This window comes from Aquarana catesbeiana, linkage group LG02, assembly GCF_042186555.1.
Source record: "Aquarana catesbeiana isolate 2022-GZ linkage group LG02, ASM4218655v1, whole genome shotgun sequence".
Taxonomy (NCBI): Eukaryota; Metazoa; Chordata; class Amphibia; order Anura; family Ranidae; genus Aquarana; species Aquarana catesbeiana.
Window position 1 is genome coordinate 486987548 of NC_133325.1, and position 288358 is coordinate 487275905.

At 43.7% G+C, this 288358-nt stretch overlaps 1 protein-coding gene across 1 annotated transcript; it reads left to right on the forward strand.

Annotated features, from left to right (window-relative positions):
* Nucleotides 1-93770: 93770 nt before the first annotated feature.
* LOC141128435 (protein phosphatase 1H-like) lies at nt 93771-205133 on the forward strand. The gene is made up of 11 exons (XM_073615721.1): nt 93771-94040; nt 101808-102360; nt 138789-138924; nt 145683-146000; nt 155270-155382; nt 166540-166624; nt 172041-172159; nt 178022-178085; nt 185470-185577; nt 189222-189373; nt 195337-205133. The coding sequence occupies exons 2-11, from the start codon at nt 102107-102109 to the stop codon at nt 195479-195481; spliced, it is 1494 nt and encodes a 497-aa protein (XP_073471822.1). The 5' UTR covers nt 93771-94040; nt 101808-102106; the 3' UTR covers nt 195482-205133.
* Nucleotides 205134-288358: the final 83225 nt, after the last annotated feature.

Below are 288358 nucleotides of genomic sequence, written 5' to 3' on the forward strand. Positions count from 1 at the left end.
GGAAATCAGACGCTAGCGATGGTTGCTGGAACCAATCAGACCTGGGGCTGCAGACTAAAAAATTGTCTGAACGCATCGGTCAGACAGCCACCTTCTCCACCGCTCCTTCTGTGACTGACCGAAGCCTCGGCAACACCTTGTCCAAAAGGACCAGGAAATTGTAACCTCCCAGGCTCTGGAAACGCATTGCACAAACCTTTCTGCAAGGCCTCCCGAAGGTATTTCATGCTCTGCTCCCTCTGCGAAGGCTGGATAAGTTCCGCAACCTTAACCTTGTAACGTGGATCAAGAAGGGTTGCCAGCCAGTACTGATCCCTCTCCTTGATGCCACAAATCCGAGGGTCCTTTCGCAGGCTTTGCAGGATCAGGGAGGCCATGCAGCGTAGGTTTCCTGAGGCATTCGGTCCGGAGTCCTAAGGACTCACTAAGGACGACATGATCCGCAGCCACCTCCTCCCAGCCACGTACAAGTCCATGGATTTCCTTTCAGGGGATTGAAAACGATCCCTTGAAGACTGCTGCTGATGCTGAGCGCCAGGCTCCACCTCCATGCTGACACAATCCTCCTCCTCCTCTTCCTGTGTGATAGGCAGGCCTGCAGGAATACTGTCTTGATAAAGGGGGCCTTGAGAGGTAATGAAGTCCTCCTCTTCCTCCCTCTGTTCTGCCTCAAGTGCCCTGTCCATTATTTCACACAGTGTGTGCTCCAACAGGAAGACAAGAGGGACAGTATCACTGATGCATGCACTGTCACTGCTCACCGTCCTCATGGCCTCCTCAAATGGTGACAGTACAGTGCATGCATCCTTGATCATTAGCCACTGGTGTGGCGAAATAAAGCCAAGCTCCCCTGACCCTGTCCTGGTGCCATACTCGCACAGGTACTCATTGATGGCCCTCTGCTGCCTGTGCAGCCGCTGCAGCATTGACAACGTTGAGTTCCACCTGGTGGGCATGTCACAGATGAGGTGGTTCTTGGGCAGGTTGCATTCCTTTTGAAGGTCAGCCAGCCGAGCACTGGCAGTATATGCCCAGAGACTTTACTGGCCTGCCTGAGGAGATCCTGTAAGCCCGGGTACCACAAGAACTGCTGCACCACCAAATTAAGGACGTGAGCCAAACAGGGAACATGGGTCAAGTGTCCCTGTCGGATGACGGCGAGGGGGTTGGTGCCATTGTCGCAAACCACCATTCCTGGCTGAAGCTGGCGTGGCGTCAACCACATCTGGACCTGCCCCTGCAGAGCTGCCAGAATCTCTGCCCCAGTGTGGCTCCTGTCCCCTAAGCAGACCAACTCAAGCACCGCATGGCATATTTTTGCCTGAGTGCTTGTGTAGCCCCTAGAACGCCTACGGAGCACCGCTGGTACCGAGGACAAATCTGCACAGGAAGAGGCCATAGAGGAAGAAGAGGAGGAGGGAGTGGAGGAGAGAGGTGTGGCAGAATCACCACTGCCAGCATTTTGGAGGCATGGTGGCGGAACAAGCTCCAACATTACTGCACCCTGTCCTGCATCCTTCCCAGCTGCCGGCAGAGTTACCCAGTGCGCCGTGAAAGAAAGGTAACGTCCTTGTCCATGCCTGCTGGACCAGGAGTCAGCGGTAATATGCACCTTACCGCTGACCGCCCTGTCCAACGAGGCCAAGACATTGCCTTCCACATGCCAGTAGAGAGCCGGAATGGCCTTCCAAGAAAAAATTGGCGTTTGGGAACCTGCCACTGAGGTACCGCACATTCCACAAATTCTTGAAAGGAGGCAGAGTCTACCAGCTGAAAAGGCAGCAGTTGGAGTGCTAGCAATTTAGCCAAACTAGCATTCAGCTGCTGAGCATGTGGATGGCTGGGACCGAATTTCTTTTGATGGTTTAGCAACTGGGGTAGGGAAATTTGCTTGCTACAATCGGATTTAGGTGTACCGCTAGCAGATTGCCCGCAAGTGCTTGGGACACCTAATTCTACACCTTCATTCCTCTCAGTGCAGGTCTCTGAGAGGACTGAAGGTATAGTGGGGTTGGAGATCCCAGCTGATGAGGAGCAAGGAGAGGTCCGCCTTGTTCTTTGGTGTGGGTCTTTTAAGTACTGTTGCAAATGGACTGCATGGGAGCTCGACATATGTCTGGTCAAGTATGTGGTGCCCAAGCGGCTGCTGTTTTGGCCACGCTTGATACGCTTCAGACATATGTTGCAAACAGCAACGGTGCGATCTGCTGCACACATCTCAAAAAAGGCCCACATCAAAGAACTTTTGAAAAAACGCACGCCCTGCACATGTGGACCTCTGCGGTGTGATGCAGTCGGTTGGCTGTCCTTAAGCTGGCCCCTGGAGGGCATCCTGCCTCGTTGGAGATGTGCCTCCTCCTCCTCCTCTCTTCTATCAGACACCCACGTAGAGTCAGTGACCTCATCAACCCCTCCCTCCTCACCACTGGAGCAAACCTGGCAGTATGCTGCAGCTGGGGGAACATGACTGCCAGTTTCTTGTCCTTCTTGGACACCCCCTCTCTCTGGGCTCACGTTACTGCCTTCAACCTCAACCTGGGTACCATCATCGGAGCCTTCAAAAACTGCGCATCCTCATGCAGCATGTACCCAACACTGTGGTCGAACAGTTCGGGGGACTCCTCAGGACATGATGGTGGGGCTAGGGAAGAAGTGACTGATACCCTTGAGCCGATGGAATAGGTCGCTTTGGCAGCTGCATTGGCAGGCAAACTTCTCTTAGCCTGGGTGACAGGATGAGGAGGATGAGGACAGCTTTGTGATCGACTCTACCAACTCTTCTGCATGTTGTGGCTCAACATGGCCAGCTGTCAAAAGAAAGGACAAGTGTGCCCCACGGCCACGTGCTGAGGATGCCTTGTGTCCACGACCAGCACTGATGGCTGTAGACACAGAGTCTACTTGCCCTTTTTTAGTGGCCTGTGAGCGTCTGCCTTTCCTTGGTGGCCTCCCAAACAGGCTGTAAAATTGGATTAGCAAAATACCGCCTGAAGTTTACTAGAAAAATTGCACCAGGAATGGCCTGCAGTCAGGTATAGGCTTGGCTAGACTAGAATGCAGTGGATATATATGTAGGAGACTGTATATATATCTTTATGCACTGCAGATCACTGAATCACCTGCCTGCCTGAAAGTGTCTTTGAATACATACACCAGGAATGGCCTGTAGTCAGGTATAGGCTTGGCTAGACTAGAATGCAGTGGATATATATGTAGGAGACTGTATGTATATCTTTATGCACTGCAGATCACTGCCTGCCTGCCTGCCTGAAAGTGTATTTGAAAACGAACACCAGGAATGCCCTGCAGTCAGATATAGGCTTGGTTAGACTGGAATGCAGTGGATATATATATATGTTGGAGACTGTATATATATTTAATGCACTGCAGATCACTGAATCACCTGCCTGCCTGCCTAAAAGTGTATTTGAAAACGTACACCAGGAATGGCCTGCAGTCAGATATAGGCTTGGCTAGACTGGAATGCAGTGGATATATATATGTTGGAGACTGTATATATATTTAATGCACTGCAGATCACAGAGTCACTTGCCTGCCTGCCTGAAAGTGTATTTGAAAACGTACACCAGCAATGGCCTGCAGTCAGATATAGGCTTGGGTAGACTAGAATGCAATGGATATATATATATATGTTGGAGACTGTATATATATTTAATGCACTCCAGATCACTGAATCACTTGCCTGCCTGCCTGAAAGTGTATTTAAAAACATACACCAGCAATGGCCTGCAGTCAAATATAGGCTTGGCTAGACTGGAATGCAGTGGATATATATATGCTGGAGACTGTATATATATATATATTTAATGCACTGCAGATCACTGAATCACTTGCCTGCCTGAAAGTGTATTTGAGAACGTACACCAGCAATGGCCTGCAGTCAGATATAGGCTTGGCTAGACTGAAATGCAGTGGATATATATATGTTGGAGACTGTATATATATTTAATGCACTGCAGATCACTGAATCACTTGCCTGCCTGAAAGTGTATTTGAAAACGTACACCAGCAATGGCCTGCAGTCAGATATAGGCTTGGCTAAACTAGAATGCAGTGGATATATATGTAGGAGACTGTATATATATCTTTATGCACTGCAGATCACTGAATCACCTGCCTGGCCTGCCTGCCTGAAAGTGTCTTTGAATACGTACACCAGGAATGGCCTGTAGTCAGGTATAGGCTTGGCTAGACTAGAATGCAGTGGATATATATGTAGGAGACTGTATATATATCTTTATGCACTGCAGATCACTGCCTGCCTGAAAGTGTATTTGAAAATGAACACCAGGAATGGCCTGCAGTCAGATATAGGCTTGACTAGACTGGAATGCAGTGGATATATATGTTGGAGACTGTATATATATTTAATGCACTGCAGATCACTGAATCACCTGCCTGCCTGCCTAAAAGTGTATTTGAAAACGTATACCAGGAATGGCCTGCAGTCAGATATAGGCTTGGCTAGACTGGAATGCAGTGGATATATATATGTTGGAGACTGTATATATGTTTAATGCACTGCAGATCACAGAGTCACTTGCCTGCCTGAAAGTGTATTTGAAAACGTACACCAGCAATGGCCTGCAGTCAGATATAGGCTTGGATAGACTAGAATGCAGTGGATATATATATATGTTGGAGACTGTATATATATTTAATGCACTGCAGATCTCTGAATCACCTGTCTGCCTGCCTAAAAGTGTATTTGAAAACGTACACCAGGAATGGCCTGCAGTCAGATATAGGCTTGGCTAGACTGGAATGCAGTGGATATATATATGTTGGAGACTGTATATATATTTAATGCACTGCAAATCACTGAATCACCTGCCTGCCTGAAAGTGTATTTGAAAACGTACACCAGCAATGGCCTGCAGTCAGATATAGGCTTGGCTAGACTGGAATGCAGTGGATATATATATGTTGGAGACTGTATATATATTTAATGCACTGCAGATCACTGAATCACTTACCTGCCTGCCTGAAAGTGTATTTGAGAATGTACACCAGCAATGGCCTGCAGTCAGATATAGGCTTGGCTAGACTAGAATGCAGTGGATATATATATGTTGGAGACTGTATATATATTTAATGCACTGCAGATCACTGAATAACTTACCTGCCTGCCTGAAAGTGTATTTGAAAACATACACCAGCAATGGTCTGCAGTCAGATATAGGCTTGGCTAGACTAGAATGCAGTGGATATATATGTTGGAGACTGTGTGTGTGTATATATATATATATATATATATATATATATATATATATATATATAAATATATATATATTTAATGCACTGCAGATCACTGAATCACTTGCGTGCCTGAAAGTGTATTTGAAAACATACACCAGCAATGGCCTGCAGTCAGATATAGGCTTGGCTAGACTGGAATGCAGTGGATATATATATGTTGGAGACTGTATATTTATTTAATGCACTGCAGATCACTGAATCACTTGCTTGCCTGAAAGTGTATTTGAGAATGTACACCAGCAATAACCTGCAGTCAGATATAGGCTTGGCTAGACTAGAATGCAGTGGATATATATATGTTGGAGACTGTATATATATTTAATACACTGCAAATCACTGAATCACTTGCCTGCCTGCCTAAAAGTGTATTTGAAAACGTACACCAGCAATGGCCTGCAGTCAGATATAGGCTTGGCTAGACTAGAATGCAGTGGATATATATATATATGTTGAAGGCTGTATATATATTGTATGCACTGCAGATCACTGAATAACCTGCCTGGCCTGCCTGCCTGAAAGTACAGGAACAGAAAGAACAGGAATGGCCTGCAGTCAGATCTAGCTACACAGAATAAAGTGTATATATATATATATATATATACAAAGCCGGGATGTATATATATACTAAATACACTGCAGCTAACTGAATCACCTGCCTGCCTGAAGTATATTAGAAAGAGTACACCAGGAACGGACTGCAGTAAGATTGTCAGGGCTGGGCTCAGCCCTTGCTTCTCTGAGCTGGCCGCTAAGCTGTCGGCTAATTGCCAGCTCCTTTCTCTGCACAGTGACTCAGCTGTTGATGATCTGCTCGTCAGTCCTGCCTACTTTAAGCCGTCCAGCTCACTTCATCTCTGCCTTCCCCTTTGGTCACATCTCAGAGACTTTCTCCTGCGTTTCTGTTGAAGACTTGCTCAGCTGACATCCCTTCTGGCTCCTAATCCTGCTTGCTGTACTACTACGTTGATCTCTGGCTTTCTGACATTGGCATTGGCTGACTACCCGATCTGGTTACTGAACTCTGGCTATGTATTGACTACGCTTACTCTGTTTACCTTTTTATTATTATTAAACAAATGTGAGTAACTGTACTTCTGTCTCAGTCTGATTCACAATTTCTGACAGTAGGCGAAGGCCATGAATTCAGAAGATGCAGTCAGTCCACTTGTTGGTAATATTTTTTCCAGATTGGATGACCAAGATCACCGCATGGATCGTTTGCCTTGGCATTACAAACGCTCCTGAGTCACATGGCTCACCTGAAATCTTCCACTATGGTTGCTCCGGTACAACCTGTGTTGCAGGCCATCCCTGCTGCTGCTCCAGTCTCTGTGCAGACACCTGCCTCGAGTATTACCTCTATAAGAGGCATGTCTGGTTCCGCTCCGCTTCCCCAGCGATTTGGGGGCGATCCAGTTCAATGCAGAGGGTTTCTCAACCAGCTTGAGATATACTTTGAGATGCTGCCCCAGGCGTTTCCCACGGACAGAAGCAAAGTAGGTTTCGTGATATTTTTGCTTTCTGAGAGATCCTTGGCCTGGGCAAACCCTCTATGGGAGACGCAAAAACCTGTGGTCCTGAGTTACCCAGAATTTGTGGCTTCCTTCAAAAGGGTATTTGACGTTCCCGCCTGCTCCGCTTCTGCTACCAAGAGCCTCATGTCCATCAAACAGAGTACGAGAACTGTTGCCGATTACGCCATTGAATTCCGTACTCTGGCAGTAGAGGTTTCTTGGAACAATGAGGCCCTCGTGGTGCCTTCTCTCATGGTCTCTTGGATAACATCAAGGATGAGATAGCAGCCCGAGATATACCCACTGAGCTGGAGCAGTTGATCACGTTTGCCATCCTCATTGACTCCAGACTCAGAGAAAGACTCTCCTTTAAGGAGCGCTGGCGCAAGCCTCCTGTACATTTGTCTTTGAGCTTTGCAGTCCCAACCTTGCCTCTCTCACCTCCCATGCCTCTTGGTACCGAGTCGATCTGTGAAGATGAACCCATGCACTTGGGCTTCACGCCTCTCTCTGTGGATGAGAGAGCCTTTAGGAGGAGGGAGAGATTGTGCCTTTATTGTGGCCAGGCTGGTCACTATTTGAAGTCTTGTCCTACCCGTCCAGGGAACGCCCGAACCTTGAGGTCCTGTCACGGAGAGACCTTAGGTGGCGTTGTTTCGTCTCCAGTTTCCCAGGAAGATAAGCCCCTGGTTTCGGTTACCCTGTCTTGGGCTGAGTCATCCGTCGAGATACAGGCTCTAATCGACTCTGGGGCTGCAGGCCTGTTCATTGATGCTGCCTTTGTATCGAAGCACTCGATTCTGCTGCAGCTGCGTGACACTCCACTTGCCATTGAGGCTGTTGACGGGAGACCTCTACAGACTGCCCATGTGACTCATGAGACTGTTCCATTGTCCACTGCCATAGGGGCCCTTCACCATGAGATAATCCAATTCCAAGTTATTTCCTCACCTAAGTTTCCGCTGGTTATTGGTTATCCTTGGTTACAGTGGCACAACCCTTCTTTTGATTGGCTCTGTGCTGAGGTTCTGTCCTGGTCGCCACAATGCAGTGAGAGATGCTTCCAGAAGGTAGCCAAGGTCCTGTGCACCTCTTCACCCTCCTCCCTGCCGGAGGAGTACCGCTATTTTAACGATGTCTTTGACAAAGGTCAAGCCGGTACTTTGCCTCCACACCGGTCGTATGATTGCGCAGTTGACTTTCAACCTGGTGCCATACCCCCTCGTGGCCGGGTTTACCCATTGTCGGTCTTGGAGGATAAGGCCATGGAGGAGTATGTTGCAGACGCACTTTCTTGTGGTTTCATCCGCAAATCCTCGTCTCCTGCTGGTGCTGGTTTCTTTTTCTGAAGAAGAAGAGTGGTGAACTGAGACCTTGTATCAATTATAGGGGTCTCAATAGTTTCACGATTAAGAATGCCTATCCCATTCTGTTGATTACAGAGTTATTTGACCGCCTCAAGAGAGCAACGGTTTTCACGAAGCTTGATTTGAGAGGGACATACAATCTCCTCAGGATTAAGGAGGCCGACGAGTGGAAAACTGCGTTTAATACTAGATCAGGTCATTATGAGTATCTCGTAATGCCTTTTGGCCTCTGTAATTCTCCGGAAGTTTTCCAGGAGTTCATTAACGATGTCCTCCGAGATTTGTTGCAGTTATGTGTGGTGGTTTATCTCGATGATATCCACATATTTTCCAAGTCCCTGGAGAGCCACCACACAGATGTCTGTCGTGTGCTTCAGAGACTACGAGAGAACACTCTTTATTGTAAATTGGAAAAGTGCGAATTCCATTGTGAACAGGTGAAATTCCTAGGCTATGTCATTTCCACTTCTGGTTTTTCGATGGACCCAGAGAAACTTTCAGTGGTCCTACAGTGGCCTCGACCCATAGGTTTACGTTCTCTGCAGCGTTTTCTTGGCTTTGCCAACTATTATCGGAAGTTTATTCGTAACTTCTCGTCTCTGGTCAAGCCCCTGACTGATATGACCAGGAAAGACGGCAACCCACAGAGTTGGTCTCCGGAGTCCATTAAGGCCTTTGAGAGTCTCAAGGTTGCCTTTGTTTCTGCTCCTGTGTTGGCACACCCTGATCCTACGTTGCCTTTTATCCCAGAAGTTTATGCTTCCGAGACTGGAGTTGGCGCCCTTCTGTCTCAACGTGCGCTATGCATCCGTGTGGCTACTTTTCCAAGAAATTGTCACCGACAGAGTGCAATTACGAGATTGGTGACAAAGAGCTGTTGGTGATCATTTTAGCCCTGAAAGAATGGAGACATCGCCTTGAAGGTACCACTGTGCCGTTCTCATTCTTACTGACCATAAGAATCTCACATTCTTGTCTGAGGCTATGCGCCTCTCTCCCAGAAGGGCGCGATGGGCTCTTTTCTTGTCGAGTTTTAATTATATTATATACGGTTCGCACCAGTCTTACTTCTCCTTTTGGTGACAAAATTCTTGCTGCTCAGGTCGATGCTCCTCCTGAGAAACCTTGTGACTGCTGCTTTGTTCCCGAGAGCCTCTGTACTGCCGTGCTCCAGACTTACCATTCTTCCAAGGCTGCTGGCCACCCTGGGAAGAATCAACTCTTTTGGGCCATTTCCCAACAATTCTGGTGGCCTAGTCTACGTGCTGATGTAACCGCCTTCATAGCTGCCTGTTCCGTGTGTGCTCAGAGTAAGACTCCACGACACCTTCCAGTGGGCCTCCTACAACCCATACACAATGGAGAGAGGCCCTGGACCCACCTGTCTATGGATTTCATTGTGGAGTTACCCAACTCCCAGGGCAACACAGTTATCCTTATGGTGGTTGACCGGTTCTCGAAAATGTCGCATTGTATTCCACTCAAGAAGTTTCCTACTTCTAAGGAACTGGCTTCTATTTTTGCTCGGGAGATCTTCCACTTACATGGGCTACCCAAGGCGATTGTCTCAGACAGGGGTAGTCAGTTTGTGTCCTGGTTCTGGCAAGCCTTTTGTGCACAGTTGGGTATTCAGCTTGCTTTCTCCTCTGCGTATCACCCGCAGTCTAATGGGGCCGCAGAACGAGCAAGTCAGTCCTTGGAGCAATTCCTACATTGCTATATTTCTGACCATCATAACAACTGGTCAGACCTCTTACCATGGGCGGAGTTTGATCACAATAGTGCCTTGAATTCAGCTTCCCGTTTGTCCCCGTTTATGGCGAACTATGGTTTCCAACCTTCAGTGTTGCCTGCCTCGTTTGTTCCGCAGAGTATTCCTGCATTAGAGGAGCATCTCCGTGGTCTTCGCTCCACTTGGGCACAAGTCCAGGAGGCTTTGCGACATGCTAACTATAGGTACAGACTCTATGCTGACTGCAGATGCCTGCCTGCGCCTTCCTACCAGGTTGGGGACAGAGTCTGGCTGTCGTCTCACAACCTCCGACTTCAGGTTCCTTCTTTGAAGTTCGCACCTTGGTTTATTGGGCCTTTCCGTATCCTTTGCAGGATTAACCCAGTGGCTTACACGTTGGACCTTCCTCCTAGTATGCGCATCTCTAATGTGTTTCATGTAGCCTTATTGAAACCTTTGGTCTGCAACCGCTTTACCACCTCGGTGCCACGTCCTCACCCTATACAGGTTGAGGACCATGAGGAGTATGATGTACAATCCATTGTTGACTCCCATAGGTTCCATGGGCACATACAGTACCTAGTGAATTGGAAGGGGTACGGTCCGGAGTAACTCTCTTGGGTCTCATCTTCGGACGTACATGCCCCTTTCCTCCTCCATGATTTCCATAGGCGTTTTCCCCTCAAGCCCGGTGGTCCTCCGAGGGGGACAGGTCGTTGAGAAGTGGGTACTGTCAGTGCTGGGCTAAGTCCTTCCTTCTACTACTACGTTGAGCTCTGGCTCTCTGACATTGGCATTGGCTGACTACCAAATCTGGTTACTGAATTCTGGCTATGTATTGACTACGCTTACTCTGTTTACCTGTTTACCTTTTTATTATTATTAAACAAGTGTGATTAACTGTACTTCTGTCTCGGTCTGATTCATGGTTTCTGACAGAGATATAGCTAAACTGGATACAGTGGATATAGATATAGAGATATATATATATAGCTATATATATATATATATATATATATATATATATATATATATATATATATATATATATATATATATGTGTGTGTGTAGCGGTCATATATTTGGTATGTAATTTAATATATGTTATATCTTAGCATCTGGCGCCATCTAGCAGCCAAAATATAAAAGGACTGCATCTTTATTTCTTTTGTTATTCAAGTTGACATGGAAGTGTTTTGTTTGTTTACATCTGGACATTAACTTGACCTACCCACAATGCTCATTGACTCCCATGAATCTAAGGAGAACAGAACTGCATTGTTTGAAGATTATAAAAAGGCTGGGAGCGGCCATTTTGGGTCTCTTGGACACGTATGGCCAGCCTTGGAGGATCTGTGTGTGGTCTCCAGCACAGCGCGGCCTATCTCCACAGAACAGCGATCCGAGTAGCAGTACTGTGACACACCAGAGAGCTGGACTGACGGTGGGGAAAGACTGGGAAGGAGCCTGTCGGAGTCATCTGGGAGTTCCAGAGCGTCTGGTGGTGTGAAGCGGAGCAACGCAGCAGTGCCGGCCGGCCTGAGACAGAACCCTGTACATCAGAATGGAGTCTTCTGACAACACTGTCCTGGTTGGGTGAGAGGGCTGTTGCCCAAAAGCTTCTTGATGCACTTTTACACAAGACAGAGCTGCTGGGACCCATAGTTCCACAAGCTAAGTCAGGAGGATTAGACTGAGTTAATATTAGGCTTCGGGCCTGCACCTGAGAGTTTAGTACTGAGTCTCTGGCATCAAAGTTATAATGAGGGTATGGGAAGACCTCATGGCTCCCAGTTGGAGACTGCTCCACACCCAGAGAGACAGGAGGTCTTCAGGAGTCAGAGGGGCTGCAGGAGGCAGCCAGAACGTGTAACTACAAGAGGCAGTGGATCGGCCTGAGGACTAAGGCCAAAGCAGAGCTGTGGGCGCTAAAGTGAAGCCATCCACATTGAGGAATCCTGTGGTCTGTGTGACCAGGATAAAGAGCAGAGGTACTGCTAAAGAGAGCCAGGTGGGCTAGCATTTTCTATTGTGTTTTTTTTGCTGGAGATGAACCCCTGCGTGGGAACCCTTTATGTTACGGACTTTTATTTGCCTTTTTAATAAAAATGGGCTACCATGCCCTTAAATATAGTTCCGTTGGCACCACGCCTCCTCGTTACGCACGTGACCTCTGCTTGAGTGTCACGGCGTTTGACGCTGTGTTTTCCTTTCTGTGCAGACATGTGGGTGGCGGCCTCTCCAGCAGCTGTGGGCGGCGGTTGCCGCTGCGCTGGATGAGTCCTCCATCCGCATGTGTGCCTGCACCGCGTGATGCTGGGGGGAGTTATCTGATTGGGGCGGGGACTGACCATATATAGGGTTCCCATCTAGGCTTAGCCTGCTTTCAGGCAGTATGGAGATCACCGGGTCGGTCCGGTTGGCCATTATTCACCATCTTAAGGTAAGGGGGGTTTCACAGGGATATTTTTGTACTTTTTGTTTCAAGCAGGGGCCCCAGTCCTATTTTGGGGCTACATTTTATACTATTTACTTTTATTACTTTAGGACCCTACCCCCACCTATTCCCAGTGTGTATCATTACTTTCTGGGGACCTCTGTGCTGTGTTGGAATCTCCTTCTGCCCCTCTCTTTGAGCTCCTCCCTCAGCTCCCGGGCACGGGCTATTTGGCTGCCGGCAGTCGAGGACCCCCTTGGTTTCACTATCGCGTGGCATGTGAGTACCCATTGGAGACTAGAGGTTTTGCCTTTTTTTTTTTTTTTCTTATACAGTTTTTATCCCATTGTTCTTTTCCTTTGTAGACCCTGGTGCTATATTGCCCCTGAAGAGTGTTCAATACACGAAACGCGTCGGGCTTACTACATGCACCAGACAACCATATACTTATAAGTTTTTTTATCACCCTATGACTACTTTAGTGAATATTTCTTCCAGAATAGTATTATTCTCCCTGCATCCATTTTGGGGCTGTTTACCATGTTTACCATGTATCAGTTAGGATGTGACTGCTACACGACTTGTTATAACTATCTACACTGGAACTACAATTGTGTCATTGCACTACTATGTATCAATAAAGTGTTTTATGCTATGTTTGACTGTCCCCCTGGTCTTCTTTGCTCATCTCATTTAAAGTCCCAACTCTCCTGTTTTATGTATTTATGCATAGGGATGGAGACCTAGTGTCTCATTTAAAGTCCCATTTTTCTATATTTACCTGATTTAGGGATGGAGGTGCGCTCTGAAGCCTATGGGAAGTCATTTACTCATATATGAGTTGATATTATAATTTTAATTGGGACCATTTTGTAATACTGCATCACCACATTATTATTATTATTATTTTTATTATATGGTTTATCCTTGAAGACTGTTCCTTTGTCCTTATTTGCCCCCCTCATTTTAAGTCCCCATTTTCCTGTTTGATGTATGTACAGGGATGGAGACCTAGTGTCTCATTTAAAGTCCCACTTCGTCTTATTACTTGATATGGGGATGGAGGTTGGCTTGAGGACATTTGGAAGGTTTACTTTCTTGAAAACCACTGTGGCAGGGCGTTTGCCCTGAATCATTTGTTTCCCTGTGTTTTTTAGGGGTTGCTTAGCAGTACACAAAATGTTGTGTCCCATTCTTCATCTACTCTTTTTGTTTTTGTTTTTCCTTTTTTGCTTTCCCCTCTCTCCATTTGGGTGCAACCACATGGTGTGTCTCTGGGGGGTCGGCCTCTGCTTGGCGACCTTTTGTTCTGTGTCCGGGAGCTGCGAGGCACGGCTGGGACCCCTCCCCTTCCCCCCCTTCGTTCTCTCTGACGGGTGGTCGGGGCGGGCCTCTCGCTGTGCGTCGGCACCACGCCTCCTCGTTACGCACGTGACCTCTGCTTGAGTGTCACGGCGTTTGACGCTGTGTTTTCCTTTCTGTGCAGACACGTGGGTGGCGGCCTCTCCAGCAGCTGTGGGCGGCGGTTGCTGCTGCGCTGGATGAGTCCTCCATCCGCATGTGTGCCTGCACCGTGTGATGCTGGGGGGAGTTATCTGATTGGGGCGGGGACTGACCATATATAGGGTTCCCATCTAGGCTTAGCCTGCTTTCAGGCAGTATGGAGATCACCGGGTCGGTCCGGTTGGCCATTATTCACCATCTTAAGGTAAGGGGGGTTTCACAGGGATATTTTTGTACTTTTTGTTTCAAGCAGGGGCCCCAGTCCTATTTTGGGGCTACATTTTATACTATTTACTTTTATTACTTTAGGACCCTACCCCCACCTATTCCCAGTGTGTATCATTACTTTCTGGGGACCTCTGTGCTGTGTTGGAATCTCCTTCCGCCCCTCTCTTTGAGCTCCTCCCTCAGCTCCCGGGCACGGGCTATTTGGCTGCCGGCAGTCGAGGACCCCCTTGGTTTCACTATCGCGTGGCATGTGAGTACCCATTGGAGACTAGAGGTTTTGCCTTTTTTTTTTTTTTTTTTTCTTATACAGTTTTTATCCCATTGTTCTTTTCCTTTGTAGACCCTGGTGCTATATTGCCCCTGAAGAGTGTTCAATACACGAAACGCGTCGGGCTTACTACATGCACCAGACAACCATATACTTATAAGTTTTTTATCACCCTATGACTACTTTAGTGAATATTTCTTCCAGAATAGTATTATTCTCCCTGCATCCATTTTGGGGCTGTTTACCATGTTTACCATGTATCAGTTAGGATGTGACTGCTACACGACTTGTTATAACTATCTACACTGGAACTACAATTGTGTCATTGCACTACTATGTATCAATAAAGTGTTTTATGCTATGTTTGACTGTCCCCCTGGTCTTCTTTGCTCACCTCATTTAAAGTCCCAACTCTCCTGTTTTATGTATTTATGCATAGGGATGGAGACCTAGTGTCTCATTTAAAGTCCCATTTTTCTATATTTAAATATAGTTCCTGACTGGCTTGAATCACTGACAAACGCATCTGCCACGAGAGCTAATGGTCCCCGATATTAATATATAATAAACTGGATACAGTGGATATATATACGAGACTGAATAAACTGCCTGCTCAAAGTAAATTAAATGACTCTCTCTCTCTATCTCTCTCTCCACCAAGAACACACTACACAAGGCTGACGTGCAGGCGGCCTTATAGAGTGTGGGGCGTGGACTTAATCCCCTGAGCCATAATTGGCCAAAGGTACCCTGCCTTTGGCTAATTATGGCTCTCTATGCTGACGGCACTGTGATTGCCCAAAGCATGAGGGTCATAGTGCATGCTTGGCCATTCATCAGCTAGCAATGCACTGCGATGACGCAGTGCATTATGGGGCGTGACGCGCCGCTCGAATTTGGCGCGAATGCCCCATAATGTTCAATCTTCATAGAACTATCGAACAGCCGATGTTCGAGTCAAACTCATGTTCGATTGAACAGAAAGCTGTTCGATCGTTCGAGTTGAACTCATGTTCGACTCGAACAGAAAGCTCATCCCTATTGCCAGGCAATCATAAGAGCTGTTGAACCAAGTCTCTGAAATTCCTACAAAATCTAAATCCTCCTCGTACAACAGTATCTCTAGTTCTCCCATCTTGTCCGCCAGGCTCCTGGCTATGGTGAACATGCCACGTAGCTTAGACCGGTCGCATACTGTCTTCTTATTGGGTGTTCAGAGGTTGCAAATGGGACTTGTTACTATACTTACCTCGGGTTTATGTGCTTTAGTCAACCTACCACTAATGCCCTGAATACTACCCTCTGGAATATGTTCGGCGCTGACTATCTCTGCCTCTGGACCCTCCCCCCCCCCGTTGCCTAGTTTAAAAGCCCCTCTAACTTTTCGGCCATCTTCTCTCCCAGCAGATCTGCACCCTCCTCATTTTGGTGCAGTCCGTCCCTTCTATAAAGCTGGTATTAGCTTTATGCCAGGTGTAACGGGACGCACACCTTTCAAAAAGTTAAATTTTTGTGTCACAAGTCCACAGAATATTTGCCTAAAAGTCTTGAGTATAATCAAGATGTTTTGTTGGTAAATGTGACATGAGCCTTTGTTTTCTTTTTTGGTCAGCAGTGGCTTTGGCCTCGGAACTCTCCCATGGATGCCATTTTTGCCCAGTCTCTTTCTTATTGTTGAATCATGAACACTGATCTTACCTGAGGCAAGGGAGGCCTGCAGTTCTTTAGATGTTGTTCTCTGTTCTTTTATGACCTCCTGGATGGGTCATCGTCATGCTTCTGGAGTAATTTTTGTAGGCCAGCCACTCCTGGAAAGGATCACCACTGTTCCAAGTTATCTCCATTTGTGGATAATGGCTCTCCCTGTGGTTCGCTGGAGTTCCAAAGCCTTAAAAATGGCATTGAAACAGACCACAAGCTTTAGTGCAAAGGTCAGGAGCTGATTTGATCATCTGCTTGGCTTCTGATCTTGCTACAGATTACTCTTTAGCACAGCAATTTTTACGCGGAAATCCCGCTGAGGTCACATCTGACCTCATCTGAGTTTCTTGTTAGCTCTGGTAGGCAATAAGGACCATCCTTTTACACAGGGGTCATCAGTTCTGTCACGAAAACTGAAAAATAAAAACATTTGAAGGGTCCTTGAAATTGGAACTGAGGCGTGGATGCTGGCTCTTCCTGGCAGACCACACAAGTATGGTCAGTATGAGGCGTGCATTTACATACATAAAACTTCCAGCTCACAGAATACTAAATATTCAAATGATATAATCTACTGTTCAATTTTGTTTTGTTTTTTTGCCTAAATCCAGTAGTAGTTTACTAACATTTCAGCAACTGTGTGTACATGCCCCCAAAAAAATAAATCCAAAAATCTGCGTTATTAGCCAGCATTTTACATGCCTAAATCACACCCCCTTGGGACCTGAAAGAATCATTCTTCAATTTTTACATGCCTATAAATGCATCTGTATCTACATGCAGGGAAGGGGCATACTGCGTCTATATGTGGGTAAACACATTCACTATACTGTACAGACCATGCTCGTGGTTTTTATGCAGGAATATTCTGCCAGGAAGTTTTGTAGTTAATACAGCAGTATCGTGTGTAACATCAGTTTGTACATCAGTATACTGTAATCTGTTTTTCATATGATAATTTTTTTAGTTGAATAAAAACGTCATAGGTCAACAAAGTATAAATTAAAAAAATAGTTTCTTGCCTAAAAGCATACAGACCCCCTTAAATTTTTCACTCTTTATTGTATTGCAGCCATTTGCTAAAATCATTTAAGTTCATTTTTTATAGAGCTTTCTTTTGATGGTATTTGATCACCTCTGCGGTTTTTATTTTTTGCGCTATAAACGGAAAAAAAACGAAAATTTGGAAAAAAGTGATATTTCTACTTTTTGTTATAAAAAAAATCCAATAAACTCAATTTTAGTCATACATTTAGGCCAAAATGTATTCGGCCACATGTCTTTGGTAAAAAAATTGTCAATAAGCGTATATTTATTGGTTTGCGCAAAAGTTATAGCGTCTACAAGCTAGGGTACATTTTCTGGAATTTACACAGCTTTTAGTTTATGACTGCCTATGTCATTTCTTGAGGTGCTAAAATGGCAGGGCAGTACAACCCCCCCCCCCAAAATGACCCCATTTTGGAAAGTAGACACCCCAAGGAAATTGCTGAGAGGCATGTTGAGCCCATTGAATATTATTTTTTTTTGTCCCAAGTGATTGAATAATGACAAAAAAAAAAAAAATTACAAAAAGTTGTCACTAAATGATATATTGCTCACACAGGCCATGGGCATATGTGGAATTGCACCCCAAAATACATTCAGCTGCTTCTCCTGAGTACGGGGATACCACATGTGTGGGACTTTTTGGGAGCCTAGCCACGTACGGGGCCCCAAAAACCAATCACCGCCTTCAGGATTTCTAAGGGTGTAAATTTTTGATTTCACTCCTCACTACCTATCACAGTTTTGAAGGCCATAAAATGCCCAGATGGCACAACCCCCCCCCCCCCCAATGACCCCATTTTGGAAAGTAGACACCCCAAGCTATTTGCTGAGAGGCATGGTGAGTATTTTGCAGCTCTCATTTGTTTTTGAAAATGAAGAAAGACAAAAACTTTTTTTTTTTTCAATTTTCAAAACTTTGTGACAAAAATTGAGGTCTGCAAAATACTCACTATACCTCTCAGCAAATAGCTTGGGGTGTCTACTTTCCAAAATGGGGTCATTTGGGGGGGTTTTGTGCCACCTGGGCATTCCATGGCCTCAGAAACTGTGATAGGCAGTGAAGAGTGAAATCAAAAATTTACGCCCTTAGAAAGCCTGAAGGCAGTGCTTGGTTTTCGGGGTCCCGTACGCGGCTAGGCTCCCAAAAAGTCTCACACATGTGGTATCCCCGTACTCAGGAGAACAACAGAATGTATTTTGGGGTGTAATTTCACATATTCCCATGGCATGTTTAAGCAATATATTTATCATTTAGTGACAACTTTGTGCAAAAAAAAAAAAAATTGTCTTTCCCGCAACTTGTGTCACAATATAAAATATTCCATGGACTCGACATGACTCTCAGCAAATAGCTGGGGGTATCTACTTTCCAAAATGGGGTCATTTGGGGGGGGTTTGAACTGTTCTGGCATTTTATGCAATTTAGAAGCTTATGTCACACATCACCCACTCTTCTAACCACTTGAAGACAAAGCCCTTTCTGACACTTTTTGTTTACATGAAAAAATTATTTTTTTTTTGCAAGAAAATTACTTTGAACCCCCAAACATTATATATTTTTTTAAAGCAAATGCCCTACAGATTAAAATGGTGGGTGTTTCATTTTTTTTTTCACACAGTATTTGCGCAGCGATTTTTTTTTGGGGAAAAAACACACTTTTTTAAATTTTAATGCACTAAAACACACTATATTGCCCAAATAGTTGATGAAATAAAAAAGATGATCTTAGGCCGAGTACATGGATACCAAACATGACATGCTTTAAAATTGCGCACAAACGTGCAGTGGCGACAAACTAAATACATTTTTAAAAGCCTTTAAATGCCTTTACAGGTTACCACTTTAGATTTACAGAGGAGGTCTACTGCTAAAATGACTGCCCTCAATCTGACGTTCGCGGTGACACCTCACATGCATGGAGCAATTGCTGTTTACATTTGACGCCAGACTGACGCTTGCGTTCGCCTTTGCGCGAGAGCAGGGGGGGACAGGGGTGCTTTTGCTTTTTTTATCTTATTTTTAAACTGTTCCTTTCATTTTTTTTTTTTTAATCATTTTTAACGCATTCGCACTTTTTAATCACTTCTGATTACATATGAATCAACACCTCATTATTTATTAACTTTGAACTTGCACAGTATGTTAACTGTATAACATTTCGATAGGACAGCACTTTCTGACGCTATTAGACTACCTAGGCTACACAAACATGGCGTCGAAACAATTTCCGGCTACTGATTATAAAGTCACGGAGGTATCGACCAATCAGAATCCCTGATGAAGTCACGAGGTCACGTGACGCAACGCGTAGGATCCCGTTAACCACCGCACACGACAATACACACTGCTCTAACCCAGAAGCTGTCAGTGTGAACCGGAAGCTTTGTACCAGGTGACGGCGTTCCGCCGCCATCTTTATCTGTCACCACCGCACACTGTATCCACAGTGTGTATGCCTTTTACTCATCGTTTGGAAAGATTTTTTTGATGAAATAAAACTATTTTTAACGAACTACACTATTGGAAGCCCCCTTGTTCCTTCTCTCTTTTTCCTCACTTGGTTGGATTGGAGCCCAGGATCCTGAATCGTCCCTGATCAGAAGAGCCCATAGTATCCACACACCAGGAACCACCACCAGGGGACATCCTCCAACTACTCCCAGATTATCACCCGCATCTACATTAAGGCTTTATCCTAAGCCCCTTAAGGTAAGGGCAATGGGAGACTTTTTTTAAGGGAAGGAAGCTATCTAACCATTGATTTTATTTGAAATTTTATCATCCAGCTGATCTTTCACTAAAGTGTCCAACTGGAAAATAGAAGTCCACACCTTTCACCATTATTGGACATTTTTTATTGTTTTTTTATTGGTTTTGCACCACTTATGTGATTTATCAGTCATCATCTATTGAGTCATTTTTTTCACTCTATGTGTTTGCGCAAAATCCTATTTATACAGTTTATTTCGATGGTGATTCAGTGAGCACTATTTGATTTTGCAGCACCACTCTTATGTTTTTACACACATTTGATCATTTAACACATTTATATAGTAGCGCAGAGGTCCCATCACTCAATCATTTTTATTGTTATCTCAGGGAATGTAAATATCCCCCATGATAACAATAGGTAGTGACAGGTACTCTTTTTTGAAAATATTGGGGTCTATTTGACCCTAGATCTCTCCTCTGCCCTCAAAGCATCTGACCACGCCAAGATCGGTGTGATAAAATGCTTTCCCAATTTCCCAATGGCACAGTTTACATCCGCCGAAATCTAAGTCATGAAATGCTCGTAGCTTTGGGTTTCTTAGGCCATAGAGATGTTTGGAGCCACTCTGGTCTCTGATCAGCTCTATGGTCAGCTGGCTGAATCACCGGCTGCATTCTCAGGTTCCCTGTTGAGACAGGAGAGCCAGAGAAAAACACGGAAGACGTGGGGGGGGGGCATTCCCTCCCACTGCTTGTAAAAGCAGTCTAGAGGCTAATTAGCCACTAGGATTGCTTTTACATGAAAGCCGACCGCTGGCTGAAAAGAATGATACCAAGATGATACCTAAATCTGCAGGCATCATTCTGGTATAACCACTCAAAGTCGTGAATGGCGTACCTGAAGACAAAAAAATGGTTAACAATAAAACACAGTAAACGGTAAAGTATAAAAAATTGCATACCTGAAAAGCAAACATGATAAAACATAATAACAATAAAACATTGCAGAATAGAATACAATAAAAAAAGAGCAGAACAATAGAGAGAGAGAGGACAATATAACGACAACTATTTTTTTTTTTTTTTTATATATAATTTTTTTTTTTTTTTTACACTTTTGTTTTTGTAACTAACTTTTATAACTGTAACCGGTTCCAGGTTCGGGTCTCTCAAAATGCGATGGCATCTTGGGAGACCCTGTGAAAGTGTGTCCTAGTCTGTGCAATGCTGTACCCTACGCTAATACTCAACTAGTGCATGTTAGCGTTCAAAACATTCACCAATGCAAAGACCAGGATTGTCAGGACAGGAGGGACAATAATAGCGGGTGTCACGCCTATATCCGCGCTTGCTGCAGACACAACATCTTTTTTGGGGGGTTCGCTGGGTAGGGGTACTCGGGAGGACATAAAGAAAATGCCTCTCATGCAGCCGACTGCATTTGGTTGGGGATGTGAATGGGGGAAGTACGAGTGCTGCAGAAGTGGCCCGACGGGCCTGTGTTTGTCTTCTTGGTGGCAGCGGGACACTACTTGTGCTTGCCACCTCACCAGCTTGAACTGCATTTATGGGACACGCCACGTCACCAAGTGTTACTGCAGTGCTGGTTTGACTGTGACCGGGGTGTACTAGGCCGCTGGTGCTTGCCAGTTCACCAAAACGCTGCCAAAAAAAACTGTTAGCGATCGCAGGGATCAGGCCTGACTCTGCGAACGCTGCAGTTATGCGTTTAGTGTTTTGTAAGTGACAGTGATCGATCCATACTGCACTTGGGTGGGCTGAGCTGGGCCGGGCGGAGGAGCAAAACGCAGGTGCTAGCAGGTATCTGGGCTGATCCCGCTAACACTGCGTTTTTGGAACCCTAAACTGCTGGGGACGCTAGTATAGATCTGATCGGATCAGATATTGATGCATTTAGATACTATACCACTACATAGTTGCCAACATTGAAAAAAAAATATGTGGGACACTTTTTTGGCTGTAGGCGGAGCCGTACAATAATTAGGGGGCGGGACATTCGTTTGTAGGCGTGGCCCAGCAAAACAATTCATACGTGCGGCGCGCGAAGCATGGGCGTGGCTTACATGAAAAGTGGGCGTGGCTTGCATGAAAGTGGACGTGGCTTAAATGGGCGTGGCTCAAGAGGGTGTGGTTAGAGTCTGAGATGAATGAGCGATGGAGAGGGAAAGGGGGAGAAGGAAAGGGGGAGAGGGGAATGACGGGACAGCAGCCCCAGATCCTACACAATAGAAATATGTGTATTCTAGAAAGTTTAACAATCAGCAGATAAAGATACTCCAAACACCTGGTGTTAACGCTTCAATCATCCCGGCACCATGGTTGTTATGGTGTCAGGATGATTAAAGCGCATTATTTCTATTATTACATTGTAATATAAAATTAAATCATTCAACTCACCATAATACTGAATCAGTGGGACCCCTGAGCGTGTCACTAGCCACGTCGCCTGCCACCAGCAGAGTCTGTCCTTGCATCAGGTGCCCCCGGCAGAGTCTGTCCTTGCATCAGGTGCCCCCGGCAGAGTCTGTCCTTGCATCAGGTGCCCCCAGCAGAGTCTGTCCTTGCATCAGGTGCCCCCGGCAGAGTCTGTCCTTGCATCAGGTGCCCTTGGCAGAGTCTGTCCTTGCATCAGGTGCCCCCGGCAGAGTCTGTCCTTGCATCAGGTGTCCCCGCCAGAGTCTGTATAGACCCCCTCAGTGCAGGCGTGTATGTACGTGATTCTGCCTGCCCGTGCCGCCTTGCCGATGTACATCGGCGTGAGGCGGTCCTCAAGTGGTTAATGAACACACAGCACCCCATATTGACAGAAAAACACAGAATTGTTGACATTTTTGCAGATTTATTACAAAAGAAAAACTGAAATATCACATGGTCCTAAGTATTCAGACCCTTTGCTCAGTATTTAGTAGAAGCACTCTTTTGATCTGATATAGGGATGAGCTTCATGTTCGAGTCGAACCCAACGCTATGGGCCGTTCGCGCCAAATTCGCGTGGAGCGTCACGGTAGAGAGAGCTGTAATTGGCCAAAGCCAGGGAGGCTTTGGCCAATTATGGCTCAGGGGGTTTAGAACACACCCCACACTATATAAGGCCTCCTGCACGGCGGCCCTGTGTAGTGTGTGTTCCGGCGTTGAGATACATACAGTAGATAGACAGAGAGACAGTGTAATTTCATTTGAGTTAGCTAGATTAGGCAGGACAATCAGTGAGTTAGCTGCACTTACAGTGTATTGTGTATATATATGCATCCCAGGTGTTGCATATATATATATATATATATATATATATATATATATATATATATATATATATATATATATATATATATACACTGTATTCAGTTTAGCTAGATTCCTACTGACAGGCAGGCTTGTCTTGTTACAGTATTTACAGCTACCTGAAGAAAATTGCTGGTGTTCTTTTGATCCTATTAGTACCACAGTCAGGCAGCTAGACTATTTACAGTTAGTGTAGTGCGTCCTGCTCACAGTGTTCAGCTAAAACTACAAGTTAGTGTAGTGAGACCTCTGCATCATGTTCATCAAAAGCTACAAGTTAGTGTAGTGCGTCCTGCTCAGTGTTCAGCTAAAACTACAAGTTAGTGTGGTGCGTCCTCCTCACAGTGTTCAGCTAAACCTACAAGTTATTTTTTTGCGAGCTCTGCACAGTGTTCAGCTAAAGCTACAAGTTAGTGTAGTGCATCCTGCTCACAGTGTTCAGGTAAAACTACAAGTTAGTGTAGTGAGACCCCTGCACAGTGTTCATCTAAAGCTACAAGTTAGTGTAGTGCGTCCTGCTCAGTGTTCAGGTAAAACTACAAGTTAGTGTAGTGAGACCACTGCACAGTGTTCATCTAAAACTACAAGTTAGTGTAGTGGGTCCTGCTCAGTGTTCAGGTAAAACTTCAAGTTAGTGTAGTGAGACCTCTGCACAGTGTTCATCTAAAACTACAAGTTAGTGTAGTGGGTCCTGCTCAGTGTTCAGCTAAAACTACAAGTTAGTGTAGTGAGACCTCTGCACAGTGTTCATCTAAAACTACAAGTTAGTGTAGTGCGTCCTGCTCAGTGTTCAGCTAAAACTACAAGTTATTTTTTTGCGAGCTCTGCACAGTGTTCACCTAAAGCTACCTGTAGAAAGTTGGTGGTGTTTTCCTGATCCTATCACTACCGCAGGCAGCTAAAAAAAGCTACAAGTTAGTTTTCTGCAAGCTCTGCACAGTGTTCAGCTAAAGCTACCTATAGAAGGTTGGTGGTGTTCTCATACTGCAGGCAGTTGATTTTGCTAGCTGCAGTATATACATATATATATATATATATATATATATATATATATATATATATATATATATATATATAATTTTCTATATCTCTATATCCCAGCTTAGTGCAGCTACAGGCCATTAGTATGTCTGGAAGGCCAAGAAGGAGAGGCAGACAGTCACAAGCCAATAAAAGAGGGCAAGCAGGTTCTGTGTCTAGTGCTGGTCGTGGGGACAGTGCATCCTCATCAGCACGTGGCCGTGGGACACGCTTGGCCTTTTTTTCGGCAGCTGGCCGTGTTGAGCCACAACATGCAGAAGACTTGGTCGAGTGGATGACCAAGCTGTCCTCATCCTCTCTCACCCATGCTCAGGGTACTTTGTCTGGCAAAGCAGCGGCCTCTTCCCTCGGCTCAATGTCATCAGTGACTCCTTCCCTAGCCCCACCATGTCCTCCTGAGGAGTCCCTCGAACTGTTTGACCACAGTGTTGGGTACATGCTCCAGGAGGATGCCCAGCGTTTGGAAGGCTCTGATGATACTGAGCTCGATGAAGGCAGTAACGTGAGCACGGACAGAGGGGGTGTCCAAGAAGGACAGCAATCTGGCAGTCATGCTCCCCCTGCTGCAGCATACTGCCAGGTTTGCTCCAGTGATGAGGAGGGAGGGGATGATGAGGTCACTGACTCAACGTGGGTGCCTGATAGAAGAGAGGAGGAGGAGGCGGCACATCACCAATGAGGCAGGATGCCCTCCAGGGGCCAGTCTAAGGGCAGCACACTGACTGCATCACACCCCAAAGCTCCACATGTGCAAGGCGCTGCAGTCTCTGCGCGTTATTCAAAAAGTTCTTTGGTGTGGGCTTTTTTTGAGACGAGTGCATCAGCTGCTATTTGCAACATATGTCTCAAGCGTATCTCGCGTGGCCAAAACATCTCCTGCTTGGGTACCACATGCTTGACCAGACATATGTTGACCTGCCATGCAGTTAGTTGGCAAGCGTATCTAAAAGACCCACACCAAAGAACAAAGAGGACCTCTCTTTGCTCCTCATCAGCTGGTGAAGGTGTAGAATTAGGTGTGTCACAGCCAAGTACTTGTGGGCAATCTGCTTTCGGTACACCAACGTCAGATTGTACCAGGCAAATTTCCCTGCCCCAGCTGCTGCACCGCCGAAAGAAGTTTGCTCCCAGCCATCCACATGCCCAGCGGTTGAATGCTAGCTTGGCAAAATTGCTAGCACTTCAACTGCTGCCTTTTCAGTTGGTAGACTCTGCCCCCTTCGGTGAGTTTGTGGAATGTGCGGTTCCTCAGTGTCAGGTACCCAAACGCCACTTTTTCTCACGGAAGGCGATTCTGACTCTCTACCGGCATGTGGAAGGCAATGTCCATGCCTCGCCGGACAGGGCGGTCAGCGGTAAGGTGCATATTATCGCTGACTCATGGTCCAGCAGGCATAGACAGGGATGTTACCTAAGTTTCACCGCGCATTGGGTGACTCTGCTGGCAGCTGGGAAGGATGCAGGACAAGGTGCAGTAGTGTTGGAGGTTGTTCCGCCACCACGCCTCCAAAATGCCACTACTAATGATTGTGACACACCTCTCTCCTCACCCCCTCCTCTTCTTCTTCCTCCATGGCCTCTTCCTGTGCTTTGTCCTCAGAACCAGCGGTGCTCCGTAGCCGTTCAAGGGGCTACGCAAGTACGCAGGCCAAAAGATGCCATGCGGTGCTTGAGCTGGTGTGCTTGGGGGACAGAAGCCACACTGGGGCAGAGGTTCTGTCAGCTCTGCAGGGGCAGGTTCAGAGGTGGTTGAAGCCACACCAACTTAAGGCAGGAATGGTGGTTTGCGACAATGGCACCAACCTCCTCTCTGCCCTCCGACAGGGACAAATGACCCATGTGCCCTGTTTGGCTCATGTCCTTAACTTGGTGGTGCAGCAGTTCTTGGGCAGGTACCCGGGCTTACAGGATGTCAATGTTGGCCATGCTGCAGCGGCTGCACACGCAGCAGAGGGCCATCAGTGAGTACCTGTGCAACTATGGCACCAGGACAGGGTCAGGGGAGCTTGTTTTTTTTTTCCCCACGCCAGTGGGCCATGATCAGGGATGCATGCACTGTCCTGTCACCATTTGAGGAGGCCACGAGGATGGTGAGCAGTGACAGTGCATGCATCAGTGACACTGTCCCCCTTGTCCACCTGTTGGAGCACACGCTGCGTCGAATAATGGACAGGGCACTTGAGGCAGAACAGAGGCAGGAAGAGGAGGACTTCCTTAGCTCTCAGGACCCCCTTTATCCAGACAGTGTTCCTGCGTGCCCGCCGATCACACTGGAAGAGGACGAGGAGGAAGATTGTGTCAGTATGGAGGTGGAGCCTGGCACTCAGCATCAGCAGCAGTCTTTAAGGGATCAGTCCCAAGAAACACATGGACTTGTACGTGGCTGGGAGGAGGTGGCTGCGGACCATGTCGTCCTTAGTGACCCAGAGTACTCCAGACCGAATGCCTCAGCAAACACGCTGCATGGCCTCCCTGATCCTGCAAAGCCTGCGTAAGGATCCTCGTATTCGTGGTATCAAGGAGAAGGACCAATACTGGCTGGCAACCCTCCTTGATCCACGTTACAAGGGTAAGGTTGCAGACCTTATCTTGCCATCGCAGAGGGAGCAGAGGATGAAACATCTTCAGGAGGCATTGCAGAAAGGTCTGTGCAACGCGTTCCCAAAAACTGGGAGGTTACAAACTCCTGTTTCTGGACAACGTGTTGCTGAGGCTTCGGTCAGTCAAAGAAGGAGCGGTGGAGAAGGTGGCCGTCTGACCGATGCGTTCAGACAATTTTTTGGTCCGCAGCCCCAAGGGATGATCGGTTCCAGCAACCATCGCCAGCGTCTGTTTTACATGGTGCAGGAATACCTAGGGGCAAGATCTGACTTGGACACCTTTCCCACTGAAAATCCTCTGGGTTACTGGGTCTTGAGGATGGATCACTGGCCAGAGCTTGCACAGTATGCAATTGAGCTACTGGCCTGTCCTGCATCCAGCGTTCTTTCGGAATGCACATTCAGTGCTGCTGGAGGCTTTGTAACCGATCACAGGGTGCGTCTGTCCACCGACTCGGTCGATCGACTTACCTTCATAAAAATGAATCAGTCTTGGATCACCACCAGCTACCAAGCACCTGATGCTGATGTAACCGAATAATTTTTTTTTAAATATCAGATCCCTTCAAAGACTGCCTATGCTGATGCTGAGTGACTATCCTGAGTAATTATCCTCTTCCTCCTCAATGATCACGCTGATAGCTTGTAAGAACATTTTTGGTTCTGGGCGCCACCAGAAGGCCCAATTTTTCAGCCCCTGTTTAACAGGGGCGTGTAATTACAATTTTTGATGCAATACTTTGCAGCAGGGCTCGTTCCTGCTTTCCAACTAGAGTATCTGTGAGGGGTTGCAGTGTTGTGTCACCAGCACCAATGCCTAAAGCCTAATTTTTCAGCCCCTGTTCAACAGGGGCATGTAATTACAATTCTTGATCTAATATTTCACAGCAGGGCCCTGTGAGGGCTTACAGTGTTGTGGCCACAACCACACCTAAGGCCCAAATATAGGGCAGGCCGCTACTTTCAAACATCTAACTTACAAACGACTCCTACTTGCAAGCGGAAGGAGACAACAGGAAGTGAGATGAAATTTACCCCTAGGAAGGGAAATTCTCTCCTGAAAGAGTTAATATGGGAAAAACATTTCTCCTTTCCACTGATGCTTTCCAATCCTTGTTCCACAAAAAAACCCAAATTTTCAAAAAACATTTGTCATTGGGACAAAAAGTGAGGTGACATCTTCTGAAGAGGAGGACAGACAGCAAAACAAATGTCACAGGGGTGATAACCCTTCCCTATGTTTTCCAAAAAGCTTAAAAAAGATTTTTTGGCTGGAGCTAAACGTTAAAAATGTACCCGTTCAAAATTACAAAATTACAAAATTACAAACAACAAACCTACAGTCCCTGCCTTGTTTGCACCGCCTGTATACTGCTGTTCAGAGTATATAGGGCCTGGTGGCCCCACACCTTTCCTTATTTTAATTTGGGTGCGGGGTTCCCCTTAATATCCATACAAGACCCAAAGGGCCTGGTAATGGACTGGAGGGTACCCATGCCATTTGTCTCACTGATTTTCATCCATATTGCCAGGACCCAACATTACATTAAAGCCGCAAGCAGTTTTAAATGACTTTTTTTTCCTTTAAAAATGACATTTTGTGCAGGGACTGTTCTAAGCACGGGAAACACGCGCCACTTTACAGGCATACTATAGAAACCCCCCAGGTACGATATTTAAAGGAATATTTCACTTTTTTTTTATTTTTTTTTTTTACTTTAACCGGTTCCCGACCGGCGCACGCCGATGTACGTCGACAGAATTGCACGGCTGGGCAAATGGGCGTACCTGTACGTCCATTTGAATTCCCCGCCGTGCCATTGCGTGCGCGCCGGCGGGGAGCTTCGTGAGTCGGGTCGCGGGTCCCGCGGACTCGATCGCCGCGGGGATACCCGCGATCGCCTCACGGAGAGGACGAACGGGGAGATGCCGTTGTAAACAGCATCTCCCCGTTCTGCCTAGTGACAAGTGTCACTCGATCTCTGCTCCCTGTCATCGGAGCAGAGATCAGTGATGTCACACATACAGCCCATCCCCCTACAGTTAGTAGTCACTCCCTAGGACACACTTAACCCCTCCCCGTCCCCTAGTGGTTAACCCCTTCACTGCCAGTGCCATTTACACAGTAATCAGTGCATTTTTAATTGCACTGATCGCTGTATAAATGACAATGGTCCCAAAAATGTCCGACATGTCCGCCATAACGTCGCAGTCACAATAAAAATCGCTGATCGCCGCCATTACTAGTAAAAAAAAAAAAATTATTAATAAAAATGCCATAAAACTATCCCCTATTTAGTAAACGCTATAACGTTTGCGCAAACCAATTATTAAACGCTTATTGCGATTTTTTTTTTTTTTTCCAAAAATATGTAGAAGAATACGATCAGCCTAAACTGAGGAAAAAAATGTTTTTTTATATATTTTTGGGGGATATTTATTATAGCAAAATGTAAAAAATAATGCTTTTTTTTCAAAATTGTCGCTCTTATTTTGATTATAGCGCAAAAAATAAAAATCGCAGAGGTGATCAAATACCACCAAAAGAAAGCTCTATTCGTGGGAAAAAAAGGACGTCAATTTTGTTTGGGAGCCACGTCGTATGACAACGCAGTTGTCAGTTAAAGCGACGCAGTGCCGAATCGCAAAAAACGCTCTGGTCAGGAAGGGGGTAAAATCTTCCGGGACTGAAGTGGTTAAGCATCATTAAAATCACTGCTCCCGAAAAAACGGCCGTTTTTAAAAGTTTTTTTGCATTGATACATGTCCCCTGGGGCAGGACCCGGGTCCCCAAACCCTTTTTAGGACAATAACATGCAAATTAGCCTTTAAAATTAGCACTTTTGATTTTGAACGTTCGAGTCCTATAGACGTCAATGGGGTTCTAACATTCATGCGAATTTTCGGTCCGTTCGCAGGTTCTGGTGCAAACCGAACCGGGGGGTGTTCAGCTCATCCCTAATCTGATACAGCCATGAGTCTTTTTGGGAAAGATGCAAAAAGTTTTTCACACCTGGATTAGGGGATCCTCTGCCATTCCTCCTTGCAGATCCTCTCCAGTTCTGTCAGGTTGGATGGTAAACGTTGGTGGACAGCCATTTTTAGGTCTCTGCAGAGATGCTTAATTGGGTTTAAGTCAGGGCTCTGTCTGGGCCATTCAAGAACAGTCATGGAGTTGTTGTGAAGCCACTCATTGTTTTAGCTGTGTGCTTAGGGTCATTGTCTTGTTGGAAGGTAAACCTTTGGCCCAGTCTGACTTCCTGAGCACTCTGGAGAAGGTTTTTGTCCAGGATATCCCTGTACTTAGCCGCCTTCATCTTTCCCTCGATTGCAACCAGTCGTCCTGTCCCTGCAGCTGAAAAACACCCCCACAGCATGATGCTGCCACCACCATGCTTCACTGTTTGGACTGTATTGAACAGGTGATAAGCAGTGCCTGGTTTTCTCCACACATACTGCTTAGAATTAAGGCCACAAAGTTCTATCTTGGTCTCATCAGACTAGAGCATCTTATTTCTCACCATCTTGGTGTCCTTCAGGTGTTTTTAGCAAACTCCATGCGGGATTTTATGTGTCTTGCACTGAGGAGAGGCTTCCTTTGGGCCACTCTGCCATAACGCCCCGACTGGTGGAGGGCTGCAGTGATGGTTGACTTTCTACAACTTTCTCCCATCTCCCGACTGCATCTCTGGAGCTCAGCCACAGTGATCTTTGGGTTCTTCTTCACCTCTATCACCAAGGCTCTTCTCCCCCGATAGCTCAGTTTGGCCGGACGGCCAGCTCTAGGAAGGGTTCTGGTCATCCCAAACGTCTTACATTTAAGGATTATGGAGGCCACTGTGCTCTTAGGAACCTTAAGTGCAGCAGAATTTTTTTTGTAACCTTGACCAGATCTGTGCCTTGCCACAATTCTGTCTCTGAGCTCTTCAGGCAGTTCCTTTGACCTCATGATTCTCATTTGCTCTGACATGCACTGTGAGCTGTAAGGTCTTATATAGACAGGTGTGTGTGGATTTCCTAATCAAATCCAATCAGTAAAATCAAACAGCTGGATTCAAATGAAGGTGTAGAACCATCTCAAGGATGATCAGAAGAGATGGACAGCACCTGAGTTAAATATGAGTGTCACAGCAAAGGGTCTGAATACTTAGGACCATGTGATATTTCAGTTTTTCTTTTTTAATAAATCTGCAAAAATTTCAACAATTCTGTGTTTTTCTATCAATATGGGGTGCTGTGTGTACATTAATGAGGAAAAAAAATGAACTTAAATGATTTTAGCAAATGGCTGCAATATAACAGAGTGAAAAATTGAAGGGGGTCTGAATACTTTCTGTCCTCACTGTATGTAAATGGAATGGACATACTGTAAACAGCTGGAATAAAAATATAAATATGTGGCGCTCACTGACCCTAAAAAAGTGAACAAATATCTACAATAATCATAAAACTGCAATTCATAAATCTAAAAACACAGTGAAAAATAATGCAAAGCAATAAAAACCATCAAAGGTGCAATAAAGTGCAATACGCTAGAATGTAGAAATACTAAAGCACAATGTAGGGTGATGAAAACTTATCATCAAGTGCAATAAAATAAGCAATAAAAAGTATACAGTGAAGCATGTAGTTGGTAAAGTGCAGAAAAATATATAAAGTGACAATGTGCAAAAGAGAAAGCGTGACAGGCTGACACACTAGTGTGTGTGTGTGATGAATATCCCAAACGAATAATAGTGATCATACAATAGTAATAGAACCAAATCCAATAATTAGTGCAAGTCCCAAAAAATACATGTAATGCAATAGGCAATACACTGTAGCTCCCAATATCAGCAAGATCCGATCTTCTAGTAATAATGGCAGATAGAAGTGGAAGTGCAAAAGACAGTCACCTGTGACAAAAAGTGTCCCAGATAGATAGAAATAGTCAGCTTTATGCTCCGGAGTGTGACATCTGTTTCCCCCAGCCTCTCACCTGCAGTAGCGGCCCCCAATGAGCCGACTCAAGGATGAGCCAGCGGTTGAAGAATTCCGCAGAGGATCTGGTTGTAGTTGCAGCTCACGGGGACACTCCATATGTAGTTCACAATTTAAGTCTTCCACTCTCAATATGTGCCATAGGATATAAGGTAATAGAAAAAAGTGGGCTCCATAGTGTAGTATTTAAAAATGTATTGGTAATAAAAAACAAATAGTAACTTACATAAAAAAAGGTATTAACAGCAAATGGATGGGATGCTTCCGGGTTCGGCCGTACCCAGGAAACAGCGCACCTGGCTCCTCCCTGACGCGGTGCGTCACCACCACGTGACTTTCTCAAAGGGTGCACTAACATTTTTAGATACTGTAAACAGCTGGCATCCTATTATTACTGTTTATATCCACAGAAGACATATCTGTTTACTAGGGATGAGCCGAACACCCCCCTGTTCAGCTCATGGCAGAACACGCGAACACCGTTAAAGTCTATGGGACTCGAACGTGAAAAATCAAAAGTGCTAATTTTAAAGGCTAATATGCAAGTTATTGTCATAAAAAGTGTTTGGGGACCCGGGTCCTGCCCCAGGGGACATGTATCAATGCAAAAAAAAGTTTTAAAAACGGCCGTTTTTTCGGGAGCAGTGATTTTAAGAATGCTTAAAGTGAAACGTTAAAAGTGTAATATTCCTTTAAATATCTTGCCTGGGAGGTGTCTAGAGTATGCCTGTAAAGTGGCAGATTATTCCCGTGTTTAGAACAGTCCCTGCACAAAATGACATTTCTATAGGAAAAAAAGTCATTTAAGGCCTCATGTACACTGCTGCTGGTAAACGGACGTTTAGGAGCAGTTGGGCATTTTTTTCAACTGTTCCTGAACCCTCCTCCTATGTTATCTTATCAGTACATGTACACTGGTTCGTTTATAGTTGTTTCTAGGCAGTTGTGTTTAGAGGCTTTTTTTGGAACCCAAAAAAATGTGTTCAGATGCTGTGTTTAGCGGCTAAACGTGCCAACTCGCATTTAGCAGCGTTTCGTTTACAGGCATTTTTCATTTTTGGCTATTTTGAAAAAAAAAAAAAAAAGAAAAAAACGGTTTTTCAAACGCTTCTAGACGCAAACGCGGCTAAACGCAACTAAACGTGACTAAACGCGACTAAACAGCCGTTTTTAGATGCCAGTTTCTAGCTGTCAAGTTAAATCTTTCAGGAGAGGTTGAACAACGTCCCATGTACATGAAGCCTAAAATTGCTTGCGGCTCTAATGTAACGTTGCCCCCCCAGCCCATTGCCGGACCCTTTGGATCTGGTATGGATATTAGGGGAACCCCGCACCTAAATTAAAAAAAAAAGGCGTGGGGGCCCCCAGGTCCTATATACTCTGAACAGCAGTATACAGGCGGTCCCCGGGTTACAAACAAGATAGGGACTGCAGGTTTGTTAAGTTGAATCTGTTTGTAATTTGGAACAGGCACATTTTTTTTAAGTGTAGCTCCAGCCCAAAAATCAATTTTTAAGCTTTTTGGATAATATAGGGAAGGGTTATCGCCCCTGTAACATTTGTTTTGCTGTCTGTGCCCCTGTTCAGAAGATTTCACCTCACTTTCTGTCCCAATGACAATTGAATTTTGGGTTATTAGGGAAACAAGGATTGGTGATAAAGCATCAGTGGAGATACCTTTTTTCTCCTACAGGAGAGAATTTCCCTTCCTAGGGGTAGATGTCCTTTCACTTCCTGTTGACTCCCTCCGTTTGTAAGTAGAAGTCGTTTGTAAGTCAGATGTTTGAAAATAGGGGACTGCCTGTATATACTATACGACCTGCCCTATACACTCTGCGGAAAATTGGGCCTTAGGTGTTGGTGGTACCAGAACACTGTAAGCCCTCACAGATATTCTTGGTGGGCGCTGGAACAGGCCCTGCTGTGAAATATTATATCAAGAATTGTAATTACATGCCCCTGTTAAACAGGGGCAGAAAAATTGGGCCTTAGGCGGCAGTGGTGGTGGTGCCACAACACTGTAACCCCTCACAGATACTCTTGGTGGGCGCTGGAATGGGCCCTGCTGTGAAATATTAGATCAAAAATTGTAATTGTAATTACAATACAGTGCAGCCATAGTGCAGTTGCTACTACTTTTCTGGTGGTGTACACAGTACAGAATACAGTGCAGCCGTAGTGCAGTTGCTACTACTTTTCTGGTGGTGTATACAGTACCAGGGCTGTGTTTTGGCCTAGGCCGACAAGGCCTAGGCCTAGGGCGGCACTTTGCGGGGGGCGGCAAAAAAAGCCGCCCCCCCGCATGAGAGAAAGTCCCCCCACCCGATTCCCAGCTCCCGCGGCCGCCCCCGCACACATGCAGCCCACGGCGGCCGCCTTGCTGTAGCGGCGCTGTTGTGTATGGGCGTGCTTGGCAGAGAGTGGAGGGGCGTGTGTATGGGCGTGCTTAGCAGAGCACCCTCTGACAAGCACGCCCATACACAGCAGCGCCGCCCGCTACAGCAAGGCGGCTGCCGTGGGCTGGGGGCGGGCGCGGGAGCCGGGAATCAGGAAGACGGGTGGGGGGACTTTCTCTCATGCGGGGGGCGGCGTGTGACTCATGCCCCCATAAGCGGCCGATGACTGGTGGAGGTGGAACCTTATGCTCCGCCTACCCTCCTCCACACTGCTTGACCCTTCTCCTCGGCACAGCAGGTAAAGTTATTGAAAAAAATTATAAGAGTTTTATGGGAACAGTGTTGGCATTTGATGGCACAGTGGCTACAATTGATGGGGCACAGTGACAGCGTTTGATGGGGCACAGTGGCTGCAAATGATGGGCACAGTGACACGTTTGATGGGGCACAGTGACAGCGTTTGATGGGGCACAATGGCTGCGTTTAAAGGCACAGTGGCTGCAATTGATGGGGCACAGTGACAGCGTTTGATGGGGCACAATGGCTGCGTTTAAAGGCACAGTGGCTGCAAATGATGGGGCACAGTGACAGCGTTTGATGGGGCACAATGGCTGCGTTTAAAGGCACAGTGGCTGCAAATGATGGGGCACAGTGACAGCGTTTGATGGGGCACAATGGCTGCGTTTAAAGGCACAGTGGCTGCAAATGATGGGCACAGTGACAGCGTTTGATGGGGCACAATGGCTGTGTTTAAAGGCACAGTGACAGCGTTTGATGGGGCACAATGGCTGCATTTAATGGCACAGTGGCTGCAAATGATGGGCACAGTGGCTGCGTTTGGTGGGCACAGTGGCTGCGTTTGGTGGGCACAGTGGCTGCAATTGATGGGCACAGTGGCTGCATTTGGTGGGCACAGTGGCTGCGTTTGGTGGGCACAGTGGCTGCGTTTGGTGGGCACAGTGGCTGCAATTGATGGGCACAGTGGCTGTGTTTGGTGGGCACAGTGGCTGCGTTTGATGGCACAGTGGCTGCATTTGATGGCACAGTGGCTGCAATTGATGGCACAGTGGCTGCAATTGATGGCACAGTGGCTGCAATTGATGGGCACAGTGGCTGCGTTTGGTGGGCACAGTGGTTGCGTTTGGTGGGCACAGTGGCTGCGTTTGGTGGGCACAGTGGCTGCGTTTGATGGAACAGTGGCTGCATTTGATGGGGCACAGTGAGGCTGCAATTGATGTCTTTTTTTCTGAATTTCTTAGTTTGTTTGCACCCCCCCAAAAATTTTGAGCACCAGCCGCCACTGGCATGTGCAAAGTGCTCCATGCATGCTAAAATCAATGCAAACCCTTTAAACAGTCCACATTTAGTTGCAGTCTCCAGGGAGTGGGGAAGGGTACCTGTTCCCCCCTCCCCCCTGAAAGGTGCCAAATGAGCCTAAAGAGGAAGGGGTGTGGTTTACAGATGATAGGGCGGGTCTTAAACAGGAAGGGGTGTGGCTTAGGTAGCAAGGGGTGGGTCGTATTTAAATTAGGGGGGGTGCATGAGTTTAGTCAGGCCTAGGGCAGCACAAAACCTAAATACACCACTGCACAGTACACAATACAGTGTAGTGCGGTGTTGCAAAACAAAATATACATCATGTCCAGAAGGCCACCAAGGAGAGGCAGACGCTCACAGGCCACTAAAAGAGGGCAAGCAGGCTCTGTGTCTACAGTCAACAGTGCTGGTCATGGACATGGTGCATCCTCTGCCGGTGGCCGTGGGGCACAATTGTCCTTTTTTTCTGCTGCTGGCCGTGTTATTAAGCCAGAACATGCAGAAGAGTTGGTGGAGTGGATAACAAAGCCGTCCTCATCCTCCTCATCCTTTCTCACCCAGACTCAGAGTAGTTTTCCTTCCTATGCAGCTGCCAAAGCGGCCTATTCCACCGGCTCCTTGTCCACAGTCACTCCTTCCATAGCCCCACCATCATGCATGGAGGAGCCCCCCGAACTATTAGACCACAGTGTCGGGTACATGCTGCTGGAGGATGCGCAGCGATTTCAAGGCTCCGATTTTGGTTCCCAGGTTGAGGAAGGGAGTAACGTGAGCCTAGAGAGTGGGGGTGCCCAAGAAGGACAAGAAACTGGCAGTCATGTTCCCCCAGCTGCAGCATAGTGCCAAGTTTGCTCCAGTGACTAGGAGGGAGAGGATGATGAGGTCACTGACTCAAATTGGGTGCCTGATAGAATAGAGGAGGAGGAGGAGGCACAACTCCAACGAGGCAGGATGTCCTCTAGGGGCAGCTTAAGGGCAGCCACCCTACTGCATCACACCGCAGAGCTCCGCAGGTGCAGGGCGCTGTTGAATCCCCGTTGATTTTGAAAAGTTCCTTGGTGTGGGCCTTTTTGGACACGTGTGCAGCAGATCGCACCGTTGCTGTTTGCAACCTATGTCTGAAGCGGATCAAGTGTGGTCACAACAGCAGCTGCTTGGGCACCACATGCTTGACCAGACATATGACGACCTCCCATGCAGTCTTTTTCCCGTATACTATATTTGAGATTTAATATCTCTCAGATATGATTTGGGTTAAATGAGAGTTCTTTGACCATAAGTGAAAGCTTTAACACAATAACATTTATTGGTGAGTAGTTGAAAGTCTATCTAATACACAACCATCTATCTATAGTCCAAACCAAGGAAGAAAATATTAGGTTAAAATAAGAGAATTACATGAAGGAATGCAGAGTATATTCCTGAAAACATTAATCTACAAACATATTTAGTTACAAGTAAAATGCAGACCTTTCCCATAATTACCCTTTGCACCAAGGTTCCATTCTGATGGTTGCTCTCCCATAAAAGTGTGTGTTTCCCTCCCATCTAGTCTGTGTATATCATTACATGCTGATGCCTCATTGGTTGGCATAGCGTGGCTCTGATTGGTGAGCTTCCCTATTCCTGGTTAAGGACTGGCTACATCTCCAATCCCTATACTTTGCATAAGTCAGCCTCCTTTAATGTAAATCCTTGTGACTATTCTGAGCAGGAGCTTAACTTGAATTTTCCCGGGAAGTTAAGTATTGATTACGGGTTGACCTCCCTTCATTGCATATCCCAGCATGGGATCCCTTGAAGTGAGTATGTGTAAAACAATGAGGTTTGGATCCCATTGTTTGTATACACAAGCCTAGGCGCCGACTTGTCTGGTCTACCAGAGATTTCTGTGAAGATAATATGTTCCGCCCTACATAGATAAAAGCTCAATTAAATATATTCATAATTCCAATATTTTTCAGCTATTAATGTAGATTTCACATAAACTCATAAGGCAACAAGTCCATTGGCAACAGGACTTGAAAGACCCACATCAAAGAAAAAGGCGGACTTCTCCTTGCTCCTCATCTGGGATCTCCAACCCTACTATACCTCCAGTCCTCTCGAAAACCTGTACTGAGAGGAATGAAGGTATAGCAATAGGTGTCCCAAGTACTTGCAGCTAATCTGCTAGCAGTACACCACCATCTGATTTTAGCAGGCAAATTTCCCTACCCAGTCGCTAAACCGTAAAAAGAAATTCGGTCCCAGCCATCCACATGCTCAGCGTCTGAATGCTAGCTTGGCCAAATTGCACTGCAACTACTGCCTTTTCAGCTGGTAAACTCTGCCCCCTTTCGTGAATTTGTGGAAAACGCCATTTTTCACGGAAGGTCATTCCAGCTCTCTACCGGCATGTGGAAAGCAATGTTTTTGTCTTGTTGGACAGGGCAGTCATTAGTATGATGTATATTACCGCAGACTAATAGTCTAGCAGGCATAGGCAGGGATGTTACCTTTCCTTCACGGCGCACTGGGTAACTCTGCTGGTAGCTGGGAAGGATGCAGGACAGGGTTCAGTATTGTTGGAGCTTGTTCCGCCACCACATCTCCAAAATGCTAGCAGTGATTCTGCCACAGCTCTCTCCTCCACCCCATCCTCCTCTTCTTCCTCTATGGCCTCTTCTGCAGATTTGTTCTCTGAACCAGCGGTACTCCGTAAGCGTTCAAAGGGCTACGCAAGCATTCAGGCAAAAAGATGCCAAGCGGTGCATGAGTTACATAATAGGTGGGGTTGAAAAAGACACAAGTCTATCAAGTCCAATCCATGTGTGTGATTATATGTCAGTATTACATTGTTTATTTGTTGCGGTCGTTCAGGTGCTTATCTAATAGTTTCTTGAAACTATCGATGCCCCCCGTTGAGACCACCGCCTGTGGAAGGGAATTCCACATCCTTGCTGCTCTTACAGTAAAGAACCCTCTACTTAGTTTAAGGTTAAACCACTGCTTAGGGGACAGGAGCCACACTGGGGCAGAGATTCTGTCAGCTCTGCAGGGGCAGGCTCAGAGGTGGTTGACGCCAAGCCAGCTTCAGCCAGCAATGGTTGTATGCGACAATGGCACCAACCTTCTCTCCGCCCTCCGACAGGGACACTTGACCCATGTTCCATGTTTAGCACACATCCTGAATTTGGTGGTGCAGCGGTTCTTGAGCAGGTACCCAGGCTTACAAGATCCCCTGAGGCAGGCCAGAAAAGTCTGTGGTCATTTACAACAGTCATACAGTGCCAGTGCTCGACTGGCTGACATTGAAAGGAAACGCAACCTGCCCACCAACCGCCTCATTTGTGGCATGTCCACCAGGTGGAACTCAACGTTGGCAATGCTGCAGCCGCTGCACATGCAGCAGAGGGCTATCAATGTGTACCTGTGTGAGTATGGCACCAGGATAGGGTCAGGGGAGCTTGGCTTCTTTTCGCCACGCCAGTGGCTACTGATCAAGGATGCATGCACTGTCCTGTCACTATTTGATGAGGCCACAAGAATGGTGAGCAGTGAGAATGCATGCATTAGTGTTACTGTCCCTCTTGTATCCTGTTGGAGCACATGCTTCATGGAATAATGGACAGGGCACTTGAGGCAGAACAGCGGGAGGAAGAGGAGGACTTCCTTACCTCTCAAGGCCCCCTTTATCCAGATATTATTCCTGCAGGCCCGCCAAACACACAGGAAGAGGAGGAGGAGGATTGTGTCAGCATGGACATGGAGGATAACAATCAGCAGCAGGCTTCAAGGGATGGTTTTCAGTCCCCAGAAACCCAAAGAGTTGTACGTGGCTGGGAGGAGGTTCTTACGGATCATGTGATCCTAAGCGACTCAGAATCGAATGCCTCTGCAAACTTTCGCAGGCTTTGCAGAATCGGAAGCCATGCAGCGTAAGGACCCTAGGATTTGTGGTATCAAAGAGAGTAATCATTACTGGCTGGCAACCCTTCTTGATCCACGTTACAAGGGTAAGGTTCCAGAACTCATCCTGCTTTTGCAGAGGGAGCAGAGGATGAAACATCTTCAGGAGGCCTTGAAAAAATTTCCAGACCCTGTGAGGTTACAATTTCCTGGTGTTGGACAACGTGTTGCTGAGGCTTCGTTCAGTCAGAGGAAGAGCAGTGGAGAAGGTGGCCGGCTGACCGATGCCTTTAGACAATTTTTCAGTCCACAGCGCCAAGGTCTGATCAGTTCAAGCAACCATCGCCAGCATCTGCATTACATGGTGCAGGAATATCTAGGGGCAAGAGCAGACTTTTAGACCTTTCCAACAGATCATCCACTGGGTTACTGGGTCTTGAGGATGGACCACTGGCCAGAACTAGCTCAATATGCAATTGATCTACTGGCCTGTCTTACATCTAGTGTTCTTTCTGAATGCACATTCAGTGCTGCTGGAGGGTTTGTAATGGATCATAAAAATCAATCAGTCTTGGATCAGCAGCAGCTATCAAGCACCTGATGCTGATGTAACTGATTGATTTTTCTATGGATGCGGGATCCCTTGAAGACTGCCTATGCTGAGTGACTATCCTATTCCTCCTTAATCTTGATGATGCTAGCTTCCAACAATATTTTTGGTTTAGGGCACCACCACCACTGCCAGGCCCAATTTTTCTGCCCCTGTTTAACAGGGGCATGTAATTACAATTTTTGATCTAATATTTCACAGCAGGGCCCGTTCCTGCGATCAACAAGAGTATCTGTGAGGCGTTACAGTGTTGTGGCACCACCACCACCAAAGGCTCAATTTTTCTGCCCCGGTCCCAGCAGCAGAAAAAAAGGACAAGCGTGCCCCACGGCCACCTGCAGAAGATGCACCATGTCCATGACCAGCACTGTGGACTGTAGACACAGAGCCTGCTTGCCCTCTTTTAGTGGCCAGTAAGCGTCTGCCTATTCTTGGTGGCCTTCCGGACATGATGGGGATTTTGTTTTGCAACACCACACTATACTGTATTGTGTACTGTGTACACCACCAGAAAAGTAGTAGCAACTGCACTATGGGTGCACGGTACTGTGCACACCAACAGAAGTGTAATAACAACTATGGGTGTACTGTATTGTGTACACCACCTGAAAAGTAGTAGCAACTGCACTATTGGTGCACGGTACTGTGTAATGTACACCGACAGAAGTCTAATAGCAACTATGGGTGCACTGTTTGTATTGTGTACTGTGTACATCACCAGAAAAGTAGTAGCAACTGCACTATGGCTGCACGGTACTGTGTACACCAACAGAAGTCTAATAGCAACTATGGGTGCACTGTTTATATTGTGTACTGTGTACACCACCAGAAAAGTAGTAGCAACTGCACTATGGGTGCACGGAACTGTGTACACCAACAGAAGTGTAATAACAACTATGGGTGTACTGTATTGTGTACACCCCCAGAAAAGTAGAAGCAACAGCACTAGGGGTGCACGGTAATGTGTACACCAACAGAAGTCTAATAACAACAATCCCTGCACTGTTTGTATTGTGTACACCACCAGAAAAGTAGTAGCACCTGCACTATGGGTGCACGGTACTGTGTACACCAATAGAAGTGTAATAACAACTATGGGTGTACTGTATTGTGTACACCACCAGAAAAGTAGTAGCTACTGCACTAGGGGTGCACGGTACTGTGTACACCGCCTGAAGTATATTCGAAAAAGTACACCAGGAACGGCCTGCAGTCAGATATAGCTAAACTGTATGCAGTGGATATATATATATATATATATATATATATATATATATATATATATATATATATATATATATATATATATAAAAATAAAAAAATATATATAATATTACACTGCATCTAACTGAATAACCTGCCTGCCTGAAGTATATTAGAAACAGTACACCAGGCACGGACTGCAGTTAGATATAGCTAAACTGGATACAGTGGATATATATAGTCAGGTCCATAAATATTGGGACATCGACACAATTCTAATCTTTTTGGCTCTATACACCACCACGATGGATTTGAAATGAAAGGAACAAGATGTGCTTTAACTGCAGGCTTTCAGCTTTAATTTGAGGGTATTTACATCCAAATCAGGTGAATGATGTAGGAATTACAACAGTTTGTATATGTGCCTCCCACTTTTTAAGGGACCAAAAGTAATGGGACAGATTAACAATCATCCATCAAACTTTCACTTTTTAATACTTGGTTGCAAATCCTTTGCAGTCAATTACAGCCATAAGTCTGGAATGCATAGACATCACCAGACGCTGGGTTTCATCCCTGGTGATGCTCTGCCAGGCCTCTACTGCAACTGTCTTCAGTTCCTGCTTGTTTTTGGGGCATTTTCCCTTCAGTTTTGTCTTTAGCAAGTGAAATGCATGCTCAATCAGATTCAGGTCAGGTGATTGACTTGGCCATTGCATAACATTCCACTTCTTTCCCTTAAAAAACTCTTTGGGTGCTTTCGCAGTATGCTTCGGGTCATTGTCCATCTGCACTGTGATGCGCATTTTGCTGAATATGAGCAGATAATAGTGCCCGAAACACTTCAGAATTCATCCTGCTGCTTTTGTCAGCAGTCACATCATCAATAAATACAAGAGAACCAGTTCTATTGGCAGCCATACATGCCCACGCCATGACACTAACACCACAATGCTTCACTGATGAGGTGGTATGCTTTGGATCATGAGCAGTTCCTTTCCTTCTCCATACTCTTCTCTTCCCATCACTCTGGTACAAGTTGATCTTGGTCTCATCTGTCCATAGGATGTTGTTCCAGAACTGTGAAGGCTTTTTTAGATGTTGTTTGGCAAACTCTAATCTGGCCTTCCTGTTTTTGAGGCTCACCAGTGATTTACATCTTGTGGTGAACCCTCTGTATTCGCTCTGGTGAAGTCTTCTCTTGATTGTTGACTTTGACACACCTACACCTTCCTCCTGGAGAGTGTTCTTGATCTGGCCAACTGTTGTGAAGGGTGTTTTCTTCACCAGGGAAATAATTCTTCGGTCATCCACCACAGTTGTTTTCTGTGGTCTTCCGGGTCTTTTGGTGTTGCTGAGCTCACCGGGGCATTCTTTCTTTTTAAGGATGTTCCAAACAGTTGATTTGGCCACACCCAATGTTTTTGCTATCTCTCTGATGGGTTTGTTTTGTTTTTTCAGCCTAATGATGGCTTGCTTCACTGTTAGTGAAAGCTCTTTGAATCTCATATTGAGAGTTGACAGCAACAGATTCCAAATGCAAATAGCACACTTGAAATGAACTCTGGACCTTTTATCTGCTCCTTGTAAATGGGATAGTGAGGGAATAACCCACACCTGGCCATGGAACAGCTGAGCAGCCAATTGTCCCATTACTTTTGGTCAGACAAAACTGAAGGGAAAATGCCCCAAAACAAGCAGGAACTGAAGACAGTTGCAGTAGAGGCCTGGCAGATCATCACCAGGGATGAAACCCAGCGTCTGATGATGTCTATGCGTTCCAGACTTATGGCTGTAATTGACTGCAAAGGATTTGCAACCAAGTATTAAAAAAAGAAAGTTTGATGGATGATTGTTAATCTGTCCAATTACTTTTGGTCCCTTAAAAAGTGGGAGGCACATATACAAACTGTTGTAATTCCCACACCATTCACCTGATTTGGATGTAAATACCCTCAAATTAAAGCTGAAAGTCTGCAGTTAAAGCACATCTTTCATTTCAAATCCATTGTGGTGGTGTATAGAGCCAAAAAGATTAGAATTGTGTTGATTTCCCAATATTTATGGACCTGACTGTATATAAATACACTGCAGCTAACTGAATAGCCTGCCTGCCTGCTCAATCTAAATGACACTCTCTCTCCATCCACGCCAACAACACACTACACGGGGCCGATGTGCAGGCCTTATATAGTGTGGGGCGTGGACTTAGTCCCCCTGAACCATGATTGGCAAAAGGCAACCTGCCTTTGGCCAATTATGGCTTTCTTAGCTGAGGGCGCTGGGATTGGCCAAAGCATGCAGGTCATGGTGCATGCTTTGGCCAATCATCATACAGCAATGCACTGCGCTCCCGCAGTGCATTATGGGCCATTACGCGCCGCTCGTATTTGGCGCGAACGGCCCATAATGTTCGGTTTTTGGAGAACGGGCGAACAGCCAATGTTCGAGCCGAACTCATGTTCGACCCGAACAGAATGCTCATTCCTACTGTTTACATTCACCTGCTTATAGACATACAGGGGCTGACTTACTAAACTTGGAGAGTGCAAAAATTTGTGCAGCTCTGTATAGAAACCAATCAACTTCCAGGTTGTTGTTTTTTGTCAGAGCTTAATTGAACAAGCTGAAGTTAGACGCTGATTGGCTACCATGCCCAGCTGCACCAGATTATACACTCTCCAGTTTTAGTACATCTCCCCCTGTGGCATTGTCTACGGAAAAAAGAAGAAAACGGAAGTTTATTCAGATATCTTCTATGATCATTAGCTCCATTTAGTATATGAAAATCTACTTCGTCCTAAAACTGAATAGAGGAATTGGAAATTGTGGAAGCAATGTGGACACTTGTTCAAGAATACTCCTAAAACTGAGATGAATACAGTTAAATTCATTACCCCTTTCTCTGCCCATGAACAATCCTTACATCTATCCATTTCAAATAACTGGCACTTATTGGCCGAGGATTATACTCAATCTAAATATGTATGCGCCACTCCGGAGCTAGTGTTTAGGCGTGCAGTCTCTCTACGAGACACTCTTACCAGTAGTCACTATCAAATCAATTCTAAGATTCTACCTTGCCCTTCTAGGGGAACCTACCATTGTGGCAGATGTAGCCGTTGCCCTTGGATCACTGAGAGCAATGGCATCTCCCCAATGGCCAGTGGCACCAGTCCCAACAGTATGCAGATTGTACCACTCGTGGTGTCATCTATTTGATGACGTGGCAATGTCACGCCTTTTATGTAGGCAAAACCATTCGTGAACTGGGGCATAGGATGAGAGATCACCTATATTCTGGCAGCAGAAAAATCCTCACACCCGTCACTAGACACATAGGTCTCCATCATAGATTCAATAATACACTGGTCTCTTTTTTTGTGCTTGAGGTTGTCCCCCCCCCAATCCTAGAGAGGCAATTGGGACAACTTCATTTTGAGATCTGAAACTTATTGGATAGAAAAGCTCTCTGCCCTCCGTTCCCAAGGAATTAATGAGGTCAACTCATATAAACCCTTCCTGTAAAAATCTTCCTGACTCACTTCTTCTATTTAACATGTTCCCTTCTAGTTGTGTTTTTACACGACTCTGTTTATGTTCCCTTTTCCCTCCTCCTTCCCTCCCCATTTTTCCCTTTTTCCTTTGTTTCCCAGTTGATCCAGTATTGTGCTGCCCTTGACTGGACAATATAATTCAGGAAACTGAGATATTAAAATTAAGGGTACTCTAGCACTTTGTGATTAAATCTATTTATATTTATCTATTGATTGGTTAACCTATTGTTAAAATGAATATGTAATTATATGAGAATATTTGCCCCATTTTATTGTCTTTTGTCAGTTGTGTTAGTATTTGTTTTTGCATTTTTATTTGCTGTTTTTTTTTTTTTTTTTTTCAGTGCTGGATGAGATCCTTTAGAATAGGAGTGGTGCACTCCCATCGTTGGCCCCTTGTGCTGGATGTCTAATCTTCCTGGGCGAGTGTGTGATCTCCCTTCCTTTTGGCATCCTCGGTTTGCCACTAGCTGGTGCCCTTGGATGCCATTCCCTGCTAGGATGGGCGGACAGATTTTTTTCTGTGTTTTTCACCCTAAGAGGCCGTTTTGCGGTACTGTGCATGCGCCTCCGTTGTGTGCGCGCATGAGCGGTCTGGGATCGTGTCCGGTGACATAATTCAGAGGCACCTTGGCTCATTGCCATGATTGTCATCCGGATAGGAATCGGGTGTACATGGCTGTATTCAGTGGGAGTTGGTCTGCCTAACCTTTCTCTGAGGCAGTCTGCATGGCGGTGGAGACGTCTTTTGGAGTGGCTTGATTGGTATGCTTAACCCTTATTTCAGCTGTTGATACAATGCTCATATATAAACTATATACCAGCATGCTTGATGGCTATGTTCGTCTAATTTTGGTACTATTGCTGGATCTGCTCTGTTCTTGGAGGTGCCGTCTGTTGGTTTTTGTGCTTGTGTTTATTGAGTGCTGGGCTCTTGCTGGAGTCTTTGGCAGTGGGAACTTTTATTCATTTGTGACCCCAACACTAAGAAATTGTGATTCCATCCACGCCCAAATCCTTGAATAGGTGAATGTTTTTCTGCAGTCATATATTGGATGATTCTGATGTATATAACATTGAGCATAGATGTTTTAACAATCCTTGCTCCTTGGTGTGTTTCTTTTGCCTACCCCATACAGAACCTGTACGTTGATTTTAGGCAACTATCATCCACATTGGAATATAGTGCCCTCCTGGACAATCCATACTCCCCGCCTGGCTGCATATTTTTGTAAAGATGTTATATGCGTGTAATATAAACCCTTTTTTCCCTTTGCCTTTTATTTCTATATTTTCTATACATAAAAAATGTTTTACTATTGATTGCCCTGATAGGAGTGGGTGAGAGATCTTTATTTCTGCCCCATAAACCCCTAAACTTTGGGAATCAGTTCTAATATGATACACTTTATTCTATACATGTGTGTGTGTATGTATGTGTGTATATATATATATATATATATATATATATATATATATATAAACTTTTCTCTTTTGAAACAGTTCTTTACGCATCTTTATTTTACGTGTTTCCCGCACTTGCCCGGGAGATTGCCTTTACAAGCTTTGTGACGCGATACCATCTTTACACACTGGTCACGAGGTGTAATTATTGTCCCATAATCTCATATATGTGTTCATTTATATGTTTTGCATTGCAGTCATGTCATGCATTCAGCATTGTTTATTTATTCACTTGGTTTAGTGATTTTCTATTCCACTAGGTTTTTTTTTTATATAGATCATCTATTTCACATATGCTGTGCTCAATTTGCCATAGATGTTGATTAGTTTATCTTATGCTTCAGCACTAGTTCAAGGTGATTTACACTAGTTTAGTCACGATATTGTAATGTGTATGGATTATTATTAGTCATCCTTTTTAATTTAGTTCACTATTAGTTCACTCTTCGTTGTTATTAGTGAATGTGGGTGTCAGTGCCATTATTTACTCTCACAGTCAGTGGGGATTAGCGTCACTATCCATTGTCACTATTATTGGGGGTTGGATTCAGACCACACATTTTTTATCCAAGTGGCAGCTTGAATTGTGTCATTTTTTACCATTAAGAATGCAGTGGGGGTATTACGGGTTTTGGTGGTTACACCTGTTTACCAACAGTTTTTATAAAGCTTTGTGATGCCCAAGCATTTTGGTGAGTTTCTTTTGCTTCTATAGGTACATTCCTATTGGGCCTTATCCTTTAACACTGGGGGTGACCTTGAGGGGGTATACTACGGTTCTTATGTAAACCTTAGCGTACAGATATATGATGTCTCACCATGTTGGTTGGTGACTCATTCTGTGTCTGTTATCTGATCATAATCATCTATCTCAAATTGTACATTTGGCTTATCTGTATTTCTTTTGTAGATCATTCTCTGACAGGTATACTCCTGAGGAAGCGGGTAACCGCGAAACATGTAGAGTTTGCAACTGGAGAATTGTTTCCGTGTACACTAACGTGGAATTTGTTTGATCTCTCTTTTTCCATATTGCGTCAGAGAATTGGGTGCTCCCTAAAAAGTAGCATCCAGTGTTTAGTATCTACTTGTCTATGTTTTTAACAATGTATGTTTGTGTATAATAAATTTATATTTTTGTAACCCTATTGTGTAAGTCTATACAGCTCCATTTAGTAGCTATTCTGCGATATTTTCCTGAAATACATCACTAAAAAAATACCACATTATGGCCACCTGATGGAGCTCATGATCCGCTGTCAGTAGGGGATTCCCGACTGACAAGTGAATGCAAACAAACAGCTTAGCATAGAAACAAAAATAAGTGTGAGTTCCCCTCCTAGATTTCATACTAGACCCCTTGAATCGAGAATAGATTTTAAATTCGGAACCCCATGCAAAAAGACAAAAAAAGAAAAAATGAGGTCCCCCAAAATCTATACCAGACTGTTATCCAAGCAAGGAGCCTGGGTGGCCAGAAATAGAGGATCAGCGTCCACACCCCCTCCCCCCCCAAAGAACCACACCAAGCCAAATGCTCTCAACATGGTTGGAAGGTACCTTGCCTAGTGGGCAAAACACCATGTCTCCATGTTGATATAGGCAAAGACCTCTTCCCCACAACCCTGGGTGAGAGGTTTATCAGAATATGGAAGCTCCCTTTAAAAATAGGAAGGAGTTGAGATGCCAGCTTTCCCCCATGTGAGTAAGGGGTTAATAGTCCCTCTACTCATTCACAAAAAAACTGACCATAGACAGATTGAAATTTGTCCAGTTCATCAGGGACAGGCAGAATTTTGATCTCTATGTAGCGATCCCAGTTTGACAGAAGTTTGATCATTAGATCGACTTCTGTCGAAAGGACAACATGCAAAACATGTTATTCAGCGGCTGCAGCCACTGATCAGAATACAATTGTCCCCATGGGGTGGAGAAGGAGAAGTCTGTTTTTTTTTTTGTTTGTTTTGTGTTTTTTTTTGTGTTCTGCCCACTGACTGAACAAAAAAAAATGAATCATCTATTGTCAGCCTTAGGGTGTCTTCATTCTGAAGAGAGGAGTTATAGAGACACCTTGGACAGCAGCACTGTCAATGTGTAGAAAAGGTAGTGTTACTGTAGATGCATTAGCAGATTTAGATGGACTTGGCTAGCAAATTAAAGCTAAACAATGCTATTACTTATTAAGAAATTACAACAGTTTTTTTTCTTTTTTGGATAAAGATTTTACATCAATTAATAAAGGTATACAGTGCACATTCACTTTCCAACAGCGGAGGAGACGTTTCACTTTAACTGTCTATGGACTGTTGATCTGCTACTGACACTATATTTATTGCATTGTAATTTCATTACTGCATTCATTTATCATTCACTCATAAACTTTTTTATGGGATGTTTGATTACAAGATTGCTTTTATTACTACTACACACACACACACACACACACACAAACACACACACAAACACACACACGGGCGTAACTACCACCATAGCGACCCATGCGGGCGCTATGGGGCCCGCAGCCGAGAGGGGACCAGTGAGGATAAGAGCACCGCCGGCACAGTCTCCCAGCCAGGGGAAGAGAGAGGAAAGGAAGAGGCGAGCTGTCCGTATCAGCAGAGAGCTGAATTGCCCGATATAAGAGCTTTCATTAGAACTTCCAGTGTTCCCGGGGCTCACGTCACATAGCTCCACCTTTTGGCCTGGTGCCTTTGATAGACAGAACGCCGATCCAATGCGGGACATGTGTAGTCATCAAAGGCGTCGGGCCAAGAGGTGGGGCTATGTGACGATGAGCCCCGGGAAGACAGGAAATTCAAATGAAAGCTATTACAGCGGGCAATCCCGCTCTCTGCTGATCCGGGTGGCTTGCCTCTTCCTCTGCATAGGTGGGGCTGTATGGGGCACAGGCAGACCAGGCTGTATTGGGCACAGGTCACGCTGTATTGGGCACAGGTCACGCTGTATTGGGCACAGCTCATGCGGCATTGGGCACAGGTCACGCTGTATGTGGCACAGGTCACGCTGCATTGACACTAGGGCAGCTGTGGGGGGGGGGGCTGTTTGCAGGGAGCCCCATACAACATTTTGCTATGGGGCCCTGCTATTTCTAGTTACGCCCCTGTGCACACACACACACACACACACACACTTTTCAGAAATTTATTTGTAAAAAAGATTGGAAAACATTTATCATTTTCCTTCTACTTCACAATTATGTGCCACTTTGTGTTGGTCTATCACATAAAATCCCAATAAAAATACATTTACGTTTTTGGTTGTAACCTGACAAAATGTGGAATTTCAAGATGTATAAATATTTTTCAAGGCACTGTACATCCTAGGAGTCTTTATGGTATAGTGCTTACCACTGAAGGAGCTACCTAATTCTTTGGAACACCCTGTCCCAGTGCCCATAACTTTGTATATAGCACCACACTCTCTGACACATCTGGGGGTCTGGATATACTTCCCAATGACTTTAAGAGGATCTTCACCCTCAAATAAAAAGTCTTCCCTGTCCACCCCACCTCCACTCCACTTCCTGAATATTGGATTTGTATTTACCCTATTTTTATTTATTTTTTCCAGAAAAAGAGTTTGGTCCCGCCTCCAATACACATCAAAGAAGGGGTCAGGCCTAGCAGCGCATCATGGGGAGGGGCGCCAGCTCAATCTGGAAGAACCAGCATGCTTCCTGATGACCTCAGACACTAACATGGTGGCGCAGGACCCAAGTGGCAGCTGCTGAGAATAGGATCTCAGCAGGACAATTCTGGATCTGCTGTGAGTATCTAAACTGTGTAGAACCTGCCACAAAGTCAGCCAGAGTATAAAAAAACAAAGAGGGGGTGGGAAGGTGAAGATCCGCTTAAAAAGTATAGGCACCCGGAAAAACACAATAAATGGTTAAACAAGAGCAAGAAGTAAATTAAAACTAGATAAACAGAGGAAAAAAATGTAACATACTAGGTAAACAGTTAGCAAGTTCTTCTGCAAAGATTAAACAGTTGGCGACACACCCTGAAATGATTAAACAAGGGCAAGAATGTGCTGCAGTTACAATAGGTATAAAACGCAATCCCTTCTGCACTGTATTCTGAGTAACCCTAACTGAAAAGAAGAAGTAACGCACGGTCAGTTCAGCAGTCAGTAGTAGCCTGTTCTACTCCCTCTGCTGGCTAGCTCGTTGGGGCCAAAAATGTTATGTTTTAGCAATGGGGGTAATGTTTAAGAGCTGATGCCAGCAATAACACAGTGTTTCTTGCAGACAATTTTGCCCCTCTGTTATAAAGGTGTAGTGGGAGGTTGACCAGCGGCCTCTCACCAGTTCCGTGTCAGCAGGATATTGTCTTCCACTTATTAGGCAAGGTGTCCCCTTCTGTCAATATCCTCCCTGTTCTCAGCTCCTACCACTCTCAGGTACCACCATCCGCTGCTGCTCCTCAGAAAGATGTCTTTCCCCAGGTACAGCAGGTCTGTCCTAGTCTCAGTCTCTCTTCAGAATGCCCCTTCTTCCTTTTCTTAGTTCACCACAGTGTAAGTGGGAGTTGGAAGTCCAATAACAAATTATATTACAGGTTAAGTCTCTTTTTTTGCAATTCCCACAGTCCTTTCCGTTTCTCCCCAGACTCTCCTGCAGCCCATGCCTTCAGTGTGCCAACTAGTGGATGGTGGGCAGCATAATACTAGCTGCTCTCTGTTCTGTAACAGCAGCCAGTCCTGCAACTATACCTGTAAACTGTCTCTTTCACAAAGATGAGCAGAAGCAGCATTGTACACAGAAAACTGGCAGTCAGTTCCTTGCTGTTATTCCTCCCCTGCCAGTTCTGCAGACAGGGCCACACTAGGCATTTTTTTTGTTTCATCTGGTGGAGGGAATTTCTCAGCTAAGTGCACCTTCCTGCCTGCATGCCTTAGTTAGGGCAGATGGATTCCAGGAAGTAGATGTTACATGAATAATCTTCCCTTACTCAAGATGGCCACAGCTAGAAATGCTGGGGGTGTATTTAAAAGTGATTTCTCAACAAAATAAAGCATGGAGACATGGATGGATGGGTGCATGTGCATGAATATAAAATATTTATTAAATAGTGCTTTTGGTTTGTGGTGCTCAGATAGCATATTGTTCCCATTTAAGAAGAAAAGGCCAAAAAAACTAAACGAACGCTGCCACCGCATCTAAGAATTGGTTAGTCGCAATATAATACATTTTTGCTTTTGAATTTAATACTGCTGTCAAAAAATTCTCTGGAGTGAAGCTTAAACAAATACACGAAACAGCTAAAATCTATATGCCATATTTTTAGGTACTTCTTTGTCTACCTAAAGAATGTTCATCTAAATGAAGACAAAATAAATATATGATGAACGTAGCCCTAAATTTAGCAGGAAATTTCCAAACTATCTTCAATATCTTCCTGGGCTTTCAGTGGTATTGATTTGCAGTTGTTTCTCTTGTAACACAGCCAATTTCCCTTGAAAAAAAAAAAAAGATGATGTTAATTTTGCCTTGAAAAAATTATTATATTTATAGTACTAAGAGGTTTCTGCGGCTAAACCCACCAGGTGCTTCATGCAGGCAACCCATGTACTTCTATGGGGATGCAGCGGCTGATCGGACACAGCCATTCGTCCTAATTTGACAGACAGGTGGATGCAGGTGAACGCCCCCAAATGCAGACAGTGTGTATAAATAAACAGCTGATGTACGGTGTATAGGCCTCAGCACCCATCTGAATGAGGTCTTTGACAGTTAGCTGTGTGGAAGACCATTTGTGATGCAAACAATCGCATTTATTTACATATTTCAGCTAGGTGTTAATCACAACCTACAGCACTGTCTCTGGTTGTAAATAAAATGGGTTAGTGAAATACAGATTTAGAAAATGAGAAGAAAACACAGAAAATAGTTTTTTTTTCTAAATATCTCTGTACAAAATATAACCATATTCCCTGTAATAGGGGATACTTCTCTATTGCCTGTTTGTGTCATACACAAACATCTGTATGCCAGGAGAACACATTCAAAATTGAGCACGTCTTTTTTGTATTTGCACTGTGATGCAATTCATTCTTAAAGTGGAACTATAGGCAATTTTTCCCCATTTCGGATAGAGCAAGGCAGGGTTATAACCCTGTCAAATTTTTTTTTCGCCATCTGTGTCCCATTGCACAGATTTCCCTTCACTTCCTGTCCCATAACCAAACAGGAAGTGAGAGGAAATCCCTGCAAATTAAAGAAAATGTACTGGGCATCCCCCAGGTCACCAGGACTAGTGTCCCCATTGGAAGATTTGCCCTCTATTACTTTTCTAGGAGCAACCCAAAATTTGGGATTTTCTTTTACTTTCACTTTCAATGATAATGGTAAACAGGACAATTAGAGAGGGTGAATCTTCTTAACAGGGCACAGACAGTAATATAAACTGAAAAGCATTCTAATCCCTCTGCACCCTATCTAAAACTTAAAAAACAGAACATTTCCTATCAAATACTTACCGTAATTTTCCTTTCCTGATGGACTCAATGGCAGCATACGTATGGGTTAACCCCGCCTCCACGCCTCCCCTATAGGACCTCAATCCCATGAATCTTTGCTCTGAGCCAGAGGTCACGTTCCGTAACTAGTCAAGACACTGGGAGGGAACTCCTGCTGCCATGGAGTCCATCAGGAAAGGAAAATTTAAGGTAAGTATTTGATAGGAAACTTTCAGTTTTCCTGACAGACTCTATGGCAGCTTATGTATGAGAACTAACTAGCCATACACCCTATGGGTGGGCAATGCTGGACCAAAGGAGCCAAGCCTTCAGCTCTGTGAGTCTGTCGGATGGCCTAGACAATTCATGCCACAATCATCCTAGATGAGGCATGTTTCCCTTTGTCCTTCCGACAAAAAAATGTACAGGCTTTCTGAAGCCTGAAGGAAGCTGTATCTTGTAGATATAACTTCACAATATCTGAGAGATTCCTAGAACCAAAGGAAGGCACCGCTGAGAGTCAAACTCAGGATTCCCTGTTTACTAGACATGCGCTTTAACCAACTAAGCCACTGCGCAACCTCTCCCATGTCTAAAGGATGCAGGTTAGTACTGTAAAAGTTGGCAGAACTATTTCTCGGTTCCCATGAAGACTGAAGTACCCTTGGGAAAAGAGTCAAGCATAGGTAACCGCAAGAAAGAACGTTAAGAAAAGTTCTTCATGACCAGTGAATCAATCTAAGGCTTTTTATGTTGAGGTGATAGCCAGGAGAAAGTCGAACTTGACAGAGAGGCATTTAACGGAGACAGCTCTAGAACACTCTGCTCCAATTCCTGAGATGGAGTTGAGAACAAGAGAGGGACTCCATTTGGAAAACCTGCGCTTACTCCAAGGTCTGAGCCTAGCTGCGCCCTTGAAGAATTGTTGGACAGGAAAAAATGCCTAGACTGGGATACACCCGTGAAGACCATTAAAGGTGACACTTGTACTGAGGGAGCTGACCTATAGAGCCAGATCTAAATCCAACAGGAGGAAGCCCAGAATATTTAGAACTTCTAGATCACTACATGATCTGTCAGCAGCAGACATGTATTGCACAAACTTTGACCAGATTCTCCCGTAAACTGTGTTTGTGTTCATTCTTCCAGCATTCAAGAGAACGGAGATGACTCTCCGAGGATCTCCAATCTCAAGAACCAGACCATCACACTTAACCGTGCTGGATATGGATGTAGAATTGCACCCAGTGATAGGTCTGGCCTGAGGAGAAAGGGCACTGGATTCCGGTAGCTGAACTGTAGTAGCAAGGGGAACCATTGACTAATTGGCCAAAAGGCATCACTGCCACTACTTCCACAACCTCTGTTCGGAGTCTTTTTAGAAACCCGAGGATGACCAGGACTGGAAAAAACGCACAGGTCCTACTGCATTTCCAATGATACGTCAGGGCATCTGCGCCTGAATAGAATATTTTGAACTGCGGGGATATAAGCTGAGATGTAGGCTTGATTCTTCTAAACCCAAGACATAACTGGCTCTGCTTCTTGTAATAAAGAACAGGCTGTGAGTCCCCCCTTGTCTTTTCACATAGGAGACTGCCATATTGTTGACTAGCCTAAGAGCACTGACGCTCCCTTTGTTATATGGTGATAGGCCTGTAGGTTGCAGAAGGCTGCCCGTAGTTTTAGAATGTTCAACACAATCTTGTGAATTTGACAGCCCCATCTGCCCCGACAGGCAGCAAGCCCTCCATTCCGTATCGCTGGCATTGGAAGTGATTGTGAACCAGGAAATGGGGCAATGGAATGGCAAATGAGACCGTTTCTCCATTGCAGCCACCAGGGGACTTGCTCTCATGACTGAGGTTATGTGGATGACCTGAATTCTGCTTCCTGGCTCCCACTGCTAGAGAAACCGCTTCTGGAAGGGCCGCCTTCTTCAGAGCATCCACAGGACCATAAGATCTGTAGACACCATAGTTCCAATCATTTTAGACACTGAAAGGCACGCAGATGGGAAGAAGACAGGACCAGGAGTATTCTGTTTCAAAATTGGGATCCAGAGACAAAGAAATGGTCCTCTTGATTATATTGACCTGATCCCCGAGGCACACAATAGACTGAGTGGGCTGCAGGTGCCTCTTATCCAAATTCAGCCGCCAGCCGAATTTTAGGAGCATTGAAAAGACCTGAGCTCTGGGCTCCAGCAGCTGCCCTCTGTCTTGGGACAGTAGGAGAAGGACATCCAAGTAACTATACAGGCGTATGCTCCTTGTTTTGATAAAACTATAACAACCAATAAGACCCTGAAAACACACAGGGTGATGTTGAAAGCCCGAATGGTAGACAAGCGAGCTGGAGATGGTCTTGACCTACAGCGAACCGAAGGAATTTGCGGAAGCCTTCTACAATGGGCACATGAAAGCATCTTTAGGTCTATTGGAAACAAGCCAGTCAACTGGCTGGACCCCTAGGAATCGGGGACAATGTCTCCATCTTGAATTTCTCCTTTGGGTGAAAATTGTCTCAGGTGCGCAAGGTCTAAAACCGGCCTCTGCAAGCTGTTCCTCTTCATGACCATAAAGAGGGGTTAGTACATGCCCTGAAATCTCTTGCATTCTGAGACTGGCACAGCAGCACTTTGCAACACCAGTGACTTTACATAAAACAAGAATATATGCTTCTTTTACCTCAGAGTGAGGCAAAATTTATGGAAATGAATCTGAGATGAGGAGGACGTCTAATGGACCATGCGTATCCTGAAAAGACCACTTTGACATTCCAATAGTCTGAGGCCCAAACTCAGTAGCTTCTTGGATACCCAAGGTCAAGCTTTTAGCATACTTCTGAGGGGATATCTGGCTTCTTCACCAGTTTTTCCTAAAATCCTAACCTGGTCTGTAAAAACGTGCGACCCTCATACCCTCTAAGTTTTGTTCTGTAGACTATGTGGTCTTCCGGCCTAGCAGGCACCAGTCCTGAAGAAAGACCCCGACTTGCCAACTGTGGCCTGGGTTACGGTGCTATCCAGCTTGCCAAAAGATGAAGCTCCCTCAAAGGGATGTTACACTACGCCGGTTAGAGGCGGGATCAGCAAGCCCAGGCCCCAGCCATAGCACTCCCTTTACCGTAACTGAGGAGAGCATAACCCGTGCCACTATGCGAATGATGTCAATTGAAGCCTCGCCATGGAAACCAACACCAGCTCCGGCTCCTGAACTACAGAGTTTCTGAAAATGCTCTGGAACACTGCGTCCACATTCTCCATCCACATTTTCATTGCTTTAAACATGGCCACAAGAGCCCCGGCTGACTTTCAGGCCATTCACTGCATCTTCCAAGGAAGAGTGACATGCTTGCGTGCTTGCCTCATCAAGGCCTCAACAACTAGAGAGAGGCAGCCTTTGGATGCTTCACATCATTATCTCTGAATGAATAGAGCTTGGCCATCTTGCTCAAAAGGGAGGTATATCTTGCGACCTTCCTCCACTCATCCAAAAAGATGTCCCTTAGTTCCGTTAGTAATGGGAAATTAGAACGCTCTCTCTAGAGGTGCTTAAAGAACTTCCTCTTGCTTTGCAGGAGACTCTACAGGTTCTATTCATGTAAATGCCCCCATGATGCCTTGTCCAAAGGCATCAGAAAGGCAAAGTGACTCATCTCCCTCTGCCTTACTGTCTAAGGTCTTCATAGATGGATGGCCTGGTTGGGACTGTTCCAGATCTTCCCGGTCGTTCTTAATGGGAGAACACGTTGTCACGTCTGTTGGACTTTGTGTGTGGCTTGTACCCCACTCTTTAAGACATTCTTGCACCACACGCCTCACCAGAGATTCCCTTTGCTGGAAATCACCATCCCCTTTTCCAACCACCTGGGCTTGGCATGGCTCACACAGAGACTTGCCCTCTGGGACCTGAGTCCTGCAACCCCAGCAGGCTCCTTCCTTGGAGTGGCTGACATGACGGTGGGTGCAGTGCCTAGAGGAGGATTCAGAGTTTCAGCTATAAAGGCTGGACCTTGACAGTGAACAATGACGACTAAATCTGAAAGAAGAATGTTGATGTTGTGACCTAGTGAGGTCTTTATCATCTCCTGCCGTGTATTGTCAATCTGACCTAGGACTCACAAAAAAACAAAATAGGGTAGAAAGGAAAGGGTTAAAACCCCAAAAAAGTGCCCAGACAAGCAAGGAAAGGAAATGGTTAAACACACCCTCTCATACCCGCTACACAAGGGTCCGCCACAAGGGAGGGGCAGCGATACATCCACAGTGTGAAACTGTACAGACAGCCAACCTGCACAGGTGATGAAATCATAGCAGAATCACACACAGGCAGCACACAAGGGTGTTAAGGAAGAGCATATATACCTGTGATGATTGCACACAGCATTTAGGGAAACTGCTGCAAGCTGCCCACAGAGAAATCCCAACAGCACTTACCGCTGATTGAATTTCTCCACTGTAATGATGCCACCGCTGCCCAGAATGCGCATGCGCTGAATCCTTGGGCAGGAGTAACCCAGGGACGCCAGGCCAGAAGAGAAAGCAGCAGCTTGGAATGCAAATGTGCTTCAGCCATGGAAGAAAACAGACAAACACGCAAAAATTGCTGCCATTGAATATACAATATAAAAGTATACATCACCGCGCACAGCATCCCCCACAACCATGCCTGGATCCAGAAGACACTGCTGCATGGGTCCAGGGAGTTTATGTCCACCTGATAATAGCTAGGCTCTAAGGCCGTACTGCCGCTTGCCTGCCAATGGCCAGGCTTAAGCTTTCATTGCACTGCATTCATCGCCCTTCTCCACCCTGCTAATAGCTGGGGACGCCACACATCTTCCAGGGCACAGCTTACCGAACAACCAGGCCTCAATCGTGGACACTTTATCCAAGGTAAGATTTCAACCATTCTGGTCCTTAGGAGGAGGCTCAGAGCAGAGATTTATGGGAGTGGGGTCCTATAGGGGAGGAGTGGAGGCGGGGTTAACCCATAACTATGCTGCCATGGAGTCTGTCAGGAAAAAAAGTTTTGTCTTTAGTTATATTTTAATGGCACCCCAATGCACCTTGCTAAGACACGTGTTTTAGTGCATTATAACGCATGGTAACAAAGTACTATGTTATGGTGTAGTGAATTAATAAAAATGCAAATACATCTTGCTGTGACTTTAGTGCTCTGGGCAGTCCATTCAAATCCACATTATCGTGCATGCAGTGTTGAACCTGCAGAGTAAAGGGGATAGGCTTTTGCAATGTGAACACTAGTTGCTTATGCTGTCTTAAAGTGAACTTGTACCCAGGCTATACACATTAAAGTGGTTGTAAAGGAAGGAGGTTGTAAAGGAAGATTTTTTTACCTTACTGCCCCCACAGCCCCCACAGCCCCCCCTAAATACAAACCAATCTCGATCTAGCAATGTGCACGAGAGCCAAGATCTCTCCCTCCTCATTGGCAGCATACAGGAGCAGGAGCCACAGCCAGTGTCTTATGTACACACAGAGCGGGGCTCAGAAGCGAGCACCCAAGAGTGCCCCCATAGCAAGCAGCTTGCTATGGGGGAACTCGGCGGGGGGGGCTTAGAGCATGGACCGGGGACCTGAAGAGAAGAGTATTGGAACTGCTCTATGCAAAACTATTGCATAGAGCAGGTAAGTATAACATGTTTATTATTTTAATTAAAAAATAAAGGTTTACAACCACTTTAAAGCCCTTTGAGAAAATAATTTCTGATAAAAAGGGCCAGTTCGGAGCTATGCTACGTGATGTTATTGCGAACCGGAAGTGTCCCCAGAGGCAGAATTCGGCCAACTTGCTATTTATTTATACAGCTCTGCCATATTTTATACCTTATATGTGAGTGCATTGTTTTTACACTATGTGGCGCATGGGTCTCAATTTTTTTCTTTGAGCACATGTCTATGGGATGTTAGAGCAAGACTAAAACATCTAGTGGTGTCCTGTTTGGTGGCTTTTTGTGCGTATCCTGGCCCATATGTATATATTGCAATTGCAAATCTGAAAGTAATCCCGGGTCCAGCTTATAACCAATTGGTGTTCCTTGAAGCGTACCATTTGGGTGGATCTAGGTTGTTCCAAACATCTTGGAATAATATTAACTGCTTTCTCCTCTCGCATCCCCATTGTGTGGCTTCACATCATTCAGTAATCAGAGTAAGAAGTCCTACTGAATGTATGAAACTAACAGGGCAACAGACTTGAAAAATCTAGCATTTAGCCTAGTATAGTGGTCCACAGAGGTCCTGCATAATTCATTGTAGGTGGCCAAAGAAAGGATTATGAGAACTACGCCCAGCAAGCAGAACAAGAGCTATGCTAATTTGCACTGTTTACACATGGTAGAATGAAAACTGATGCTCAGACATATGCCAAGGACACGAGTAATACTAAGGTGTGATGTCTATTCATGTGGAATGTGATTGGGTACTGAGAACTACATGAAGCACATAGCACAAGAGAAGCACTAGAGTGTGGTGTCCACTACATCCCTCAAGGACAAGATAACTTTAATGCCGCATACACGTGGTCGGAATTTCCGACAACAAATGTTCGATGTGAGCTTGTTGTCGGAAATTCCGACCGTGTGTAGGCTCCATCGGACGATTGTTGTCGGAATTACTGACAACAAAATTTTGAGAGCTGGTTCTCAAATTTTCCAACAACAAAATCCGTTGTCGGAAATTCCGATCGTGTACACAATTCCAATGCACAAAATTCCACGCATGCTCGGAATCAAGCAGAAGAGCTGCACTGGCTATTGAACTTCATTTTTCTTGGCTCGTTGTACGTCACTGCGTTCTTGACGTTCGGAATTTCCAACAACATTTGTGTGTATGCAAGACAAGTTTGAGCCAACATCCGTCAGAAATAAATCCAGGATTTTGTTGTTGGAATGTCCGATCGTGTGTACGCGGCATTAGTGTGCGGTGTCCATACATGTGGAATTAGAAAGGAAACAAAAAACTGCGCTCAGTACACAGGAAAAGAGGTGCTAGGGCACAATGTCTTTTTATGAGAAATGAGAATGAGTGCCAAGAACTGCACCAAGCACATAGGGCAAAATAAATACCAGAATGTGGTGTTCATTACACCCAGCACAAATGGTAAGAAAACTGCTGGTGTGCAGTCTCCACTACATCCAGCACAAAAGGCAAACAGGCATCATCCATAGTTAGACAATCTGAACCAAGCAGCATTGCTCCAGACACGGAGACTATCATCCACCACAGCCACTTTGGGTGCCAGAAAAAGGAGCCCATCCACTCTTCTAGTACAAAGACTGTTACAGACTGCAGGCCATACACAGATGATGTCTCTACTTTGTAAAAAACTTTATATAGCCATAAACAGCATACAGCATGTCCCCACCTGACAACCACCCCCAAGCATGTTTCACAATAATGGGCTTACCGGCCACTACTAATAAAGTGGAAGTAAAGACTAACTATAGACATTTTTCTCGTTCAAAGGTTTTTATTGAAAGATCAACATATGGTAACAATTATAATGTATCAATTAAAGGTATTTTAGTAGTTGCATTGAAAATAAAGAAACAGGTTACAGCATTTTATTACTATAACACACAGATGGTAAAATTAATGTTAGATAAGTTCCCTTTTTATCAAAATGATACAGAGTTTTCAGACTGTTTCAATATTAGCTTACATTAATATTTAGAGGATCATTATCAGTTAATGAAAGAAAATTAGGTCTATTTGGGTCTGAGTTCTTATGTGTGTGTTAAACATTTGTATAAAGTATATGTATCAAACTACTGAGTGTGATATTTTAAATATATTCCATATCACCTGTTGCTGTTAATAATGAGGGGAGGGTTTTAGGGACTTTGCGTGAAATTATGGCCTGTAAGGCCACCTATTTCCATCCCTTGGGACTTTAGATGAAGCCATGGCCTGGTAAGGTCATGTGCTTCCATCCCTACAAGCATTAAATGGGGAGAGCAACGGGGGTGGGACTATATAAATTCAATAAATGTTTCCAATTGTTCACCATTTCTACCTTATTGCACCCACGCTCTTCATTTAAAGTCCCACCCGTTGCTCCCACCTGTTGCTGTCATGTACCTTATGAAATGATAATAAGAGAGAAATAAGGAAGAGAAGAAAAAAGAAAGAAAGAAAGAAAGAAAGAAAGAAAGAAATTAAGGGTAAGGAAAGGTGGGGGGGGGGGGGGGCAGAGGACATGGGATGTTCTGGAGGCATAATCTATTCTTATAGCTTTATCATTATTGCATATAAAAATGTTACTTACCATGACTGGAGTACCCGGTGGTCAAAGTTTATAGGTAAGCAATGTGTGATCCATGGTTTCCATAGACCTTCATATCCTTTCAGATTTTCTTTATCTAGGGCTTCCATTTTTGCATGCAACAATGACCAATTCATTCTATGCTTGGTTTTTGCTATGTTTAGTAAGGGAGTTTTCCATGTTTTAGTTATTGTCTGTCTCACGGCCATCATAAGTTCTATGAATAGTTTGAATTGTTTGAGTCATGTAATCAGGTTTTATATTTAAAAGGGCAGATTCTGGATCTGGTATTGTTATTTCAAACATTTCTGAAGCGAGCAAAAAAACCTTTTTTCCAAATTTTTTTTTTATACTAGAACAATTCCACCACATATGTGTATATATGTTCCTTGTTCTGAACAGCCGCGAAAGCAGAGACCTGAGTAATCAGGCGCGAATTTAGCTATCGTAGCAGGAACCAAATACCAGCATGAGGGTACCTTGTAGGTGGTTTCAATATCTATCACATTAGGAGAAAAAGATTTGATATTGGACCAGATTGCAGACCATTCTGTTTTATCTATAGTTCAATCAAGATCTTTTTCCCATTTCACCACATAAGATGGTAATTTTAACATTTGATTTAACCCTTTTAAGCCTATTTCTGACATTTGGTGTTTACAAGTTAAAATCTGTATTTTTTGCTAGAAACTTACTTAGAACCCCCAAACTATATATATATATATATATATATATATATATATATATATATAATAAATATATATATATAATTTTTTTTTAGCAGAGAATCTAGAGACTAAAATGGCGATTGTTGCAATATTTTATGTCACACGGTATTTATACAGCGGCCTTTTTAAACGCAACTTTTTGGGGAAAAAGACACTTTCATGAATTTTAAAAAAACGAAAAAGTATAGTTAGCCCAATTTTGTTGTATAATGTGAAAGATGATGTTACACCGAGTAAATAGATACCAAACATGTCACGCTTTAAAATTGCGGAATGGCGACAAACTACGGTACATAAAAATCTCCAAAGGCGACATTTAAAAAAAAAAAAAACAGTTACCAGGTTAGAGTTACAGAGAAGGTCTAGAATTATTGCTCTCGCTCTGACGATCACGGCGATACCTCACATGTGTGATTTGAACACCATTTACATATGCGGGCACGACTTCCGTATGCATTTTCTTTGCTGCGCAAGCTGACGGGGACGCTTTAAAAAATGTATTTTTTTTTTATTTCATTTTTTTTTTCACTTTTATTGCTGTCACAAGAAATGTAAACATCCCTTGTGACAGTAATAGGTGGTGACAGGTACTCTTTATGGAGGGATCGGGGGTCTAAAAGACCCCAAATACCTCCTTTGCACTTCAAAGTATTCAGATCGCCAAAAACGACGATTCTGAATACTGTATATTTTTTAAAAACCGGCACCATTGGCAGCCGAGTAAACAGGAAGTGATGTTGTGACGTCACTTCCTTGTTTACAGAGAGAAGACTGTAACAAAGCCATTTCCGGCTTCGTGCCAGTCTGTCTCTAGCTGCCGGAAGTGGCGGATCGAAGATTGAGTCTCCCGGTGGGACAGGAGGCCCAGTAAGAGCGGCGGAAGGCAGCAGGAGGGGGGATGTCCCCTCCCGCTCCTCCTGGATAACAACCAAGCGGCTTTTAGCTGCATCGGTTGTTATCCCTGGATAGCTGAGCGCCCGCTCTAAAAAACGGTACCGGGATGATGCCTGCAGCTGCGGGCATCATCCCGGTATAACCCCCTAAAACCGAGGCCACATATCTGCATACGCTCGGTAGCAAGGGGTAGCAATGTGTAGTATTTTGTTATGAGACCTCTGCCATGATGGTCTTTCATGCATATATTTTCAAACTTAGTAAAATCATCTACAGAGTTGTCAATGCTTAGGAAAGGAATACAAAAGTTCTTAACTTCAAGGTAACAAGCATTTCTGATTGGGGGAGCCCAAAAGAATTGCATAAGTCTGGGAAGGGACGCATTGTTGTACTTAGGATCATGTGATGTAAACATGTTATACCTGCTTTGGACCAAGTCCGAAAAGATCTGGGATAAGTCCATGCTGGATAGAAAGCTGGGTTTTTGAGAAAAGATAGAAGTGGATTATGTTTGGATTATAGACCATGGGAGATTTTGAGTCTATCCCAGATAGTTAGAGAATGTTAAGTGATTGGGTTTAATAAAGTTTTACGATCTATGGAACGTAACCATAAAATATTGTGTATGGAGAAAGGGTCACAATCTATTACTTCAATGGTAACCCATGGGGAATCTCAGTTTTGGAGTGATATTTTATGGATTGTGCTAGTTGAGCGGCTTTATAATATAATGAAAAGTTTGGAAATCCTAGGCCACCATGCATTTTGGGAAGGAATAAGGTTTCTCTAGAGATCCGTGGTTTGAGTTTCCCCCTAGTAAGTTTTATACATTTTTGTTGTATTATTCCAAGGAAATAGGCCGGGATGTGTATTGGTAGAACTCTGAAAAGGTACAGGAATTTAGGAAGTATGGCCATCTTTATTATATTTATTTTCCCAACCCATGAAGTCGTTATAGATGACCATTTTAAAAGCAAGTTTGTAGTTAATTTTAGTAAAGGATAGTTGGCAGAAAAAAAATCCAAGTGACTGGCAGTGAGCTGGATACCCAGATAAGGAATGCTATGTGTAGTCCATTTAAAAGGTAATGATTCTTGTACAATTCATTTTTTTACTGCTTAACCTATATATAAAGTTCAGCGTAAATACCTTTTTTTAGGCTGGGTTCACACCTATGCGAATTGAATGCGGGTTTCCCCACATCCAATTCGCATAGCAGGAGATTGTGACCGGCTCTCTAAGCCGGTTCACACATCTCTGCAGCAGGTTCGATGCATTTTGCAGGAAAAACGTGTATCTTTTTTGGTCTGTTTCAGGTCCGAATTCAGCCCAAAATTCGGGCTGAAATCGGACCTGAAATGGTGAACCAGCACGCACCGGACCCCTGCTGTGCGACAGATGCAGCTCATATGTGAACCGAGCCTTAATCTGCTCCAGTGCGGTCACGTGATTGAGCAGATCTGGCTCCCCTGTGTATAGGAAGCGCTGGATAACAGTTCTGAATCCCCAGGGCCATGACACACCTATCAGCTCCCATTGTCCCTTTATTGTCGGCGTTCCCTCCTCCACCCTGCAGCAGCCATTCTCTGACACAGGGGAGCATATCAAAGAAAATTACTTAGAACCCCTAAATATTATGAATTTTCTGAAAGCAGAGGCCCAGTAGAAGTAAATGGTGGTAGTTGCAATTCTTTTATGTCTCACTATAACTGTGCAGCTGTATATTATTAAACGCATATTTTCAGTAAAAACAAAACATACATTTTAGTGCACATGAACACAATATAAAACAAAATGTTTTGGTAAAATATGAAAGATGGGGTTGCATTGAGTAAATAGATACCAAACATGTCAAGACTCAAAATTCCATGTGCCCATGCAATGGCCAACAACTACGGTACCTAAAATTTTTAATAGGGGAAACTTTAAAAGCCATTTAGTGTTAACTAGGAATTAGAGCCCTAGAATTATTGCTTTCCCCTTCAATGTTTACGGCGATACTTCACATGTGTGGTGCAATCACTGTTCACATACACATGCGCTCTATGCACCCCCAAATGTCTTCCCTGCCCACCAATGCAGCTAATCTAGGACAGATTAGGTCGCCGTAGAGCCGCCCAAATCACTTTTACTGAACAGCTCATCTTTGGCTGAAAAAAAATGCCACCAAGGTGCAGCTATGAGCCTAAGGACATGAATTGGTTACAGAATCTTTATACCAGGTTGTATGCTCTACTGAGTGAATAATCTGTCTGCATAGAACCTGTCAGTGTTGCAAAACCTCAAAATGAGTTTTCTGAGGTGGTGTATGTGCTTTACCATTACATTTATTTCTAGTAGCAGAATTCCCCAGAAGTAGACAGGAATGTACTTTTGAACAAGTGGCCCACACCAGGAGATTCAGTAAACATTGGCTTTTCTAAATGGCTATATACAAAAAAACGTGTTCTAGCACACACATTTTACATAACTGCTACTGGTTTTACAGGTTTCTTATCAGGGAAGGCAAAGGTATCAAAGCAGAGATATAACTTCTAAGTTGTATTATTGATAGCAAAGCCACTGTAATAAAGGGAACATCTGAGAAATTATGTATTTATAAAATGACCATGTTACACAAATCACAGAAAGATCATTCCATCCAAAACTGATTTTATTGGTCTAAGGGCCTAGTTGTAACCCCCCTTTTTTTTTCTTTTTTTTTTTTTTAGAGTGGAGGTTTTATGTTTTACAGATTTTGTCAGGTTTGCATGCTTGTAATCGGGAGTTAAGCCTCGTACACACGATCAAATTTTCTGCAGACAAAACCTCAGACTCTTGTCCGAAGGCATATGCCTGGATTTTGTCTTGCATACAAACAGCAAGGAATTGTCGGCCAACAAACACGAACATAGTGACGTACTACGTGGTTTTTCAGCTCTTTAGTGCCACCCTTTGGGCTCCTTCTGCTAATTTCGTCTTAGTAGAAGTTTGGCGAGTGTTGATTTGTGCTTTTCATTTCGCGATTTTAATTTAGCGCTTTTCAGTTAGTTTCTGAACAGCCGTTCGTCAACAAGACATGTTGCGGAATCGGAGGAGATAACGTGTTATTTATTATTGGACTTGGAGTTATTGCTTTGACCCAAGTCCAGTCCAGGAACAGGAGGAGAAGGAGTTCTTGGACCAAAAACTGGTTGCTTTATTAATCGTGACCAATTATGTCATATGCCTTTGCTGCGGGAGCTTCAGGAGAATAATCCAGATGATTTTTGGAATTATCTCCGGATGACAGACCCCTGCTTTCACCAACTCTTGGCATTGTTGACCCCCTATATTAAGAAGCAGGACACATGCATGAGGCTTTTATTTTATTTTTTTGGCTGAATGATAATGATTTGATTTATTATATTTTCTATATTTTTGGATGCATAGAATGCATTTTTGGTTAAGTTCTATTGTTTTTTTTTTTTTCTTTTTTTTCCCCAGGCTTTCTATTTTTCGGTTTTGTGTTTTTGTGTTTAAATTATTCTATAGTATATATCTATGTGAATCATGTCAGTTTGAGCACTATATGGAAGATTTGGAAATTTATTAGACCCCCAGTTTCTATAAACAGGCTTAGAAGTAATTACTTAGCACTATTGCCCTAGCAGGCCATAGACACCCCCCCAAATAGGCCTCTCCCAGTCCCTTTTTGGCTAAGTTGGGAGAGTTTTGTGTTTTTTTTTTTTTTTTTTTTTCTTTCCTCTCTTCTGCTGCTTCCCCTCAGTATTTTAATTTTGCATATGATTCACTCCTAGACATTTCAAGGGGTGTATCTCATCTATCATTCTCTCATTTAAAGCGACTAAAGGCAGAATGAAATCTTCAACTAGTAGATGTATGGCGTTTACAACACCCCAGTGTCAGAGATTATACATCTTTTCTTCAGTTCATTCATCATATTCAATGATTGATTATTTTTTCCTCCCACAAAAAGAGCTGGACAGAGTTCGAGCCACTACGATTGATCCAATTTTGTTTGCCGACCATGGACCGGCTCATTTGGATATAGATATAAACATATTGGCTACAAGGACCCTGTCCTGTAGGCTTAACGACACATTGTTGTCCACTTGCCGACCGCCTCACGCTGATATACGTCAGCAGAATGGCACGGGCAGGCAGAAACACGTACCCATACGTGATCTGCCTCCTGCGGGTGGGGGGTCCGATCGGAACCCCCCCGGTGCCAGAGGCGGTCGGCTCGAGTTCGCGGGCGATGAGAGGTGAGGGGGAGGCCATCCATTGTTGGCCACCCCCTCCCGATCGCTCCCGGCGAATGAAAATCCTTCCTGTGTCTCTGTAATGTAAACAGAGGCACAGGAAGTCATGTCATCCCTCTTCGAGCCGGTCTTTTTGATCCGGCGCCGAGGGAAGAAGACATCCAAGTAAGTGCACCAACACTACACTGTCAGTAGAACACGCCAGGCATACTTGTCACCCCCCTTCACCCCCGATCACCCCCCTGTACCCCCTGTCACACTGACACCAATAGCAGTTTTTTTTTTTTTTTTTGCTTTGGTGTCAGTTTGTGACAGTTATAAGTGTTGGGGCAGTTAGGTTAGCCCCCTTTAGGTCTGGGGTACCCCCCTTTAGGTCCAGGGTACCCCCCTAACCCCCCCTAATAAAAGTTAACCCCTTGATCACCCCTCTGATCGCTGTATTAGTGACACAGGTGACGCTAGTTAGGGAGGTAAGTATATAGGTTCGCTGTCAGTGTTTTATAGCGACAGGGACCCCCATATACTACCTACTAAAGGTTTTAACCCCCTGATTGCCCCCTAGTTAACCCTTTCACCAGCGATCACCGTATAAGTGTTACGGGTGACGCTGGTTAGTTAGTTTGTTTTTTATAGTCTATTATAGTTTTAGGGCACCCGCCGTTTATTATCTTATAAAGGTTTAACCCCCTAATTGCCTGGCGGTGATATAAGTTACGTTTTTAGGATCAGATAAGGTCTGTGTCACCCCAGGCAGCGTCAGGTTAGCGCCAGTACCGCAAAACCCACGCACGCAGCATACACCTCCCTTAGTGCTATAGTATCTGAATGGATCGATATCTGATCCGATCAGATCTATACTCCCCAGCAGTTTAGGGTTCCCATAAACGCAGTGTTAGCGGGATCAGCCCAGATACCTGCTAGCACCTGCGTTTTGCTCCTCGGCCCAGCCCAGCCCAGCCCAGCCCACCCAAGTGCAGTATCGATCGATCACTGACACTTACAAAACACTAAACACACATAACTGCAGCGTTCGCAGAGTCAGGCCTGATCCCTGCGATCGCTAACAGTTTTTCGGTAGCGTTTTGAATCAGTCGCTAACAGTCAGGAGCTTTTTTGCCTGTGAGTCTCACTATTGTACCCCTAAATTTAGAGCCCAAAATGGCAAATCGAAGGTACACTAGTGAAGAGGCCTACACGTTTCTGAGCATGACAGATAGTGAAGAGGAAGTCACTCATCTGTCAGATTCAGGCTCAGAATACGATCCTGTAGAGGACAGCGGCTCCATGACAGATAGCTCTGACGACGGAGTTGTGGTCCTTGAAGTGCAAGAACCGCAGGGCTCTCGTATGGAGCAGAGAAGTACTAGTGCCGCTATTCCTTCTGATGAACTGGCAAGCACCAGCGGCCTAGTACACCCTGGTCGTACATCCAGCACTGCAGTAACACTTGGTGACGTGGCGAGTCCCATAAGTGCAGTTCAAGCTGGCGAGGTGGCAAGCACAAGTAGTGTCCCACTGCCGCCAAGAAGACGAACACAGGCCCATCGTGCCCATAGTGCCCTTCCTGCTGCATTCGCCAATCCGAATTGGGAACCCACCACTTCTGCAGCACCTGTACTTCCCCCTTTCACTGGCCAACCCGGAATTCAGGTGGAAACAGTTGACTTTACGCCACTGGATTTTTATTCGCTGTTTTTCACCGAAGATCTCTATAGATCTATTGTGGACCAAAGCAATTTGTACGCTGGTCAACACATCGCCACTATTCCCCAGTCCTCCCTTGCCAGAGATTGGAGACCAATTACGGTTTCCGAATTTAAAACCTTTTCGGGCCTTTCCCTCCTCATGGGCATAACTAAAAAGAGTGAGTTGCGGTCATATTGGTCCACTGACCCAATTCAACATATGCCCGTGTTCTCTGCCTCCATGACCAGGGCACGATACGAGCAGATTTTGCAGTTCATTCACTTCAACGACAATGAACTCTGTCGTCCTCGTGGAGACCCTGGATACGATCGGCTCTACAAAATTCGGCCCCTCGTAAACCACTTCAACCAGCGTTTTGCAGACTTGTTTACTCCCCATCAAGTTGTCTGCGTTGATGAGTCCCTGATTACATTTTCTGGCCGCTTGTCATTCAAACAGTACCTTCCCAGCAATCGTGCCAGATACGGGGTCAAGATGTATAAGCTCTGTGACAGGGCCACAGGCTATACATGTAGATTTATGGTTTACGAGGGCAAAGATAGTAACGTAGAGCCGACAAACTGCCCTGACTACATAGGAAGTGCTGGCAAGATAGTGTGGGACTTGGTGTCACCCTTATTCGGAAAGGGGTACCACTTGTACATGGACAATTATTACACAAGCGTGCCACTTTTTAGTCACCTTTTTGATCAACAGATTGGAGCATGTGGCATCGTGCGACCTAATCGCCGGGGCTTTCCCCAGCGGCTTGTAGATTCCCGTCTTAGGCTGGGGGAGAGAGCCTGCTTGCAGTGTAATAATTTGCTCGCTATGAGGTGGAGGGACAATAAGAATGTTTTCGTTCTTACCTCCCTTCGTGCAGACACGACGACCCAAATTACTACGGTGACTGGTGTTGTGGAGAAACCCCTCTGTGTCCACGAATATAACCAAAATATGGGAGGGGTGGACCTCAACGACCAGTTGTTGGCGCCGTACCTAGTTGCCCATAAGGCCAGACGCTGGTACAAAAAAGTGTCTGTTTATTTATTTCAATTGGCTTTACTGAATGCTCATGTGCTATACAGAGCTTCAGGACGGACTGGATCCTTCCTTAAATTCCAGGAAGAGATCGTCAGAGCCCTTCTGTTTCCAGACAGTGCTCCACCTCACCTTCCCCAACCAAATGCAGTAAGCCGGCTGCATGAGAGGCATTTTCCTTATGTCCTCCAGAGTACCCCTACCCAACGAGCCCCCCAAAAAAGATGTCGTGTCTGCAGCAAGCGCAGATTTAGGCGTGACACCCGGTATTGTTGTCCCTCCTGTCCTGACAATCCTGGTCTATGCATTGGTGAATGTTTTGAACGCTACCATACACTAGTTGAGTATTAGCGTAGGGTACAGCACTGCACACACTAGGACACACTTTCACAGGGTCTCCCAAGATGCCATCGCATTTTGAGAGACCCAAACCTGGTACCAGTTAAAAAAGTTAAAGTTACTAAAAAAAGTGTAAAAAAAAAAATACAAAAAAAATATAAAATAAAAAAAAACAAAAATAGTTGTTGTTTTATTGTTCTCTCTCTATTCTCTCTCTATTGTTCTGCATTCTATACTGCAATGTTTTATTGTTATGTTTTTATCATGTTTGCTTTATAGGTATGCAATTTTTTTATACTTTTTTTTTTATTTTATTGTTAACCACTTTTTTGTTTTCAGGTACGCCATTCAGCTGCAGAGCGGATTTAGTTATCTTGACAGCAACAGCGTTTGCTCCCACGATACATAAAGCCGTGACTCCAGCGCTGTCGGAGGTGATTTCACCACCACAGTTACATACTTCAGCATATATGCCGAAGCGTGGGGGCAGCAGTGGGTGGAGGAGCAATTTGCTCCTGCCTTTTGCGGGAGGATGCCCCCATGCTTCGGCATATATATATTTTAGGTAGGCACAGGATGCGTTAAATGTTTTATTTTTTACTATGTTTTTTTTGTATTTGCTTTGCAGGTATGGTAAGTATTACTGTTATACTGTAATGTTACTTTGTTTTTTTGTTAACCATCATTTGCTTAGCAGGTACGCCTTTCAGTTGCAGCGCCGATTTATTCATCTTGACAGCAACAGCGTTTGCTCCCACGATATATAAAGCCGTGACTCCAGCGCTGTCGGAGGGGATTTCACCACCACAGTTACATACTTCAGCATATATGCCGAAAGGGTGTGGGCAGCAGTGGGCGGAGGAGCGATTTGCTCCTAACTTTTGCGGGAGGATGCCCCCATGCTTCGGCATATATATACGGTGCATGTATGCCCATCATTAGAAGTGGGTGGATGAATGGAGGTATTCTAATGGTGGGCATACCCACCGATCAATATCTTTTTTTCGTTCAGCCCACAGGCTGCATGAAAAAAAAGTTTACAATATATGCCCAACAAGGACCAGCAACGTACTGGTATGTTGCTGGACTTTGAGTGGTTATACCAGAATGATGCCTGCAGGTTTAGGTATCATCTTGGTATCATTCTTTTCAGCCAGCGGTCGGCTTTCATGTAAAAGCAATCCTAGCGGCTAATTAGCCTCTAGACTGCTTTTACAAGCAGTGGGAGGGAATGGCCCCCCACCGTCTTCAATGTTTTTCTCTGGCTCTCCTGTCCCAACAGGGAACCTGAGAATGCAGCCGGTGATTCGGCCAGCTGACCATAGAGCTGATCAGAAAAAGGAAAGGGTTCCCCTGAGTGGATTTTTCCGGCACTTGCAAAAGTAATATATGTAAAATAGGAAGATACGCGTATATATGTATTTTAGATAAAACAGTATTTATGTTTATTCAAAACGTTCTAGTATTAAAAACAATGCATACATTGGCAAACAACAACAACATGTACATTAAACATATTACAAAACGGTTGTAATATCTATTTCGGTTGGTAGGTGACAGATGATGTTTAAATAGTGGAATTCTTTTCAAGCCCAACGCGTTTCGGGTACATTCTATTTCAGTCCTTCTTCAGGGGCAAAATTGAAAAGAAAAATTCATCTGTTATGTTACCGTTGATGTTTATGCAGAAAAAGACATTGGTAATTACAACCAGGAATGGGAAATGCTTGCAAGAGAAATGGCGTTTGATCATATGTTTAATGTACATGTTGTTGTTGTTTGCCAATGTATGCATTGTTTTTAATACTAGAACGTTTTGAATAAACATAAATACTGTTTTATCTAAAATACATATATACGCGTATCTTCCTATTTTACATATATTACTTTTGCAAGTGCCGGAAAAATCCACTCAGGGGAACCCTTTCCTTTTCCTATATAAGTTTTTTGGATGTGGCACGGCCCCCTTTCCCTTTTAACCTAGGCAGACCAGTCATTTCCCTCTATGATAGAGCTGATCAGAGACCAGAATAGCTCCAAAAATCTCTATGGCCTAAGAAACCAGAAGCTACGAGCATTTCATGACTTAGATTTCACCAGATGTAAACAGCGCCATTGGGAAAGCATTTTATCACACCGATCTTGGTGTGGTCAGATGCTTTGAGGGCAGAGGAGAGATCTAGGGTCTAATAGACCCCAATTTTTTCAAAAAAGAGTACCTGTCACTACCTATTGCTATCATAGGGGATATTTACATTCCCTGAGGTAACAATAAAAATGATTAAAAAAAAAAATAAAAATGAAAGGAACAGTTTAAAAATAAGATAAAAAATCAAAAAAATAATAAAGAAAAAAAAAAAAGCGTCGGTCTGGCGTCAAATGTAAACAGCAATTGCATCATGCATGTGAGGTATCACCGTGAAGGTCAGATCGAGGGCAGTAATTTTAGCAGTAGACCTCCTCTGTAAATCTAAAGTGGTAACCTTTAAAGGCTTTTAAAAATGTATTTAGTTTGTCGCCACTGCTTGTTTGTGCGCAATTTTAAAGCATGTCATGTTTGGTATCCATGTACTTGGCCTAAGATCATCTTTTTTATTTCATCAAACATTTGGGCAATATAGTGTGTTTTAGTGCATTAAAATTTAAAAAAGTGTTTTTTTCCCCAAAAAATGCGTTTCAAAAATCACTGCGCAAATACTGCGTGAAAAAAAAAGTGAAACGCCCACCATTTTAATCTGTAGGGCATTTGCTTTAAGAAAATATATAATGTTTGGGGGTTCAAAGTAATTTTATTGCAAAAAAATAATAATTTTTTCATGTAAACAAAAAGTGTCAGAAAGGGCTTTGTCTTCAAGTGGTTAGAAGAGTGGGTGATGTGTGACATAAGCTTCTAAATGTTGTGCATAAAATGCCAGGACAGTTCAAACCCCCCCCCCCCCAAATGACCCCATTTTGGAAAGTAGACACCCCAAGCTATTTGCTGAGAGGCATGTCGAGTCCATGGAATATTTTATATTGTGACACAAGTTGCGGCAAAAAGACAAATTCTTTTTTTTTTTTTTTTTTTTTTGCACAAAGTTGTCACTAAATGATATAATCGCTCAAACATGCCATGGGAATATGTGAAATTACACCCCAAAATAAATTCTGTTGCTTCTCCTGAGTACGGGGATACCACATGTGTGAGACTTTTTGGGAGCCTAGCCGCGTACGGGACCCCGAAAACCAAGCACCGCCTTCAGGCTTTCTAAGGGCGTAAATTTTTGATTTCACTCTTCACTGCCTATCACAGTTTCGGAGGCCATGGAATGCCCAGATGGCACAACCCCCCCCCCCCCATTTTGGAAAATAGACACCCAAAGCTATTTGCTGAGAGGTATAGTGAGTATTTTGCAGACCTCACTTTTTGTCACAAACTTTTAAAAATTGAAAAAAGAAAAAAAAAATACATTTTTCTTGTCTTTCTTCATTTTCAAAAACAAATGAGAGCTGCAAAATACTCACCATGCCTCTCAGCAAATAGCTTGGGGTGTCTACTTTCCAAAATGGGGTCATTTTGGGGGGTTTTGTGCTATCTTGGTATTTTATGGCCTTCGAAACTGTGATAGGTAGTGAGTAGTGAAATCAAAAATTTACGCCCTTAGAAATCCTGAAGGCGGTGATTGGATTTCGGGGCCCCGTATGAAGCTAGGCTCCCAAAAAGTGCCACACATGTGGTATCCCCGTACTCAGGAGAAGCAGCAGAATATATTTTGGGGTGTAATTCCACATATGCCCATGGCATGTTTGAGCAATATATCATTTAGTGATAACTTTGTGCAAAAAAAAAAAAAAAAATTGTCACATTTCCGCACCTTGTGTCAAAATATAAAATATTCCATGGACTCAACATGCCTCTCAGCAAATAGCTTGGGGTGTCTACTTTCCAAAATGGGGTCATTTAGGGGGGTTTTGTGCCATCTGGGCATTTTATGGCCTTCAAAACTGTAATAGGTAGTAAGGAGTGAAATCAAAAATTTACGCTCTTATGCCGCGTACACACGGTCGGACTTTTCGTCTACAAAAGTCCAACGGACGCCGACGGACTAAAGCTGGCTGGTAATCCGATCGTGTGTGGGCTTCTCCGGACTTTAAGCAGACTTTTTCAGCCTCAAATCCGACGGACTTTAGATTTGAAACATGCTTCAAATCTTTACGTCGTAACTACGACGGACCCCGAAATCCGCTCGTCTGTGTGCTAGTCCGACGGACAAAAACCCATGCTAGGGCAGCTATTGGCTACTGGCTATGAACTTCCTTATTTTAGTCCGGTGTATGTCATCACGTACGAATCCGTCGGACTTTTGTGTGGTCGTGTGTAGGCAAGTCCGTTCGTTAGAAAGTCTGCTGCAAGTCCGCCGAAAGTCCGCCGGAAGTCCGCCGGAAGTCTGTCGGACAGGCTGTCGGACTTTTGTAGACGAAAAGTCCGACCGTGTGTACGCGGCATTAGAAATCCTGAAGGCAGTGATTGGTTTTCAGGGCCCCGTACGCCGATAGGCTCCCAAAAAGTCCCACACATGTGGTATCCCCGTACTCAGGAGAAGCAGTTGAATGTATTTTGGGGTGCAATTCCACATATGCCCATGGCCTGTGTGAGCAATATATCATTTAGTGACAACTTTTTGTAAATTTTTTTTTTTTTGTCATTATTCAATCACTTGGGACAAAAAAAATAAATATTCAATGGGCTCAACATGCCTCTCAGCAATTTCCTTGGGGTGTCTACTTTCCAAAATGGGGTCATTTGGGGGAGTTTTGTACTGCCCTGCCATTTTAGTACCTCAAGAAATGACATAGGCAGTCATAAACTAAAAGCTGTGTAAATTCCAGAAAATGTACCCTAGTTTGTAGACGCTATAACTTTTGCGCAAACCAATAAATATATGCTTATTGACTTTTTTTTACCAAAGACATGTGGCCGAATACATTTTGGCCTAAATGTATGACTAAAATTGAGTTTATTGGATTTTTTTTATAAGAAAAAGTAGAAAATATCATTTTTTTTCAAAATTTTCGGTCTTTTTCCGTTTATAGCGCAAAAAATAAAAACGACAGAGGTGATCAAATACCATCAAAAGAAAGCTCTATTTGTGGGAAGAAAAGGACGCAAATTTAGTTTGGGTACAGCATTGCATGACCGTGCAATTAGCAGTTAAAGCGACACAGTGCCAAATTGTAAAAAGTGCTCTGGTCAGGAAGGGGGTAAATCCTTCTGGGGCTGAAGTGGTTAAAGGACCCTACAACCATGACTGAGGTTCTACAGGGTTTAGAAGAATCTTTTAGTCAGAATGACCAACCTAATACGTCTCCGACTGTACTGTGGGAGGAGCATAAATGCTTTATAAGAAGAATTTTTCTTAAACATGGAGCCAGGATAAAAAAACTAAAGCGGTTGGAAATTGGGAAGTTACTTTTGAGGATTAGTAAACTTGAGTCTACCCACAAAAAAAAAAACACTTGCTAAGCAGACACAGGTAGAATTACTCTCCCTACGTCAGCAGTATAATCAAATCGCAAACTCAGAAGTAAGGGATAAATTGAGTCGATATAAACAGTCTATATATGAGTATGGAAATAAACCAGGTGTTCTATTAGCGAGGGTACTGAAAGGGGTCACAAACGAAACTGCATATCACTCAAATTACTGCCAACTCAGGCATTAAGGTGTCAGATCCTGAGGCTATAGCTCAGGAATTTCAAAAATTTTATTGGAGGCTTTATAATCTGCAAAACAATCAAACCCATCAAAGCTCCACTCCGGCAGATTTGATAGCTTCCTTTTTGACATCATCGGGTATGCCCTACTTCTGTCAGAGGTGATCGCAGGGATAGAAGCTATAACAAATAAAGAACTGACCTTGGCAATAGAATCCTCTAAACCAGGGAAGACCCCCTGGCCCAGATGGGTTAAATCTTATATACTATAAAACTTTTCAGGACGTTCTCTCTCCTTACTTCCTAAGCGCTTACAATTCTAGTTCAGTTAATGGTAAGTTAACGGAGGACGCTTTGAGGGCCCACATTATTGTGATCCCCAAGCAGGATAAAGATCATACTCAATGTGGGAACTATCGGCCTATAGCACTCTTAAATGTTGATTTAAAACACTTTCCTCACCTTATTCACGCAGAGCAGGCGGGCTTTATCCCACAGAGAGAGGCCAGGGATAACACCAGGGCTTTTTTTCAGCGGGAACGCGGGGGAACGCAGTTCCGGCACCTCCAGCACTAAATGTATGTAATAGCATGGGGTGTTGGGTGTGCTTGAGGGTCTATTGATATTGGCTGCTGGGGGATCTATTGTCACTGGTGGGGATCTGATTTTGTATGAGGGTCTATTGTTGCTGATGGGGAATCTATTGTTGCTGGGGGGGTCTTATGTTGCTGGAAGGGATCTACTGTTGAGGGAGAGGTCTATTTTTACTGGCTGCTGGAGGATCCATTGATGCTGGCTGCTGGGAGATCTGTTGTTGATGCTGGGGGGCATCTAATGTTGCTTGGGTGGATATTTTGTTACTGGGTGTGATATTTTGTTGTGGGTGGTTCACTGTTGCTGCAGGGAATCTATTGTTGTTGAGGTGGAGTCCATTGTTGCTGGGGGAGTCTATTGTTGTGTGGGGATCTATTGCTGGGATTCTGTTGTTGCTGGCTGCAAGGGATCTATTTTACTGCTTTTCTTTTTATCATTAACATCTTCCATACAAATGATTTAGCACCACAAAATGATACTTGGTTCTGTATTCTCTAAAAGGGGCAGTACTGGTAGGTGGGTAGGGGATGGAATCAAGGGACGGTGGTCAGAGGTGGGTTGGGGGCAGAGACAAGGGGTGATTCAGACGGGGGGAGTTCCTGCACCTATTCTCCGAGAAAAAAAGCCCTGGATAACACTATAAGGGCGATAGATTTGATTCATATTGCACACTCAGAGAGCCGACCCTTTCTCTTTTAATCAACAGATGCTGAAAAGGCATGTGACCGGGTGGATTGGCAATTTTTACGATCTACATTATATACTGATCCTACTGCAGCCATGCTGGTTAACAGGGCCCGATCAGAATATTTCTTTGTCTAATGGGACGAGACAGGGCTGTCCCCTTTCTCCATTAATATTTGTGTTAACTTTAGAACCTTTTCTTTGTAAAGTTATATCGGACCCCTTAATCAGCGGACTCCAGATCTCAGATATGGACCACAAAATTGCCGCATATGCGGATGATCGCTTATTTTTTCTTACCAATCCGGAGGTTTCATTACCACGTTTACTCCAATGTCTAGCTCAGTATGAGGATCTTTCTAATTTCTCTATAAACAATGCTAAATGTGACTCAATGAGTATCCTCTTCTCTAAGGAGTGTATTGTTAACCTACAAGGCGTATATCGGTTCAGATGGGTTCAGTCATTTTTTAAATACTCACTATATGGGACAAACTTTTGCCCATTATTATCGAAAATGTGATCACATTTTCAACTATGGCAAACCCTTACCCTCACGTGGTTTGGGAGGTGCAATGCATTTAAGATGACACTGCTCCCTCAGATCTTATATTTAATGCAAGCGATACCTATTAAACTACCTCAAGCCTATTTTCTCTCGTGTCGGACACTGTTAACTAAATTTCTCTGGGGCAGCAAAGTTGCTAGACTTCGCTACTTGCTGTTGGTTTTGCCTAAATCACGGGGGGATATTGGTCTGCCCGACCTGATCTCCTACTATCAAGCCTTACATCTGTCTAGAGTGGTGTCATGGTGCACCCCCTCACAGACAAAACTGTGGGTGCAAGTGGAACAATATGCTTCACTGATTGTTTTGTCTGCACTGCTATGGGTCGCTCATAAATATTATCGGGGTTTGAAGAGGCACCCTACAATCGGGGCTACTATTGCAGTCCTTTCTCATATATTCTCAACAGAAGGCCTCTCCCCCTATCCATCCCCATTAACACAGGTGATCCAGAACCCAGACTTCACGCCCGGACATGACAATAAACAGCTTAGGGGATTGATAGGACTAGGTAGAACTAGATGTATGCATTTTGCTACTCAACAGGGCTGGGTGTCTTTGCAGGATCTCTCCACTCTTTCACAGCCTCCCTTGAGCCCTTTGTCTGCCTTTCAATTGCCACACTATTTAAGGTCTATACCAGATGCGGAACTATATGTAAGGCTTGTGGAAGTCCACAATTATACCTTCTCTGAAACATTGGTTCTCTAGGATAGATGAAATTAAGACAATGGAATCTATGACAGCATCTCTCTATGGTAGAGAGGAGGAGTGTAGGGACATCTGGTGGCCATGGAGGACCTTTTCGGGTACACTCCAATATGTTGATTGCATTTCCGTTTAGGTTAGGATTGTGGATTTATAATGATAGGCCGAGTTCTGCATGGGGAACCTTGGGAGGGGGGTGGGGTGGGGGGTTGGAAGCAGTGAAGGTTTTGAGATTGAGCTAGTTAGTCAGGGTTGTGTTTTTTTCCTTTTTTTTGTAGATTTTTTTCTCCGGATCCCCATTGTTGGGGTTAGGAGAAAGGTTTTTCTTCCTAAAGTAGTAGTAGAAGTCAAGGTATATGTAATATAGGTTAACAATGGTTGTAATTGTTGCATATTAGATATACAGTATTTCACAAAAGTGAGTACACCCCTCCCATTTTTGTAAATATTTTATTATACCTTTTCATGTGACAACACTGAAGAAATGACACTTTGCTACAATGTAAAGTAGTGAGTGTACAGCTTGTATAACAGTGTAAATTTACTGTTTCCTCAAAATAACTCAACACACAGCCATTAATGTCTAAACCGCTGGCAACAAAAGCTAGTACACCACTGAAGTGAAAATGTCCAAATTGGGCTCAAAGTGTCAATATTTTGTGTGGCCACCATTTTTTTCCAGCACTGCCTTAACCCTCTTGGGCATGGAGTTTACCAGAGCTTCACAGGTTGCCACTGTAGTCCTCTTCCACTCCTCCATGATGACATCACGGAACTGGTGGATGTAAGAGACCTTGCGCTTCTCCACCTTCCATTTGAAGATGCCCTACAGATGCTCAATAGGGTTTAGGTCTGGAGACATGCTTGGCCAGTCCATCACCTTTACCCTCAGCTTCTTTAACAAGGCAGTGATCATCTTGGAGGTGTGTTTGAGGTCATTATCATGTTGGAATACTGTCCTGCGTCCCGGTCTCCGAAGAGAGGGGATCATGCTCTGCTTCAATACGTCACAGGATATGTTGTCATTCATGGTTCCCTCAATGAACTGTAGCTCCCCAGTTCCGGCAGCACTCATGCAGCCCCAGACCATAACACTCCCACCACCATGCTTGACTGTAGGCAAGACACACTTGTCTTTGTGTTCCTCACCTGGTTGCCATCACACACGCTTGACACCAGCTGAACCAAATAAGTTTATCTTGGTCTCATGAGACCACAGGACATGGTTTCAGTAATCCATGTCCTTAGTCTGCAAACTGTTAGCAAACTGTTTGCAGGCTTTCTTGTGCATCATCTTTAGGACAGGCTTCCTTCTGGGACGACAGCCATGCATAGCAATTGGATGCAGTGTGCAGTGTATGGTCTGAGCACTGATAGGCTGACCCCCCTACCCCTTTAACCTCTGCAGCAATGCTGGCGGCACTCATACATATATTTCCCAAAGACAACCTCTGGAAATTATGCTGAGCACCTGCACTCAACTTCTTTGGTCGACCATGGCAAGGCCTGTTCTGAGTGGAACCTGTCCTGTTAAACCGCTGTATGGTCTTGGCCAGTGTGCTGCAGCTTTAGTTTCAGGGTCTTGGCAATCTTCTTATAGCCTAGGCCATCTTTATGTAGAGCAACAATTATTTTTTTTTTTAGATCCTCAGAGAGTTCTTTGCCACGAGGTGCCATGTTGAACTTCCAGTGACCAGTATGAGAGAGTGAGAGCTATAACCCCAAATTTAAGACACCTTCTCCCCATTCACACCTAAGACCTTGTAACACTAATATGTCACATGACACCGGGGATGGAAAATGACTAATTGGGCCCAATTTGGACATTTTCACTTAGGGATGTACTCACTTTTGTTGCCAGCGGTTTAGACATTAATGGCTGTGTGTTGAGTTATTTTGAGGGGACAGCAAATTTACACTGTTATACAAGCTGTACACTCACTACTTTACATTGTAGCAAAGTATCATTTCTTCAGTGTTGTCACATGAAAAGATATAATAAAATACACCCTGTTCCAAATTATTATGCCAATGATATTTTTCTCGTTTACCTAAATAATTGATATAAGCAACAGTCAGCATAATTCTCATGTTATCAACTATTAAGAGTACAATTCAAATTTTATTGAACAAACCTCCTAATGATAACAGTTTTTATTTTTCAAAATAGAAAACTTACAATGCACTGTTCCAAATTATTACGCACAGTAAATTTCAATACATAGGTTGTAAAGAACTTAAAATTGTCATTTGTTGTGTTTGCATCATATTTACTGAAATCAAAAGCTATTTCAATCAAACTTTGAACAACAGTTTAATTTTTTAAACATTTTAACAGGTCACGTTACATTTTAACATAGGACCCCTGATTTGATAGCAGCTTCACAAGTCTTGCATCCATTGAACTTGTTAGTTTTTGGACAGTTTCTGCTTGAATTTGTTTGCAAGATGTCAGAATAGCCTCCCAGAGCTGCTGTTTGGATGTAAACTGCCTCCCACCCTCATAGATCTTTTGCTTGAGGATGCTCCAAAGGTTCTCAATAGGATTGAGGTCAGGGGAGGATGGAGGCCACACCATGAGTTTCTCTCCTTTTATCCCCATAGCAACCATTGATGCAGAAGTATTCTTTGCAGCATGAGATGGTGCATTGTCATGCATGAAGATGATTTTATTACGGAAAGCATAGTTCTTCCTTCTGTACCAGGGAAGAAAGTGGTCAATCAGGAACTCCACATACTTTGCAGAAGTCATCTTTACACCTTCAGGGACCCTAAAGGGGCCGACCAGCTCTCTTCCCATGATTCCAGCCCAAAACATGACTCCACCACCGCCTTGCTGACATCGCAGCCTTGTTGGAACAGGGTGGCCGCCCACCAACCATCCACTACTCCATCCATCTGAACCATCCAGGGTTGCATGGCACTCATCAGTGAACAGGACTGTTTGAAATATAGTCTTCATGTATTTTTCTGCTCAATGTAGCCGTTTCTGCTTGTGAGCATTGGTTAGTGGTGGCCGAATGGAAGATTTATGCACAGTTGCAAGACTCTGGAGGACTCTACACCTTGATGTCCGTGGGACTCCAGAGGCACCAGCAGCTTCAAATACCTGTTTGCTGCTATGTAATGGTGTTTTAGCAGCTGCTCTCTTGATCCAATGCATGGATCTGGCAGAAATCTTCCTCAATGTGCCTTTATCTGCACGAAACCCGTCTGTGCTCTGAACAGCCACAAATCTCTTAATAGTGCGATGATCACGCTTAAGTTTTCGTGAAATATCTAATGTTTTCATACTTTGTCCAAGGCATTGAACTATTTCACTCTGTTCGGCAGCAGAGAGATCCTTTTTCTTCCCCATATTGCTTGAAAATGGTGCTCTGCTTAATAATGTGGAATACCCTCCTTTAGTAGTTTTTCCTTTAATTGGGCTCACCTGGCAATCTAATTATCACGGGTGTCCAAGATTGTTTTCAGTGATCAAAAGAAACAAAATATTTAATCTTTGTGACACTGAAATAGAATTTGCATAATCATTTGGAACAGGGTGTATTTACAAAAATGTGAGGGGTGTACTCACTTTTGTGAGATACCGTACTTTGGAGGTTACAATTTTCATTAGGGTGGTGTATTAATTTATGATCTATATTAACCTCCTGTCTTTAGTTTATAAAATTAATATGTGTCAATGTTGGCTTATTTGTTACATATGCCTAGCAAAGTTGGTCGTGACTTTTTCTTATTTTTTAAATGTTTTGTTTGGCTATAATTGAAAAAAATTCTGAAAAATTATACTTAAAAAAAAAAAACGTTCTATTGGCAGATAGTATGTCTAATTTTATTTATTTTCTTTTTAATGCACAATAAAAAAAATTGTGGAGAATACTTGGCTATGTGTTTTACTTCAAATGACAGTTTGGGAGTAGGCAGTTACATTTAAAAAAATACAATGTAAAATTGACAAGGGACACCAACATACAGTGGGGACAGAAAGTATTCTGACCCCCTTAAATTTTAATGTTATATTGCAGCCATTTGCTAAAATCATTTAAGTTCATTTTTTTCCTCATTAATGTACACACAGCACCCCATATTGACAGAAAAACACAGAATTGTTGACATTTTTGCAGATTTATTAAAAAAGAAAAACTGAAATATCACATGGTCCTAAGTATTCAGACCCTTTTCTGTGACACTCATATATTTAACTCAGGTGCTGTCCATTTCTTCTGATCATCCTTGAGATGGTTCTACACCTTCATTTGAGTCCAGCTGTGTTTGATTATACTGATTGGACTTGATTAGGAAAGCCACACACCTGTCTATATAAGACCTTACAGCTCACAGTGCCATAGTTGCCAACAGTCCCGATTTTCCCGGGACAATCCCGATTTTGGGACCCTCGTCCCGATTGGAGGCTGTCCCGAATCGGGATTTTCCATAAGGAAAATCGGGAATGTTGGTTTTTTTTTTTTTTGGAGCAGAGGGCTCCAGCAAAATGGCGGCCAGCGCCGCCGCTCTATCTTCCTCTAGTGTTGAGTGGAGAGGGGAAGGGGGCTCGATCCGTGCAGCCAATGAAGCGGCTTCTTTAGCTGCACGGCCCCTCCCCTCTCCACTGAAGCGAGCAGAAGACACGGCGCTGTCGCAGTGTCTTGCTGAAAGTTCCCCAGCCCCGTACTGCGCAAGCGCTGCGCCTGCGCAGTACAGGGGGTCCTCCATTGCCGAGGGGAACTTTCTCGGCAGAACACCGGCCGCTCCTGCACTGAGTGGGGGCCGGGCTGCATTGGGGGGGCTGCACTAACTGAGGGGGGCTGCACTGAGGGGGGTCTACACTAATAGAGGGGGGCTGCACTGAGGGGGGGCTGCACTGAGGGGGGGCTGCACTGAGGGGGGCATCACTAATAGAGGGGGGGCTGCACTGAGGGGGGGTCTGCGCTAATAGAGGGGGGCTGCAATAATAGAGGGGGGTCTGCACTGATGGAGGGGGTCTGCACTGATGGAGGGGGTCTGCACTGATGGAGGGGGTCTGCACTGAGGGGGTCTATACAGACTCTGGCGGGGGCACCTGATGCAAGGACAGACTCTGGCGGGGGCACCTGATGCAAGGACAGACTCTGGCGGGGGCACCTGATGCAAGAACAGACTCTGCTGGTGGCACCTGAAGCAAGGACAGACTCTGCTGGTGGCACCTGAAGCAAGGACAGACTCTGCTGGTGGCACCTGATGCAAGGACAGACTCTGGCGGGGGCACCTGATGCAAGGACAGACTCTGGCGGGGGCACCTGATGCAAGGACAGACTCTGCTGGTGGCACCTGATGCAAGGACAGACTCTGCCGGGGGCACCTGATGCAAGGACAGATTCTGCTGGTGGCAGGCGACGTGGCTAGTGACACGCTCAGGGATCCCACTGATTCGGCATTATGGTGAGTTGAATGATTTAATTTTATATTACAATATAATAATAGAAATAATGCGCTTCAATCATCCTGACACCATAACAACCATGGTGCCGGGATGATTGAAGCGTTAACACCAGGCATTTGGAGTATCTTTATCTGCTGATTGTTAAACTTTCTAGAATACACATATTTCTATTGTGTAGGATCTGGGGCTGCTGTCCCGTCATTTCCCTCTCCCCTTTTCTTCTCCCCCTTTCCCTCTCCATCCCTCATTCATCTTAGACTCTAACCACACCCTCTTGAGCTACGCCCATTTAAGCCACGTCCACTTTCACGTAAGCCACGTCCACTTTTCACATAAGCCACGCCCACTTTTCCACGCAAGCCACGCCCATTTTCGCGGCACCGGGCTTCGCGCGCCGCACTTATGAGTTTTTCTAAGCCACGCCTACAAACGAATGCCCCGCCCCCTAATTATTGTACGGCTCCACCTACAGCCAAAAAAGTGTCCCACATATTTTTTTTTCAATGTTGGCAACTATGCAGTGCATGTCAGAGCAAATGAGGTCAAAGGAACTGCCTGAAGAGCTCAGAGACAGAATTGTGGCAAGGCACAGATCTGGCCAAGGTTACAAAAAATTTCTGCTGCACTTAAGGTTCCTAAGAGCACAGTGGCCTCCATAATCCTTAAATGGAAGATGTTTGGGACAACCAGAACCCTTCCTAGAGCTGGCTGTCCAGTCAGACTGAGCTATTGGGGGAGAAGAACCTTGGTGAGAGAGGTAAAGAAGAACCCAAAGATTACTGTGGCATAGCTCCAGAGATGCAATCGGGAGATGGGAGCAAGTTATAGAAAGTCAACCATCACTGCAGCCCTCCATCAGTCGGGGCTTTATGGCAGAGTGGCCCGACAGAAGCCTCTCCTCAGTGCAAGACACATGAAAGCCCACATGGAGTTTGCTAAAAAACACCTGAAGGACTCCAAGATGGTGACAAATAAGATTCTCTGGTCTGATGAAACCAAGAGAGAACTTTTTGGCCTTAATTCTAAGCGGTATGTGTGGAGAAAACCAGGCACTGCTCATCACCTGTCCAATGCAGTCCCAACTGTGAAGCACGGTGGTGGCAGCATCATGCTGTGGGGGTGTTTTTCAGCTACAGGGACAGGACGACTGGTTGCAATCGAGGGAAAGATGAATGCGGCCAAGTACAGGGATATCCTGGACAAAAACCTTCTCCAGAGTGCTTAGGACCTCAGACTGGGCCGAAGGTTTACCTTCCAACAAGACAATGACCCTAAGCACACAGCTAAAATAACGAAGGAGTGGCTTGACAACAACCCCATGACTGTTCTTGAATGGCCCAGCCAGAGCCCTGACTTAAACCCAATTGAGCATCTCTGGAGAGACCTAAAAATGGCTGTCCACCAATGTTTACCATCCAACCTGACAGAACTGGAGAGGATCTGCAAGGAGGAATGGCAGAGGATCCCCAAATCCAGGTGTGAAAAACTTGTTGCATCTTTCCCAAAAAGACTCATGGCTGTATTCGATCAAAAGTGTGCTTCTACTAAATACTGAGCAAAGGGTCTGAATACTTGGGACCATGTGATATTTCAGTTTTTCTTTTTTAATAAATCTGCAAAAATGTCAACAATTCTGTGTTTTTCTGTCAATATGGGGTGCTGTGTGTACATTAATCAGGAAAAAAAAAACTTAAATGATTTTAGCAAATGGCTGCAATATAACAAAGAGTGAAAAATTTAAGGGGGTCTGAATACTTTCCGTCCCCACTGTAGTTGTACCTTTGATCTTAAAAACTACAGGATAATGGTGTTGTGGTAACTTGCCCAAAAAAGCATAATAATATTATTCTTGATATCACTAGAAAAAAAAAGCCTTTGAAAATTTGTTTGCAATAACTCCATCAGTATCACCAGCAAAGCAGCTTCATTATTATATTATTTTAAAAAAAGAGAGAGTGCGCTGCATTTCGAGATTTCATAATTTTCCGCGTCACGAATGTTAATTCTCCATTACGAACGCTAGTTTAGAAGACCGACCGCTTCTGCCTCATCCTTGCTTCCGAGCATGCGTGTTTGTACTTTGGACTTTTGTCCGAGGAACTTGTGTACACACACTCGGAAAAACCGACAACAGACATTTGTCCACGGAAAATTTTAAAACCTGCCAACCAACATTTGTCCACGGAAAATCCAACCACAATTGTCCGATGGAGCGTACAAACGGTCGGATTTTCTGCCAACAGCCTGTCATCTCACATTTTCCGTCAGAAAATCCGATCGTGTGTACATGGCTTTAGTCTTCATTGTTTCCGTCTAGTGAGATTTTGGTGTGGTTCTCATTATTTTATCCACTAGATGCCCCCACTTGTCTTTCAGTCACCAAATTTGAATTATTTTGCAGGGGCAAGTGCTTCCCTTTTTATTAATCAAGGTAAGAACATTTTTGGTCTTTTTCCATATATATAATAAAAAATGAAAAACCCAGTGGTGATCAAATACCACCAAAAGAAAGCTCCATTTGTGTGCAATAAATGGTAAAAAATCAATTTGCGTACAAAGTAGCGCAGTGCCGAATAGCAAAAAATGCCCTGGTCACATTAATTTTTTTACATACTGTACTGTCACCACTGCAGTACAGCGTAATCATATGACTAGTGTGGTAGTGATCAGGATACTGACTAGTGTGGTAGTGATCAGGGATAGTGACCAGTGTCAGTATGTTAAAAAAAAAATCACTTTTTATTAAAGTTTTTTTTTAACATTTTTTAAACTTCTTTGTTTCTTACGTACTTTCATCAGAGTTATTCATTGTGTCCATAGTGACAGGGTACTACTCTGGAAGGGGTGATCAGGGACTTTTGTTTTTACACTTTAATTGCTGTTACAGTGTTGATCACTGCAACAGCAATGTTTTGAACTGTCATGAATGGGTTACATTTATAACAGCTGTGATTTACTATTGTGTGCTGTGATAACTGTGGGCCAATCATAACATCACTATAGGAATCACGGCTGTTTTGAATGAAATTCATTCATAACAGCTTTTTTTATATTGTGATCATATGATCGCATACTACCAGGAGCCACAATCTGCTGTGCGCCCCTAAACTGCATGAGGCAGGATGATGTACATGTATGTGGTTCTACTTGGCCGTGCCACCCTGCCACTGTAAATGTACTGTGGCCTGGTGGTAAACGGTTATAGAAGATGTTTCGATCCCACCCAAACATGCTCCTCACTCACCTAGGCGAATGATGTGCACTGTGCTCCCTGTGCCTCCTGGGATATGCACATCACATATCCCATGAGGCATAGTCTCTCATTCACAAAGGTAGGAAGGAGCGTTTGTAAGCCAACTGAATCACAATTTATTTTACATTATAGAACCAGGCTAGCCATACACAAGTGTTTTTATTATCGTTTAGCCAGTGGGTTGCATGAAAAAAATGTACAGATTACTTCATCCACACAAGAGAGGTGGATTAAGGAACCCCCCCACCAGGAGATTGTATTCTGACAGTGGGACTTGGCACTGTCAGAATACACCGATCAGTAGCTGCTTATGCTGATCGAAAAAGGTTTTCTAACTTGTCCAGTAGACAGAAGTTGATGTAACAATCAACTTATGTGGAACAGAGATGGCCACTGATCAAAATTCTTCCAGTCCCTGCTGAACCAGGCAAATTTTGATCGGTCTATGGCCAGCTTTACTTTGCTCCCAGTTGTCCCTCATTTGAGACTAAATCTCTGTTCTTTGCACAACCTCAATTTTCCCTCTTTATGGTCTGATGTGATCTCTATACTGCATTTGCTATTTTGAAAAACCAATATAAAGGAAAAAAGAGTTTAGAAAAGCATTTGTGTGGTTTAGCCAATCCCTGTCTGCATAGTGTCTTGGCAGGGATGTGTCCTTTGCCTACTTACTGTGTGCTGAAAGGAGTCCCTCTTTATCATTTCAGAATGTTGTCAGGTATGCAGAAAGCACAAGTCATGAACTCACAAATAGATATCTGAAACCAAAGGATGTTTCAAACCATGAACTTCAGTTATGGGTGGGCTCAGCTAAAGAATAACTAAACCCAAGAACAACAATGCAATATATTGAAGCTAAGGGGAAAATAATACTGGGAGTATGCTATATGCCCCCTAACCTGAGGGAGGAAGGGGAGACAGATCTCCTATCACAATTTGGATTAGCAGCAAGGATGGGAAGTGTTATCATAATTGGGGATTTTAATTATCCAGTCATAGACTGGGCGGAGGGAACCGCGCATTCATCTAAGGCTCAACAGTTCCTAATTGTCTTACAGGACAATTTTATGGGTCAGATGGTAGACTCACCAATTAGAAATAAAGCGTTACTGTATCTACTGATTACCAACAATACAGACCTGATCACGGATGTGGAAATACGGGGCAATTTAGGTAACAGCAATCACAGGTCAATTGGCTTCAGTATAAATCACACAAATAGGAAACATAAGGGGAATACAAAGACCCTGAATTTCAAAAGAGCCAACTTCCCTAAACTACGAACCTTGCTAGAAGATATTAATAGGGATAAAATCTTAGGAACAAAGAACACGGAGGAGAGATGGGTTTGCTTTAAGAGCATATTAAATAAGGGCATTAGCCAATGCATCCCATTGGGTAATAAATTTAAAAGAGCGAACAAAAGTCCTGGATGGCTTAACTCCAATGTAAAAATGCATATAAACGCAAAGAAGAAGGTCTTCAAAAAATATAGGGTTGAGGGATCATCATCAGCATTCAGACTTTATAAAGCATGCAACAAGAAATGTAAGGGTGCAAAAAGGACGGCTACAATAGAACATGAAAGACACATAGCGGAGGAGAGCAAAAAAAATCCCAAGAAATTCTTTAAGTATGTAAACAGTAAAAAAGGGAGGACAGACCATATTGGCCCCATAAAGAATGAGGAAGGACATCTGGTTACAAAGGATGGGAAGATGGCGAAGTGTCAGGGCTGGCTCAGCCCTTCCTTCTCTGAGCTGGCCGCTCAGCTGTCGGCTACTAGCCAGCTCTCATCTCTCTCCACAGTTACCCAGCTGTTCCTGATCCTGCTCTACTTAAAGCTGTCCAGCTCACTTCATCTCTGCCTTTGCCTTGGTCACATCACAAGAAACCATCTCCTGCGTTCCTGTTTAAGACTGGCTTTGCTGACATCCCTTCTGGCTCCTTATCCTGCTTGCTGTTCCTCTACTTGGATCCCTGACTTCTGGCCTGGCTGATTACCCAATCTGGTTACTTAACTCTGGCTTGGCTGATTACCCGATCTGGTTACTGGACTCTGGGTTGGCTGACTACCCTATCCGGTTACTAGACTCTGGCTATGCTTTGACTACGCTTACTCTATTTACCTTTTTATTTTTATTAATAAACAAGTGTGATTTTACTGTACTTCTGTCTCGGTCTGGTTCATGGTTTCTGACACGAAGGTATTGAATTTATTCTTCTCCTTAGTCTTCACGAGGGAATCGGGCGGCTTCAGTAACCAAAACTGCAGTGTTTATCCTCATGACACATCACAGGAAGCACCTCCATGGTTAACAGAGGACAGAATTAAAATTAGACTTGAGAAACTTAACATTAATAAATCACTGGGACCAGATGGCTTGCACCCGAGGGTACTTAGGGAACTCAGTTAAGTAATTGCCAGACCATTGTTCCTAATTTTTACTGACAGTCTACTGACTTGAATGGTACCAGCTGATTGGAGAAAAGCCAATGTAGCACCAATATTTAAAAAGGGCCCAAAATACATCCCTGGGAATTACAGACCAGTTAGCCTAACATCAATAGTATGTAAACTCTTAGAGGGGATGATAAGGGACTATATACAAGATTTTAGTAATGAGAACGGTATCATTAGCAGTAATCAGCATGAATTCATGAAGAATCGTTCTTGCCAAACCAATCTACTAACCTTCTATGAGGAGGTGAGTTGCCAGCTAGAAGGCCCATAGACGTGGTGTATCTGGATTTTGCAAAAGCATTTGACACAGTGCCCCATAAACGTCTACTGTACAAAATAAGGTCCATTGGCATGGACCATAGGATGAGTACATGGATTGAAAACTGGCTACAAGGGCGAGTTCAGAGGGTGGTGATAAATGGGGAGTACTCGGAATGGTCAGGGGTGGGTAGTGGGGTCCCCCAGGGTTCTGTGCTGGGACCAATCCTATTTAATTTGTTCATAAACGACCTGGAGTATGGGGTAAACAGTTCAATCTCTGTATTTGCGGACGATACTAAGCTAAGCAGGGCAATAACTTCTCTGCAGGATGTGGAAACCTTGCAAAAAGACCTGAACAAATTAATAGGGTGGGCAACTACATGGTAAATGAGGTTCAATGTAGAAAAATGTAAAATAATGCATTTAGGTGGCAAAAATATGAATGCAATAATTCTCCCGCTCTACAAGACTCTGGTCCGGCCGCACCTAGAGTATGCTGTCCAGTTCTGGGCACCAGTCCTCAGGAAGGATGTACTGGAAATGGAGTGAGTACAAAGAAGGGCAACAAGGCTAATAAAAGATCTGGAGGATCTTAGTTATGAGGAAAAGTTGCGAGCACTGAACTTATTCTCTCTGGAGAAGAGATGCTTGAGAGGAGATATGATTTCAATATACAAATACCATACTGGTGACCCCACAATAGGGATAAAACTTTTTCGCAGAAGGGAGTTTAACAAGACTCGTGGTCACTCATTAAAATTAGAAGAAAAGAGGTTTAACCTTAAACTACGTAGAGGGTTCTTTACTGTAAGAGCGGCAAGGATGTGGAATTCCCCTCCACAGGCGGTGGTCTCAGCGGGGGGGCATTGATAGTTTCAAGAAACTATTAGATAAGCACCTGAATGACCACAACATAAAAGGGATATACATAGTAATACTGATATATAATCACACACACACAGATTGGACTTGATGGACTTGTGTCTTTTTTCAACCTCACCTACTATATCTATGTAACTATATTGCAGGTTACAGTCTTTTGATGTGGTGGCAGCATTCATCTTCTTGCTCAGAAACGTGTAGGCCTCTTCACTAGTGTACCTTCAATTGGGCATTTTGGCCTCTAAACTTACTGGTTCAACTAGTGAGACTCACAGGAAAAAAGAGCACCTGACTGTCAGCGACTGCTTCAAACGATACCAAAAAAACTGTTAGTGTTCGCAGGGATCAGGCCCAACTGTGCGAATGCTGCAGTTATGTGTTTAGTGTTTTGTGACAGTGATCGATTGATACTGCACTTGGGTGGGCTGGGTGGAGGGGCTAAATGCAGGTGCTAGCAGGTATCTGGGCTGATCCCGCTAAAGCTGCGTTTTTGGGAACCCTAAACTGCCGGGGATGCTAGTATAGTTCTGATCAGATCAAAGATATCGATCCGTTCAGACACTATACTATTAAGGGAGGTGTATGGTGCATGCGTGGGTGTTAACACTACTGGCACTAATCTGACGCTGCCTGGGGCGACGCAGACCCTGATGCTAAAACCTGATAAAAAACTGATATCACCCACCGGTTGATCAGGGTGTTAAACCTTTCATTAGGTAATGTACGGCGGGTGCCCTGACACTATAAAAAAAATAACTAATTAACCAGCGTCACCTGTGACACTAATACGGTGATCACTGGTGACAGGGGGTGATCAAGGGGTTAAACCTTTATTAGGGGGGTTTAGTGGGGTCCTTAGACCTATCTGGGCCTACTACTAAGTACCCTAACACTGATTAGTGTCACGAATAACACCAGTACAGTGATTTAAAAAAAAAAAATATGAACACTGCACTGGGTGACACAGTGACAGGGAGTGAAGGGGTTAACTGGGGGGGGGGGGCAATCAGGGGGTGAAATGTGTGCCAACGTGTACTCTGTCAGTGTAGTGTAGTGTAGTGTAGTGTAGTGTACTCACGTTTGGATGTCCTCTCTCCTCTCTCTGGAACGGAAAAGAATTCCAGAGAGGGAGATGACATCACTTCCCCTGCCTGTGTTCACATTTACAGGCAGAGGAAGCGTTTCATTTGTCAGAACCGATCAGCAAGTCCAGGCCTGGGCCTGGAGACTGATCTGTTCTGAAACAAATCCGATCATCACGGCCTCCGTAAGGTAAGGTTGTTTCCCCCACCCGCGCCATTCTGCCGCAGTAAAACTGCAGAGGCTGGTCTAGAACCGGGTAAGGTGCACATGGAAAGACAACACACATTACAAACAAACAAACTTCCCTGCACACTTACCAGCTAGCCTGCAAACAAACCAAACTGACTCTGTCTAACAATTCACATTAAAACAGAGTGATTTATTGTACACAAATATATGTGTAAGCCAAAGTGCCCACGCCAAGGCTCCTCTGTGAACTGCAGTCCTAAATCTATTATTTTTGGAAACTCTCAAAACTATTAGGACCACAGTATACAGCGGAGCCTTGACATAGGCACTGCAAATTCTATACATTTGCAAGTAAGTGCAACAAAACCCATGCATTGTTACACAGGGTCAGTTTGGTTTGTTTTCCGGCTAGCTGGTAAGCGTGTAGTGAAATTTGGTTTCAATATTATTTTATTAAGGTTTTCAAGCATATGAAACAAACTATTTTGGTGCAATTTCAGTGCAGTTTGGCTCCATAGAATATGCTAAGCACATCCAAAGTTGCACTACATAATCGCACTGAAAATCTAATCCAAAGCTCAAGTGTGAACCGAACCTTATGGCCCGCACACACGATCAGAAAATCGTACAAAAAGTACCACTTTAGAAGCGAATGTTTCGAAAATCTGATCGTTAGTACACAGCTTTTGAGAGCCAATCACGACAGTTCATCCATTATTATCCGATGGGACAAGCACGAAAATGTTTCCTGTATAACAGATCGGATGACTTTCGTTTAATGAGTACAGTTGTTGTTCTAAAATACAATACAAATACACTACAACACATTGCATCACTTCCAAATTTTTATTTTGTCGTATGAGAATTTTCGTAACTTTAGTAAACTCTTAAAGAAGTACAGCCTGAGCTCATTTGGCTGTACTTCTCCTGTGGATCATAGGAGTGCAGTTCGTTCTGCACTCCTGTGACCCGTTTTCAGCAGAGAGCGGGCTAAAGTCCGCTCTCTGCTGACGTCACAGAAATCAGTCCAGGCTCTGCGTCATCACGACCATAGAGTCGGGATCCGCCCACATGCCCGGAATGGCACCCGGCTCAGCCTCTCAGGGAGCCGCCGAGAGCCTGAGCTGGCTGCCCCTGCCCCCCTCCACAGCTCAGCACTCCAGTGAGCGAGGGGGTGGGGGGCAAAGCAGAGAGCCGCTGATTGACAGTCAGCAGCTCTCTGCTCAGGGAGCTGTGAGAACCGAGCGATCGGCGGTGTTCAATTGCTTTGTTCTCAGTGTTAGAGGCGCTGGGGGACAGATGCAGTCCACCTAGGTAAGTATGAATCTAAAAAATAAAAAATACCCATTCTTCTCTTTAAATTTTCAATATGAGATAAGCATAAAAAACAAAAAAGAAAAAAGAAAGAGGAAAAAGGAAAAAAAAAAAAAAAGACGATCATTCCTCCGATAATCATTGTGTGTACCTGGCATTAGGCAAACCATACATTGTGCATTTTTCTTTCCTTCAACCCGTGATTGTAGAAATCCCCCATCAACACATTGAGTGTTGATTGGGGAAATATCTTCCGTTGCGCTATTGTATTCTGACAATGGGAGGTTCCCTACCACAAGAATCCAATGATCAATGTGGGCAGCTACAGCCACTGGCAGTGATCGCACCAAAAAAAAAGTCTGACAGACTGATTGTACTGAAGTTGATCAAGAGATGGACTGCCCATTGATGAATCAAAATTCATCCAGTTCAGCAGGAATTTCGATCCATCCATGGCTGGCTTTAGGCGCAGTTTTTTTTAAAGGCAATACAGGGGTGGTGAATGTCACACAATACAAACGCATTTGGCGTTTGAGATAAGCTAGTGCCCTGTGCTTTGGATGAGGACATTGGCAAGACCACGCACCATCCAATAAAAGAAATGTTGAATATATGTTCTTCAAAGGGTATGGTAGTGTCCCTCTGTGAGCTGCCAGAAGCAATCAAGGAATATGTTTTCTATGTGAAGGTGAACTGTGTTTTCCAATATTTCTGGGACTTTACAGAAGGTTTCAGCTCAGTTTTCCTGTGCTATCCAACTGCAATTAGCTTGTGAAAGGAAGGAGGAGATAAGAGTGTGTTGGAAGCAGCAAAGCACAGTATAGTGCAGCAGTGGGGGCTGGTGGCTCAGCTCCTCTAGCCCAAGGACAAGCAGAGTGCTGCAGCTCTGCAAGCAAGTGCAGTGTTTGTCCTAAAGCACTCAGCAGAAAAAGCACAGAGGTCAACGGACATCAAATCAGACAACGCTGAAATCTGGAGGATTGCGTCAGGGTGACGCGTCGTCAGCCATCTATATTTCTGCTGGGGCTCTAAAAAGTGGGAAGCAGGACAGGGAGGAGAGGACAAGGTGAGTCAATAGGCACAAGCCTTTCCAGCTATAAGATATGGGTAGAGTAGGGTTGCTGCTTCATCCCTTTAAAACCAAACACACATTAATTACACAGGTTCTGTGGCTGATTAAGGTGGTAATTAAACTCACTTGGTTCCTTATCGGCATTAAATTAGCCTCAGAACCTGTGTAATTCAAATGTGTTCGGGTTTAAAGGAATAAGGTGGCAACCCTAGGGTAGAGCCGTGTACAGATAAGCTAGGTGTCACCTAGGAGTATATCCGGGTGTCCTTATGCATGGTCAGTGCGGCTATGGTCATCTACATCTGTGTCAGTTCCCACAATCTGCGCAGGTAAGGTTCTGATCTCTCACGCTTCCTAAGCACTACAGTGGTGAAAATCCACTTTGCAAAGAATACCCAATTGTGTGCGTTATTCAAAAATAGGATGTTTGCATACGGTTGGATGATTCAGTTCAGCATAGCTTCACCATATTCACTAGGCTAAGGGAAAATACCCTTGCAAAGTGAATAATTCTCTTTGCAAGGTCGATATGCTTTATTTCTTTAGTAATTTGCATCAATTATTCAGACCCCCCTGCCGTCTGCTCCCGGGCTGTGTGCGGTGGGCTCCTGCGACATCAGTGCGTGCTTGTCACTCCTCGCAGCCCTTCATCCCTTCTGCAGGCAGGAGATCAGTTAGGTACAACAAATACATCCTCTTCCTTTATAAAAAGCAGATTCAAAACTTCTATAAAAGCTTCAGTTTAAACACAGCTACGCCTTACATTCGTCAGCCCGACATGTTTCCTCAATAGACTTTTTCAAAGGCTGTCATGTGACTTTCTCTCCTTCATTTAAAAACCCTTTCAGATGCCCCGCCCTTCTCCATAGAATTAACCCTGTCTTTACTCCTAGCAGTATTGTGTAATACTGACATATAATCACACCCATAGGTAGGACTTGTGTCTTTTTTCAACCTCACCTACTATGTAACTATGTAGTGCACTACTTTAGAGTACTGTCTGTGATAGTTGCACAAACCATTAAGCTGGATACACACTATACAACTTTTGTGGTTTGATTTCCTTTAGATTTACCAAAACTTTGTAGTGCAAGGGTCTGCCTGACTGCATACAAATTGAAACTGTTAAGGTTTGACCTCATATTATATGGTTTTGGTAAATCTAAAGAAAATTGTATAGTGTGTATGGCCCCTTAAAGTGTATGTAAACGCAACCATAAATATCACTTATTTGCGTCCTTTTGGTCTGGTAACTTCACACCAACAACTAGTGTAGACTAGTGTTATCCCTCTAATGAGGATCACTATTCAGAGGCCATTTGACAGACGGTAAGGAGGTGTTATGTCACCTCTTCACCCCCTCTTTAAACCCCTAAAAACCTGCACCACTGTGCCGCAACCACATGCATTGCAGCTGGTTGCGGCATGGCCCCATTCACTTGAATAGGTTGCGATCGGCAGGCGGTAATGTCTGTCATATTCTTGCCACAGCCATGCAGGCTTGTTATTTGTACACCCCTATCCATTGTCTCTGTTGCTTAAAGCGGAGCTCCAGCACCCCCCCCCCCCACACCAAAAAATTCAGCAGCTACAAATACTGTATCTGTTGATCTTTAATATCAGCATACTTACCTGTCCAGGGTTCCCGCGATGTCGGCACCCCATCCAATTTTTCAATTGGCTCTCGGGTGATGCCCCTGCCATAACGGAAAACCTGGTTCCCTACTGTGCATGCGCAAAGCGCATTGCACTTTGTGAATGGCCCAGCGGCCGGGAAAGGAGGAGGAGGCCCGAACTTCCAGGGGACCTTGCTGCGACGAAGTGGAAGTGGAGATGGGTACCTGTCAAAAACAGGTCCCCGCTCCCCCTCAACCTCGAAAGGTGCCAAATGTGGTAGTGGGGTGGGGGGGGGGGAGCAAACAAGTGGAGCTTCCCCTTTTTGATTGAGCTCAGCTTTAAAGCAGTATTTAACCCAAAAGCAAACCTTTATTATATTGCAGCTTACCAATTCTTAGATGTGATGGCTGCATTCACATTAATTTTTCAGCTTTCTTTCTTCAATTTTCATCTGGTGATCCAGCCAGTACTCTGTTGAATTTCAAGAATAAGCTCTCATGCAGAATGTATCAGTTACAGAAATGGGACAAACCACTTAATACTTGCAGGAGTGTTTACAATGATCAGCTTTTATTTATTTATAAAAAAACAATTATCCCAAAAGGAAAAAACAGTTTGCTGTAAAAACAAATATATATATACAAATGTATATACTTATAAAATATTAGCTGAAGTATTGGCTTTAATTTGTTAGTGTAATTAAATCTGCTAGTGCATCTAACACTCTCCCCCAGACTGACAATGCTGCTGTCCAAAGGTGCCCCCTGTGCTCCTTCATCAAGAGTGGAGGCACTCTAATACAGGAGGTGTGCTACTGGCCAGATCACCAGGTGAAAACAGAGGGACAAAAGCCTAAGAGAAAAAAAAAGCACGGATGCAGCCACAATATCTAATGGTTGGTAAACTGCAATATATTCAATTTTTGGTTTGGGGTTTAAAGTTGTTGTAAAGGCAGAAGGTTTATACCTTAATGCATTATCTGTATTAAGGTAAAAAACCTTCTGCATGCAGCGGCAGCCCCCCCCCCCACCCCCCCATACTTACCTGAACCCGATCTGGATCCAGCGACGTGCACAAGTGCAGCAGCTCTCTTGGCTTTCTCCCTCCTCATTGGCTCAGATGCAGTAGAAGGAACCATTGGCTCCTGCAGCTGTCAATTACAGCCAGTGAGGAGGGAGTGAGGAACAGCACCGAGCCATGTCTGCGTGTCTTATGGAGCCAGCACACATAAGTGTCCCCATAGCAAGCGGCTTGTTATGGAGGCGCTCAGTGAGGCACCAACGGGGGGACCCAAAAAGAGGAGGATTGGGGCTGCTCTGTGAAAAAAACATTACAGGTAAGTATAACATGTTTGTTATTTTAATTTTAAAAAATTGAGTGTTTACAATCTCTTTATCATCGCTTTAAAGGGGAGAGGTTACATCGCCTTTCCCCCCTCAGTTCTGTTTGTTTGGAACAAGCAGTGCACTCCTCTATGCACACTACAAATCCCATAGTCCATATCTGGAGTGATCAAGAGAGGGTGGCTATGTTACTACATACAGTGGCACCATGGAAAATGAACATAGCCACCCTCTAACAGGAGGTCAGGTCACGGCAGAAAAAAAAGGGAAATCGGGGAAGGCTGAGAAAAATAGGTACTTTTTTGATTTAAGAATACATACCTGAATATATCTACACATGGCAAAGAGCAAAACCAGCTCTGTATTCCCAACCATAAAAAAGTGGGGATACCAACATCCTGATTATGAGAAAAAAATATGTGTTGGATTTTCAAGGTACCCCATGCACATCAAAACCCCATATACCTGAAAAGATTATTTTTAACCAGAGTTTCTTGTCACTTTAAATATACCATTGAAAGTATTGTATTATATTGATTTAACAAGTGCAAAAAATATCCATTCGCCCAGCCAGAAACCTTGTGAGCTGATAATTTCCTGTACTCTGCCTCTGTTATCAGTTAGAATTGTTCCCTGATATCTCTGTGGGCTACAAAACACCTCTCCTGTTATTGATAAGAGAGAAAGAGTTATGTAGTCCTAACACACTCCTTGTCCTAGGATGACAACACTGCTTAGTACCATTGTCACTCTAGGACAGGAAGTGAGTTAATTGTAGGATTACCAGGTTACCATGAGACCCCTTTTACACTGAGGCACTTTTCAGGTGCTTTCATGCTAAAAAAAGTGCCTGAGAAGCTCACAAAAACCTATTTCCAATATAATCAATGAATGCTTTCACACTGGGGCAGTGCGCTGGCAGGGCGGTGAAAAAATACCCCTCTCCATTGAAATGAATGGAAAGCTGTTCAAAAGCACCTGAAAAACTCTTCAAAAGCGCTCAGTGTTTTACTGGCGGTTTAGAAGCGCCTCAGTGTGAAAGGGGCCTTAGACCCCTTTTCACACTGAGGTGCTTTACAGGCGCCACAGCACTAAAAATAGCTCCTGCATAGCACCTGTAAACAGCCTCTCCTGTCTCTCCAGTGTGAAAGCCCGAGGGCTTTCACACTGGAGCGGTGCGCTGGCAGGACACTAAAAAAAAGTGCTACAAGCAGCATCTTTGGAGCGGTGAAGGAGTGGTGTATAAACCGCTCCTTCACCGCTCCTGCCCATTGAACTGAATGGGCACCGCTGCAGAACCGCCGGCAAAGTGCCACTGCAGCGGCGCTTTGCGGGAGGTTTTAACCCTTTTTTGCCCACTAGCAGGGCTTAAAACCGCCCTGCTAGCAGCCGAAAACCCGCGCAAAAACGACGGTAAAGCGGTGCTAAAAATAACAGCACTTTACCGCCGACAGCCCCGACGCCCCAGTGTGAAAGGGGAAAAAATGTGAACAGGGAAAACGAATGCAGCCACTAGATCCAAGGACCAGTAAACTGCAATGCTATCAATTTTTGTTCTTGGGCTTAGATACTGTACACTTTACATTTTTGGGCATGCTTGGACCTAAAAAGAAGGACATATGCACCCCAAAAGCTTGTCATGAAAATGTATCTGTTAGTGCAAACAAAAAAAGGTTCACGGACCCAAAAGTGGAACCTCCGCTTAATTGACTGTTCCCCCCTCTCCGGTGCCACACTTGGCACCTTTCAGGGGGGAGGGGAGAACGGGGACCTGTTTTTGACAAGTACATGTCCCCACATCCCGTAGACGGCGTCCCGGCGCTGTCCCTCAGAAGTTTGGCCCCCCTCCTCCTTCCTCTGCCGCCGGGCCAATTAGAAAGCGCAGCACGCTTTGCGAATGCGCAGTAGGGAACTGGCTGTGAAGGCGAAAGGTTTCACTGCCGGGTTCCCTTATTACGAATGGCGGCAGCAGCCCCATGAGAGCCGATCCGAAGATTGGCTGGGGTGCTGACATCGTGGGAACCCTGGACAGGTAAGTGTTCATATATTAAAAGTCAGCAGCTACAGTATTTTAAATTTTTTCATGGGGGCCCGGAACTCATCCTTAACTCTACTCTTAATAGTGATAATCGTTTCTTTGATATTTTATTTGTGTTTCTATTTTCAAACATTGCTTCTCTATAAGGCCTCATGCACAACGCAGCTGTCAAATGTCCATTTTACAGGCATTTGATGTTTTTTTTTCCTGCCCCTAATTACCCGTCTATGTTATCCTATGTGTCCATGCACCCACAGGCTTTACTGCCCCGTACACACGATCAGAAATTCCACCAGCAAAAGTCGGATGTGAGCTTTTGTTCAAAAATTCCGACCGTGTGTATGCTCCATCGGACTTTTGCTGGCAGAATTCCAGCCAGCAAAAGATTGAGAGCAGGTTCTCTATCGGAAAAAGTTCCTATCCGGAAATGCGTTCGTCTGTATGCAATTCGGACGCGCAAAAAATCACGCATGCTCTTAAACAATTCGACGCATGCTCGGAAGCATTGAACTTAATTTTCTCGGCTCGCCGTAGTGTTGTACGTCACCGCGTTCTTGGCGGTCGAGAGTTCAGAGAACTTTTGTGTGACCGTGTGTATGCAAGGCAAGCTTTCTGACGGAAATTCCGATTGTGTGTACGGGGCATTAGAGGAGTTTAGAGGGGCGTTTTAGGGGTAGAAATCTGAATGCACCAAATTTTGTTCAGGAGAGGAACATTTGGGCAGAAAAAATGCCCATCGCTCCTATTCATTTTAATGGCCAGAATAAACGCCCAAACATTTGACACATCTGAATGTGTCTAAATGCTCATAAACCCATTTAAAAAAAAACAGCTTTTAATGCTGCTTTTCTCCTGTCAGGAGAAAAGTCCTCAGAAGAGCTTAGCATGCATGAGGCCTAAAACATTTACAAATGGAAAAGTTTCTTCTAACATCAAGTCAATTACTTTGTAATCTATTACAATACTATAACAATCACAACATACAGGGATATACAATATAATACTGACATATAATCACAGACGTAGGTTGGACTTGATGGACTTGTTTCTTTTTTCGACCTCACCTACTATGTAACTATGAATCAGCTACAAAATCATATACATGATCTACAAAAGAATAACATGCAGCCACTCAAGGCTGTATACATGCGGTTGCGGAAAACTGGTTTGGCCTTTTCAGGGTTAAAACAGGCAGAGAGGAGGTGACATATCACTTCTCAGCTGCCTGTCAAGCTCTCTGAAAAGCGATCCACAGTGAATTTCAGCAAGGTCTGATGCAAGTCTGAAGGAGACCTATGCACTCATTATATGCATTGAGGTGAAAAACCTCCTGTAATGCTTTAGCCCCCCGAGCCCCCCGTTTTACATATCTGTACCCTCTTTTTCTCGTGTCGGGAATAAGCACATCAGCAAAAGCTGGTGTCTCGGGTCCTGATTGGATGGATTGATGGCAGCACAGCCATTGGCTCCTGCTGCTGTCAATCAAATCCAATGATGCAGGGGCGGGACCGAGTCCTGCTTTAGACACAAAAGCAGGACACGGGAGCGCACCTGCATGGGTGTCCCCGAAGGAGAGCGCTTCTCCAACGGGGCACTCGAGAAGAGGAGGAACTACTAGCTCCGCTGAGGGACCCCAGAAGAAGATGAATAGGGCCACAGAGGAGGTAAGTATGACATTTTGTTTGTCATTTAAAAAAAACAAAAACTGAAGCTTTACAACCTCTTTAAAATAATATTAAAGGCAAATTTTTTTTTAAAACGAACAAACATGACATACTTGCCTTCACTGTGGCAGCTTAAGGCCTCATGTAAACTGCTGCTGGTAAACGGATGTTCAGAGGCAATTGGATGCTTTTTTCAGCTGCCCCTGAACTCATCCATTGTTATCTTATGTGTACATGTACACAGGTTCGTTTAATGTCGTTTTTAGACAGTTGTGTTTTATATGCTTTCATTTGAAGGCAAAAAATGAGTTCAGACGCTGACGTTTCAGACACTAGATGCAGTAACTCGCGTTTCGTTTATAGGTGTTTTAAATTTTTGGCTATTTTGAAAAAAAAGAAATTTTTTTCAAACGCTGCTAAACGCGGTACGTAAACGCTGCAAAATGGACGTTTTAAACGTGGGTTACTATCTGTCAAGTTAAATCGTTCAGGAGAGGTTGTAAAAACGTTCCTTGTACATTAAGCCTTATTGTTCATTTCTGCTTAAATGAATAATTGGATTTTATTAGACCACACCTCCCATTCCCACCTGCTTACCAGAGCTTAAATTACATTTCTCCGAGCCCCATCAGGTCAACAGAGGGGCCCAGGAGGTGGAAGCAGAGGAGGGACTTTTTTTTTTTCATTTTTGGGGGGGGTAAGCAAATCAAGTCAGTGCTGCTATTCTGCTGCCCCCGGGGGGGGGTGTAGGCGCGGTGGGCATCATCTGGAAGGCTGCATGGGGCCCCATGATTTCTAACAGCAGCCCTGTGTATGGGGCTTTAGAGATGAGCATTTAACCCTTGCAGCATGGGGGGGGTGGGGGGGGGGGCACAGCAAGTGTAGTTTTTCTCTTGTGCCCAAAGTTGGGCTTTAAAAATGTGCTGAGAAAGGATTGTGTTTATTCCTGTTTTGTGATAGCAGTAGTTGTAGTTCTTCCCACATGAACATTCCACACACTGCATTGTACACGTGATGATGAATTGTTTCATTTCTGTTTCCTCATCCCCTTTTGAACTGTAATGATCTGCTTTCCCTTGTCTTTACATTGACTTTGCAGGACCTGAGAGTACTCAGAGGAACAGCCCAGGAGCTGACAGAGGAGGAGTTTTATCAGGCTCTGTATACTGACACTGGGTGTGCAATCTACTACTGTTTGCTAAGCTCACTTGCTTTGAGCAGTGCGGGAGCAAAAGACCTAACCAGCATGACTTGTGAGAATTAACAGTGTGATCTGAGCTGGGAGCTTCTGCTGGAGGGGGACTTCATACAGACTGACTGTACACCTGCGTCCCCACAGCACGGCTGGATGTCCCATTCTGCCCCCCAGCCACCCATCTCCGCTCTTACTGCACGGTGATGATCAGTAAGGTCAAAGCGGCTGTGTCAGGGCTGGTGGGGTCGCTGTCCAACAAGCCCAGTGCTCTGCCCAGCCCCTCTACCCCTGAGAAGGAGCCCCCCGCGGCCGCTGTTTCAAAACCTCAGCCCCCCTGCAGACCCCCATTCTTGAAGTTGTCTTCGGAGGAGATTCACAAATTGGGTGACCACAATAGCAGGATTGTTCTGAGTCTGAAATCCCCTGAAGAGCTGTACTGGGGCACTGGCTATGCTGAGTAAGTACACCATCAATCTAGTATTTTATTTGCTTGTGTTTCTCAGTATTATAATAGTATGTGATGACGATATCTGTTTAAGCCAGCCATAGACGGATCGAAGCTCAACCAGCCAAACATCAATCCGTCTATGGACAGTTTGGTTGTCCTGAAGTCGATCCATCAATCGACTTAAGTACAACCAGCCTGTCGGGTTTATATCGCTCAATCACCACTGGTGGCTATAGCCACAAGCAGTGATCATTTTATTCTGCCGGTGGGGAAGGAATAGCGCTGTGGGAGGGATTCCCTCATCAACACTGTGTTGATTGGGGAATCGAGCAATTTTTTTATTTCTTTCAACTCGTGGTTTCAGGAAAGAAAATAGCATAATGTATGCTTTAGTCATGTCCAAATCGTGGCAATTCAGTGGACCAGCTCTTTCTACATTTTTCCATCTTTTACTTCTTCTTTTAGTTGTTTCAAGACCTGGTTGCTGTAAGGCTGGCCATAGATGGAGCAATTTTCTTTCCTGCAACCTGTGAAATTGCTCAATTCCAACATCAACACAGCCATTGTGTTCTCCTAAAGGGGGGAAGCTACTAGCAATAATCACATGTAATATCCAACAGGCTGGTTGTACCCAAGTTGATTGATCAATCAACTTGGGTACATTCAGCCTGTCCATACAGGGTTCCTACTAAACCGTCCAAGATTCAAACCATCTGTGGCCAGCTTAAAGTGGTATTAAAGGTTCGGCTTTTAAAAAAAACAAACATGTTATACTGACCTGCTCTGTGTAATGGTTTTGCACAGGGCAGCCACAATCCTCCTCTTCTAGGGTCCCCTGCCAGCGCTCCTGACTCCTCCCCCTTGACCGGTGCCCCCAATAGCAAGCCACTTGCAATGGGGGCACTGGTGCATGCTCGCTCTCGAGCCCTGCTCTATGCGTCCATAAGGCACATAGAGCCGCAGCTTGGCCCCATCCCTCTCTCTCTCCTCATTGGCTGTGATTGACAGCAGCTCCAGCTGCTGTCTCAGCCAATGAGGAGAGGGAGTCCCGGGATTGCTGAGGCTCTCGTGTACATCTCTGGATCAAGAGGGGGCTCAGGTGAGTATGGGGGGGGGGGGCTGTGGGGGAAGCAGCACACAGAAGGTTTTTTACCTTCATGCATTGAATGCATGATGGTAAAAAAACCTTCAGCCTTTACAGCCACTTTAATCTTTTACAGTACTATACTATGTACTCCCCTTCCCCAAAAATCCACTAATTGCTCCATACACCCACAAATTATTGTTAGTACATCTTGACATAGGTACAATTAAAGGGAATTTGTACTCCAGGAAATATGTAGGCTGATATGACTGATTTCTCCTTTTGAAAATGCTAATTGCCTGGCTGTCACGATGAACTAGTATTTTTAGTATTTTCTGAGTCAGAAAGATGCAGATCAGAAATGTTGACTTGGCTCTGACTTTCTATCCTGCATCCTGTTGCCTGTTCAGAGACCAGAGGCAGCCAGGGTGAAGAGTTTTAAGAGGTCAGTAATAACAGCCTCACTACTTTTGTCAGTACAGGTAAAGCTGAATTCTGGGAAAACAAAAAGCCTTCCCTTGCAATGAGGCTGTGTCTGCACTGCAGGGATTATGTTTGTTTATGTTTAGGGGACCAGGTGCAGCAGTTTTACTTACCTGATTCAGCGCTCCCACAGACTTCTCCACGTTGCAGCTTCTTTGACCCTGCACTCTGGCGATCCTCTGATGTCACCAAGACTAATGCAGGTACCATAGCCCTGAATTGGAAGTGAGAATGCCATTGGACAACCCGTTGTTGGAGCATAGGGGATAGGGGAGCATTGTTTGCTGGGGGAGTGGAGGATCTAGCAATTAAAAGTGCTCCTACCACCCCCTAGACCAGGGGTCTCCAAACTTCCTAAACAAAGGGCCAGTTTGCTTTCCTTCAGACTTAAGAGGGCCAGACTGTAGTCATTGGGATTAGAAATGGTCCTGATATCAGTGGGATAAACAATGCCCCATCTTTGGTGTCAGTGGGAGGAATTGGACCCATCGTTGTTTTCATTGGGAAGAAGTGTGCCCTATCATTGGTGTCATTGGGCCCCATTGGTGATGTCATTAGGAGAAATTGTGCCGCATTATTGGTGTCAGTGGGGAGAATTATGCCCCATTGTTGGTATCAGTGGATGAAAATAGTGCCCCAAGGGCTGAAAAAATGCGGACAAAGAGCCACATCTGGCCCCCGGGAGCACTGCCCTAAAATAAATGAGTGGTTAACCCTTGCAGTGCCAGTGCAGCTCCACTGCAAGGGAAGAAATTTAAGCTCCATTTACACAAGCGGTTACACACAATGAAATTTCCAGCAGCAAGAATATACAGATTCTTGCAGCTGGAATTGACAGATGTGTGCAAATAGCTGCGCACAAAGTGCGTCCAGCCAAGATCATCGCAGGTAATCACTGGCTGTGCAACTATTCACATGCGTCTGTCAATTCCAGTTTTCCAAATCCATCATCAGTTTTAAAGCACACAAATACCTTATGACTTATCATTTGCTAAATTTCTAAATTGTTATAAAGTAGAAGTAGCCATTAAACCCATCCAAAGTAATCCCGTGTATCTCTAAGGCCTCGTGGGCGTCTGGATTTTTTTTTCCTGCCTCTAAAACACCGGGCAGTCATCAGAAATTGTGGGGCCCCTTACACAGCTTTAGGCTTGCCCCCCCCAGCCCTGACCACCAACATTCTCCAGGGCAGGCACATTGGCTGTCCCAATGAATCCACCCACTAGTTCTTCAGTGCACCAACTTTAATTTAACACTCTTACAGCTTAATATATCCTCCATTCCATGTCCTCTTCCTCCTCTAGTGTCATCTCTTCTTCATCCAGTCCCATCTCCGCATCCTCCAATCCCATCTGTTCCAACCCATGTCCTCCTCATCCTCCTGTTCCATCTCCTCTATCCCATGTCCTCCTCCTCCTCCAGTCCCATCCCATGTCCTCCTCCTCTATCCCACGCCCTCCTCCAACCCATCTCCTGTATCCCATGTCCTCCATACTATGTCCTCCTCCAGTCCAATCCCCCCATCCCATGCCCTCCTCCAGTCCCATCTCCTCAATCCCATAACTTCCTCCTCCTCCTCCAGTCCCATCTCCTCAATCCCATAACTTCCTCCTCCTGCTCCAGTCCCAGCTCCTCCATCCCATGTCCTCCTCCAGTCCCATCCCATCCCTTACATCCCATGTCCTCCTCCAGTCCCGTCCCATCCCCCACATCCCATGTCCTCCTCTTCCAGTTCCATCTCCCCTATCCCATGTGCTCCTCTCCCAGTCTCATCTCTCCCATCTCACATCCTCCTCTTCCAGTCTCCTCTCCCCATCACATATCCTCCTTCTCCCGGGCCCCCCCCCCCCCCCCATCACATGTCCTCCTCCATTCCAGATGTAAACGCATCTGAACGCTGTGTAATGCTGTGCATGTTTAGTGCTTCATTGTTAATTCATTTCAGTGTAAGAATAAATTATTATTCTACCCAATGAAATTAACACCCAAGAGCTTGACACCCCTAAACATGGTACACACATTTATGATGCCAGGAGGTAAGACATCTAGGAGAGTTGGCAATACATCCAGTGTGTATGAGGACTAACTGATGGAGAACATGTGTTTATATTCTTTACTATGTAGCTGTGTGCTGGAAAAAGGTCACAGAGCACTGTATACATAGATGTTCTGAGTGCAGAATGAGTTTCCTACTTCTATAAATCTACCCCGTACGGATAACAGCGATCTTCATTATGTGCAGTACATTATGTTACATTAATAAGACTCAGACAGATCTAAGTACACTATAATCTTGGCTTGTCAAATGGAAAGGTAAGTGCAGCATAACAGTACTTGTTTGCAATACATTTGTAGTAAATTAGTGTAAACAAACATTTTCTTTAAATATTTATTAAAAGTAATAAAAATGTAAAAGTATAGCTAATACAAATATTTGCACACAAGGGATTTAATAAATCCCAGTCATTCTGCACAAAGGGGATTTATTGAGTATGTAGGTCTGAAATATTTGCTGCGTTAAGCCTAACTATAAAAGGTAGAGTGGCGTTTATTAAATAAGGCTGCATAATTTTAATGTTGTGCGCATGCGGCTCAACATCTTTGTCAGCTTGCAGTCTTTATTCAGATAGAACCAGACAATGCCAATGGATTCCTGGATATCAGAAGATCAATTTTGGTAGGGTTCCACCATGATAAGCACATCTGGATTTTATGCTGAATGTTTGAAGAAAACAAAAACATGGGCTTAAAAAATCTATTTGTTAAAGAATAGCTATTAATAAGTGCTTTACCAATCTCATGCTCTCGGGTAGATTGTATTTCTTGTTTTAAGGAAAACCCATACAAATGACAGATTTAGTAAACTTGTGCCTAGGCTTGGTAACAGGCAAATTAACCACTTGAGCTGCGGAAGGTTTTACCCCCTTCATGAAAAGGGCATTTTTTGCTACTTAGCACTGCGCTACTTTAACTGGTAATTGTACAGTCATGCAGCACTGTACCCAAATGAAAGTCAAAACATTTTTTTCACAGAAATAGCTTGCTTTTGGCGATATTTGATCCCCAGCGGGTTTTTAACATTTTTATTATATAAACAAAAAAAGACCGACAATTTTGAGAAAAAAATATATATTTTGACTTTCTGTTATAAGACATATCCAATAAAAAAATGTAAAAAATCTAATTTCTTCATAAATTTAAGCCAAAATGTATTCTGCTACATGTCTTTTTTTGTAAAACAAAATCCCAATAACTGTATATTAATTTGTGTGTGTGAAAGTTATAGCATCTGAAAACTATGCTACATATACTGGAATTCTTTTTTTTATACTAGTAATGGCAGTGATCAGCGACTTATAGTGGGACTGTGATAGTGCACCGGGTAATCTGAAACCAAATTACATTGGGTGGGAAGTGACTAATGCTGGCCGTACATGGTCAGATTTCGAAAAAATTTTCTTTTGAAAATCAGAAAATTTGTGCGTTTTGTAATCCGATGGTGCCATCATTGATTTCGAAATTCAGCCAACCAAGCCTTTAATTTCACCTCATGTTGCTACAGAAAATAATTTTTCTAGGCTGGGAATATTCTTTTCTTTCCGGGAATTTTCTTTTCTTGCACATGCGCATTTCTTTTTCGATTACATTTCTCGCATGATTCTCTCATCATTGATTAGAAAATCATTCGTTTTCAAAAAATTTCCAACATGTCCGATTACTCAAATTTGATTGCTGCACGAAAATCTGCTGTTGCTGCAGCCCATTAATGGTGCGAACGAAAATTCTTAGATAAGATTTTTGAAATTCGGCCCATGTATGGCCTGCCTAACTGACACTGACATCACCAGTGACACTAATACAGTCATCAGTGATAATAGTATACACTGTCACTGTACTAATGACACTGGCTGTAAAGGCGTTAACATCTTAGGGATAATTTAAGAGGTTAAGTGTGTGCCTAAAAAGTGTTAATGTGTGCTGCTTTTGACTAAAAATCAGTTTGTTTCTTCTCCCTGCTTTGCAGGAAGAGGAAACAAAGAGATCATTTTCTCTGTACAGAGCACTGTGTGTTTGTCAACACAGAGCGCTGGGCTGTGATTGGCTACAGCTGATTGGCAGGTCCCAGCCATGGATCACTGGCCGGGACCTCTCCTGCTGTATACAATCACAGCAGGAGTGGACGGTGGACCTAGAAGAAGACAGCAATGTATAAGTACGTCGTTGTATGAGCCACCCGTCCGCAGTACGGTTAAAGTATGTGCTGTTACCTTAATGATAACCTGCTACAAATACCTTCCCATAAGATTACAAGAACATCTGACTTTGTTAAGGCTTGAACACCAGTCCCTGACTTCAGGCACCCGCATGTGAACAGCTTCAGCTGCTGTCATTACTTTGTATAGGCTGAGCAGCCAACACTATTTGCATACACTGGTCATTCCAGCAACAAGAATCCACTGACTCTGGGTGAAATAGTGATTGACTGAAAATATCGTAGTGCTTATCTAAAAACAAACTACAGCTATAACGCAGGGTCGATCAGTAAAATTAATGGGGCTTAGGACAAGGAGTGGTGTAGTGGGTAGCACTCTCACCTAGCATTAAAAAGGATCATTGGTTCAAATCCCAACCATGATAGTACCTGCCTGGAGTTTGCATGTTCTCCCTGTGCCTGCGTGGGTTTCCTCCGGGTACTCCAGTTTCCTTCCACACTCCAAAGACATGCTGGTAGGTTAATTGGCTTCTGTCTAAATTGTCCCTAGTATGTATGAATGTGAGTTAGGGACCTTAGATTGTAAGCTCCTTGAGGGTAGGGACCGATGTGAATGTACAATGTATATGTAAAGCGCTGCGTAAATTGACGGCGCTATATAAGTAAATAAATAAATAAAGAGAAGAAGGGGGAAGTGAGGAGAGAAGGAGAGGGTAAGGGTTTGTAAAGGTTTGTAAAAAGCCTCTGAAAACTATTGTAGATGAGAGCTGCTCCTCTGAAGAGGTCTTGAGTGGTCTATTCGCATATGGAAATATAAACAAGAGAGGGCTTACAGCTGTGTTGCCAGGACGTAGGTCAACCGTGTATACATTTTCAGGGCTCAGAGACATGAAGCACATAATATTTCCCCAGGAGCCCGACAGCAGACTGGGAATTCGCTTGCACCTGCCTTGTTCCAGCAGCTTCCTGGTGCAGCTCTGCCATCTTCAGCCCCATCCCTGCTGACCTCTGCATAGGGTTGCCACCTCATCCCTTTAAACCCGAACATATATTACTCAGGTTCTGTTGCTGATTAAGGTGGTAATTAAAGTCTCTTAGTGCCTTATGTGCAATAAATCAGCCTCAGAACCTGTGTAATTCATATGTGTTCGGGTTTAAAGGGATGAGGTGGCAACCCTAACTGAGCAGCTCCAAAGATGGTTCCATTCTGTTTTTTTGTGGCACACTCTTTTAGCCCATCTATGCAGTGAGTACAATTTAACACTTTTATTTCTGGTTTTAATATATAATCTGCACTTAGATGCTGGTGTCCTCTCTTGTTTATATTTTCATGGTCTTCATCACATCTGATAATGTTTGGTTGGGATGTGTGAACTAGTCTGCTTATATCTATACACATTAAGATTATCTTCGATCCATTTATGCCTCTGGAGGTTTTTTATTAAAAAAACTCATGGCTAGCATTGCAGCTGAATGAACAAAAGAAATATTTGTATGTGAAATGTTTTACCAGTAAAATGGTTTGTAATTCTGATCAGCTAGTTTTGTGGTTTGCTCACACACCACTGCCATCACTGCACAGGCAGATAGGAGTCTTCTTTATATCCCGGGTAAGGTTATTGATTTCCTTCCATTTCCAGACTGTTTAATGAATACTGAATAAGCATCACTACACTGGTAATTCATTTCAGATCTAAACAGGAAAAAAATACCCTAATGTCAATAAAGTGCTCCAGAATAACAGTGTAAAGCAAAATAACAGTGCATAGCAGCGACCTTAACCATGATAGCGCAAACAAACACGAAGAAATAGCTACATATATTGTATGCTGAGTACTCAAAGCCCAAAACACAACACCTCAAAAGAAATATTTAAACAGGATAGTGCAGCGCAGTTTTCGAAGAAGTCCATGCACAAATAAAAAGTCATAAGAAACAAAGTCCATATTAATGGAGAAACCGATACACATCAGCCACTGTAAAGGTGCATTTCCAAATGAAACATGCAGGTGTTCAAATGAGTGCAGTACCCCCATCACCGACCTAACTGGCCGCTCACCTTAAAGATATGACCCCTGAAATCAGGATGGTCAATATATTTTCCCCGATGGGGCAATAAGGATCCTCTGATGGTGAATAGCAGTCAAAAGTGACAGTTCCTGCGTGGTATATATAAAATAAACAGAACCACATATAGTGCTCTGTGCTAAAATTTACTTTTTAATGTAGGATAAAATAAAAAACTCACAACTTCGACACTTGTCACAAGTGCATAACACAAGCTCTTTATATTTACCTCTTAAATTCAAAAGATGGCCTCAGATGACTTCATGCATGGCTCCTCCCCTGTACATGTTATGTCCTAGGTGGGACTTCATCAGCGGGATCAGACAGTCATAGCCTCCAACTGTCCCTGATTTTCAAGTGACTGTCCCTGATTTGGAACAATGTCTCTCTGTCCCTCTTTCCTCCTCATGTGATCCTCATTTTGGTCTGATCTATATAGTTGTATATAAAATGCATTATTTATCTTTCAAAAAGTGTTTCCCAGTGCTAAACTTTTAATCCAATTTCTAAAGGAATAGGAGTGGTAAAAAAAAGCTCTTATGGGTTTAACTAATTTTTTTTGTTTAATTCTCCTTTAAGGGGGCATGGCAGGGGATGTGTCCTTTGCCTACATACTTTTGCTTATAGGTGTCCCTCGTTCCCATCTCAAAAAGTTGGGCGGTATAGACAGTGAGCATTTGGGGCCAATCACCTGTGTGCCTGTTAAATTAGGATGAGCGGCTGTGTCTGCGCAGCCACTACATCCCCATACACTTTTAGCTCAATAAAAATATTTCCGTTTAAATCCTATGGGACTACTCACACCACTACGCTGCAGGCATGGTGCATTTTGCAAAGTCCTACATGCTGCATCTTTGGTGCACTTTTCAAAACCGCAGCTCCTTATTGAAACAAATGGAAAATGCGTCAAACGCATTTCGGTTGTGTTTTTTGAGTCACATGTCCATGTTTTATAGGGGCTTGCCAACCAGAAAACGTACCAGAAACACAAAAAATACTCATATGCAATTTAATGTTTTTTTTTTTAATGGAGCACCTGGCAACTCAAGCCCCATAAATAAACAGCTCATCCACAGTCTACAGGCCTCAGCACTTGTATGAATGAGGCCTTACTGCTTTTGTGCATAAACAGAAGGTTCTGTTTTTAAATACGTGTTTTTTTTTTGTTTCGTTTTTTAAGACATAGTTCTACTTTCATTGATTTTCCATGCAGAAGAAGGTGGAAGTAATTTCTGCCACCAAAACATTTTGTAAACTTTATATATACTAAATCCTGTTGTTCTGTTATTGTGAGCTTCCTCTTTGGGTTTACTGTATTTGTTGACTCATACAAGCAAAAGTCTCTAATTTAATACCTCTGTTGTGTTGTTCATTCAGGACAAAGTGACAAAGGTGTCAACTAGAACTTGGGCTTCGAGTTCTCTGCAAGTGTACAACTTGCCAATGAAAATGTGCAGCAAGTTAACAAGACTTACAGTTCAATAGGGATGAGCCGGACACCCCCCAATTCGGTTCGCACCAGAACATGCAAACAGACAAAAAATTTGTACGAACACCATTAAAGTCTATAGTCTATGGGACATGAACGTGAAAAATCCAAAGTGTTCATTTGAAAGACTTATATGCAAGTTATTGCCATAAAAAGTGTATGGGGACCTGGGTCCTGCCCCAGGGGACATGGATCAATGACCCCTATAGCCCAGTGTGGATATCCAACAGGATTTTCACTACAGGCATAAAGTAGAGATAAGTGGGGCTTTCAGAAAAAGCATAGAAAAATGTCCCCACTGATTTTCCACAAACATCACAATTTTTTTTTTCAGAGAGAGAAAGACAATGTGTATGGGTAGTACCACTAATGGGAACAGAAAGCAATGCTATTCTTTTACAAACCAATGCTAATTCATACGGGTAGGTTTTTTTTTTTCGTTCAACCAAAAAAAACCTCAGTTCTCTGCATCAACATAACAATGTGTAATGCAGGCATCTCCCCTGATGTTTTACTGTATTCTGTCCCACCAGAATACACAGATCAGAGCTTGCAGCTATTGGCTGCAAGCACTAATCAAATGCTGGTCTTCCAGCATGCCCGTTCCACAGAAGCAGCTGGTCATCAGACCGGCTTCTATTAAACTGACAGCGGTACACACAGACTAAAATTTTAGTCTGTGTGTACTGGACTTAAAATCCCACGTCCCCTCTCCTCCAACTACACATTCATCAGCACCCAACACAGAGGCAGATGCATGATTGAATAAAAAAAAAAGAAGCTATGGCACCAAGTGCTCCTTCCCCATCATCACATTTCCTGACTTTAAATTTGCCACGGGCACCACGACTACCATTACAAATGCTTAAAGTTTCTTGGTGTGCTTTGTGTATTTCTTTCAGATCTGTGCAGTAAAGTGAAACTTTGCCAGACTTCTTGAATTAAAGACCAGCCACTGCTGCTCTCTTTCCTTGTGTAGGGTGACTGGTATCTGCCCCCCTGTAGTTTTTTGTTGGTAGTGGGTGGGCTGTCAGGGTCCTTTCCACAGCTCTGCTGTCTGTACCAGCTATGTGCAGCACATACTGCTACTTTTACATGATTATAACTAGGTTTAGAAAGACTTTAGGTGTACACAAAGTTGCATAATTAGTGTGTTTGAAAAAGCCCATATAGTTCAACTAATAGAGAAAAACACACACACACACACACATATACAAATAGAAAGCCTCCATACACACAATCCTACAGCTGATCCAGATGAAGGCAAATAAACTTGCACTCACTGGTAAAGAAGACCTTTTGGTGTAATTAAAAAGAGCAGAATTGAGTGGTACTTTGACTTAGAGAATCATATTCATAAACCTGCTAAAATTGTGAAAATGAACAAGCTTTTCAGGGGGGAGCAATGTCAAATGTTTGACTGATCTAGTTGATGCAGTCTGCCAAATTGAAAAACAGCTATTGGTGTCGAAATCAACTGATCCCTGGATTATGCCTCTTTGAATTTGGTACATTAATAGAACTACGTGAAGTTGCCCCACATGTCGTTAAAGTTGCAAAAATGGGCGGCAGGGATTGTTGTATCTGACTGTATCTGTATCTGACATTTTGAGGAGCCATATCACCAGAAAAGTGTTGGCAGGGATTTGTTGAATTCCCCCAATTATCTTTATTCCTGATGTCATGACTTGACACAAACTTATTTTATTTTGCATTGTATTCATCATACATTTTATGCAAATATACAGTAAAACTGTAGGAAGAAGGAAGAAGAAATGTTTGTTACTTGGAAATATTTTATGTTATGACAAGTAAACTATTTGCAAACTATTTGCATCTTGCAGTTGTAGGCCATATCGTCCGGCCGCAGGCACATAATGCAAATCGAGCTTCAGTAAACTAATCAGGCAGCTCCCAAGCTACTGTAAATATACTGTCCACAACTCACCTTCTTTTCAGCTGCTGGGAGTTAAAGTGGTTTGTAAAGCCTAAACATTTTTTTTTTACCTTAATGCATTCCCCGCATTAAGGTAAAAAATGTTTCTATATGTGTATCGCCCCTCGCACCCCTCTGTATGTTTAACTGAAACTAATCTCAATCCAGCTCTGTGCCGGTTTGCAGCATCTCTCCTCTTTTTCCGCTCTCACAGATTTTGCCATTGGCTCCTGCTGCTGTTAGTCAAATCCTGTTTCAAGGGAGCAGGGGGAGGGGGGGGGGTGAGCCTCTCTGTCTGTGCCTATAGACACAGGCAGCACTGCTCGGAATCAAGCCTGCAGGTGTGCCACAATAGGAAGTGGCTTCCTGTGGTGACATGCTGAGAAGAGGAGGAGCCAGGAGCACCGGTGAGGGACGCTAAAAACAGGAGTATTGGGGCCACTCTGTGACAGTCGGTCATACTCGGTTTGAATCTCGGTCATATGTGGTTTTGAACCAGCCCAGGTTTGAACCGTTAATGGGCAGGCTGAATGTACTAAGTTGATTGATCGCTTAACTTGGGTACAACCAGCCTGCTGTATTCTCTTGCGATTATCACTAGTGGCTGCTATAGCCGCTAGCAATAATCACTGTCTTCTGCCAGCGGAGACGGCTTCCCATGGATGCAGGAAAGACATTTGTATCGGGTATGGCCAGCCTAAGTATAATGAAATAATGACCAACAGAACAGAACTGAAATCGTAGGATTACCCAGCCCTCAAGATTTTGACATTTATGTAAAATTTAGCAATATTTCCTGATTTAGTAAAGAATGAGCAAATTTATCAAGAATGTCTTCAGGCAAGTGTCGCAACGTATGATGAGGAGGATGACCGATGGAGCCGAGTATGGGGCTGAAATCATAGGATTACCCAGCCCACACGATCGGACATTAGTCATGTAGAATTCAGCAATTTTTGAAAGTTAATGAGATTTAAAGAAAATAAGCAAATCTGTACAGAATGGCATCGTAACCTAAGGTTTTGCTGATAACCATCTCAGTGTTCAGGAAAGTAAATGTTAGACAAGCTTGGAGCAATGTAAGTATAAATATTTCATACCTGATGGCTGCTGCAGAAGCTGCAAGTGCTGTAGTAGTCACAGCTACTACAGTAATCACCACATTCTTCTGGGTCCTGTGCTGAGCACAGAGGATTGCTCACACCACCACCATTCACAGAACGCTTTGTATTTTTTTAACAAATACAAGGTGTTCCCTGATTGGACAGGTGGAGGGGCAGGAAGATGATGTCACTATCTTGTCTAAAAAAAAGTGTGGTGTGAACTCTGTGCCTATTTATAAGCACTAAAAAAATTTAAAAAACACAACAAAGCTGCTCCCCTAAATGGGTATAAAAAATACTCAAAATGTAGTTTGTGCAGTGTACAGAGGGTGCTTTAAAATGATTAGTGAATAAATCTATATACCAATACCATGAATAATAGGAATAAACTGATTAAAATTCGTACATGCGATAGATAAATTGATCTAATGGCGTGATAGCCAACTGTGATTAATATTTGAGAAAGTGAATAGTCCCAAACAGAAAGTTCATAATGATCTATAACAAATTCTTCGGTATAGATAATCTTCCAAAGAAGTAGTGAATAGTCCTTCACCAAATACTATAGTGACACCCAACGTGTTCTAGGTAATTAATCTGCTTACCAGAATGATTTGACCTCTTTAATTAAAAAGAAAGTCAAATGACGCTTTGGCAGGATAATGCCTGCACACATAGGTACAACATGGAGATGTATGGAATCTTTCCTCCTCAGAGTTTAAGCATGGGATATATGTAAAAAACAATAATGGAAACCCATAGCGTAATCCTATTTATTAAAAGGTATTAAAGCAGACTTTCCGAACAAACGGACTACACGCGATCACACTAAAGTCCGACGGATTCTTACGTGATGATGTACGACCGGACTAAAATAAGGAAGTTGATAGCCAGTAGCCAATAGCTGCCCTAGCGTCGGTTTTCGTCCGTCGGACTAGCATACAGACTAGCGGACTTTTCGACCGCACTTGAGTCCGTCGGAAAGATTTGAAACATGTTCCAAATCTAAAGTCCATCAGATTTTCGACCGAAAAAGTCCGCTGCAGGTCTGATGAAGCCCACACACGGTCGAATTGTCCGCCAGACTCGGTCCGTTGGACCAGTCCGGTTGAAAAGACTGCTCTTGTGTACGCGGCATAAGAATCTGTGTTTGGTGAACATTTATCTTGCAACTTTTGCCTACCTAGGTCATGCAGTAGGTCTCACAACCAGTCTATTGCTTCGCTGACAGACAGGCTTCCTCCTGGTCATGTAACCGACATAAATCGGGTGTGGGAGTGGATTTAGGCTTCATGTACACGGGACGAAGTGTTTGTAGGAAAGAAAAAAAAAAGGCTGTAAACAAAACGCTGCTAAAAACGAGTTACCGCATTTAGCAGCGTTTACAAGCTGTTACAGGCATTTGGCGTTTCAAATGCCTCCTGAACATCCGTCTGAACCCATTTTTTTTGCGTTCCAAAAAATGCTTCTAAACTCAACTTCCTAGAAATTACTATAAACAACCGACAGCTGAAAAAAAATGCCCAACTGCTCCTAAACGTCCATTTACCAGCAGCAGTGTACAGCAGTTATTCTTGACCAGCCTGCTGTGAATGAGTTGCCACAGTGGCTACAACACATAAAAAAAGCTTTTCATTCATAGATGAGGCTTGAGGAATCATACATACATAAACAAACTAAACAAGACTGATTGACACTAATACTTACCAATGTATGAATAGCATAGTTGCGCTAACTTTGAGATTTATGCTAGGACTTCTTACCTGTAAACAAGAAAGACACAGGATTACACTAATGCTCTGTACACACGGTCGGATTTTCTGACGGAAAATGTTCGATGGGAGCTTTTTGTTGGAAATTCCGACCGTGTGTAGGCTCCATTGGACATTTTCCATCAGAATTTCTCAAAATTTGAGATCTGGATCTCAAGTTTTCCGACAACAAATTCCATTCTCGTAAATTACGATCGTGTGTACACAATTCAGATGCACAAAGTTCAACGCATATTCAGGATCAAGTACGAAACAGAAGCGCTCGGTCTGGTAAAACTAGCATTCGTAATGGAGATTTTTGGTTATAGTGTTTTGGGGTTTTTTTGTTTTTATAGTGATCTCCATAATTTTTTCTTTCGTTTTGTGTCAAGTTACCACAACACCATTATTATCTTGTATTTTTTAACCTCAAGGAGGTTGGTTTGTGTTGGTGTCCCTTTGTTAATTTGACATTGTATTGTGGAAATGTACCTGCCTACTCACAAACAAACTGGCCTTTTTGAAGTAAAACACATAGGTAAGTATTTGTGAAAAATAAATAGCCATTTATTCTGGGTCATAACAAAATAAAGAGGAAGGCAACGCTAGAGAAACTGGTGAAATTTGCAAAGCCTTTGTACCCCAGGGCACACATCAATTATTTTACAGTCAAAATTGGTGGCCTGAGGAGTCCTTATAATAGTGAGCACAATCCGGTCCAGGACTACAAGAGATCATGAACAGCAGCAGATGACATATCTGTCCTCAGGCTGTGGTCATACAACAGCCTGTGTCTTTTGTCAGACCACACCAAACTCAGGCCATCACTCTCTTGTCTTCCTTCCACGCGTGCTTCCAGGCTGTAGCTCTGGTGTTGTAGTTGTGGTAGGAGGACCATGGTTGAACTCACAAACGTGGGTTTGGCTTGTGGGTTCGCCCCTCAACCCCTTATTTAGGGGTTGTAACATAACTTCCTCACAGAAGAGGCGTTCGCCCTCCTCCATTTCATGCATTTTGCAGGCTGCCATGTAGGCATAGTCTTCTTGAATATTGGGGGGGGGGTTCTGAGGGCCGCAGTAGCCTTCCGAAATAGCCCAAGTGCTGCCTCCTCCAGGTTACTCCTCTTCCTGGGACTTTTTTGTGGAAGGCGGAGGGGAGGGACCTGGGATTCGGGCAGGCTACTGGGCCCGGCCACCTCCTGGCTGCCACTTTCCACAGCCTCCTCCTGGCTGAGACTTTCCTGTGTATGAAAAAGGGACATAGTTTTAGTTTTTGGTTCATCAATCACACAATTTTCAGCCCATGACTGTTGCAAATTGAATGTTAATAAATAGAAAAGACTATCATTCTGACCCCAGCATTTTTCATTCTTGTCATAATCATTTGTGGCTACTACTGTCTATTGATATGTAAAACACTTTGTAAAATCAGAAATTAATGCTCAATAATAACATCTAGTTGACATCAATTATTTGACAAGAAATATGTTGAACAATGCTATACCTGGCTCAAGCTAGGCTCCTCCACTTCTTCCTGGCTGGAAGGCCCAGGTTGGACGTCGGAAGCCTCAGCTGAGGTGGAAGGAAGCCTTGAAGGAAGACTGGAGATTGCTGGCCTGGGTTCAGTCTGCCTGCCAGAAAATGCAGTCTGTCATAGTACCACAGCCTGTGACATAATGTCATCTGCTGCATCTCCTGATGTCTGGGAATCCTGGACCTTCTTGTGCTCCCTATTAGAAGTGCTCCTCATGCCACCAATTAGGGCCTTCAAATAGGGGATGTCTGCCATGGGGATCACCGACTTCACAAAGTCTTGATCATTCAATAGATCCATTTTATCTGCAAGACACAACACAAGACAAACCCCAATGTCAGACTAAGCTCTCCTAATCTTGTCCCAATATAGGCCTCAATCTATAAGCAGTATAGGTCACTGATGCACCAAGTTAAAATTGTACCTTTGTTCAAACGATCGGCGCGTCGATACACCTTCCTTCTCTCCCAGATCGTATGTACGACGCACGCATGTTACGCTTTATATACACTGCGCATGCGTGAACGTTCTTTCTAGTCTATTCCCTGCCCCTTTTTCTTTTGGCACAGTGGGAGAGCACATGGCAGAGATAGAGCAGGTGCCTGAGAGTAGCAGCAACGACGAAGAAAGCCCAGAGCCACAAACGCCCCGAACCCGGAGGATATTTAAGGCCTCAAATATGGCCTTTATAGAAATGGTGGAGATGGTGGACATCTTCAAGAGGGCCGTCTATGATGGGAAGCATGGACCATACCCAAACCTAAATGTGAGAAAGGCCAAGATCATGACTAAAGTTGTGAAAAGTCTGCCAAAGAATTTTGAGGTACGGCGATCCAAGGAACAACTGAGGAAACGATGGAAAGACCTCAAATTGAGGGAGCAGGATCGGTACAGAAGAATCAAGAGAGTGCTGCAAAAAAGTAAGTATTTTGTCGTGTGTTCCTATTCTTCTTATTACGTTCATGCTGCTCCATGTGCTTATCTTTACTGTTGTACAGTTTAAAATGGCAAGTTTCAAGGTCGTGGGCACAGTAATCGTTCATAGTAAACATCGTTAGTTCGCCCACTAATACAGTGTTTTTTGCAGATGCAGGTTAACTACATTTGGTCATGCCTATTTGTCTTAAAAGAAGTTTAGTACATTGTTGTCTAGATGGGTTTGACTAGAATGAAACTAGAATGAAATGCAAACTTGATTCAGTGTAAGGAGAGGACACTCAGCAGCTGTTTACACATTTGGACGCAGGAGCACTAGTGTGGGACACCAGAACAAACTTTTTAAGGTGTCCCACACAGGTGCTCCAGTGGATACTAGGGGTCTCTACACGTGTGATACTTTAACAAAAAAGGTAAGTATTCCAGCTTTGTAAAGGGAAAAAATTATGTCTTCAGCTTTGAACTCTGCCAAAACAGACAATTGTACGACACTTCCAAGCAATGTTTCATATTCCTATTTCTTGCCTCAAATATCTGTGTGCTAAGTATACCTTTATTTTATTCACATAGGGGAGAAAAGACTTGGGACGTCTGAGGTCACCAGGGACCCCCAACCTCCTAAAGAAGGGGAAATCCAAAAACAACAACCAGAGGATGTGCAGGAAGGAGAGGTTTATGAACTGGGCGAAATAGTGACCACAACAGCTGAGTGTCTGAGACCACAGCTTCAGGTAATAAATGTATGTCTGCATATTTATAATACATGTTTTTTTTTTTTTTTTTTTTTTTTTTTAGGTGATGTGGATGTTGTGGAAGAAGAAACACATTTTACAAGTGCACAAGTCCTCATCAGGGAGATCATGGTGTGCAATCGGGATTTAAAGAAGATCAAGGAAGACATCAATGATGTTGAAAAAAGACTCAAAAACGTCATTGATGTTTTAGGCAGAATTGAAAACACATCAACATTTATTAAATTCTTTCTACTTTTCTAACTTTTCTCTAAAATTTTGAAAGCCAAATTTTGAAGATGCACACAGTGTGTCAACATGTGCTATCTGCCATCATGGGATATCTTGGTACGCGTTTTGGGGGTGCAACCCCTTCCTCGCAACTAAAGTAGATCAGAGGAAGGGGTTGCACCCCCGAAACATGTCCATTGATCCCCCATGATGGGAGCTAGCACATGTTGACATTAGGCATGGGATCAGGAGGGAATCCCCATTTTGACTGTCAATTTGTGTTCATCTTCAAAATTTGGCTTTCACAGGGGTGACATCACCCCATCTAATGAAGGCAATATCAACACAGTTTGGACATACTAATGTCTGATATTGCCTTCACTTTGTCAAAGTTGAACTTTGTAAGTTCCCGAGTTGTGTATTGATTTATGGTTTTAAACATGCCTGTTTTAACACAAAAAAGGCTATTTGTACTGTCAAAAAGAAAAATGTTATTACTAAAGTATGTTGGTTTGTTCAAAAACTCTTTTCTAATGCACATGTGAATGTGCACAGAGTAAAAAATGTTCTACTCAACAATGTGTGGCATCTTCTTTCAATGCTCAATATAATTTTTTGGACTAAGTTGTTTACACTGAAATGGGGGTCATTTACTAAAGGCAAATCCACTTTGCACTACAAGTGCACTTTCAGTGCAGTTTCAAGTGCACTTTTGCAGTGCACTTTAGAGTGCAAAGTGGATTTTCCTTTAGTAAATAACTCCCACAGTGCTTTATAATTTGCCACAATAATGCCATTTTCGTGACTCTGCAAAATTCATTCATGGTGCTGAAAATTATGTATATTTTTAACAGTAATGTATTATATACATTAACAACAAAAACAAGGTGTGTGTAGCAGACTTTGACGCGTTCTTGACGTTCGGAATTTCCGCCAAAATTTGTGTGACCGTGTGTATGCAAGACAAGTTTGAGCCAACATCCGTCAGAAAAAATCCATGGATTTTGTTGTCGGAATGTCCGATCATATGTACAGGGCATAAGGCTTCATTCACGCAGGCATACCAATCTGCACACCCATGCCATCTTCACCTGCGTGGGAGGCACAGATGTTCCATGTAAGAAAGTGCAAGCAGCCTGTTCAAATCTATGACAGGCAGCTGGCTGCATGGATCTCCCAAGTGCATCCTGAAGTGCAAGTCCAGTCTGTCTGCATTCTGGACTGTGCATCAGACCTACACAGATATACGCTTTGAAAAGGCTGCCTGCACTTGGCTGCATGGAACACCTGTGCATCCATACCCATGGTGGTGAAGACACCTGTGCATTCTGTGGTGGTGAACACACTTGTGCATCCTGTAGTGGTGAAGACACCTGTACATCCCGCCGGTGTGAAGACACCTGTACATCCCACGGTGGTGAAGACACTTGTGCATCTCGTGGTGGTGAAGATACCTGGGCATCCCGCAGTGGTGAAGACACTTATGCATCCCACGGTGGTGAAGATACCTGGGCATCCCATGGTGGTGAAGATACCTGGGCATCCCTCGGTGGTGAAGATACCTGGGCATCCCACGGTGGTGAAGATACCTGGGCATCCCACGGTGGTGAAGATACCTGGGCATCCCACAGTGGTGAAGATACCTGGACATTCCACAGCGGTGAAGATGGCCCTCCACATGGATGTCTGGATTGGTACACCTTTGTGAATGAGGCCTTACGTTGGCATCATTCCTTGTAAAATGTTTAAAAATTGTATATACCTGTGTTAATGCCGGAGTGTCAAGCAGGTGATAAATCTTTAAGCAGCTATAACTGTAATAAAAAGACCACGATCAATGTTTTGAGCTTCAGTGGCTAAATGGTAGTAAACATTTAAAAAACTTTCTTGCTAAAAGAAGGAAGCTGGTGAACAGAATCATGTGTGAATACTAAAATGGTACAAGAAAGCACAGACAGGAATGAAATAGATTTGTTTTTCAGCGTTCACAGAAACCTCAAACATCACTGACCTCATTGTTTGTTTCAAACTGAACGTACATTATGTTTTTCGAACAATCTAGAATCCTCCTGCAAAGTGCTTTAGAAATCTACCACAAACTGCTTCTCATGGGTATTCCTTGGCGAGATCTCACTATTTTAATCCATTTTCTTTCTGATATATACTGTTCATGAGGACAATGATCTTGCCTCTTAACACTTAATGTAGGACTATAGGCAAACTTTGTTTTTTTTTTCATTTTGGATAGAGCAAGGAAGAGTTATAACCCCTGTCGTCAGATCCCCCCCCCCCCCCCCCCCATCTGTATCCCATTCTGAAGATTTTCCTTCACTTCCTGTTGCATAGCCAAACAAGAGGTGAGAGGAAAATCCTGCAAGTTAAATGAGTTCTTTGGGGACCCCCAGGTCACCAGAACTAGTGTCCCAATTGAAAGATTGCCCCTCTATTACTTTTCTGGGGACAACCCAAAATATGGAGTTTTTTCTTTTACTTTCACTTTCAACGATAATGGTAAACAGGACAAATAGAGAAGGTGAATCTCCATAATGGAGGCAAAACCTGACCAGTGTTCTAATATCTCTCCACTCTATCCAAAACGAAAAAATAAAATTTGCCTTTAGTTATACTCGGGGCCGTCTTTAACGTGGGGCAAAGGGGGCAGCTACCCTGGGCACTGTCATTGTCGGGGGGGCCCGCCAAAGCAGCTGCCCCTTGAGCCCGTGCTGCCCGCAAATTGGGGTCCCATGATAACACTGCCGAGCTCAGAGAAACACATCGGCATATTCCCCGGCCAGCAGGGCGGGGCCGGGAGCGTCACTGCTGCTCTGATCTCGCCCCATGCAGCCTGTATGCTCTGAGTAGGAGCGCTAAGAGCCCTGTCTCTGGACCTCTGAGAGTCCCGCCCCCAGACCTTTTGAGAGCCCTGCCTCCGGACCCCTGAGAGTACCATTCCTGGACCCCTAAAGGCCCGTACCTGGATGTCTGAGGGTCCCACACCTGGACCTTTGAGGGCCCCGCACCTGGACCTCTGAGGGCCCCGCACCTGGACCTATGAGAGGGGGTGGTGAGCCTGGCTGGGTAGGTAGGTCCTTCTCCTCATAGAGTGCTTGTGGACTGTTATCCTAGCCCTGACCTGTTGTTAACAGTATAGCTGTACATTACTGATCGGTAAAATTTTAAATTGGTTACTTAGTTGATCATCTCCTGTACTAGATCCGCAGTCTATGGTCATCTCCTATACTAGATCCACAGTCTCTGGTCATCTCCTGTACTAGATCCGCAGTCTCTGGTCATCTCCTGTGCTAGATCCGCAGTCTCTGGTCATCTCCTGTACTAGATCCGCAGTCTCTGGTCATCTCCTGTACTAGATTTGCAGTCTCTGGTCATCTCCTGTACTAGATTTGCAGTCTCTGGTCATCTCCTGTACTAGAGCTGCAGTCTCTGGTCATCTCCTATACTAGATCCGCAGTCCCTGGTCATCTCCTGTGCTAGATCCGCAGTCTCTGGTCATCTCCTGTACTAGATCCGCAGTCTCTGGTCATCTCCTGTACTAGATTTGCAGTCTCTGGTCAACTCCTGTACTAGATTTGCAGTCTCTGGTCATCTCCTGTACTAGATTTGCAGTCTCTGGTCATCTCCTGTACTAGATGTGCTGTCTCTGGTCATCTCCTGTAATAGATTTGCAGTCTCTGGTCATCTCCTGTACTAGAGCTGCAGTCTCTGGTCATCTCCTATACTAGATCCGCAGTCCCTGGTCATCTCCTGTGCTAGATCCGCAGTCTCTGGTCATCTCCTGTACTAGATCCGCAGTCTCTGGTCATCTCCTGTACTAGATTTGCAGTCTCTGGTCAACTCCTGTACTAGATTTGCAGTCTCTGGTCATCTCCTGTACTAGATTTGCAGTCTCTGGTCATCTCCTGTACTAGATGTGCTGTCTCTGGTCATCTCCTGTACTAGATGTGCAGTCTCTGGTCATCTCCTGTACTAGATGTGCAGTCTCTGGTCATCTCCTATACTAGATCTGCAGTCTCTGGTCATCTCCTATACTAGATCCGCAGTCTCTGGTCTTCTCCTGTAGTACGTCTATCAGTGAGCAGTAATGATGTGCAGTAACCTCTAGCAATGAATGAGCAAGCAGAAATTATGTGTTGTAACCTCTAACAACCAGTCAGTGAGTGGTAATAATTAGAGGTCGACCGATATGGGTATTTCTCTGGCCGATGCCGATATTTATGATGCTGATTTTTTTGGGCCGATATATTAGGCCGATTTTTTTTTTTTTTTTCTTTTTTTTCCATTCATCTCATAAAATCTAACAGTTAGACCCCTTTCACAATGGGGCGTTTTTCAGGCGCTTTTGGGCTAAAAATAGCGCCTGTAAAACAGCTCCCCTGCAGTCTCAGTGTGATATCCCGAGTGCTTTCACACTGAGGCGATGCGATGGCAGGATGTTAAAAAAAAGTCCTGCAAGCAGCATCTTTGGAGCGGTGTATACAACCACTCCTGCCCATTGAAATGAATGCGCACCGCTGCCGAAGCGCCTGCAAAGCGTTTCGGCAGCAGCGCTTCATGGACGCATTTAACCCCTTCCTCGGCCGCTAGCTGGGTTATAAGCGTCCCGCTAGCAGCCGAATAGCACCGCTAAAATGACGGTAAATCGCAGCTAAAACTAACAGCATTTTACTGTCAACGCCTGTCTGCTCCAGTGTGTGAGCAACCTTAAGTAATAAGTGATACAGAAAATGTCTTACATTTAAACATTTATTAAACAAAACAAACCTCCACTCAGTTCACTTGTATGTATAATTTAGATAAAAAAAAAATAACTATATCTTAAATATTAAATACACAAAAACAGGTAATCAAAACTTTTGGACGAAAAAAAATGGGCTAACTTTACTGCTTATTTTTTTTTTTTTATTTCATTAGTGTATTTTTTTTTTTTAAATTCCGTTTGAAAGACCGCTGCGCAAATACCGTGTGACATAAAATATTGCAACAACCGCTATTTTATTCCCTAGGGTCTCTGCTAAAAAAAATATATATAATGTTTGGGGGTTCTAAGTGATTTTCTAGCAGAAAATACAGGATTTTTACTTGTAAGCAACAAGTGTCAGAAAAGATTTAGTCTTTAAATGGTTAAACTGAGAACTCCTCCACACAGAGTTCAGCTCATTGATAAAAGAACCTGAAGAGATACAATGGGCAGACTTGGCAGGCTGCCCAGGGAGGAGAGAATCCTCTCCACAGACAACTTCAGGAAACTTGCATTGACTTCTATTACAGAAGTCATTTGCAAGTCCCGCTGAAGTTATAATCGGCTTTTTTTATCAGCACAATCAGCCGATGCCGATTAAGTAAAAAAAGCCAAATATCGGCCGATATATCGGCCGACCTCTAGTAATAATATGCTTTAACCTTGGGCAACCAATTGCAATTGCTGCCTGATCTGCTGCACTAAACTGATTTTGAGTCTTTCTGCTATTCTATGTCTAAGAGCAGTTGGGGGGCCCAAGAAAATATTTGCTCAGTGTTCAATCAATATTACAGATGGCCCTGGTTATACTTTTAAGAGTTAAGCCTGGCATGGTACGCTGCGTTTTGGTGTGGGTGAAGGCACAGATGTACCATCCAGCCCCTCTGCCATCATCCTATTAAAATTTATGAGAGACCGAAAGTTGCTGTGGCTGGATGAGGATGGACAGTGCATCAAGTGCTACTAACAAGTGTTAAGCCATTTTTTTTCCTATTATAGTTCCCTCTGTAATATAACTGTAGCAAGGTCTCAGGTCTCCTTTGGTCTAATGAGAACCTCCAGGGCCAGGGATAGCTGACATCCTTCTGTATATGGTGGGTTGCAAGGCATAGTGGGTGCAGTACGAGGTATATTGATTGGGCGCCAGACACTTCTTGAATGCAAAAGAGATTTTATTTCTCTTAACAGAACTTTGGGAGAGAGGGTTAGGGCCAGGACACCCTTAGGTAGTTGCAAGGTTAAATGTCAGACTATGAGACTTCAACAGGAGTCAGGCATGCAGGGAAAGGCATCCAGCAAGATGCCACATCTGCAGGTGTATAAATGCTGTCACCTATGGCAACAGTCTTTAACAGTTTCTAACACAAAGTGTAACCATTGTTTCACTTTCACTACAATCACTTCTTATAGTTCTTCAAATCACTGAGCTCCCAGTCTCTCACTGGACAAGTTGATTCACTGCCACTGAATCCCTTGAGCTCCTCCAATCTTCACGGTAGTATCTTCCTCAAGCGTTACCCCTGTTTCTCCGCTGGGTCCCTAGCTTGGCACTCAAGATACTGTAGCCATGGTGTTAGCACTACTGACAAACAATCCGCCAAATCACCCCAATTCCAGACTTCATGAATCCTTTCCAGAGACAATGAACAGTCTTTTGCAAGCTTTGTTTTTGTTGTGTTATTGGGAGGTACAACTGGGATAGGGATATGGGATGCCCATAGAATTAGTCATTGCCATCATATTTAAAGAATTCAATACACTTTGAACAAAGTTAAAGCCTGAAGATTGAATGTGCATGTTTGACTAAGTATAAATCTTCTCCTGTTGCTCCCTGCATCTTCATGCAGACTGTTAATCCCTCTGAATCTCCATTCAGACTACTGTTACATAGTTACCTATATAGTTACATAGTAGGTGAGGTTGAAAAAAGACACACGTCCATCAAGTCCAACCCATGTGTGTGATTATATGTCAGTAATACATTGTATATCCCTGTATGTTGCGGTCGTTCAGGTGCTTATCTAATAGTTTCTTGAAACTATTGATGCTGCCCGCTAAGACCACCGCCTGTGGAAGGGAATTCCACATCCTTGCCGCTCTTACAGTAAAGAACCCTCAACGTAGTTTAAGGTTAAACCTCTTTTCTTCTAATTTTAATGAGTGGCCACGAGTCTTGTTAAACTCCCTTCTGCGAAAAAGTTTTATCCCTATTGTGGGGTCACCAGTACGGTATTTGTATATTGAAATCATATCCCCTCTCAAGCGTCTCTTCTCCAGAGAGAATAAGTTCAGTGCTCGCAACCTTTCCTCGTAACTAATATCCTCCAGACCCTTTATTAGCCTCGTTGCCCTTCTTTGTACTCGCTCCATTTCCAGTACATCCTTCCTGAGGACTGGTGCCCAGAACTGGACAGCATACTCTAGGTGCGGCCGGACCAGAGTCTTGTAGAGCGGGAGAATTATCGTTTTATCTCTGGAGTTGATCCCCTTTTTAATGCATGCCAATATTCTGTTTGCTTTGTTAGCAGAAGCTTGACATTGCATGCCATTGCTGAGCCTATCATCTACTAGGACCCCCAGGTCCTTTTCCATCCTAGATTCCCCCAGAGGTTCTCCCAGCAGTGTATAGTTTGCATTCCTATTTTTGCCACCCAAATGCATTATTTTACATTTTTCTACATTGAACCTCATTTGTCATGTAGTTGCCCACCCCATTAATTTGTTCCGATCTTTTTACAAGGTTTCCACATCCTGCGAAGAAGTTATTGCCCTGCTTAGCTTAGTATCGTCCGCAAATACAGAGATTGAACTGTTTACCCCATCCTCCAGGTCGTTTATGAAAAATTAAATAGGATTGGTCCCAACACAAAACCCTGGGGGACCCCACTACCCACCCCTGACCATTCCGAGTACTTCCCATTTATCACCACCCTCTCAACTGGCCCTTGTAGCCGGTTTTCAATCCATGTACTCACCCTATGGTCCATGCCCATGGACCTTATTTTGTACAGTAAACGTTTATGGGGAACTGTGTCAAATGCTTTTGCAAAATCCAGATACACCACATCTACGGGCCTTCCTTTATCTAGCTGGCAACTCACGTCCTCATAGAAGGTTAATAGATTAGTTTGGCAAGAACGATTCTTCATGAATCCATGCTGATTACTGCTAATAATACCGTTCTCATTACTAAAATCTTGTATATAGTCCCTTATTATCCCCTCCCAGAGTTTACATACTATTGATGTTAGGCTAACTGGTCTGTAATTCCCAGGGATGTATTTTGAGCCCTTTTTAAATATTGGTGCTACATTGGCTTTTCTCCAATCAGCTGGTACCATTCCAGTCAGTAGACTGTCAGTAAAAATTAGGAACAATGGTCTGGCAATTACTTGACTGAGTCCCCTAAGTCCCCTAAGGTGCAAGCCATCTGGTCCCGGTGATTTATTAATGTTAAGTTTCCCAAGTCTAATTTTAATCCTGTCCTCTGTTAACCATGGAGGTGATTCCTGTGATGTGTCATGAGGATAAACATTGCAGTTTTGGTTACTGAAGCCCCCCGATTCCCTCATGAAGACTGAGGAGAAGAATAAATTCAATACCTTCGCCATCTCCCCATCCTTTGTAACCAGATGTCCTTCCTCATTCTTTATGAGGCCAATGTGGTCTGTCCTCCCTTTTTTACTTTTTACTTACTTAAAGAAAGAATTTCTTGGGATGTTTTTTGCTCTCCTCCGCTATGTGTCTTTCATGTTCTATCTTAGCCGTCCTTATTGCACCCTTACATTTCTTGTTGCATTCTTTATAAAGTCTGAATGCTGATGATGATCCCTCAACCTCGTATTTTTTGAAGGCCTTCTCCTTTGCTTTTATATGCATTTTTACATTGGAGTTAAGCCATCCTGGACTTTTGTTCGCTCTTTTAAATTTATTACCAAATGGGATGCATTGGCTAATGCCCTTATTTAATCTGCTCTTAAAGCAAACCCATCTCTCCTCTGTGTTCTTTGTTCCTAAGATTTTATCCCAAGTATGCTTTCTAGCAAAGCTCATAGTCTAGGGAAGTTGGCTCTTTTGAAATTCAGTGTCTTTGTATTCCCCTTATGTTTCCTATTTGTGTAATTTATACTGAAGCCAATTGACCTGTGATCGCTGTTACCTAAATTGCCTCATATTTCCACATCCGTGATCTGTTCTGTATTGTTGGTAATCAGTAGATCCAGTAACGCTGTATTTCTAGTTGGTGCGTCTACCATCGGACCCATAAAATTGTCTTGCAAGACATTTAGGAACTGGCGAGCCTTAGATGAATGTGCGGTTCCCTCTGTCCAGTCTATGTCTGGATAGTTTAAATCCCCCATTATTATAACACTTCCCATCCTTGCTGTTAATCCAAACTGTGATAGGAGGTCCGTCTCCCCTTCCTCCCTCAGGTTAGGGGGCCTATAGCATACTCCCAGTATTATTTTCCCCTTAGCTTTATCCCTTCACCCATAAGGATTCCACCTCCTCCCTAGCTCCCTTAGTGATGTCATCTCTCACATTCATGTGTACATTATTCTTGATGTATAGGGATACCCCTCTCCCTTTTTACCCTCTCTAACCTTGCGATAAAGGGTATACCCTTGAATGTTTGCCAGCCAATCATGAGAGCTGTTGAACCAGGTCTCTGAAATTCCCACAAAATCCAAATCCTCCTCGTATAACAGTATCTCTAGTTCACCCATCTTGTCCGCCAGGCTGTTCCTAAGAGTTCTCCATCCGTCACCGTGTGAGTTTCAGAAACATCACTTTTGACCATGTAAAAGCAATGGTCTTAGATCTCTTCACCTCCTGTCCAAACTTGCTTCCTCCTGTACAGACTTGTTTCCTCCTGCACCAACTTGTAGTTGCTAATTGAAGTATGACACATCCTCTTCTATTGGGTAGTATGAACTCACTCTGCATAAGCCCCTCTACTGGCTCTGGTGACTCGCTGCTACTAGGCCTAAGGCTTACAGAACCTCTCCCTGGAGGCCTAGTAGGTTAAAGTCTATCTTCTAGGAAATGGACTACTGCTCCCAGCCAGGCCACACTGATTTGACACAGATCCCCACAGTCTCTTCTCCGATCCAGGACTCTTCACCATCCACCGTGTGCATGATAAAGACTCTGCTAGTGACCATGTAGAAGCAGAGTTCCCTCACAGATTCCCTGGCACCTCCAGTCATCCACTGTGGCAACACTCACCGACCTTCCAGCCCTGAGTCCTTGATGAGGAACTTGTTCGGACTGTGTGTTCTGACAGCTTCTCCTGCCCCTCTGCTCCTGGAGTTCCCTGCCACCGACCGTGTAGTGACAGAGACATTGCCAATGACCGTGTAGAGGCGATGTTCCCTCACAGTTCTGTCCCCGGGCCTCCTCCTGCAATCAATACACCCCCCCAGAGGGGGGTGTTCTCCTGCGGCTGTCTAGCACTCCATTCCTCACTTCACCCAGCCGACTTCTCCCCAGCAGCATGTGACCTCAGCTCATATAGGAGGCCTGCCCCCTGCCAACACCAGTTAGGGATTGGTCAGGGCTTCCACATGTGCTGCCTGCCACTCCAGCTCTAGGCCCAGCCTCTCTTCCAGAACATTCTCCCTGAAAGGGGAGGAGAGCTTGCAGCATAAGCCTCCCTAAATTTGCATGTGCTGAACAACCTAGTAAAATAACCCTTACTAGCACCTACCTTTTGGTAGAGGGTGCTAAATATTTTTCAAGCTTCACCCCACTGGCCTGCTCGGTCCCTGGCTTGATACCCGCTGAAGTTTCCCGATTCTTCACCGTCCCCAGTTGGTGAGAATACTGCTCCAGGACTCGCTTCAGCTACTCACTGTGGTCCCTGGTAATAAGGTGGTTGGTCCTTTAGTGGCGACAGCTTCCCGTCTACCTACAACCACGACAGGTTCTACAGCCGGCAGAACCTTTACTTCTGGTTGGACTGCAAGCCGCAATCCCAACCCTGTGCTGATCTCTTGCTTCTGGATAGGCATTCAGACAGTCTAGCAGCCAGATGTGCCTGGGATAGGCCCAAACTCCGGCCTAGTAGCCCGGGAAATACAACACATGTCCACCCAGACAGATGTCCAGGTGGCCACCATTATTTTCCAGCACTGCCTTAACTCTCTTGGGCATGGAGTTCACCAGAGCTTCACAGGTTGCCACTGGAGTCCCCTTCTACTCCTTCATGACGCAATCACAGAGCTGGTGGATGTTAGAGACCTTGCGCTCCTCCACCTTCCGTGTGAGGATGCCCCACAGATGCTCAATAGAGTTTAGGTCTAGAGACATGCTTGGCCAGTCCATCACCTTTACCCTCAGCTTCTTTAGCAAGGTGGTGGTCATCTTGGAGGTGTGTTTAGGGTCTTTATCTTGTTGGAATACTGCTATGTGGCCCAGTCTCCGAAAGGAGGGGTGCCATGTTGAACTTCCAGTGACCAGTAAGAGAGAGTGAGAGCGATAACACCAAATTTAACACACCTGCTCCCCATTCACACCTGAGACCTTGTAACACTAACAAGTCACATGACACCGGGGAGAAAAAATAGCTAACTGGGCCCAATTTGGAGATTTTCACTTAGGGGTGTATTCATTTTTGTTGCCAGCGGTTTAGACATTAATGGCTGTGTGTTGAGTTATTTTGAGGGGACAGCAAATTTACATGGTTATACAAGCTGTACCCTCACTACTTTACACTACTTTACTAAAATATAAAATGAACAAAGCATATCCTTCTATAGTGTGTAACGGCCTCTATTCAAAGCTCAAAGCACCAATTGTGAATCCTGTCTGCTGTCACCTTCCTCTGCTATCTGCATGAGTCACTTCTGACATATCGGGCAATCCCAGGAGAGGACCCTTCCCCCCAAACCCCCTCCCCCACACACACACTAAGCAGGTGATTGACAACCTCAGCTGTTCATGTTACCCTATGATACTGTGTAGGGAGGGTCCATTCTCTCAACTCATATCTCACCCCCTGCTCTGTGTGGTGCATTGTGTGACAACAGATTCCCATCCCTGCCTGCTGGAGGCTCAGAAATAGCATTTGATGTGTTAGCTTTAAAGAGCTCTGGAGAGGAGAGGGCTGCAGACAAACAGTCATTATGCTGGGTATATGTGAGAGTTTACAACCACTTTAACCCCTCACTGGCCTGTTACCAGTGGAGTTACAAAAGTGGAGTTACCCTTTTTAAATTGAATATATTTTCTTTATAACCAGAATATGGTGTCGCCTTAACAGTGAACAGTACAATCTCCAGTCAGTCTGTTAGTTTGGAGAAGGGAGAGGGAGAAAGAAGCAGAGAAGTGCCTTGCCATCTTAGGCTATGGGGCTGTATGGTTCTATTGATGCACAATGTAGAGATACACAACTCTAGTCCCTGCATGCAAGGGTGGCTTCTAGGATGCTGCCAAAGAAAGGAGCCACCCTGAAACAGGAAATCTGGGGCAATGATCGTGGCACCAAAGTAAACGGGAACATAGGCAAAGATTGAAAATCCCTTTGCAGCTTCTCTATTTTTTAATCAGTTGCTGAAAGTGCCTAAAAATGGACACATTTACCCTAGGTTCACATCTATGCATTTGTGATTGATGCAGTTTTCAGGCGCGTTTTACATTATTTGAACATTATTTGTTTTTTCTTTTTAACAAACTGTGTATGGCTGGTTGTTAAGGAACGGGCTGGGAAGCTGGCTACTGCGTTCGTAGCCTCCCTGACGGTGTTCCCGAGTGTGGCTCAGGGTTAAATTTCAGCACCATTAGCGGTAACCCCGAGCCACACTCGGGATTACATCTCAGGATCCTGGTGCAGGTTTCTTACCTTGTCCCCAGGATCCTGCGATGTCTCCCCCGCGGTGTCTGCGGGCTCCGTCCTCTGCCCGAAGCCTCTCTGTGCCAGGCTCCATTCCCTGCAAGCGGCGCGATGCACGGGGGCGGAGCCTGGTGGCAAATTCAAAAAAATGTAAAATTCATAGCACATACAGTACTGTAATCTTACAGATTACAGTACTGTATGAAATAATTTCACATTCCTTTTGTCCTCAGTGCTTTGTCCAATGCCCTGGATGCAGTTTTATATGATATATACTGTTCTTTCAGCCTGGAAACTTGAGATTGTCCATAGCAACCAAAAAGTGTCCCTTTGCGTCAAAAGTGGCTTTAGACCAGCTAGAAAACAGCGATAGTAAATTAGAACACTTGCAGAATTGAGCACTAGTGAATTGTGGGGACATTTATTTTATTATTATTTATATTATTATTTTTTTTAATTATATTTATTTATTATATTATAATTTATGATTTTGTGATACCCGGGATATCTACTAGACTCTTGGTGGACAGATCTAAGTGTGTTATTGCTAAGAATTACAGACCTACAATATAAAACGCCAAATTTCTATGCAAAATAATTGTACTGCTTTGAGACGCAAAAATCTGAAATAATCATACCGCCAAGGAGGTTAACAACCAATGAGTCATCAGCATGTGGCCTGGTATGGTTCGTTCCCTCCCTTTCCTGACCTGCCGGGCGTATAGATGTGAACATGTACTATAGGAAACCATGTTAAATTGACTGTAGTACATTTCTGCAAACTGCAAAACACACTAAAAAACGCATAGGTGTGAACCTAGGGTTAAATCGTATTACATCAACTACTGTGTCTTATCAAGGATGAGCTGGGTATTTATATCATTTGAAATAATATAATTTTTTTTTTTACCTGTGGATCAACTGAAGGAGAATTTGAGGTTCCTAACATCTAGTAAGCTGATAGTAAAATAGTCAAATAGAAATACTTTCAGAAAAATGTTTAGGTTAGGAAAAAAACAGTCATCACACTATAGAGCTGCAGTAGTAAACTTTCTATCTGAAAGCAAGGCCCATCAGACTTCCTTTGTGGGTAGAAGGGAAGCAACATGTAGCTGTACTCGGTATTACACATACAGTCTTGTGACTCTGAGCTAGGAGGCCCGGGATTTTTTTTTAGTAGAACATGTTCCTGTAATTATTAACTTCCCTGCTCTTTGGTTGTAGTATGCAGAATCACCATATCATTTGTGTATTTATATAGCACCGACAGTTTACTCAGCTCTTTACAAAATGTACATTCACATTAGTCTCTGCCCTCAAGGAGCTTCCAATCTAAGGTCCCTACCTCATATGCATACACTGTATATACACAAACAATTTAAACAGGAGACAACCTACCAACATGCCTTTGGAGTGTGGGAAAAAAAGCGGAATATCCAGAGGAAACCCACTCCAGCACAGGGAGAGCATGCAAACTCCATGCAGATCAGGATTTGATTCAGGGATCCTAGTGCCTAAAGGCAGAAGAGCTAACCATTAAGTATCATTAAACCCATAATGTACCTGTGTCAAAACCAGGTACCCGTTCCCCCCCCCCCCCTTCCAAAAGGTGCCAAATGTGGCAGCAGAGGGGGGAGGAGGCAAATAAGTGTTATATGTACACATACTTTGCAAAAGCAAAGACCCTTGAGAATGAAATACTGTTATGCCGCGTACACACGGTCTGACTTTTCGGCTATAAAAGTCCGACGGACGCCGACGGACCAAGTCCGGCGGACAATCCGATCGTGTGTGGGCTTCCCCGGACTTTCAGCGGACTTTTCCAGCCGCAAATCTGATGGACTTTAGATTTGGAACATGCTTCAAATCTTTACGTCGTAACTCTGCCCGACCCAGAAATCCGCTCGTCTGTATGCTAGTCCGACTGACAAAAACCCACGCTAGGGCAGCTATTGGCTACTGGCTATCAACTTCCTTATCACGTACGAATCCGTCGGACTTTTGTGTGATCGTATGTAGGCAAGTCCGTTCGTTAGAAAGTCTGCCAAAAGTCGGTCGAAAGTTTGTCGGACGGGCTGTCGGACTTTTGTAGCCGAAAAGTCCGACCGTGTGTACGCCCCATTAGATGAAATTTTTTTCAATGTCACACCATATTAGCGATATTAGCTCAACTGTTTAATAAACCCGTATTTTAAGTAAGAAATAAACTAAAGTTAATGTTCGGGAAATTTTAGGGATATTAAAAATGTTATATATAACCAGATAGCAAGCAATTGAGCTGCAAGTTTGAAAATCACTTGAAAACTATTGCTAGACTTGCCAGGCTTCACAAGTTTGTTGCACAATTGCAGCAAGTCCACATTGCAGGACTCCAGATCAACTTTCTATGCAAACATTATCTGTGGCAAGTTATCCTTGCTATCTGGGTATGTATATCATTATAGTAAAATATAAACAAAGATGTTATTTAGAGTAAATAGATACCCAACATGTCAAACCTTAAAATAGTGTAAGCCGGTGAGATGTGACAAACCTTCGCTACCTAAAATTGTCCATAGGTGATGCTTTAAAAGCCCTTTACAGTTCATTAGTTTACAGTTAACTTTGAGTGATGGCCCAGAATTATTTCTCTAACCCGACATGTTGGTCTATATGTAATGTATAGCACATTTTTTTGTACGTAGCTAAACCAGACACGTTTTTTTCATTGTTACTATTTATTAGTTTTGTCTTTTTTTTGTGTGTGTGTGACTTTGTCAGTTTCTGGTGAAAAAGAATAGTGGTCAGTTGAGGCCCAGATAGCAAGGATAACTTGCCACAACCTTGAGGCAGTGTTGAATTGTAAGTCTTGTTAACTTCCTGCACATTTTCACTGGCAAGTTGTACACTCGCAGAGCACTTGAAGCACAAGTCCTAGTTTACACTTTTCCAATTTGTAGCAAATTTGCAAGGCAAGACTCTAGGAAGAGTAAAGTTGCAGTGGTGAGTCTACAGCAAGAGCTCTGCAGATCTATACCATGAAAATTCAGCCACAGTGACCCCCTGTGGTGGGATGACTATTGCACAACATAACTGAACCAGAACTTGCAGAATGTTTGCAAAGAAAGTTGATCTGGAGTCCTGCAATGCGGACTTGCTGCAATTGTGCAACAAACTTGTGAAGCCTGACAAGCCTAGCAATAGCTTATTAAGTAATTTTCAAACTTGCAGCTCAATTACTTGCTATCTGTGTTATGGACCCCAGTAAAGCTGATCATGCACAGATCATGTTTGATCATCTTCATCCCCAGTGACAGCAGCCAAGGAATGACAACTCTGAGCCCAGAAGTGATGTAATACTTGTCGCTTCTGGGAAGGTCAATGAACAGAAGCACATTATGCTCCTTCTGCTCTATCCAGTGACACCTGCAATGGCTGTCCTGGACCTGCAGCTGGGATAATCGAGACCAGGATTTATGACAGGCGGTATGTTTGGGTGAGTGTGGAAGTGGTTGGGTGGCTGAAAATCACCTCCATCAGAAAGCCGACAGCTGACAGTGGGCTTGGCAAGCACACAAATACTCCCAACTGTAATTATACTATCTGCTGCTGAGGTAAGCCTAGCTTCGGCAGCGGCAAAAAAAGTTAAAGTGGAACTTGAATGTTTTTCAGGGAACATCTAGAAATGTTCTGTTTCAAACACCGCTGTGTGCATTGACATACATCCTTAGACCCAGTCTGTCCAGAGATTATGGTCACCTCCATAATTTGGACATTTTCACTTGGGGGTGTACTCACGTTTGTTGCCAGCGGTTTAGACATTAAAGTGGTTGTAAACCCTTTACAACCACTTTAACCTACAGGTAAGCCTAGATTAAGGCTTACCTGTAGGTGCTTGAAATATCTCCCAGACCTGCACGGTCTAGGAGATATTTGCAAATCGCCGCAGGGCAATTTCTTCTGCGCATGCGCCGGAGTTAGCAAGGGCACGCTGTGCCGTTTCTAGCTCGGGTCATGCCATTAAAGGCGGCTCCCGCGCACATGCACGGGAGTGATGTCATGCGACTCCAGCCAGTCACGGAGCCAGAGTTCTCAGCCCCGGAAAGAAGGGGGGTGAAGAATGAACGCTCGCTACTAGCGAGGAAGATGGGGACATTGTGGGCTTCTCCTGCAGGTAAGTGTCACATAATGGGCTACTATGCGATGCATAGTAGCCCATTATGCTTTACCTTTGCAGGGAAACAAAGAGGAAGTAACACCCATCAGGGTTTACTTCCTCTTTAATGGCTGTGTGTTGAGTTATTTTGAGGGGACAGCAAATTTACACTGTTATACAAGCTGTACACTCACTACTTTACATTGTAGCAAAGTGTAATTTCTTCATTGTTGTCACATGAAAAGATATAATAAAATATTTACAAAAATGTGAGGGGTGTACTCACAGAAGCTCAAAGGGCAATCCGTCTATACTAATAACTAAACATATTCTCCTTACTGCACAGCCTGCAATGTGGATCTGTGATTAGCAACAATGATTTTAAAGCAGTGTTTCCCAACCTTTTTTCAGTCAAGGCACCCTTTAAAATTCTGCATTATCTTGAGGCACCTTATTCCAAAATGTAGAACACCCAACACTACAGGTGATTTATTCTTACAAAGCATACAGTATATCATTTTGCACACTGGTGCTGACTAGTATTCAATTGTTTCTCTTCTCCATCAGTTTCTCTCCCTCATCCAGCTAATGTGACCCCAGTGCTGATTGGTAGGGACAGGGGAGGGGCAAACAAGGACATCCTCAGGCATCTGATGTCCTCCTCATCATTCCCTGTAGTTGGCCCACACATTTCCCCAAGGTTGTAATGCTGCACAATAAAAGCTTGTGTCTTTGTGTAACAACAAAGGCAGACTTGATCTACCTTTTGGCTTGATAACACTTTTTGGGCAATTTGAGGCAATTTTTAGGCATTTTGCCAAGGCACTCCTGAAGAACCCAGAATGCAACCCAGGGTGCCACAGCACCCCTGTCAAAAAAAGGTTGTTCTAAAGTCTCATCCTGTAGATCTGATGTCAGCTCTTCTTGATTGAAATGTCACAGGTGGTAAAGGATCAGTGTTGGCAGCTACCTCTGCAATCGTTAAAACTACAGTGATGATTATGCCCTATTGCCACAAGTACACTGATTTTCTGTGATTAATTTGTTTAATTAGTCCTGCCACTGAGGCCCCCTTTCACCCATCTATGGCCTACTTCCTACAGATATATTGAAGGGTTCACAAATCTAAATGATTCCTAATATTTTGCTGGTGTCAGTTTATGATTAATCTCTATTTCATTATTTTTTCGAGGAATGATCTACTTGCATGTCACAAAACATACATAAGATTAATCTGTTATACTGATGGGTACAGACAGGCATATTGGAAAAATATGGTTACTCTTAACATGGACAGTAGTAAACACTAGCAAAACTTCAACTTTCACAGAAGATTAACGGAAAGTTAAGCATGTACATAGTACAGATGTGCATTAGTTTACGAACAGTCAATATACCAGTGATCAGGAAATAAAATATATGAATTAATTATGAGGGAAGGAACCACCCAGAGAATGATTTACATCTATAAAGTTGCACATAAAAGCACTCCAATTGTTGTCCCCTGCGATAGCATGAAGATCGGGAAAGGAGAAGGAGGAGAAAGGGGATAGCAGGGCAGGAATAGGGAGGGGGAGGTAGGAAATGAAGAAAAAATAAAGAGAAAGAGGAGGGGGTGAGCCAATGCAGAAACCCATGGTCTTCCTGGATGCTACATAGGCTTTAGGTACATAAAGACCTCCCACAGGAGAGTTTTACAGATATGAGATAAAGTCTGATGAATATCTGAAGTGAGACCATATCGTCCAGGTCATTTACCCAAGCGACCATTTTCTCCAGGTCACATATGGCATTCAGTTCTCAGGGATTGTTCAGTTTACGTCAATATCTGGCAATGACGGACAGTGCTAAGTTAAGAATTGATTTTTCCCAGGCACCAAAGAGAGATTAATCAGTTGGGGGCTGTTTTTGATCTTGTCACCTGCTAGTTTATGATTTATCCCAAGTATTTTATCCAAGAAAGGGAGAATGAGAGGGCACGTACTCCATATGTAAGTCGTGGTACCAGGGGCAGATGAGAATCTCCAGGTGTCCAGGATAGATGAATCTATAGCATGGAGTAATGTGGGGTATATATCTATACCTGCTGGTGTCAGTTTATTGTAAAATGCTTTACTCTTGATTTTTTTTTCCATTTTCTATTTCCCTTATATAGAGTGATTAATGCTGGGAAGAGTCAACACAATGAAGACCAGGCTTGTTGCGAATTTGTGACTGTAGAAGAAAGAGACAGTGGATTAAATAGCAAATGCAATGAATCGGAGAACTCTGATATGCATACAGATACTAAGGTATGTTGCAAACATAAATTATATGGCTGAACTCTCAAGGATTTAAGCTTTTAAATACCAAATATATCTTGATTAAAATTGCTGATAGGTACAAAGCAGAACACATACAGTTAAAAGCTGGGTATCTGATGACCGACATAACTGGACATCCATATCCCTTCTGTACCTTATTTCTTGCATTTTTTTCATAGATCAAAATTCTCAACCTTTTTTATAAATCCCTTCAAGGGCTGGTTCACACCATATGCAATCCAGTGTGTTTTTAATCTGCATTAAAAATGCATGTTCAGTGTTTTTTCTATGTATTCCAATGACCCTAGTTCACACCAGTGCAGTTCACTCCACTGCAGTCAACAAAAATGGAATATGCTACATTTTTTCTGTATGAACCGCATGTGGAGCGCAATAAAACGCATATAAAACACACTGGAATGCATCAAAAATGCACCGGACTGCACATGTCCTGAACTGAGATGAAGGAAAAAGGAGGGGGAAAAAACGCCCCGGAACACATCAAGAACACACATGCAAAAGCACATCCGGAACACAAAAATTGTAGTGTGAACTGGTCCTGAAGCCAAAAATACACCTCTAAATTGTATTTCGTGCCATTGCTTCAGTTAGTGACGTGGGAGTGACGTCACCGCGGCTCCGGCCAATCGCTCCCGGAAATAGCTCCGGGAGCGATGTTGATGGCCCCAACGGTGTACGGGGACTGCTGCAGGCCTTCGATGTAAGGCAAGTATCTCATAATGAGCTAGTATGCTATGCATACTAGCTCATTATGCCTTTTGTCTTGCAGTTTTTTTTGTTTTTGTTTTTTTTTGTGGGTTTACAACCACTTTAAAGTGATGTAAAGTCTCGATGAAAAAAAAAATATTAACAAACATGTCATACTTGCCTCCTCTGTGCAGTTGGTTTTGCACAGAGCAGCCTGGATCCTCCTCTTCTCGGCCCCTTTGCTTCTCCTGGCCCCTCCCTCCTATTGAGTGCCCCCACAGCCAGCGGCTTCCTATGGGGGCACTAGAGCCAAGTCAGAGGGGCTGCGGTTATTCATATAGTCGAAGAAAACAACAGAGGACCCAAACTACCAAGCATCTGCTTTGGGGGGTAGTGCTACATGTGTTAATCCAGTCCTGAGATTAATGCAGCTCTGCCACAAAGAGAAGCCCTATCTAGCAGGACAGAATACCTGATTTTTTTTTTTTCTGCTGCAGTTTAGTAACACCTTCAGGTCTTGTTCTTCCCCCAGTCTGTTACTGAACAGTAGAAGAAAAAAAAATCAGCAGCTCTTTCACTCTGTTCTCCTCACCTATCAACATGTCCCTTTAATAAAACACACAAATAATCCTGCGCTTAGTGAAAAATAGGTAAAGAACTGCTGCACCGCAACCACCTTGTTATCAAGTGTACACATAGAAAAAACATACCAATAATGGGTGTGCTATCCCTTAAAATGCTTATACACAAGTTTTTAAGTTAAAGTGCATGTGCAAATTAATATACAATTAATACAAAAAATCCTGTTACAATGTAGAAATAACACATTGCTGCCCCACAATATCAGTCTCCATAAAGTAGGGCAACATAAGTGCACTATCTCTTTAAATACATATTTTAACATGTGTAATCAATGAAAAGTGCAGCACATAATTTTTAAAAAAAAGTGCATTCGCTGGAAAAGTGCAAAAAAAGTGCTTCAATTAATATTATAAAAGAAACATAAATGAAGTCCAAATAGATGGCCATCCCTTTCTGAGCTTATGAACCCAGAAGGAACATTTCGACTAGACTATTGGAGGGCCATTCAACTTAGTCAAACCTCTGTCCACCCCCACCCCCCCCCCAGGACACCTTCAACCAAATACTTACCACTCTTGAGACTTACTGCTCGGGGGAAGGTGCCCTATCCCACACTCTATCGGCCACGTACCAATTGCTAATTACACTTCCTGAGGGATATCAACTGAAATGCTTTAACATTTTGTAGAAGGAAATCAGGAGTATGCTTTTCCCACAGCAAAGACAAAACACTCTCCACTTTACATATAAATCCTCCGTATGCACAAAGATACAGGAGACTAATTTTTAAATCTTCACCAGATGGTATAATACCCCCCGCGAAACTACAGAAATGTTTACCCTCATCCTCAGACTGTTGCTGGAGATGCCAGAGAGAGTAAGGTACAATACTTCACATATTCTGGTCCTGCCCGAAACTAGATCACTTCTGGAGAACGATCTGCCATGCAACACAAAAGTTTACCGAGCGCCCTATACCAGAAGATCCAGCTTTCTTTCTGCTTAATGCATCCAACATACCGCAAAGAGTCTATAAAAAATCAATAGTTCGCTATCTCCTGGACACGGCCAAAGCATGAATCCCCTTATGCTGGAAATCCACACAACCTCCATCCATAGGACTGTGGCTTAAAAAAGTGGAGGAAATTAACAAAATGGAGGATCTTATCCTCACATCCCGCAATCAAAGAGAACGATATACTAAGACGTGGAAACTCTGATGAAGGGCAGGCCCTGTTTGAGAGCGACATACAACATCAGTGCACCTGTAAGATAGAAGATGGCAGACAGCCGCTTCTCGATCCTAACTATCGACCCTCCCTGCTTGTAAAGTTATCGGGGAGACGCACATTCATCACCTCCTCTGTAACCCTACTTATCCCCCCTCCCCTTCTTGCCCTTTCTCTCCCTCTCTATCCCTTACCCTAGACCCCCACCCAGGCCATTTGACCCTCTCAGTCTTTCTATTGCTCTTTTTTCACTCACCCATTTTGTTTCAAGATTTTTGGACAATTTCTCCAGAAATGGTTTCTAGTACTGTTTTAGACAATTAGAAAAGGCTGAGACGGAGCTCACGCGACCACTTATTACTGCAAATTAAAAGGCAATGGAATAGACTTGTGGTAATTTAGCGTTAAGGGCTTATAACTATAGCTCTCCAAAACCGCTATAAGGAGGTTCCTACAGGTTAAGAGTGATATGTAAGCCTATTACATTATGCTTCTTGGGAACCAATTCATCTGTTCCGAACATAATAGAATGTGTTTATTTACCTTACCTGATGCCTTTATGCTATTTTTATGTAATCTAAGATGTTGTGTCTCGTGTTCTCATGTTTCTTTAAATAAAAGATCTGAAAAAAATAAAGTCCAAATAATGTATGCAATCAGTGCAGTAAACTATCGCAGGGGTGATTATTCCTGGAACTGGTGCACACACAAACTGACACAGGAAGAGAAAAAAAAAGGTGCCTCAGAGCAGCTACACCAAAAGGATCAACACGCTCCTTACCGGATTGTTGGATCCCAATAAGAGACCAATATTTGCATTGCTGCCCCGCAGCCATAAAACTCAGTTTCTGCTAATGGCATCTCTCTTGCTCCAGGATGTGTATATGGGTAAAACATGGAAGGAACCACCATAGTGCAGTATCGTATAAAATATCAAATTTATTTAAGCAAAGACACTTACACAGTGGATTAAAACAGTCTTAGCGAATACAAAAACCACAGCTCAGGGATCAGCCGGTGTGAGTGGTGACGTCATGTGTACGGCCCCACCCAATACATTCGTTCAGCAACACAACTGACACACACAGGCTCCTTGTACTGTTTTTCCGGCTCCTAGTCTAAAAACTCTTGCACAGGGGCTACAAAAGGGGCTGACACATGTAAAGATCAGGTGCTTACACTGCTTGCATTTAAAAGAATGTAATAGTTTATTAATTAATACTGTGCTGCATTAATTTGTGTATTCATTTAAACCAATATCAACAATTAGTAGATAGACTGATGTTGTTCTGTATGCCTAAGGTGGATGTAAACCCTCACATATACCCAGTGAAGTGAACAGCCTCATATAAACAGAGATGAGTCAAATCCTCCTACATAAGTTTTACATATATATCTGCTGTCTTCAGCTTTCTACATTCTTTGGAAAGTTCACATCGTGTTTGAAATTTTACTTCCTGTTTCAGCAGTGGGTGTGGAGTCTGGGCATACACTGTGTAAGCTGATTGGGGAAAGGCACACACCCCCACTCCACATAGGCAGAGGGCTGAATAAACTTGCAGAGCTGTACTATGAATAGATAAGCTCTCTGCTTATCTGTCTTTAAGCAACCTCCCCAACACAAATTTCCACCTGCTTTTATCTCCTGTGTCGGAGAACTTGTCAGAAGTTTTCATGCTGATAACAGAGGAATGGAGCGGCAGAGACATACAGCACTCAGAGCTTTGGAGAGAGGTAAGTAAAAAATACAGATATGTGTGCCTAGGTCAGATTTCATGAATGGGGTTTACAACCACTTTTACTGAAAATCACATCTTAAACATAGGTAGAAATGTGGGCAGCTAAACATGTACACACATTTCACGTAAAAGTTGCATTTGGCTCAGCCTGTTCCACATCCTTGGCATCCAAAGTGGCCAGTGAAGCTATCCATCACTAAGGTAACCAATAGGAGGCTTTGAAAGCAGGGGTGGGTATAAGCTTGACTTTTACTCGAAAAGTCAAGATATGCACATACAGTGCCTTGAAAAAGTATTCATACCCCTTGACATTTTCCAAATCTTGTCATGTTTTTGTCAAAAATGTAAATGTATTTTATTGGGATTTTATGTGATAGACCAGCACAAAGCATCACATAATGTGGAAGGGAAATGATAAATGATTTTCCAAATGTTTTATAAATAAATATCTGAAAAGTGTGGCATGCATTTGTATTCAGCCCCCTTTACTCTGATACCCCTAACTAAAATCTAGTGGAACCAATTGCCTTCAGAAGTCACCTATTTAGTAAATAGAGTCCACCTGTGTGTAATTTAATTTCAGTATAAATATAGCTGTTCTTTGAAGCCCTCAGAGGTTTGTTAGAGAACCTTCGTGAACAAACAGCATCATGAAGGCCAAGGAACACACCAGACAAGACAGGGATAAAGTTGTGGAGAAGTTTCAAGCAGGGTTAGGTTATAAAAAAAAAATATATCCCAAGCTTTGAACATCTCACGGAGCACTGTTCAATCCATCATCTGAAAATAGAAAGAGTATGACAAAACTGCAAACCTACCAAGACATGACCGTCCACCTAAACCGAAAGACCGGGCAAGGAAAGCAATAATCAGAGAAGTAGCCAAGAGGCCCATGGTAACTCTGGAGGAGCTGCAGAGATCCACAGCTCAGGTGGGAGAATCTGTCCATAGGGCAACTATTAGTCGTGCACGCCACAAATCTGGCCTTTGTGGAAGAGTGGCAAGAAAAAAAGCCATTGTCGAAAGAAAGCCATAAGAAGTCCCATTTGCAGTTTGCAAGAAGCCATGTGTGGTAAACAGCAAACATATGGAAGAAGGTGCTCTGGTCAGAGAAGACCAAAATTGAACTTTGTGGCCTAAAAGCAAAACACTGCACATCACCCTGAACACACCAACCCCACCGTGAAATATGGTGGTGGAAGCATCATGTTGTGGGGATGCTTTTCTTCAGCAGGGACAGGGAAGCTGGTCAGAGTTGATGGAAAGATGGATGGAGCAAAATACAGGGCAATCTTAGAAGAAAACCTGTTATGCCATGTACACACAAGAGCGGAATGTCCAACAGAAAAAGTCAGACGGAAGCTATTCATCGTATATTCCGATCGTGTGTATGCCTCATCTGACTTTTTTTTTTAGAAAATTCTGACGGACCTAGAAATAGAACATGTTCTAAATATTTCACCAAACCAATTCCTATCGGGAAAACCACTCGTCTGTATGCTGTTCCGACGGACCAAAAATGACGCATGCTCTGAAGCAAGTACGAGACGGAAGCTATTGGCTACTGGCTATTGAACTTCCTTTTTCTAGTCCTGTTGTACGTGTTGTACGTCACAGCGTTCTTGACGGTCGGACTTTGGTCGGACTTTGGTTTGACCATGTGTAGGCAAGACCGCTTGAATGGAATTCCGTCGGAGTTCCATCTGAAAAACCTTCAGAGTTTATTCCGACTGCAAAACCGGTCATGTGTACAGGGCATTAGAGTCTGAAAAAGAATTGAGACTGGGGCGTAGGTTTACCTTCCAGCAGAACAATGACCCTAAACATACAGCCAGAGCTACAATAGAATGGTTTAGATCAAAGCATATTCATGTGTTAAAATGGCCCAGTCAAAGTCCAGACCTAAATCCAATTGAGAATCTGTGGCAAGGCTTGAAAATTGCTGTTCACAGACGCTCTCCATCCAATCTGACAGAGCTTAGGCTATTTTGCAAAGAAGAATGTGCAAAAATGTGACTCTCTAGATGTGCAAAGCTGGTAGAGACATCTCCAAAAAGACTTGCAGCTGTAATTGCAGCGAAAGGTGGTTCTACAAAGTATTGACTCAGGGGGGCTGAATACAAATGCATGCCACACTTTTCATGTATTTATTTGTAAAAAAGTTTGAAAAACATTTATCATTTCCTATCACTTCTTAATTATGTGCCACTTTGTGTTGGTCTATCACATAAAATCCCAATAAAATACATTTATGTTTTTGTCTGTAACATGAAAAAATGTAGAAAGTTTCAAAGGGTGTGAATACTTTTTCAAGATACTGTAAATGCAACTGACTTTATCTCCCGAATCTTCTATTGATTTAACTTGTACATTTCACTGAAGTAAACCTCCTGAGTATGTATTTTCACTCAGCTTGGGTCAAATATATTATAAGGGTATATTTCTACATGCCTTGTTAATTCATTTCTTTTGTGTTTGCATACTTTAGATCAGCAATGGATTATCTTTCTATTACTGGGGACTTTTTGATGGTCACGCAGGATATGGATGCTCTTTGACAGCATCAAGGCTTCTTCACCTTCACATTCGTGATCAGCTAAGAGACCTTGTGCATATTCTCCAACAACCTACAATTGCTGCTCCTCTGTGTCTAGAAAGTGACACAAGGAGTGAGAGTGCTTCAAATACACCGACTCAGGAGAAAACAGAACCCCCTCTAGAGACTGCATTACGTTTCCACCTTGAAAAACAAGTATTTCCTGAAAGTCTTGTAATTGGTGCACTGGAAAATGCTTTCAGGCAAATGGTGAGTAGATAGATCCAGGCTGACATTTGCATTGAATAATGTTACTGTACGTTATCTGAAATATCATTTTTGAAAATGCAATTGTCAGGCAACACTCATTGCAGTCATACTGTCAGGTTCATTAGCAATAGTTCATTCATTGCTTTCATATTACAATACTGCCTATTTATTGCCACCAGAGAAGTTGAAAATTTGCCTCTATACATTCTCAGCATTATCCTTTGGCCCAGGAATAGTTTTTCTCTATAGTGTTTTTGAACAACCATTTGTTTTAGGACTAGATTGTTCATTATTAAGTTAAAGTGGTTGTAAAGGCAAACATTTTTTTACCTTAATGCACTCTCTGCATTAAGGTACAAAACCTTTCCCAAGCTGCTCCCCCCAGCCCCCCTTAAACAATTTCCTGAGACCGATCTCAATGCAATGCTGTGCCTGTCTATAGCAGCTCTTCTCCCCTCTCTTCTCACAAGAAACTTGGCAGCAGCAGGAAATGGCTCCTGCTGCAGTGAGTCAAATCCTGTAAGAAGGGAGCAGGGCTGAGCCACATTGTGTATGTCTATGGATTTACTCAGCCAAGCTCGGGATAGAACCCACGTGAGTGCCCCATAGCAAGCGGATTGTTATGGGGGGACTTGTATAAGAGGAGGAGCCAAGATTGCTGGCGAGAGACCCCAAAAGAGGAGGTTTGGGACCACTGTGTGCACAGAGCAGCTAAGTGTAACACGTTTATTATTTTTGGGAAAAAATAATCTTTACAACTGTTTTAATATTTACAATGCTATTAGCATTACTGAGAATGGTACATTGGGGATGCAACCAATACCAGTATTTCAACCCAAAAAAACTAATTAGATCCAAAAAGTAAATGATTCCACCTTAAAGGAATGGTAACTAAGTAAGGTACCATTACCCTGAACCCAAAACTCAAACACTGTGAACTTTAGTGTAACCCATAGCCTAAATATTAACCTAAATATCTACACACTAGTGGTGCTTCAGGTTTTGGCATAAGAATCTTGGCTTTAGAACAAGTGACCATAACACATATGCTGTAAAATATCCCCAACACTAAAACACCCCCTAGCAACCCCCTTCATACCTAAATTGACCCCTAAAAGGAGTCTTTACCACGTAACCTGCCCCAACACCTAACCTCTCCCGACCTGGCTCTTATGCTTAACCAAACCCTTAAAGGAGTACAGCCAAAGCTAGTTTGGCTGTACTTCTTCTATGGATCACAGGTGTGCAGTTCGTTGTGCACTCCTGTAACCCGTTTTGAGCAGACAGTGGGCTGAAGCCGGCTGTCAGCTGACATCAGAGATGGTCCAGGTTTGAGAAAGATCACGACCATATGGTTGGGATCTGCCCAGGAGCCTGAACAGGAACCTGGCTCAGCCTCTCAGCAAGCTGCTGAGAGCCTGAGACAGCTGCTCCAGTGAGCTTGAGAGGATGGAAGAGCAGACAGTGGGAGGGAGATGGGCGGAGCCTAGCGGAGCAGACATGCATTGTTAGAGCTCCGCACCGCTGAGGAGAGAAGAGAAGGACAAAGCGGAGCCTGCAGGCTCAAAAGGTATCCATTTGAACCTTTTTGCCCCAGGGAACAAACTGTGAAAGTTTGGGCAGGAAATATGGTACTGAGAGGAAACCGTGGCAGAAATAAAAATCACCTCACAAAGAGCTCACAGGCACTCACTGCAACTAAAGCAGCTCCAGTCACCTCACAATATACAGCATCAGGGCGCTCTCACAGACAGAAAATGTCACAGCAAGACTCTCCATTTGAGTCAGATACAGAACAAATCCTCTCACAAACTTCTCCACAAGCCTCCTCAGCATCCCCAATAATATTATTACAATTTGAAAAGATGCTTCATAAGGCTTTAAAACAAACCTCAGACCAAATAACAAAAAGCCTAACCAAAGAAATAAGAGAGCTGGGAAACCGCACCGCAGACTTAGAAATAAAAATGGATGAAATTGAAATTACAACCCAAGTAAATATAACAGAATTGGAACAATTAAAAGAAGAGAATTTAATACTTCAAACTAAGCTCGAAGATTACGAAAATAGAGCCAGACGTTCAAACTTGCGCATAAGGGGAATACCTGAAACTGTGACAGACCTGCAATCTACTATTACTGCTCTATTACAAGAACTAAAGCCAGATATCCCTATTGAACGTTTAGAACTGGACAGAGTACACAGAGCCCTCACAGCCAAAAAGAAAGATGGACCCCCACGTGATATAATCACAAAATTTCATTATTACAGAATGAAAGAACAAATACAAATTGCTGCAAGAGAAAAAAAGGAACTTAATTTTCAAGGACACAATTATCAAATTTTTGCTGACCTATCCCAACTTACTATTACTAAAAGACGATCCATGAAACCCCAACTAATGGAACTGCAACGCCACAACATTATGTATCAATGGGGCTTCCCCTTTTCAGTCAGATTTAACTACCAAGGTACAATTTACAGAAGCAGATCAGCAGATGATCTACAACAAACCCTTTTAAAATTAAATCTGACAGAACCCACAAGCAGCAACTCTCCCACACGCAGAAGAATGGCATCATCTTCACCTTCAGGCAGCACCCAGAAAATTCCAGAACAAAATGGGAATCATCATTCTCACAAAAGAGGCCGTTATGCCACATCATCCATGGACCAAGAAGATTCAATGGACTGACATCCTAATTCCTGATATCTCTTCATTTATTATACTAAGAAATGGTTCTCTATAAAAAACCTGCATTTATAACTGAATGTAACTGCATTCTGATAGTCACACACTGTATGGGATCAAGTTACATTCCAGTTATATTTCTTATTACTTCTGATTCATATAGCCTTAGAATATATAAGTGAAATAAGGAAATTCTTGTTCAGTTATATATTATCAGGTAATAACAATAGATTTATTACTTTTTAGGACAAATATTTTCAATAATCCAGAAGTAATGGAAGCTTTTTCTTTCTTTTCTTAAAACAAATATATTATTACCTAACTAGTTCCTAGAATTATGTTTTTGTTCTAATCTGAAGCAATACAACCTCAATTTTATGAGTTAACATATCTAAACAGTTACATATGAATAAAATATGTAATTGTTTACTCTAAAAGGGTTAAAATCCCAAAATAATTCAAACTATCTTCATCAATACCAAAGTTATTAACAGTACCTTTCTAACTGAATTATTTAGCCTAGGGCAAGACTAACCATATACAACCACCCTGGAATAAATAATTTCAACAAAAACTATATTCTGCACTCCAATTAATGAAACATCATTTTGATGTCTTTTGACATAGCACTTCTCTCCTGTAAGCGGAAGATCCGTGTACCCCCATTAGCCCTCCTCATTATTCTCCTAACCATATTATGTGGGAGTGTGACGAAGGCACTTATTCCCCTGAGAGAGATATTTATTCTCTTTCACGGGTAAATTGTGATTACTTGCAAAAAATCATTTATACAATGTATCATCTAATCTCATATGTTTTTTGTTTACTCTTTACTCCAGAATTCACTGGTTTCTTTTCTATCTATTCATCTCTTCAGTCCACACAGGTTGATCTGCGCAGTCAGCTCTGCATAACAAAAAGTAAGTCAAAACTATTTGATCTGTTGCCATGGCACCACTGAATATACTTTCCCTGAATGTTCAGGGAATAAATGTCCCTCAAAAAAGGACCAAAGCCTTCCGTACTTTCCATAACAAGAAGGCTCACATAGTATGCCTCCAAGAAACACACTTCACCAAAGATTCTACTCCAAAATATATTTCTCCTTTTTATCAACAAATTTACACGGCTTCTGCCTGTACCAAGCAAAGGGGAACTCTAATTGCATTTCACCGATCCACACCATTCACCTTATCATCAGAAATTAAAGACCCAGAAGGTAGATACCTGATACTCATGGGTTATATAATGGATACAGCAATCACGGTGATTTCCTACTACGCTCCTAACAAACAACCTACACCATTCCTCTCACATATATTACAAGTGATTAATACACACAAAATAGGAACAGTGATAATGTGTGGGGATTCAAACCAGGTCCTCCTCCCATTTCTAGATAAATCACCTTTTACACCATCCAAAATAACCTCTAGATTACCTTTTTCTCAACTTCTTTCCAAATACAATCTGGTAGATTCGTGGAGAGAAAGTAACCCAATGAAAAAGAAATTCACTTATTTCTCGCACCCTCATCAAACCTTCACCAGAATAGATCATATTTTTCTAACAATAGGAATGATACCAGAAATTATTGCATCAGATATAATTCCGATTCCGTGGTCTGACCATAATGCAGTATACACTACTATAGCCTCAACCATACCAAAAGCGCATGACCCAACGTGGTACTTACCGGACATAATGCTCAAACACCCACTACATCAGATGGCCATTGAACAAGCTTTAAAGGAATACATATCAATTAATAATACAACAGACATCTCCCCAATAACACTGTGGGAAGCTCATAAGCCTGTCTTGCGTGGTACAATACAAAGACAAATGGCACTATTTAAACGGGAACGCAAAAATCTAGCAAAAAAACTAGAACTCAATTTTAATGCAGCCTACATATCATTTCAAGATAATCCATCTCAGAGTACAAAATCTCATCTGGAAAAATCTAGATTGGAATACGATCTATTTCTCACTGAGTCAGTTGATAAATCCCTCAAACGCTCCAAACACAATTTCTACATGAATACAAACAAACCAGGTACATATTTGGCTCGGGCATTAAATTCAACTAACAAATCTTTCAAACCAATACGTTTGAAATTATCAAAAAGTGTTTACACTTGTAATCCAGTTAAAATAGTCCATAAATTTCACTCACATCTCGCAACTTTATACAAGACAAACAATGAATTTAATCCTACAGAGGCTGAATCCTTCTTCTCAAAAATAACCTTACCTGAGTTATCTCAGAATCAAAAAAGCAGTTTGGATGAGCCTATAACTATAGATGAAGTTGCTAACGCCATAAAAGACCTAAAACTTAACAAAAGACCAGGCCCAGACGGCTACTCGGCTTTATACTATAAAACATTCTCAGAAATACTCTCTCCCATTCTCACTGAAAGTTTTAACAAACTTCTAGATGGACATTCTTTTCGGCAAGAAACACTAATGGCAATTGTTTGTATGATCCCAAAACCCCTTTCTGATGATACTTCCTGTGTGAATTATCGGCCTATCTCTCTGTTAAACCTCGATATTAAATTATTAGCAAAAATAATAGCAAAACGCCTCAATAGCATTATAGGAAAATTAATACATAGAGATCAAGTAGGCTTCATGCCAAATAGACAGGCAGGCGATAATATACGCAGGGCAGTGTTATTGGCACATATTGCTAAAAAACGGAAAATCCCTTTATGTTTTCTATCTCTCGATATTAAGAGGGCATTTGACACAGTATCCTGGCAATATATGCAATATTCATTACAAAAATGGGGTTTTGGACCCCACTTTTTAACATGGATCAAAGCATTATATAATAAACCCAAAGCCTATATAAAATATGCTGGATACAAATCTGAAGCCTTTAATATCGAAAGAGGTACCCGACAGGGTTGCCCATTATCTCCCTTATTATTTGCCCTTATACTCGAACCCATGGCCCAATACATCAGAACAAACCAAACTATAACTGGCATTGAAGTAGGAGGTATTACACACAAATTATGTATGTTTGCAGACGATATATTACTTTTTCTATCATCACCACAGGTCTCTGGTCCTAACTTATTACCAGCTCTTGATGGATTTGCAGCCCTATCCGGCCTTATGATTAATCCTAAGAAATGCCTAGTGCTTAATATTTCACTCACAAACATGGAATTGATCCCGGCTAGGGCTGCACTCCCATTCACATGGGCAGAAAAATCAATCCCATATCTTGGAATTCATTTAACAGCATCTCATTCTGACTTATTCTCAACCAGTTATCCTCCTGTATTAAGACAGATCACAAATCTAATAAAACAATGGTCGCAACTTCCTTTATCCTGGATAGGGAAGATTAATGCAATCAAAATGACTATTCTACCCAAATTGCTTTATCTATTCAGAGTCCTCCCTATTCCAATTCCTTCCTATTTTTTGAGAATAGTACAAAAAAGAGCAACTTCGTTTATATGGGGCTCTTCTAAACCACGTATACCTATACACACACTACATCTTCCCAAAAATAAAGGAGGCCTGGGATACCCTAATTTTACTAACTACTACAGAGCAGCACATTTGGCCAGTCTGTCCAAATACCATGCAAAACAGGAAATCCCATTATGGGTATTTATAGAGGCTTCAGAAAATGACCCTCTATTAATATCAAATTTATTATGGCTTGATCCTAAAGACCTCTTTAAAATTCATAATCCCATAACTAAACACTTCTTATCTCTCTGGGATAAACTTAAAACCAAATATCAGTTACAATCTCCACACAGTCCTCTCCTTTCTTTTATCAGAAATCCGGCCTTTTATCCGGCATGGATCTACCCAAATTCTTTTAAAGCTTGGACAACATCAGGCATTCAGACACTAAATGACTTCATAGCATCTAAATCATTCCTTTCATTCCCATCGCTTAGAGAAAAATATGATCTACCAAACTCTGAGATATTTAGATATCTCCAAATCAAAAATTTCTATACACCATTCCTAAAGGGGGATACACCATTATCCCAATTATCCATTTTTGAATCAATCAATCTTACGTTCAGAGGTGGGAGGAGGACCTGGGACGAACTTTAGAAGACACGGACTGGTCTAACATATGGCTCACATCTAAGTCATCTTCACCCAACATCTTAGCACTGGAGACAAATTATAAAGTCCTAACTCACTGGTACCTTGTACCCGCTAGAGTGGCAAAATATTCACCTAATACCTCAGCTCTTTGTTTTCGAGGATGCCCAGAAATAGGCACATATTTACACATATGGTGGACGTGCCCAGTAATCCAAACCTTCTGGAAGGAAGTCTTCGTGATTGCATCTAAAATATTTTAAAAAATAATACAACCAGATCCATATTTAACTTTACTTAATCTAAAACCGGAATGGTTAACACTCTCTCAATTCAAACTTATGATCCAACTAATAACGGCTGCAAAACAAACAGTGGCCAAGGCATGGAAATCTCCTACATTGGTACTAGCAGAAACAATTCACAGAATGAATAATACAATGTCCCATGCTAAGATGGTAGCCATCGATCAAAATCAAATTCCAAAATTTGAAAAACTTTGGCATCCTTGGATAAAACAATAGTTCCTGTCAAACTTCAATGACTCTGTCCTGTTGCCATGGTAACAGATTAAATGACTTACAGAGACACCCATTCTAAGGCTTCAAAGAGAACTAAAAAGAATAATAAACTGACGAGCGGGACAACCTTGTGGACCATACCTCTACCTTTCAACCCTTTTTCTTCTTTCTCTTTCCTTTTCTCCACCTTACGATTAAAGCTCATTATCAGAATTTATTTGACCTATATACACTCTACTTGTAAACAATATGTATAGTAGGTATAAATCATTTAAATACCTACAAAAGTAACTAAGGAAATGATATATATCTTTAATTTAGGTTTACGTGAACCCAATGTTTAATATTTGAAATTTCATGATATTTACCTATATAAACCCTACTGTAAAACAATGAGCTTACTTTATAGATCCTTGTAAACTTACTTTATGTATCTTTATAACATTGTATACTCAATAAACTTCTTTTGACAAGGAAGAGCAGACAGTGGTGACTGACATTCACCAGCTCTCTGCTTATGGAGCCATGAGAACTGAGCAATCAGCGGTGTTTGATTGCTCAGTCCTCAGACTTAGAGCCAGCAGGGGACAGATGCAGCATTGGACCAATGCTGCATCCACCTAGGTAAGTATAATTAAAAAAACAAAAAAAAAACTCAGCTTCTCTTTCAATGTAAGCCCTCAATGCTGAATCCTAAACCCCCAACACTTAAAGCGGACCTTCAGTCATTTTTTCATCTTTCCATCTATTAAATCTTCTGCCCTTGTTGTATTAACTTTGTATAGTAAAACATTTTTTTTCTGCAAGTAAATTCCCTATACGGCCCACTTCCTCTTTCTTGTTTGGTCATTTGCCTAAGCTTATGACATCATGCACAGCTCTCTCTCTCACTCTCATGAGAGTTTGCCAGGAAGAGAGGGGGATGAGTCATAAGAGGGCCAATGAGAGCTGCAGAGCTGGAGGTGTGCCTCTGTGTGTCTGTGCAAATCCAGGAAGTGAACAGGCAGTAGCTTCAGTGGCCCACAGTTAAAATGGATGCAGCCAGACTCAGTGGAGGGAGATTTCTGCAGCATATTTGGCAAGTACAGAATCACAGTATATATAAAATAATATGCAAAGTAGTTGGAGGGAAGCTTCAGAATGGCAAAAGATGTTTTTATTTTACATTATATGAGCAGACTGCAGTTCCTCTTTAACCTTCCTGCTGTCCCTTAACCCTTCTTGTCTAAGCCTGAAACTAACCTAACCCCTAAACTAAGATAACCTTTCCTTCTGCCTGAACATTTCATCCTGTGATAGACACCTCTGTGCCAAAGGTACACAGTGCCCATGCAGAATACACAGTTAATCTTTTAGTGCTGAAAACCTGGTTTCACTATATAATGCTAAAGCCTAATTTGAGCAAAAATAATTTTGACACAATAAGGAAGAGTTTACATTTTATTTTTGTTTGTGACCCATCTTCTGAGCAGGGCCCTCTTAATCCTCTTGTATTTTATTGTATTGTAACTGTATTGTCTCCCTTTTATATTTTAAAGCGCTGCATAAACTGTTGGCGCTATATAAATCCTGTATAATAATATTAATATCAGAACAGAAAGACGCAGACAGCAGCAAAACATTTCAGACATTCGAAGCCTTCATCATTCTATTAAAATGTGTTTGTTTTTGTCTGCCTTCCCGTCCAAGATGTTTTCCATCATTATCTGTCTCAATAAGAAATGCAGGGAACTTTAAGCTTGAGCTATTAGGCTCTGTAAACATAAGGCGTTGTCAACAGAACAGCAAGAATAGACAGGTAAGTCTAACCTAGGGCTGCAAAAAAAATACAAAATATTCAGATGCAATATTTCATATTTTCCTGAAAGAAAAAGAAAACGTTGTACATTACTGTTAAGGGTTCACACCTCTACCAACTTCCTGTCATTAATATGTTTTATGTTTGTCTTTTTAATTACAGGATGAACAAATTGAAAAAGAGAGAATCTCAAATAGTATAGAAGGAGGCTGCTGTGCACTTGTTGCAATTTGTTTGCTGGACAAACTGTATGTAGCCAATGCTGGGGACAGCAGGTATGATTTATTTAAAACTGTGAAGGCTGAATAAAGGCAGGGCTATCCGTTTCTCCTTAGAAGTCACAAGAACATCCACGCAATGGGGCTGATTTCCGAAAGGCAAATTAGACTGCATTGTTAATTTAGATGACGAAAATATTTTTGTCATTTTTGTCAGCTCCATGTTTCCAGTGACGAAAACTAAACGAAAATTACCCCAAACTTTTATCAATTGACGAAAACTATGATGCAAATCAATTCCAATTTTCGGCAATGAAAATATGAGGGAGGGACGATTAACCACGTGAACTCTGCCTATAAAGCCAGTAAAACTCTTTCACTTCCCAGCAAGCAAGGTAGCAACCGTAGTGTGCTTAGTGGTGTGGCATGCACAGTGCAGCATTACAGGCCTCCTCAGACAAATCTCCTGAGCATTGTGCAGCATTTACAGGCCTCCTGAGAGTCCGGACCGTCAAGCGTACTGTGTGTAGCATTAATACAGGCCCTCTCAGACACATGACCGTCCAGAGGACTGTGTGCACAATTACAGACTTCCTCATACAACCGTCCAGAGCTTTGTGCACATTACAGGCCTCCTCAGACCACTGTCCAGAGCACTGTGTGCATTAGAGGCCTCTTTGGACCACTGTCCAGAGCACTGTGTGCATGAGAGGCCTCTTTAGACCACTGTCCAGAGCACTATGTGCATTAGAGGCCTCTTCAGACCACTGTCCAGAGCACTGTGTGCATTAGAGGCCTCCTTAGACCACTGTCCAGAGCACTGTGTGCATGAGAGGCCTCCTTAGACCACTGTCCAGAGCACTGTGTGCATGAGAGGCCTCCTTAGACCACTGTCTAGAGCACTGTGTGCATTAGAGGCCCCCTCAGACCACTGTCCAGAGCACTGTGTGCATTAGAGGCCCCCTCAAACCACTGTCCAGAGCACTGTGTGCATTAGAGGCCCCCTCAGACCACTGTCCAGAGCACTGTGTGCATTAGAGGCCCCCTCAAACCACTGTCCAGAGCACTGTGTGCATTAGAGGCCCCCTCAGACCACTGTCCAGAGCACTGTGTGCATTAGAGGCCTCCTTAGACCGTCCAGAGCACTCAGTGTGCATTACACACCTCCTCAAAGAGCGGGCTTTGCTCTCTGCTGACTTCATAGAGACGGTCCAGGCTCAGGCATCATCATGACCACAGAGTCGGGATCCACCCACGTGCCTGGACCGACATCCAGCTCAGCCTCTCAGTGCCCTCCACAGCCCAGTGCTCCAGTGAGCAATGAGGGGGCAGAGCAGAGTGACAATCAACATCTCTCTGCTTGGGGAGCTGTGAGAACTGAGCAGTCAGTGGTGTTCAGTCACTCGGTTATCAGTGTTAGAGGTGTTGGGGGACAGATGCAGCAGCGAAAAACCTGTACATCTCTTTTAAATAATGCATTACAATTTAACTAAACACATTCGATTTTAGTGTAATGATTTTAGTCAACTAAAATGCACTGGAGATTTTAGTCAACTGAAATTAGGAGATTTTAGTTGACTAAAATATACTGGCGATTTTAGTCAAGTAACATACAAGTAAAACTAAAACATTTCAGATGACTAAAATACGACGAAAATGGCATTTTAGTCAAAAGACTATGACTAGAAGGGGGCGTGGCTTAGCTATGGCCGAGTGAAGACGTGCTTTGGAGGAGCTCCCTGTCCAACTCGGCCTGCACGGATCAAACGACGGCTTTTTACTCCAGTGAGCACGGCATGAGCAACCCCAAAAGATACAGAACGAGATTGACTTCCCGGGGGACCCACCATCGGACCACACAACCGGGCATTTCACACTTTTTCAGAGGTCAGGCGGACCTATCTCCCGGCGCCATAGCTGCCGCGCCACGTGGGTCCAATATTCCTCCGCTCTGCACGGAATCCCAGATGGATTCCCCTACACAAACCCCGACACCCTTACTTCTCACGGGCACGCCAGCCATACTCTGCACGGAGATGGAGAGACACACGGTCAGTCAGAACATCCTGGAAGATGACCTCCGCAGCATGCTCAGGGCTCTCCCCACAAGAGCAGACCTGGAGGCCCTCCCCACGAGAGCGGACTTTGAGACCATGATCCTGAGGATTGAGGAGGCACACAGGAAAGACATCCAAGAAGTAAGGGATGACTTACAAGCCGTGGAAAACAGAGTCACCTCTGGCGAAACTAAGATTTCCGCCCTGGAAGAGAGGATGCAGGCAATGGAACACTTGCAGCAATCGCATCTTCTGGAAGCACAAGATATGCAGCTCCACCTGGAGGAATTGGAGGACCGTAGCCGCCGCAACAACCTGTGGTTGCGGGGGATACCAGAGGCCACGGGTCCGGAGGATCTGGCGGCGACGGCGATCTTCCAGGGCCTACTAGACCACCCGCCGCCACATCTGGAAATCGACAGGATCCACCGCACCCTGGGCCCTAAACCCTCAGACCCAGCCAGGCCGCGAGATGTTTTATGCCGCATACACCGTTTTGCGCAGAAGGAGACCCTTCTTAGAAAAGCATGGGACCAGGGAGAGATAGAATTTGACGGGGCCCACATCCAAATTCTGCCTGATCTGTCGAGGGCTACGTTACAGCGCCGAGCCATGCTGAAGCCCATCTTAGAACTAGCAAGGAGACATGGCTCCATGTACAGATGGGGTTACCCGCTGGCAGTGACCTTCCGCAACGACCGGGCCTACTACACGTTACGCACTCCAGCAGATCTACCGGCCCTCTTCGACTTCATGGGGGCGGAACCGATCCAGGTCCCAAATTGGCTACTGAAGATCCCGCGACCGACCGGCCGATCAGGCCTAAACACGAGCAGCCCGACCACCCGTTCACAGAGATCCCGAGGAAGATCCCGCGCCAGACCAGATAACGGTGCACGTGAGTCATGATGCTACTGTAAGTGACTGTGAACACAGTGTCTACCATACACCTAATCCTTTTGTCAGTTACGGTTGGGTATCCTATACCCACTTGTTTGGTTGGCTTTTAAACAGTTGGTGTTTTTGCCCTATCCAGGCGGTTTGTGCGCCGCCAGCCGACCCATGCACTTTTTCATGTTGTCGGACTTTGCCTGCTTCCCGGCCCCCCATGGCATAGAATGACCCGATCACGTGTCTGCCAGAGATACTCTTGAGATACCTGGACCGCCCCTGTTGGACACAGCAAGGGACAAAGCTAAGCTGGGAGACGTCTGCAGGGGGATAGGGGATGGGCTAGTGCCTGCTTTGCGGCCCCTCCCCCCTTGCCCGGGATGGTTATCTGAGCAGCCGGAATGCCTGGGGTATGTGTTTACCTCCCCCCCCCCGTCTCTTCCTCGCCCTGGTGATGAAACGAACGCAGCAGAGAAGAAATGACATTCTTGATACTCCCGACTAGATTGGGAGGTAGTGAGATGCTGCATTGGGAACGATATTCTAATGCAAGATCTTTAGTAGCAAACATGTCAATTTTGGTTCCCTTATAGTGATATATGGCAGCTCTGGGGGGGCGCGAGGGCTCCTTGCTGGGTCTTCGGGGGCGGGGGGGAGGACTTGAGCCGGGGGGGCTGGAGGGGATAGGCAGCAGTGTTATTAAGTGTTTTGGCACATATAATCTGAAGGTAGACGATAACTCGAATAAAGACAGGGTGGGAATAAGATGGAGAGACGAAGGCTGTGCGGTACATTGACTGTAGTGGTGGTGCAGAAGATACCTAGTTTAATGTTCCTGTGTCCGACGTCCCCACGTGCAGTCATTGCATCGCTGGAATATTACCTGCAGCCACCACCAGTAAAAACAACACTTAAAAGAGTTATGCCGAAGCCCATTAGAGGGGCTCTACCATCAACGTTACATATAAGAAGGGCATGTTTGCTGGTTAAGTATTTATATCAACCAACTAGTAGAGTTGTTCTTGGAGTATCACACGGTCAATTTTAGAAGGCTTGTTTATTGTTAGCCTATTATGAATACAGTGTTGCTCAGGTTACACAGAACGTATGCTCATACATATCATCACAGTTTCAGTTCTAGATATGCTCCTAGAGTTAAAGTATTTTTTGCCCAGAGTACCACTTATATTGTAGATCCGAGGGCTCGGGGAGGACATAGCCCTCCTTCCGAGGTCCTGGCTTGACACTTCCCCACTTAGGAAAACGATTACACCCAGGTAATACTGGTGTGCGTTGAAGAACAACTTCAGTTAAATAGAAATCAACCACTCGTTGTATTGGGTGAACTGGGAGATTGCCCCACACGACACCTTTTGCAACTATAGAGTGGGCTTCTATCTCTTTCTAAACTTCTCCCTCTCTCCTAGTCAACTATCTTTCCCTCCCCTGCACTTTTCCCCTCCCCTTTCTCTCTCCCCATACCTATAATTGTTTCTCGCGAACATGGGGGTACTTAATGTTGTCACCCTTAATGCAAAGGGACTGAACGTCCCGGAAAAGAGGAGAATGCTACTAAATGACATGAGACACATGAAAGCTGACATAGTACTAATACAAGAGACACATTTCAGAGAAGACAAGTTCCCAATATTAAAAAATAGGTACTACCCGACAGCATATCACTCCACCCACATAGCCGCTAAATCCAGAGGGGTATCTATTCAGATATCCGCATCAGTGCCGTGGACACTAGTAGACAAAAAGACAGACCCGGCAGGCAGGTTCCTTTTTATAAAAGGCCTGATAGGTGGCGCCAAAGTGACCATCGCAAATTTTTACGCCCCAAATGAACACCAAGACACATTCATGAAACGACACCTTAAAACACTACAGAATTTTTCTGAGGGCCAATTGATCGTAGGAGGGGATTTAAACATCCCCTTAATCCCGGCAGAAGATACCTCGACAGGCACATCTTCCATCACACGTGGCACACGCAGGGAGATGTCTTTAGCCCTCCATGCGGCACAGCTAATAGACACCTGGCGCCTTTTTCACCCTGGGGAACGAGACTACACTTTCTTCTCTCGCCCACATCAGGTGTATTCTCGTATTGACTTCTTCTTAGTACCACACAACCAACTCCAGGCGGTCAAAAACACGGCCATCGGATCCATTACATGGTCCGACCACGCCCCGGTGACCATGCAATACGACCTCACGGACTTTTTCAAAGGTCAAAGGAAACCCTGGAGACTAAATGAAAGTCTTTTGCAAGACCCAGCCATAGTTGCAGACATCACAAAAGAAATTTCACACTACTTCCACACTAACACCTCAGAAGACGGAGACTGTGGTCTAATATGGGAAGCACACAAAGCGGTGATCCGCGGAGTGCTTATTAAGCATGGGGCAAGACTTAAAAAACAAAAGTCAGCACAATTAGCATCACTATTTGACAAACTCCATAAACTGGAATCTGCCCACAAAACAACGCCGACTAGACCCCTGGGTAGCGAATTAGATACGATACGTATGCAAATAACAGACCTGCTCCAATTCAAGGCTAAGGCAGCTCTCCAGATCTCCCGGAAAAAGATCTACGAATCTGGCAACAAGTGTGGCAGACTTCTGGCCCAATCTCTAAAATCACAAAACATGGCATCATATATCCCACACATTAACTCTCCTACGGGACAAAGAGCTGCCTTACCCCTACAAATTACACAAGAATTTAGATCATACTACGAAAACCTATACAATTTAAACATGACACAACCTTCCCTAGGGAAAATGGCAGAATATTTAGCAGACTCCAAAATGCCATCCATATCGACTGAGACGAGAGACCTACTAGACGAACCCATTACTTTGACTGATATACAAATGGCGATTAAAAATACCAAGCAAGGGAAAGCTCCCGGACCTGACGGACTCACACTCCAATATTACAAGACGCTACTCCCATCACTAGGTCAACACCTGGCCAAACTATTCAACGACTTAGGCAAAGGGAAACTACTACACAATAACACACTACAAGCCCAAATAACAGTAATCCATAAAGATGATAAAGACCCGACCCAATGTGGTAGCTATCGTCCTATATCCCTACTGAACACAGACCTGAAGCTATTCACGAAAATCCTGGCCACTAGACTACAACAACACATAACCAGCTTGATCCACCTAGACCAGGTAGGTTTTGTCCCTACCAGGGAGGCGAGGGACAACACTACTAAGGTCCTGAACCTGCTCTATCACGCCACAAAGACAGCTACGCCAATGGTCTTGCTCAGTACAGATGCTGAAAAAGCATTTGACCGGGTAAATTGGTCATTCATGCTTACAACGCTAAGGCACATTGGCCTAGGAAACTCCATGTTAAATTGGATCTCAGCAATATACACAGCACCGACGGCTAGAGTAAGGGTGAACGGTGTAATGTCAGACGCTTTCCAGATTTTGAATGGCACACGGCAGGGCTGTCCGCTATCCCCCCTCCTTTTTGCATTATCACTGGAACCATTCCTCTGCCACATCAGACTAAATCCGGACATTACCGGTCTTACCATAGACAATACTCAATATAAAATATCAGCATACGCTGATGACTTGATGTTTTCTTTAACAAACCCAGTGATATCCCTTCCAAATTTGCTAAAAGAATTTTCCGTATACGGGTCCCTAGCCTTTCTGAAAATTAATTGGGCCAAATCAGAAGCTATGAGTGCAGGAATCCCTGCATCGATACTCACATCCCTTAAAGCCAGTTTTAAACTGAAATGGACAGACAAAGCCCTAAAATATCTGGGCACATACATCCCCCAAACAATGGCAAAACTGTATGAAATTAATTTCCCACCACTACTTACAAAAATAAAAACACTGCTAAATACATGGCAATCGTGCCTTTACTCCTGGTTGGGGCGTGGAAACATCCTGAAAATGTCTATATTACCAAAAATACTTTACCTAATGCAGGCCATTCCAATACGTATCCCTCCCGGTTTCTTCAAACAAATTCAAACAATATTTACTGAATTTGTATGGGCTAAGAAAAGACCCCGTCTGCCAAACAAATTACTTGTCCTCCCCAAGTCTCACGGGGGGTTAGCGATACCCGACATACGCGCCTACCACCAAGCAGTACACCTGGGAAGACTCATTGACTGGCGTAGACATAGAGAGACCAAATTATGGACTGATCTAGAGCAATCCCACACCAGAATCCCGCTGGGAGGTACCCCGTGGTGTTACTCTAGCCTACCTAGGGAACTCAAACAACATCCTCTGATAGGCAACACAGCCAGAATCTGTGCTAAACTAATCTCTAAACCACACATTTCATCTCGAAACTCGCCCCTCTATCCAATTATAGGACACCCCCTATTCACCCCTGGATTACAGGATAGAATCTTTCGGACAATAGGGGAAATGGGAATACACTTGGCCTCCCATTTCAGCTCAGGAGGTCGATGGAAAACATATGCGGAGCTCTCTAACCCGCAAGGGATGTTCCGTCTAGACTTCATGCGGACACTTCAATTAGGACACTTCCTTCATACCATTACACCCCCCCGCAGACGCAGACCAAGGACTCACGACCTTAGAAGAAATCTGCACTAACACAGGTATTTTACCACATACAATCTCACTGATGTACAGTCTTTTGAATACGCCTCCCTCGGACTACATACCCCCGGGTTTGTCCAAATGGGAAGAGGAGCTAGGCTGCAGTTTCAATCCCACACAGAGACAACGCATACTCCGCTTCACACACAAGTCATCCATTTGTGCTAAAACCCAGGAAACAAACTATAAAATTCTCTCTAGGTGGTACAGAACCCCAACACATTTACATAAAATATTTCCTACTACATCTGAAGAGTGTTGGAGATGTCTAAGAGACAAGGGAACCTTGTTACACATTTTTTGGTCATGCCCTAAGCTTTCACGGTTTTGGAAGGTAGTACATGAGACGGTACAACTGTTTACAGATAGGATAATTACAAAAGACCCGGCATTCTTTTTACTACATGCCACTGACATACCAGACAAAGTGTACAAACGATCAGTCATACGACATCTGTTAGATGCAGCCAGAGCTTGCATACCTCTCTGCTGGAAATCCACCACACCACGGACCATTGACATGTGGCTGGGTAAGGTGGAAGACATAAGGCAAATGGAAGACCTGATTCACACGGCACAACATAGGGAAGAAGCATTCTCTAAGACATGGCAATTATGGTTGATGTTTATATACTCGGCTGCAGGTCAATCTTTGAGAGGAGCAGACGGGGCCCGTTGATTATACGGGCCTGCAGGCTGAGACATCAATATCCTATGAATAGAGTTGTGGTGATTCGAGGTCTGGTATGCCCGTGCCTACATGTTCGCGAGACTCATCCCCTCCCCCTATCCCTCTCTACCCCCCCCCCCTCATAACCCCCCCTTATTTTCCTTTTCATCCCCCTACATTCTCTTGCACTTCTTTCCTTCCTTTCTTTCCTGTCACTCTGCCCTCAACAACTTCTAACTTCTATTCTTAATAAATATAGAAAATAGAGGACCGGCACAATGGGAACCAGCACTGAAAGTTGACACATGGGCACTTCGACCCCACAGTTTAACATACTACAGCCTTATAAGCATTAATGTATGGTCTTGGAATAACAGGCTGGATGTGGATCCGTTGAATAAGAGTTTTGTAAGAATTTATATCATGATACTGTACCATGTGTATGTTCAGACGAATATATATCTATGTACTTGTGGGCCCATGTGGGCCGTGTTCTCCACTTAAATAAACAATTTAAAAAAAAAAAAAAAAAAAAGACTATGACTAAAACTTAATCAAAATTTGACATCAAAATCAACACTGTTATGCCCTGTACACACGGTCGGATTTTCAGACGGAAAATGTGTGATAGGACCTTGTTGTCGGAAATTCCGACCGTGTGTAGGCTCCATCATACATTTTCCATCGGATTTTCCAACACACAAAGTTTGAGAGCAGGATATAAAATTTTCCGACAACAAAATCCGTTGTCGGAAATTCCGATCGTGTGTACACAAATCCGACGGACAAAGTGCCACGCATGCTCAGAATAAATAAAGAGATGAAAGCTATTGGCCACTGCCCTGTTTATAGTCCCGACGTAAGTGTTTTACGTCACTGCGTTTAGAACTATCGGATTTTCCGACAACTTTGTGTGACCATGTGTATGCAAGACAAGTTTGAGCCAACATCCGTCGGAAAAAATCCTAGGATTTTGTTGTCGGAATGTTCGAACAAAGTCCGACCGTGTGTACGGGGCATTAGACTGTGCACTTTGCACATCACAGTAGTTGCAGCAGCAAGTGACATTCTCTCACCCCTCATAAGTGCTGCTCTTCAACGCTCTCCCCTTTGGGCTATCTGCTCCGAACCACTGTCCCTCTCTTATAACACAGAATCAGTGGGTCGGACCCAAATAAAACCCGCCAAAACTAAAGAACTGGAAAAACATTACCCCCTTACCCTCCCATTCGGGGCAGCACCTAACTAGCTGGATTGCTACCCGCTTGCAAGCCTGTGACGGTTATATAAATCTGTTGTACTAGTCTCAGAGAAAAAAAAAGCACAAAAACCTTTCATGAGTTCTCGGTAGCACAAGGTAACCAGGTTATATAGTATTCCCATTCCTCTGTGTTTCACTAAACTTTAAAGAAGAACTGCAGACAAACCTTTTGTTTAAAACATTTGTTATAACCCCTACCATTTTTTTTTTTTTTTTTGTGATCCGTGTCCCATTGGTGAGATTTCTCTTCAATTCCTGCCCCATATCCAAAACAGGAAGTGAGAGGAAATTCCTCCAAATTGGGGAAAATCCAGGGACACCAGAACTAGTGTCTCATTAGTAGATTTCTCCTCTGTTCCTGTTCCAGTGACCACTTAAAATTTGGGATTTTCTTTTACTTTCATTTTCACTAGGACAAATAGGATGAATTTCCCTAACATGGGCAGCAATAAAAACCGGTGTTCTAATTCCCCTCTACTCTAGCCAAAACTTTAACTGCTTGCCGACCGCCTCACACAGATATACTGCGGCAGAAGGGCTTGTACAGGCAAAACCAAGTACCTGTACGTTGCCCTTTAAGAGGCGGCCAGCGGACTCGATCGCCACGGGCATACCCGCGATCGCCTCACGGGGAGGAAGAACAGGGAGATGCTGATGTAAACAGCATCTCCCCGTTCTGCCTATTGACAGTGTCATTCGATCTCTGCTCCCTGTCATCAGAGCAGAGATCAGTGACGTCACTAACCCCTACACTGCCACCTAGTGGTTAACCCCTTCACTGCCAGTGTCAGTTACACAGGAATCAGTGCATTTTTATAGCACAGATTGCTGTATAAATGACAATGGTCCCAAAAATGTGTCAAAAATGTCCGATGTGTCCGCCATAATGTCGCAGTCAGGATAAAAATCGCTGATCGCCGCCATTAAAAAAAAAAAAAAAATTATTAATAAAAATGCCATAAAACTATCCCCTATTTTGTAAACACTATAACTTTTGCGCAAACCGATCAATAATCGCTTATTGTGATTTTTTTTTTTACCAAAAGTATGTAGAAGAATACGTATCGGCCTAAACTGAGGAAAAAAATTGTTTTTTATATATTTTTGGGGGATATTTATTATTGCAAAAAGTAAAAAATAATGCGTTTTTTTTCAAAATTGTCACTCTATTTTTGTTTATAGCGCAAAAAATAAAAACCGCAGAGGCAATAAAATACCACCAAAAGAAAGCTCTATTTGTGGGAAAAAAAAGGACGTCAATTTTGTTTGGGAGCCACATCGACGCAATTGTCAGTTAAAGCGACGCAGTGCCGAATCGCAAAAAGTGCTCTGGTCAGGAAGGGGGTAAAATTTTTCCGGGGCTGAAGTGGTTAAAAAATGTTTTCCATTCAGTTGTACTTTAATTTTACATTCTCAGATGGATCCCCATGTTTATTCAAATCCACCCAGGACTTTTACACTGAGAACCAAGGCCATAAAAAATATCAGAAAATAAAATACATCTGCCTTGACTAGATAAATTTGGTATATTGTTTTTATGAAGCAGTTACTGTATATAGTGTAATGTAATTTATGTAATAAATGCAGAACATGTTCAGCGTTTTCAGGAAAAACTATGTGACTGTTGTTTTACTACTGCTTTATCAGCCCTTTAGATGAAAGCTTTACTTGTCTGACTTTGACATTTTATGCAATTTTAGAGCCATTATCATCCAACAGGGGGAAACCATTCCGATGTCGCAAGAGTTTACTCCGGAAACAGAAAGGCAAAGATTGCAGTTCCTAGTAAGTAATATCGTATGGTTATTTTAAGGCTCCCTTCTTCCTCACTGATTAGTCGCAAAAACTGTATAACACAGAGTTAAGGCTATTTTTTTTTAATACATGCCCGTCACAAGCTGTAGCTGATTTTGCTTAACAAGTTATATTAAAATATATCATAAATTAACCTTAATATTTATCATAGACTTTGTTCTTCTTTAAATATCTGTGCCTACATACAGTATGTTTATAAACCCACAATACTTCTATTGCGCAAAATGTAACAAGACTGTATCAGAATGTTCTTTGTGTTCAGTAAAGTTGGCCATGCAATATACATTGTACAATAATGCAATTTTCTTATTCAATTTCCTTTAGATTTAACTTCAACTATGTAGTGCAAGGGCCCGCCTGATTGCATACAAATTGAAAGTGTTTAGGTTTGACCTCCATATATGGCTTTGGTAAATCTAAAGGAAAATTGTACAATGTATGGCCAGCCTAACATATACGTTCTTTTCAGGGATACTGTCACTGTTACGTCTTCCATTGTTTAGTAATTTCATGAATAAAACAAGACATATGCGGTATGTCACTATGATATATGCACTTTTCTTTGTTTTATCCCTTGAAAAATCCTTCAAGTTCAGAAAATGACCCACTGATGTGGCAGAAATGCACTCAGCTCCTAATTACTGCGGCTGACAACACAGCATTTTTGCAGGTTGGATGGTGTCAGCCCTGCTCTGTTGTCTTTTGCTAAAAAAGATAAGTACTTTTTTAGGATTTACATACACTATTAAAAATATATATATATTAATATAGGGGAGATGGGGAGGTTAGCCATGTTATTCCCTTGCCGCCACCTGTACACATACTGTATATATGCGCCTTCTGATCCCTGTAATAGCCTCTGATTGGCCATCACAGTGATTAGTCACTGTGCAGGCCGCCCCTGTGTTTTTTGCTTTTTTTTCTCCTCTGAATGGAGAAAAAGATACATTGTATTTCTCTCTCCTTGCTAGGGGAGAAAAATTTAAACAAACAAGTGTGTGTAAAAAAATTAAAATAAAGAAAAAAAATTGAAAATAAAGAACAAATAGATCAAGGTTTGATGTAGATCAGTGTCAGTTAGTGTTATAGTCAAGGTCAAAGATCAAGGTCAGAGTCAAAGGTCAGGGTCAATATAGTTTAAACAACTGGTCAATGCCCCACCTATAACTGGTCTTCGCAGCAAGAAGCACATGGAAGGACAACACATGTCAAACAAAACCAAAGACAATTCTCAACTTAACTCACCAGCCAGCCTGCAACCAACCAAATTCTCTTGTCTAACAGTATGCATTAAAAACAGGGGTTTAGTTATTATACATTTGCAAATACACGCATAAGCTGCAGAGCCACTTCACGGCACCCAAGTATTATCTGAAATTCTAACTATGTAAATTTCTGAGCACCTCCATAGTAGAAGCACATGCATTTTAATGGATAGAGGGCAGGTGAGCCTCGGAGGGAGCCCACCCCTCCTTAAAGGCACAGGGGTTCACTGGACCCCCAGCAAATAGAACAATGGCAGCAAAGGTGTCCATTGAGTCCCCTCACCAATATTACATCGGCACAAACAACTGGCCACTGCCCCCACCTATAACTGACCTTCACAGCAAGGAGCACATGGAAGGGCGACACATGTCAAACAAAATCAAAGACAATTCCCAGCTCAACTCACCAGCCGAAACCAACTGAATTCCCCGTCTAACAATTTATGTTAAAAACAGGGGTTCAGTTGGAACACATTTACAAATACAGGTGTAAGCTGCAGAGCCACTCCATAGCACCCCAGTATTATCTGCAGTCCTAACTCTGTCAATTTATGAGAGCCTCCATAGTAGAAGAACATGAATTCTAATGGATAGATAAAGGGCAGGTGAGCCTGGAGGGAGCCCACCCCTCCCTAAAGGCACAGTATAGTTTAAGTAGGATTTGAGGCATGTCAGTATCAGTATGTTTTTAGGTAGGATCAAAAAAAAATCTTACTATTGTTTCTGGGTCCTACTACAAGTACAAACAACAAATAACATACACATATGTGGTCTAAAGAGGAAAGGATTGTCGCTACTCCCAACCAGCTCAGATGTATAAATGATAAGGAGCATTTATTCATTTGGCTGGTCAGGAGTAGCCGCAATCCTTACTTTATACATTTACTAGCCCTCTGGATTGGTATCAGGAAAAGCCTGCATCCCATGCTCTGGGACACACAGACATGCTTTCACCTCTACTTTAAGCAGCACCAACAGCAATTGGTAAGGTATGGTAACAGCAAGAAATATACAGCTAAATTTAGAAAAATTACTTTTTTTTACTATTTGGGACAGTTTTCCTTTGATAATACCACCAAATGAAAGCCCAATTTGGCCTGAAAAAAAAACCACAAGGTATAATATACCTGGATACACAAAGTAATTGGGATGATATGTACAGTTTTACTAAGACATATCAAAGTTGCAAAATTGTGTTCAGGTGTTAGGATTTGTTTTACCCTCCATTATCAACAGGTTAAAGATATACAGTACGTACAGAGGATAAATAGTGGTGCATAGAAAGGGTAATGTAAATTTCTAAACCACAGACTCTGAAAGTTTATCAATAAAAATTCCACAAACCGTCCATGGGGCACTTCAGGCATAGCAGTAGTGGTCCCCAGAGTAAGCCAGCTCTGTATGGAAAAGAATAAGAGAAAAAGGGAAAGCGCCCACAAAGTGCAGTATCAAAAGAAGACTATCAATCTCAAATGGTTAAAAACACTCAGAGGACAAGATAAATAGGAGCACTCATCATAACAAAAGAGGCACCGCTGCTTTTCCCTGTCCTGCAGGATCTGCCAGTGTTCACCCCCCTCTGATGGATGAATGGAGTCAGGCTGGGACACTAAATGGCAGCCCGGTAGTCTCCTAGGCCAGCTTGGAGTGCACACATGGACAGGATGTGACATCACAGAGGGGAAAGATAGGTGGGGCAGACAGGCTACGTTCTCAGAATTTCACTGGCCTCTAGAAGGAGCAGTGAAGCTCCGAGGGTGTAGTCTGTCTGCTGTACATATTCTTTCCCTCTGTGACATCACATCCTGTCCATGTGTGTCCATGTCTCATTGTGCACAGACCTTTATACAGTGCCTTGAAAAAGTATTCATACATTTTCCACATTTTATCATTTACAACCAAAAACGTAAACATATTTTATTGGGATTTTATGTGATAGACCAACACAAAGTGGCATATAATTGTGAATTGGAGGGGAAACGGTAAATGGTTTTGCAAATTTTTTACAAATAAATATGTGAAAAGTGTGGCATGCATTTGTATTCTGCCTCCTTTACTCTGATACCCCTAACTAGAATCTAGTGGAACCAATTGCCTTCAGAAGCCACCTAATTAGTAAATAAAGCCCACCTGTGTGTAATTTAATCTCAATATAAATACAGCTGGTCTATGAAACCCTCAGAGGTTTGTTAGAGAACCTCAGTGAACAAACGACATCATGAAGACCAAGGAATACACCAGAGACAGGTCAGGGATACAGTTGTGGAGACGTTTCAAGCAGTTAGGTTTTTAAAAAATATCCCAAGCTTTGAACATCTCATGGAGCACTGTTCAATCCATCATCCCAAAATGAAAAGAGTATGGCACAACTGCAAACCTACCAAGACATGGCTGTCCACGTGAATTGACAGCCGGGCAAGGAGACCAGAGAAGCAGCCAAGAGGCACCTGGTAACTCTGGATGAGCTTCAAAGATCCACAGCTCAGGTGGGAGAATCTCTCCTCAGGACAACTATTAGTCGTTCACTCCACATATCTGGCCTCTATGGAAGAGTGACAAGAAGAAAGCTGCAATTAGTCCTGTTTGCAGTTTGCGAGAAGCCATGTGGGGGACACAGCAAACATGTGGAAGAAGGTGCTCTGTTCAGATGAGACCAAAACGTAACTTTTTGTCCTAAAAGCAAAAAGCTATGTATGGCAAAAAACTAACACTGCACATCACCCTGAACACACCATCCCCACCGTGAGACATGGTGTAGCCAGCTTTTCTTCAGCAGGGACAGGGAAGTTGGTCAGAGTTCATGGGAAGATGGATGGAGCCAAATACAGGGCAATCTTAGAAGAAAACCTGTTAGAGTCTACAAAAGACTTGCAACTAGGATGGAGGTTCACCCTCCAGCAGGACAACGACCCTAAACATACAGCCAGAGCTACAATGCAATGGTTTAGATCAAAGCATAGTCATGTGTTAGAATGGTCCAGACCTTAATCCACTTGAGAATCTGTGGCAAGACTTGAAAATTGTTGTTCACGGACGCTTTCCATCCAATCTTACAGAACACAAGCTATTTTGCAAAGAATGGGCAAACATGTCACTCTCTAGATGTGCAAAGCTGGTAGAGACATACCCAAAAAGACTTGCAGCTGTAATTGCAGTGAAAGGTGGTTCTACAAAGTAATGACTCAGGTGGGCTGAATACAAATGCACGCCACACTTTTCACATATTTATTTGTAAAATATTTGGAAAACCATTTATCATTTTCCTTCCACTTCACAATTATGTGCCACTTTGTGTTGGTCTATCACATAAAATCACAATAAAATACATTTACGTTTTTGATTATAACCTGACAAAATGTGGAAAATTTCAAGGGGTATGAATACTTTTTCAAGGCACTGTATATGTTAGCTAATGCTCAGTGCTCTCTCTCTCTCTCTCTCTCTCTCTCTCTCTCTCTCTCTCTCTCTCTCTCTCTCTCTCTCTCTCTCTCTCTCTCTCCTGTAGAAGCCTGCTGCCATAGAAAAGGCTAACTGCTAACAATAAACTAAAAAGGTACAAAGTCTGCCTGTTTATTTTCGGGAACCCATTAGGGGGCACCCTGTTAGGAACTGACCTGAGTCTAGTTAGTGCAGATGTTTTGTTTGTTTTATGCTAGTGACTTGCTAGATGAGCCTCTATAATATACTGTATATTTAAAAGATTTGAGTAAGGGCAAATGATTCATGTAGCATTCATGTAGCATGTAGCTTAGCTGAGAAACCCCTCCTCCTCTTCTCCCCTCTGAAGACTTCTGGAATGTATGACATCATTTGCCTAGGCAAGAAACCAGGAAGTAACTTAAGAAATGTAAAAAGAAAAGTTTAAAACAAGTAAATATATACTTTCCTATCTATTTACTAATGCTAGCAGCGTGAGGATAAAAAAAATCTATGTTGATTGGGAGAATGAAGTTCCACTTTAAGTAAGATATTATTGATAATATTAAGTAAGTAATTTTAACTAGTTGACTATACATTTTACATTTTTGTACACTGAAAAGGACAGACAGCACATTATCTTTATAAATGCATACAATCTACATACAAATGCAATACATACAATACTATCTTTTCTATCATAGGCTTCCTTAAAGCCAGATCTGTTGGGAAATGAATTTACAGGCCTTGATTTCCCAAGAAGAATACAGCAGAAAGAAATCAGGAAACGGATTCTTTATCGAGACCACACAATGACAGGCTGGTAATCTACAGTCTATCTGTCTGATTTTAGAATAAACTGAAGAGTCATCAAAATGTTATTTTTGTTATGCAAATGAATGGATAAGAACCATACTCCAATCTGTGTTCTTTCTGGGTTACTTTATTGGATCATCCATAATAGATTTACAGCCATGGTGTCTCCACCCAAAAACAAACAAACTCATCTTTTACGCGTTTCAGCACAATGTGGCTTCATCACAAGCCGCACTGTGGTGAAATGTCTTCAGGAGGAGTTGTTTTTTCTTTTTTGTTTTTTTTTGGTAGAAATGCCACTGTCTGTGAGTCACTGGTTGTATATCTATTAATGGATGATCCAATAAAGTAACTCAGAAAGAACTAAGATTGGAGTGCGGTTCTTATCCATTAAATTTCATCTTATGATAAGCATGGACGGACTTCTTGAACCTGCACCTAGAGTCCGGAGATCAAATTAAAGAGCAAGTCTAAAGATGGTTAATTTTTGTTATATTTTATCTGGACAAAAATAATAAGATTTTTATATTTTCTTTATGGTTTTGCCCTCATCCAGCCTCATGTTACAGAGGAGGGCTATTGCCATTCCAGCTTATTCTATAAGGATAAATGATTTCTTCAGCTTCTTATTAGCTGTAAAGGCTCAAATATTTTGCAGGATTACAGGAGGCTAGCCTTTGCGCCAGAAGGAATTGCACCTTTGCACCAGAAGGCGTTGCACAGGTACAAGGGTATTGAGGCACCACCATATGCCTCAACTCCAGCAATGTTTTTATCTTGGGCACCTTTTATACTAGGTTGTGTTCACTTTAAGCTTTTTTAGGCAAACCTACTCAATCTGCTGAAAAACTTTTTTTTTTCTAACTGTCCTGATAGTGCCTGTGTATTTTATAGCATGGTCCATGATCTATTTCCAATTTAAAAGATTTATGTTGTACTTTGGCAACATTTTTTTACAGTGCCTGTATTTTTTTGGTAGCATATGTTTTTTTTTTTCTCAGTATAATCTAATCTATGTCAGGAACATTGTAAATCGCATTCTAATGCTTGTAGATGTTTTGGTAATGCACGTTTAAGAATCTGCAACATAAGGACACTTAAACTTTACCTATAGTAAACACAACTTCAAACCAGAACAAACTTGTGCTGAAAGGAAGACATTTCCAAAATTAATAACAGTGTCAGCGGCTGTTACTATTTGTCATTGAAGAGATCAGCAATGTCCGTGCTAACTTGCATTTTGTGGTCTGGTGATCTCATCAACTGCTGACAGCGTGTACGTGTCCTTCTGTAAATTTACATTAGAAATACTGTATATCCTAAATCTCATATTATCTGTGTCATTTTAAAAAGCTCACATCCTAAAGAGCAATGGTCATCAAAGGACATTTATTAGAATTTAAATCCCCACTCTTGAATTTTTATAATAGTGCAGTTTGAAACCCCACCTCATTGACAGTTACACACTTGTTTTCTCTACTTCTTAAAATGTTACTAAACCCACAACAGTAAAATCAATCTGTATATGCAGCAAAGCGTGCTTGTTAAACTCACTGTGGAACCTAAGGGGCTAATCCTCTGCATTGTGTAAAAAGACTGTTTGATCCTGTCTTCTCTGATCCTCCTCTACTTTAACCACTTAAGGACCAAGCCTATTTCTGACACTTGTTGCTTACAGGTTAAAACCTGTATTTTTTGCTAGAAAATTACTTAGAACCCTGATACATTATATATATCTTTTTAGCAAAGACTCTGGAGAATAAAATGGCGGTCGTTGCAATATTTTTTGTCACACGGTATTTGTGCATTGGTCTTTCAAACGCAATTTTCTTGGAAAAATACACTGCATTGAATTTAGAAAAACTAAACAGTAAAGTTAGCCTAATTTCTTTGTATATTGTGAAAGATGATGTTACGCCGAGTCAATAAATACCTAAATAAATAACCTTTTTTTTTTTTTAAGGTTATCTATTTAGAGTTACAGCACTGTCCAGACAGAGGGTCAGGGGAGAATGAAAACTCCTCCTACACGCTTTGTTATTAACTGATAGAAGCCCCAAGACTGCTATATACTGCTGATGGGAAAAGATATTTAGCAGTTTATATTTACTAAGATAATTGCATTTCCATGTTCTGTGTGTACTGTGGGAGACCAGATATAATGAATGCAGATTCTGGGTTTAGTAACACTTTAAAGCGGGCCTTTTCAGGGTCTGATTGTAAGGTCACTATATAGAAAGCCATATGTTCTCCTTTAGTCACCGGTAATAAGTTGAAAAACAGTCAAATATAATGGTGCTTTTGAAATTACATAAAGGAAGATTGATCACACTGATAATATGTATACAAAGCCAAAAGTTTTTTTTTTTTTTGTTTAAATAGTGTTAAAGGGTTATTACCCTATTGAGCTGAAATAGTGTTTGTGTCCACTTTAGGGACATTAATTCTCTCAATTGGTTCTGGTTACCACAGTCCTAGAAAAAATGGCCTGACAAAATGGAGGACAATGGTTCTAAGCTTTTACAGACACTACTTTTTAGCGTTGTCCTTGAACCACAAGTTTTGGATAAAGTATGGAAGGGTTAACAACCCTGTCAGGTTTATTTTGTTATGTCCCCACTTGGGAGACTCACCCCCTTTATGTGCCCTGTTGGCCATTGTCACCAGAAATTAAAGTAAGGGAAATTCCAAAATTTTGAGTTGTCTGTAGAATAGCAATAGAGCGATAACTAAGAGGGAATCTCCTTTTTCCCATAAATCTCCTAAATGGAACACAGAAAGCTAAAAAACTATTTCAAGTTATAATTTTACCTTCCTTATCATGCATAAAGAGAGTACGCAGTTTTAGTACTGGTGTGCTTTTAGGGACAAAAAAGCTACTGTGGAGGCCTCAAGGCCTGACCCAGAGAGAAAGAAAGCAAGTGATTAACAATATAATCATCTGTTGTAGCACTACGCCTGCAGGAGCTGCTTGGTAGATTGGGTTACCTGTTCTTCTGCCTCGACTCTGAGAACAACCTCAGCTCCACTGATACACCAGGTTAGGTAGATACTGCACTGTTACAGGGATCACAAATGCTAAGGTTCAGTATCAAAAAGCAAACATCAGACTGGTTGGTGGTAAAATAACACAATATATTTTCAAGGGTTGCAGTAAATCGCAGTATGCACATAAATAAGTAAAGATTAGGTTAATTTCAGTTCACTAGACCAGCCTTTTTCAACCAGGGTGCCTTCAGGTTTCTTCAGGGATGCCGTAAAATTGCCCAAAAATTGTATACATGTCAGCGGGTGGATAAAATCTACCTTTTAGTTACACAAAGCCACAGGATTTCACTGTGCACCATTACAACCTTCTAGCCACCGAAATCCTAACAACCAACGATGTCATTGATCAATAAGGAGGGCGTCCGGCCCCTGCACAGAATTTTTTTTCGTCCCTCCCCTGACTTTCTCTGTCAGCACTGGGGTCACATTAGCTGAGTGGGGTGGGGACTGAGGGGGAAGAGGAACACTGAAATAATAAGGTGTATTTGCTTTGGGAGGATTAATCACCTCTAATGTTGGTTGTCTTACATGTGTGGATGTGTTGCTGAAAACTATTAGTTGAATTTTTTATATTTTAGAATGGGGTGCAGAATTTTAAAGGATGCCTTGACTAAGAAAAGGTTGAGATAAGACAATGTGTTAACTAGACTATAACAGCTAAACTAGAGTAAACCTGGTCGTCCAAAAAATCGGCAATAGGTAATGGCATTAGAAAACAGTAATGCCTCATACACATGAGCGGAAATTCTGCCAAAAGTCCGATGTGAGCTTTTGGTCGGAAAATGCGACCGTGTGTATGCTCCATCGGACTTTTGCTGGCAGAATTCCAGTCAGCAAAAGATTGAGAGCATGTTCTCAATTTTTCGGTCGGAAAAAGTTCCTATCTGAAATTCCGATCGTCTGTACCAATTCCGACATGCAAAATTCTTACGCATGCTCGGAAACAATTTGACGAAAGCTCAGAAGCATTGAACTTCATTTTCTCAGCTTGTCGTAGTGTTGTACATCACCGCGTTCTTGACAGTCGAAAGTTCAGCGAACTTTTGTGTGGCCGTGTGTATGCAAGCCAGGCTTGAGCGGAATTCCGTCAGAAAAAACTGATTTTTCCGACGGAAATTCCGCTCGCATGTATGCGGCATAACTGCAATGATAATCAATACTGCAATGACTCCTTTGTAAGCTATAGGCTATATCCACTTGTGGGTGCATTCTAATGGCAACGATGACATTTTAAGACTCCCTAAAAAGATACCTTCTACTATAGACAATAGGCAAAGTTCTTCTGAAGCAGCTCTGCTCTTTTTTTTTGTTGCCATCTGTATGATTTCTCTTCACTCCCTGGCCTGTAGAATGAACAGGAAGTGATAGGATTTCCAATGTGAACAAAATATCCTCTTAGACAATTGTCATGGGAACAAGTGTTCGAATTGAATTCTGTTCTGGTGGCTACTCAATATTTTTTTATTCTGTCACTTTTATTCTTGGTGACATTGGTGATCAGGACAGTTAGAGACAGAAAATCATCCTTATGGGGGCACAGACAGCTATTAAAACCTGATATAGGTTCTAACCCATGTTCATCCTATCCAGGTTTAAAAGTAAAACGTTTTGCCTTTAGTTATACTTTAAAAAAAAATACCTTGTCATCTGCTCTCATTAATTGAAGGCATTTTTTTTCTTAACTCAAAATTTCAATGGCCCACCAGATGTCTCAAAATAATTTGAAATGATTTTCAGCATAGCACATTCAGACTAACTACGGTATTTATAATAAGAGGGTTTGAGAGAACTGGCAATTTGGCCAAAAGTTTGTTCCTAAAGGCAAAGCCAAGTGGAAGGGGGACTGCACATGCACTGCTATGTTGGTGTGTAGCAATACACTTCTTGATGCCATAAGGATCACCAGGTCAGATGCTCATGAGCCAGCAATTGAGATCCACTTTGGAACATGGAGCATTTTGTTGTATGTTCAGGTTTAATGCCATTACAGGAAATACAGTATACAGTGGTTTTGTCTAGTTTTAAATTTATTGTGGTAAGGACCAAACTTTTTTTTCTTTTAACAAGATAAAAAGAACAACAAAGCAAGCAGCACCCGTTGTGCTATCTCCAAGAATTATTGATCATGTAATACATTTTTAATTTGTAAAACAAAGGTTATGTGTATAACAGTTTACAAACAAATGCAATAAAACTGACCTGAAATCATTAGTTTTAAGGTTACCATATAGGAGTGACATTAGATAAAAATACAAAGAGCCGGAAGGACATGGTTGCTAAGTTTTGTAACCTTTAAGAGTAGTAAAACAGATAATTGCAGATTTAACCACATGAAAAAAAAATTATTGTATGATATACCGTATGCTGTATCATTGTATCATATATCGTTTGGATCAACTGTAGACATATATGGGTTTTAACAAGTATCACATCTATCATTTAAAAATACATAAGAAATTGAATTAATAGTAGTTACAAGCAAATGCCATATAACAATAAAAGCATATGTTTGGTCTGGTTGCATTTGATATGAATAAAGTTTACAACCTTTACAAATTATAAAAATCAAGCAGAAATAAGGCAGAGGCATATGTATGCAATCATTGAATAGCATTAAAGGTATCAATGTATCTATATACATTTATTAATGTTATAAGGGTGCGTTGAACATCTACCTGCACATTTTCAATAAACTTTAGTTGTTAATGTTATAAGGTAATGAATAATTCTAAAATGATGCATTTAACTGTATAAATCAAAAAAATGTATAAATCAAAAAAAGACACTTTTTAATATTTCATATTCCCCTTTTTTAAACCAGGGCTTATAAAACAATTGAAGAAGATGATATGAAGTTTCCTCTTGTTTATGGAGAAGGCAAAAAGGTTTGGGGACTTAAATGTTAGCAATCTCTTCCTTTTTTTTCACTTTTAATAAAATTTATAGGAAATCTCTTCTTCCTGGAAGTCATGCTCAGAATTCACAAACCTCTACAATTTTGTTGGTCTGGATGCACTTGTCTGTGCTTTTGAATCATTCGCTACTTTATATACACTTAGAAATACTACATCTTCTGTTCACCCCAAGCAGCTAAAAAGGGTCTTACAACAGAAGCTCTGAAGGGATTTGGTGTCCACCTCTGCATGACTACCAGGATGAACTGGCATTTAGATTTTCAGTGAAGAGTGAATGAAGTAAAGCTTGTACCTATTCGTGTTGTCCTGGTTCCTGTGTATAATGAGAAAATCTTCCTAAGATAGTATGACAATTTGTTTTTTTATTAAACTAAAGCTGGACATAGGGTAGAATTTTGAAAAGGAAAAGGAGGTTCTACATTTTTTCTAATCATTATTGGGTCAAATTGACTTTCATTTTCGACTGCAGTAATTAGACAATTTGAGGAAGCAGGATGGAACTTTTTTCTCGAACAAACTAGAATGTGGTCTTCATTCAGTAAAGTCCATGCATTCCAAAACCAGTTGTTAAAAGCAAACAAAATCTTTTGAACCACAAATGAATGTTCTTAGAATTTTCATATGAGTTTTCCAAAGAATTTTTATTCAAAATTCTATCCATCCAATTTATCCATCTATCCATTCTATCAACAGTTTACTCCTTTTTTGTTTTTCGATCAGCCCGCAAAAAGGTGAACGGATTCCTCCTTCCACACAAGTGAGGTAGATGGAGGAATCAACAGGTACTCCTACGCTGTTAGAATACACTGATCAATGACTGCAGCCAGCTGATCGAGAAGAATTTTCCAACAACTCTGTTCAACAGAAGCCAATTGTTTTAGATCAGGTTCTGTTGAGCGGGAATGGCCATATATGGATTGAAATTCAGCCTGTCCCTGCTGAACCAGCCAAATTTCGATCCATCTATGGCCAGCTTAAGTAATCAAAGACTGAACAACCAACTTATTCATTATTAGTAATTATATTATTCTATGGAAAAGCACAAAGGCAAGCAATTAGTCATATTCAACCAACCAAAAACTACTCTAAAATATAAAAAAGTATAACACAGAAAGCAAAATAGAATTAAAAACACATTTTTAATGTATTCAAGGAATAAGTGAACAAAAGTACATAAAATAACATGGCACTTTTTTTTTTTTTTGTCACTGAACATGTAAGAATAGCAAAGCAGAAGCAAGCTTGATGGTGCACTATTCTCTAAAGTTTACATTTTATCATCCCAGACAGGATGCACTACCTTTTAAAGTGATTCTAAAGGCTGAAGGTGTTTTACCTTCATGCATAATATGGCTGTCAGTCACAGCCAGTGAGGAGGGAGCAGGGGGCGGGGCTGAGCCGTGCTCTCTGTGTCTTATGAACACACAAAGCCATTTTATTCATGATTTTTTTTTTTGCCGTCAATTCTTTTTTTTTTAACATTCAGCTGTTAGCAGGGAACCCTGCTGCCATCTGATGACTCATCGGTTGTTAAGGACGTGGCGGACGGCTTCCCAGGCCACTCCTTTGCAACCAGCTATATACAGTGTTTTTAAAGGAAAAAAAAACACAAAATACATCAAAAATCACATCACAAACACAACACGTGCATTTCTGGTGCAACTCCAACATTAGGGCAAGGTTCCACTGAGGTGTTAGCATAACAAAGTCACAGTCTGGAATTGCACAAATTCTGCACAACAATGTGAACACTTATTTGAGTGCCTGCGTGTTGGGATTCAAGAATTAATGGACCCCATGCACTTCTGCAGCAACAGATCACTTGTGATATTGATCTACAGGGCCGATCCCAGACGGGGTGCATGGGGTGCAGTGCACCCCAGCGCCAGAGAGGTGGGGGCGCTGTAGCGCCAGAGTGCTCCCTTCCCTCCTCCTCCTCCTCCTCCTCCTCCTCTTGTTTGTGTCCTGCGGCGCCTCTCCGCTGGTGTTCTAAGAAGAAAGGCGCCGCTGTATTCAGTGCTCAAGCCCCTCCCTCCTTCAGCCAGCCGAAGATGAGAAGGGAGGCAGAGCGGCTGGTCTCTGTGTGGAGAGAGACCAGCCGTGCAGTGAGTGATGTCGCGCGCACGGGGGGGGGGGGGGGAGCGGAGCGGTCCATGCTGACACATTCTCCTCGCTGTGTCTCTCACTCCTGCTGTGTACTCCTCTGTTCTCCACTCGGGCGGCGCGGCTGCACACTCTCCTCTCCAGCTGCCGCCGGGTGTTTTTATGTACTGTACCCTAATGGAGGGGGGGGGTCTGTAGTAATGGAGGAGGGGTCCTGCCCTGGGGGGTCATTACTAATAGAGGGGGGCTCTGTCCTGGGGGGTCTGTAGTAATGGAGGGGGGTCTCTGCCCTGGGGGGTCTGTAGTAATGGAGGGGGCTCTGTCCTGGGGGGTCTGTAGTAATGGAGGGGGCTCTGCCCTGGAGGGTCTGTAGTAATGGAGGGGGGCTCTGTCCTGGGGGGTCTGTAGTAATGGAGGGGGGTCTGTACTAATGGAGGGGGGTCCTGCCCTGGGGGGTCTGTAGTAATGGAGGGGGGTCTGTCCTGGGGGGGTCTGTAGTAATGGAGGGGGGCTCTGTCCTGGGGGGTCTGTAGTAATGGAGGGGGGCTCTGTCCTGGGGGTCTGTAGTAATGGAGGGGGGCTCTGTCCTGGGGGGTCTGTAGTAATGGAGGGGGGCTCTGTCCTGGGGGGTCTGTAGTAATGGAGGGAGGTCTGTCCTGGGGGGTCTGTAGTAATGGAGGGGGGTCTGTCGAGGGGGGTCTGTAGTAATGGAGGGGGGCTCTGTCCTGGGGGGTCTGTAGTAATGGAGGGGGGCTCTATCCTGGGGGTTCTGTAGTAATGGAGGGGGGTCTGTCCTGGGGGGGTCTGTAGTAATGGAGGGGGGCTCTGTCCTGGGGGGTCTGTAGTAATGGTGGGGGGCTCTGTCCTGGGGGTCTGTAGTAATGGAGGAGGGGGCTCTGTCCTGGGGGGGTCTGTACTAATGGAGGGGGGTCCTGCCCTGGGGGGTCTGTAGTAATGGAGGGGGGGCTCTGTCCTGGGGGGTCTGTAGTAATGGAGGGGGGTCTGTCCTGGGGGGTCTGTAGTAATGGAGGGGGGTCTGTCCTGGGGGGTCTGTAGTAATGGAGGGGGGTCTGTCCTGGGGGGTCTGTAGTGATGGAGGGGGGCTCTGTCCTGGGGGGTCTGTAGTAATGGAGGGGGGCTCTGTCCTGGGGGGTCTGTAGTAATGGAGGGGGGCTCTGTCCTGGGGGGTCTGTAGTAATGGAGGGGGGCTCTGTCCTGGGGGTCTGTAGTAATGGAGGGGGGCTCTGTCCTGGGAGGTCTGTAGTAATGGAGGGGGGTCTGTCCTGGGGGTCTGTAGTAATGGAAGGGGGGGCTCTGTCCTGGGGGGGTCTGTACTAATGGAGGGGGGTCCTGCCCTGGGGGTCTGTAGTAATGGAGGGGGGCTCTGTCCTGGGGGGTCTGTAGTAATGGAGGGGGGCTCTGTCCTGGGGGGTCTGTAGTAATGGAGGGGGACTCTGTCCTGGGGGGTCTGTACTATTGGAGGGGGACTCTGTCCTGGGGGGTCTGTACTATTGGAGGGGGGTCTGTAGTAATGGAGGGCGCTCTGTCCTGGGGGGTCTGTAGTAATGGAGGGGGGGCTCTGTCCTGGGGGGTCTGTACTATTCGGAGGGGGGTCTGTCCTGGGGGGTCTGTAGTAATGGAGGGGGGCTCTGTCCTGGGGGGTCTGTAGTAATGGAGGGGGGCTCTGTCCTGGGGGGTCTGTACTAATGGAGGGGGCTCTGTCCTGGGGGGTCTGTACTAATGGAGGGGGGGGCTCTGTCCTGGGGGCGTCTGTACTATTGGAGGGGGGTCTGTCCTGGGGGGTCTGTACTAATCGAGGGGGGTCTGTCCTGGGGGGTCTGTACTAATGGAGGGGGGGCTCTGTCCTGGGGGCGTCTGTACTAATGGAGGGAGGGCTCTGTCCTGGGGGGTCTGTAGTAATGGAGGGGGGCTCTGTCCTGGGGGTCTGTACTAATGGAGGGGGGTCTGTCCTGGGGGGTCTGTACTAATGGAGGGGGGTCTGTCCTGGGGGGGTCTATACTAATGGAGGGGGGGTCTGTCCTGGGGGGTCTGTATTAATGGAGGGGGGTCTGTCCTGGGGGTCATTACTAATGGAGGGGGGTCTGTCCTGGGGGGGTCTGTACTAATGGAGGGTGGGGTCTGTCCTGGGGGGGTCTGTACTAATGGAGGGGGGTTTTCCTGGGGGGGTCTGCACTGAGTAAGGTCTGTACTGAGGTAGGGGTTTATACTTAGTGCGGGTTCTGCACTGATGGAGGGGGTCTATACTTAGTGGAGGGGGGTCTGTACTGAGGGGCGACTATAGTTGGTGGAAGGGGGGGTGACCCCAACCCTAGTGATGCCAATGCAGCTGCGGGCTCTTCTTTCCCCCCTCCCTCTCCCCCCTCCCTCTCCCTCTTGCGCACGCTGCTGTACTAGTGAGCAGCGCTTGCCAGCACAGCTGCCCACTATGTATCTTCCCCTGCCTTCATATACCCAGGGAAGAAACAGAATAGAAAAAGGAGCAGAGAAGAGGATTGTGGGACATGTAGTCCCGAGGACTGGCAGCCCCACTGTAACACGGAAACTGCAGCTCACACAGCATGCTCAGCTAAATGGGAGAGAGAGATACAGGAGCCTGGGAAAGCTTTCAGGGAAGTACACCCAGGACTCCAGAGGGAGAGGACAGTGCTGAGGGAACACCATCAGAGAGAGAACCCCGCTGACCTGCGCCACCAGAGGGAAAGCCACACAGCCTAGCGTCATCCCTGGCAGAGAAAGGAATGGAGTCATTGCCGGAATATAGATCTGGGCTCTACCCAGCGGAGTCGCCACGGACAATTCAGAGTGAGCTGACTCCTGATCAGAGGAACCATCGCTGTATCGCTGGGTCAGGTGAGAGGGCCGATCGGCCATTATCTACTAACGTTCATAGGAAATGCAGTCTCTGATCATCTCCTGTATTATGTCTGCAGTCTCTGATTATCTCCTGTACTATGTCTGCAGTCTCTGATCATCTCTTGTACTATGTCTGCAGTCTCTGACCATCTCCTGTATTATGTCTGCAGTCTCTGATCATCTCCTGTACTATGTCTGCAGTCTCTGATCATCTCCTGTACTATGTCTGCAGTCTCTGATCATCTCCTGTACTATGTCTGCAGTCTCTGACCATCTCCTGTACTATGTCTGCAGTCTCTGATCATCTCCTGTACTATGTCTGCAGTCTCTGATCATCTCCTGTATTATGTCTGCAGTCTCTGATGATCTCATGTATTATGTCTGCAGTCTCTGATCATCTCCTGTATTATGTCTGCAGTCTCTGATCATCTACTGTAGTATGTCTGCAGTCTCTGGTCATCTCCTGTAGTATGTCTGCAGTCTCTGATCATCTCCTGTATTATGTCTGCAGTCTCTGGTCATCTCCTGTATTATGTCTGCAGTCTCTGATCATCTCCTGTACTATGTCTGCAGTCTCTGATCATCTCCTGTATTATGTCTGCAGTCTCTGATCACCTCCTGTACTATGTCTGCAGTCTCTGATCATCTCCTGTATTATGTCTGCAGTCTCTGGTCATCTCCTGTATTATGTCTGCAGTCTCTGATCATCTCCTGTACTATGTCTGCAGTCTCTGATCATCTCCTGTATTATGTCTGCAGTCTCTGATCATCTCCTGTACTATGTCTGCAGTCTCTGATCATCTCCTGTATTATGTCTGCAGTCTCTGATCATCTCCTGTATTATGTCTGCAGTCTCTGATCATCTCCTGTATTATGTCTGCAGTCTCTGATCATCTCCTGTATTATGTCTGCAGTCTCTGATCATCTCCTGTATTATGTCTGCAGTCTCTGACCATCTCCTGTACTATGTCTGCAGTCTCTGATCATCTCCTGTACTATGTCTGCAGTCTCTGATCATCTCCTGTACTATGTCTGCAGTCTCTGATCATCTCCTGTACTATGTCTGCAGTCTCTGATCATCTCCTGTATTATGTCTGCAGTCTCTGATCATCTCCTGTATTATGTCTGCAGTCTCTGATCATCTCCTGTACTATGTCTGCAGTCTCTGATCATCTCCTGTACTATGTCTGCAGTCTCTGATCATCTCCTGTATTATGTCTGCAGTCTCTGACCATCTTCTGTATTATGTCTGGGGGCTCTTTCTAACAGACTCTCTAACAGAAGCCCTCTCTGTTTGCATCAGAGAGACTCCCCTCCAGGTCTCATTAGTGTACCCTCTTCCTGTATTTTCTTTATTAAAAGATCACAGGAAGATCCCAGGGTAACAAAGACTTCTTAGGGGAGCATCTCTGTGTTTGAGTCGTTGCCATAGAAACATTTGTAAAGGGGAGGAGTTGGTAAGATGACCACGCCCATGTGGGGGCGCCAGAAATATTTCTACACCCAGGCGCCGGTGACCCTAGGATCGGCCCTGTTGATCTACATGTGTGTGTTCTTAGTCACCAGTAGATCATTATTGAATTCTTATAATACTGCAGAGAGGGCAATGTAGAACTGGTGCAGCTGTCTAAGCATGGTTGCCGGAGCTCCTTCTCTTTAAAGTGTATATCAGGCAAATAAAAAAAAAAAAAAAACCTATTCAGTTCATCTCTGCAATACAGGCACATTTCCAAAGTGTTATGCCTTTAAAGGCTCTGAAAATACAGCACAATACCAGTTAATCTGCCAGGAAAGCACTCCTATTTCCTTGCCATGGGCTGGCAACACACAGCATTTTTGTTGACTGAATGGTATCAGCCCTGCGTTGATGTCTTTTGCTAAACTATTGAATCCCTCCCTCTGTTACCATCTCCACAACATAAAGACAAATTGTAATGTAATACAAAAAATTGTGAATGTTAGTTACACTTCTTAAAGAGGAGCTCCAGTGGTTTTTGTGTTTATTAAAAGTCAGCAGCTACAAAAACTGTAGCTGCTGACATTTAATAAACACACTCACCTGTCCCAGGATCCAGCGATGTGGTCACCCGAGCCGCCGCTTATCTCTCTCTTTCCTCTCACCTGTGCCGGCATTTCAACTGTGGGCACCTAATCAAAAAAAAATCACCCTTCCACACAGTAAATATAGCCGCTTGTTTCATATTATATATGGCTGCTTTGTTCATTAACACTTCTGTAGAAATTAAAATAAGAAAAAAAAATGATGAAACTTTAACCTGATAAAATAGATTATACAGACACAGAAGGAAGATGGTTGAAAAAATTAATGTGAAATTATGAGCTGCGCATCTTCATATCTAATAGTCATTTCTTGCAGGCTAGGGTTATGGCCACTATTGGAGTAACACGTGGTTTTGGAGATCATGACCTTAAAGTATATAACTCAAATATCTACATCAAGCCATTCTTATCTTCTGTGCCTGGAGTAAGTATATTATTCTCACCTTGTACAACATATGTGCGTCATACATGGTTATTCCTCTGAGTCTTGTACAGAGTTTATACTGCACATAGAGGTTACTGGACTCTAGGGAGAAAGTGCTAAAAACACCTAATGTACGTAAATTGCTAAAGCTAATTAAACCTGTCATTAAAGCATTGAACAGGCACCAGGATGACTTTCACTGACATTTTGTATCCTTTGATCATTTTTCTAGTGTTTAATAAAAAATGATTAACATTAAAGAAAATCTTAAAAAAAAAAAAAAATAGCTGTCATGTACTGTGCCAAGAAGCATAAACTATACTTTAAACTGTCCATAGTACTTTTACGTGGATCTGTCTTTGAATAAAGATGCACTGTCTTTCTAAAGGAGGCTGGGAACAACCTGTGGGGGTTTAGTGTGGGGGAATATAGGTGGTCTTAGTCATAGGGGTATATATGTCCATCTGTTCAGTAGTGAACACATGAAATAGCATTAACATTTTTAATTCTGGGTGTCCTTTTGGAATTTTGGGTGGGTATTTCTCAACCCTATGGGCCCTTTCACCCAGGAGTTTTTGTGTTAAAAAATTGCCTCAAAAGCTTGAGAAAAATTTTCCCTTTTAAAAATGAATGAATCAATGAATGTGTTCACATTGGGGCAGTGCACTTCCCTTGCGGTGAAAAAAAAACCCGCTTGCAGCATCTTTGGAGCATGTTTGCGGCGATAAAAAAAATGCACCATTGAAGGCAATGGAAAACGCAATAAAAACCACATCAGAGATGTGTTTTTGGTATGGTTTTTGAGTCACATGTCCTTTTAAAACCACACCACAATCGTGGTAAATTTTTTGCAGCGGATCAGTGTAAAAGCGCCATTTGAGTGGTATAGGCAGATATCAGTTTCTGGAATGGTAAGAGTGGCTGTAATTGCAGGAGGGTGCACATAGGTGTTTGTAACTCAGGGAAAGGGGTAGTTCTATGGCCATTAGTTCCTACTGAAGTTAACTCCTCAAACCAGGGGAATGCAAGTGAGTGGCTGTCATTTTCTATGGAAGGAAGGATGGTAAGGTTCACCATGATTGCCGTTGTGGGCAGGTTTGTGTTATACCCAGGTGGATTACTGGGTGGCTGTTTGTCAGTTCCTAGTGAAAAAGGATAGTGGTCAGTTGAGGCCCAGATAGCAAGGATAACTTGCCACAACCTTGTGGCAGCGTTGAATTGTCTTGTTAACTTGCTGCACCTTTTCAATTACAAGTTGTACACTTGCAGAGCACGTGAAGCAAAAGTTCTAGTTGACACTTTTCTAATTTGTAGCAAATTTGCGTGGCAGGTCTCTAGCAAGAGCAAAGTTGCAATGGTGAGTCTACAGCAAGAGCTCTGCAAGTCTACAGCATTAAAATTCAGCCACAGTGACCCCCTGTGGTGGGATGACTATTGCACAACATAACTGAACCAGAACTTGCAGCAGACTTGCAGAATGTTTGCAAATAAAGATCTGGAGTCATTCAATGCGGACTTGCTGCAATTGTGCAACAATCTTGTGAAGCCTGGCAAGTCTAGCAATAGCTTAGCAAGTCATTTCCAAGCTTGCAGCTCGATTGCTTGCTATCTGGAGGGAGAAGGTCCACTGTTTCTAGGAGAAAGAGTGGTTTCTAGTCCAAGGTGATGTGAATGGTACTCTAGTGAGACTGTAGGGTTTTTCAGGTGGAAGCAAAGGTGGTCATAAGCCAATGGGGACATGGTCAGGAACTTTCCATTTGCATCTGGGGTAGCTATCATGATGGGTGTCCTGTAGTGGTAGAGTGTTGAGCCATAAAATCCTAGATTACAAGGGGGTTAGGGGGGTTAGGGTGGTATTTATTTGTAGAGGTTATGCAGTCTGTAGCAATTAATTCCTGGTCATTAGTCCAGGAAGATGAAGAGAGATGGCAGTTTGTTGCTGGGACTGAAAGTTGTCATGGGTATAAGGTAGAGGTACTGGCAAGTCTTTAAACACTTATTTGTCATGGTTTAAAAGGGCAAACAGACTCAAACAGTGGTAGCTAATTAGTCAATAGGTTTAAATTACATCAGGGTGTGAGAAACAGCTGTTGACATGAGTACTGTGCAAATTTGCATGTATCATTGTCCATAATGCTCTTCTTTCACAACTGCAGATAGACCTGTTTTTCATCTCTCTTTTACATTTCATATAACATGTCCTTAGCATATGAATCTATTTAAGCGTGTTTCCCGGGGACAGCCCCCATTTTGAGAAGTGTGTCCCTGGGAAACAAGCATCCGCCCCTGGCATTGTCTCCTGGTGGTGCACTGTAATCACTGCTCAGCCACCAGCTGATGTGCAAAATGCAAGGTCGGCCTTTCCTTTAGGCTGGGTTCACACTAGTGTGAATTGGATGCGGGTTTCCCCGCATCCAATTTGCATGTCAGGAGACTGTGACTGGCTTTCAATGGAGCCAGTTTACACAGTTCTGGGACGGCTGCGGAGCAGTTGGCAGAAGAGTCATGTGCGTCTTCTAGTCTGTTTCAGGTCCAAATCCAGCCAAAAATTCAGGCCTGATTCGTCCCTGAAATGGATAACAGGGACTCACCGGACCCCTGCTGTGAGCTGCACCCGACCCTGTTGTGAGCTGCTCCACACAGCAGCGTGAACCCAGCCTTAAGCCTTGTACACACAATCGGACTGTTGGCCAACAGAGTGTCAGACTTTTGTCTGAAGGGCGTGTTCCGGGAACTTGTCTTGCATACAAACGGTACACAATTGTTGGCCAACAAACACGAACTTAATGACGTACTATGTGGAGTTTCAGCTCTTGAGCGCCACCCTTTGGGCACCTTCTGCTAATGTCGTGTTTGGTGAGCATTGATTCCGAGCATGCATGTTTGTACTTTGGACTTTTGTGTGACGGACTTGTGTACACACAATAGGAAAATCTGACAACAGACCATTGTCCGCCGAAAATTTACTAGCCTGCCAACCAACAGTTGTTGGCCGAAAGCTGGACAACAATTGTCTGATGGAGTGTATTAATGGTTGGATTTTAGGCAGTTTGTAATCACACAATTCCCGGCCGAAAATCTGATCATGTGTATGAGGCTTTAGACACATGACCCTATGTAAAAATGTGGAGTTAAATATTATTTCTTCTAGTTACGAAGAAAAATGATAATATATGTACTCACACACACAACTCTAGCTTCTGCCCATGGCATCTAGGCAACACACCCTTAGTGATATCACACCCTTTCTGGAAATATCCTGGGTAGGCTGGAGATCCCAAACCTCAAGAGAAGATGATCCTACACTGTGCTGGAGCACCATTTCACAAGATTTGGGATCCTCAGCCAGATCCTCAAATGTGATGGGATTTGTACAGAAGCCAGTAAAAATGCCACCTAGGTTGGATGCTGCAGCTTCCACCCAACCTGTGGTCCCGGTGCACACCGTGGAAGACACAGATATTGTAGTCACATCAGCACTGAATAAATATTTATAAAATATAAAAATCTAACCATATTTTAAGTATTTAGACGTGTTTTTAACAATAAATAATTGTAATTGCCTTCATTACAGCCTGACTCTTTATAAACTTCAGACCGTAAATATACAAATCTAAATAGCTTTTTTTACTTTCACTTTGTAGGTAGAAGTCTATGACCTCTCAAAATGTGAGCATGGTCCCGATGATGTTGTGGTAATGGGTACCGATGGACTATGGGACGTCATTACTGACAATGAAGTGGCAGAAATTGTTCAAAGAGTGCTTGCATCTCATGGGCCTGATGAGCCAAGCAGGTAAGTTGGAAGTTTACACATAATTTTCACAGTGAGGTACTTCTGACTAGAGGCTGGGCATGCCTGTGTGGAGTTTTATAAGAATGGTGGTGGTCTGTTTGTCATTGGGTTTGATCAAAGTAAGTTAGCAAAAATGATGTACATTTGAAGTTAGAATAGAAGGTCACATTTTGAGCCCATGAATTGTTTGATAAGTTGCTTGACATCTAGCTTGTGTCTTTAAAAAAAATGATAAACATTTTTTTTTCTTTTTGACCAAAAAGAGGAAACTCTACATATTCCATCACACATTACTCTTATTTTTTAATAGAAAGATGTTCAGATTGAAATATTAGTGAAAATTCTATTTTGCTAAGGAGGTTGTTAAATTATCATATCATAGGTGCCTCATTTGGCTGGATACAGAAAACAACAATAAAACAAATAAAAACTAACATTTTTATGGTGGTGGAGTTAGGTCAACTGTGGTCGAACTTTTAGAGAATAAAACTTGTTTTGGGCGTATTTAAATTAGTACCAGAAACATCATGTTAGCAGTGAAACCAAAGATAAAAACAAAAGAATTGGCATTTGGTAGGGTATGTGCAGTACCTAGGCTGCAGCAAGCAAGGTAGAGAACATTTTTAGGGGGGTAGTGGTTCCTTAAGCTGCAGCAAGCTGTAAAAAGCACAGGTTTCAGTAAAAAAAGAAGTTAATATATTTACTCTTTTAAATAAATTTGAAAGCTGTGATATAACCATGAAAGTATTGCGATGGGGTGTTAATAGTCAATCTCTTGTGGTGGTCTATATTTTTTCAGTTCAGTTGTGGAGAGGGGCAGAAAATATATTTTAACCAAGATTAATTAGTTTTTGACAAAAGTTTTTGTCTGCTGAGTGTCGTGGACCATTTTTTGTGTTTTTTGAGAATCTTTCATATAGAAAATTTAAAATATGGTTATTTTAAATAACAAACTGAGCAAGTTCAGGCCACTGATTCAGTTTGTATACCCAGTGATATGTTGGATTAAGATTGAGACTGTTTGTGTTTCATCAAGTTCCCAGGCCTTGGTGTGAGATGGTTGCAAAAAGTTTCCAAACGTGTCCAGTAAACTATACTTTAGACATTAGAGTTATTGGCTAACTAATTATATAGTGGGAAGCAAAGAGGGGTGTCATTATTCGAGTTATAGACTGTCTGAATCATGATAGCTGCTGTCATCCAAAGGCAGACCATAGGCGGAATTTCTGATATCTGACTACTATATAAGGTTCAGATTTTTGTTATGAGACACTAAACCACATGATTTTCAACAACTGCGAGTCAAAAAAAAATGTACTTTGAAAGTCATACATCTAGTTGCAAAATCTAAAATTACAGCCCTGGTCTTGTCTCTTCTAAAATAGGGAAAATACTAGAATAAAAATCTCTTTTATGACAATTTTTCCAATTATCAAAAGCTAGATATTTTGGAAATATTTCAAAAAGACAGAGGGGTCAATTCACCAATGTTTATTGCATGTGACATTTGTGCTGTATATGAAATACCGAATGCGATATTTAAAATGCCAACTCGCTAAAGTTAAAGGATAGGTTCACCTTTTGTAACATTTTAGACCTGTATATAGGGTGCCGATGAGCGCTCTCATACTTCATTGATTCTTCCTGCAATTCAGTAACTGTCTGCCCATACAGGAGGTACAGACAGCTATACTGAGTATCTGCAGTGTACAAAAATAATAAATGCCAATTTTTTTACCTGCATGTGGGTGGGGCTTAGCCATCTGTGTGGAGACAAGTGGAACTGCACTCACTAATGCCTGAACCCCAGGCTGGGAGCTGCAGTCATGTGAAGGTCAACATTAAGGCAGGCTTAGAAGAGAGCTGCAATGACACTGTTAACTTAACTGTTAACTTGCTCTCTGTGCTGACTCAGTTTTATTGATGATGCTTAAGGTGATACTAAAGTCTCAGGTTTTTTTTCTTTTAAAATTAGCCCCTCCCTGTTGCTATTGGCCCGATTGCCCCCCACAGCCAGCAGCTTGCTATGGGGGCACCCGAGCCAAACCACTGCTCTGTGTGTCCATTCAGACAAGGAGCCGCCCCCTCTCTCTCTTTCTCTCCTCTTTGGCTCGCTGACTTTGACAGCAGGAGCCAATGGTGCTGCGTTGCCATCTCAGCCAATGAGGAGGAAGAGTCCTGGGCAGCCGAGACATTCCTGTGGCATCGCTGGATTGCGATGGGCTCAGGTAAGTATTAGGGGGTTTGGTAGGAAGCTACTGCACACAGAAGGTTTTTTATCTTAAAGCAGAGTTCCAGCTGCAAAATTTTTTTTTTTTTAAAGTCAGCAGCTACAAACACTGCAGCTGCTGACTTTTAATAAGGACACTTACCTGTCCAGGGAGCCCGCGATGTCGCCCAACCCCCCCCCCACCCCCCAGGATGATCCGAGGCATCACCATACCATCTAAGGAAAACCGGCAGTGGAGCCTTCAGGCTTCACTGCCGGTGCTTCCTGAATAGCCCCGTCATCTTCTGAGACACAGTAAGCTCCCAGAAGGCAGCGGGGGAGAAGAGGACATGACGCACTGGGCTGCGGTGATGCTGGGGCGGAGGTACAGTTCATAAAACGTAAGTAAGGAAAAAAAATAACTATCCAAAATCGAGTGGTGGAGGGGTTGTCATCCCTTTAGATAAAGTTGTAAAAGTGGGTGGAACTCCACTTTAATGCATAGAATGCATTAAGATAAAAAAACCTTCTGACTTTACAACCCCTTTAAGCACTCCTTTGTATACAGGACACCACTCCCAGGTGTGCAGCATTTAGAGGCCAGTACCGCTGAGCCTGTACCGGGCTCCACCAATCCAGCAATGCAGCAAATGCTATCTCTCCTTCTCCAACCTCCATGCTTGCTCTCTTCTCTTGGGGCTCCTCTACATACTCTCTTTCGTAACGCCAGGCTGGATCCCTAGGCACTCTGTGCCGTGAATCTAGTCCAAAAGAGTGAGGAACCGGCCACTAGTGGGTGTGGCAAGCACTTAACCCCCTCCACTATCAGAGGAACCATCACCCCTGCCAGTCACCTGTCTCCTGATTGGTTGCCTTGCATGTGACACAAACACATTGTCCTTAGCATCAACGCATTAACTTCCACTGGAAAGTACTCTGTGTGTTAGACCCATGTATTGTATCTTCCTCTTCCTCTAGTCCCCTTGTGTTGCAAGCCCTGTTCTTTTACTACACTGTGCATGCACCCCTTTAATAGATTTTAAACCAGACAAAGTAAGTAAACAAACAAGATCCTTTTACTGAGGTAGTCACTGAATACAATACAGTTCTCAAAAGCAGTTTCAACATAAATCCTGTACAGAGGTCTTCTAATATCCACTGAGCGTGCATACCTTATACAGAAGGCAAGTCCAGAAAGTAATCCTTTTTAGGGCAGTAGTCTATTTAGGCAATAATCCACAAGAAGCACTGTAAGTCCCTTAGAGTCCATGATTGGCAGTAATCCACAAAGACAGTAAGTCCATGATTATCAGCTACAAGTCCATAGGGTCCCCAGGCTTGAGACTCCCTCCACGAACCCCGATTAGGCTCTTATCCCCCCCCTCCAGCAGAGTAACCAGCTACATTTTGGCAGTATTTACCCAGGTTTCGACTCTGGAGCTTGGAAGTAGCCCCTTTTATGTTGGTTGACCTGTGGGGGTGATAACCGAGCTGAAAATGGCAGGAAAAGTGTTAACCCTTATAGCCTTGTTAATCCTAGCTTTCAGGTCAACCTGAGGATACAGGAAACAGCAAAACATTTTACCATTTGGCACCTGGCTGGCTCAGCTAAGCTGAGGAAATGAGCTCAGCCAGGGGAAACAAGGCAGGCAGATACATTAACCCCTTGTAGGCACCCGCCTACATGCAAAACCATGTGCATTTATTATATTATATTTTTTACAAAAGGTGAACTTACTTTAAATACAGAATTTTTGATACATGTCACAAATGTGGTAGATACCTATGGTAGATATCACAAAAAATGCAATATTACCTTAAAGTGATTCTAAAGATTGTAAGAAAAAAAGCAAAAAACAAACATGTTATACTTACCTGCTCTGTGCAATGGTTTTGCACAGAGCAGTCCCGATCCTCTTCTTTTTGGGTCACCCACCAGCAGTCCTGGCTCCTCCCCCCTAGTGACCCCAATAAGAAGCCTCTAGTTGTGGGGGCACTTGGGCAGCCTCACTCCTAAGCCACGCTCTGGTGAACGGATATTGTCCTATCACACACAGAGCATGCCTCGGCCACTCCCCTCTCTTTCTCCTCATTGGCTCACTGGCTGTGATTGACAGCAGCGGGAGCCAATGGTTCCCACTGCTGTGTGAGCCAATCAGGTGAAAACAAATGGGGAGAGCCACTTCTCTCATGCACATTGCTGAATCGAGATGGGCTCAGGTAACTATAAGAAGGGGGAGGGCTGGCGGAGAGTTGCCCCCAGTTCAAGGTCTAGCTACTTTGTATTTAACCGGTGAATGTAAACAAAAGGGACAGTAAATATGTAAAAAGAAAACTACGTGGGGTCCTCTCAAGATTAGAAAACCCTTTGTTTACAATTTCCATCAAGGGCCATAAGTCATTTGCCGCGACAGAGTGGGTGTTGTTCAAAGTGATTAATGAGAATTTGCATTGCTGGATTAATCAGGCCAGGGTTGTGGGGAAGAGGCCATGGTCCTCATCAACATAGAGACAAGGTACATTACCAAAGGTGTTTCCCCTGGCAAGGTACCCCACCCATTTTAAAGGCATGTGGACTGGTATGAACATTGGGGGATCCCACACTTTTTTCTAGTTTTTTTGTGTGGGGTTCTTCATTAAAATCAATAGCAGAAACAAAGGGTCTGGTATGGAATATGGATAGGGGGGGGGGCATGCAATTTGTTTTTTGAAGGCATGTGGCATGTATGAATATTGGGGGGGGGGGGGGTCCCACACTTTTTTCTTGCGCGGGGTTCTCCCTTAAAATCAATAGCAGAAACAACGGGTCTGCTATAAATGTTTTTGGGAAGGGGGGCAATTTTTTTTTTTACACATTTATCCCCTTTTGTTTTCATTCAACGGTCAGCCAGGTTGGGATGAGTTATGGTTGTTAGAATGCTAGTGACCACCAGTTCCCTAACAGCCAGTAGCCCTGAGAGGGAGCTGTTTTAAGGGAAAGTTCACCATTTCAGGAAAAAAAAGATAAAATGAACTGACTCCAAATTTTCTTGCTACCCTTCCGGACTCCGCTGCACATTGCAGCTGTGATACCCTATGCTGTCAGTGTAGCAATCCATAAACTGGCAAGTAATTCACAATGACAAGAGTTCATAGGTCAGTTTGTAAAACATGACCAAGCTGATCTATTAGAAGTGCTTCCTACTTCTGGGACACCTTGCCAGAAAAAGATGCCTCAGTTGCTGTTCTTATTGGTCAGCATGGTCACGTGGCTGTGCTGACCAATGAGTGCTTGCCATTACAAGCACGATGATGAATACTCACTCCGGAGTAGTGCACCTAGAGGGGTGGCCAGGATATTTGGAGTTAGTTAAGGTTAACTTACTGTTTAAGGAAATTGAATGGACAATAGGTAAAGTTTAGTATTGTGTTTAGGCCAGATTTCATGAACTTGTGCACTTGTGGTTTTAGTTCCTTGCTATAACTAATTAAGCATAAGTCTCCTCTATACAACAGTAACATGCATGAGATATTTGTTTCACTGGCTTGAAGGACAATCAATAGTAGAAAGCACATTTGGAGTTCAATTCAAATTTTATACATAACAACTTTATATATGCGTTTTTATTTTTTGGTTTGTATAAAATGGAATTGCTAAATATTTCTGCATGTACTAAATATTTTTCTTTTATAATGTACTACACTTTTTAAAGCCAAAGAGATCATTACATTCTGAAAAAAAAGCTTAGGTTTTACATGGCTGTATGTGTTACAGATATAACCTTGCTGCACAAGAGCTTGTTCTTCGGACAAGGGGAGTTCGGAAAGAGAGTGGCTGGAGGCTACCAAATGGAAAGCTTGCCTCTTTGGATGACATTTCCGTCTTTGTTATTCCGCTGAACAGTGAACAGAGCAACTGAACAAAGGAAAACAGAGGATGACATGTTTATAATGATTACAGTGGGCACATGGACGGTGCATTACCTCGACGGCATATTCTGGAAGCACAGCAAATGCAAAGCACTTTAACATAAAACCCTTTTCCCAAAGACTCAGTTTATCAAGCTTATATTTTCTTATTTAAATGTATGATATAGGTTTGCAACTGCTTGCAGTCAGCCTTATTAAAAGCTCATGGACTACATGGCAAATGTAAGTAAATTCTAAAAAGTAAAGAACAAGCTGACTTCTTAATAAAGAATCATCATGTTTATAGTAAAATAATGACTAACTTCACTGATTTGTATCTATCTAAAAATGTCAATATGGAATGTATCTACTCAAAAAAATATTTTTGATTTTAAATCAAACTCCACCTTTCACTTTAAATAGTTACATATATAGTTACATAGTCAGGTTGATAAAAGACACAAGTCCATCTAGTTCAACCAATAAAAAATAAAAAAAATCATGCAATCCCATAATTCTGAAAAACCCAAGCAAAGCATGATCCAATTTGCTACAGCAGTGGAAAAAATTATTTTGCTTTTTCAACTTTACCTTTATATGTTAGTACCCATTTATATTATGTACATTTAGGAAAGAATCCAGTCCTTTTTTTAAAGCAATCTACTGAGCTAGCCAGAACCACCTCTGGGGGGAGTCCATTCCACACTTTTACAGCTCTTATGCCCTGTACACACGGTCGGATTTTCAGACGGAAATATAGGACCTTGTTGTCGGAAATTCCGACCGTGTGTGGGCTCCATCACACGTTTTCCATCGGAATTTCCGACACACAAAGTTTGAGAGCTTGCTATAAAATTTTCCGACAATTAAATCCGTTGTCGGAAATTCTGATCGTGTGTATACAAATCCGAAGCACAAAGTGCCACGCATGCTCAGAATAAATTAGGAGACGAAAGCTATTGGCTACTGCCCCGTTTATAGTCCCGACGTACGTGTATTACGTCACCACATTCAGAACGATCGGATTTTCCGGCAACTTTGTGTGACCGTGTGTATGCCAGACAAGTTTGAGCCAACATCCGTCGGAAAAAATCCATGGATTTTGTTGTCGGAATGTCCGATCAATGTCCGACCGTGTGTACGGGGCATTACTGTGAAGAAACCTTTCTGTATTTGGAGATGGAATCTTTTCCTTTAGGTGTGAGGAGTGCCGCCTTGTCCTCTGTGAGAACCTTAACGTGAATAACTCAACACCAAGTAAACTATATGGACCCCTTATGTATTTGTACATGTTGATCATATTCCCCTTTAATCTACTCTTCTCAAGAGAGAATAAATTCAGTTTCTCTAATCTGTGCTCATAGCTGAGCTCCTCCATGCCTCTTATCAGTTTGGCTGCCCTTCTCTGCACTCTCTAGTTCCCCGATATCCTTTTTGAGAACTGGTGGCCAAAACTGAAAAACATATTCCAGATAAGGTCTTACTAATGATTTGTATAGGGGCATACCGTCTTAATACAATAAAGGACTTTGCTCGCTTTGGAAACTGCAGCTTGGCATTGCATGCTATTATTAAGCTTATGATCTACCAAAACCCCCAGATCCTTTTCCACTATGGATTCCCCCAGTTGTACTCCACCTGGTATATATGATGCATGCATATTCTTAGCCCCCAAGTGCATAACTACATTTATCAATGGGGATGAGCTCGACGTTTGAGTCAAACATAAGTTCGACTCGAACATCGGATGTTGGCCCGATCGATGAACAGCGAACAATATGGGGCGTTCGCGGGAAATTCGAGTGCCGCGGAAAGCCCCATAATGCACTGCAAGTTCGCAGTGCATTAGTGTCTGATGATTGGCCAAAGCATGCACCTGACCTGCATGCTTTAGCCAATCACAGCACGCTCGGCAAAGAGAGCCATAATTGCCCAAAGGCCTTTGGCCAATCATGGCTCAGAGGGACTTAATCCACGCCCCACACTATATAAAGGCCACTTACATAGTGGCCGTGTAAAGTGTGTGACAGATAGATTGAGTTAGATTAGGCAGGCAGGTTAGTTAGTTGCAGTGTATTTGATGTATATACAGTCAGTCTAGTATATGTATATATACTCTGCACTTAGTGTAACTATATATTCAGTGTATACTCTATATTCAGGAAACGCAGGCAGTGCATTTTATCTATATATAGTTTGTGTGTGTGTGTGTGTGTGTATGTATATGTGTGTGTATAGATATATATATATATATATATATATATATATATATATGTAGCGGTACCCTCGTAAGGGCTGCTGAGTTGGTTATAGCAATCTGCCAATCACCCTGCTGCCGACCTCCCATCACCAGGTAGAAGACATTAAACAGTCAATGATTTAGTTTTCTTTCTCTTTATTGCCAGGATATAACTTGGAAGAAACAAAGGAAGTATGAGATGCCCATAGAGATTTCACTTTGACGGGTATCATCCATGGCCTTGGCCTAGTAAATGGATTTTCCCTGTAGAATCCTCACTGCAGACTATTGCTTCTTCTATCACTTGGCATATCTGACTGAAGATTTTCTACTCACTGCTTCCAGTTAAGACAAGAAGAATCACTCTGAATAATTCCGCTCTAGACTGAGGTGGTTTTCCTGTTACATGTCAGAGAGCAAAGGTATATACCGCCTATCTTCCATGGCTCCAAGAACTAAACAGCCTCACAGTCTCTGGAAGTTACTGCCCACTTCTGTTCATACTGTGCTCCCGGCCACACAGCACGCTACACTACTCGCTCCTGCTTTTGCTTCTTTATATTACACTGACCTTCTCCTTTGGATCAAAGTCCTGTGTTCCCCGGTCACAGAACGCTAATCTACTTCTGCCACTTCACTGTTACTTCTTCTACTTGATCTTCTCCAGCATGCAAGTCTTGTGTTCCCCGGTCACAGAAACTTGATACTTTCTCATGGAGATGAAGATCTTTCCCTAGGACTCCTTTCTAGCGGCTCCTCCATTCCTCCTCCGCGCATGGCTCATCCCCGCGTGGGACGCCCGGTGCCGCACTTTAGCACTCCATGCTGTCTTTTCTGTGATGCAACTCTCCCGGGAAGCATGTGACCCCAGCTCATATGGGAGGCCTGCCCCCCTGCCAACACCAAGAGATAATTGGTCAGGGCTCCTCACATGAGCTGCCTGCCACTCAGGTCTCAGGTCCAACCTCCCTTCCAGAACAATTCCTCTGTAAGCAGAGGAGGATCTCTGAGCCAGAGTACAGGTGGCCACACCCCCCACTATACTGACACTACCATCCCCAGATCAAAACAACCAGGCCTGGCTAAATTTACCTACACCTGGGTAAGCTAGAAAAATATCAGTCTAGCACCTACCTGTAGGTAGAGGGTGCTACACATATATATATAATTATATATACTCTGCATTCAGTGTAGTGTATATATATACAGTTCATTCGGTGGTGTACATTATATAATACACTTGAGGCGGTGTATTCATATATTTAAATACAGTCTAGTGTGTGTGTATGTATTTGTGTGTATGCATGTGTGTGTATGTGTGTGTATGTGTGTGTATATATATATATATATATATATATATATATATATATATATATATATACACACTCCCTGCATTCAGTGTAGCCTATAATATACAGTGCATATGGTGGTGTACAGTTTCTAATAGACTTCAGGCGGTGTACACAGTTTCTAATACAGTGCAGCCGGTGTACCAATTCTAATAAAGTGCAGGCGGTGTACACAGTATATAATACAGTGTAGTGTGCTGTGAAAAGAAAAAATCCCCATCATGTTCCGAAGGCCACAAAGGAGAGGCAGACGCTCGCATGCCACTAAAAGAGGCCAAGCAGCCTCTGTGTCTACAGTCAACAGTGGTAGTCGTGAACATGGTGCATTTTCTGCAGGTGGCCGTGGAGCACGCCTGTCCTTTTTTTTTTTTTCTGCTGGCCGTGTTATTGAGCCACAACCTGCAGAAGAGTTGGTGGAGTGGATAATGAAGCCGTCTTCATCCTCCTCATCCTCTGTCACCCAGGCTCATAGTAGCGTGCCTTCCAACGCAGCTGTCAAAGCTGCATTGGAAGGCAACTGGCTCCTTGTCCATAGTTACTCCTTCTGTAGCCCCACCATCTTGTAGGGAGGAGTCCCCAGAATTATTCGACCACAGTGTCGGTTACATGCTGCTGGAGGATGCGCAGCAATTTCAAGGCTCCGATGTTGGTTCCCAGGTGGAGGAAGGGAGTAACGTGAGCCTAGAGAGAGGGGGTTCCACAGAAGGACAAGAAACTGGCATGTTCCCCAAGCTGCAGCATACTGCCAAATTTGATTCAGTGATGAGGAGTGAGGAGATGATGAGGTCACTGACCGTATTTGGGTGCCTGAGAGAAGTGAGGAGGAGGACTCCAACGAGGCAGGGTGACCTCCAGGGGTCAGCTTAAGGGCACCCACCCTATTGCATCACACCGCAGAGCTCTGCAGTAGCAGAGCGCTGCTGACTCCCCGCTGACTTTTAAAAGTTCCTTGGTGTGGGCCTTTTTTGACACTGTTGCTGTTTGCAACCTATGTCTGAAGCGGATCAAGTGTGGCCAGAACAGCAGCTGCTTGGGCACCACATGCTTGACCAGACATATGACAACCTGCCATGCAGTCCATTGGTAGCAGCACCTGAAAGACTCACATCATAGAAAAAGGCAGACTTCTCCTTGCTCCTCATCTGGTATCTCAAACCCTAATATGCCTCCAGTGCTTTCAAAAACCTGCATTGAGAGGAATGAAGGTATAGCAATGTCAGGGCTGGGCTCAGCCATTCCTTCTCTGAGCTGGCCACTCAGCTGTCGGCTAATTGCCAGCTCCCATCTCTCCACAGTTACTCACCTGTTGATGATATCCTGCCCGTCAGTCCTGCCTACTTAAGCCGCTCAGCCCAGAGGATCTCGGCCTTCGTCTTGGTCAACATCACAGAGACTATCTCCTGCGCTCCTGTTAAAGACTTGCTTGGCTGACATCACTTCTGACTCCAGATCCTGCTTGCTGTTCCACTACACTGATCCCTGACTTTCTGGCTTGGCTGACTATCCGTTCCGGTTACCGAACTTTGGCTATGTTTTGACTACTTTGTTCTATTTACTTTTATTAATAAACAAGTGTGATTTAACTGTACTTTTGTCTCAGAAGATACAGTCGATCCACCTGTTGGTAATATTATAATATTATAAAATTGGATGAGCAGGATCACCGCAAGGATCAGTTTGCCATAGCGTTACAAATGCTCCTGAGTTGCACAGCTAACCTGGAATCTCCCACTGTGGCTGCTTTGGTACAACCTGTGTTGGAGGCTGTCCCTGCTGCTGCTCCAGTCTCTGAGCAGGCACCCGCCTCGAGTATTACCTCTATAAGAGGTATGTCTGGTTCTGCTCCACTTCCCCACCGATTTGGGGGCGATCCAGTACAATGCAGAGGGTTTCTCAACTAGGTTGAGATATACTTTGAGATGCTGCCCCAGGCGTTTCCCACGGACAGAAGCAAAGTAGGTTTCATGATATCTTTGCTTTCTGAGAGAGCCTTGGCCTGGGCAAACCCTCTATGGGAGATGCAAAAACCTGATGTCTTGAGTTACCCTCAGTTTGTGACTTCGTTTAAAAGGGTATTTGATGTTCCCGCACGCTCCGCTTCTGTTGCCAAGTGCCTCATGTCCATCAAACAGAGTACGAGAACTGTTGCCGATTACGCCATTGAATTCCATAATCTGGCAGCAGAGGTTGCTTGGAACAATGAGGCCCTCGTGGCTGCTTTTTCTCATGGTCTTTTGGATACCATCAAGGATGAGATAGCAGCCCGAGATATCTCTTTTAAGGAGCGCTTGCAGAAGCTTCCTGTACATTTGTCTCCGAGCTTTGTAGTCCCCCCCATCACCCTCACCTCCCATGCCTCCTGGTACCTAGACGGTCAGGGAAGGTGATCCCCTTCCACTTGGGTCTCACACGTCTCTCTGTGGATGAGAGAACCTTTAGGAGGAGGGAGAGATTGTGCCTTTATTTTGGCCAGGCAGGTCACTTTTTGAAGTCTTGTCTTACCCATCCAGGGAACGCCCGAACCTTGAGGTCCTGTCACGGACAGACCTTAGGTGGCATTGTTTCATCCCCAGTTATCCAGAATGATAAGCCCCCGGTTTTAGTCACCCTTTCTTGGGCTGAGTCGTCTGTCGAGATACAGGCTCTAATTGACTCTGGGGCTGCAGGCCTGTTCATTGATGCTGCCTTTGTATCGAAGCACTCGATTCTGCTGCAGTTGCGTGACACTCCACTTGCTATTGAGGCTCTTGACAGGAGACCTCTACAGCCTGCCGGTTATTGGTTATCCTTGGTTACAGAGGCACAACCCCTCTTTTGATTGGCTGCGTGCTGATGTTCTCTCCTGGTCACCACAATGCAGTAAGACATCCTTCCAGAAGGCAGCCAAGGTCCTGTGCACCTCTTCACTCTCCTCCCTGCCGGAGGAGTAGCGCAACTTTAGCGATGTCTTTGACAAAGGTCAAGCCGGTAGCTTGCCTCCACACCGGTCGTATGATTGCGCAATTGACCTTCAACCTGGTGCCATACCCCCTTGTGGCCGGGTTTACCCTTTGTCGGTCTTGGAGGATAAGGCCATGGAGGAGTATGTTGCAGACGCACTTTCTCGATCCTCGTCTCCTGTTTGTGCTGGTTTCTTCTTTGTGAAGAAGAAGAGTGGTGAACTGAGACCTTGTATTGATTATAGGGGTCTTAATCGTGAATGCCTATCCGATTCAGTTACAGAGTTATTTGACCTCCTCAAGGGAGCAACGGTTTTCACGAAGCTTGATTTGAGAGGGGCATACAATCTCGTGAGGATTAAGGAGGGAGACAAGTGGAAAACTGCATTTAATACCAGAACAGGCCGTTATGAGTACCTCGTAATGCCTTTTGGCCTTTGTAACGCCCCGGCAGTTTTCCAGGAATTTATTAACAACGTCCTCCGAGATTTGTTGCAGTTATGTGTGGTGGTTTATCTCGACGATATCCACATATTTTCCAAGTCCTTGGAGAGCCACCACACAGATGCCTGTTGTGTGCTTCAGAAACTAAGAGAGAACAATCTCTATTGTAAATTGGAGACGTGTGAATTCCATCGTGAACAGGTTAAATTCCTGGGCTATGTATTTTCCACTGCTGGTTTTTTGATGGACCCGGAGAGACTTTCAGCAGTCCTACAGTGGCCCCCGACCTGTGGGTTTACGTCCTCTGCAGCGTTTTCTGGGCTTTGCCAACTATTATTTTATTTGTAACTTCTCGTCTCTGGTCAAGCCCCTGACTGATATGACCAGAAAGGACGGTAACCCACAGAGTTGGTCTCCGGAGTCCATTAAGGCCTTTGAGAGTCTCAAGGCTGCCTTTGTTTCTGCTCCTGTGTTGGCACATCCTGATCCTACCTTACCTTTTATCCTTGAGGTTGATGCTCCTGAGACTGATGTTGGTGCCCTTCTTCTGTCTCAACGTCCTACCTCTGAGAACGCTATGCATCCTTGTGGCTACTTTTCCAAGATATTGTCACCTGCGGAGTGCTATTACGAGATTGGTGACAAAGAGCTGTTAGCGATCATTTTGGCCCTGAAAGAATGGAGACATCTCCTCAAAGGTACCACTGTGCTGGTTCTTATTCTTACTGACCATAAGAATCTCACATTCTTGTCTGAGGCTAAACGCCTCTCTCCCAGAAGGGCGCAATGGGCTCTTTTCTTATCAAGTTTCAATTACATTGTCTCATTCTTACCCGGTGCTAAGAATGTAAGGGCTGCCGCTTTGTCACGACAATTTTTCTCCACTTCCAAGATGGAGTCGGTTCCGGTTCCTGTGATTCCTCCTGATTGTATTCTGGCTACAGTACGCACCAGTCTCACTTCTCCTTTGGGTGAAAAAATTCTTGCTGCTCAGGTCCATGCTCCTCCTGAGAAACCTTGTGACCGCTGCTTTGTCCCAGAGTGTGCTCAAGACTTACCATTCTCCCAAGGCTGCTGGCCACCCTTGGAAGAATCCATTCTTTTGGGCCATTTCCCAACAATTCTGGTGGTCTAGTCTATGTGCTGATGTAACCGCCTTCGTAGCTGCCTGTGCCATGTGTGCTCAGAGTAAGACTCCACGACATCTTCCAGTGGGTCTCCTACAACCCATATCCAATGGAGAGAGGCCCTGGACCCACCTGTCTATGGATTTCATTGTGGAGTTACCCAACTCCCAGGGCAACACAGTTAAACTTATGGTGGTTGACCAGTTCTAAAAAATGTGTCATTGTATTCCACTTAAGAAGTTGCCCACTTCTAAGGAACCGGCTTCCATTTTTGCTGGGGAGATCATTCGCTTACATTGGCTACCCAAGGTGATTGTCTCGGACAGGGGTAATCAGTTTTTGTCCCGATTCTGGCGAGCCTTTTGTGCACAGTTGGGAATTCAGCTTGCTTTCTCCTCTGCATATCACCCGCAGTCTTATGGGGCCACAGAACGAGCTAATCAGTCCTTGGAGCAATTCCTACGTTGCTATATTTCTGACCATCATAACTGGTCAGACCTCTTACCGTGGGCCAAGTTTGCTCACAATAGTGTCTTGAATTCTGCTTCCCGATTGTCCTCGTTTATGGTGAACTTTGGTTTCCAACGTTCCTTGTTGTCTGACTCATTTGTTCCTGCCTTAGAGGAGCATCTCCGTGGTCTCCGTTCCGCTTTGGCACAAGTCCAGGAGGCTTTCCAACATGCTAATGATAGGTACAGACTCCATGCTGACCGCAGACGCCTGCCTGCACCTTCCTACCAGGTTGTGGACAGGGTCCGGCTGTCATCTCGCAACCTCCGACGTGCTCTGAAGTTCGCACCTCGGTTTATTGGGCCTTTCCGTATTCTTCGCAGGATTAACCCAGTGGCTTACGCGTTAGACCTTCCTTCTAATATGTGTATCTCAAATGTATTTCATGTCCTCTTATTAAAACCTTTGGTCTGCAACCGCTTTACCACCTCGGTGCCTCGTCCTCACCCTGTACAGGTTGAGAACCATGAAGAGTATGAAGTACAGTCGATTGTTGATTCCCGTAGGTTCTGTGGGCACATACAGAACCTTGTGCATTGGAAGGGGTACGGTCTGGAGGAACGCTTTTGGGTCTAATCCTCGGACATACATGCCCCTGTCCTCCTCCGTAATTTCCATAGACATTTTCCCCTCAAGCTTGGTGGTCCTCCGAGGGGGAGGGGTGGTTGAGGAGGGGGTACTGTCAGGGCTGGGCTCAGCCCTTCCTTCTCTGAGCTGGCCGCTCAGCTGTCAGCTAATTGCCAGCTCCCATCTCCCCACAGTTACTCATCTGTTGATGATATCCTGCTCATCAGTCCTGCCTACTTAAGCCGTCCAGCCCAGAGGATGTCTGCCTTCGCCTTGGTCAACATCACAGAGACTATCTCCTGTGTTCCTGTTAAAGACTTGCTTGGCTGACATCCCTTCTGACTCCAGATCCTGCTTGCTGCTCCACTACACTAATCCCTGACTTTCTGGCTTGGCTGACTTTCCGTTCCGGTTACCGAACTTTGGCTATGTTTTGACTACGTTTGTTCTATTTACAATTATTATTAAACAAGTGTGATTTAACTGTACTTTTGTTGTTTTCTGATTCATGGTTTCTGACAAGCAATAGGTGTCACAAGTACTTGCAGCCAATCTGCTAGCAGTACACCACCAGTAGGGATGAGCCGAACACCCCCCGGTTCGGTTTGCATCCAGAACATGCGAACAGGCAAAAAATTTGTTTGAACACGCGAACACCATTAAAGTCTATGGGACACAAACATGAATAATCAAAAGTGCTCATTTTAAAGGCTTATATGCAAGTTATTGTCATAAAAAGTGTTTGGGGACCCGGGTCCTGCCCCAGGGGACATGTATCAGTTTTTTCGGGAGCAGTGATTTTAATAAAGCTTAAAGTGAAACAATAAAAGTGAAATATTCCTTTAAATTTTGTACCTGGGGGGTGTATATAGTATGCCTGTAAAGTGGCGCTTTTTTCCGGTGTTTAGAATAGTCTGACAGCAAAATTACATTTCTAAAGGGAAAAAAGTCATGAAGTAACAGCGGTGTCGGCTATAGTGAATTGTCTATGGGAGAAATGAAAAAGTGCTAATTTTAAGGGTTAATTTGCAAATTATTGTCATACAAAATGTTTGGGGACCTGGACCCTGCCCCAGGGGACATGAATCAGTGCAAAAAAAAGTTTTAAAGACGGACGTTTTTTCGGGAGCAGTGATTTTAATAATGCTTAAAGTGAAACAATAAAAGTGTAATATTCCTTTAAATTTCCTACCTGGGGGGTGTCTATAGTATGCCTGTAAAGGGGAGCATGTTTCCCATATTTAAAGCAGTCTGACAGCAAAATGTCATTTCTAAAGGAAAAAAAGTAATTTAAAACTACTTGCGGCTATAATGAATTGTTGGTCCGACAATACACATAAAAGTTCATTGATAAAAACGCCATGGAATTTCCCCACAGGGGAACCCCGAACCAACATTTTTAAAAAAATGCATGGGGGTCCCCCTAAATTCCATACCAGGCCCTTCAGGTCTGGTATGGATATTAAGGGGAACCCCGCGCTAAAATAAAAAAAAATAATGGCGTGGGGGTCCCCCTCAAAATCCATCCCAGACCCTTCAGGTCTGGGATGGATTTTAAGGGGAACCCAGCGCCAAAATTTAAAAAAAAAAAGACTTGGGGCCCCCCCAAAAATCCATACCAGACCCTTTTCCAAGCACGCAACCTGGCAGGCCACAGGAAAAGAGGGGGGGCGAGAGAGCGCCCCCCCTCCTGAACCGTACCAGGCCACATGCCCTCAACATTGGGAGGGTGCTTTGGGGTAGCCCCCCAAAGCACTTTGTCCCTATGTTGATGGGGAGAAGGCCCTCATCCCCACAACCCTTGCCCGGTGGTTGTGGGGGTCTGCCAGCGGGGGGCTTATCGGAATCTGGAAGCCCCCTTTAACAAGGGGACCACCAGATCCCGCCCCCCCCTGTGTGAATTGGTAATGGGGTTCAAATGTACCCGTACCATTTCACAAAAAAAGTGTCAAAAAGGTTGAAAAACACAAGAGATGGTTTTTGACAAGTCCTTTAGTAATTTCTTCTTCTTCCACCTTCTTTCTTCTGGTCTTCCTTTGGTGTTCTTCTTCTTCTTCCATCTTCTTCTTCTCCATCTTCTTCTTCCTCCGTTCTTCTCGTCCCGCATCTTCCTCCGGCTTCTTCTCCGCACGATCCGCCTCAGTGGGAGTCTTCCGCTGTGTGACGATTCGGTTCTTCTGACACTTCTTATATAATGGAGAGCGGGGCCACCCGTGATCCAGCCTTCCTCTGACGCATGGGGACTTCCCTATGGCATTCCCTGTGCTGTCAGAGGGGGGCGGGTTCACCCAGTTACGTGAACGGGTGACCTGACCCCCCCCGCAAACCCCACCCCCGCAAATCCCCAAATTCCGGGACGCTGCATGTCCTCCCTGATTCTGCAAAGCCTGCAAAAGGACCCTAGGATTCATGGTATTAAGTAGAGGGATCATTACTGGCTGGCAACCCTTCTTGATCCACGTTACATGGGTAAGGTTACAGAACCCATCCTGCCTTCGCAGAGGGAGCAGAGGATGAAACATCTTTAGGAGGCCTTGAAGAAAGGTTTACATAGTTACATAGTAGGTGAGGTTGAAAAAAGACACAAGTCCATCAAGTCCAACCTATGTATGTGATTATATGTCAGTATTACATTGTATATCCCTGTATATTGTGGTCGTTCAGGTGCTTATCTAATAGTTTCTTGAAACTATCAATGCACCCCGCTGAGACCATCACCTGTGGAAGGGAATTCTACATCCTTGCCGCTCTTACAGTAAAGAAACCTCTACGTTGTTTAACCACTTGCCGCCCGCCATATAGCAGAATGACGGCGGCAAAGTGGTTTCAACTATCAGACTGGGTGTCATATGACGTCCGCAGGATATTGAGCCGCTGCGCGCCCCTGGGGGCGTGCATCGCGGAGATCGTTGTTGAGGTGTGTCAGTCTGACACCCCGCAACACCGATCTAGGTAAAGAGTCTCTGACGGAGACTCTTTACCACGTGATCAGCCGTGTCCAATCACGGCTGATCACAATGTAAATAGGAAGAGCCGGTGATCAGCTTTTCCTCACTCGCGTCTGACAGACGCGAGCAGAGGAGAGCCGGCCGGCTGCTCTCCTGACGGGGGTCTGTGCTGATTGTTTATCAGCACAGCCCCCCCTCGGATCCCACCCAGGACCACCAGGGAAGTCGCCCAGGACCACCAGGGAAGTCGCTCAGGACCACCAGGGAAGCCATCCACACTGGATCACCAGGTATGCCCCCTAGACCCCCAGGGAAATACTAAGCTGTGCCCAGGCAGCTGCCAATCAATGCCCAGGCAGCTGCCAATTGGTGCCCACTCACAATGCCTACCACTGCCAGTGCCACCAGGAATGCCTATCAGTGCTGCGTATCAGTGCCGGGTATCAGTGCCCATCAGTGCCACGTATCAGTGCCCAGCAGTGCCGCCTATCAGTGCCACCCATAAGAACCCATCTTTGCAGCATTTCAGTGCCTATCAGTGCCACCCATGAGTGCCCATCAGTGCTGCCTATCAATGCCCATCAGTGCTGCATATTAGTGCCACCCATCAGTGCCGCCTACCAGTGCCCATCAGTGCCGCATATTAGTGCCCATCGTCAGTGCCCGCTCATTGGTGCCACCTCATCGGTGCCACCTTATCAGTGCCTGTCATTGCCACCTTATCAGTGCCCATCAGTGAAAGAGAAAACTTACTTATTTACAAAAAATTTTAACAGAAACAAAAGCAAAACTTTTATTTTTTTCAAAATTTTGGGTCTTTTTTTATTTCTTTAGCAAAAAATAAAAACCGCAGAGGTGATCAAATACCACCAAAAGACAGCTCCCACTTGTTTGTGGGAACAAAGTGATGAAAATTTAGTTTGGGTACGGTGTTGGATGATCGTGCAATTGTCATTCAAACTGCGACAGCACTGAAATCTGAAAATTGGCCTAGACAGGAAGGTGTATAGGTGCCCTGTATTGAAGTGGTTAAGGTTAAACCTCTTTTCTTCTAATTTTAATGAGTGGCCACGAGTCTTGTTAAACTCCCTTCTGCAAAAAAGTTTTATCCCTATCGTGGGGTCACCAGTATAGTATTTGTATATTGAAATCATATCCCCTCTCAAGCGTCTCTTCTCCAGAGAGAATGTGCTGGCAACCTTTCCTCATAACTAATGTCCTCCAGACCCTTTATTAGCTTTGTTGCCCTTTGTACTCGCTCCATTTCCAGTACATCCTTCCTGAGTACTGGTGCCCAGAACTGGACAGCATACTCTAGGTGAGGCCAGACCAGAGTCTTGTACAGCGGGAGAATTATCATTTTATCTGTGGAGTTGATCCCCTATTTAATGCATGCCAATATTCTGTTTGCTTTGTTAGCAGCAGCTTGGCATTGCATGTCATTGCTGAGCCTATCATCTACTAGGAACCCCAGGTCCTTTTCCATCCTAGGTTACCCCAGAGGTTCTCCCCCAGTGTATGGATTGCATTCATATTTTTGCCACCCAAATGCATTATTTTACATTTTTCTACATTAAACCTCATTTGTCATGTAGTTGCCCACCGCATTAATTTGTTAAGATCTTTTTGCAAGGTTTCCACATCCTGCTGAGAAGTTATTGCCTAGCTTAGTACCATCCGCAAATACAGAGATTGAACTGTTTACCCCATCCTCCATGTCGTTTATAAACAAATTAAATAGGATTGGTCCCAGCACAGAACCCTGGGGGACCCCTCTACCCACCCCTGACCATTCCGAGTACTCCCCATTTATCACCACCCTCTGAACTCGCCCTTGTAGCCAGTTTTCAATCCATGTACTCACCTTATGGTCCATGCCAACAGACCTTATTTTGTACAGTAGACGTTTATGGGGAACTGTGTCAAATGCTTTTGCAAAATACAGATACACCATGTCTACGGGCCTTCCTTTATCTAGATGGAAACTCACCTCCTCATAGAAGGTTAATAGATTGGTTTGGCAAGAACGATTCTTCCTGAATTCATGATGATTACTGCTAATGATACCATTCTCATTACTAAAATCTTGTATATAGTCCCTTATCATCCCCTCCAAGAGTTTACATACTATTGATGTTAGGCTAACTGGTCTGTAATTCCCAGGGATGTATTTTGGGCACTTTTTAAATATTGGTGCTACATTGGCTTTTCTCCAATCAGCTGCTACCATTCCAGTCAGTAGACTGTCAGTAAAAATTAGGAACAATGTTCAGGCAATTACTTGACTGAGTTCCCTAAGTACCCTCGGGTGCAAGCCATCTGGTCCCAGTGTTTTATTAATGTAAAGTTTCCCAAGTCTAATTTTAATTCTGTCCTCTGTTAACCATGGAGATGCTTCCTGTGATGTGTCGAGGATAAACACTGCAGTTTTGGTTACTGAAGCTCCCCGATTCCCTTGTGAAGACTGAGGAGAAGAATAAATCCAATACCTCCGCCGTCATTCGCCCCATTCTTTTTAACCAGATGTCCTTCCTCATTCTTTATGGGGCCAATATGGTCTGTCCTCCCTTTTTTACTGTTTACATACTTAAAGAATTTCTTGGGATTTTTTTTGCACTCCTTCTCTATGTGTCTTTCATGTTCTATCTTAGCTGTCTGTCATGGTTATGCAGTAATCTTTCTCTGTCAGCTTACCTGCTCCTCATGTGTTCAGACTAAGAGGCCAGCCAGTCACTCACACCTGGCTGGTTTTATAACCTCTCCTCTAAGCATGGCCCCACCCCAGGCCCTATCAGGGAACCCTATATTAACCTCTGCACTGCAAGCCAGCAGTGCTGATCAACCATTGTGTGTTAGCTTTCATGTGTACTTGCTATGTTCCTACGTCTGATTCCAGTTACCAACTTTGGCCTGTTCTCGACTTTCCCTGTCTGCTTGTGACCCTGACCATTGGCGTGTTATGTTTATCCTTGTCTGCTAGTCGCCCTGACATTTGGCTTATCCCTTACTTTCCTTGTTGTTCCAGCCTGCTGTCTCCTTCCTCTTCTCCTGTAGTCTACCGTGAGTGTGACCTGTGAGACCCTGAGGGCCGCGACCTGGAGCCAGACTGCAGCTCAATCCATCCTCATCACTAGAGGCTCTGGTGAACACCTGCTGGCTCTTAGACTCCGTGCCCTGGGGAATCTATGCTCTAGCTCCCAGTGGGATCTGTGTTAGTGATCCAGTAGACCTGCTTCCTGAACCTCCCAGGGTTCACTCCGCAGCAGTCAGTCCTAGGGTCCACTACCTAGCGGTGCACTTCTGACTCCTACAGAGTGCATCTGTCACCTGGTCTCAGGTGACCTGACACCGTCCTTATTGCACCCTTAGATTTCTTGTTGCATTCCTTATAAAGTCTGAATGCTGATGCTGTTCCCTCAACCTTGTACTTTTTGAATGCTTTCACCTTTGCTTTTATACAGTATGAATTTTTACATTGGAGTTAAGCCATGCAGAACTTTTGTTCGCTCTTTAAAATTTATTACCCAATGGGATGCATTGGCTAATGCCCTTATTTAATATGCTCTTAAAGTAAACCCCTCTTTCCTCCATGTTCTTTGTTCCTAAGATTTTATCCCAATTTATGCCTTCTAGCAAGGTTCGTAGTTTAGGGAAGTTGGCTCTTTTGAAATTCAGTGTCTTTGTATTCCCCTTATGTTTCCTATTTGTGTGATTTATAATGAAGCCAATTGACCTGTGTTCGCTGTTACTTAAATTGCCCCATATTTACACAATGACCCCTCCCCTTCGGAGGACCACCAGGCTTGAGGGGAAAACGTCTACAGAAATCATGGAGGAGGACCGGGGCATGTATGTCCGAGGATGAGACCCAAGAACGTTCCTCTGGACCGTACCCTTTCCAATGCACCAGGTACTGTATGCGCCCAAGGCACCTACAGGAGTCAACAATGGACTGTACTTCATACTCCTCATGGTTCTCAATCTGTACAGGGAGAGGACGAGGCACCAAGGTGGTAAAGCAGTTGTAGACCAAAGGTTTTAATAAGGAGACATGAAATACATTTGAAATACGCATATTAGAAGGAAGGTCTAATGCATAAGCTACTGGGTTAATCCTGCAAAGAATACGGAAATAATAAACCGAGGTGTGAACTTCAGAGCAGGAACACGAAGTCGGAGGTTGCGAGATGACAGCCAGACCCTGTCCTCAACCTGGTTGTAAGGCACAGGCAGGCGTCTGCGGTCAGCATGGAGTCTGTACCTATCATTAGCATGTTGCAAAGTCTCCTGGACTTGTGCCCAAGTGGAATGTAGACCACGGAGATGCTCCTCTAACGTAGGAATACTCTGTGGAACAAATGAGTCAGGCAACATGGAGGGTTGGAAACCATAGTTCACCATAAATGGGGACAATCGGGAAGCAGAATTCATTCGGGAAGCAGAATTTGTGAGCAAATTCACGGTAAGAGGTCTGACCAGTTGTTATGATGGTCAGAAATATAGCAACGTAGGAATTGCTCCAAGGACTGATTGGCTCGTTCTGCGGCCCCATTAGACTGCGGCTGATACACAGAGGAGAAAGCAAGCTGAATTCCCAACTGTGCACAAAAGGCTTGCCAGAACCAGGACACAAAATGACTACCCCTGTCAGAGACAATCACCTTGGGTAGCCCATGTAAAAATGGAAGCCAGTTCCTTAGAAGTGGGCAACTTCTTAAGTGGAATACAATGGGACATTTTTGAGAACTGGTCAACCAGTTGTGTTAGAAAAGCGAATAAAGATAACTGTGTTGCCCTGGGAAATTAGGTAACTCCAGAATGAAATCCATAGACAGCCAGGTCCAGGGCATCTCTCCATGGGTTGTAGGAAGCCCACTGGAAGGTGTTGTGGAGTCTTACTCTGAGCACACACGGTTACATCAGCACGTAGCTTAGGCCACCAGAATTGTTGGGAAATAGCCCGAAGAGTTGATTCTTCCCAGGGTGGCCAGCTGCCTTGGGAGAATAGTAAGTCTGGAGCATGGCAGACTCTCTGTGAAAAAGCAGCGGTCACAAGGTTTCCCAGGAAGAGTATGGACCTGAGCGGCAAAAATTTTGTCACCCAAAGGAGAAGTGAGACTGGTGCGAACCGTAGCAAGAATACGATCAGGAGGAATCACAGGAACCTCAGCGACTCCATCTTGGAAGTGGAGGAAAATTGTCATGACAAGGCGTCAGCCATTCTTAGTACCGGGTAAGAATGAGACAATGTAATTGAAACTAGACAAAAAAAGAGCCCAACGCGCCCTTCTGGGAGAGAGGTGTTTAGCCTCAGACAAGAATGTGAGATTCTTATGGTCAGTAAGAATGAGAACCGCCACAGTGGTACCTTTGAGGAGATGTCTCCATTCTTTCAGGTCTAAAATAATCACAGCTCTCTGTCACCAATCTCGTAATTGCACTCCGCAGGTGACAATTTCTTGGAAAAGTAGCCACAAGGATGCATAGCAGTGTTGCCAACCTACCAAATTGAAATTTACTGGCACGACACCCAAAATTTACTGGCAAAGCCAAATTTTTACTGACATTTTGCAAAAGTTACAAAATTACAGTTTTAAGTGCAAATTTCAGTATTTAGGCTACAAACAAGTACACTATCTGAATAACAATGTAATTTAAGGTAGATATTAAAGGTAAAAAAAAAACATATTTCTGTTATTTTCAATATAAAAATAGTCCATCAGATTTTGTTCACCATCACCTCCTTCCACCACCAGCCACTATCAGCTCCTCCTGTCACCTCCTGCCCCAACCAGCTACTGCCACCACCGTCACCTCCTTCCACCACCAGCTCCTGCCCCCATCACCTCCTGCCCCCTCCAGCTCCTACCACCATCCCCAGCTCTTGCCACAAGCTCCTCCTGCCCCAACCAGCTCCTGTCACCACCGTCACCTCCTGCCACCACCAGCTCCTGCCCCATCACCTCCTGCCCCCTCCAGCTCCTACCACCAGCTCCTGCCACAAGCTCCTCCTGCCCCAACCAGCTCCTGCCACCACCGTCACCTCCTGCCACCACCAGCTCCTGCCCCCATCACCTCTTGCCCCAACCACCAGCCCCCTCCAGCTCCTACCACCATCACCAGCTCCTGCCACAAGCTCTTCCTGCCCCCACCAGCTCCTGCCACCATTACCAGCTTCTCCTGCCCCCACCAGCTCCTGCCACCATCACCAGCTCCTGCTGCCCCCACCAGCTCCTGCCACCATCACCAGCTCCTCCTGCCACTGCCAGCTCCTCCTGCCACCTCCTGCCCCCACCAACTCCTGAGTCCTGCCACCAGCTTCTCCTGTCACCGCCTGCCCCCACCACCATCACCAGCTCCTGTCACCGCCAGCTTCTCCTGTCACTGCCAGCTCCTGCCCCCACCACCATCACCTGCTGTAATAGTATCCAGTCCAGTATCCAGTCCATCCACTCTAGAGACCAGAGTCCCCTGCACCGCGTGACGCGTCTCCTTTGCCTGACCCGCCGCTCAGATGTCTGCTCTCCAGTTCACGAGGCTCCTCTCGGTCTGCTCGCTCAGCTCAGCTCTGCTTCCTGCCTGTTGATATAGGTTCAAGGTTGGTGGGGAAAAATCCACTGATATTATTGGCTGCATGGGCCACGGCGGTGGTGGGCTGGGCAGAGGCTCTGCAGGAAACTCGCTTGGTGGTTCAAGATCGGATCTTCTCGGGGATTTCCGGAATTGCGCATGCGCATTTCTGACCCGAGCCGATCGACGCCATTTTTACTGGCACTTTTCCCTTACTACGGGCTTTCACGGACACCGGAAAAACGCCTTGTTTTTACGGGCTGTCCGTAAATCTACAGGCGGTTGGCAACAATAGCGCTCTCAGAGAAAGGACGTTGAGACAGAATGGCGCGAACTCCAGTCTCAGAAGCATCAACCTCAAAGGATATCCATCAAAGGATAAAAGGTATTGTAGGATCACGATGTGCCAACACAGGAGCAGAAATAAAGGCAGCCTTAAGACTCTCAAAAGCCTTAATGGACTCCGGAGACCAACTCTGTGGGTTCCCATCCTTTCTGGTCATATCAGTCAGGGGCTTGAGCAGAGATGAGAAGTTACGAATTAACTTCCGATAATAGTTGGCAAAGCCAAGAAAACGCTGCAGAGGACGTAAACCCAAGGGTCGGGGCCACTGTAGGACTGCTGAAAGTTTCTCTGGGTCCAATCAAAAAAACAGTAGTGGGAATGACATAACCCAGGAATTTAACCTGTTCACGATGGAATTCACACTTCTCCAATTTACAATAGAGATCAGTGGCGGTGCGTCCATAAGGGTGCACGGGCGCCACCCCCTCTATCATCAATAGATAGATTGATGCATTGCATTAATCTATCTATGGCTGCCGCTGCCACCCCCCATTCAGATGCCCTTTTCGGGCGCCGGGCGCCTGAATTACAGCAGCGGGGTATTTTTTTTTAAGCAACTGATTAGAGCCATTGGCTCTAATAGACGTCAAAAAAGGTAAACAGTGAGCGCCATGCTTGGCGCTCGCAGTTCACCCAGCTGTGTTAGAAAAGCGAATGAATATTCGCTTTCCTAACACTGAACCGCCTCTCCGCCAATCAGGTGCTTGGGTCTGTTACCCATCACCTGATTGGCTGAAACTACAGGTGCTGTGATTGGACGCCTATCAGGTTTTCAATCATAGCAGAGGATGGGAAGAGAGGACGGGAGAAGACATCGAGGAGCATGGAGGACACCACTCGCCGCCGTCACCCGCTGCCCCACCGAGACAGGGTAAGTGCCGGGCAGACAGCGGGCGGGGGGGCACACTGGCAGCATTTGAAGGGCACAGTGGGAGCATTTAATATGGCACAGAGGCTGCGTTTGATGGGGCACAGTGGGAGCATTTGATGGGGCACAGTGGGAGCATTTGATATGGCACAGTGGCTGCGTTTGATGGGCACAGTGGCAGCCATTGATGGGCACAGTAGCTGTGTTTGATGGGCACAGTGGCTGCGTTTGATGGGACAGTGGTGACAATTGGTGGGCACAGTGGCTGCGTTTGATGGCACAGTGGCTGCGTTTGATGGCACAGTGAGGCTGCAATTGATTTTTTTTTTCTGAATTTTTCAGTTTGTTTGCGCCCCCCCCAAAAAAATTTTGAGCACCAGCCGCCACTGATAGAGGTGGTTCTCTCTTAGTTTCTGAAGCACACGACAGACATCTGTGTGGTGGCTCTCCAGGGACTTAGAAAATATGAGGATATCGTCAAGATAAACTACCACACATAACTGCAACAAATCTCGGAGGACATTGTTAATAAACTGCAAAACTGCAGGGGCGTTACAAAGGCCAAAAGGCATTACAAGGTATTCATAATGGCCTGTTCTGGTATTAAATGCAGTTTTCCACTCATCGCCCTCCTTAATCCTCATGAGATTGTATGCCCCTCTCAAATCAAGCTTTGTGAAAACCGTTTCTCCCTTGAGGCGGTCAAATAACTCCGTAATCAATCGAATCGGATAGGCATTCTTAAAAGCATTCTAGAAGCATGTCTTACTGCATTGTGGTGACCAGGAGAGAACCTCAGCATGGAGCCAATCAAAAGAGGGGTTGCGCCTCTGTAACCAAGGATAACCAATAACCAGCGAAAACTTAGGTGAGGAAATAACTTGGAATTGGATTATCTCATGGTGAAGAACCCCTACGGCCATGGACAAAGGAACAGTCTCATGAGTCACATGGGCAGGCTGTAGAGGCCTTCCGTCAAGAGCCTCAATGGGAAGTGGAGTGTCATGCAGCTGCAGCGGAATCAAGTGCTTTGATACAAAGGCAGCATCTATGAACAGGCCTGCACCCCCAGAGTGGATTAGAGCCTGTATCTCGATGGACTACTCAGCTCATAAAAGGGTAACCGAAACCAGGGGCTTATCCTTCTGGATAACTGGGGATGAAACAATGCCACCTAAGGTCTGTCCGTGACAGGACCTCAAGGTTCGGGCGTTCCCTGGACGGGTAGGACAAGACTTCAAAAAGTGACCTGCCTGGCCACAAAAAAGGCACAATCTCTCCCTCCTCCTAAGGGTTCTCTCATCTCAGAGAGACACGTGAAGCTCAACTGGTTTTTGCGTCTCCCATAGTGGGTTTGCCCAGGCCAAGGCTCTCTCAGAAAGCAACGATATCACGAAACCTACTTTGCTTCTGTCCATGGGAAACACCTGGGGCAGCATCTCAAAGTATATCTCAACTCGGTTGAGAAACCCTCTGCATTGGACTGGATCGCCCCCAAGTTGCTGGGGAAGTGGAGCGGAACCAGACATACCTCTTATAGAGGTAATACTCGAGGCGGGTGCCTGCACAGAGACTGGAGCAGCAGCAGGGACGGTCTGCAACACAGGTTGTACCGGAGCACCCACAGTGGGAGATTCCAGGTGATCAAACTGATCCATGCGGTAATCCTGCTCATCCAATCTGGAAAAAATATTACCAACAAGTGGATTCACTACATCTTCTGAATTCATGGCCTTCGCCTGTTGTCAGAAACCATGAATCAGACTGAGACAGAAATACAGTTAAATCACACTTGTTTAATAATAATAAAAAAAGGTAAACAGAGTAAATGTAGTAAAAACATAGCCAGAGTTCAGGAACGGATAGTCAGAGAAGCCAAAACATCAGGGAGCCAGAGATGAGCATAGTAGAAGAGCAAGCAGGATCTGGAGCCAGAAGGAATCTCAGCTAAGCAAGTCTTTAACAGGAACACAGGAGAGCGTCTCTAGAGATGTGACTGTAATAGAGCATATGATCAACTGTCACTCCATTTTGTAATCTACCCTCCATTTCACAAGTTTGTTTCTAAAGAATGTACGTGCCTTATCTTACACTTCTTTCTCGTTAGAGTTTTAGACCTTTTTGTTTGAGCCAAGTTTTAATTAAGAACTTTCACTGTATGACTCATAGGTGTGCGCAGCCTATTACATTAGGGTGTGCACCCTTAAGCTCAAACACACATGCATGTGTATGTATCTACATATATATATGAACCCGGCACATTGATCTCCTTGCTGGCACAGTGAAAGAGAAGAGCATAAACACTTTTCTTATGGCAGAGCATGTAAGAGGGAGATCTTTACCACGTTCCTGCTGCTACACAGAGCGATAACACTAATGCGCATGGGGTGATTAGGGTGTGCCTGGGCACACCCGGCACACCCTGTGTGCACGCCTATGGTATGACTCATTGTTTTTAGACCGACTCTAGGTAGTTAGCCTATGCAGATAAGCTATCTTTGTAAATTCCTTTCAGCTGCCTAAAATTAATGATGAAAAAATCTCACTGTAGAAGCCTGGTTAACCCTTAGAAACTTAGGAGCGAGTTTGCCCCTTCCCTCTGTGTTGTAACTCACATATAAAGATATCATTCTTAATAAAGCGTTCAGACTCACTTTGCACATGAAAGCTGCCTGTTGTGTGTGTCATTGAGGTCTCCAGAACTCTGACGGGGTCGCTGTGGATTACCAAGGGTGGTCAGCGGTCCAGCAATCTATGCTATCAGTGACCAAGGCGAAGGCAGAGATCGGCTTAAGTAGGCAGGACTGACGAGCAGGATATCATCAACAGGTGAGTCACTGTGGAGAGATAGGAGCTGGCAATTATCTGACAGCTGAGTGGCCAGCTTTTAGAAGGAAGGGCTGAGCCCAGCCCTGACATTAACCCAAAAAAAATGGATCCTGGTCCTTTAAAGCATGTATAACAGCACAGTGCTTGTGCTGTGTCATTTGGCCCCTTGTATGACCTGAAATACTTGGCTGATCCTGCCAGTTTCTACCTTCCTCTTTGTAAACTGACCACAGTTCATCATGGCTGCTGAGCCCTGACACCGTGGTCAGTTTGTGTGCCTCCATCATCCGCTCTCTCCTCTGTCTTCCTCTGTGCTCCTGTGTCCTCCTCCCCCCTCCCCTCCCTGCCTGTCTGCCCCTGTGTCAGTGCCTTTCCCCTCTGCTCCTGCTGTGCTCATAACTGTTTAAAATGCATATAATCCTGCTGGTTCCCTAATGACAGCTGCTCCTTTCTTTTTCCTCTCCTCATCAGCGGGGGAATCTCTGCCCCATCCACTGCATCTGTCAGCCGGGCAGAGGAGAGAGCAGGCCGGTGACGTAATCACGGGGAACCGCTCTGAAATCCGGTAAAGGAGGTTTTTTTTAATAAAACACAGAGACAGGAGCAGCTGTTATTAAGGAACCAACAGGATTATACAAATTGATATAAGTGGGTTAACAACCACTTTAAAGTTGACGTAAACCCACCATATAACCAGTGAAATGAACACCCTCAGATGATACACAGGGATGAAACAAATCTCCCTACATAAGTTTTACATCTAAGTATATCTTCTGTCTTCACCTTTATATAGTAAAACCTTGGTTTGAGAGTATTTTGCAGGAAAAGCAAACATTTTTAATACATTTTGACTTGATATACAAGCGATGTCTTGATATACAAGTAGCGTCATGTCACAACTGAGTATAAAAGAGAAGAGAGGCGCCTCTAAGTGTAGCAATATGGTTACATTTAATGAAGGTACAACATTTTGCAACTCACATGGTTGATGATTAAAATAGGCACATCCAAGTATGCAGGTATCTGGGGTAAAGCTGTCCACAAAGGCCGTCCTCTGCACCGCTATCAACTTCATCTCCTCCACGCTGTGCTCCACGAGCGCTTCAAGCCTCACTTTCAGATCGCTCTACTGCAGGGTAGCCTTCCCGGCAGGGTCGTCTTTAATTTTGATTGAGCCCTGGGCAAACATTTTCTTGGGGCCCCCCCTCCATTCTGAGACATACAAAAAATAGCAGGTAGACTCAAAATCAGTTTACTGCAGCAGATCACGCAGCGATTGCAATTGTTTGCCAGAGGTTACAGCCTATCCTTACTGCTCACTGGCTGATTTCTGGAGGTTACAACACATAATTTCTGCTTGCCGATTGGTTGCTAGAGGTTAATGTACATTATTAGCGCTCACTAATTGGTTGCTAGGAGTTACAGCACATCATTACCACTTACTGATTGGTTGCTAGAGATTAAAGCAGATCACTACTGTTTGCTGATTGTTTGCTAGAGGTTCACACACATCATTACCTCTCACTGAGCAGTGGAGCAATCCCAAATAATTGAGCAAGTAAAGGGGCACATTAATACACATACTACAGGAGAGATTCAGAGACTGCGGACATACTGCAGGAGACAATCAGAGACTGCGGACATACTGCAGGAGATTACCAGAGACTGCGGACATACTGCAGGAGACAATCAGAGACTGCGGACATACTGCAGGAGACAATCAGAGACTGCGGACATACTGCAGGAGACACGCAGAGGCCGTGGACATACTGCAGGAGACAATCAGAGACTGCGGACGTACTGCAGGAGAACTGCGGACATACTGCAGGAGACAATCAGAGACTGCGTACATACTGCAGGAGACAATCAGAGACTGCGTACATACTGCAGGAGACAATCAGAGACTGCGGACATACTGCAGGAGACATTCAGAGACTGCGGACATACTGCAGGAGACAATCAGAGACTGCGGACATACTGCAGGAGACACTCAGAGACTGCGGACATACTGCAGGAGATTACCAGAGACTGCGGACATACTGCAGGAGACAATCAGAGACTGCGGACATACTGCAGGAGACAATCAGAGACTGCGGACATACTGCAGGAGACACTCAGAGGCTGCAGACATACTGCAGGAAACAATCAGAGACTGCAGGAGACAATCAGAGACTGCGGACATACTGCAGGAGATTACCAGAGACTGCGGACATACGGCAGGAGACAATCAGACTGCGGACATACTGCAAGAGACAATCAGAGACTGTGTACATACTGCAGGAGACAATTAGAGACTGCGGACATACTGCAGGAGATTACCAGAGACTGCGGACATACTGCAGGAGACAATCAGGGACTGCGGACATACTGCAGGAGATTACCAGAGACTGCGGTCGAACTGCAGGAGATTACCAGAGACTGCGGACATACTGCAGGAGATTACCAGAGACTGCGGACATACTGCAGGAGACAATCAGAGACTGCGGACATACTGCAGGAGACAATCAGAGACTGCGGACATACTGCAGGAGATTACCAGAGACTGCGGACATACTGCAGGAGATTACCAGAGACTGCGGACATACTGCAGGAGATTACCAGAGACTGCGGACATACTGCAGGAGACAATCAGAGACTGCGGACATACTTCGGGAGACAATCAGAGACTGCGGACATACTGCAGGAGATTACCAGAGACTGCGGACATACTGCAGGAGACAATCAGACTGCGGACATACTGCAGGAGATTACCAGAGACTGTGGACATACTGCAGGAGACAATCAGAGACTGCGGACATACTGCGGGAGACAATCAGAGACTGCGGACATACTGCAGGAGATTACCAGAGACTGCGGACATACTGCAGGAGACAATCAGACTGCGGACATACTGCAGGAGATCACCAGAGACTGCGGACATACTGCAGGAGACAATCAGAGACTGCAGACATTATACAGGTGATGGTCAGAGAACTTTCAGCAATGCACAGCTTTACAGTTGAATAACACAGCTCAGGGTTTAAGCAGTCAGGCATTTTATGGGTGTAAGGACATACCTGGCCAGCCAAACTCACTACATACATTCAGGACTGTGGGTGGGACTTTCACTCTCCGCTCTCACTAAAGCAGCTGGGAGCTCCACTGATGCTTTGTTGGGGGGGCCCGCGCTACCCGTGAATTGTCGCCCCGATGACAGCTTTGCAGAGCGCACAGAGGATATGGGAGGATGCATTCTGCGCTAGCCAGCTGAGAGGGGCGGGGCCGGGAGCTCCACTGACGCTCTGACCCCGCCCACGTGCAGCCTGTGTACTCGGAATAGAGCGCCTGTAGTGAGAGCCAGTGATCGGAGTGGGAATGTCATTGGAGCTCCCGGCCCCGCCCCCGGACCTCTGTATTCACCAGCCAGTATAAAGGGGGTGGGGCCGGAAGCTCCACTGACACTCCCACTCCGATCACTGGCTCTCACTACAGAAGCTCTTTTCCGAGTACACAGGCTGCACGTGGGCGGGGTCAGAGCGTCAGTGGAGCTCCCGGCCCCGCCCCCTCTCAGCTGGCTAGTGAGGAATACATCCTCCCGTGTCCTCTGTGAGCTCTGCAAAGCTGTCATCGGGGCCCCAATTCATGGCTAGCGTGGGCCCCCCAACAAAGATTGGGCCCAGGGCAAGTGCCCCGTTTGCCCTGCGCTAAAGACGGCCCTGCTTCCCGGTCAAGATTGCAGACTGACAGCGGTGAGAGCCGGCGGTGCGGAGGATTGTCTATGTGGACAGCTTTACCCCAGGTGCCTGCATATTTAAATGTGCCTCTTTTAATCATCAACCATGTGAGTTGCTAAATGTTGTACCTTCATTAAATGTAACCATATCGCTACACTTAGAGGCACCTCTCTTCTCTTCTATAATCTGTAGCTCCTGCTGGGTTTTGTTTCTAATCCCCTTGTGGAGGCTGCCATTTGTGGATGGACATTTTATGGTTACACAACCTGGTCACATTGCTATAATCTTTTTATATGAACTATAAACTGAAAAACCTATGAATAAATGGTTGTGGAACGAATCAATGTGAGTTTCCATTATTTCTTATGGGGAAATTTGTTTTGATATACAAATGCTTTGGGTTACAACCATGTTTCCGTAACGAATTATGCTCGCAATCCAAGGTTTTACTGTTTAGAAAATGCACGTCCTTTAGAATTTTCTCTTTCTGGTTCCGCTGTAGGAAGGGAAAGCTTGCTGTCAGGGATCTGTCAGCACCAGACCGGGACATTTGCATGCGCGCATGAGCCGGCGCGCCACTGTTCAGACGATGCAGCAATTTCCAGCTATTGCTGTGCGTCAGCGCGTCCTTTGGGCACGTGCAGGTGCGCGATGGGTGTGTGCGCGCGCGGCAGGTGCGCGTGCATGCGCGTTAACATTGTTTGCCGCCAATGAACGCATAAAAGTCCTCCTGTTGCATTGGCGCGCTGCTGTTTCGTCTTCAGCTTCTGTGAACTTGTTACCCTGCACCTGATTGATCTGTCTACCATACTGACCCGGCTTGTCTGCCCATCCCGCTCTCTCCAATCCAACCCGGCTTGCCTGACCCTGCTGTTGTCTCTGCCAATAACATTGCCGACCTCTGCCTGCCTACCGACGCTGCCTTTGCCTGCCGTTATCACCTGCCTAGCTTGCCTGCTGACCCACCTGTTTGACCCTGTTTGTGCCTGCCGTTTACTTCGTGTGCTGCTGCATCTTCAGCTCCAGCTCCAGTGATCCCTGCATCTGCATCTCCAGTGCTGCAGCCTGCTGCTCTCCGCTGACCACCTTACCTGCAGTCCAGCCATCCCTGGAGGGATCTCTACTCTGTTCCAGCACCAGAGACTTCTACCTCACCAGGCACTCCTACCCCACTGTGCTCACGAGACCACTGTCCCCACTCCAATGGCTCCTGAACCAGCGTTGTATGAGAGGTCTTCTCCTACAAGTCAGGCTCTACTACCAGGTACCTAACACTTGCTATACACTCTGAGACACTGAGACAGTTGATTGGACGAAAGGCACCCCCCCCCCCTCCCCACACATGAAGAGCGTGCATGTGAATAGTTTAGCAGTCTGCTAATCTATTTATAGCAACCTTCCCCAACACACACTTCTATCTCCCATCTTGGAGAGCTTGTCAAAAGTCATCAGGCTGATAACAAAGGAACAGAGCAGGACAAAGCTACAGGACATAGTGCTTTGAAGAGAGATAAGAAAACACTGCAGATATATGTGCCCAGCTCAAATTTCATGAATCGGGTTTACATCCACTTTAAGTTGCATGGAAGTCGGATAGATTTTGGACCGAATGTGCAGGGTAAAGTCAGATCGACAGTTGCACGACTTTCATGTCGCACCAGTGTTGTGAACCGGGTTTAAAAAACATTTTCATAAACATCGTTTACAAGGCCAATATATAGTGGCTATATATGGAATATATTTGGAGAATAAGGATCTTGTTTAGTGTCACTTTAACTATTTCTAGTGTACCATTGCATAGAATAATGCAACAACATGAATTTCTGCAGCACTTAAGAGACAAACAGACAAGAAATGTACATGTCTTAGGTTAGAAGCTCTTTTCTCAAAGCTTGGAAATCCCTGTCCTTAATAATTGCTGAAACTAAAAATAGATTCAATCAAGCAATGATCCATGCCAAAACAGAGGCTATAACTCAAGATAAAATATCCAACTTTGAAAATATAAGGAATCCCTGGGTGACTCACTTTTTGCCTTCCAATTTTGATGCTTCCCTACTAAGACCTTGTAATCTCGATTTATACTCCCATTCTTTGCATTCATGGTATGTGTTTATTACCATGTACTACCCCGGGGACCCCTACTACCTCTCATTTCTTTCTTCCCTATCTATTTTTTCTCCTACCTAAGATTACTTTTGCTTTCATCTTCTTTCTTTCTTCTACTTTTTCCCCCTATTCTCTCTCTCCTCTTTCAGTTTACTCTTTATATAGTTCTGGTAGCAGAACTTTTATTTCCTTGGTTATCATTATACCAATTGTACATAGTTCCAATATGTAGTATAAGATTTTAGATTCTATAATAAATTATTATTTTTTTTTTTTTTTATTTAAAAACTATACTCTTGATAATAATTAATTTCTTTTTTTTTTATCTGAGGTCATCTAATATTAACCTGGTCTAAGTTGGTTTTATCCTCTCTTATGTATGACGCAATCTTTTGAGTAGTTAGATCCTAGCTAAAATAGTTTTAGCTAAACTACTTTTAGTTTATGTTGGAACTACAACTCAATTTTATTACCATATATGTGATCTTTTCTTTTGCTGCCACCATATGTACTTATGTATACTAATTGTTAATATTCAATAAACAAATTTGACAAGAAGCTCTTTTCTCTGTAAAAAGTGTGCTATATTCAGAGATTTCAGAAACCATGAGATACCTGTATGCTTGGAAACTATTAAATATTGTAGCTATTAGCAGCATTGCAACTTTATGAAGATTGGCCTTACTAACAGGAACATAAGGTTACCAGTGCAGTAGTATCATAGGCGGTTACGATTCTAAATGTAATTATAGTAAATTATGTTATTTAAAGTGGCTGGCAAAAAAATCCCCTGCAGAGGCAATGGCATAATGTGCTAGTATCAATCGCATACTAGAACATTATGAAATACTTACCTTAGAACGATGCCCTCCTTTGGTGTGCTGTCACTACTAACAGGGCTTCCATTTTCACCCAGTCTTCCATCTGGGTTTGTGGGCTCCAGCTGTATGAGTGCCCGGGGCCGTCACTCCTGCACATGCATGTGGGAGCCGTCTGCTGCGACACAGAGCTCTGAAGGTCTGGTAGGTATGGCGGACCTTCAAAGAACATGCGCCAGTGACATCACCGGCTGCATCCAGTGGGAATATCTCCTAAACACTGTAAGTTTAGGAGAAATTCAATGTACCTACAGGTAAGCCTTATTTTAGGCTTACCTGTAGGTACAAGTCTAAAAAACTACTTTACCGCCACTTTAACATTTGTTGAGTGTAAAAAAAAAAAAAAAGACAACTGTGAAATAAGAAACTGAAGAAATGTGAGCTAAAAGGTAGATAAAGTAGGCCACCTAGTGGTATGAAAGTGGTATAGGTATATACAAAAAATATGAAAATCTGATGTGCAAGAATTATATCAATTGACATGACAGTACAGTTGTCCAACCCTTTAGTCAAAACTGTCAGTTTTCTAACAGCCTTGGTGTGCATGGACGTTGTAAGATCGTTTGTATGTTACAAGGCTTGAGATAAAACAGCCCACTCTGAGCTAGAGTATAGCGGCCTTGTAAACACTTATGCTGGCCATATACTATATGAGAAATAGGACGAAATTCGGTCACTTCGGTCATCGTTCGTTTTTCGGCCAGTTAATGGGCACAAAATCTATAATCGTTGGGACGTTTTTGAGCCCATAAAACAAAGGACAAGTTTGGAAATTTTCTGCCGAACAAACGATGAATTGAAAGGTTAATGTGTTTCCTGTCCGAACTGTTTGCACTAGGTATATGTAAAAAAACGTACAAAAGATGCATTCATTTATGTCCACTGAACAGTTTATCAGTCATTACATGATGACACTATCGTTTGCTCTCACGGCCGAATGTTCTTTTTTTCGAAAATGGGTTTGGCTTATTTTTCTTATAGTGTATAACCAGCATTAGAAGGCTGCATAGTCCTTAAAGTAATCCTTAAATCTCCAACCAATAATAGAAAGATTAAAATGAACAGCCTGTTAAAAGGTAAATTTAAAAATAAAAACAGTTTTTGCTATAATATTTAGCTTCTATTAAGAGATGTCCTCCACTTTATTTTTATTTTTTCAACTGGATGTCTTCAGTTTGGTGGCCAGCATCAAACAACCTAATAAATAATATGATAAACAATAGTGCACCACTAATAAAAACGAAACACATAAATTAGTCAATAAAAAAGTTCATAGAGAGCGAGACACATAAGATCCCAGATGGTGAAGATGTGCATCTATATTTCCCAGTTGGTGTACCCGTGAAGAACGTCAAACACAAGCAATACTAGCAGCCGGGGGCAGACTGACAACTCATGGGGTCCCTGGGCAAAAAGGAAATTATGGGGCCCCCAGGCTTATAGATAGCTGCCGCATGGCAGCCATCTTTTTGATGCAACATTAATGTGGGTATACCCATGCCGGGGGGGCACCATGCTCGGCGACTTGCAGAGTGGCAGTGGACTTAAAGCTGGAGACCCAGTAAAGGCACCAGGAGCCACCTGTGGGCAGTGCCACCTTAACAGCACCCTGGGCAAAATAAGCACTGGGACCCCTACCAGGGAGATGACGATCTGGTGTTCTTTTTTGGTCAGCAGTGGCTTTGGCCTTGGAACTTGAAGCAATTTTTGCCCAGTCTCTTTCTTATTGTTGAATCATGAACACTGATTTTACCTGAGGCAAGTGAGGCCTGCAGTTCTTTAGATGTTGTTCTGGGTTCTTTTATGACCTCCTAGATGAGTCGTCATCATGCTTTTGAAGTAATTTTTGTGGGCCGGTGTTCTGTCGAGAAGTGCCCCCTATCGAAAAATGCCTGGCCGGAACTGCGCAGGCGCAGAACGGAGCCTCCGAACAGCTGAGTTTAAGATCGTTGTTGTCTTGCATTGCCGAGGCACATTCATGTAGGTGAGGGAGGAATATTTACATGAAGGGGCAGATATTTCAATGATGGGCAGTTCTGGGGGCGTAATTTTTATCGATGGTCTAACAAATCTGCTAAAGAAATCTTTACGTAATATTGAAAAGGCTGCCCTTCAAATGACTAAACATGCCCCGGATGCGGTCAAAATGAATAGCAGATAAAGATTTACTTTGCAGATTTCTTTGGCACATTTTAGGTTTTTGTAAATATTTTATTATATCTTTTCATGTGACAACACTGAAGAAATGACACTTTTCTACAATGTAAAGTAGTGAGTGTACAGCTTGTATGGCAGTGTAAATTTGCTGTTCCCTCAAAATAACTCAACATACAGCCATTAACCACTTCAGCCCCGGAAGGATTTACCCCCTTCATGACCAGAGCACTTTTTGTGATGCGGTACTGCGTTGCTTTAACTGACAATTGCGCGGTGGTGCGATGTTGCACCCAAACAAAATTGACGTCTTTTTTTTCCCACAAATAGAGCTTTCTTTTGGTGGTATTTGATAACCTCTGCGGTTTTTATTTTTTGCGCTATAAACAAAAATTATAGTACAAAGATTTCCCCCTAAGGATGGGACTTTTTAGGCATGGACTGTGAGACACTCAATTTAGTAAAAGAGTATAAAGTAGTTTTATTTAACAATTATCAAAAACAGTAACAAAAATATATATTCATAAAAACACCTGATTTGATTGTCTGTACAAATCGCTTTAGAATGCATATATTTCCCGGAGGGTTCCAAGCATATATGCACTCAAAATGGTTTTGTGCAAAAAAAGAGTGACAATTTTGAAAAAAAAGCAACATTTTTTACTTTTTACTATAATAAATATCCCCAAAAAACATATAAAAAAACGAATTTCTTTCTCAGTTTAGGCCGATATGTATTCTTCTATATATTTTTGGTAAAAAATTTGCAATAAGCGTATATTGATTGGTTTGCGCAAAAGTTATAGCATCTACAAAATAGCGGATAGATTTATGGCATTTTTATTATTATTTTTTTTTAAATTATTAATGGCAGAGATGTGCGATTTTTATTGTGATTGCGACACATCAGACACTTTTGACACTATTTCGGGACCATTGTCATTTATACAGCGATCAGTACTATAAAAATGCACTGATTACTGTGTAAATGACACTGGCAGGGAAGGGGTTAAACATTAGGGGGTGATCAAAGGGTTAAGTGTGTCCTAGGGAGTGATTCTAACTGCGAGGGTGGGATTGCCTCACTAGAACATGACAGAGATCACTGCTCCCGATGACAGGGAGCAGTAGATCTCTGTCATGTTGCTAGGCAGAACAAGAAAATGCCTTGTTTACAAAGGCATCTCCCCGTTCTGCCGCTCTGTGACACGATCGCGGGCCCCCCGGCAGACATCAAGTCTGCGGAACCCGCAGGCACGGTCACGCGCACACCCACAATGCCGGGATTTAAAGGAGGCGTACCTTGAGTATTAGAGAGTGAGAGCGATAACACCAAATTTAACACACCTGCGAGTCACATGACACCAGGGAGGGAAAATAGCTAATTGGGCCCAATTTGAACATTTTCAGAGGGACAGCAAATGTACACTGTTATACAAGCTGTATACTCACTACTTTACATTGTAGCAAAGTGTAATTTCTTCAGTGTTGTCACATGAAAAGATATAATAAAATATTTACAAAAATGTGAGGGGTGTACTCACTTTTGTGAGATACTGTATGTCTCGCACACAGCATAGGCATACTTAGAATTACACACAAATACACATTTTGCTATGTCTCCCAAGTATGGGGATACCACATGTAACGCTGGTAGATTTTCAATCTACTGCTTATAGGTAAATTTAGTGGGTTATCCGTTCATACATAGTCAGATTTGCCTCTGTTCCAACTTGACTAAGTTGCATGTAGTTTCACACTGTGCCTGTGGGTGTCGTTGTCACCATGGGTCGGTGTTGGAAAGACAACACGTTGAAGTGTATGAGTGCTCTTCTGTCCCGGAGATAACTCGGTGGAGGTGGTCCTCCGAGTTGCATTCTGGGAGAGAGTATTTATGGGACAGATGCCATGTTTCAGGGTTCGTTTTCGTTCCACCTGCTGGCCCTCCTGGCCGACAGGTATGTGTTAGGAGTACTACCGCGTGGTCCTCCGACCGGGAGGCCCACGTTGCTGCAGCGTGTGGGTGGGCCCAGAAGCCTGTCTGGGACCTACCACAGCAGCAAGGGAATGATCCTGGGCTGTCTGTCCTATGGGAAGAAGCTGGACAACTGAGAAGATCCCAGGTTCTAGTGCTGTGTTTGCTATCCACCGTAAACCATTACATCCTGTGGCAGAGGATCGTACGGGTTTTGTTCTATTCAAGTCTGTGGCAGAGACTTTTGTTCGTGCTGCGTACTGGCTGCTAGGTTAGTGAGAGAAACCTATCCAGGCGGGCAAAGATTCAACTCTAAGAGGAAAGTACATTCATCTATAAGATTCAAATTCTTAATACTACATCAAGAAAAGGTATTTGAACTTCCCTGTAACTCTTCTTCTACCTCTTTCCTGCTACTTCCTACAGTTACGTTTATTAAAGCATTGGAAAAGATACTCAAGTGTCCGGTGCCTACATTGTCTGGTGTTAAACTCAACGGGACCCTAGACCCGGTTCCGGTGAAATTGAGGGAACGAAGGTAACGGTAACAGCCCGCTAAAAACCAGCAGCTCCACCGTGAGTTATTGCTACACACATGTGTGAGACTTTTTCACAGCCTAGCCATATGGAGGGGCCCAAAATCCAAGGAGCGCCTTTGAGCTTTCAATGAGCATAAATTACATGTAAATTATGCATCTGATTTCCTGATGCATTTTTGGAGGACCTGGAACACCAAACTTAACTCCAGCTTTCAAAGTCTCTTGGGTAATTTTTTGATGCTAGTAATGCACATTTAACATGCAATTGGTGAAATGGCTTTCTGGGATTTATATTTGGTTCAAACTAAATCCAATTAGCATGTGAGGAGATTGTGACCAGCTCTCAATGGAGAGAATTGCACAGGTGTCCTGTGCATCGATTGGTCTGTTTGAGGTCCGAATTCAGCCAAAAATTAGAATCAAAATCGGACCCAAAACAGTGAACAGGGACGCACCGCACCCAGCCTGAAAATATAATAAATGACAGGTAACACAGATCATTGATACTTGCACACTGGCCAGCAGCATAGCGGTGAACAGCTATTCATGTCAATCACAGGCTGTGTGCTGCACCTGGGCTGCCTGGGTGGAGGAAATATGGCTGCAGTTACACTGAACAGGCTCAGCTGGCCCATATGGAATTCTCACACATAGGGGTGCACGGGCGCCACCCCCTCTCTCCAGCCACCCCCTCTATGACCAATGGATAGATTCATGCATTACATGAATCTATCCATGGCCGCCGCTGCCACCCCCTATTCAGGCGCTTGGCCCCTTTTTGGGTGCCGGGCGCCTGAATTACAGTGGCGGAGGTGTGTTTTTTAAGCCAAAACCACACACAACAAACCAAGTTTAGCGCTGTCCCCACTATACCTATTCCAACAGTAAACAGTCTGTATGTATATTCCTCGCTTAAGGTGTTGCAGTTCTCCCAATAGTCCACTGGGTGGTAGACATGATTCTGAAAATATATAAAGACAAGAGAGAGCGCACGCCAGCCCTAGTGTATTATTGTTTAATAGATGAATATAAGTGTATAAAAAACAAGGGCTGCACTCACAAACATCCAGCGTTAAATGGCGTAAACAGCTCCATAATAGCCTCCTCTCCTGGTCTGTAGGGATCAGTTAGCTCACTCAACTAGCAGCGTGGTAAAGTATTTCAGTAAGCACAGACCGCCTGCTTCCTTGTAACACACACCGCCCAAAACCCTTGCACGGACCAGCCGTCGCTGCCTGACGTCACTCGTGGCCGGGGAGGGGATGCACAGTGATGCAGCTGACTCCTCTCGTAAGCTTCATGCATTGCTAGGACAACATGTTTCGGAGGCGTGGCCTCCTTCTTCAGGTCTTTTTAAGCACCTGATTAGGGCCTTAGGCTCTAATAGGCTTCAAAAAAGGTGACCTGCGAGCGCCATGCTTGATGCTCGCAGTTCTCCCAGGTGTGTTAGAACAGCAAATGAATATTCACTGTCCTAACACTGAACCGCCTCTCCTCAAATCAGGTGCTCTGGTCTGTTACCCTTCACCTGATTGGCTGAAACGACAGGCGCTGTGATTGGACGCCTGATGGGAGAGGACGGGAGCATTCGATGGGCAGAGTGGCAGCATTCGATGGGCACAGTGGCAGCATTCGATGTGCACAAAGGCAGCATTTGATGGGCACAGTGGCAGTGTTTGGGCACAGTGGCAGCATTTGATGGGCACAGTGGCAGCATTTGATGTCACAGTGGCAGATTTTGATGGGCACAGTGGCAGCATTTGATGGCACAGTGGCAGCATTTGATGGGCACAGTGGCAGCGTTTGATGGCACAGTGGCAGCATTTGATGGGCACAGTGGCAGCATTTGATGGCACAGTGGCAGCGTTTGATGGGCACAGTGGCAGCGTTTGATGGCACAGTGGCAGCATTTGATGGGCACAGTGGCAGCCTTTAAAGGGCACAGTGGCTGCAATTTAGGGGCACAGTGGCTGAAATTGATGGGCACACTGGCTGCGTTTGATGGCACAGTGGCTGCAATTCATGGGGTTTTTTTTTTCAGTATTTTTCAGTTTTTTTGTGCCCCCCCAAAAATTTTGAGCACCAGCTGCCACTGCTCTATAATGAAAATGTGATCTATGATTGGAGGATGGGTGGATAAATCAAAGATTCACCTCTTCCATTCATATTGTAGATCATTTTTCATGCTGTGACAGGTGCCTCAACTTTATTAACCCCAGAAGCACCAGAAGATTGTGGCGGAGGGCCGATTGAAGGAAGATTTCAACTAATTCTGTAGCCTTCAGCACATGGGGCATAGCACTTTGACTGGTAGTAATGTCCTGTGCGCTGATTTTTTTAAAAATCCTTCCCTGTAAGGCTTTCTATACATGAAAGTTCAATAAAACACACTGATATGTTCTCAATTTTTTTACATGTATATTTACTGACCACTTCTGGATATAGTCTATATTGGCAAAAATAGCTACAGTAAGAAAAAGAAGAAACACATAGGCCTGAATGATCAAAGTGACTCTGTCAAGTTTACTTTCACATTTGTAAATAGTTGTTCTACTGTATATTTTTGTTATAGTAATAAACATAGAGATTTTTAAATAAACCACTAGAGGGAGATTTGTATTTAACTAAACCTTCCTTTTCAACAACTGTAGAGAAAAGATATTTGTCTCACAGGGAGTGAATCATTTTTAATTGATCAATTAATTAGACGCATTACATTGTTAGAAACAGCATAACAAATATAACCATTGTGTAGCAATGCAAAGCAGAAAGCAGAGCTGCATATGTAATGGACAAATATTGCTAACTCTATGAACATATATCAACACTGTAGATAAAAACAATGGCTTTTTTTAAACATACATTGTTAATAATATGTATACCAAACTGATCTCTTTTGTATGTACAGCCTAATAAAATAATTTAAAGTGTTACTAAACCCACAACAGTAAAATCAGTCTGTATATGCAGTAAAGCATGCTTGCTATACTCACTGTGGAACCTAAGGGGTTAATCCCTTGCATTGTGTAAAAAGGCTGTTTGATCCTATCCTGCCAATCAGTACTTTCCAGACAGAGGGTAAGAGGTCCTGCAGCCTCATAGGACAGTCAGAGTAGATTGAAAACACCTTCTACAAGCTTTAACCAGACGCTAATACTGTATATGTCATAAGACTGCTATATACTGCTGAGGAGAAAAGGTATTTAGCCGTTTATTTTTACTAAAATAATTGCATTTCCATGTTCCATGTGCTGTGGGAGACCAGATATAGTGAATGCAGGGTCCTGGGTTTACTAACACTTTAAACAACTCTACTTTCTGGAAGTCCACAACTTATTTTTATCTGTAGAAATCTTTACCCCCAACCAATATTCAATTTTGTAAAGTGCTGTGCAAACTGTAGGCACTATATACAGCCTGATAGCCCAGTAAGAATAATAGTAATATGACATATCTTTTACTCTATTGCTCTGCAGCCGTCATTCTCATTATAGCAGTTCCTATAACTGGTTAAGTATTCCTATGAGCTCTAATGGTGGCCCCACAATACAATGGCAGCAATTTTGACATTTCCTGTGCCACAGTAATATATACTTGTTTCATGTTTTGCAAAGAGTTTCTCCTTCCCTGAGTTATATGAAAAATCTTTTAAAGGCTAACCATTTAGATTTCTTTAGCTAGAAATCACTTACATCAATTATGAACCTAAAGCCTGCCATACATGGCTTTAATGGTTGCCGATTCCTGCTAAAATGAGTGAAGCAATTTACTGGTATTTTTATTTGAGAGTATCACAAGTGTCTTATAAGCGTATTACAAGCGTGTTTTTGAAATTAGGGGTGGAGAGCTGCTGTTTAACCTTTTGCAGGCCAGCTATACCCTCATTCCCACAAATCGCCATACTGGTACGTCTGCTTCTTTAAGAGCCATAGCAGGCGCGTGCCCACTGCATGCCAAGGGACACGATGCGTGTGGCCGGCCGTCGCGATGTCTGCCGGCCACCCGCGATTGCAGGCATGAGAGCCAGAACGGGGATTTGTAAACACACAAATCCCTGTTCTGTCAGGGGACGAAAGACAGATCTGCTGTTCCTAGTAATTAGGAACAGCAATATGTCTCCTTCTCCAGTCAGTCCCATCCCCCCACAGTTAGAAACACACATGAGGGAACACATGAAACCCCTTGATCGCCCCCTAGTGTTAACCCCTTCCCTGCCAGTGACATTTACACACCTGAGCTTCTTGAGCTCAGGTGTGAACGGGGCCTAATCATATCTAAGAAAAGCTAAACTCCATCCTGCATTACATGGCTAAAATGAATATCTCTCTCAAAAAAAAACTTATTATTGGTAGTACCAAGCCAAAGTTACCTCTCTGTGTCCTTTTGTGGTTAACTCACTAAATTCGACATGCAACACTTTTACCAAAGTCACAAAATTTTTGACCAACAAAACATTCTTAAAAGGCTGAATGCTGAGCTGTTCTGATATGTAAGGCTTAAGCTTTTTCTAATGCTGCGTACACACGAGCGGAATTTCCGACAGAAAGAGTCCGATGTGAGCTTTTCATCGTATATTCCGACCGCGTGTATGCCCCATCGGACTCTTTACGTCGAAAATTCAGACGGACTTAGATAGAGAACATGTTCTATTTTTTTTCTGACGGGACAAATTCCTATCGGGAAAAGCACTCGTCTGTATGCTGTTCTGACGTACCAAAAATGACGCATGCTCTGAAGCAAGTACGAGACGTCGTACGTGTTGTCCCGTCGTACGTGTTGTACGTCACCGTGTTCTTGACAGTCAGAATTTGGTGTGACCGTGTGTATGCAAGACAGCTTGAGCGGAATTCCATCAGAAAAACCTTCAGAGTTTATTCCGACGGCAAAACCGGTCGTGTGTACTGGGCATTATAGTGCTCAAACATGCCTGTGCCTTCCTGCCTCTTTCACATTCCTATTGGTCAATGAGTTTACACATACACATAGTTACATAGTAGGTGAAGTTGAAAAAAGACACAAGTCCATCAAGTCCGACCTATTTGTGTGATTATATGTCAGTATTACATTGTATATCCCTGTATGTTGTGGTCATTCAGGTTCTCCCCCCAGTGAGTAGATTGCATTCATATTTTTGCCATCCAAATGCATTATTTTACATTTTTCCACATTGAACCTCATTTGCCATGTAGTTGCCCACCCCATTAATTTGTTCAGGTCTTTTTGCAAGGTTTCCACATCCTGCGGAGAAGTTATTGCCCTGCTTAGCTTAGTATCATCCGCAAATACAGAGATTGAACTGTTTACCCCATCCTCCAGATCGTTTATGAACAAATTAAATAGGATTGGTCCCAGCACAGAACCCTGGGGGACCCCACCTCCCACCCCTGACCATTCCGAGTACTCCCCATTTATCACCACCCTCTGAACTCGCAATTGTATCCAGTTTTCAATCCATGTACTCACCCTATGGTCCATGCCAACAGACCTTACTTTGTACAGTAAATGTTTATGGGGGACTGTGTCAAATGCTTTTGCAAAATCCAGATATAACACTTCTACGGGCCTTCCTATATCTAGATGGCAGCTCACCTCCTCATAGAAGGTTAATAGATTGGTTTGGCAAGAACAATTCTTTAAGAATCCCTGCGGATTACTGCTAATTATACCATTTTCATTACTAAAATCTTGTATGTAGTCCCTTATCATCCCCTCCAACAGCTTGCATACTATTGATGGTACGCTAACTGGTCTGTAATTCCCAGAGATGTATTTTGGCCCTTTTTTAAATATTGGTGCTACATTAGCTTTTCTCCAATCAGCTGGTACCATTCCAGTCAGTAGATTGTGCTGGGCTGTGCGACGTCATCGCGTCACCTCCCACTGTTGTTGCGATACCAGCAGGACGGGCTGTCTGTGAGCATCCGGCCGGTGCCACAGACTGTTTCTCCAAGAACGTTTATTCCTGATTTTTCATGTGAGTGTATACTTCATTCGTTTTAATAAAGCCTTAAGATTTTACACTATCGGAGCCCTCCCCTTCTCTTTTTATGGTTACATCACTCCGCTGAGAGCCAGGTTTTCCGTGGATCTATCCATCTATATTAAGGTCCCTGATGTCCCATCGCAGCTATCTATCTCGGCTTTATGGTGGTCCAGAGTATTAAGATTCAACAGCTCACTCAGACCCTCTGTAACGGGGGGTCATGGGTTTCTGGTAAGCGGCCAGTCACTCTACTTATGGTGGTGGACCCAAGCACTTGTGTTTTCATACAACTGGACCCTCACTTGATTTAACATCATACTCGGGTGTTCACACATGGACTAACACATATTATTATTTTTACATTTTATTGTTGCACAATATATCATAGCCTTTGATGCTAGTTTCATTGTTTCATTGCACATGTTTTATCCATATGTGTTATATGGTCACATATATATTTGTATTTCGTTTAAAGGCGATGTTTCATCACCTTTATATTCATTTGTTTGTCACTAGCGCGAGTCAAAAGTTTTATTAATATTCACGTTGTGTGTTTGTGTCACATATAGGAATTCGCAGCTTGTTTTATAATTCATTTTTTATTTGTTATCCCCCTTTTTTTGGATTATTTTACTGATGCACAGTTATTCCCTATTTTTTTCCTATTTCTAATTCTGTCCTCTCTTAGCCATGAGGGTGCTTCCTGTGATGTGTCATGAGGATAAACACTGCAGTTTTGGTTAATGAAACCCCCCGATTCCCTTGTGAAGACTGAGAAGAATAAATTCAATACCTTCGCCATCTCCCTATCCTTTGTAACCAGATTCCCTTCCTCATTCTTTATGGGGCCAATATGGTCTGTCCCCCCACTTTTACTGTTTATATACTTAAAGAATTTCTTGGGATTTTTTTTTTGCTCTCCTCTGCTATGTGTCTTTCGTGTTCTATCTTAGCCGCCCTAATTGCACCCTTACATTTCTTGTTGCATTCTTTGTTAAGTTTGAATGCTGATGATGATCACTTAGCCTTGTATTTTTTGAAGGCCTTCTCCTTTGCTTTTATATGCATTTTTACATTGGAGTTAAACCACCCAGGACCCAAGTTCTGCCACTACCAAGATGCAAAGCTGCTCCAAAGCACCTCCGCTCATCATTTAAGACTATTAGGGTGCTGGCTCCTGTAGCCCATCTCCATCCCCTGTGAGCAAGCCCTTAGGGGTGAAACACATCTGGGTAGTGTGGTATGTTGGGTGGAGACAGAATGTATAAATCTACTTTGTCTTTCATAGAATAAAATAAAACAATATGAAGAATATAGGATGGGGTGCATCTCTCAACTGTATCTACACTTCTGTGGAAGATGTAATGGTTGTTATATCAATAATGCTGGCTGCAGAACAATCAAGTAAAAGTTAACGTATTAAGGCAAAACTTTTTTTTTTTTTGGATGGAGTGGTAAGGGTTAGAATCAGTGTCAGGTTTTTACTGCTGTCTGTGTCCCTGTTGGGGAGATTAATTCACTCTAATTGGCCTGATCATCAATATCACCAGGCACGGAAGACACTGTTTTGAATTGCCACCAGAACTGGAATAGAGGGAAAACATTCCCATATGGGCGCTTTCTCCAGTAACAACTGTCAAGACACATTGGAAAGATATTCTCTCAGGAAGAGAATCTTCTCTGATGGGACACAGTAAATGTAAAAAAAAAAAAAAAAAAAAACCTTAAGGGAAATTTCTTCCAGAAACATATTTGGCACCATGTTCCTTAAATTGTTTTAAAGGCAATCCAACCAAATTTAAAGGTTTAAATATAACATTTTTTCTGGTCTTAATGCTCCTTTATTTCTTTTTCGTGGCTATCTGGAAAACTTAGGCTGACCATGCATTGATTGAAATTTGGCTGGTTCAGTAGAGACCGGACAAATTTCGATCCATGTATGGGCAGGGTGGTAGTAGAGAAGTCAATTAATCACCCAGCTATAGCTGGTAGCGTCGATCAGTGTATTCTGAAGGCGGGAAAGTCTCCCTGCTGTCAGAATAAAAAATGTTCAATAGAGTCGATTTCCCCATCCAATTTTTTTTCTGGTTGAACGGAAAAAAAAGAATCATTTATAGGCTGCCTTAGACTGCTCAACTTTTTATTGGACAATTCCCATGTTCCTAAAATACAATGGATATGTGAGTAAAACACTGCAGGGGATTTGTGGAGTTGAGCTGTCTGTCTGCCTTGTATTGTTTATTGGAAAAACCTTTAAAGAATGGTTTTCTTTCCAAGAATAATATACCAGAATACAGTATATAGTTGTGTCTTAAAATATAGCTGTGAGCTTAAAGCGGTAGTAAACTGCTGGGTGCTGCCTGAAAGGAATGCCATAATGTGCTAGTATGCATAGCATACTAGCACAAGTGAAACTTACCTAAAAATTAAGCCTTCCAGTGGTGCACTGTCACCGCTGAAGGCGCTTCCATCTTCACCCGGTCTTCCTTCCGGGTTCGTGGACTCCGGCTGTGTGAGTGGCTGTAGCCGCAATGATGTCACTCCCGCGCATGATCGCAGGGGCCACTGTTTACGGCACAGGACTCTGAAGGAACAGCACGGTTAGGCTGTTCCTTCAGAGCGCATGCGCTGGTGACGTCACCGGCTGCATGTACAGTAAATATCTCTTAAATGGTGCACGTTTAGGAGATATTTACAGTACCTATAAGTAAGCCTTATTATAGGCTTACTTATAGGTAAAATTCATGCATGAGAGTTTACTCTCACTTTAAAAAATATCATCACAACATCTATACTGTTTTTTTTACTTTTGGATAATTACCAATATCATCTTTTTACCATGTACACTGTGGTTAAACTCCAAATTATTTCCAATATCTACTGTATTAATAATTAATTAAATGAAACACAGAACACATTTTAACATGTATTTTTATTATTTCAAAAACAGAAAGAAGAAATTTTCATTATCAATTACACTCTCTAGGAGGCGGCACACAAATATGGAATGTACAGTATTTGACTACAGTGGGCAGCACACATACAAATATCACGTAACCTGAAAAATGACTAAAAATTAAGTTACTTGCATTACCTGAGACTCTATAGTATTCCTACCCAGATAGCTGCAAAAACAGTATAAACATAGGTTGACTCCATAATATTAATTATAATTGCAATGACACAAAAGGTGATTTTACTAAATCTGGAGCAGCTGTGCATGGCAACCAGCTTCTGACATTAATTTTCAAGTTAGAAACCAACACATCCTATTCTTCCCTATAAAAAAGCAGTATCAGCAGCATCTACATTTTTTCTCCATTGCCTCTTCGGGGCATCAACCAAACCATCCTGTTTTATGCACCTCCAATTGCCTTTAGCTGGCCTTGCACGGTTCCGGGCGGGCTGAACAAAAAAAAAAAAAAACTGAACTGATTCCATATCCACATCTGGGTTATTATATTCTGACAATGAGGAGACTCACTGTTAGAATACACAGCTCAGCATTGCAGCCTATTGATTGCAGCTCTGATCGAGTGGCTTTTATCTGACAGGGCGGATGAACAGACGCCAATCGGTGGATCGAATTCTGTTCAACCTCAGTAGCCACATATGGATAAAAATTCAGCCATACTCTACTGAACTAGAGGAATTTTAATCCATGTATGGCCAGCTTAAAGCGGAGTTCCACTCTTTTTTTTTTTTTTAAGTTTCTGTGTTCCCAATGTTCCCCCTGGTGTACAGTCCTAAATGGGTATTTTTTTTTGTTTCTAAATACCTGTTTTTTATATCTTCGTGCGGCACTTCCTGTCCCGGTCGCCTAGACCAGTGGTCATCAACCCTGTCCTCAGGGCCCACTAACAGGCCAGGTTTGCAAGATAACTGAAATACATCACAGGTGATATCACTTGCTGCTCAGTGATTGCAGTATTCTAGTCTGCATCTCCCCAAGATAATACATAAAACCTGGCCTGTTAGTGGGCCCTGAGGACAGGGTTGATGACCACTGGCCTAGACGTCATTGGGCGATCCCTATTGACTCCTGGGATATTGGCGTCATCTATCCCAGGAGTCTTTAGGAAGCCTAATGAAATTTTGCGGTATTTTAATATGACATGACAACCTGCAATCAACTGCGCCGCGCAGTGTTATTGCTGTGCAGGCGAGAGATCGGGAGGTACATGTTGGATAGCCAGTTGCACCTAATCCCATAAATGCAAACAAGCAGGCTTCAGATGCCCACAGCCGAGATGGCCCCTTCCTGCTTCCAAGATCATGTAAGAGATTAATAATTAATAAGTAACTAGCATGAAGACATTTAGGATAGTATGCAAATATTAATGTGCATACACTGACAATCATGGGGGAGCTTTTAAAAAAAAATGATTAGGGGGACTGGAGCTCTGCTTGGCTTTAAAGTCTAGGAAAGCATTCTAAGCCTAGTGGAATCATATGATCAAGCCAGTTATAAGCTACCTAGCTCGTACACATAAGTAGTTAAAATTCATTCCTTGTCTAAGAAACTATGAGAGGAATTTACTAAAACTGGAGCAGCTGTGTAGAGAAACCAATCAGCATCTATCTTCAGTTTGTTTAGTTAGGCTTTGAAAATGAAAGCTAGAAGTTGATTGGTTGGCATGCACAGCTGCTCCAGATTCTGGCTGCTCCAGTATTGGTAATTTCCTACTACGTATGTTTATGCCAGATCATGTTCAAATTCAGTTCCCGTAAAAGCTATCTATGGAGCACCTATGACAACATTAGAATATCTTCATTAACCCCTTGCCACCCAAGCCAATTCTGACATTTCTCTCCTAAATATCATAATTTTTTTGCTAGAAAATTACTCAGAACCCCCAAACATTATATATGTTTTGTTAGCAGAGACCCTAAGGAATAAAATGGTGGCCATTGCAACTTTTTATCTCGCATGATATTTGCACAGAAATTTTTCAAATGTGTTTTTTTGGGGTTTTATTATATTAAAAAAAAAACACTAACGTTAGCCTGATTTTGCATAATGTAAAAGATGATGTTACGCTGAGTAAACAGATACCTAACATGTCACGCTTTAAAATTGCGCACACTCATGGAATGGCAACAAATTTCGTTACTTAAAAATCCCCATAGGTGATGCTTTAAAAATTTTACAGGTCATCTGTTTAGAGTTATAGAGGAGGTCTTGGGCTGGAATTATTGCTCTTACTCTAATGTTCGCAGTGATACTACCTCACATGTGTGGTTTGAACGCTGTTTACATATGTGGGCGCAACCTACATATGCGTTCGGTTCTGTGAGCTAGCACATTTTTTTTTTTTCTACTTTTATTTTTCTATTTTGACACTTTCCTTTTACATTTTTTTTTAATTAATTAATTTATTTCCTATTACAAGGAATGTAAACCTCCCCTGTAATAGAAATAAGGCATGACAGGTTCTCTTTACAGTGAGATCTGGGGTCTATAAGTCCCCAGGTCTCGCCTCTAGGCTGGAAAGCCTAAAATCAAATAAAGAAAAAAAAAATGATCTCAGCTTCCCAGCCCAGGCAACGGCAGTGTTTACATCTCCCAAGGCCGGGCATGAAGTAATAACGTTGCGCCCGGCCTCCGAAGGTCATGGAGACTGCCGGGGACCATCTGGCCCGCCAGATTCTCTATGGTGAACTTTCGCCGCCGGCGGATTCCTTCATCGTGGGAGGGTGGGGGACGTCCCCTTCCGCCACCTGTAAAAACAATCAAGTGGCTGAAAAACCACTGTGATTGTTTTTTATGGTGCAGGGAATCGCCTGCTGTACAATAAGATATCTCAATGATGCTGGTAACTGCAGGCATCATTCAGATATCCCCACTCAAAGTCTGCGACGTCATATGACATTGTTGGGCGGGAGGTGGTTAAAGGAAACAGACCATCAGTTGGAAAATGATAGTACAGATCAGCTGACAGTAGTGATGGCAGTTGGTCAAACTGGGGGGCAATAATATATCTACAGAACAGATTAGAACCCCTACCCATTACTCTTCCCTAGAAGAAAAGCCATGTCAGCAGCATCTGCTGTTCTTCTTTGCTCTTTCATGGCATCAACCAAACCATCTTGTTTATGTGGTTTATTCAGTCTTCTACTCTTCAGGCTTACATTCGTTTCAAATTGCCCTTGTCTGTCTAAAGCTGGCTATACGCTAGTAGAATTTTGTTTGAAATTTTTCATTTTAAGGCCATTAGCTTACTTTTCTAATCGTTAGTGGGTCACATCGATGTTTTGTTTTTTTTTAAAACGGTGACGAGAGAAGATTTGCAGTTGTAGGATGGAAATTTTTTCTCTAATGAACGAATTTCCAACAGTGTATGTGGTTTTGGTTCCAGAAATTAACATTCATTCCAAAATCAAATGTTAACAGCAAACAAGATTTTGAAGTACCGTAGTTTCATAGGACATTTGTCCAGGCATTGAGCGTACAAAGACGTTTCATACAAATGTTCATATGTACCAATGTTCATTCAAAAATCTCCTAGTGTATATCCAGCTTGAAGAATAACATTTTTGTCGACAAAGAACATTCCCCTTTGGGTGATCTATACATTGCAAGGATTGTGTAGGACTGATAATGAATGGGAGTGACTTTTTCATTTTGATCAGCTGATGCACTTGCAGGGCTCTAATGAGGAGGGTGACAGGGTCTGCATTCCTTTAGAGGTAATTAACCCTTTAGAAGCATCTCACCAACTGTCATTTGTGTTGCAGAGGATGCCTAAAATTAGATTTGTATCTTAGTGCAGGCTTCTGGGAAAATAAGTAAGACAATCACACAATCAGGAAATTACATCTCTGGGAGCATTCTGTACACCAACTGTGTATGGAACTCTTTCCAAGTTGCCATATTGCATGTAATTTTACAGAAAATCACAGTGCTGCAGTCGCCCAATCACTTACCTGGTATGTCACTGGACTTCAAGTGGTTATACCAGGATGATGCCTGCAGCTACCAATTTTTTTACAGCCCGCGGTTGGCTAACTAGCTGCTGGATTGCTTTTACAAGCAGCAAGAGGGACTTTCTTTCCCTCCCACAACCTTCCATTGCTTCACCGGGATCATCGGAGTCCCAATGAGCCAGCGGAAGTGCACAGAAGATTGCAGAGCCGTACAAAGACCAGATCAACTTTGTTCAGCTGTGTGAAATAGTAACCCAGAAGCTTGGTGTGATCAAATTCTTTTAAGGGCAAAGGAGGGATCTCTCCATATATAGAGGAGGTATCTCTCCATAAATAGTACCTGTCACATGCCTATTGCTGTCACAAGGGATGTTTACATTCCTTTTGACAGCAATAAAAAAAGTGACAGTGTAAAAATTAAAATAATGAATCAAATAAATATCACCCTGTGCACAAAGGCGAACATTCACGTTGGTGCCACTAGCACGCAAACAGTGATTGTCCCACACATGTGAGGTATCACCGTGAACGTCAGATCAGAGGCAGTAATTCTAGCACCAAACCTCCTGTGTAAATCTAAAGTGGTAACCTTTAAAGGCTTTTAAAGAGTCTCCTATTAATAGTAAAATTTAGGTCGCTTGTCACCATTGCAGGGACATGCACAATTTTAAAGTGTGACATGTTTGGTATCTATTTACTTGGTGTAACGTGATTTTGTTTTTATTTTACCACAAAATTGGGTTATGTTATGTGTTTTGTTGCATTCAAATTAAACAAATTACGTTTGACAAACCATTGCACAAATACAGTGTGACATAAAAAATCGCAAAACCCCACTATTTTATTCTCTAGGGCCTCTGCTTTAAAAAATATGGAATGTTTAGAGGTTCTAACTAATTTTCTAGAAAAAAAATACAGATTTTTACATGTAAACAAAAGTGTCAGAAAAGGGCCTTCAAGTGGTTAAAAAGGAAAGGTCATTTTTAGTAACAATAAATTTGATTATTGCTTGTGTCGCAAATTGTATAAATACATTTTTTTATGCAATTTTTTTCTCACAAAAGTGGAGTTATCCTTTATTCTGACTGTGTATGGTGGCTTTAAATTCTAGGTAAGTATCCTAAGTGGAACATCAGGACAGCTATAAGCTGCCTACCTTATACACACAAATAATTGAAAAATGTTCTTTGCTTGAGGATATATGTATGTTTATGCCAGTTTATGTTCAAATTCAGTTACCATAAGAATGTACTGTATCTATGAAGTACCTATGACAACAGCAGAAAAGGAAGATCACTGAGCATCCCAATAATTCTCTAACAGCCATTTGTTATCTCATATCAATATACAGCATTTGCCATTGCATGATATGAAACACCAAAACGTGTTTCAAACAATCCAATGCACATTGACTTTAGAGCAGATTGCATGTCATGCTGATTCATTTGAGGTATCCAGTCCCAGTATACGGATGATCCTGAAGACAATTCCCACATCTGGCAAGGCAGTAGTTTGTCTAGTTATCTCCATGGGCAAACACCACTGCCCCCTAACTACACAAACTACTACCTCAGCCAGACATGAGTAAACCGGGTGTCCTGCATCACATTTCCCATATGTGTATTCCAGATCTGCGATCTGCAAAAGAGATAAAAAGAAAAAAACACTTAGATCACGTACATAGACACCTGGCTTTATTGACACATAAGACAGAGATATAATAGGATGCCTCAAGCAGCCTGAAGGGTCTTACACACTGATGGGCCCTGTTGGAGTCCGGCTGCTCAGCATGGAATCTGTCCACTGATCCCCGCTGAGTAGTGGGGATCAGTGGACAGATGACTGGTCCGTGTCTGCTCTACTTATGCAGAGAGGACACAGACATAGCCTGTTCTCCCCTATGGGCGGTCAGATGTAAATATCCATTTACATCCGACTGTCATCCAATTCAATCCATCAGACATATGGGAAACGGATCCCCGTTCGTCTTTTTCTAGCGGACAGGATCGGATCGGATGTCGGTGGGTGTCAATGGACACATGTCCATTGACACCAACTGCTCCATAAAAAAAGACTGGAGGGTCCGATCGGGTCCAAATGCAAAACTGACAGGCGAACCACCCGATCGGGTCCATCCGTGTGAAAGGGCCCTTAAGCAGCTAAACCGATAGTAGCAGTGAACTATCTGCTGTTCCAGACCATGAAGTGGTATAGTCAAGTGTAATGTGCCTTCACCTGGTTACTACATGTCACAGGTCCCAGTAAGGTGCAGGACCATTCAAATAGCGTAGCGTGGCTCACACATATGCAGTGAGAAGCTGCAAACAGTCACAGCCAGCTGCCCAAAGTTAGTGTGCCGGCACTGGGACCGAAGCCCGGTGAAGAAACCGGCCAGGTGAGGACAGTGCTAGATCCTTGGACAGGCCTGTTTATTAAAAGTCAACAGCTACAGTTTTTGTAATTTTTCAATAGATGACTGAAGAATCGCTTTAAGGATGCAGTAATTTCCTATTAAGTTCAAAAAACTCGCTATGGAAGAAGGTCAAAATTGTTATATGCAGGTTTCTAGTTCATGAAAGTAACCATTTATATTCTTTATTCATCTCAAAAACAAAAGACAAGCTATACTTGCTTACATCCAATCTCCAAGCAATACTCACCCTCTCCACACCACATCACTATCCTCCTAGCCCTCCATCATGGTCCAGCGTCGGTCCTCATTAAATGACCCTCATCACCATTCAATTTATTTCCTGTAAGCCCACAGAGTCATAGACACATCCTCCAGGGATACATCACCACTCCAGCCTGGGCTCATGTTACAGAGAATGGCATCAGTGTCACTTTGTGAGGGCCATCTCTGCTACATAAAGGACCACCCATCATGGCCACAGAGCGAGAAGAATGAGGACCCTGTGATAGCACCTGAGCATCCAGAAAACCACTTGAAAATAGATATGTACAGTACATATACATTTAGTGTGTGTGTGTGTGTACGCATCAATGATTCACCACTAGGTAGAAAAGGCCAGAACCAGAGTTATAAACCAGGAGCTTGGACCTTAAAAATACATACCAGCAAAGGCAGCCTCCATATTTGTATGCCAGTAAGCACTACAGTATTTGCATTTTAACTAGCCATACTATAATGTCATACCTCCCAACTTTTGAACTTGAGAATGAGGGACATTTCAGCGAGATAGTGACCAGCAGCGGCGCTATGCGCGTGACAGCAAGAAGTGGGTGTGTCCAAACATGATAGTGGGAGGGGCTTAAGGTCCTTGTACCTATAAAAAAATATGCTTTGACTGCTTTGCCACACGCTGGAGACTCAGGGATACATATAAACCTCAACACAATCATTTAGAAAATTACTTCCAATACATCAGATTTTGTATACACTGAAAATAGACAGAGAGCTTATAGAGGATTATGATGGACCTGAGGAACCCCGGATGGAGCCAATAAAAAGTACTGCAGGATGAGCAGCACATAGTAGCAAATGATGGCCTAACAGTGGGGGTGGCTTTAAGAGGGATGATTAAACAGAAGCTGAGCCTAGTTTCTGTATACAGTGCAGCATTGCTTGAACAAATTATCAGAAGGAAATCTCATCTCAAATGTCAGAAATATGCAACATAACACTTAGGGCTCATTCACACTGGTGGTTGTTGGGGTGGTAAAACCGTGGCTCAACCACAGGGCTTTACTGTCTCCCCAAGTGCTCCCCCTTTAGCTGCAGAGGCAGCTGGGGGTGTACATATGCTGCAGCTGCAATGCTTTGCTTCATGGCTGCAGCAGGAGTTATACACCCTGGTGCTTTGATCCATTCAAGTGAATGGGGACACTCTGCAAAGCACTGCTTCTTCAAATCTTACAACACCAAACAACACCAAACCACAAAATACTGCAGTACCATGTGGTTTGGTGGATGCAAACACGATGCTGCGTGCGTCTCACAAGGGCAGCATGGTTGCATGCAGTGTGTGAAATGCACATAGAACGCCCCTTTCCTGCACTGTGTTCCAATATGAATCAACCCTTAGGGAGAGAGGGAAGGATCACTATGGTCCATGGAAGAAAAGAAGAAGGGATCACTATGCTACATGGAAGGCAGCAAGGATCACTATGGTACATGGAAGGCAGGAAGAAGGGATCACTATGGGACATGGAAGGCAGGAAGAATGGATCACTATGGTACACAGAAGGCAGGAAGGATCACTATGGTATATGGAAGAAAGGAAGGAGGGATCACTATGGTACATGGAAGAAAGGAAGGAAGGATAACTATAGTACATGGAAGGGAGGAAGGATCACTATGGTATATGGAAGGCAGGAAGAATCATTATGGTACATGGAAGGCAGGAAGGATCACTATGGCATATGGAAGGCAGGAAGGATAGATCACTATGGCACATGGAAGGCAGGAAGAATGGAACACTATAGCACATAGAAGACAGGAACACTATGGGACATGGAAGGCAGGAAGGATGGATCGCTATGGCACAGAGAAGACAGGAAGGATGGCTCACTATGGCAAATGGAAGGCAGGAAGGATGGATAACTACAGCACATAGAAGACAGGAAGAATGGATCACTACAGCACATGGAAGACAGGAAGGATGGATCACTACGGCACATGGAAGACAGGAAGGATGGATCACTATGGCACATGGAAGACAGGAAGGATGGATCACTACGGCACATGGAAGACAGGAAGGATGGATCACTATGGCACATGGAAGACAGGAAAAATGGATCACTACTGTACAAGAAAGGAAGGCAGGAGGGATCATTACTGTCCATGGAAGGAGGGATCATTACTGTACATGGAAGGAAGGAGGGATCATTACTGTACATGGAAGGAAGGAGGGATCGTTACTGTACATGGAAGGATAGAGGGGTCATTACTATACATGGAAGGAAGGAGGGATCATTACTGTACATGGAAGGAAGGAAGGAGGGATCATTACTGTACATGGAAGGGAGGAAGAATGGATCACTACAACGCATGAAGGGAAGAGAGAGAGCGGAGTATTCACTCACTCCAGGCTCAGACAGGCATCGTGTACACTGGCTGCTCAGTGCCTGCCCACACAACCCCTTCACAGCACAGCATTGGCTGCAGGTCGGGGTTTGAGGGCGGGCTCAGGGGGACACAGGGAGAAGTAGCCTACCTCCTCATACTGGAGCTAGAGCCGACGGGGCGGGTGAGTGGGCGGGCTGTGTACTGAGCGAGCATTAGCCTCACCAGCTGCAGCGTGGCGCTGTGCGCACCGGACAGGGGGATTAGTGGAGCCAAGTACCGGAACTTGTTCTGGTACTTGGCTCCGCTGTGGGATGCAGCCCGGATTCGCGGGACACTGGGATTTACTTCAAATTCTGGGACGGTCCCGGCTAATCCTGGAATGTTGGGAGGTATGTAATGTAATTATAATTTTACTGGAAGAAAATATTTTTTAGGGATAAAAAAAATGATGTATCATTTTATTCTTCCAGATTGAAGGACTGGAGTTACTTCTCCTCTGCCACCAATTAGCATCAGACTTGCTCTGAAAGTTTGAATCTGATTGGATTGGTGGCTGTAAGTAAGTAACTCCAGGCCTTTAAGTGGTCGTATACCCCCAATGTGGAAGTTGTACCTACATAGGTAAGCCTATAATAAGGCTTACCTATAGGTACTATAAATATCTCCTAAACGTGCGCCGTTTAGGAGATATTTACCTTGTAGTGCGCTGATGATGTCATTGGTGCATGCGCTGTGAGGAAACGGCCCTCCGTGCTGTTTCTTCACTAACAAGTGCCAGGACTGACATCACGTGACTCCGGCCAGTCACAGAGCCAAAGTCCGCGGCCCCGGAAGGAAGAGGGGCGAAGATGGATGCGGCCACTAGTGGGGACAGTGCAGGCTTCGAATGCAGGTAAGTGGCACATAATAGGCTAGTATGCGACGCATACTAGCCCATTATGCTTTTACTTTTCAGGGGAAAAAAGAAAGTAAAACCCATCAAGGTTTACTTCCTCTTTAAGCCTGGTACACACAAACTGTCAGCTCTGGTCCTAGCTGCTTTACTAACTATGTGATGTTAGTATAGTGATCTCCACTGCTGAGCTGTTGTGTTCTGACAGGGGGATGGCCCCCCCCCCGCCAAAACACTTCGATCAGCGCTCTCTGCCATTGGCTGAGAGTGCTGATTGGGAGCCAGTCGACTGCTGGTTTTCCAGCATGCTCGGCCGGCTTTTGTCGAAAAGGGTGGCATACACACGGGCCGAATGTCGGTCATTTTTTTGAACTGGCCAATGTCTCCCAATATTCAGCTTGTGTGTACGGGGCTTTAGCAAAAACAAGTTGATAGATAAAGGAGACTTTATAGAGCAGTGCAAAATCACAATAATGATAAGCAAATACAGTCATCATCTATCAAATTTGAGCCTAATAAAAGTAAATCTGTCTGCAGGATGATTCAAGCTGGCCTTACACTGTTAGATTTTTGTGCGAACGATTGCCAGAGCATTCCAAAATACCATCAGTGACTATGCAAATTTTGTATGAAAGTCCTGAAAATTTTCATTTGGTTGCCTTGACGATGTTGTATATTTTAACATTTGAGTTCGGAATGGACTAAAGGGAATTGAATTCCCGTTTCCTCCTACACTCCACAGACATGCTGGTAGGTTCATTGGATCCTGTCTAAATTGACCCTAGTATGTGCAAAATGCTACATTAATTGACAGCACTATATATGTACTTGTAATAAATAGATAAGTAATTCCAAACAGGAATCACATTCATGGTTAGAATTTAGTGGCTTTAGTGGTCCTGTGCAGGACAGCTTCAAATGAGGTGTGTTATTTTCAGAAGCTCATTTTAAGGCCTGCTTCACTTTAGCTTGATTTCTGATGCGACTTGAGTCACGCAGAATCGCATAACAATGGAAATCACATTGTTTTCAATGGTGCCCGTTCACATCATTGCAACATAGCATGACGCGATTTTGGAGAAGGATTCTGTACCACTTTGGTGTGATTCCAGCTAGATTTTGGCCCCATAGACTTCAATGGAAATGCACCCAAAATGCATCTACATACAATCTGACATCTTTATGATGCAAAAACGCAGTGGCATGAAAATCGCACCGCACTACATAATCACATTGAAAATCATATCAAATCACAGCCGCAGTAGTGTGCACCTAGCCTTAAAGTGGAATTTTAGTCAGAGAATTGGGTCCTGCTTGATCACTTCAGGCTGTCCCCTTTTGCAGGTATAGCTATGTCAAATATTAAAAATAGGTGTGTAAAAAATTAGTGTAGTGCTAAAATATGCCCCAGTTGATGACCTATGGTGTCGAAACGCATCAGACCTGCTTATCTTATGCCTTCCACATTGCTTTTATACTACTTTTGTGATCACATTTTTTATCCTCTCTACATCTGTTTCATTGATTTATGATTTTAAATAAATCTTTTTGATTGACCTGCACCATTTGGAGTCCCTTTTTATATTTCCCCTGCATACGTGGCTCCTGTTGAGAACGCCCACCCCCACGGGTATCCCCTGGACTGTTGGCTTATTGTTGCTGTCTGGTCGCATGGTTTGGAGTCTAGGAATCTGCCATTTGGTCCCGTCTGGCTTCTCCATCAATACCACATTAGAGCACGAGGAACTAAGCGTTCAGAGCTCATTTGACTCCTTGCCGTATGGTAAGTGAGTCCACCATATCTGATAAGAGTACCTCATCTTTTCTATTTTGAGCATCAATTTGAAGCCTTCACATCATTGTTGGAAGGGGACCCTTCTCTTCTGTCACTGCTTGGACTTTGGCGTTCATTTTTTGGAAACACATATTATTCTTTTGCTTTATTGCTTTATAGTGGACTTTTTTTTCCATGTACTTGAGTGAACTCACTTTTTATGTATTTTGTGACCATGGTTTATGTTTTCTGATCAGTTTTATGTTTCAGCACTTTTGCATATGTACCCAGATTGAGTGGTTCATTATCACTCTTTCCTATATTTATGATTCTCACTATTGTGTACTCTATAGTGTATAGATGCATTCACTTGTATAATTTCACTATTTAATGCTACACTAATTTTTTACACATTTACCTGGACTTTGTTTGTTTGAGTGTTAACAGCTATATTTTTTTTTTTTTTGGTTTAGCGCAGTTTTTTCCCCCATTTTATATATATTAAAAATAAGTGCCTATACTGTTTAAAATGCAATAATACACTGTCTCACTGTGCTCTGCACATGCTCAGTTGCCCTTCATTATTGGCACTGTGCTGAAAATCAGAGCCACTAGAGGCCGATCTGCTGACAGCCTAAAGATTTACTGTTGTTCATGGGCTCTGGGCTTCAGCAAAATGGCAGCCTCCACCAAGAAGAAGCAGGAGCAATGCTGGAAGCAATTTAGAGCAAACACTACTTTTGGTAGAATTATTAATGTGGAATGCATATTCCTTGCATGAGAACATTATTTTTCATCAAGCTGTAAAGTTCCGCTTTAAAACAATTACTTTACCCCAAATAATTTAAAATGAAATGTGTAGCCAAAAGGTTTCTTTTTAGATTTGGATAGAGTAGGGAAGTGTTAGAACGCCTGTCAGTTTTTTTGCTGTCTGTGCCTCCAATTGAGAGATTCACCCTCTGTTTGTCCTGGTAACCACTGTGCTTGAGACAGAAGCTGATGGGAAATGCAAAATTTTACAGTTGTCGTCACCAAAGCAAGAGATGAGAGTAGACCTTCCTAGGGGCACCTGCTTGTGTAACAACTATCTAAGAGGGAAATTCCCTGCACTGTGGAAGGATTTCCACTTACTTCCTGTTGCTCCACTGAGATAGGAAGTGAATAGTAATTGCTCCAAAGGGACACAGACAAGAAAAAATAAACTGGTTAAAATCCCTATCAATACTCTATCCAAAACTAAAGATTTTATTTATTAGTTGTTGCACATAGATGTCAGCTTTCTAACCTGATTATCATTGATAATTTACAAGGAATCTGCCATATATAAGATGATAATGTGAGATTACAGTTGAAAATAAAAATATATTTAGAAGGAACTTCACCCTTCCTATGGTAAGCTAAATAAGTGGCTAATAAGTGTCCTTGTATGAAAAAAAAATACTTGTTAGTTCATGGAATCCAGCATTGTCTTCTATGCAGCAGAAGTTTTCCATTCTGCTTCCGCTCTGCAATCCTGAGCCTCCTATAAATTGGGAAATGGCTGTTGCTTCCTCATTCTCACATCCTCTCTCCTGATAATGCACCACAAGATCTTTCACATGAGGAGACATGCTGCAGATCTTTATGACAGGTCCCAGATTCAAGTAGTGTGACGTTTTGTCCAACACTGCGCCCTGGGATGTGTAACGTGGCCATCCAAGGGGGCCATTACTACATCATCCTTACCTAGGTGGGTAATCAGGAAGTTTCGGGCTGCACAAAAAAAAAAAAAAAAAAGTTATTTACCGTTAAAAAGAAAAATCAGGAAACGGTCTGTAAATGCTTAAGGAGGGGAATGAGGAAGAAGCAGAAAAAAGTTCACTCCACTGGTGAAGGTTTAATGAAAAATAAAAAACTGAGAGCCTAAATATATATATTTCAGTCTCCAAACCAAACAAGGCTGATTTTACAGCTTTGCATCTGCAGTAACGCATGTCAAAACCAGAGTATCAATGTAATGTGCAGAAACGTATTGTAAACGTGCACTGCAATTTACACTTATAGTGGATGTAAACCCGATTCATGAAATTTAAGCTGGGCACATCTATCTGCAGTGTTTTTTATCTCTCTCCAAAGCCCTAAAGCTGGACACACACTTTACAACTTTTGTTGTTCGATTTCCTTTAGATTTACCATCAACTATGTAGTGCAAGGGCCTGCCTGACTGCATACAACTTGAAAGTGTTTAGGTCTGACCTCCTATTATATGGTTTTGGTAAATCTAAAGGAAAAAATCTAAAGCAAATTGTATAGTGTTCATCCAGCTTAAGTTCCGTGTGTTTCTGCTGTTTAGTTCCTCTGTTATCAGCATGATAACTTCTGACAAGCTCTCAGGCCGGGTACACACGATCAGATTATCGGACAAATTGTCGTCCATATTTTGTATGCTGCTAGTCTCATATCGAAAGTGAAGAGGTTACTCACCGTACAGAAATTCTCGTACGACAGAATTCAACATCAGAAGTGATGTAATGTGTTGAATTGTTTATGTGTTCTTTCGTTTCTGAGCATGCGTAGTCTTGCTCTTACGATTTTTTTTTTCGGTTGAAAACTGTACTGATTAAACGAAAATCAGATGTTGTGTTCACATCTGACAAATATTTGAGAGCCTGCACACATCCAGTATTTGTCGTCTGAAAATTCGTAATCGGCTGTCGAAAGCACCATATTATCGATCAGAAAATCGGCAGATCGTTCATCGCATGAAATTTTACTTCCGTTTTTCTGATTGTGTGTACGGCCTTCAGAGATGGGAGATAAAACCAGCCTTAGATTTGTGTTGGGGACGGTTTCTATAAATAAATTAGCAGAGAGCTTGTCTTGTCACAGCACAGCTCTGAAAGTATCTTCATTCTTCTGTCTATGTGGTGTGGGGATGTGTGTCTTTCCTCCAATCAGTTATCTCCCAGTGTAAGCCAAGACTACACTCCTATTGCATAATGAGGAAGTAAAAATTCTAACACCCTGTAAAAATTCTAAAGAATATAGCAAGCGGAAGACAGCACATATACATGTAAAACTTATGTAGGGAGATTTGTTTCTGTTCAGAGCACTTGGTAAAGGAGAGGGTTTACATCCACTTTAAAGCGGAGTTCCACCCATAACATTTTTTATACTTACCCTAAACGCCCTGTTGCTATGTAGTCCTCATAATCTGCCACTTCCTGGTCCGCGGAGCTCCTCGAGACTTCCTCCCTCGCCTATGCTCCTGGGAAATGATGACACATCATTTCCCAGGTGTCTGTGGGCAGTACTGTACGGCCGCCAGTGAATCGCGCATGCGTGAGATCAAGAGGTCCATGCTGGTTACCCAGCATGCACCTCCCCATACATATTCCAGGAAGCGATCTCGATTGGGTTTTACATGCCGACACATTAATGATGGAAACGGCCACAAACGGAGGAATAAAATATTACAGTAAGGAATTAATATCTTTGAATAATCTATCAAGATCATTGTATACTGTTATTTTAATTTAGTTGGCAATAATACTAGGATCAAAAAAAAAACAAATTTCGCCGGAACTTCGCTTTAATGATGTCCCAATGCACATCTACAGTAAACAGAAATGCACCTGTGCATGCACTGGAAAAAATAACTGCTGGTGTAATATTTTATGCAACATGCATTAAACACTAAAAAAATGTAAGTCAGCATACGAAAATGTGTGATTGGGCCCATGGGCCCTGTTTCTACTTGAGCTTATTTGGTGCAGTCAAATGCATAGACAAAAACCTAGATTCCTAGCATCTCATCGAACCCATATTCCATTTAAACACTGACCTCATGCTACTATGAATAAAGCTGCAGAACACTGATAAGCTTAAACATCACACTCCTCCTTTCAGCGTGCAATGTCAGCAAATGTGAATGCAGCATACTGGATTGGCTCCTAGTGCTGCTTCCCCCCTCTGAGTTGTACTGCACAGGGGAATACTGGAGGCTGATATGTGGCTTGTTCACACCATAATGTACATTTCTAAATGTGCTGTACTGCATTTTTAAATGTGTTTTTATGTACAGGAAACTTTAAGGGTCAAAATACTAACATTTTTCTCATTCATTATGATAGACGCATTTTGTTGGCTCACATTGACATGCATGATATAGGGGGGGGGTGGTATTCATTTTCTAGCAGAGCGCACCCTGTGCTTTCACCTTTCTCACCTAGGCAAGAATGGTTCTCCTCACCCCAACAAGAAGCCTCATAATATACCTATTCCATCCCAGGGGCTATTTAGTGCGCATATGCAGTGCAGTGTCATCGGGGGCTTGCTGCTAGGACCCAGAGAAGACAGCTGATCTCCTGATGACATCAGCAAAGAAGATGGTGGTGCAGCACCCAATGGCTGATAGTAGATTATTGCAGGACAACGCTGGATTCACTGGGTAGGTAAGTATGTATGCGCTAAACCCAGCAGACCAGGTAAGCGAAGGTCAAAGGGGTTGTAAAGGTTCCTTTTTTAAAAAAAAAAACAACAAACATGTTATACTTACCTCCACTGTGCAGCTCATTTTGCACAGAGTGGCCCCGATCCTGGTCTTCTGGGGTCCCTCGGCGGCTGTCTTGGCTCCTTCCCACATCAGCTAACCCCCGTTCTGGGAAGCGCTCTCCCGGGGGGGGGGGGGTAGCTTGCGGGCGCGCTCCCGTGATACAGTTGGCGGCTATAGACGCCGACTGTATCACTTGGCCCCACCCCCCGGCTTGCTGCATCACTGATTTGATTGACAGCAGCGGGAGCCAATGGCTGCACTGCTATCAATCATCCAGTGAATGAGCCGAGAAGCCAGCGCGTTCACGACGTGGGACTTTCGAGGGCTCAGGTAAATGAACGGGGGGCTGGGGGGCCGCTAATCGTCGGATGTTTTTTCACCTTAATGCATAAAATGCATTAAGGTGAAAAAACGTGTACCTTTACAACCCCTTTAAGAGGAAAATTAAAGTGGAACTTCACTCTTCCAGTCAACATTCATTATTTTGTACATATGCTGCTAGCATTAGTAAATAGGAAAGTATATCATATTTACTTGTTTTAACCTTTTTTTTTTTTTTTTTTTTACATTTCTTCAATTACTTGCTGGTTCCTTGCCTAGGCAAATGATGTCATACATCCCAGGAGTCTTCAGGAGGGGAGCAGAGAGAGGAGGAGGGGCACACCCTCCTTCCTGCATGCCTGAGCTAAGGGTCGACAGGAAGTAAATACTACATGAATCATCTGCCTTTAATTAAGATGGCCACAGCCAGAATTGCTAGGGGGTGTTTTTCAAAGTGATTTCTTAACAAAATAAAGCATAGAGATAATGATGTATGGGTAGGGTTGCCACCTGTCTGGGATTCACCCGGATAATCCGGGTTTTGACACCAGACCTGCAGAAATCTGATAGGTAGATGTTTATAATTAAAAGCATGGCTCTTGGAATACTAATACTGTATTTAATTTGTGTTTGTGACCTGCCTGGAGTCCAGCGTTAAAGATGCAATAGTGAGTAACTGTGTCACCATGCTGGGTATGCAATGTGGCAGGAGTGTGAGGTTTTATGCCCTGTACACATGATCTGATTTTCCAACAACAAATGTTGGATGTTAGCCTTTTGGCTGAAAGTCCAACCGTGTGTATGCTCCATCAAATATTTGTTGGTGGACTTTCCGCCAACAAATGTTGGCTAGCAGGTTCTCAAATTTTCTGGCAACAAAACTTTGTTGTCGGAAAGTCCTATCGTGTGTACACAAGTCTGATGCACAAAAGTTCACGCATGCTCGGAATCAAGCAGAAAGAGCCGCACTGGCTATTGAACTTCCTTTTTCTAGGCTCGTCGTACGTCTTGTACGTCTCCACGTTCCCATGTTCGTAATTGTTGGCCAACATTTGTGTGACCGTGTGTATGCAAGACAAGTTGGAGCCAACATCCTTTGAACAAAATTCCATGGTTTTGTTGTCGGAAAGTCCGATCGTGTGTATGGGGCATAACAGTATACATGTACTTTTTAATGGTGTTTTTAGAAGAAACCTTTGATGGGAGAAACATGGAGGCTGCCATTGCTGATTTTACATTCTCCAAAAGCTTTCTTCAATACTTTGACTTGTAAGGCTTAGTTTATACTAGCAGTTGATCTGCATTTTTACTACCTACCTTCAAATTTACATCCAGAGGTGTGTTTACAGTGCATGCAACAATTTTAAGGTGCCATGGTGGGTTTGACAGGCGACACCACCTGTCAAAAACTCATTTATTGAAGTCAATGAGACCATGCTACAACCACGTGCCAAAAATGCAACTATGGTGGTTACAATATAAAATCCTCCGTAGGATAGAAAAAGTCCCCCTGGAGATAAAAAAAAAACAAAAAACATGCATTTAGGAAGTGGAGAATCAATTTCTGAGCACCTGTAAACTGTCAACCATGGTCTGAAAAGCAATCCATCGCAGATTTTTTTTCAGAGGGCGGTAAAGTCTGCCGCCCACGTAGAAGAGGCCTAACCAAGAACGATTATGCAAAAAGCACCTCCTGACTTTAATGTACCTTTCCTGATATGCATACATCTTCCAGCTAAGTGATTCAAAGTATTGAAGATGGGGATTCAGTGTAAATGATATATATTTTATAGCAATACATATTGCTATTTTCCATCTTAAATGGATTGATCTTTATTGAATCAAACATAGTTATATTATATAGATGTTTTGGTATATAGATGTTCTAGATGTTCTACTGTACAACAATGGGTTAAAACGCTCCCTGCTATGCCTCAGCCATCCTTTCTGCGAAGGAGAAAGGTGTTGCACTGACAGATTGTTCATCCAACCAATAGCAGGCCCCATATCCTTTAAAATCCAGACTGTTAGCCAATAAAACAAGCCAGGGCGGGTTTCAGCTAGGTTAGGTTGTCTCTCTCTCTGCCACGCGTGCATCCATCAGATGACACTGCTGCAGACCAGGCCTGGAAGTGCATAGAATCAAGGAAAGCATGTGTTAGCTGTGCACGCATTTCACTGTACCGTATAAGAATCAAATACATGTCTGTGTTGCTAGCTGCAATAGGTGTACAAGAACAACACATATACATTATTTTCGCTAATCTAAAATGAAATATAAACATGTTGGGAGGCAGGGGTATAGATGTACACACATGCAATACTCAAGTCTGCGTACTAATATAAATAATGCATGAATACCGTTTTATTAGAACGTTTTGATTTATGCTACACATTCTATTACTAGAGTAGACGTGATTAAAAATAAACTACCTACGGTACTAAAACGTAGCTCATTAAGCAGGCACTTTCCGACAAAAGTCGCCACATTTTTTACGCCACGTGACAACTGTCGCACATTGCTCAGAATTTGCAGCCATATACGTCCCGAGAATGAGCACCGGGAAGATGATGTCGTGTTTTTTTTTTTAGTCGGTACACTATTCCTATCCCCCTAATAATTGCATTTTTAGGGCCGATATTTCCTTTCTCAGCCCTCGAGGCCTACGTATGAGAGCTTATTGATCGTCGCAGCCTCAGCAACCACCGACTTCACGTATTTTGTTTTGCTCACCTGTAAATCACATTAAACCAAGGCATGGACAAGAGCATGTACTGCCAAAAAAAATAACAAGCGCGAAAATATACCTCTGGACTGTTTAGTCTGCTCCCAATCGCCAGCAAAGCAATGCAGACATGGCACGTCTGCGCTGCATTGTTGCATGCGGGAACACGTGTTAGATGCAAGAACAAGCAGATGTCTAAAAAAAACAAAAAACAAAAAAAAAAACAACAGCAGCCAGATGATTTGAGGCTGATCGCAGCATGAAACTCACCATCCCAGGAGCTGGCAGCTTTAGGTGGGCTGGGAGATTGTGGAAAGCTGTCCTCTGGAATGACCTCTCTCCCATGCACATCTCCTCTGCCTCCCCCTCTCCAGACAGGCGACATTCTTACAAAGCAATGCTCTTACTTCTGCCAGGATCAGCTGCCTCCATGTGACTGCACTCTTCTGTCTCAGTGGCCTGTGTGAGCATGCAGCAAACACAACTGCATTCCCAGGGTCATCTGTACAGCTAAAGCATTTCACTTACTGACTTCTTCAGTCCTCTCCCTCTCCCCCTTCCAAAAAACACATTACATCCCAACCCTGTGACGCAATATGGCACTGAACCAATTAACGCTCACTTCTGTTTTTCCCTCTTCTTTTTTTTCTTAAAGGGATAGGCAGCAGGGAGTTCTAAGTTTAGAATTCCTTTTGCTCGCCATCCACAAAGTGCATACGGTGTTACTTTTTTGCACAATAAATTGCAAATTCAGGGAATGGTTACATACAGCCATATGTACACAACACAAAATGTTCTCAGAGATGCTAATCAAGGTTTACAGTGTCCTTTATTTATTTATTTATTTCAGGTATTTATAGAGCACCCACAATTGATGCAGCACTTACAGTGCCTTGAAAAAGTATTCATACCCCTTGAAATTTTCCACATTTTTTCATGTTACAACCAAAAACGTAAATGTATTTTATTGGGATTTTATATGATAGTCCAACACAAAGTGGCATATAATTATTAAGTGGAAGGAAAATAATAAATGGTTTTCAATTTTTTTTTACAAATAAATATGTGAAAAGTGTGCATTTGTATTCAGCCCCCTTTACTCTAATACCCCTATTTAAAATCTAGTGGAACCAAGTGCCTTAAGAAGTCACCTAATTGGTAAATAGAGTCCACTTTTGTGTGTAATTTAATCTCCGTATAAATACAGCTGTTCTGTGAAGCCCTCATAGGTTAGTTGGAGAACCTTAGTGAACAAACAGCATCATGAAGGCCAATAAACACACCAGATATTTCAAGGATAAAGTTGTGGAAAAGCAGCCAAGAGGCCCATGGTAACTCTAGAGGAGCTGCAGAGATCCACAGCTCAGGTGGGAGAATCTGTCCACAGGACAACTATTAGTCATGTACTCCACAAATCTGGCCTTTATGGAAGCATGGCAAGAAGAAAGCCACTGTTGAAAAAAAGCCATAAGAAGTCAGTTTGCAATTTGCAAGAAGCCATGTGGACACCATGTGGCAGAAGGTGCTCTGGTCAGATGAGACCAAAATTTAACTTTTTGGCTTAAATGAAAAACGATATATGGCGGAAAAGTAACACTGCACATCACCCTGAACACACCATCCCCACTGTGAAACATGGTGGTGGCAGCATCATGTTGTGGGGATGCTTTTCTTCAGCAGGGACAGGGAAGCTGGGTCAGAGTTAATGAGAAGATGGATGGAGCCAAATGCAGGGCAATCTTAGAAGAAAACCTGTTATGCCGCGTACACACGAGCGGACTTTTCGACGGACTAGGTCCGGCGGACCGGGCCCCGTCAGACAATTTGACCGTGTGTGGGCTCCAGCGGACTTTTTTTTCCCCAAAAGTCCGACGGACCTAGAAATAAAACATGTTTCAAATCTTTCCGATGGACTCGAGTCCGGTCGAAAAATCCGCTCGTCTGTATGCTAGTCCGATGGACAAAAACCGACGCTAGGGCAGCTATTGGCTACTGGCTATGAATTTCCTTATTTTAGTCCGGTCGTACGTCATCACGTACAAATCTGTCGGACTTTGTTTGATCGTGTGTAGGCAAGTCCGTTCATTCGAAAGTCCGTCGAAAAGTCTGCTTGTGTGTACGCGTCATTAGAGTCTGCAAAAGACTTGAGACTGGGACGGTGGTTCACTTTCCAGCAGGACAACAACCTTAAACATACAGCCAGAGCTACAATGAAATGGTTTAGATCAAAGCATATGCGTGTGTTAGAATGGCCCAGTCAAAGTCCAGACCTAAATGCAATTGAAAATCTGTGGCAAGACTTGAAAATTGCTGTTCAGAGACGCTCTCCATCCAATCTGACAGAGCTTAAGCTATTTTGCAAAGAAGAATGGGCAAAGTTGGTAGAGACATACTTAAAAAGACTTGCAGCTGTAACTGCAGCAAAAGGTGGTTCTACAATGTATTGAGTCAGCAGGGCTAAATACAAATGCACATCACACTTTTCACATATTTATTTGTAAAAAAAATTGAAAAACATTTATCACTTTCCTTCTACTTCACAATTATGTGCCACTTTGTGTTAGGCTATCAGATAAAATACCAATAAAATACATTTGCATTTTTGGTTGAAAAATGACAAAATGTGGAAAATTTCAAGGGGTGTGAATACTTTTTCAAGGCACTGTACATATTGTACATTGGCATCAATCGCTGTCGTCAAGGAGCTTACAATCTAAGGTCCCTATTTCACATGCATACTAGGATCAATTTAGACAAGACCCAATTAAAGCAGTATTAAATCCAAAAGTAAACATGTATTATATTGCAGCTTACCAATTCTTAGATGTGGTGGTTGCAGTTAGAACCTGGGAGTGAGTAGTTGCAGGGATTGGTCTAGCTGCGGAGAGGAGTAGAGGATTAGGTAAGTCTCCTTTTCTTGTTCCCCTAGACATAAACAAGCAATTAAAGTGGTATTAAAGTATATATATATATATATATATATATATATATATATATATATAATCTACGTACATTGCAGAAATGTTAACAAACTTTGTTGCAAATTCCTACCTTTTGTTTTTCTGTATCCATGTGGAAAGTGTTTCTAATGGGAGTGGTTTCATAAAAGTATCTGTAGTAACATATGGGACTTTTGAGGCTCAACGTTTTAGTGAAATTTGTAATATTTTATTTAATTTCTTTTAAAGAAGTAAACATATAATAAAATACAATTATAAAACAATCATTTTAAACCACCGCAGTGATTTATAGCAAGTCTTTCGGTTCAATTTGTTTCATGGACATGGTCCTCTTCATCAGGAGTTAGCAGACTTGAATTGCTGCCATCTAAATAGAGTGACAAAATTGATTTTAAATAGTCATACAAATATAGTGCATTTTCCTACATCATGCCATAATTCCTCCCCATGGACTGCAATAATGTGTATCCAGATATTCCTCACAGTTCAACCATACGTAGCACAGGGGTCCCAGAATGGGGAATTTCCCTCCCCCTTCTCCTCCTCCTCCAACCTCCAGCTTAATTAATTCTATTTAATGCTTTATTAATTCTTTCTATTGGTGGGTGACAGAAATATCACCCAAACCTTCACTTAATGATTTCTTTATTTTATATTCAAGGTTAATTATGTGAGTTCCCCTCCCAGGGGGCTCCATCAAGGGTTAAATTACACATACCTTCATTCCAGAAATTCAAAACTTAATATTTACCTTATATCTTGCAGTCAAAATAAATGATTTAGACATTTAGGTCATTTTTAGTTTTGGTTCCTCACATTCAGTCTATAAATTAACCATTTTATAGACTGAATGTGAGGAACCAAAACAAAAATGAGAGAAGTTTATTTACCAATCACCTGGGTAATGGACCACCTCTGTCACCCCGATAACAGAAATGATCTAAATGTCTAAATCATTTCTTTTGACTGCAACATGAATGAGTGGTCCTGTCTTGTCCTGAGGGAAGGTATACTGTACAGCAGAATAACGTTATCCCATGACTTGTCAGTGACCTGGCATTGACAAGAGCCAGGGTTTTCCCTATGGAAGAAAGAATCTACATGGAAGCGGGACATTGGGGTGTCCACAAAATGTTCACACGGTTCAAGAAACAAATTATGCATGTGGGTCTGTTCTAGTTGGTTGAAGGAATCTGCCAATGATGTGTGGCCTATTTAGAATCAAAGGGGTCTGAGGCCTGGATTCCACCTCTGAATTTGCACACTTCTGCCCCACTGGAAGTGCTGACCTTAGACCTTTTTACACTTAACATTTTAGAAGACAGATAATATTTCATTCTAGTTATGGTGGACCTCCAAGTTTGTGTGAAAGTGCGTCTACCTTCCTTATGGCTGTCCGCAGAAGATGCATTCAGATCAAGGACCCGGTTTCAAAATGGAATGATGACACTCACTAGGCATTAAGAAATCACACACTACTCTGTACCACTCATAAGGCAATAGGACATTTGAGAAGCTCAGTTACACCCTGATACAACTGCTAAAAGGCTTAGTTTATGAGAAACAAGCAAAATGTATATTTTTTGAAGTCCTACAGTTTGTTAAAGACCTATCATGGGTACAAGAAGAAGAGTGAGAAGCATCAGACTCTGACCTTCAACCTGGCGACAGAGTGCTAGTGCACTGTAATGCCCCGTACACACCATAGGATTTTCCAACGGAAAATGTTCTATGGGAGCTTGTTGTTAGAAATTCCGATCGTGTGTAGGCTCCATCGGGCATTTTCCATCGGAATTTCCAACACACAAAATTTGAGATCTGGATCTCAAATTTTCCGACAACAAAATCCATTGTCGTAAATTCCGATCGTGTGTACACAATTCCAATGCACAAAGTTCCACGCATGCTCAGAATCAAGCAGAAGACCTGCACTGGCTATTGAACTTCATTTTTCTCAGCTCGTCGTACGTGTTGTATGTCACCGCGTTCTTGACATTCGGAATTTCCAACAAGATTTGTGTGACCGTATGTATGCAAGACAAGTTTGAGCCAACATCCGTCGGAATAAAATAAAACCATGGATTTTGTTGTCAGAAAATCCTGTCGTGTGTACAGGGCATAGAGGTGCACACCAGAAAGTAAAATTGCAAACACTGTGGAAAAAAGTCTCCGGAGTTGGCATGCCACAACCCATTCCAAGTGTGCCAGTCTACAATATCCAGAGAGAAGAAACCAGGAAAAACCAAGATGCCTACACTGTACATTCCCGTAAACCCATCAAGTTGATAAGGTTGAATAAAGACGCCAGTCCCTCCAGTTCAACCTGTGTGGGTGTGTGTGTATTCATTGTCAAAAATAATTTCTCGTATCCCTGTATACTGTGTCCACTAAGGTATTCATCCAAGCGTTTTTTTTAAACTATTAATACTTCCCGCTGACCCCCACAATTGGGGAAGTGAATTCCACATCCTTACCACCCTGACAGTGAAAAAACCCCTACGCAGTTTAAGGTTAAACCGCTTCTCCTCTAATTTTCATTTAGTGGCCCCATGTCTTTCTGCACTCCCTGAGACTGAATAGTTTAATCCCTATGCTAAAATCATTTTGAGGTATTTGAATATCACTATTATATCTCCTCTCAAGTGTCACTTCTCCAGAGAAAATACGTTTAATGTTTGTAGCTGTAACTCATAACTAAGGTCCTCTGGTCCACTTATTAACTTTGTTGCCCTTCTCTGGACTCTCTCCAGTTCCCACACCTCCCTCCAGAGAATTGGTGACCAGAACTGTATTACTTTACATTTGTCAGCTTTAAACCTCATTTGCCATGTAGTTGCCCACCCCTTTATTTTATTGAAGTCTTCTTGTAAGGCTTCTATATCTTATAAGTTATTTCCCTACTTAGCATTGTATCGTCAGCAAACACTGAGATTGAACTATTTATACCAACCTCTATATCATTTATGAAAAACTTAAACAGATTTGGTCCTAGGAGAGAGCCTTGGGGTGTAACCCACTTACCACTTCATTCCAGTCTAAGTACTCGCTATTTATCACCACCCTTTGGACACGCCCCTGTACCCGGTTTTCTATGTACAAACCCTGTGGTCCATGCCCACAGACCTCATTTTGTAAATTATGTGTTTATGTGGAACTATATCGAAAGATTTTGCAAAATCCAGATACACCACATCCACCGGCCTTTCTTTGTCTAGATGGCAGCTCACTTCCTCAAAGAATTAATGATTTGTATGGCAAGAACAACCTTTCATAAATCCATGCTGATTACTACTAATGATACTGTTTTCATCAGCAAATTCCCACCCCTATTGTGTTCAGCTGGTTAGTGGTCATGGAGGGAGGAAGGGGAGTGTCATTTACCAGAGTTTATACGCCCATGTGTGGCTCTATAGTCACATGGGCTGCTCAGGTGTGATAGGGAGGAAATTCTCAGCATAGAAACACACTAAAAACTGAGCATGTACACTTGCTGCTAACGGCTGTTCTGCAGAGTCCCCAGCTGCAGTGGGGACATGGACAAGAGGGGGAGACAGAGAACAGCAGTATCATCCAGGATTTTTGCAGAAAACAAAAAACAAAACCCATAGTAACTGAGTGAGAATGGTCAACATGTAATACAGCATTTATTGATAGTTTTTATTGGTGTGGGTTTAATGACACTTTAAATAACTGTGCCGCAACTGCCATTTTCACAGATAAACATCAGCACAAAGGGTCAGACATGAGCTCATCTAGTACCTGCTCAGTGCCATTTTCTTGAACAGAAGCCACTGCCTCACACTTCCCCCTCCTGAGAAAGGTCACTACCAAAACTGTGCAAATGTTGCCATCACAGATCCAGTGCCAAGTGCTGCAACAACAGTTCTCCTGAGAAAGGTCTCTACTAAAACTATGCAGATACTAATGTGCCATCACAGATCCGGTGCCAGGTGCTGCAACAACAGTGCTAGTCATCAGCTTCAGGACATGTACCTTGTTCATATCCCTTGTCAATCCAGGCAGGATCAGACAGCTGGGCAGTTTGCATGCTTTCTGAGTTTTCTCCGATTTTCTTGAACTACATTCATGTTCTAGTTGAGCCAGTAAGACCAGTATAAAAGGCAGGCATCTGAAAAAAAGTATTGGGAGTCCCTCATACTCTTTCCATGACAGGTTTAAAAGGGGCAGGTGATGCCCCAGGGACATTACCTACACCCACCCTGTCCCCCAACCTGAAGATGTAAAGGCCATCTCTGTGTTGAACCAAACACAATCAGTCAATGCAGACCATGCAGTAACTGCAACCATCCATTTGCAATAATAGTGGAAGAGTTTGCAGGTAGGGTTGCCAACCAACTTTCCTGCTTTAAAAAAGGACAGAAAAAACAGAATTGGGGTTTCACTGACATAAAGAAAAAAAATACATGTCTATGTACTAGAGGACAAAAATTTTACACTTAAACATGCAGTCTCCAAACTTCAGCTGCAAGGGCCTCATCCCCACGACCCTTACCCGGTGGTCGTGGGGATCTGCGGGCGGGGGGGCTTATGGGAATCTGGAAGCCCCCCCTACGTGAATGGGTAGGGGTACATTGTACCCCTACCCATTCACCAAAAAAGCTTCAAAAAAAGTAAAAACGACAGCAGACAGTTGTCAAGGAAAAAAAAAGGGAAAAACTCTGCCTCGATGGGAGGCATCCAGCCGACTGCAGCCTTTTCCCGGTGACAGCTGTTATATAGCCAAGGGCAGGGCCACCGGGTGACTTAAATGGGTGACCCCGCCTCCATCCGATGTCACATGACATCAGAAGGGGTGAGGACACCCGGTTGGGCTTCCAGGTTCTGATAAGCCCCCCCACACCTACCGGGCAAGGGTTGTGAGGATGACCCCAAAAGCACCCTTCCCATGTTGAGGGCATGTGGCCTGGTAGGATTCAGGAGGGGGGTGCTCTCTCGCCCCCCCCTTTTCCTGTGGCCTGCCATGTTGCATGTTTGGATAAGGGTCTGGTATGGATTTTGGGGGGGACCCCCACGTCTTTTTTTTTTACATTTTGGCACGGGGTTCCCCTTAAAATCCATACCAGGCCCTTCGGGGGGAACCCAAAGCCATTTTTTTTTTAAATTTCGGCGCAGGGTTCCCCTTAACCACTTCAATACACTGTGTTATATAAACTACACTGCCTGCATCCACACTGAATATATAGGCTACACTGAATGCAGAGTATATATATATATATATATATATATATATACACACATACAGTATATATATATATATATATATATATATATATATATATATATATATATATACAGTATATATATATATATATATATATATATATACACACACATATACACACACACACACTAGACTGTATATATATATATATATATATACCGTATTTATCGGCGTATAACACGCGCAGGCGTATAACACGCACCCCAAGTTTAGGAGAGAATTTTAAGGAAAAAAACTTTTAGGAGGGAAGTTTAAGGAAAAGAAACTTACATTAAAATGCCCATCAATGCAGCCTCATCAGTGTTCATCTGCAGCCTTTTCAGTGTCATTGCAGCCTTTTCAGTGTCAGTGCAGCCTTGTCAGTGCAGCTTTGCCCCAGTGCAGCCTTGTCAGTGCAGCTTTGCCCCAGTGCAGCCTTGTCAATGCAGCCTTGTCCCCAGTGCAGCCTTGTCAGTGCAGCCTTGTCCCCAGTGCAGCCTTGTCAATGCAGCCTTGTCCCCAGTGCAGCCTTATTAATGCAGCCTTGTCCCCAGTGCAGCCTTATCAATGCAGCCTTGTCCCCAGTGCAGCCTTATCAATGCAGCCTTGTCCCCAGTGCAGCCTTGTCCCTGCAGCCTTGTCCCCAGTGCAGCCTAGTGTCCATGCCTCCTGCCGCTGCCGCCGCTGCCATACACATAGAAGTAGTTTTAAATATGGCGCCGTGGAGTTCGGAGAGACTCGGCGCCGGCGGAAGTGAACGAACGCCGCCGAGATACACATAGCCGAGGGTTCTCGGCTCTTTCCGGCGCCGCTCACAGTCCCGCCAGTCCCGCCCTATGATGGACATAACACAGGTCCAATGGTGGGACTGGGCGTGACAGTGAGCGGCGCCGGAAAGAGCCGAATACACCCGACTATGTGTATCTCGGCTCTGTGATTTCGGCGGCGCTCGTTCAGCACCGCCGAGTCCTTCCGAAGTCCGCGGCGCCATATTTGAAACTACTCGCTATGTAAATGTCGGCGGCCGACATTCACATAGCGATAGCGGGGATCGGCGTATAACACGCACCCACGACTTTCCCCTGATTTTACCGATAAATACGGTAACTAACTAAACCTGCCTTCGGAATCTAGCTCAAACGATCTCCATCCACACCCTATACACGGCTGCTATGTAAGCAGCCTTATATAGTGCGGGGCATGGACTTATGCCCCGTACACAGGATCGGACATTGATCGGACATTCCGACAACAAAATCCATGGATTTTTTCCGACGGATGTTGGCTCAAACTTGTTTTCTCTACACACGGTCGCACAAAGTTGTCGGAGTTTCCGATCGCCAGGAACGTGGTCATGTACACCACGTAAGACCTTTGGTGAGAGACGATTCGCGCTTTTTCAGACTCGTCATTTTCTGCTGTTCAGTTTGTGCTTGTGGGTTTGTATCTGGTCTTCAGTGCGTGCAGCGTGTTACCCTTGACTCTGTCATTGTGTTCTTGTTCATTCGTTACTGATTTTCAGTTCGCTCTTCACAGGCCTTGCTGTTCTTCAGTGCGTTCTGTTACCTGGTTCTGAGCAGCCGACCGTTTTCTAGCCATGTTGCATATACGTACTCATCGTAGAGTTCGTGCTGTGCGGGGGGTTTGGTGTTGGAGTCCTTACCTTGACACAAGCCCAGTCCATGAACAGGGTGGGGAGGAGTTCATGGACCAAGAATTGGTTGCTCCAGCATGACCAGTTCTGTCACATGCCTTTGCTCCGTGAGATCCATGAGAATAATCCTGATGATTTCAGGAACTTTCTCCAGATGACAGACCCCGTATTTCACCGTTTTTTGGCTTTGCTGACCCCTTATAACAGCAGGCAGGATACCTGCATGAGGCAAGCCATCACTCCAGAGCAGAGGCTAGTCGCCACCCTACGGTACTTGGTGACGGGGAGAAGCCTGCAGGACCTCAAGTTCTCGACAGGCATCTCCCCCCAGGCTCTGGGGATCATTATCCCAGAGACCTGTTCTGCCATCATCCAGGTCCTGCAGAAGGACTATATTAAGGTAAGATTTTTATCCTTTAATATCGCATGTTATTGTATAGAATGTTTTATAATATATTGTATTTCTTTCCTCATTCCCTAATTACCATGATTGTAATATGCTGTGAATGTCCCCTTTGTCCTCGTGCATGCTGGATTTTTATGTAATTTTTTTTTGGTCCTTCATGCATATTTGCCTTCACTTACCTCCCCAGCATGCTCTCCTGGGCCTATATTCACCTCGTGTAGTCACTTAACAATGTATTTTGTCAGCTCCATAGTAGTGCTTTAACCTAAATACCCCCTAAAATGTTCAAAATTGTGATTTGTGCTTGAAATTCTGGCAGAGTGCCAGAGGTTTTTTTTTTTGGCTCACAAAATCATTTGAAACCCTCCCCCCCCCCCCCCCAACTGCTAACTCAGCTGATACCAATCCTCTACCTATCCTCAATACTCTATCTGCTGACTTTGCCAAACCCATACACACTATACCCACCTCTTTTGTGGTCAGATTTATGGATGAATTCCCCAAAGCATGTAGTGCAAGGGCCTGCCTGAATACTTTCAAATGGTACTGTTTAAAGTTTTTGTATCCTATTATTATCTTGATAGGTAATAGCAGAATGTAAAAATGGGAAACATGTCCACATCATCCCACCACTCAACTCGGGGTCATACTATTACAACTACAAGGGGTTCAATAGTATTGTGATGTTGGCGGTGGTGTCGGCTACTTATGAGTTCCTGTATGTGGACGTGGGGAAGAATGGCCGGATGTCAGATGGTGGAGTCATCGCCCAGACTGAGTTCTACAGGCATCTCCAGAATGGCAGCTTGGACTTGCCACCTCCAGAAGACAATGCGGAAGGACTCCCATTCGTCTTCGTTGCGGATGAAGCGTTTGCGCTGGGGGACCATCTTATGCGGCCATTCCCTATGAGGACCCTCACCCCGGACCAGAGGGTTTTTAATTACCGGCTGGCCAGAGCCAGAAGAGTGGTGAACAACACGTTTGGAATAATGGCCAGCCGGTTCCGCCTATTTCTCACACCCATACACATGGCGGAGTATAAACTCAATCATATCATCCTGGCTTGCTGTGTTCTCCACAACTTTTTACGGAGAAATTCTGTCAACTATGCTGACTCAGTTGGGTCTGAATCCGGAATTAATGTAAATGAACCAACCCTGATGGCGCTTGAAGCTGGCCGTCCTGGCTTGCCCCCACTGAGTGCCCGCGAGGTCCATCTAAGATACATGGAATACTTTGCGGGTAGGGGGGGCATCAATATGCCAGACAATATCTGAGCCTTTTTGAAAAAAAAAAATTTAACTTACAAAATATTTGCTTACATTTACTGCTTGTGTTTCTTTTAGCTGACCCTGACATAAATTTGGGGAGTCCTGAAAATGGCGTGATTGTGTAACATTAGAAAGCACTGTTGGGTGTTATTTACTAAAGGCAAAGACATTTTGCACTACAAGTGCACTTGAGACTGCACTGAAATGGCACTTGTAGTGCAAAGTGGATTTGGCCTTAGGAAATAACCAATTTTACCACACCAAAAGTTTCGGAGCATTGCAATCTTTTTAATCCAAGCACAATCACATGTGCATTTATAAAAGCTTTTTAAAACCAACCAACATGTTTGTTGTATACAATATTTATAGGTGACATTAATAAAAGTAGAAATGTCCTTTTAAGGGAAAACCGGCATGTTTCAAACCAACAATAAATACATAAATCTGGAACTTACAAAGTTCAACTTTGGAAAAAATTGAAGGTAATATCAGACATGAGTATTTACAAACTGTGTTTGATATTGCGTTCAGATGGGGTGAAGTCACCCCTGGAAAAGCCAAATTTTGAAGAATGAGGTGGGGGGTCTGTTGTCTCCTCTGATGAGTGGTGTCCTCCCAGTCTTTTCTCCCCTATGTAAAAAAAAAATAGGTATAATGAGCACACAGATATTTGATGACAGAAATAGGAATATGCAACATTGCTTGGAAGTGGGGTACCATTGTATATTTTGGCAGAGTTGCAAGATGAAGAAATATTTTTTCCCTTTGTCAAGCTTGAATACTTACCTGTTTTGTACAAGCTTCACAGATGGAGACACCCCTATAGTATACACTGGAGCACCTATGTGGGCCCCCTAATAAAAAGGGTGTTCTGGTGTCCCACGCTAGTGCTCCAGCGTCCAGATGTGTAAACAGCTGCTGAGTGTCCTCTCTTTACACAGAATCTAGTTTGCATTTCATTCTAGTTACCAACCCATCTAGACCACAAAATTATTTTAAGAGAAGTAGGCTAGCAAAAATGTATTGAAATGCATATGGCCAAAACATGGTGTTTTCTAGGCCGAGCGAACAATGTTTCATACGAACGAATAATGTGCCCATGAACATGAACGTTGACATTTTAAACTGTACTACAGTTAAGAAAAGCACATGGAGCAGCACGAACGTTAGAAAAATAAAGAATAGGAACACAGCACAACTACTTACTTTTTTGCAGCACTCTCCTGATCCTTCTGTACTGATCGTGCTCCCTTAATTTGATGTCCGACCACCGCTTCCTCAGTTAATCCTTGGATCGACGTACCCCAAAATTCGTCTGAAGACTCTTGACAACTTTCACCTTTCTGACATTGGGGTTGGGGTAAGGTCCATACTTCCCGTCATAGTGGGTCCTCTTCAGGATGTCGACCATCTCCAACATCTCCCCAAAGGACATATTTGAGGCCTTAAAACGTCTCCTCTGGGATCGGGACGTTTCTGGCTCCGGGCTTTCCTCCTCCTCCTTGTTGCTGTAATTAGCACGCACCTGCTCTTTCTCCGCCATGTGCTCTTCCCCACTGCGCCGAATGAGAAGGGGCGGGGAATAGACTAGAAAGAACGTCAGGGGCGGGTGGAGTTTCACGCATGCGCAGTGTATATAAAGCGTAACACGCGTGCGTAGTACGTACGATCTGTGAGCAGAGGAAGGAGTATCGGAGGCGCCGATCGTGATAACGAAGGTAAGATTTAAACTTGGGCCTATACTGCTTCTAGATTGAGGCCTGTATTGTGACAAGATTAGGAGACTTTAGCCTGACATTAGGGTTTGTCTTGTGTTGTGTCTTGCAGAGCAAATGGATATCTTGAAGGGTCAGGAGTTTATCAACATATTCATAGATATGTTCAGGGAGCTGCCCTGTCTGTGGCAGGTAAACCACCCTGATTATAAGAACCAAACAAAGAGGAAGGCAGCGCTAGATAATTTGCTGCAATTTATGAAGCCGGTGATCCCCACGGCAGACATCCCCTATTTGAAGGCCCTAATTGGTGGCATGAGGAGCACTTATCTAAGGGAGCGCAAGAAGGTCCAGGATTCCCAGAGATCAGCAGCTGCAGATGACATTTATGTCCCCAGGCTGTGGTACTATGACAGGCTGCATTTTCTGTCAGGTCAGACTGAACCCAGGCCAGCACTCTCCACTCTTCCTTCCACGCTTCCTTCCCCCTCAGCTGAGGCTTCTGACGCCCAACCTGGGCCTTCCAGGCAGCAACATGTGGAGGAGCCCAGCTTGAGCCAGGTATAGCATTCTTCTAAATATTTCTGGTTGTCATATTAATGATGTTAAATATATGTTAGGTGGAGTACTAATTTCTGATTGTGATTGATGAACCAAAAACTAAAACGATGTCCCTTTTTCATACACAGGGAAGTCTCAGCCAGGAGGTGGCTGGGCCAAGCAGGCTGCCAAATACCCAGGTCTGTCCCTCCGCCTTCAAAGAAAAAGTGGCAGGAAGAGGAGTAACCTGGAGGAGGCAGCAATTGGCCTATTTTGGAAGGCTACTGAGGCCCTCAGAACACCCCACAGTGTTGAAGAGGATTTTGCTGACCTAACAGCATGCAAAATGCTGCAAATGGAGGAGGGCCAATGCCTCTTATGTGAGTTTCTCATTTTAGAAGCTATACTAAAGGGGTTGAGCGGCCAACTCACATGCGAAAGCCACATTTTTGAGCTCACCCATGGTCCTCCTCCTCCTCAAGGTCCTCCTCCTCCTCCTCCTTCAGGTCCTACTCCTCCTCCTGCCACACCTCCAACACCAGAGCAACAGACTGGAAGGAAGCGTCTAAGGAAGACCAGAGAGTGATGACCTGGGTTCAGTCTGGTCTGACAAAAGATGCAGGCTCTTGTATGACCACAGCCTGCAGACATACATGTCATCTGCAGCTGTTCATGATCTCTTGGACTTCTGGACCAGATTGTACTCCCTTAGATAAGGACTCCTCAGGCCACCAATTTTGCAGTAAAATAATTGATGTCTGCCATGGGGGCCAAAGGCTTCGCCAATTTCGGATGTTTATCCAGCGTTGCCTTCCTCTTTGTTTGGTTATGAGCCCTTAATAAAGGAATTTTTGCTTCAATTATACTTGCCTATGTGTGTTTTCCTTCAAAAAGGACAGTTTGTTTGTGAGGAGGCAGGTACATTTCAAAAACACAATGTGAAATTAACAAGAGACACCAACACCAACCAATCTCCTTGAGATTAATAAATAATACAAGATAATAATGGTGTTGTGGTAACGTGACACACAAAACACACCCAAAACTATTCTGTAGTTAAAAAAAAAAAAAGGATCAAGCTTGAAAAAAATACAAACCGAAAAAAAAAAAAAAATAAATAACATGAAAATTTTATAGTCAGATGTGACAAATCAAAATATATTGATGAAATCACGGTAAATAATAAAGAAAGAAGTTTGTGAGAAGTCTGTGTGAATATTGAGCAGCAAAACAATTTCATTCTTCTAGCATTATAAAGAAGAACAGAGTGCGCTGCATTAAACAATTTAAAACATTGCAGCGTGAAGAAAGTGCTCTATCCATTCCGAACGCTAATTTTATCAGACCGAGCAGGTCCGTCTCGGAATTTATTCTGAGCATGCGTGGCACTTTGTGCATCGGAATTGGTCACATACGGTCGGAATTGACGCAATCGGATTTTGTTGTCGGAAAATTTTATAGCCTGCTCTCAAACTTTGTGTGTCGGGAAATCCGATGGAAAAAGTCAGATGGAGCCCACACACGGTTGTAATTTCCGACAACAAGCTCCGATCGCACATTTTCCGTCGTGTGTACAGGGCATTAGTCCCCCTGAGCCATGAATTATGGCTCTCTCAGCAGAGCTCGCTGTGATTGGCCAAAGCATGCAGGTCAGGTGCATGCTTTGGCCAATTGTCATACAGCAATGCACTGCGGTCTCGCAGTGCATTATGGGGCACTCTGCATCGCTCGAATTTCCCGCAACGCCCCATATGTTCGATTTGTTTTAGAACAAATGGACACCCAATGTTACGTTAGACTCGAACCACGGGCTCATCCCTAATCGTCACTGATTGCAGCCTGTTTCTGATCTCTACAACTTTGCCCTACCTTTTTGGTCCCCTTTGTTGCCCTATTGCGGGCCACCGTTTAGACCCCCTGAGGTGTCTTTTGTTGTTTTCGGATTTACTGTGCTGAAAGTTTTAAAGCTTGTTATGCTGGAGAGCGTGGAGGGACCTTGCGTGCTATTTTTGGAGGTACTCATGTCTCCCCTCACCCACCGAGACTGCGGTCTTGGGCTCCTGAGATGTGTTCTTATCTCAGGCCTACTAACACTGTTCTTCTTTATTGTAGGCCTTCTGTGGACTCCTTCACTAATACTACAGACAGTTATGCTTGCATTATCTTTTTTCTTTAATTTAACTTTTATTTTATGTTATTCATTTTCGCTTGCATGTCTTGAGAGATGTTGGGACCCTTGTTTACCCATTTGCAGTGGTCCTCTTAATTTGTTGTGCTTCTGTATGCTATTTACTGATCTAAGGTTATGGCTTTAAAAATAATGTCTTATAATGTGAAAGGTCTAAATTCCATCAAGAAACGCTGGTTTGCCTTGAAGGAGTTTAGGAACTTTGGAGCTGATGTGGTCCTAGTTCAGGAGATGCAGTTTCACTCTGGGGGGGGGTCATTTAAATTTGCCTCAAGATACTTTCCTACCTCTTATGTAGCCTCTGATTCTTTTGGAAAAGCTGGGGTAGCGATCTTGATTCGGCCTATACCCTATATGGGTAAAATCCTGTCACCTAGACCCCCACGGGCGCTATGTGATCCTGACCTGCAATTACCTGTCCACCCCTTTTACCCTCATGGATGTCTATGCTCCAAACTCTGGTTAGATTGCTTTTTTCTCATGTTGGTTTTTGAGACACTACAGCATTATGCTCAACCGTTTATGATTGTTGGTGGCGAGTTCAATACTTTTTGCTCCCCTGTGAGAGATAGACAGACCCTATTTCATTCCACCATTTAATCGGGTGCAGACTCTGTTTACCTATTTTCATAAGCTTCTCCACACTCACTGCCTTCTAGATTCTTGGCGCATTAAACACCCCACCAGTAAACAATGTACATTTTATTCCACCTCATAAAATGTTTTTCAGGTTGGATCATTTCCTTATTTCTGGTCCTTTTCTGACCAGTGTTGTGTCCTCTGACAGAGGTCTGCTCACATGGTCTGATCATTATCCTATTTTCTTGGACCTCAGCATGTCAGCGACCCCTTAAAAAAAAATGCCATTGACGTTTAAATGATTTTCTTCTGAACCTTGATAGCACCAAAGCTCAGCTCTCCCAAGCCTTAGAGGAGTTTTTCCAACTCAATCTAGGTTCTGCCCCTTGGAGGAGACCACTCTGTGAGAAGCCCACAAGGCTTTTTTTTTTTTTTTAGGGACCAATGGGTATTGGGCAAATTAGACCTTTCAGAAAAACAACTCATACAATCTCCCACAGCGGCTCGCCTCCGAGAGGTAACCTCCCTCCGGAACCAACTTAAAGCCTTGAGTATGCATCGTATTGCTAAGTCCCTTTTATGGTCAGAACAAAAATTGTACGGGTATTCCAACAAGCCCCAAGTTAGGGGAATGTTAGTCAAAAAACTTAAACCTCGCCCCTTCCACTCTTACCGACTTTCTTATTCAATCAGACGGTACACCCACGTATTGCCCTCGAACTATGGCAAAGTTCGAGGGCAATGTTCCAGAAGATTGCCAAGAGGGAGGGGTGAGAGGTGATCTTCCTTCCGGCGCCGCAGTTCCCCCGGGAGGAAGTGGGAGCTGGAACCCTCTAAAAAGGAGAGTTTCCGCTCCCCCCCAAAACAATTACATGCCAAATGTGGCATGTCAGGGGGTCACCTTCCCTTATAGCGGAAGTTCCATTTTTAGGTGGAGCTCCGCTTTAATGTTTTGGTACAGAACTCCTGAAGTCCTACACCGCCATGATCCTTCCATTTCCCACCTTTGCTGGTGATGTGGTTCGGAGATCAGCTCACATTTCCACATTTTCTGCCAATGTCAGTTAATACAACCCTTTTGGGCTAATGTGATGTCTCTTATTCAGACTTTGTTTAATGTATCCTTACCATTAGACCCACTCCATTACCTATTGGGACTCCCTTTCCCAGGTCTTAAAAAGCCAGTTAAACATTTGATCTCTCATATTCTATTGCTTATATTCTTATGCATATTATTATATTCCTTTCTGCTGGTTGTCCGTGGAACCACCCTCATCTTCCCTACTCCTGAGCACCATAGCTGATATCCGGAGAACGGAATACCTCACAGCCTCTGCCAACAACATGTTGCCACAATTAAACAAAGCTTGGGAAACATGGGACCACTCTTAATATAAGACTACAACACACACGCTGATTTCCAACTTTTATATTCGCTCCATTCAAATCCATCCCCCTATTCCTTTGTATTGCTCTCAGGGACCCTTTCCCTCCTCTTTGGTATAGCATATTTACCTTATTGTCTTCTCCTGGAGTCCCTAACACTCTCGTTCTTGTCGAGTCAAATTTAGCATTCTTGTTTTTCTCATGCTATTATTACTGTTTATGTGGCCTGATCCTGTTTGTTAATTTCACTAGATACTGATTTCACTGCCCTTTCTCTGTGTTTTTTGAGAACTGTTATCACTTACAGTCTTTTATATTGTATAACTGTGACATTGTAACCTTTGTTCTCCTTTAAAAACTTTAATAAATACAAAATTATATTAAAAAAAAAAACAAAAAGAAAAAAAAATACTTTTTTTTAAGTAGAACTATAGGCAAAACTTTTTTTCATTTTGGGTAGTGCAAGGAAAGGTTATAACCCCTGTCAGATTTTCTTTTGCCATCTGTGTCCCATTGTGGAGATTTCTGTTCAGTTCCTGTCCCATAGCAAAAGAGCAAATGAGAGGATATCCCTGCCAATTAAGGGAATTCCTTGGGGACCCTCAGTTCACCAGAATTTGAAGAATCCCCCTCTATTACTTTTCTGGGGACAACCAAAATTTGAGATTTTCTTTTACTTTCACTTTCACTGATAACGGTAAACAGGACAAATAGAGGAGATTATTAGGGGCACAGACAGCAATAAAAACTGACAGGCATTCTAATCCCTCTCCACTCTATCCAAAAGCAAAAGCAAAACTAAAATGTTTTTTTTTTTTTTTTTGTTATGTGAAAACTGAGCAAAAAAATAGAGGAACGTGAAAGCATGACTTCACTTAAATTAAGGGATCCTCCCTGCTAGTTAGTAAGTGAGAGTTAGCTCACTTAGTTGTAGGGCCTGGGTATACATAATAAATATACTTATTTGTGCCAGCCCGAAACAGAGATGCCCACCCAGACAGGGGTGGGTGTGGGTGACATCATTGGGAGCCATTAGTATACTAAAGACAGAGACAGCATGCAGATCAAGCACTGGAAAGCATATTAGGCTACAGAAAAGGTAATGCACTCTAATTACAGATTGTATAAAATCATACAGCTATTTTAAACTCTGATACTCTTTTAAAAGTACACTTATCCTCTAATTAAATGTTGAGAAAAAAAATAACAGCATGCTGAGCTGCCCATTTAATGTGTTTCTTACTTTGCTGTTGAACGTGCAATTCATTTTTGTCAAGAGTGCCAAAAGAAGCTTATAGTGGTTGTAAAGGCAGAAGGTTTTTTACCTTCATGCATTCTATACATGAAGATAAAAAACCTTCTGTGTGCAGCAGCCCCCCTCAGCCCCCTTAATACTTACCTGTGTCCCATCGCGATCAAGCGATGTTGCAAAAGAGACTCAGCTATCTGGACTCTCCCTCCTCATTAGCTGAGACAGCAGCGAAGCGCCATTGGCTCCCGCTGCAATCAAAGTCAGTGAGCCAATGAGGAGAGGAGTGAGGACGGGCCGCGGCTCCATGTCTGAATGGACACAGGAAGCTGCATCTCGAATCGGGTGCCCCCATAGCAAGCTGCTTGCTGTGGGGGCACTCAACAGGAGTGAGGGGCCAGTAGCATGGGCAGGGGACCCAAGAAGAGGAGGATCTGGGCTACTCTGTGCAAAACCATTGCACAGAGCAGGTAAGTATAACATGTTTGTTACTTTTAACAAAGATAAAACAAAAAAACAAGACTTTAGTATCACTTTAAAGTGGAACTTTAGTCAAAATTAGGAAAAGATGGGACGGCGGTGGTGTACCACGGTCTTCATGGACACCTGCTGTTCGTGGCTGAGCTGGGGGCCCAAGGGTACCTGGTGTAGGTCAGCCGAGTGGCGCGCTACCTCCAGGAGATCAAGCACCACTTTGTAGTCTTCTTCAGAGGGTAGGGGGCAGACTGCCAGGATGGGAAGGTTTCTGTCATGGCATTCCTTGATCATATTGACGTGCACGGTCTTTTGCCGCTTCCCCCTGATCATTCATCGCGAGAACATAGTTGGTCTCATTTAACTTCTTGATGATTTGAAAGGGTCCTTACCATGTAGATTGTAATTTGTTTTGAGGATTTGGGACTATCATGAGGACCTCGGCAAACTCGCAGGTTCGCGCTTTGCAGTCATACCACATCTTTTGGCGGGTTTGGGCAGCCTTGAGATGGTCCGCCGCGAGCCGAGCAAATTGGCTCATTCGTTCACGCAGTTCTAGGACTTAGGGGGCCACAGGAACGTGTAGTTGGCCCTCTTGCAGCAAAGTCAGAGGGCCTCGGACCTTCCTCCCACTGGGAAAACCCAGTGGATTCCTGCGGGACCTCCCAGTAGGCAAAGAGAAGGTGGGGAAGGTACCGTTCCCAGTCTGGTTACTGGTCCATGAAGGTACGTAACATGGCCTTCAGGGTCCTGTTGAAATGCTCACACAGTCCGTTCATTTGGGGGGTGATAGGGGGTGATCTGCATAGCCCTCACTCCACAGGTCTGCGAGAGGGACCGAATCAGATCGGACATAAACTGTGTACCTTGGTCTGACAGAATTTCGGCTGGAAAGCCCACTAACATGGACACGTAACTAGGGCTTCTGCGACTTTGGGAGCTGTGATGTTGGAAAAGGCCACTGCTTTGGCATAACGGGTAGCATAATCCACCATGGTCAGCATGTACCGCTTTCCAGTTTTGCTGGGGCAAGCCTATGGGTCCCAGGATGTCGATAGCTATCCGCTGGAACGGCTCCTCAATGATGGGCAAGGGTTGCAGAGGGGCTCGTTGGCCACCCGTCCTCCCATGTCGCTGACATGTATCGCAGGTACGACAATAGTGGGCTACCGCTTGGGACATCCCGGGCCGATAGAAGGCCTAGGCTAACCATTTTTCTGTCCGTAATTTCCCTTGATGCCCCGCCATGGGAATGTCGTGGGCCAGGGGCTGCAGTTGAGCCTGGAACCGCTGGGGCACTATCAGCTGCTTGATAATGGTCTGGGGTCCGCCCGTGGGAGCGATTTCTACAATTTGGTATAATAATGTTTTCTGCATCTTTCTACCCGGGTCCAGAAGTCCATCAGAGTAGGGTCAGTGGCTAAGTCCTGTTTAAACTGGTCCTGATCCCAGGCTACTCCACTAGTGGCAGGCATTGGGGAAGGGTCATTCACAGCAGGTGGCAGATTTTGATTCAGGTGCTGGAGCTCCTCCTTCTGCTGTGCGGCTTCCCGGCAAGCTTGATTTTGCGTGACGGCCCCGACAAAGTGACACTGGAGGTCACCAACATCATTCCCATGAAGCACATCTACAGGTAATCCTCCCATTACTCCTACATCACAGCGCTTGGGCCCCAGTCCATCGTCCAGGGTGACAGAAGCGAGGGGAATAAAGAGTTTGGTGCCGCCTGCCAATTTGAGCACTATTCCTGGGCCGGGCTGGAGAGCGCCAGGACGCACAACTCGTGGGTCCACAATAGTGAGGAACGCACCCGAATCTTGGAATCCCACCGCCTTTTGACTGTCCACAGTGACCTCTTGTAGATGCTTTCCTTGGAGAAGCGATGTAGATGCCTCAGCAGGTTGTAGGCCAAAGACTCCTGGAAAGGTGTCCCAGTCGGCAGAAGAGGAACACCAGTCTGGAGGGGGTGGCAGCAGGTCCTCAGGAGCTTGTTACAGATCCAAATAATGGCATGCCAGGGCTAGGTCCTAGAGTCTTGGTTCAGCTGGCCTGATTGTGACCAGGCTGCCCACAGCCAAAACACCACCTTTCCAAGGTGGTTCTTGCGGTCAGCTGTGGTGGGGGTTCAGGTGGTGTGGTAGCAGGACCCGAGGGATTGGTGCTGTCTGGGGGTTTATCTGACAATGGGGAGGCATGTAGGGCCCAGAGGTGGGGTTGGACACCCTGGGAACTCGAGGTGCCTCAGCGGGGGTCTTCCGGCATTGTGTGTTGATCAAGAGGGCCTCATCCCCCAAGGCTGCAGCTTCCTCTAGGGTGGCAGGTTTTCGCTCCCGCACCCACTGTTGGGTCTCAGGGGGCACTTGAAAAATAATTGTTCCTTCGGGACAGCCTGTATGATCCCCTCAGGGGAGGTGGCCTTCTCCCCTTCCAGCCATCGGCGGCATGCTATGGACAGCTTGTGCGCAAACATTTCGAAGGAGGTTTTGGGGACTCCGAGGGGTAGTCTGGAACTGGGCCCGATATGCCTCTGGCGATACAGCATAATAGTCTAGTACTGACCATTTTAGGTCCTCATAGCTACGTTTCTTGAGAAGGTCCATCATTCATTAAGCATCAGCGGCCCCCCCTCCAGCAGTCCTACTACATGGCAGGTCCAGTCTGGGGGCAGGACCCCCAGTAGTTTGCATTTTTGTTAAAGTCCTGAAAGAACCCATCTACATCCCCCGTATTGTCTTGGTAGGGCTTGAAGTCCTTCCTGGAAATTATCTGGGTCTCCCGTACCACAGGGAGAGACACAGGGGTGGTGGCTCATTTTTTTGCGGTCTCCCATTCTTTTTGTCTTTTTGGGCCTTTTCAATGGCTGCAAGCTTTCTTTCGGTGGTGGCATTCTTCCCCAGAATGGCCATCTCTTCCTCGTACCAGACAACGCAAGGGCTCCTGGTGTGCAGACTTTCATCAGCCATCTTGAGCGTTCTCATCCCGCTGCTGCCAACCAGTTGTAACAGACCTTCATTCCTAACAGGACTATGTCCACCGTAAATGCTTCCTCTGTCCGATATCACACGATCCAGGACCCTTTAGCCCACCCAGTCACTAGATGTAACTCAGACTCTGTATTCAAACATGTGTAACAACAGATATACAACTCAGGGACACCCCCCCTTGGATTCAGGGCGGGGTAAACTGTCTAATAACGATAGACATAGGTCAGGTGTATTCAAACGTCTCATCAGTAAACAGTCTTATCAGAAGGGAGGGGCTGCTGACGGAATCCCCATACCTCCAACTGGACATACATCCCATAATATACTTTTCTCCCAAGGATGACAGACACAACAGAACAATTTAATACAACAACATCCAAAGTTACTCCCATCGCATTGACACTTGTAAGGCTGGTGCTGGGGAACAGTAGGGCAATCAAGGGAAGTAGGGTCCCCGTGACAGGATGTAAACCCATCGATTTAACAGTTTCAAAAAACAGTTACATTACTGGCACACGCCGTAAATGTACAGTGCCTTGAAAAAGTATTTCCTACCCCTTGAAATTTTCCACATTTTGTCATGTAACAACCAAAAGCGTAAATGTATTTTATTGGGATTTTATGTGATAGATCAACACAAAGTGGCACATACAGTCAGGTCCATAAATATTGGGACATTGACACAATTCTAATCTTTTTGGCTCTATACACCACCACAATGGATTTGAAATGAAACAAACAAGATGTGCTTTAACTGCAGCTCTGCCAGACCTCTACTGCAACTGTCTTCAGTTCCTGCTTGTTCTTGGGGCATTTTCCCTTCAGTTTTGTCTTCAGCATGCTCAATCGGATTCAGGTCAGGTGATTGACTTGGCCATTGCATAACATTCCTCTTCTTTCCCTTAAAAAACTCTTTGGTTGCTTTCGCAGTATGCTTCGGGTCATTGTCCATCTACACTTTGAAGCGCCATCCAATGAGTTCTGAAGCATTTTGCTGAATATGAGCAGATAATATTGCCCGAAACACTTCAGAATTCATCCTGCTGCTTTTGTCAGCAGTCACATCATCAATAAATACAAGGGATCCAGTTCCATTGGCAGCCATACATGCTCATGCCATGACACTACCACCACCATGCTTCACTGATGAGGTGTTATGCTTTGGATCATGAGCAGTTCCTTTCCTTCTCCATACTCTTCTCTTCCCATCACTCTGGTACAAGTTGATCTTGGTCTCATCTGTCCATAGGATGTTGTTCCAGAACTGTGAAGGCTTTTTTAGATGTTGTTTGGCAAACTCTAATCTGGCCTTCCTGTTTTTGAGGCTCACCAATGGTTTACATCTTGTGGTGAACCCTCTGTATTCACTCTGGTGAAGTCTTCTCTTGATTGTTGACTTTGACACACATACATCTACCTCCTGGAGAGTGTTCTTGATCTGGCCAACTGTTGTGAAGGGTGTTTTCTTCACCAGGGAAAGAACTCTTCGGTCATCTACCACAGTTGTTTTCCGTGGTCTTCCTGGTCTTTTGGTGTTGTTGAGCTCACCGGTGCGTTCTTTCTTTTTAAGGATGTTCCAAACAGTTGATTTGGCCACACCTAATGTTTATTGCTATCTCTCTGATGGGCTTGTTTTGTTTTTCAGCCCTAATGATGGCTTGCTTTACTGATAGTGACAGCTCTTTGGATCTCATATTGAGAGTTGACAGCAACAGATTCCGAATGCAAATAGCACACTTGAAATGAACTCTGGACCTTTTATCCGCTCCTTGTAAATGGGATAATGAGGGAATAACACACACCTGGCCATGGTGATGTCCCAATATTTATGGACCTGACTGTATTTCTAAATCAATCCCTATTATTGTATGTCAACTTGTACATAGGCAGCACTGCATCAATGGAAGACTCCCATGAAGCCACAGGAGGGGAGCCTCATTTACAAAGTATTTTTTTTTACTTAGCATAATACAGCAAGTAAGAAATCATAAATTTAGTCTAGCGAGGCCCCTGCTCATCGTCATGGATGCCCAATAGTTCAAGCTCAGGTGAGAGTGGAAGGGACGGTTGCAGAGGTGTATTAATAAGTGCAAATACTTCCATTCACAACTGCACCACTCTAAGGCAAGTCCAAAATGTATGGTAATATGTTCCAACACAAGAACGACAGCGTAAACAGCTGGGAGACTTTTGTGGTTAAATTCTGTGGAACCTCAGGAGGTGTGTATTATACTCTATGCAAAAATTTGGCCTGAATCCATTTATCTTGCGAGCAAATGACCAGCTTAGAGCCAGTCATTAAAACATTCCTCCCAGGACTCACTCAATGTGTAGATTGCTGGGTCAGTGCCGCCTATCAGTGCCCATCAATGCCCTTCAGTGCCACCTATCAGTGCCCATCAGTGCCACCTATCAGTGCAGCCTCATCAGTGCTTCCTCATCAGTGTCCACCAGTGCCACCTCATCAGTGCCCATCATTTCCGCCTCATCAATGCAGCCTATCAGTGCCCATCAGTGCAGCCTCATCAGCGCACATCAGTGAAGCAGAAAATTTACCTGTTTGCAAAACTTCGGTCTTTTTTCTTTTATTTAGCAGAAAAAGAATAAAAAATCCACTGATGATTAAATACCACCATAAGAAAGCTCTATTTGTGTGAAAAAAATTATAACAATTTCATATGGGTACAGTGTAGCATGCCATGCCCAATTTTCATTCAAAGTGCGACAGCGCTGAAATCTGAAAATTGGCCTGGGCAGAAAGGGGGTAAAAGTGTTCAGTAGGCAGGTGGTTAAACAGTATAGGCGTTTATTTTTAATGTTTTACAACTTACTGTAGCTTTACCTGCAAAAGGGCCAGCCTGAAGTGATGTAGCAGAACTTAATTTTCTGACTAAAGTTCCACTTTCACTATAGCAAGCAATACTTTACATTAAGAATGTGGTTTAACTGCAGAAATGTGTTTGACAAGTTAAAGAAAAATACTATATATACTGTATATATACAGTATATATATACAGTATCTCACAAAAGTGAGTACACTCCTCACATTTTTGTAAAAATGACCAAATTGGACCCAATTAGCCATTTTCCCACCCCGTCATGTATCATGTGACTCGTTAGTGTTACAAGATCTCAGGACTGAATGGGGAGCAGGTGTGTTAAATTTGGCGTTATCACTCTCACTCTCTTATACTGGTCACTGGAAGTTCAACATGGCATCTCATGGCAAAAACTCTCTGAGGATCTGAAAAAAAGAATTGTTGCTCTACATAAAGATGGCCTAGGCTATAAGAAGATTGCCAAGACACTGTAACTGAGCTGCAGCACGGTGGCCAAGGCCATACAGAGGTTTAACAGGACTGGTTCCACTCAGAACAGCCCTCGCCATGGTGGACCAAAGAAGTTGAGTGCACGTGCTTAGCGTCATATCCAGAGGTTGTCTTTGGGAAACAGACTTATAAGTGCTGCCAGCATTGCTGCAGAGGTTGAAGGGGTGGGGGTGGAGGTCAGCCCATCACTGCTCAGACCATATGCCACACACTGCATCAAATTGGTCTGCATAGCTGTCGTCCCAGAAGGAAGCCTCTTCTAAAGATGATGCACAAGAATGCCCACAAACACTTTGCTGAAGACAAATAAACTAAGAGCATGGATTACTGGAACCATGTCCTGTGGTCTGATGAGACCAAGGTAAACTTATTCGGTTCAGATGGTGTCAAGCATGTGTGGCAGCATCCAGGTGAGAAGTACAAAGACAAGTACAAGTAGGGTGGGAGGCGTGCTGATGTAATCGCGGTGTATCATGTATTGGTGGACGGGTGTCTGAGAGCCGGCTGGCATCTTTCTATGAGCATTTTTTTTCCTGTTTGCTGTAATTGCAATACTTCTTTTATAATAAATTATTTATATGGATTTACACTATGGAGAGTTTCTTTTCAGGTCCCCATAATACAGATAGCTGGTTCATTCTTTGAGCCTCAATCCTCTGGAATGTCCTCATTGCCATCAAGGGATCCACTGCTGGTACTGGTCTGACTAGGATATTTATCCTAGTTTACAGGCTTGCTGTCGCTTGCCCTCTGGTAAGCGTGTATTTTTTACGGTGGAGGTTCACTGTCACTGGTGTTTTTTTGCACACAAGGATCATTATACCAAGATTCACTTCACTGAATGTCATTTCAGTATAGGATTATTTTTTGATGGTATCCCCTTTTATGTGGGGATTTACCATTGTATTTCATATTTTATGGACTGTCACATTATGTTTATTAGTTTTTTTTCAGCGCAGTCTCCTTCCTTTTTTCGTGTATTGTGTTTGTATATATCATACAAAATTGAGCTGCAGCTTTTTATTTTTATTTCATTTTATTTTATTTTATTTATTTTTTAGTTTTCAGCGCGGTATTTCATCTTTGTTTACAAAGACAAGTGTGTCTTGCCTATAGTCAAGCATGGTGGTGAGAGTGTCATGTTCTGGGGCTGCATGAGTGCTGCCAGCACTGGGGAACTAGAGTTCATTGAGGGAACCATGAATGGCAACATGTGCTGTGACATACTGAAGCAGAGCATGATCCCCTCCATTCGGAGACTAGGCCACAGGGGAGTATTCCAACATGATAATGGCGCAAAACACATCCCTCCAAGACAGCCACTGCCTTGCTAAAGAAGCTGAGGGTAAAGGTGATGGATTGGCCAAGCATGTCTGCAGACATAAACCCTATTGAGCATCTGTGGGGCATCCTCAAACGGAAAGTGGAGGAGTGCCTGGTATCTAACATCCACCAGCTCCGTGATGTCATCATCGAGGAGTGGAAGAGGACTCCAGTGGCAACCTGTGAAGCTCTGGTGAACTCCATGCCCAAGAGGGTTAAGGCAATGCTGGAAAATATTGGTGGCCACACAAAATATTGACACTTTGGGCCCAATTTGGATATTTTCACTTAGGGGGTGTAATCACTTTTGTTGCCAGCGGTTTAGACATTAGTGGCTGTGTTGAGTTATTTTGAGGGGAGAGCAATTTACACTGTTATACAAGCTGTCACATGAAAAGATATAATAAAATATTTACAAAAATGTGAGGGGTGTACTCACTTTTGTGAGATACTGTGTATATATATATATATATATATATATATATATATATATATAAATAAAACATGTGTGTATAATAATTATAGATGCTGAGGCGCAATGGGCCTAGGTACAAATCAACTGTGACATAATGGGATAAAACCCCAACCCTTGCCCCTTCACCCCATTTAATAAACACACTTAAAACCATTAGGTTGGAAAGGGCAAGGCCACAGCTTTATTTAAAATTCCAACACATAACATATGGACACTTTAAACCAGTGCCAGTCACAGTTGTACTGTGAGCACACAATTCCAAAAGGGGCCTGTCCTTACCATAAGTGCTGGACAGACAGCCTACTTCCAGTTTTCCATCAAGGGCATAGCCCATTACAGCAACTTTAAAGCTGGCAAGGTCAAGAAACCACAGCAAGCTGTGACATACCATCAAGAAAAAAGGGGCGGGAGGGTGGGCAGCTCTTCCAGCCACGTTGTTCAAAAGGCCCAGATTTCCTTGGGGCAATACTTTTCCGAGATCAGGCCCAGCCCATCCCCCATAGTTCCACCAATCCTTGTGACCAATCACCCACATTGTCCGGCACCTGGCAATGCCCCCATCAGTCAAGGCTCTCTTTCCCTATAGGGGCTCAAGAGGCCTTCATGCACATAGTTGTATTCCTACAATGCATCTAAATGGTAAATCAAAATAAGTGCAGCACTACCTCCTAAAAATACCATGGTACAGGAGTAACCGCTATCATGGGTAAGGTGCTCCTAAAGGGATCAACACATTTGTCCTCAAGGAAGTGCATCCAATAGCAGAGGAGCACCCTGGTGAGGGAGAGGTCACACTGCAGGACGCTCAGCACTGGATAACATCAGGAGATTACACGCTGGATATGATTACACATGCGTTGTAACATATTATTAGGGTAAGAGCACTGGGAGCATAGTGGTGATGGCAAGTGGTGATGAAAGCACTGGATTTACTTTATTTGTATGCCATTTATTTTTTCTGCATAATATATGGAGACGTTTTTAATATTGGCACGATATATAGTCATATATCACAGGATTGTATACATTTGTTGATTTTAAATTTCCTATGGTTGTTTTTTTATTAGTGGTGTTTATATGATTTATGGTATTTTTAGGTGGTAGTGCTGTACTTATTTTAATTTTATTTAAATTATTTTAAATTACCATTTAGATGCAGTGCACACAGCAATGGTGTAGGTAGCCTCCTCACATACAGAACAGTCTTGCTGGCTGAGAGGAGAAGTGGGACTACAACTGTATCATACTTACTTCCTCATACCGAAATGTCATATTTTATTCAGAATGTGTTTGTGTTTCCTGCTGTTTTGTGAAATCCTGTTGAGGCTGTAACTTCCCTGAATTTGTCTCCAGCAGCCATCTTGGAGAAGCCTCGTGTTCTGATTGGTATCAAGTTATCTCGAGATTTTGTCTGCCATTTTCTGTTAGCTTCCATATAAAAAAGAGGGCCCAGGGACCATTTTGAGGAGACATGGGTGTGGAATGATTGAGGGAAAGGTATACTGTCTGTGAGGGAAAGCTAGGCCTTACTCAGGGAGAGTGTTCCAGCCTGTAGAAACAGAACAGGGTTCCTCAGCACTGCTGCTGTGCTTGTGATAGAAGCTCATCTAAGACAGGGTATTTTCTTGTTAAATCATCTCTGCTGCATCGGTGGAACCTGCTTATGGACAGCAGCCTATGCATAGCTCCCAACTGTCCCTGATTTCGAGGGACTGTCCCTGATTTGGAGCGATGTCCCTCTGTTCCTCATTCCTCCTCATATGTCCCATATCTTGTTTTTTTGTTCAATTCTCTTTTAAGAGTTTGTGGCCAGGGGTGTGTCCTATGCCTGCATACTTTTGCTGATAGGTGTCCCTCATTCCCATCTCAAAAAGTTGTGAGCTATGCCTATGGCAAGTAATCAAAATGTGCCTTGTATACCACTGATGTGCCTGAAAAGAGAAATAATAACTACAGTGCCAGTTTACTGAGCTGCATTCTGTATCTTTGCTGAATGGACTGTGAATGTGTGCCTTATATGCTAACAAGAGAACTGTTTACTCCACTTTTGTAAATATCATTTTCCACTGTTGCTTATCTGGCAATTAAAGTTACTTCATTTACAATACCACGCAGCGTTTCCCTCTATAATACAGCCATGCTAATTCCCCCGCTTACCTTGGGATTGGTTTACTTTCTCTTCTTCCAGTTAGAAACATGCAGAAAATACTTGCAAACACTTTCATTATATTTTGAAGTCAGCAGTTATTATCCGTGGGCTTTGCAATAGGACTTCCCTTCTTCAGACAATGAGAAACCAGTACTGGAACTTTTGCAAAGCAAAGCATACCAAAAATTGAGGTTCTATAATCTGCAAGAGGCACAAGGTACCCGAAGACTCCCCAAAGGTGCTTTGAAACTTGTAATAACCCCAGAGTCCAACACTCTCTTAGTTTATGTATATCCCGCCCCCCAAAATGTGTATCAATATTTTTTTTAAAAATAACAAACATGTTATACTTACCTGCTCTGTACAATGGTTTTTGCACAGAGCAGCCATGATCAGGGGTGTACCTAGAGCATTTGGCGCCTGGGGCGGATCCTATATCTGCCCCCCCCCACATTAAAATGTAAAAATACCCCACTGTGCCCCCTGCATACCTCTGCATCATTCAATATCTCTTTGTCACTACTGTGTACCCCCTCTCCACAACTGCACCTCTGGTCCCCTTTTACGTTACACAGCACCCTGCACCTCTGGACCCCTTTACATTACACAGCACCCTGCACCTCTGGACTCCTTAACATTACACAGCCCCCCACAGCTCTGGATCCCTGCATGTTACACAGGCACCCCCCTAA

Excerpts from the sequence above, each read along its gene's own strand:
- LOC141128435 (XM_073615721.1), top strand. The coding sequence starts at position 102,107 with ATGATCAGTAAGGTCAAAGCGGCTGTGTCAGGGCTGGTGGGGTCGCTG. Across the intron at positions 102,361-138,788 it reads TGGGGCACTGGCTATGCTGA|AGTGATTAATGCTGGGAAGA; the intron begins GTAAGTACACCA and ends TCCCTTATATAG. Across the intron at positions 185,578-189,221 it reads TCTTATCTTCTGTGCCTGGA|GTAGAAGTCTATGACCTCTC; the intron begins GTAAGTATATTA and ends TTCACTTTGTAG.